The following is a 288,358-nucleotide window of genomic DNA, read 5'->3' on the forward strand; positions in this document are numbered from 1 at the left end:
TGATGGAAGAAGAAGATATTAAAGAATCAGAAAATGAACTAAATGATGATCATGAACGATTTTTACACAATGATGAAAAAAAAAAAAGATTCTAGTAATGCTGACGATGATGGCGATGATGATCATGATGATGATCATGGTGATGAAGATGGTGATGATGGTTATGATAATGGTGATGAAGATGTTGATGATGGTGATGAAGATGGTGGTTGTGTCGATAATAATCAAAGTGAGAAATACGTTGATGGTGATGATGATGATGATGTGGATAAAGATGATGATCAATAATTGGATCAATGAAATGTATGTTGACGTATGATCAATGGAAAGTATGATGGGGTGATTTATTTATAGAAATTTGTTTGACTTGTATGTTTTTATTATAAAAAAAAATTGGTAAGTCTATTACTTTCATTTTGTTGTTGATTGCTAAGAAATACTAATCTTTTTCATAGGGCGACATGGATACATCACAAGGCACAGGCGGGGATGTACCTCAGACACCCGCCTCAATAAAGGTAAACCTTAATTTGTGTAATTGTAAAAATTATATAGAAACAAATGTCATATTATTATGCTCTTTTCTTTATGGCTTTGGAGTTATTTTAATAGAATTTTACTGATATTGATGTCACAACTTAATACTTATTAATAGGGAAAAGTGAAAATGACAGCAGATCAAAGCGATCTGAAACTTAGGCAGCATTTGTAGATGACATCGCGTGTAGCGTTGACCGGAACTTTATGGCTCGTAAGATTATAATAAATATAGTGATGAAATTTTTAATCTTGTCCTCAACCAAAACATAACCAAGGAGACAAAGGCACTAAAAGAAGAATTGATACTTAGAGTCAATTCTTTAAAGGTGAGCAGTAATTAATCTTAAGGAATAATAAAAATTCAATAGATGTTTATATTTTATAGTATCTTGTAGATCATGATCTAAAATATTATGTGTTCTTCTTACACGATTTTGTGACACCTGTGAGATCGCAGGGTCAATATGGTGAAGGTTGTAGCACACAACCTTCATGTAAATTATCCTTAAACCTTTAACCATTCATTTAACCTTTTCAGATGCTTCTAGATAGTATCTCATTTGATCTTTATCCCTTGCAAATGTCTTTGCTAACAATAAATTCTTCAACTCATGATGAAGTGTAGATGCCTCCTTCGATCATTGCTCAAATATTGCCGACCACATTGTTGGCAACAAGGACCTTGTATACATCTTCAACTATACCATGTCCAACTAGTAAAACCTTGTTTTGTTATATTTTCCTATGTGCTAATCATGCATTTTTTTTTGTTGGGTGGATTTTATATTCATGGACCTATTTTGTGCACTAATAGATACACTTACAATTGATAGAACATTATAGACCACTACTAGTGAAGTTGAACCAGTTCCTGGAGCAACCTATGTGGTTGGTACTGGTTCATTTGCGGGGACATTGTTGTTGAACAAGAAAACTATGCTTCCGTTAAAATTACCAAAGCTTGCAAGGGCTTTAAAATTGTTATTATTTAAAGTGTAATTGTAGTTTACTTATACATGATTCATTTTGGACTGATAATCCCATGATGTTTTTGTAGGAAATGATGTTTTCTATGATCATCTTTTTAAAATAACATTGAAGCTATTTGGACCCTCCGTACATAAAAGGTACGCAATTTCATATCATTGCTACAATAATTTTATTTTCTTCCATTTATTGTACTACATTAAAGTTATTGATCCAACAATTTTTTAATTTTTTTAAAGATAGAATGAACAGGGTCCTGAATTAAAAAAATTAGCCCATTACATCTTTTGAGGATCTCTTTGGAAAAAATGTTTTTGACAATGCCCTACTTCACAAAAGAGTGTCCAAACATATAAAGACCATGAGGGACCAATATAGAAGGGGTCTAAAGGATTACCCAAAGTACGAGAGTCCTCATATGATTCCACCAATGGAGTGGAATGAAATAATAGAAGATGCAAAAGAGAAGGCTACATGGTAAAGGAATTGAACCAAAAAATGACAAAAAAAGGTATGCCATGATACTATTAAGTATAATGTAATCATGCACTAATTAATGATCTTTGTAAATATGTAATGTAACATGTTTCAAACTTTTCATAGATCACAAGACACATCAAAAGCTACAGAAGTGAGACTACAAAAGGTTGGTCAACACAAACTTGGCTTTGGTCGCTATATGAATCTCCACTCTGGACTTGTAAGTAGTAGCAATAGAATTTCATATTAAAAAAATTTATATAATGTTGCAAACAATTTTATTTAATCAAATCATATATGCAAAATTGACGATATTAAGCAAAAAATACAGTGCACAAGATTCAATGTAGAGCCCACGGGTGAAGATAAAAAAATTGCCTTGAAGGAAGGCTAAAAAGTCGTGGTTGCATGCCTATTCTAAGAATCTGAAAGCCATATCCAAGAATCTAGTGCACCAAATGAGACATAAGTAAATTGGTCAAATGAAATGTAAATCAAATTGAATAGTCGAGAAATTTCTTTTTTGGTATTAGTTTCTAACATAAATTAATTGCATAACAATGCACATAACATTTCACTGCAACCTTCAAATCCTATCACAAAACTTGTGTGTGGTGAAGGCCATGATGTGCATCATAGTGGTGGAGGTATTAATTTGCCATTGGAAATTAATTACGCAATTATGAATATAATTTAACATCTTCAATTGTAATTTGACGTGTAACCTTTCTTTTGAATATTTTAGAGCATGTTGGACATCATGGTGAATGAGTGGAGCATGTTTGAAATGTTCAACATGTTGAGGTGGTAGCGAATCAAAATGTTATTGTACATGATGTGGCATTATCAGATAAGAAAAATGCAAGTTATGTTAATGAAATTTTGTAACAATAAAAAGAAAAAGAAAAAAGAGTGCCAATTTAAGCCATTTACTTGTCATTGCAACAGAGCCCCTTTAGTGTAGCAACCTCGTGCTCTTCAAAAAAAGAGAAGGCATCATAACTTGATATTACATGTGCCACAAGAGGAGGAGAATGAAGAAGACATTGATGCTCCTATCAGCCTTTACCTTAAGAAAGCTAAGAAAAACAAAAAGAAGAAATGCTTTTTAAAAAATGCTCTTTGATAAACCTTGTTTGATAAACTTTGTTGGATAATGAAAGAATGTTGTTTTAAGTAATTATCTATGAATTTTGCATATTAATACTGATTTTTATGTCATGCTAATGAATATTGTTATGTGTTAATGAATTCTTGCTTGGTATTGTGTATTAATGAATTTTATATCATATTAATGAATGTATGTGATTGTATTGATTGAATGTTATAGTTCATAAATGAATGAATGAAGTATGTAATTAGATGTTAATGGGGATTTTAGATTGATGAGCTTCCACCTTCATGTGGTTGGCCTTGTTAAGTAGAGAATATTAAAGTATTCTCGAAGCCAAGTGAAGCTCAAACTAACATACCTTCATTAATTAATCAATTTCATTCATTGTAGGTCTAGAATGATAGGATGATACCCTATGGTATAGGTATGAATCTCTAGAGAAAGATTAGGTACTTGATCTTTTAGCTTCAATAACTTTACCACTTGCCTCATTTTGGGTCTTGCAGCTAGATCTGGATGGGAGCACCACAACCCTTATCCCTGCCAATTATTCCATTTCAGCCTTCTCAAACTCCACATTTAACTTTATATCTGCAACAACCAAAACTTTGCATTGACCATAGGTCTAGTGCTCTCTTTCCAAATGCTTAAGTGGATTAGAATTCTATCTATAACTTCCTAACTTTCCTTCTTTAAGATAGTCTAAGTAGTTTGCAAAAGAAAACTACAGCTCAAAATGAAACATATTCTAGTGATCCCATATTTACCTCTTGGAAAATTTGAAATTAAACTTTACTAAATCTGGAAAACCAATGAATTCTACAATATAACATACCTAGATTTTTGTTTTCTTGCCCTCCTTATCTTTGTTTTTTGACGAGACCTGCTTGTTGTTGTCTAAATTGGCCCTTCCTAAAAACTCCCCCCTCCCCCCCGCCCCGCGCCCTTTAGATATTTCACTTCACCTTATGATATATTATTGCTCTTTTAGGATGAGTTCGTTGTAATTTTGGGAGGAGAATGTTGCCTTAGATGAAGAGAAATTGCTTCTAACAGGAGAAGTCGCTGCTAAGTAACAGAGTTAAAACTTTTTTTTAATGTTAGAATAAATTCATGTGTCCTTAATATAGGAAATAAATACCTTGATGATGTGTGTCCCTATGAAGGCCGACTTGACCTATTTAAGCCAGTAAAAGCATTTTATTCCTTGTACAACAAGATTGTGTTCAATTCCATTCTTCAAATGTTTTTCATCTTCCTCATTGTTCTATGTGAATTATGAGATCATATATTATCTCCTTCCCTTTCCTCACGACTTTGAGAGCCAAAACATTTTCTACATTTTCTTAGAATTTTTGGATGATAGCTTTTGCATGTGAGCTTTGGCTTTCTTTCATGTGGATGCTCTATCACAACATGGCATGGAAGTTTGTTGGGTATAAAACATACCCAGAGAGGCTTGTAGAGAGGTAGAAATAAATGTTGCTCAGTTACACATTTGTTTTATTTTCATAAAAAGTGGAGGTCTTATATGTTTATTTCTCTATGAGTGAAAGTCTTATATGTGTATTCCTCTTTAAAACACTACAAAAACTTGGGTGTTGTTATGTTCTTATCTTCTAGATATAATGGAGAATCTATTTCCAAGCTCCCTGTTGTGGATGTTATCATCACTACAAAAGATCCGTTCAAGGAGCCTGTATTGATAACTACCAATATAGTTCTTTCTGGTCTTGCACTTGATTATCCAATAGAAAAATTTGCTTGTTATATCTCAAATGATGGTGCATCTCCCATCACTTTCTACTCTCTTGTAGAAACTTTGAGCTTTGCCAAAAAAAGGGTACCATTCTGCAGAAAGTTCATAAAAAATAACAAGGCACCCTTTATGTATTTCTCCAAAGAAAATGAGTCACCTGATCTTGATTTTGTCTGAGAATGGAAAGATATGAAGGTGATGTTTTTGATTAAGGAAAACAGGTGTTGAAGGGTGCTTGAAATGCTTTACAAATCAAAATGTTTTCAATGAAGCCCAACCAAAGAAAATAACAGCCCAAGGGTGAAACAGGTTGCCAAACAAAACTAGGTGACCAAGGTGGCCTCACACATAACATAGTTACTTCAACCACCAAAATAGGTTTTGAACGGGTGCCTGAAACCCCATGGTTACAAAAGAAATAGACAATTAGTCCTGAACCATGTATAACTACAAAGAACAATAGGCCAAAAAGGCTAAGAGATCCAAACAAAAAGGGACAACCTCAAAAAGAATAGAGAAGCAGCAGGTTATGAAAACCAAGCCTCAAGATTTACATTTCGGTCTGGTCTTTTGAGAACATAAAGACATATCAAAGGATGGGTTGGAGGGCTTGACTTTTTTTCCTTTTACTATTTTCCATCCATCCTCCACCATCCTAGCAGCCTTCTGCCACACAAGGACATCAACACTACAACCAACCACCAACACCCTCGCGGCAGGAGAAGAAACACCACCACCACACAATTTCTAGACCACAGCAATAGAAGGGACAACAACACCATCCTAAGACAGAGCCGCAACAATCAAATAAATAATTACAACATCTGAAGGAGGGACAATTGTATTGGTCACCGCCATAGGGGTAACATTGGAACCATCAGAGACAACAATAGAATTTGCCACCAAAGAATCCTGAGAAGAGACTACCAACCCATCCCTAATAGAGGAAACTTTCTGAACCATGTAGTGATCATCTGTAACCCCCATCCACCAAGAAGGTGACTTCTTCGGTCTAACATTTTCAGAGGAGCATCGCGTAGTGAGGTGGCCGGTCTTATGAAATTTCTTGCATCTGAAGGGAATTCCCTCATAATCAAAAAGCTGAATATAAGAGCCTTTTGGAGAGGCCAACTTAATCATTTCAGGGAGCCCCTTGGAGACATCAATTTCCACAAGAATGCGAGCATACATCATTCGATACACATTGGAAGATGTGGTATCAACCAGCAAGGAGTCCCCGAAGGCCTGCCCCACATCCTCCAGGAAAGAATCCAACCATAAGTGAATGGGAAGATTGGACAACTTTACCTACAAAGGAATCTTATTAATGGATTCAATCAATAGGTCAAAATCCTTATACCAAGGTTTGGTCATCAAGGGAAACCTCTCCTCCCAAGAGAAACCACGGCGCATGATGGCATTCCTATCTTCAGTAGTAGAAAATTTCACAATTAAAAAACGCCTTGCCATAGGGTAAATCTGAACTAAATCCAAAATGATAGGCACTAATGCAGGGTGCTCCCCTTAACACCATAAACTCATAACAGAAACAAAGAAACAACAACAAATGCGAGAACAAAATATGGACTTCTTATTTACACCGCAAATGCAGAATTAGAGAATTGCTAAGTACAATAAGCTAACCTACATAGGCGCCTTCAGTACAATAATTTGCAAGACAAGCTGCGAACTATCACTCATAGTTGTCCTAGACAATGTTCAGGCCTTTCTTAAATAGGTAGTTTTATGGTGCCTGGGAAGGTTCTAGATGCTCAAACTTAATACCTAGGGCTGACAGACCCTAACAAAACATATAGAGTCAGTCAAATACAACTTTGACAATTATTTTAGAAGTTTTGGGTAGCCCAACTGCGGAAGGCCATAACCCACGAATCATTGCTCTGATTAGCTATTATGACCACTTTTCAGAAATATCAGCTACTGATCTACAGCCTCAAAACCATGCTAGCACCCTTTCGTTGAGTTTTCGAACCTCATCCGGGCACTCTATGTCCTCCAACGCTGAGCCTGAAGATTTTTTTGCAAATTGTTCCACCAAAAATTTGCAATATCTTCTCTAATACTTAAGTTGGAGCAATGAGATTTTTATGGTACACTTATATCTCTAAAATGAACCTTCTTGTAGAAAATGAGAACATTCTAAGCTCATATGACAAACTTACTAAAAATAGCAAATTCGCATAAATAGTAACCACCTTGTCTACTAGTCCTTATTAAAATAGAAAAGACTAAAAATAAAATATTTTTGGGTGATGCAAGGTTTCCCTTACACACAGGATGCTCCTACATCAAGCACCCAATATTTAGATATCCACGCATGCAGATCCGACAGAGAGGGCCAAAATCTCCTAAAATGAAAAATAGTGGCCATAGAAGAGGAGTCCTCCATATATGTGGAAATCTCATCAACTATATCAGACTCTAGATCAATCATAATCAGGTTACAACAATAAGCACAACAACACGAAGCCCCAAATGCATAGCTTGACCTCCAATACCAACCACATAGGCAACCACATCAACATAAGAGATGGCGGACCTTCCCACAACACCTCGAGGCAGAGCAACAAGGGAATAGAGAGCCTCCCCAGTAGGAGCCACAGGAGCAAAAGCCACACCCCTAAACGCAATAGAGGGGCCACCCACCGCCTTGGCCGGAGGACGAAACCCTTCCCCATTGTTCGCTAGAGAATGGGGGGGAGAAGATGCGGGTTCAAACCCAACAAGGGCATTGTCATTAGAGACAGAAGTGGGAGTGGGAGAAAAGGTAGCGAGAGGCATCGTCGTAGGCAATAAATGATATGAAGGCGATGTTGATGTGATTAAAATACAAAAATCAATAGTTCCTATGTTATTAAATTAGCATGCCTCCTTAGCATTGTTAAATGATATTTTGTAGGATGAGTATGAAGGTTTCAAGAAAAGGATAAGCATAACATTGGAAGAAAAACAAGTTCCACCTGATTTTACATCTCATCACAGTGTCGATGGTTTTATGTATAGAAGCTCGGATGTTAGAAACCATACAAGTATAGTACAGGTAAATCGGGAGAGTATGAAGTTAAAATGATTGTTTATTATTTTTTTGTAGTATAAACTTTAATCAAGAGAGTCAGAGCTTCTCTAGAGGATGAATATCTCACACTTTAATTATTTATATGTATAGGTTATTCATGAAAACAAAACGGTTCATGGCAAGAAAGTTCATGCCCTGCCCCACTTGATATATGTTGGTAGAGAGAAATGCCTCAAGGTCAACCATCATTATAAGGCTGACATCATGAATGTCATGGTTAGTAGATTTTTGTTATTTATCTTTATAGAACTTATTTACAAAGTTTCTGGTATAAATTGTGATTGTTAAAAAGTTTTTAAATAATTGTTTGGAAATTGTAATAGTAATATCAACTATGAAGAATAACATGAAATATATAACATTGTACTATCAACTATGATAGGTTTTGATGGTATTCAAAATATATATTGTTTGTTAACATGATTTTTACTGATCTAATGTAGTGTTGGGTTTTCAGGCAAGAGTCTTAGTGTTGATGACAAATGCTCCTTTCTCACTAAATCTGGACAGTGATATGCATGTCAGTGATTGCAGAGCTATACAACATGCTATGTGTTTTTTCCTTGAATGTAAATCAGAGAAAGAGTGTGGTTTTCTTCAATTCCCTCAAGTGTTCCATGGGAATCTCAAGGATGATCCCTTTGAAAACCAATTGAAAATACTCGTAGAAGTAAGAAATAATTTACTATCTTTTCCAAACTGATTATTCAAGAGCTCTATAGCATTATTGGCCAAGTTATTACATGATTATAGATGTAACAACGGAGATGTTGGGTGTATGCATACTATTGGGAAGGGATCAAATGCACTCCAAGACCTTCTTTATGGAGGAAACAATTGCTTTCATAGAAGAAAAGGCTTGTATGGGTGTCCACCTAAGATTGATCAACACCACAAGAAAGGAAGTGAAATGCAAAGACAAGGTAATAGCAAATCTTTGGTATTAAATTGGTTTCAAGACTGAAGTTCAGTATATGGCATGTTGTTTTACCAAATTCAAATATTTCACATGAAATAATGATATATATTACTAAATGTCTTTTAATATCTTAATGTTCATAATAGTATTGTATATTAACAATAAATGTTTAATTATTTTCATATTTAGGTATAACCTTGATATCTTTGTTGTTTTATTTTTGTTATTGATTGTTTGTTGCGTACTGACAACATTGTAAATTGTGGGGGTCCTTTTGAAAAATCCTCAGACCTAATTAAAAAACAATAAATTATAATTTCAATGCTATTTGAAGCAAGCTTTCTATAAGTTACTTTTATAGTTGTACACCACTTTGTTTTTAGGTGCACAACAAATATAGTGTCTAGTAGATGTTTGAGGCAATTACAATAAGGACTCCTAGTATGGCTCTTCGCAAAATAGTATATTGGTCTAGTTTCATCAGCAATGCAATCATCATCGGGAATTGCATCTCTAATAACCTAAAATACAATTTCACATTACCTTCCTTGTAGTCTGCATGGTTGTTGTTCCTATGAGTCAAACGAATGAAATCACATTATGTATCATCCCGCTTTGATTCCCTTGTGATAAATGTTTCAAGTCTATGTAGTGGAATAGCTGCATGCAACTCTATTACTGCATCCTCGTCAGACTGAAATGGAGTCCACTGAATTCCGTCCATTGAAAAATGCTTCATTCCATCACCTTCGTCTTGCACTTGAAGTTTGACAAGCAGGTGCCACTTACAATCTCTCCTCATCACAGGGGGCTGCAATTGCATAGGGGAAGTATAAAATATGGAAAGCCACATAAAACTACATTCAAACATATAGAACTTCATGATCGCTACCTTCCTGCCAAAATTGGCTACAACCAAGTCTATTGGTGTTTGTTGCAACATTTGTTTAGTTGTTTTCACTGTAATAGTCATTTTATAAGCATTCTTTGAAACTCATATGTTAATCTATTATATGCATCTCGTGTCAACCCTTGAAAGGTTTTGTCATCGTAACCATTGCATTATACTTTTATCATATATCGCTATAGCTATAGTGAGAAAGCTTCATGAATCAATATACACTATAGCGATGACATCATGGTCATAAGAAAACTAAGTGTTATATCACTATGACATGTAGCGATCTCTTCTATCACTATGCAAAGAAAGCATAAATTGACATAGCAAAGAGCAATAAGGAAGATATATCGCTATAACACCTAGCGATTATCAACAAGCAAAAATGAAATATAATCATCTTGGCAATGAGCGATAAAGATATGATATAGCTATATGTCTCAACGATAAGTGTTTCCAATGATCGAAAAGGGGAGAATTGTGTTGTGGCAATCGGCGATAGAAAATACATGATCACGCGTCGTGTTTGAAGTAAACATGACATAGTGATAGGCGATGAAGACACATGTATCGCTGTGTGTTATGATGACAAAGCAATATAGGTTGCTATATATTATAGCAATAGGTCAAAAGCATCATGTGTCGCGTTTGGTAAAAGTATATTGCTATGACATATAGCGATCCCATTTATCGCTATGTGAAGAAATTGCAAAAACAATATTGCAATGAACGATAAAGGAAGCTTATCGCTAGAACATATATTGATCATCGACAAAGGAATAACAAATATAATCATAACAGCAATGAGTGATAGAGATGTTATATGGCTATAAGTCATGGCGATGAGTGTTTTCAATGACTGAAAAGGGAAGGATTGTGTTGTGGCGATCAGTAATAGAAAATACATGATTGCACGTCGTGTTTGAAGTAAACATGAGATAGCGATAAGCGATGAAGACATGTGTATCGATGTGTTATAATGATAAAGCAGTATAGGTCACTATATATTATACCAATAGGTCAAAAGGATCACACATCACGTTTGGTAAAAGTATATTGCTATGACATATAGTGATCCCTTTTATTGCTATGCAAAGAAACTACAAAAACAATATAGCAACAAGGAGGCTTATCGCTATAACATATAGCGATCATCGACAAATGGATAACAAATATAATCATTACACCGATGAGCAATGGAGATGTCATATCATTATAAGTCATGGCAACAAGTGTTTTTGATGATCGAAAAAGGGAGGATTTTGTTGTGACAGTTAGTGATAGAAAATACATGATTGTGCGTTGCATTTGGAGTAAACATGACATAGCAATAAGCGATGAAGACGTGTTATAATGATAAAGCAGTATAGGTCACTATATATTATAGCAATAGGTCAAAAGGATCACGTGTCATGTTTGGTAAAAGCATATCGCTATGACATATAGCGATCCCTTTTATTGCTATGCGAAGAAGTTGCAAGAACAATATAGCGATGGGTGATAAAGGAGGCTTATTGCTATAACATATAGCGATCATCGGCAAACAAAAAACAAATATAATCATTACAATGATGAGAGATAGAGATGTTGTATCGCTTCAAGTCACAACAATGAGTGTTTTCGATGATTGGAAAGGAGGAGATATTGCTATAAGTCATGGCAATGAGTGTTTTTGGTGAATCGAAAAGAAGGAGATATCGCTATAGAATATAGTGAACTCTTCTATCAAAAAAGAGGAGATATCACTATGAATATAGCGAACTCTTCTATCAAAAAGGAGGAGATATCGCTATAGGTCATGGCGACGAGTGTTTTCGGTGAGCGATAAAGGAGGCTTATCACTATAACATATAGCGATCATCAACAATTTGGTCAAAATTTTGACCAAAGCAAAAATTGGTCAAAGTTTAGACGACAAAAATAGTGACAAAATAGTTTGTCAAAAATTCAACCAAAATGAGTCAAAAATTTGACCAATTTTTGTCGAACGATGAGTCAAAATGTACTAGTAGTTATTATATAGTGTCAATGTATTCATTGTATTTTTAAGGTTGTATCAGTCTTTAAATGTTATGCAACTCTTTCCATCTAAAATGTTCAACTCATAAGTTGGCATGATTCTAAGGTCTAATACCAATTGTATTGTTACCTTTTTGGATATGAAAGAATGACACTATTACTTCAATATCCCCTTCTTACTATGTCAAATAAATATGAATCAAGAAAGTGATGGAAGATAAATGTATATTCAATGGAAAAAATATGCACAATGACAATTATTTGATAATTGTAAAGTCCGATATATAATTATGTTGCATACAATATGTTTTATATGGCAGTAGGAATGTTTGATATGCAATGTGAAAGGTGAATTCTATCACTTGCAATGATAGATCAACTATACGATCTCAAATTTCCAATGGAAAACAGGGGTCAATATCTATTGCTTGTATCGATTTTGTGATATCTAGTATATTGATAATATTATGCAGTGGAAAGTAATAGTTGTTGTATAGTTATCAATGAATGCTTGCACTTCAATGGATCTTGCCTCTAATATACGATCTGAACTATTTGATCCCTTAGAAGTCGTCTCTAATATATGATGTTCACACTTGCACCAATAAGTCGCTTAGCTTGTTGACAATAAACATAGCATATCCAAGAGAATAAGAAAATTAGAAATAATATGCATTCGATGATCCCAATTCAATGAGGAAGAGTGACTTCTTGTGTCTAATTATTGGGTTCAAACGTTGTGCATACAACAGGACTCTTGTCCCTTCATTATCATTTCTATCACTTGTTATGTTACAAGTGATTAGTCTTCTTAGTATCGCCTATTTTCATTACGAATGATGTCCGCTAGTAATTTTTATTATTATTAACTACTATGTTGCCTCTTTCTAACTTAATTCTAATCGTTCTTTCCAAAAGTGGACTCGGTCCACATTATCAATTCAATATCCTCCTCGTCATATTTTTTTGTCGTAGATTGTCCATGAGTATTTAGTTGTGTAAAATACAATAAGACCTCGTAAATGGTCTTTGGTTATGATATCGTCATTTTTGTTTGTCACATCAATTTGATAACTCAAACCTCTCATCGAGATGTTTGATAGGGAACATTAGTCACTTGAGTATTTTGTAACGATTGTAATTCCATGATCACTATTACACTTAAGATGTCTATTTTATACAATTTTTTCTCTTTTAGAAACTAAAACAAAATTCTAGTATTATTAGTGTAATGTTAGATATTATAATTTGTATTATTGTGACATCATTATCAAATTGTGATGACAAGCTAGCTTCTTTATAATTTCGGAATGATTTTGTTGATTACTAAAGCATCTCTAAGAATTCTCCCTTGAACCATCCTCCATAAAAAAATTATTTAATAATTCTTTTAGATTCATTTTAACATTTTCAAATTTTATTTAGCAATTTAGTTTTGACTGCCTTGATAAGCATTTATAAGAATATCACATGCTTCTTTTATGTATAATGACACTTTCACTGAGAAAGATTAGTATTGGCTTAATATGCTTCGAATAAGAAAGAAAAAATTCTTGTCCTATTCGATTTGCTTTAGTTCGTGTCTATTATTATTAATTATTTAATGAATCACTATCATCAAGTTCTTCAGACTTCGTACTAATAATTTCCTATAGTTTTTTAAAACTCAACAAATTCTATATATAGATACTCCAATAAGCAAGCAAAATTTCTACCTGCATTATTTGCCATCACACTCCAAACTTACAAAATTAAAAATCTCTCCTTAAAAAATATCGAAAAATGTATGACCAGCTTCGCCATGTTAGACGCAAGCTCCGATGCCTCGCACGAGAGTTTATTTATTATCAGGACAAAAATTTGGCAAAAGAATTTGCTCATGAGCAGAACATAACCTATCTTATGCTAGTTAACAAAAATCAATTCTTCCCTCAAAATGTTCTCTCCACATTGAGGAGACAATGACAACCTTCTCCTCACTTCTCTTATCCTTCTTCAAACTGATATCAATTGAACGTATCAATTAATTACAACAAAAATTCTAATGATGCCCTACAAACCATCAACACAGAGAAATGCAATGCAATTTGGAGAGTATAAAACTCCTCGTTATTGATCATTGATGAAAATGTCCGTTTATACCATTTGATTGAAAACTTAATCACATAAGTACCTCCTTTTCAACCATAACTGACTATTAACAACTGAAAAAATTAATAACAATGTTTATTATCCATTTCTGTTCTATGAGAGAAAATATCGCTTGAATCCATAATTTGAATTACATAGGATTTATATATATATATACAAAATGTGTGTATCCCGGTTTTATTTCGACTAGAGTTCACTTGAGACTAGACTAGCTACCGAGGAGGATATTGGGGTCCAACAAATGTTAAGATCATTCTTCAATAGCATCATGGTTATGAGATATATACAGTTATACAAAGATCTTGTGAGGACAACTATGTGTAGCCTTGTATTAACTGAATACTTCTTGATAAACAAAGCGAAAAAGATATACTGTGGCATTAAGTTCTTACACCACGTTTTATGCAGGAACATCCCGGTGAATGGGTGCATCATCCAAAAATATTTTTGGTTCCTGTCTTCGGTTTTGTTTTGGCTTGCTCTCATTCAACTTGCAGAAGCTAGACTGTGACCATATAAGGCGAAAGGGAAAGTTTAAAATATGGGTAACAGATATATCAGCGTTTTGTCACCTTATTGAGCAATTGCAAAGGGCTCGTGTCAAAGCCAAATTCTGCAACCTTGCCAGCATTCCCAGTTTGAGAACAGTTTATTGGCATCCATCAATTGTAAGAGATTGAGCCACGTATGTAAATGGAGAAGCATAGACCAGTCAATACTCTGTAGTTTCATGGCAGCCCATATGAATTTGTTCAAGGGCTTCAGAAAATATTCAAGCAAATGCATTTGGAGGTGAAAGGCTAAAATTCCCAACCATTGGCAGCGTTCACTTTTCCTATGCTAAAATAGGAGCTTGGGAGCGGAACAGCAACCTCCCTCGTATCAGAATTTTGTAATATAAATTGCAGCTGCTCTGGTATGCATGTAGAATGTGGAGGCATATAACCATACATGTCTGACAGAAAGCCTTGTCATTACGGGGTCTCATCCCTTGAAATGATTGGAGGATATAAACAAAAATGAGTTTTGTAGAAAATACTTTAGAAGCTACTATTGACAGGTGGAAGGAACTGTTTGTTCCCAGCCCAAGCTTGAAATGGTGATGAAGATGTGAAGAAAAATAAATGTGATAGGAGTATGAAAAGAAAATGCAAACTGATTAAGTAATTTAATCGGTTCCAATAACAGTTATAAAGTGGGAAGGCCCCAAATAGGTGGCAACAGCCCAAAACAGAGGATGAGCCTGCGTAGTGAGGGAGGCAGCCCAATCGACAGAGATTCGACCTGCAGGGGAAGAGAGTGTATGGTGGGTTTTGAGAGAGGGTTGATCTAATGGAAGATTCGGAAGGCCATTGAAAATAGAGTGATGAAATGTCTCAGACCAACGTGAGGTTGGGACAAAGTCTAAAAATTAGCAGAATTTGAATAAAAAAGAGGAGATGGTACAGATAGGGAAAGATCACCAGAAGGACAAAAGTTGTAAATCATGTAATAGCGAGATTGATGGAAATAAAATCATGTATGTTGTAATTTCTATATGCAGAGAGTCTCAATGTGTGTCTTGTTTGTGTTTTGAGTTTGGAGTGAATTTCAACGTTGGATGGGATCTCTCTTTGCATCAACATTCAATTTGCTCATCACAGATATCTGGTGAACATATCCATCAAATCCCCTGGGGAATATAACTCTCCAGTTATAAAACCAAACATTAAAGGACTAGATAAGACCCAGCATTTTGGTAATGGAAGGACGCAGTGATGTGGAAACAGTTCTGGTGATAGAACAAACTTTCCTTTATTATAAGGATGAGGAGGGTATGTTTATTTTTAAATAAAAGAACTGAAATTTTAGAAATTTAAATACAATGCCCTGAATTTGCAATTTAACTTATCCCTCTTTCTGATTTTTGGGGTTTTTTATTAAAAACATTAAGTCAACCATCTTCATTTTTATGCCCCAAATAGCACAGGTTGTCTAATACTTAAAACCAGGGAGATTTTTGTCGCTGTCCCTATCCCCTTCCCCCCTGCCCCAGAAAACTCCGGCATCTCATGGATGTTGCAAAGACCAGTGGGCAAACAACCCAGTGGAAGACCGCCACATATTGAATGTTCAAGCTTGCAACTATAAATATTTAAATAGTAAACTTTGCCAGACTACGAAATCTTCGAACGGGTTCACCCCAACTAGAACATTTACATATCACTTTGTTGCTTTGGTCCATGATTTGACCTGAAGACCGTATGAAGAACCTAGCTCTAAATTTGGTCTGGCTTTCTCTAACATGCATGCAACCATTCTGTAGCATAGATCTTCAGCAAACAAAGTCATACTCCATAAACCCGTTCATTTGAAATGACAATTAGAACATTAAAATTATTTTAATTTACTGAAAATCTGTACATAGAAATGCGAAAAAATACTTGCTCTTATGTACATTCCACTTTTATTTGAATTGGGTCCCTTTTATGTAAAATCCTTCCACTTTGAATTACAGGATTACTCGAGCTTGGTGCACATAGTGCCTGTGACTGCATTGCTGACAATTCTCTTACCCGAGCTAGAATTGGAGCTGGAATGGGAGATGAAATATGCTTTTTCCTGTTCCCAGCCTGCAACCAATAGGTTTTAAAAGGTCCTGTCAGGTTGCCGAGAAAGAAAGATCTAACTGCTAATTTTAAATAAATTACTCCCAATTTTCAGTAGTTTACTTTAGCAACCAATTTTCTGGTATTAGCATAATATTGATAGAGATGGAAAAACATCAAAATAAAGGAGAGGTAGGACCTTACATTGTCCACATCTTAACAGGATGAAAATAAATAAAACCCATAAAGATCTAATAATCACTAAGAGACAAATAGAAACTCAAACTGAAGAACTTTGAATTTTGAAGAATTGACAACAGAGAATAGAGGGTTGTCTTACACTATCCAACATTTGATTCAAAGAATGATTTCTTGAGCATGACAGATATTTATTCAAAGACAGAGAGGCACACACTAGAAATAATGGTAGGAGAATGAAAGACCAATGTAGGGGTTAACTCATAAAAATAGTAAGTATCAATAGCAGAGAATGGTAGTCCTATTGGAAGACCCTCATAGATTATGATATTTAATTTGATTCATAGACTGAATGCTAGACAGATATTCAAAGGAAAGCAGAGGACTCAGTAGCAGGGAAAATGTCCGATTTTCGATTCAAACAACCAAAGCAATTCAATGCTCTACATTTTTTTAAACATCTTTTATAATGCACCAATTCAAAATATTCTCAGAATCCCTCCATGACTTGCATGAGCTAATGGTGAACTCCCAGCACCCTAGGAACATTTGCAAGACCAAATAACTTCCACAAGAGAATGGAAAGAATAGCTTGCTTGATTTTGGATACTTAAATGAATGAAAATGTACATGAGAGGCCTAGCTTATGAAGGCAAGGTGAGCCATGAAATTAGACAAGATTGTGGCATGTCTTAATCCTATGGTACAACTGTAAAATGACCTAACTAACTAGAATAAACTAAAAGTCAAAAAGATAAGATATGATAAAATCTTATATAGACAACTAAGACCTATAGAAAGACACCTAGAACCAAAGTAAACATGTGAATAAGTCCTCACTAGGAACTAACTAGGTCCAAGAGCTTATTTGCACCATCACCCTTAAATGCAACTTGGGCAAAGTGGATTATCATGCAAGATGCCATTAATGGGGCCCGAATACTAGACCATGTTAAGTACCCATTAACTATTCAATTCTCTCATAAATGAAGAAAAAAAGAAATTGAGTAGGACAAAACTACCCTCCCAAAGAGAGAAAATACAGAAAAGGGCGATGAAAGGACTCAATGATACCCCCATCCATCATGAATATAGAAGATATCCTCCACACAATGAAGAAGCTCCAACGGCAATGAAGAATACCTGAAAACAAAAGATAATCCAATGCCTGCAAGCAACACATCTTTTGATTCTTTTCCCTAGGGAAGAAACTATTAAATTTTATATCAGACTAATGGTAGTATTAACTTATATATATTAGTTTATCACTTCACTCTATAAATTTTGGCTTTTGTAGGAGTTTAAATAAAAATACAAATTATATGTCACTATCTAGTAGTGACTGCAATGATATATCTCAATGAACATATGAATGTTGGTTCGCACGTTAAATCTGGATGGGACAATTTGTCTTTAGTACTGATTGTACTATCCACGTGGCAGTGCAGAGAGTACGATCTTTATTGACTGTCGGTCATATTTGATGTATTATGATGAGTATAAAGTGTGAGCAGTGTTATGAACAGAATGAAGGGGACTGAGTTTTATATGTGGAGAAACAATGTGTCACGTTTGACATGTCCCCTCATAATCACTTTAACTTGTAACCGATGAAATCGGTTAGGTCTTTGGCAAGAATAGTTAATATAAAACATAGGACAGGATAACACATTAATTTATTAAACATTTCTTTGATTAATATAATTAGTTTGTTTTATATATAAGATACATAATTAACATATAATTAATTATTCAATTATGTAATATAATTAAATTAATATCTTCAAGCAATGCATTATATTGCTTGAGATATATAAGAGCCTCCTAAAGCTATCTTCAACACTCCCTCTTACCTAGGGAGGCTTCCAAATTATATTAAGTTATAATGATTTTAAATTACCTTTAGGGCATTACTTTGAATATCATCATACACGTTACTCACCTTAAAGGGTTTAACATTTTTACCTTAAGGGCACAACTTGGATATTGTCATATGCATTATCCACCTTAAAGGATTTAACATATTTACCTTTAGACCAACCTGTAAATTTGTCGTATACGTTATCCACCTTAAAGGACTTAACACATTTACCTTTAGGGCACAACTTGGATATTGTCGTATCCATTATCCACCTTAAAGGATTTTAAGATATTCACCTTTAGGGCACAACTTGGATATTGTCGTATGCATTATCCACCTTAAATGGTTTATAATATATACCATTATGGAATGTTCTTAGATAGCAACACTTGTTACTCACCATAATGGATTTCAAGATATCAATATGAATGTCCTTTACTTCATGAGTTATCAACCATCATTGTGAGATCATCACCTCACAATGAAGGTAACATTGTACGAGTGTCTTATCTTTGTGAGATCGTCATCTCATAAAGATATTCATTTTCACAAGTACTAGGAAATCAAAAATTCATTAAATTATAAAAAGTTACATATACATACAATACATATGAAATAAATTTTAGATTTCATTTTTAGCATCATTCTCTAGTATCTACCATACCAACTTTAGCTCTAAAGTACTCAAACTCGATTCTACCATGTCTCTGTAAAAACCCTGCTTGATTATGACTTAAACAAACACCATTATTCTGAGCTAATCAGGAGTTAAAACAATTCATCAAGCATTTGAAGCACAGTTCCAATATCTTTGTTAAGTTGATGTCCAAAAAGTATTTGCTTTAAATAAAAAATCACTTAGTGAATCACTAATGCCAAATAGACTTTGTAACACTTGCAAGTATTGCATTCACTAATTTCTCAAATTGTAAGTCATTCAAATATTCCAGACAGCAAATCTGATTTATTTGTACGTGGAATAGATGAAAGATATATAGCACTTGAAAGCAAATTCACTACAACTCCAAATGACAACCAAGGAACCTATATGTTGATTGGCATGAATTAACAACTCCAGTATTGAAACGCTGCTGTAAACATCCAAACTTAATTTGCAGGGGCTTCCAATGAGTCAGCAGCCTTTACACAAACCTCGGAACATTTCACAAGCCACTCTGTGATCCTCTATTGGCAAGATTTCACCTGCTGTAGTTATTGTGGACCCTCACTTATGCAGCCGCAGATCATAAATATGAAATCGCAGGCCAATAGTGAAGGTGACAGCCTGCCCAGAACTTAGCCGATACCTTCCAGATCATTCACAATTCCTTCTAATTGGTGTTGCAGGATTAAATGCTACTTGCTGCCCAGTCCTAATGATCAGATTTTCGGCTCAGAGATTTGCCAAAATACCAACAGATCCAAATCGCTGACTCCAGTTATAAATCAGTCTCCAATCTTAAATCAATTCCAACCACATTCGATTCCACAGAAAATTGATATAAATTTCACAATGATTTTCCTCCACAAATTGGCTAATAGCTATCAATTTCAAACTCCTAGACACAGTAAGAAATACTAGGAGAATTTGCAATCTGCTATACCACAGCAACAATTTGTACCCAAAAATCAGACTCAGAGAATTCTCAGAAATTATTTACCAATCTCCCAGTCACTAAAAATCACAGATAGGAGATTTAACTAATGAAACCACTATACATCAGCAGTGAGTTCAAACAATCTTTAGATACTCAGAAACCCTTATACATCAGCAAGGGCTCACAATTCAGAACTCAAGAAAAAGCCACAAAGGCAACAAAATCAAATATATCTTCAAGCGTGCTTTTCCTAATGAAATGAGCTCTCATTTATAATCTTTTGTTGGCCAAAGTTTCCTTAAAAATTCCACTTCAGAAATTGTGGAAGTTTCCTAAAAGAACTCGATGCTTGAAACTTTCCAACATACCTTTTAGAAATATCTCTTAATGCCACTATTATAGTAATATAAATATCATTATAATAATGCAACTTGATAATTATTGAATAAATAAGAGCTCATGCAATTATTAACCTTATTTATTGCAAGTGATGACCAACTGCCAAAGCCACCCACTGCACTACCAAAAATAGACTTACTAAAAATAGTAAGTGTTTACCGTATGGATTAATTAAGCAATGCACACAGGAAATAGACACGAGCACTGAACAGCAAACAACAGAACTATTATTATTATTTGCATATACCAACAGTACATCATGCTTTTCTCATATGGATTAATTAAGCAACGCACACAGGAAATAGACACGAGCACCGAACAGCAAACAGCAGAACTATTATTATTATTCGCATATACCAACAGTACATCATGCTTTTCTCATATGATCTAAGATGAATACAATGCTTCCTGAAGGGGTTATAAATACTTTCCAACGAACCTTCCCGAAGGTATCTGTCGGCCAGATACATCATGTCCGCTACAAACTATTCACCGTCGACTACATAACAAGAACTTTTCCGAAGGGACCCGTCGGCCGATACACAATTTCTACCGACGACATCATTCCCCCCAAAAAAGAAAAGTCGTCTCCTGAAGACTACAAAACAAAACTCAAACAACTAATACAACAATATTGATCTGCCATATTACTTTCACATTCATCCCGTTGCATCTATAGTCTTTGCTAACACAATACTGACTCTTCAAGCTGACCATGATAGCCACCTGTGCTGCTTTCTCTGCTTCCAACTCCTCGGTACCCTGAGCCAAGTGTCGCTACACTGCCTCCAACTAGATGATCAGCTCCTCCCGAGCTCTCTACGCATCCACCAAGACAGCCTCACAGCCAACACCTGCTCCCACTGCCTCTGGTACACAGAAAGTCCATGCCTGCAACAACTTCAATTCTTCTCAACTGGTCAGACTGCCATGACTGATATCCGCAACGACTGGGGGTCCAGGGGGCAACGCCCCCGGCGGGGTCGAGGGGCAGTGCCCTCGCGGGGTCCTGGGGCAGCGCCCCGGGCCAACACCAATTTAGCACTTTGAAACCCACACAAAACTGCACGGAACACACCATTTCTGTCATTTTCTGCCGATTCTACACTCTTTCTGGCAATCGCTGATTCTTCCCCTTCCTATGGTATCATCTGATATTCATTCTGAGCATTCTTGATTTGTCGACATTTTTTTTTTTTTTTCCTCCTTCCACAATTTCTCTAACCCTTGACAAAGATGCAAAATATCGGCTACCCCATGCATTAATCTTTCAAACATATAATTTAAATTTTACACTCCGTACGCCAAATGGTTGAAATCCGTATCGCCAGATATATACTGGAAATCCGTACAGCTTAAAGTCCGTACAAGCACGAAAAAACCATGCACAAATCTGGAAAGCTTAACCGCACACCAAGCTTGAAATCCATACGCTGAACTGAGAAGAAGAATCCGTACGGTGCAATGCAGGATTGACAAGAAGCTAATACCAAATCCGTATTCTATAGTGAACAAGCTTTGTCGCCAAAATCCGTACGGTAAAGTGATTGCCAAATTCCGTACGCTAACTTGCAATCCGTACATTGTAGTCTTTATTGCAATTTCTGTATGCCACTTTGCAAATGAACTTGAAACCCGTACGGTGCAAAAAAAATCCGAACTTTACTAGTGGAAAACCGTACTTTGCTAAGAATTCTGTACCTCGCCAATGGAAAACCGTACGGCAACATAAAATCCGTACCTTGCTATGGAAACCGTACGATGCTGAAAAAACCGTACGGCACAATGAAATCCGTACCTTGCTTATGGAAAACCGTACGACGCTTCAAAATCCGTGCGTACGGTACTTCAAAATCCGTACTTTGCTTATGAAAAACCGTACGGTGCTTCAAAATCTGTACCACACTTATGGAAAACCGTACGGTACTTCAAAATCCATACTTTACTTGTGAAAAACCGTACGGTGCTTTCCAGAAACCGTACGGTGCTTTACTTCACTTCTTTTTTTTTTGCTTTTTTTTTTTTTTGGAAATCTCACTTCTGAAACAATTATGTACAATATTTACATATATACAGTACTTACAGTCGTCTCTCAGTTATTCGTCCACGGGGGTGCGTTACTTCTTTCATTGCAGACATTCAACTTCGACCTCTTCACTACATCGAATACTTCCTTTCGGTCTAGCATCCACTGTTTTATTGCTCCGTTATTGTGTACTTCCCGCATCTGGTACGGCCCGACCCATTTAATTTTGAACTTGCCTGGTTTGATCTCATTCCGCTCGTCGTACTTCAACACCTACTGTCCGAGTTGAAACCTGCTACGCCTATTCTGTGTCATCTCCATATCGCCCAGTTTGTTCCCAAAGCTCCATACCATGGACTCCGTCAACTGCCCCTTCTGGCCGCCAATAACACTTCCACTCCGTACTGCTGCAACTTTCATTAGACCCTTCCGCTTTGTTTCCTGTGCAGACCGTATCGTGTGCCTTCCTTGTTGCTGGTACCTTTCTGCTATATTTGTGGTTTGACATAATACTTTCTTCCTGCGCAGTCGTACAGTAGAATCTTTCCTTCTTTTGGGTTCGTACTGTATGTTCTGTCCTTCAGCTTCAATCATATCCGCGTTTTCTTCTTCGGCTTCTCTATTATGCTTCGAACATTCATTTCTTCCTTCGGCTTTTCCATGTTCCTTCAGACATTCATTTCCTCCGTCAGCTTCTCTGTGTTCCTTCGGACATTCATTTCCTCCTTTCTTACCTTCGTCGATCCTTAGCATATTACAACTTGGAAAGAGCTCATAATCCTCTATCTGCCAGTGGTAAAGACCATTTACTGAATCCAGATCATCATCTCCTTCTAATCGTAGGACTCCCTCCTGATCTGGTGCCATACTCTGCCTCCTCTCATCATCTTCTCCTTCGGAATCCGACGATAGAGCTTCTTCTCCAACCATCTGAGTGTGTAGATCAATGACATACTTCCGGCCTTTGCTTTCAAGTGATAAAGTATTTTTCTTCCAATCGTGTTTTACCTTGGCTTGTATCAACCACCCCCGGCCCAGAATGGCATCATATCCTCTCCGCTTCAGTGGGATCACGACAAAGTCCAACAGGAACGGTTGTGTTCCAATCGTCACTGGTTGTGCTGTCAGGACTCCCAATGGCTTGATTCCATGTTGATCGGCCGTTAGCAGCTGGAATGTAGGCGGCCATAATGTCGGCTGTCCCAACTTTTTCCAAGTGTCTTCAGGCAACACATTGACACCAGACCCTCCGTCCACAATTGTTTCCGTCAATACAGTCCCGAGAATTCCCATTTCGACGACTGCTGGATGGCGTCCGAATGAGAGGGCTAACATTGGATCTTCTGCACTTGCGCCACTTTCCTTCTCCTTTGTGTGCACTGTACTTGCTCCACTTTCTTGCTTCCTTCCATGTTCTCCTGGTAGTTGAGCAGCGGGAACAATGTTTGTGAGTGCTGATCGGAGCTGAGGCATAGTGAGCAACAGATCACTTATCTTGACAGGTATCTCGGCTTGCAAAATTTGCCGGACAATGTTCTGTTCTACGCAGTTCCGTACGGAAGTACTCGGCGTGTCCTTCAGGTGTGCCGTTTCTGCCTGTGTTGCTTTCTGGATCTCTACCCGTGCTTCTTCCAGTCTCTTCTTTTCTTCCGCCGGGTCGGGGTACACTTTTGCTTGCTTCCGTGTGATGGCCAAAACCTCTTCTTCGTTCGTCCCGACGGTGATCAAGTTTACTCCTGACTTTGGACACCTAGCATCTTCATGATCACCAGGTCCACACCATCTGCATAACAACTTTGGTGTGTTCGCTGTTGTACACTCTTGGGCGAAGTGACCCCACAAATTGCATGCGCGGCATTGAACTATCGGCCGACCATTCGCATCATACTGAATTCGACTCCTTCCGCCATTATTGTTGTTGCTGGTATTGTTGTTATTTTGACCGTGCCGGTTGTTTCTGTTGGAGTTGAGGAAAGCCAACTCCGAAGACGCCAAGATCACCTGCATGCGAGAACCTGTCAAAGAGAAGCCAAGAAGGGGAAGAGCATGGAGCAAGGGAAAAAACCCTAAACGGACATGAGAGACACCATGAATGCAAACACAAGAAGAAATGTATTTACAGTAAGAAATGATGTGATGATGTTGTGATTGAAATACAATGAGAGAGAGCCCGAATATAAAGAGCTCATGGAAGCTTGTAGAACAAGCTGGAAGGTGGTAGAAGATAAGTGTGACAACTAGAAGGGAACAAACTCCCGTGTTGTCACCAACTAACCACAACATGCATTAAATATAAAATATTAAATAAATGCATGACCTAAGTAAGCTTAAGCAATAGAATAAATAATTAATAATTAATTATTTACTCTAACACCCCCCCTTAAGTGCAACTTAAGGAAATGCCTTAAGCTCACAAAGCTAAGATGAATGCATAATGGGTCCCGGCAACGAGGCCATGTTAGGTACCCATGTACAATGCAAGAAGAATGCAACCTCTGTAAGCGAGGAAAGAGAGAAAACCACATGGGAAAAACCCTCCCCCAAAAAGAGGTAAGAACCCAGTGAAGAGCTGAAGAAGTCTCCAACTAGTGAAATTGTCCCCTAAAACAGGAACAAAGAGTGATCATGAAGAAGCAGCATCACTGAAGCAGGAAGAACTGCAAATCTGCCAAACTGCTGATCTGAAGAAACCTCCATGGAAGAAGAAGGCACGAACTGAGCATGTCTATATGGTAGATGATCCATCTCATCGAAATGCATAGGTAGCCAGCCACTGCAATCGCCTTGTATATAGGATCAACCACTAAATACATAGTTCACACTATCGAACCATCGAACCATGGATGCATTAGAACACAGCATAACCCCCCCTTAATGCAGACGGGGTGTGATGACAGGCAACTGAGAAGGTGGGCCAAAGTCTCCTGCAAACGAACCAAGAACGAGGAGAGAGGGAAAGAGGTACAGACACCGATAAAGACACGGTCTAACTGACTCTGCATGGACTAATGTCGTGGAAGGGACACTCACTTGACAAAGGGAGAATGCCTAAAATAGCAAACAAAGAATCCCCCCCACGGTGCTTTATGAAATAGTGCAAGTACAACTGACTCAAAACAACGTTCATGACTCCCAGAATTCAAAAGTGACACTTTATCTCAGTGCGAAACAAAAAAGTGCTTCAAAAAGATAGCTACAATGATCATAACTGAAAAAAAGCTGAACCAAAAGAAAGTACAGCCGAAAAGAAAGAAAACCATGCCAGGAAAACGATCCTCGGGCCTAAAACACTCAAAATATCCACCATAGAGCAAAAATGCCAAACCTACGATAGAAAGAGCAGAGGCCAAAAACAAAGAAAAAGGACTACTTTTCTGAAGAGTACACAGAACCAGCTTTCCAGAAATATAAAGTTTTCAAAAAACTGACATGAGACGCAAAAGATATGCATGCCGGAGTCAAAAACAGGACTTCGGACTTCAATAGAAAAAACGAGCAATAAAAAAGCATCAAAACCAAAAAATACCTGCACCAAAATCTCCGTCTCGGAACCAGCTTTCCGGCGCTTCTTTCGGATCGAAAAAATACCTCCGTATGCAAAAGTTATGGCCAAAAAACCACAAGTAGGTCCAAAAGTGAATCGGGAGAGGTGCATGCAAGGGCTGATGCAGCGCTGACGTCAGCAAGTCAGACAATTAAATTTGACGGTTTGGTGGCCGTCGCAGCAAAAAAGAGTGCCACGTGGCAGTACGGAGGATGACGTGGCTGACGTGGCATGGGTGACGTGGCGGGTCCACGTGGCAAGGTGCCACGTGGCGCCCAGGCCACGTGTCACCCCCGCAGTGGCTTCAATGGCGCTGACGCGGCTGCAGAGCTGTCAGGCTGAGCAGAGGCGGCCGGGCTGGTGGAGCTACCGGCGGAGGTGGCCGGGCTAGTGGAACCACCGGTGGAGGGCGGAGGACGGGCGGTGGCCGGGAGGAGGCCGGGCCGCGGCGGAGCGCGGGCGGCGCTGCCTGCTGCGGCCCCGCGGTGGCGCGGCGGCGGCGCTGCAATTTAAAACAAAAATCGCAATAAATGAACCATTTTCGTCCGTACAGCAGACCCTGGAGGCTTCAAAAAATCTCCAAAAATGCCCTGTGACCAAAAACGACAAATTTTATATGAATCCTGACTGCAAATGGCCTTCCGGATCCAATGGTGATGTCCATTTGAGCCCAAAGTGCTCCGAAAATATGCTGATCCCCGGATTTGAAGAAAAATTGCACAAACAAACCAGGGTTTGTGACTTCAAATCACAGCTTCAAAATTCTTCAACGAAGCAGCAGCAGGAAGGCTCTGATACCATGTTGGAGTTGAGGAAAGCCAACTCCGAAGACGCCAAGATCACCTGCATGCGAGAACCTGTCAAAGAGAAGCCAAGAAGGGGAAGAGCATGGAGCAAGGGCAAAAACCCTAAACGGACATGAGAGACACCATGAATGCAAACACAAGAAGAAATGTATTTACAATGATGTTGTGATTGAAATACAATGAGAGAGAGCCCGAATATAAAGAGCTCATGGAAGCTTGTAGAACAAGCTGGAAGGTGGTAGAAGATAAGTGTGACAACTAGAAGGGAACAAACTCCCGTGTTGTCACCAACTAACCACAACATGCATTAAATATAAAATATTAAATAAATGCATGACCTAAGTAAGCTTAAGCAATAGAATAAATAATTAATAATTAATTATTTACTCTAACAGTTTCTGTATCCACCCGATGTGGCACCTTCCGTACTGGTGTTCCCGTTCCCTCCGGATGGAGAGGCCTCCTGTATCAGGAACACTTGCTGCGGTGTTCTTGTTTTCAAATTGAAAGGGCATTCCTTGACTGAGTGTCCCATAATCTAGCAGATCTCGCAAAATTGCTCTTTTGGGCAAGATCCCTTCATATGGCCTTCCTTCTTGCACTCCGTACACCATAGTTCATTGCCCTTAGTTTCCTTGTTCATGTTCTTGAATTCCTTCATCATCCGAATCATGTCTTTCTGAAGGGCACAAACCTTCTTGTTGCTTCCTTCGTCATCGCTGCTATCATTTCCTGAGGATGCATCATCATCTGAATCGGACGAGCTAGTCTTCTTCTTCTTCTTTGTCTTCTGGTCACTTTCGAGGTTCATTGCCCGGTTGTACGCTTCATTGTATGTGGATGGTGGCACGATCTTCATCTTCTTCCGCAGCTTTAGGTGAAGGCCTTCAATGAACCATCTTTTCTGTAACCCGTCAACTGGCTTATTCTCCATCTTACTGATTAAGTCCTTCAACCTCCTGGCAAAGACCCGTACAGTTTCATTCTTCTTTTGCTTGGTATTGAATATCTCTGTGACAATTTCATTGTCATCACGCAAAAGTTGAAATTCTGCGATGAACTCCTTCTTAATGTTATCCCAACTATTCAATTTCTGTGGATCGGCATCAGTAAACCAATCAATGGCAACACCCCGTAGGGTTGCGGGAAATTGTCGGATCCATTCGTTTGTATCTGTTATGCCATTCGCCCTCCAGATCGTTTCACATGTTTTACAATATCGAATGGGATCAGCTGCTTCATCACCATCAAATTTAATAATTTTTCCTTCGGACCTGCCATTATTACTGTATGTCGAGGGTTTTGTTGTGTACCTGCACTGTTTTGCACTCCCGCGCTGTTTTGAGCACCCGCGCAGTTTTCTGCTTCCGTGCTGTTTTCAACACCCGCGCAGTTTTGGACTTCCGCGCTGTTTGGTGAAGAAGAGGGTTTGTCAACCGTAGTTGTCCGTTCCGGAAATATATCTCGGACGAAGAGGTCACTCCACGCTTGTGCTCCTTCGGCACTCCGAGCCGTGCGAGTCGATCTGCTTCCGTCAGGATTCTCTTCCTGTGGCGTATGTAGGCTCAGAAACTCCTCCCTCGCTTCTTCCACCAAATCAAGCCGTTGTCGAGTCTCCTTCAACAATCCTTCCGCGCTCTTGCTTCCGTCGGAAATCTTCTGAAACCTCCTTCGACGCTCTATCTGCTGAGCCAAAATTAACTTTTCCTGCGCAACGCGTATGTCATCTTTTTCCTTCAGCTTACTCTTGTCTTTGTTCAACTGATTCGGCATTTAATTCATCTCCGCCTGCCTGCGTGCCAGATCCATCGGGTAACGGCGCCAAATGTTTACCGTATGGATTAATTAAGCAACGCACACAGGAAATAAACACGAGCACCGAACAGCAAACAGCAGAACTATTATTATTATTCGCATATATCAACAGTACATCATGCTTTTCTCATATGATCTAAGATGAATACAATGCTTCCCAAAGGGGTTATAAATACTTTCCAACGAACCTTCCCGAAGGTATCCGTCGGCCAGATACATCATGTCCGCTACAAACCATTCACCGTCGGATACATAACAAGAACTTTTCCGAAGGGACCCGTCGGCCGATACACAATTTCCTTTCCGAAGGGACCCGTCGGCCGATACACAATTTCTACCGACGACAGTAAGTCCACAACTGAGACCCCCCAAAACACCCCGTCAGCTCACGAGGGTCGCTATGATGAGCTAACTCCATCACTACATAGACGTGCCAAAAACGAGGACATTACAGTCTCTTACATAGTGATACTTGATCTCCACATGCTTTGTTCTATCATGAAACATAGGATTAACAAAAAGCTTAATACAACTTTGGTTATCATAGTGAATTATTGTGGGCTCTAAGGGTTTTCCAAATAATCCTGTAAGAAGCTTTTGGAGCCAAACTGCTTCTCGAGCCCCCAAACATGCTGCAATATATTCAGCTCTTGTAGAGCTTTGTGCTCCAGAAGATTGATTTCTGCTAAACCAAGAAATCATTGCAAAGTCTAAACTAAAACAGCCAAAGGTCCTCTTTTGATCAGCCACACAACCTACCCAATCAGAATCTATAAAACCATGCAATTCCAAGTTTTTGTAAGGCTGAATATCTTAAGACCAAGTCCGATTGTGCCTTGGAGGTATTTCAGAATGTGTTTTGCTGCAACCATATGTATTTGCCTTGGTTAACACATGAATTAACTAATGGTACATACAACATAAAAAATATCTGGTCGATTGTTCACTAGATACATCAAGGACCCAATTATTTGTCTGTAAAGAGTTGAATCTGCTAATTCTGAATTTGTTGCAGCTTCTTTTAATTTATGCAAGTTTATTTCAATAGGTGTGGACATGGGTTTACAATCTATCATACCAAATTTATCAAGTATATCTATAGTGTACTTTCTTGATTTAATATTATTTCATTAGGTTTCTATCATACTTCTAATTCAAGAAAGTAATGCAGCAATCCAAGATCCTTCATCTCAAATTCAAACACAACCTCCTTACATTGGGTAATGAGGTGATCTTCTCCCGTAATTAGTAAGTCATCAACATAAAGTACTAAAATTAGTGTTTCTCCATCAATTACTTTGAAGTACATGTTTGGATCTGCGTCATTTTTTGAGAAACCTAGACTCGTAAGATATGACTCAATCCTTTCATACCAAGCTCGAGGGGCTTGCTTGAGTCTGTAAAATGCCTTCTTTAGTTTGCAAACACGAATTTCCTTTTCTTGCATAATGAACCCTTCAGGTTGTTCAACATATACTTCTTCAATCACACCATTAAGAAACGTTGTTTTTACATCCATTTGATGGATCTTCAATCCTTTGGATTCAGCAATAGAAATGATAGTTCTAACATAAGTATATCAAGCAACGGGATCAAAAGTTTCTTCATAGTCAATTCCTTCTTTCTATGAGAATCCTCTAGCCACAAATCTAAATTTGTATTTTTCAGTACTTTCATCAACAAAATGCTTAATTTTGAAAATCCATTTATTAGAAACAACTGAATTTCCTTCTAGTCTAGGTACTATGTCCCAAACTTTTTGATTGGTACTCTTCATTCATTGCATCTTTCCAGACTTGTTCACTAGTGGGTTCTGAGTTAGTGATTTGACTCATTAATGCAACATAGTTGGAAAACTTTTGTGGTTTTTTTACTTTCCGTAACTGTTCCTTTAGTTGCTCCAAAATTTTCAGCCTCTTAAATAGTTTTTCTTGCCCATAGTGGTCTTTTCCGGTTTACGACCATATCTCTAGGCCCATCAATTGGATCCAGTTGTTCATCATCTTCTTTAGTTTCATGGTTCTCCCTCCGAATTTCACAAATGCGATCTTCATCCATGTTTTGTGGAGATCCATGATTTTCATCATCAATCTCAGAAGCACCTTTAAGATTTCCTAAAAGTGATATCTTCTTGAAATGTCACATCTTTACTTAATTCAATTGATTTTTGTTCTGGTATATATATTCTATAGGCTTTTGATGTTCTACTGTATCCAATGAATATTTGCTTGAAGATTCTAACTTAGTCCTTTTATCTTTGGGTATGTGAATGTAAACAGGACATCCAAATATTCTTAGATGACTTGTATCTGAATTCTTTCCTGTGAATGCTTCCTCGGGTGTTTTATTATTTAGAATTCAATGAGGGCTTCTATTTTGTATATAAAGTGCAGTTCTAGAAGAATCTATCCAAAATGAAGTTGAAAGATTTTGATCATGAATCATAGCTCCAGCTGCTTCCACAATGGTTCTAATTTTTCTTTCAGCACCCCATTCTGTTGAGGATTATAGTAAACACTGAACTCCCTCTTAATCCCTACTTTAGTGCAGTAATTTTGAAAATTTGTTGAGGTGTATTCTCCTCTGATTTCAATTATCAGGCTTTTGATTTTCTTTTCTGATAGATTCTCAACTAGTGCTTTGAACACCTTAAACCTCACAAGTACTTCATTTGATTCTTTATTTTTAAGTAAATAGATCCAGGTCTTTCTAGAGTAATTGTCAACAAAGATAATATAGTGCAAGAAACCACTAAAGGAGGCAATAGACATTGGACCACATAAATCTGAATGGATGAGTTCTACAATATACTTTAATCTATTTTCACTGTTATTGAAATACCCTTTAGCATTCTTACCTATGCACATCCTTTACAGGTTCCTTCATGCTCAATGGTGAGTTTTGGTAGACCTGTAACCATCTTCTCCATAAAGGGCAGTGCACAAAAGTGTAGATGACCCAATCTTCTATGCTAAATCTCACAAGTACTTGATGACTGATGAACTAAGGTTTGAGAGGGGATTGTACACAGCCTGTAAAGATGTCTTTAATGCACTCCACTGAATTTGGCTATCTTGATGTCAGAGATCTTTGGCCATGCAAGAACTTGACAATCTACAAATGCAATACACTGTCCCTAATCTTCCAAGGCTGAGACAGAGACAAGATTTTGTTTGATTCCTGGAACAAATAATACATTATTCAATTTCAAGGAAATGCCTGAGTTTAGTTTAAGAGAGGAGAACCCAACTCCTTCAACAGTATAACTAGAGTCATCTCCAATGGTTACCTTGATCAAATGAATTATTCGGTAGCAACTCATTCAAATGTCCTCTAAATCCAGTAATATGTCGAGATGCACCACTGTCTATTATCCAAGTGCTATGATCAGTGGGTATGTGACTTGAAAGGGTTGAGCAGAATAAGAAACCATTAGAAGCTTTTTCCAGTAACAACTTTGTTAACTTCAGTAATGGGGGATTGGGACTTTGATTTATATTTGCATTGATTTGAATAGTGACCAAATTTATTGCAGTTATTAAATTTGACTTTTCTTGTTTCCTTTCTTCTTTTAGATGTAGAGTCATTGTGAAATTCATTGTCTCTCTATCTCTTGAATTTATTTTTCTTCTTTGCAGATTGTAATGTTAATGCATGAATTTCTTCATTTGTACAGCCTTTGTTGAATCCCTTTGTAATCAGTTGTGATTCCTCATGTATGGAATCAACTTATCATCGATCGAACTTAGGGAATTTTGATACTGCACTAATACCTTGAACAAAAGATTCCCAAAAGTCGGGAAGTCCATTTAGGGCTATCATTGACAACTCTTCGTTATCAACAATATGGCCAATGGTAGAGAGTTGGTCTTTTAGTTATGAGATTTTCATAAGATAAGAAATTATTGATTCCTCTTTAACCATTTTGATATGGTGTAATTTATGTTTCGACGCAAGTGTTTTGTTACTATTGTTGATTTCATACATGTGCTCTAATTTCATGAACATTTCTCTAGCAGTCTTGAGATTTGCGATGATTGGCACAATGCGATCTTTTACAAATTCTACAATCATTTGTTTGCTTTAGTGCTATTTTTCTTCAACTGTGATAATTCTGATTCATTTGTGGGTGAATTATTATTTTCTAGTACAAAGCTATCCAAATCATTTTCTTCCAATGCTAGTATTATTCTAGACTTCCAAGTTGTGAAGTTTGAGGCAGCTCCTAGCCTATCCTCAACCTTTAATCCATTCACCATCTTGATCGAAGAATTTGAAAAGGAAATGAGATCAAGTATTTAAGTTACAAAGGATATATGTTTGATTATGATCTTTTAAGCCGGCTCTGATACCATGTTAAATTTTATATCAGACTAATGGAAATATTGACTTCTATATATTAGTTTATCACTTTACTCAATATAAATTTTGCATTTGTACGAGTTTAAATTAAAATATGAATTATATGTCACTATCTATATTAGTGACTACAATATTTATCCCAATGCACATATGAATGTTGGTTCACACGTTAAATTTGGATGGGACAATTTGTCTTTAGTACTGATTGTACTATCCACATGGTGGTGCAGAGAGTATGATCTTTATTGACTGTCAATTGTATTTGATATGGTATGATGAGTATAAAGTGTGAGCAGTGTTATGAACACGATAAAAGGAGCATAGTTTTATATGTGGAGAAACAACATGCCACATCTGATATGTCCCCTCATAATCACTTTAACTTGTAACCAATAAAATCGATTTCGTCTTTAGCAAGAATAGTTAATATCTATGCTCCACGGGGACGCGTTTCCTGGGGTTTTACCCTCGTACCTGTACCAGGGACGAAACGGGGACGCGGGGATGGATTTTGGCCGTCCCTTGAGTCGTCCCCTTTTTGAAAAATTCAGAAACGTCCCCGAAACGGCCAATTTTTTTGGCAGGAAACTTGGGTACGGCCAGCAGTATCGGGGACGGTTTTGCCGTCCCCTATCCGTCCCCGAAACTGCTGGTCATCCCCTTTTTTCCAGTCAATCTGGTAATGGCAAACCATCCCCAAAAAAACATTTTTTTCTAATTTTTGTTGTTCGTGTGGCCCCTAGTCATCTTAAAGACATAATAACAATATGCAACCCATATTTGATCCATTAAAACACTAACTCTTCTACTCATTTTTCGATTTAACATACTTGCTAAGAGGAAGGAAAAAAACATAAGAGCAGTAGCAGCAATGAGCAAAGATTGTGTTTAGTGAGGAAAGATTGCGTTTGGTATTTACTATTTACTAACTATTTTAGTTGGACTTCTCTTTATTTTATTCTGATTTCAGCATGATACTTGAAGCCTTTAGGCATTTTAATTTTTGCTACATATGTATGTGATATTGTTATAATGGAAGCACTTAGTATTTGTCATTTGATAATTTTCCATGTATTTATCTTCTAAAATGTCTATGGTGAATGGTTTATCAATGTTATGATATACATATTTGAATTTTGTCTCTATATTAAAAAAAATCCCCTATGTTTTTAATCGCCGTCCCCTGATGTCCCGTCCCCTAAATTTTGGCTTCGACCTGTACCCGTACCGAAAACACATCCCCGTACCCTAAAACGTCCCCGTCCCGAAAACTCCGTGGAACATAGGTTAATATAAAAGTTAGGAAAGGTTAAAACATTAATTTATTAAATAACATTTCTTTGATTCATATAATTAGCGTGTTTTATATATAAGATAAATAACTGATAATTAAGTAATTAACATATAATTAATTATTCAATTATGTAATATAATTAAATTAATATCTTCAAGCAATGCATTGTATTACTTGAGATATATGAGAACCTCCTAAAGCCATCTTCAACAGAAACAAGTCCATAGGATGATGAAGAAGCCACTCCATGTCCAACTTCAAGGGAGAAAGAAGTCTCATGCTTAGAAGCCTCCAAGCTTGAATAAGCCTCAACATAATCATGATTGAACTCAACCAAGAAACATGACAAATCAAGAGAATGAGGAGACCCATGAATGTTAATCTCCAACGACAATATACCTGTGCTGAATTATCATCAAAGTGGAGTAAAACCCCCACAAGAGTGTTGTAAAGTCCCATTTAGAAATGGTGAAATATAACCACCAAAATGCAATACTCTGATACCACTTGTAATGTGCCTTTTTAAAATTGCAAGAGTTTTCTTCCTATTTAATGCCAAACAAAAGTTCTGAAATGATCCTTTTAAGTCACTGATGTTGGTTTTTCGGGATCACTGCAAATGTACTAAGCACTTCCATGTATGTGGTATGTGTTTTCCAAATGGCATTGACCTCTTATTTAAATTTAGAATAAACCATGAAGAGACAAGTCCCATGAATGGGACATGTCTATTCATTAATTAGATAATTAATATAATGAACATTTAATTATTGTTATATATATTATATTAATTTCTCTCATATAACAATAAACTCATATATAACCGATAAAAAAAAAAAACCAATAACCTCATATACATAAATTATATCTCATATATAATTATATATAGGTTATCCGACTGAAGCTACCAAACATCAACACTCCCTCTTAGCTAGGGAGGATAAACACGCATATTAGCAATATCAAGTTAGCAAGAATAAGGATATCTTTGATCAGAAAATATCCATCATTTTGATATCACATTTGATATCAAGAGTATCGGTCTCCCAGAATATCAACATATGATATACGCCAAATACTCAATAAGGTATGATATTACATCTGATATCATGAGTGTTGGTCTCCCAAATACATGATATTCACCAATTACTCAAAAATGTTTGATATCATATTTGATATCATGAGTATTGGTCTCCTAGAATATCAATGATGAGTAATGGCCTTCCAAAATGTTGAGATGCAAGATATTCACCAAGTATTGTGAGTAATGGCCTTCTAGAACATCAAGTCGCATGATATTCACCAAGTACTCTGTGTAATGGCCTTCCAGAATATTAATATGCATAACATTCACCATATACTCGAAAAAAATGTTTATAAGGTATGTGCACACGCATTCGCATAATACTTATGATATAAACATCTACTATGCAAAGTATAATCTATTATGATTTGCATAGACATCATAAGATATTCATCATAATTGAAAATCAAATTATTGTAAGATCGTCACCTTTCAATAACTTATGCAAATACAAGTGGCATCATTTGGAAGTCATCACTTCCTCATGATGTACACAGGGGGGTAGGCCCATTAAAAAACATGCTATCACACAAATGACGTCAAAAGCTTACATGAAGTCAAACTCCCTCTGAATTTGATATCAACTTTTGTGACATCCTCGTACAAAGTTGACTCTGATGAAGTGTCAAACTCCCTCTTAAGACATCCTTTTGAATATGGATTCTCCAATCTCTTTAAATTATTCATCTTGATAAAATCTTTTCCACTTTGATAGATGCCTTTTTGTTTTATCAATATTAATATAGCCCCAATATTAGTTTCTTGGAGATTTTGAATCTTAGAAAATTAGGTTTCATACCCACTGCATGTATCTCTATTAAACTTTGCCACTTCATACACCAAAGTATTCACAGACGAACTGCCTTCATCCTTTGATAAAAGTTGTCTTTGATAGAAACAGAGTGTTACTGATGCCAAGAAAATATTACTAGAAGACATGAATATCCTTTTGTAATCTTATTTGACTATTATTTTGTCATTCAATGTTATGATGATGAAATAACTAGCTCTAACCTCCAAGTAGTGCCTTACGACAATTAGTCTTCAAGCTCTCAGATATAGACAACTACACCTTCTTCCTTTGCATACTCGATATACACAATGATCTAGTCACTCCATTTTGAGGTTGCATTTCTATCTATCATTTATATAAATTCCTAGCCTACTCGATTGCAATATTTGATAAACTCTTCTTTTAGCAAGACGCATTATCTCATATGATCAATTAATGAGATAATTGATCGACGGTGGTCTCATGCTCTGCATTTTTCCCTAGGGTCCTTTAGAGTTGGTTCTCACCATCTTCGTGCTCAAACAGACCATCATATTGATAGTGGTGAGTGGATTTGTAAGCTATGTACTTTAGTTGAGGTCAAGACGGAGACTCACATTTTATTTCGTTGCCCTATCTACTACAAGATCAAAGGGAGATTTCACTTCCTGTTTTGAGATTGCTTTTCTCTTTTTGACTTCTTCAATTATTGTGACCAGCGATGTCTAGCTCTCTATCTTTAGGAGGCACTCTGCTCTGTGATAGCACTCTACAGGCACTTCTTGCTCACTAGTGTACTTTGACTCAGCTCATTACTGCTTTTTTCACACCCTTATCTCCTTTGCATGGTGTGAAAAGGCAGTCTAGTTCTTCTAGTTCTTTTGATCATTCCAAGTCTATTATGTTTACCGCATAGATTAATTGATTAATGCACACAGACAATGAACAAGAACAGTAACAACAGAACTCCTTGTATTATTCGCAAATGCCAAAGACATTACATTATAATTCGATAAGATGATTACAATGATCTTGGAGGGGGGTATATATACATCCCGAGGAACCTCCTCGAAGGTGTCCGTCGGCTACATACAACATGTCAGCTACATAATAAGAACCTTCTCAATACCAATGACATACATCCTGACACACACCCTGTCGACCGATACCAACAACATACATCTTGATACCGACGACCTACATCCTGATACACACCCTGTCAGCCGATACTGATGACATACATCCTGATACCGATGATCTGCATCCTGATACACACCCTGTTAGCCAATACCGACGACATCATCCCCCCCCCCAAAAAAAAAGAAAAGTCGTCTCTGAACGACAACACAACAAAACTCAAAACAACTAACTACATTTATTCATAAAAACAACATAGACATAGACATCATGAACCAGAAGGTTGTGTCTTAGACTATGAAGACCGGTTGCATTGAAGCTGATACACTTGATCCGTCCGAACCTTCAGATCAGCTCTGATCCGAGTTCTCCTACACTACTTCTTTCAGCATCAAAGTGACCTCCTGGCACTCAACTTCCTTCTGATCATAAGCCTTCTTCGCAGAGTCCTCCTATAGTGCTGCTGCCAACCGTTGTTCCGCTGCTACTAATTGTTGTTCTCCCTGCTACTTCCCTCGTGCACTTTCCTCGTGTTGCGCTAACAAGGCTGTCCGCTCTACTTCCCATGCAATCTGCTGGGTGGCAAGTTGGTCGGCCATCTCCTCCCGAGCCTTCTCAACCGTCTCCCGAGCTTCCTGCCCAACCTCTGCCCGTCTTCTCTCTGTAAGCACCAACTCTGCCAGGGTCTTGCTTCGCTCTGTGATGTCAGCAAGGCATGAACAAACATCTTTATCCTTCTCTTCCACTAGTGGTAGAGGGTCTGTCACCTGTACCCCCCCGCATCAACTTTCTCTGTTGCTGCTGTTGCACTCTGATCCTCCACCCCTAGTGATGCCGGTACCTTGACTACCTCACTATTGGACCAAATGGCCTCTAACTGCAGGTCCTCTCTCATGGGAGATTGGATGGAGGGACCTCTAGCAACAGGGGCAAGTAGTCATCGCCTCAGGTACTCACTCACCCGACTCATTAAGTTCATCCATTCCACTGCTGGCACCTGGGGTTCCGCTTCTGGTATGCTCAAATCAACATCCTGATCCGTTGCCTCATCCAACAGGGTGTCGGCAATCGTGACTACTGCATCTATCCCAATCACCTCCAAACGGACCTACTCCTGTGCACCTCCCTAACTGACTCCTCCCTCTGTGGCTGCCAACTCCGCTACAAGAGATGACTGAGGCAAACTCGTGGCTATAGGTACAGGGGTCGGTTCCTAAACCGCTAGCTGGGGCTGCGATCCCGTAGGTTGTGTACCCATAGGCGTACTTGCCGGTGATGCTATCCTCCAGCTTACTGAAGGTTGGACAGGCACTGAGTGGGGAACCAATCCCGCTACTGCTATCCGTGCTCTGGGATTAAGAGTGGCCGGGGTCATCACCACCAAATGCCGAAACTGTCCGAACCCTGGAATATGAACATCTGCCATGGTGTGCATATGCGGAGCTAAAAATGACAGAATGGATGGCATGGTAGTTATTGGCACAGCCGGCAACTGTCGCGGAAAGCAAAGTGGGGTCGCTGAAATCACCCCAACTTCCTCATCATCTTCCTCCTCATCCTACTCGACCTCCTCCATATCCTCTAACTCGTCCTCCTCGCAAGATGTATCCTAGCAGCCACTGTCTATGTTGCCTGATTCCTCCATCTCTTGTCACACCCTCTTCTGACCAATGCCCTTTTGCCCTGCAGGTGAGTCTAAATGCTTCCATTGCATTATCAGAGGCTCGCCAGGTACTGCAAGACTTGGCTGTATTTCCAACTTGTCCTGAGGTATCGTCCTCGCAATTGCCTCCAGAAAGAGTTCGATGGCATAATGTGGCATGTAAAACGTTTTATGTTGCAATGTCATGAACTCGTCCAAGCGCATGGCCAAAAGAGAAGCCCAGTCGTACACCTTCCCGTTCATGAGCCCGTTCATCATACTGACCAATGAAAAGGAAATGTTTGATGCCTTACTTGATCCTATCAGTCTACTCTTTACCACATCCATGAGGCACTTCCAATGGCCTTCTTTGATATTAGATTTCTACAACCCTCTTCCTCTTGAAGTGCCAATAAGGGCATCCTTCTGTTGTTGTACCTGGTCATTGCACACTAATTGTACCTGTTGCAACTTCCTCTCCTTGTCCATCTTTTTGGGTTTACTGTCAATTTTCTTCCCTCCTTGTGCCGCTCCTAGAATGCCGAATACTCTAGTAAAGTCAACTGACCGAAATGAAACCACCACGTCGTACCCCAAATACGGAACTGAACTCTTCCTGGAGTGCCTATAATATGCCTCGATCATCAGACGCAATACACCCTCAAAGTCTCGGATACAGAAAACTGGCATCCGGATTGCCCACTCCACCTATGCCTTTCGGATGCTTGCTTTGACGAGGTGAGTGTCTGGATTCTCGTTCCACCATTTCCTGTAGTCCAACCCATTCAACCCTTCGAATGCTACATTCTGTGGCGTTGTTTGCACCTCTGGCTGATTCTGTACTTTGGCCCTTCACTTGCTCTTGTCCTTTCTGCGTGGTCGCGCTATAGAAGGCCTTGCCTGCACATCTTGACTCATAGCTGAATCCTAATCGAGTTGCTTCCTCCAAACCCTCTTTCCGGCAAATTGCATACCTAATACGCCTTTATCAGTTTGCTGAATATTCCACCATTAGGTCAGTTACTTATTCCATACAGCTGCAAGAACTCCCCTCCTGACCTTTGTACAAACATTGGCCCTGTAACCTTTCTCCTGTATGCCGTACGGCTTCCTTGCTCTATATTAGAAGACGTCATACAGATGTGTGGCACAAACCCTCCTATTGAATGCCGTACACCCCTCTAGAACCAATTTGTAGGCTACTTGCAAGTTTCCTCCCCTATACATCTCTTCCCCTAAACGCCTTCAGCTTGGGCACTTTGAATGGAATCTATAATTTTACAACTGCTTACTCTCGCCTTGTACGAAACTTTATGCTACAGCACTCCCCTGTCCGTATGAACCAATCGCATAATACCGATGCTACAAAACTTAACGTATGCTCCTGTATCTCTATTCGACAGACAACAATCTCCTCATTCCCATGCTTCCTACGTGCCGCATAAGGATAATGGGAACACCGTACAGGAGTGGTAAAATAGGCTAGACTGTTGTACGGTAGTACCTCAAATGTGACTGATCACCATATGTGTTGCCTCTAGAGAATGGATGCCTTCAGAACGAATGCCAATGCCTTGAATGCCTCCAGGAATATAACCTCCTTATATTTCCTGACATCACTTCTGAATGTTCGTACTGTGATACACTTGGAGCCGTACGATGATACCACCTTGAGACGCTGTACAGTATTACAACTTTGAATGAAGAAGTCGTACGGCATAATGTGCAGATACCTCTCAATGCCATACGGTGCTTACTTAAAATGACGGCGCCAAATGTTTACCACATAGATTAATTGATTAATGCACACAGACAATGAACAAGAACAATAACAGCAGAACTCCTTTTATTATTCGCAAATGCCAAAGACATTACATTATGCTTCGATAAGATGATTACAATGATCCCGGAGGGGGGTATATATACATCCCCAGGAACCTTCTCGAAGGTGTCCGTTGGCTACATACAACACGTTGGCTACATAATAAGAACCTTCCCGATACCGACGGCATACATCCTGACACACACCCTGTCGGCCGATACTGACGACATACATCCTGATACCGACGACCTACATCTTGATACACACCCTGTCGGCCAATACCGACGACCTACATCCTGATGACATGTTAGACCCCGTACCAGTTTCTTACATCAGCGACACTCCTCTACGAGCTCACAGAGACGTACCAGAGCTTCTTTGCACTCACGGTCATATCCTTCTGTGACTGATTTCTTCTCACCAAGAAAGGACTCCTAATCTTTGTCTTTGTCTTGGCATCTCTCTCTATGTATTGTTTTATCTCTTTTCTTCTTTTGTTCTTTAGTTGTTTGTTTTTTACAGACACCATTTGGTGCTCCTACTGTTTTCAGCTTCCTGATTGTAACCGTCCAGTCCCATAGACCTTTGATGGTCTTTGGTTGGACATTAATACTATTATCAATGAATTGCGTATGAACCCATGAGAAATAAAGATGAATTGGAAAAGTTTAAGCCTTAATAAATCACCAAATCAAATCAATGAATCTCATATTCTTCCTGTTATGGTTGCGAAAGAACGACACCTTTCCCTAATTCTGCTCACAATGTTACAATCCTCTTCTGATGACTTTCAATGAATGAAAAGATTTGTTCTACATTAGTTCTGATCTTAACATAAATTTTGAGCCCCATTTGTAACAAATGAATTTTCATAACTAATTTAAAGATGTCAAAAGATCTAATACCTATATAAGTAACTGATTCCATTTCACATGACAAAGACTTCCTTTACATTAACAGATTATAACTATGATTAAAGTAACTATTACAAATCTAACTATATTTCATGTTCAGCTAAAATAAAGAAAATAATAAATAGATAAATACAATGTAAACAATTTTAACCATTCTTAATTGAAATCATATTCAGCTGAAAAATAAAGTAACAACTATCTTTCTTAACTGAGTTCATACCTAATACAATTCCTTATTCAAGATGACAATTAACTACTCCATTTGAAATAAAGAGACTATCTAATTTATTTATGCTAAAGGATTAACAAGTAAAAGAGTGAGAAACATACAATAATAACGGAGGATCCTTTATCTAATTGTGCAAGCTTTGGCATTAGTGAGAGGAGAAGCATTGACATAGGCTTAACTTCCCAACCTCGGACCATACTTATCCCCACACATCCTAACATATTAGAATGGCCCTCCCTACCTCAAGATCGGGCTTGTGATGTTCTTCAATCCGGCCATCCAAGTTACCGGGAGGTCTTGAATGCCCAATCAGTTATACCTATATAACTGATGTCTACAGATATCAAGTGATAATAGAATTGCACATATGCCTATAAACTACCTTGGCCAAGGATTTCTGTTTGGGTTCAACAACCCAATCACCACCACTCAACTTGACAACAGATTCCATCACAGGGACAGCATGAGCTATTAAGTGTTTCATTATATAGTTATTCATATCTAATTTCATTCTTGGTTCTTGCAGGTTAACTCCACTTCTTCACCATTTCAATGGCTTCTTTGCCGATGAATCCTAGGTGCCTGAAAGATTAAGATCATTTTGTTTTATTTACACCTCTTCACCATTTCAATGGCTTCTTTGCCGGTGAATTCCTCGGTGTTTGTAAGATTATGAGCATTCTGATATTAATTACACCTCTTCACCATTCTATGGCATCTTGCTGGTGAATTCCTCGGTGTTAAAGATTCTATAAGTATTCTAATTCTTGTTCGGAATTGTGATAGCATGATTTTTGATGCTGGTATACAATCATTTATATTGCTATGGCTATCATTTGAATTCAAAATGATATTATATTCCACAAAGATAATACTAGGAAGATCTCGATGACTATGGAATTGCAAGAGATTATCAGTAAAATACTTGATTTCAAACAAAGTATAGTTGGATATAAGAAAACTTATGACATACAAATGCATGTAATATCTTATTCTCAGTCCTAGCAATGCATATCTGGCTGCAATTTGGACTTAAACTTCAGAGGAAGAAGAATACGAAAACATATAGTGTATCAATCAAAATCCTAGCTCTATGAAGCTGGCTACAGTCGGTCTTAAACTTGGGAAAGAAAGCAATAAAGAAACACAAAACATTACCTGAGAACGGCTTGAGGTTTGTTTGGCATGGCTCCTCCTATCCTCAGCCGGAACTCTTGTTGGGTAGTTGTTTCACCCACTAGCTGAGACTTGTTTGCAAATTTCCTTCACTAGTGGATTAAGGGGAAAACAAAACAATTATTGGTTTATGAAATCGGGATGATTGTTCCATTGGAAATATCAGATAGAAGGAATGATGTTTGCCTTGGTCAATCCACGGTTTCTTTAAAGGCTTGCCGAGACTCCTCGGCTTCTATCAGTTTCCAAGATGTCTATTCGAATTTTTAAAACATAAATTCGATTTTGAAAAAGAAAAAGAAGATAATAAAAAGGAAAAAAAATTAAGGAAAAAGGAGGAGTTGAAGAGTTATAATTTTTTATATTATTATTGTAATATGTTCTTACATACGTTCACATAAGTATATTGATGAGGTGACCTCATTAGATTATATTATTATAATTTATTGGTGCCATTTCATTTTTATATTTGTGTTCATATGCAAGTGTTTATTATAATGATATGATAAAAATTAATAAACAATCTCCAAAGGTATGTATTATATTTAAATGTAGATTATTTTATGTTTTTCTTATATTGTTTCCTTAATAGCGCATGCGGGTCCCATAATGCAACCTATGGACAAGTCTTCATATCCTTTCCAAGGAAGTCTTGGATCATACCTACCGATCTCGATGACTGAACCAAATGAACATCCCATTCCGATGATCCCGTTTAGCAATGCTTCGCCTCTTTTTAGTCTTCTCCTACAATCAGCCATGTAAAACATTCTCGCCAAAATATTAATTCCATAGTAATTCAAAATAAAATATATTAATCATTAATTCAAATCAAACAATTGCTAATCATCTAATAACAATTATAGGTTACTGACCATTTCATCAACAGTTAGTATAACGTATATAAATAACTAACTCATTTCACATGATCATGAAAAGAAATAATTCGTTTACAGTTGGTACAATGTATATAAATAACTAACTCATTTCACATGATCATGAAAAGAAATAATTTGTTAAACCAACAATTATGATCAAATAAAAAAAAATTAGGGCAAAATTTGGGATGCAACACCATTTGCCATTCGTTCCTCCTGTATCATATAACATGCAACATCATAATCGTCTTCCATAAATGCTTCTATGCTATATTTCCACTTGGATTCTTGACCATCTTTGCAACCTTATGTATTTAGTTAAATTCAACTATAAAGTGCTGTCCGCATTTCACTTTTCTTTGGATGTGCTCTAGGATTTGCTTACTTATTTATCAGAGGTTGCACCATGCAGCATTGAAGTTTAAAATAGTTTACGTTAACATTGAATATTGGATTTGACTTCCCATTTATAACTAATCTTGTGGCTTTCCTGTAATAACCCTGTCTGGTTATAGCTTAAACAAACATCAATTTTCTTTACAAATCAATGGTTTGACATTTTGTCAAACACTTGACGCACAACTTTGTTATAATTGTATGACATTGGAATGTATTTGTTTCTTTTTGTGTTGTTAGAATATAAATGCTTCACACTAAAATTCTAAAAACAAATACTGAATTGATCTATTTTTAACAAAAGCTTGATGCTGCAATTAAATTTCTCAAATCATGTACTGAAAATTACATTAATTGATAAAGAACCCGAATTCGGCATAATGGTGGATTTTCCTTGACTAGCAACTTGAACGCAAACCACTAGAAATTAAACCAAGCCACCAGGGAACAATTGTAGGCCTCCATATTTATAACAGCAGGCTGTATAAAGGTGTTTGCAGATTATAAACAAGCCAATTGCTTCTCTAGATATGAATGGCAGCCTCCGCAATATGCACAAGCATCTCCAAACCCCCACACACAAGTGTACTTTGATCACAACAGCTCCAATTAGCTCATGCCTGGATCAAGGAATGACTGCAATTTTGCACAAATTAATATCCACGCAAGAACTGACTGAACTTATGTAATGATGCCACAAACTCTTCCCAATTCGCAAGCTGAATTGCAATTAAGTTCCCACACAACAATGTCTCCCAGCTACAGTCAAAACAGAAGACTACACAATTCATACTATAACAACTCTCAGAATTCATTCACAATACCTCAGCTGTGAATTACTAGGCACTTCTCAAATCCAAACCCTTATACTTCAGCAAGGGCATATAAAATTAGAACTTCAGGAAACGTCACAAAGACGTCAAAGCAAAATAAGATAATCAAATGATCGGATGCTTTTCTCATCAAATGTTCTCATATTTATAATCTTCAAATGGCACTAGTTTCTCAAAGAACTCCACTTAAGAAGCTTTCTCTACACAACATTAAAATATAATAAAGTGTTATTAATATAATTTATTAATTGCTTTTGGCTCCGAAAATGACCTTTTCCACCGTAACTTCAAATTTTGACATGTAAGGCCACTGTTTCTTGTTCCCATGATTTAAAACTTTTCCTCCCGGTTCCAACGAGCTATGATACTGAGGTGACCAACCAACAACACCAACAAAAATAGCAACCTCGGCGTATTTAGATGAATAATAATAATAATTCACCCGTCTTGCTAAAACAACTAAAGAGGCATCAAAATCAAATCTGACAACACTAAAGTGATCCTGATGATGAAAGATGATGAATGAACCTGACGGGCTGACTTATAATAAAAGACGCTCCCTCCAAAATTCTTGGATACCAAACCGACAACTCAAAACAAAAATTGAGAGCATACGCCATCTCCTCTGACTCAATTGAGCTCATCGAAACCAACAGATTGATTTACTATAAATAGTAAGTCCCTCAAATAGAGCCAAAACACACCATAGGCTATTGGAAAGCCTGTAAACACACAACTAAGACCCTCAAATCCTACTGTCAACTCACGAGGGTCGCGATGGTGAACTGACCTGACCAACTGCAAGAACCTGCTAAAAAAGGGGACATTACATTTCCATTCAAATTTAAACTTATGGAGAACGTGAAGTGTCATTAACAAAGTTGTTTCTTTGATACTTCACGTGGATGCTATGGTTTCAGAATTGTTTTCTTCTTATAAATCCAAAAACCAATATTTGGCTATTACCCCCACCAAACATATTCTTTACAATTATACTATTACTACATTATTACTCATCTGCATTAGTTCCTGTCTTTTTCTCAAAATGAAAGACTATTGGTCCTTCCCCACCCTTTTATGCCCATCTTGGAATAGATTGTTGTAACTTACTTTGTCATCCAATGTCGGAGCTCTTCCCATTTTGATTGTTGGCTACTACTATGGCAATGATTGGATAGGTCCCTTCTGGTATTGAATTTAATGTTTTCAAACCTTATGAATGCCTAAATCCTTCTTCTTAAGGTATGTATTTCTGTTGCGTCTCTAATTTTCTTACATTTGCAGCTTGGCTCTGATACCATGTTGGTTTTTCAAGATCACTGCAAATGTACTAAGCACTACCATGTATGTGATATGTGTTTTCCAAATGGCAATGACCTCTTATTTAAATTGAGAATAAACCATGAAGAGACATGCCCCATGAATTGGACATGTCTATTCGTTAATTATATAATTAGTATAATAAATATTTAATTATTGTTTTATATATATAATATTAATTTCTCTCATATAACAATAAACTCATATATATATATATATATATATATATATATAGGTTTATCTGACTGCAACTACGGAATATCAACAACTGATAGTATACTTGATGTATGATGGAGATTATCTTGGTCCACAATATTAATTATATAGAACAATGTATCCACACGATTTACAATAATGTGAGCAATGTAATAGATAACAGTTTACAACTATAGATAGATATCGATCTATAGATAAATGGATCGGATCTAACTTGGTCCAAATGCCACTGTAGACAAGTGATTGATATGATATTGCTCCGATATTCGATTATGGCAATTATCGTTCTAATAGGTGATTAAAATGGATGTGTAGCAATTACTATCACTTTTTAATATTGTTTTCACATATTGGCTGATGGTAAGATGATGATCACTGTTTCTGATTTCTTTTCTCTATGTATATGTGATATGATTGCTGCTGATTGATCTAAAAGACCTTGAAATATTAACGGACCACTTGTCTGATAGATTATCTTGTGAAGTTGCAATGATCCAATCGTGATTCAATTGATGGCTTGGTGCTAAAGCCAATCTGAAGTTCTATACTGCTGTCTGATGATTATATTCCTTTGCTTATGTGATGTTCTTCTAGATTTCTTTTAGACTAATAATGTTTTTAGAATCGTGCATCAATATCTTATGAAAATCTGTGGCTCAACCAAGCACCTAACTTGGTCTGAGTATTTAAAATAAGTTCTTCACATATTTCCCATCTCTCCATTGTATATAACTTCTCATTGATAGGACACATCTCTTCACAAATTAAGGGTCACACTTATTCAAAATAAACTGCTACTCTTTTAGTAATCACACCTCTTGCAAACTAAAAACTTTGCTTCATGTCTTAAGGCTTAAACTTGTCTCCCATCTTAACCGTTCCCCTTAACGATTGTTATTAATATTTGCTTGATGGGGCTTTCTCTAACTTATACAAATTGTATTTGAAGTGCCTGCTCTATTGCTTCGCCAAACTACTCCCAAATGCCAAGTTGATTAGTATGGCTGAATGGTATCAGCAACAGATGGTCACTGCTGTCTCATAGATGAGAGTATCTGTGTTATAGAGATAATCATTGTCTGTGCTGTATCATCGATGGCTGCTTTGGATTGTATTTGCCTTATCATTATTCTCAACTACATTGCAGAGTTTGCACAATGGATCCACGCACTAGATCCAGGTGCACATGCACCAGTACGCCCAGCATGGGTATGCAACTACATACCCAAAGTGCACCAAGGGCGCTTGTTGTGTACCCAAAGTGCACCTAGGACACTTGGTGACATCTTATGTGCATGCACACGGTACCTGCGAGAGGAGCCCATAAAAAGCTTAAAAAACACTTTTTCCCCATTTTTTGAGACAGCCCAATATGAGGCCATTCAAAGCTACAACATATTCACTTTATTATCTATTTTATTTAACTCATTTTGTCTCCATTTTGGCATTTCAAACATTGTTCCATAACTCACGGTGAGTTATGCGAGTTTATGTACTTGCAGGTTGTGGGTTGTGCAGTCACTGGCGGGTTTTCAAGACCCATTGCCATGACTTAAAGGGTCATGGACCATGACTTGCCAGGTCCGACAGTCATGACCCACATATATTGCAAAGAGGTTTTCTTTATCTTAAAGCTACAATAGTTTATGGTATTATACTTTACTCTGATATGCCAGAGGAAGAAGTTGCCATTCTTGTTGTGAGCCCCCAACTTCAATAGTATATGATTCATGAAGTAAATTTCCTTCAATCAATAAGCTATGGTGAAGCAGAGATATCCTTTGGTACTCTCCTTGAGGGACAAAGTTCAACTCAATGGGGTTCAACAAAGGATTCTAACGGACTTTTTGAACAAGCTCAGTATCCCAAATCTGCATAAACTGGGCATCTTCCTCTGCCAATAACAACAAATTAGAGGAATATAACACTCTGTCAAACTATTTCAATCAGCCTTCAATACTGAATATTTCAATCACAAACCATTAGCCGGTTAATCCATTCCTCAACTCAATCCTATTTCATAACACAGCTTTATCTTTCTTATAATATTTCAGCCTAAGAATCGAAAGTATCCAAAGTCCAAAATCTTTTTATATTAAATCGGTTCCTTCCATAGCCTCACAACCAATATTAAATCAAAACTCAACATGATCTCTTCAATTTATAAACCAATGCCATTCTAAATCAGAATTTCTTTTTAAATCAACAATATGAACTGATCTCGTGAATTGCAAACTTGAATCGGTTCCTAATTAAATCGATACCATTTTGCATGCATTGACATTTAATGCCAACCTTTGAATCGATTTAATGATCAAATTGATAACATGTTGTGCCAGACAAAAATTTGAAGCAAATGAATGCACAATCCAGCTTAAACTCAAACTTGGGACTTCAATTCATACCATAAAAGAACCAATATCCTCCAGACCCGATTTGTAAAAGTGAAATTGAACTTTGCTGGTCTTGACCGATGCTTAAATCATTGTGGAAAAATTCATAAAAACTGAGCCTTGAATTGATTTAATATTATTCTCAAAAGAAACATTATTAATGTTTTTCGAAAGCCTTGAATTGGCTTCAAGAACTGAGACCTTCAAATTCTCATTGACTGATAACATACAAAATCTAAGAATTGAAATTCATTTCAAAAAAAAATGCCATAAACTAGCTGATTTTCTTCCACCATCGGATTCCTGAAATCGATATCATTTCATGGAAACATGGAGTCAAGATCACATTTATAACTGATTCGGTGAAAATTTTCAATCAGTAGTCAAGGGAAGTCAATACAATATATGAGATCAATGCATTATAGCAGATTTGAGACATCCCAGTGTACTATCAAAAGCTTTATTTCATAGATTACAATTTCGAAACAAATCAAACCTTCCATCTTATTTGATATCTGAACTCAGTGAACTGTCATTCCTGCAGGTGATGACAGCCAGAGGCTGCCCCTTTCCTTAGACTTTCATTCACTCCCCTACTCTCTGTTTCGATTCAAAACAAATCCAGCCTTTATAATAGACTTGGGTGGTTACAAATTGTTTTCAACTACCAATGACTATGACTGTTCAAATTCCTCTCAACATAACTGACAAGACATTACATTTTAAATAATAGTTTGGACTCTCACAATAATATCATTTTTGAATCAATATTACACAAATCTTGACATAATTTTCTCATGCTGAGGTGCCCCTGCACCATATGCCTAGTGCAAGATGCAAGGCATAGCCCAGAAAACAGTGCATTACAAGTTCAGTCAATTACAATACAGTAGAGATTGTCTTAATGTTATTTTGTATGCTAATTTTAATAATATTTTCACATGATTTTCTACTCCTGAGCAGGGATCTTGTATTTGTTGAAAAGAGATGTACAAGCAAAGAAAATATATATATGGCATGTAATAGTAACTATATATATATATATATATATATATATACCGATTTGTCCCCAGATCAGGTGGATTCGGAAGTGGATACGTTCGGATTCCAGATGATACAGTAGAGATTGTCTTAATGTTATTTTGTATGCTAATTTCAATAATATTTTCCCATGATTTTCTACTCCTGAGCAGGGATCTTGTATTTGTTGAAAAGAGATGTACAAGCAAAGAAAATATATATATGGCATGTAATAGTAACTATATATATACTAAGATACCAATTTGTCCCCAGATTAGGTGGATTCGGAGGCAGATAAGTTCGTGTTAAATTCTGCAAATTCTATGTGCTTTGAATCAGACTTGAAGTTCAGTTTTGAATGGTTGAGAATGATCTTCTAAATACGATGAATATTCAGACTGTTTGAATAAGTTATCACTTATTTTAATGCAGATCCAAACCTCTATACTCAATATTGAATGGATAACAATATCTGAATTTGTAATTCGCAGGAAGTAGAATACTTAGAAGAGCAGACTGTTGTGTTTTTGTGTGTCTTCTAAACTGCATTCACAACCCAGATATATACCGTTTCTAGAGGGTATGTCCCTCAAGGGACATAACTCTTGACATTAACAAAATAACAATTATTCCTAAGCCGGCGATCTGAGTAAATAGTTTAGTTATGACTAACTAAATTAAACAAGAACCAAATAAGGCATTGTCTAGAAATCGCCGGCACCTCTAGGAGCAATATATATTTATATTGAATGCCAATCATTTGGGATATATGTATAAAAGAACAGGTACGGTCTGTACCATCAGACCTATAGGTTTATCTTGGTTAGATTCTTAACACTCCCTCGTAACCTGATAATCCTACAGAGAGATATCATATCTAGCAACATCAACATAGATGTTTAACAAGAATTAATACTCTATATTTGTCTAACTCTTCTTAGTCTGTGGTATCATAGAACACATGATACAAAGTAATATTGCTAAACCTGTGATATGAAAAATCACTGCTACTAGTGATAAGACACATGTTGTGACTGATAGAAACTGGTATTTCTATATCACAATGAGATCCTGAGTTTAAGATCTACCAGAATACAGGATAAACTTGGAGAATACTAAGATTCTTCCTTTATACAATTTGCAACCCATGAACATAGCAATGTAAACATCACAATATGATCTAAAACTCATCTAGATCTTACAATAAAATCTATTGTTTACTACATTATCTAAGAGATTGTAATCTCTCATAATGCCTTTTACACAACTATTCATTATTTCAGAGATTGTCACCTCTTTAAATAATGATTACACATGTTGGAGTCCATAATAGTCAATAGCCTGACAAAAAATAAAATCATTTTATTAATAATCAAAAGAGTACAAATGGATTACAACTCAACCATACCAAGTCTCCTCTTGAAATGTTCTATCTTTACTCTAGATAGAGGTTTGGTGAGTATGTCTGCTATCTGATCTGCAATGCAAATGTATTCCAATTTTACAGAATTCCTATCTACCATATCTCTTACATTATGGTAAGGAATTTCAATATGCTTGGACCTGTCATGGAAAATTAGATTCACTGAGAGTTTGATGGAACTCTGATTATCACAATGAATAATCATAGGATTCATGACCTGCCCAAATAATCCCACAAGTAACTTCCTCAACCATACTGCTTCTAGGGAGGCCATTGCTGCTGCAATGTATTCGGCTTCTGTGGAGCTCTGAGCTATTGAAGACTGTTTTATGCATATCCATGAAATCATAGCCGATCCTAAACTGAAACAGAATCCTGAAGTGTTTTTCCTGTCTTTAACACTTCCACCCCAATTTGTATTAGTGAATCCATGCAAATATAAAGCAACTTTCTCATATTTGAGTCCATAATTAAGAGTGCCTTGTAAGTATCTCATAATGTGTTTAACAACAACTAGGTGAATCTCCTTCGGCTCACACATAAACTGACTTAAGGCATTAACAGCATAGCAAATATCATGTCTTGTATTTACTAAGTACATAAGGGACCCAATCATCTGTCTGTAGAGAGTAGAATCTATGGGAGGTGATTCTGCAACTGCTTCTTTAAGTTTATGTAAATTAGTCTCCATTGGAGAAGACATAGACTTGCAATTCCACATTCCAAATCTCTTCAAGATATCTGATGTGTACTTTCTTTGATTATGTATGATATTGTCAGAATTTTGTTGTACTTCCAATCCTAGGAAGTAATGGAGAAGCCCCAAGTCTTTCATCTTGAATTCTCTAGTTAGATCTTTCTTGCACTGATCTATAAAATGATCATCACCTGTGATTAATAAATCATTAACATAAAATATCATAATTACCATATCATCTTTATCTCTTTTATAACATAAGTTTGTATCGGCTTCATTCTTGGAGAATCCTAAGCCGGTGAGGTATTTATCAATCCTTTCATACAAGGCCCTAGGAGCCTGTTTAAGCCCATAGAGAGCTTTCTTGAGCCTGCAAACAAATGCGTTAGGATCATGGGTTTCAAATCCTTCGGGTTGCTCCAGATAGACTTCTTCTGAAATCTTTCCATTTAGAAATGTTGTTTTTACATCCATCTGATGTACCTTCCATCCCTTTGATGCGGCAATTGCTAAGACTGCTCATACAGAGGTATATCTGCCAATAGGAGCAAAGGTTTCTTCATAATCAATCCCTTCTTTCTGAGAAAATCCCCTGGTTACAAATCTGGCTTTATATTTCTCAATACTACCATCAACAGCATGCTTTATTTTAAATATCCACTTGGAAGAAACAACAGATTTTCCTTTAGGTCTCGGAACAATTTCCCAAACATTATTTTTCATAATTGATTGGTATTCTTCTGTCATAGCTTCTTTCTAGGCTGAATGTTTAATAGCATCAGAAGGATTGGTTGGCTCTGTTTTGAATATATCAATCATATTTGTTGTATAACCAGAGAATCTTTTAGGTCTTTTAGTTTCTCTGACTGTTTCTAAAGGTGCAGCAAAGTCTTGAGCTGCTTCAACTGTTTTTATGGCCCAAAGTGGTCTTTTCTTTGAATTTTCTTCAAGGTTCATATTTTGAATTTCATCTTCGATCTTTTCTAAGTTCTCCCTCTAGGATCCAGATTCACTATTTCTTTCAGAACTTGATAAAGGAGAAGGTTCATCAGAACTTATGGCTCTTTTGAATGCAAGATCTTCTTCAAAGATTACATCTCTACTAAGTTCAATAGTTTTCTGTCCAGGTATGAAAATTCTATATGCCGTAGAAGTTTCATTATACCCTACAAAGATACCTTTCCTCCCAGAGGGTTCTAACTTGGTTCTCTTTTCTTTTGGGACATGAATATATACAGGACATCCAAAAATTTTGAGATGACTTATATTGGGTTTTACTTTAGTAAATACTTCCTCAGGGGTTTTATCTTTAAGATAGGAATGAGGGCTTATGTTTTGAATATATATAGCAGTACAAGAGGCTTCTGCCCAAAGATAGTATTCTAGATTTTGGTCTAAAATCATAGCCCTAGCCGCTTTTATACTTGTCCTATTCTTTCTTTCAGCTACCCCGTTTTGTTCTGGGTTATAAAGAACAGTGCACTCCCTCTTGATCCCTAATTCTTTACAAAACCTTTTAAACAAGTCTGAGGTATATTCTCCTCCGTTATCTATTCTAAGGGTTTTAATTTTATGTCCTAAAAAAATTTTAGTTAATACTTTGAGTTCTTTAAATCTTTGTAGGATTTCTTCTGATTCCTTGCATTTTAAAAAATAAATCCATGTTTTCCTAGAGAAATCATCTATAAACAAGATATAATACCAGAATCCTCCAAGAGAAGGAACGGACATAGGTCTACATAAATCTGAATGAATTAATTCTAGTACATTATTTGTTTTCCTAGTACTATCATGAAAGGGACTTCTAGTGCTTTTACCCAGAGCACACCCCTTGCAAATACTAGGGTGATCTTTATTTAATTTGGGTAATCCAGTAACCATCTTTTCCATAGTTGATAAAGTTTTAAAATTTAGATGCCCTTATTTTCTGTGCCATATTTCGTTTGAATCTTCACCTTCGTGAACTAGGGCTTGAATGGATCGACTAGATTCTGTATTCAATTCATACAAATATCCCTTTCTTTGACCGATTAACTTTGCTTTCTTGATGGAAGAGTTCTTGGCCCAAGTTAGTACTTTGTCATCCACAAATGCAACATTGTGTCCATCATCTTCAAGTGTTGTAATTGAGATTAGGTTTCTTTTAATCCCCGGTACATAGAGTACACCTTTAAGAAGAAGAGTATTTTTTGTTTTTAGTTTCAAAGTGCAACTTCCAATTCCTTCAACTAAGTGTGCAGAGTTATCACCAATGGTAACTTCACCATTAACTTTCTCTAATAAAGAATCTAGAGTTTCTTTGTATCTCGTTATATGTCTAAAGCATCCACTATCAATCGCCCATGCTTTGTTTGAAATCTCATTTGATAGAGAGAAATACCAAACACGGTTCTCAGGATCATAAGTATCTTTTTCTCTAATGACATTTGTAAAATTTGCCTGTTGTTTGGAGTTTTCAAGACAATTAGATCTATAGTGTCCAAATTTTTCACATTTGAAACACTTTATTTTAGATAAATCTTTTGGGCTTTCCATTCTTTTGATTTCCCCTTTTCTTCTTGAAATGCTTCTTCTTGCCCTTATAGGAGTTTGCATTAAAAACATGAAGTTCTTCATCTTCTACTTTTGGTTTCCCTCCTTTCTTTAGTTTTCTAGACTCTTCTTGAAGACAATCATTCTTGAGTCTGTTGAAGTTCGAAAGCTGATCTTTAGCACTTATTCCTTGTGCAAATGTTTCCCATGAATCTCGCAATCCATCTATAGCCATGAGCGTTAGTTCGGTGTCAGTAATGATGGTTCCTATGCTTGATAATTCATCTCTAATGCCGGCAACTCTTAGGAAATAAGAGTTCATCGATTCTCCATTCTTTATCTGGATGTGATTAGTTGCCTTTTTAGTGCAAGAACTCTAGTTGCATTGTTTACTTCATATGCATTTCGTAATGCATTCATCATATCGTAGGCAGTTTGATGTTTCGTAAGCATAGGTATGATATCATTTTTAACTCCATCCAAGATTATTTGAATAGCTTTTCTATTTCCATTGCTCCATATGGATTTGTGAGGTTCAACTGGGGGTTGTTTGGATGCTCCATCAACGAATTGTTTAACATTGTTCTCTTCAAGAATCATCAAGATTCTGAATTTCCAGGCTTCAAAGTGTTCTTTCCCATCGAACCTGTCCTTGGGTCTGATTGTGTATGCCATTGAAGATAGGAGAAAACTACTGAATATATCTGAGGTCTGATTACTGAATTTTGCAGAGCCCTAGATCTGATAACTTAGCTCTGATACCATGTAAAATTCTACAAATTCTATGTGCTTTGAATCACAGTTCAGTTTTGAATGGTTGAGAATGATCTTCTAAAAAAGATGAATATTCAGACTGTTTGAATAAGTTAGCACTTATTTTAATGCAGCTCCAAACCTCTATACTCAATATTGAATGCATAACAATATCTCTAAATTTGTAATTCGCAGGAAGTAGAATACCTAAAAGTGCAGACTGTTGTGTTTTTGTGTGTCTTCTAAAAAAAAAAACAATTATTCCTAAGCCAGCGATCTTAGTAAATAGTTTAGTTATGACTAACTAAATTAAACAAGAACCCAATAAGGCATTGTCTAGAAATCACCGGCACCTCTAGGAGCAATATATATTTATATTAAATGCCAATTATTTGGGATATATGTATAAAAGAACAGGTACGGTATGTACCATCAGACCTGTAGGTTTATCTAGGTTAAATTCTTAACAGTTCGGAATCCAAGTGCATCTGGATTCTAGACAGAAGTCAGCCACAGGCCTCCAATGCCTGTTGCTGGCCTCCGGCCAGAATCCACAAGGAATCCAGAGGCATCTAGAGGAATCCACAGGCCCAACGCCCAAAAAAATTAATAAAAAATGCCCAAACTTAAGTTATTTTTATTTACATGTGCTCTAATGATCTTTCAGCTGTTGGAGATGATGATGAGAATGTAGATTTTCTTGCGAATCCTTATGATTCAAATTTTGATGCATATTAGTTGATTGAATCTTCAATCATGAACTAAGTTATTAACTTGTTGGAATCTTGAACATGACCTATTGGAACTTATTGTCTAAGACTAAACTCTAATGTTGAACATGCACATATTGATATATGATATGAATTTTGAAATATCTTCAATTTTGATAAAGGGTGAAGTATCATAGTCATATTATCAAATGATTTGGTTTTGTATATTTCACACACACACGCTTCTTGTCGCATCTGCATCCAAAAAATTTTTATTTCTCCGCATCTCATATCTGCTTCCGGAATTTGCATCTGAATCAGTAACTTAGTGTGTGTATGTGTGCGTGTGTATGCGTGTGCGTGTGCGTGTGCGTGGCATGTAATAGTAACTATATATTTTTTATTTTTAAATTTGTTTCCTTGCTTGTACTTTTGTGATGGATGTATATTTATGCATTTGATCAATTAGCTTCTATTTGATGATGTTATAATGTCATTGTCGAGTCAAGGTGAGACTGAGTCATGGAACTTTGATTTCTAAGGGAAGCTGGTTTTTTCCTAAAGGGATTGTTTATGGAGTACCAAATAGCTTCCACAAAGGAGATTTAACCCTATTCTCCACCCTTTAAACAAATATTTTTAAGATTTTGATGAATTTTTTAAAGTTCTTTTCTAAATTTATTTTTACAATAAAAGAAATAAATCTAACACTTTGTTACAATGTTTTTGTATCTTCTTTCTGCACTTGCATGCTTGCATTAATTTTTTTTTTCTATTTTAAAATTATGTAATTTCTTATAATAGTGTTGCCCTAATTTTAACATACCCAGATTTAAACTTGCACTTTTAAAATGATATCATTTGAGGTTCAATATGTATTGCCAAGAAGATATGAAAATGTGTGCCATTGAGCTCCTAAACCAGGCCATCATTTTGATTATCATTATGGTCAACCCCAAAATGCACTAGTCAAAGACAAAAAGTGATGTATCTTGAGAACTATCAATTTTCAGGAATAATTGTTTTATGACCATGTCCTAGTCATCATTTTATGTCATTTGTCCAATTTTAATCCAAACCCAATTCACGGTTTGTAAAATTTTAAACCTTCAATTTTATATGTCCAATCCTGACACAATTCATGGTTTGTAAAATTTGATGTCCCCCACTCAAAAAATATTAAAATCTCATCTCGGGCTTTGTAATGAAGATTCAACTCTAGGTTTTGCTCACTCGGCCATTCTCGATGTGCAGTATAAATTTCAAAGCTCAACTCATTTGTAGTCAAAAGTTTTGGTCATTTTCTAAAAAAGAGAACTAAATTTTGGAAGGGGAAATTCTGAATTATTTAATAAAATAATTTCAATATTCTTAATTAATTAATTCAATATTTATCCCTTCTCATGGTTTGCAATTTGAATTTTTTTAAATGCTTCATTCTTCCAAATAGAACTATAGGTTAATTATGCTCCAGTTTTTTAGAAAATAGAAGGTTAATTTACCTCCTCCAAAACGTGCAAAAATAAATGGTTAGGTAACCTCTCTAAAATGTGTGAAAATAGAAGTTTAATTTATTACGGAAGTAATTCGTAAATACTTGCTTGTTATTTACAGAGACCGAGAGGTCTATATATACAAAAAAAAAAAAAGCGATATTTCCTTAGGAAACTATCAAAAAGAATAAAAATATTCTATTCTAACAGATAAAGCTAAAAAAGCGAAAGCTAACTGAAGCTAACTAGATATTTACAATAGACTACCATTAACTAATAATGGACAATTATCTATTATTGTAATATAATTAACCTCCAAAATGTGCAAAAATTTAAGATTGGTTAACCTGTTGTTTATTAAGCTCTCATCTTCGTTTACGCATTTTTGGAAGTCCCATTAACCTCCACCATTCATAACCATTCAGAAACCTCTTAAGCAACCATCATTACCAAGCATCAGTGCAAATTCTTCACCCTCTTTCTAATCCTCAGTGTACGTAGAAAAATAATTTGAATTTTAAATGCAACTTGGATGTAATGTCCCATTTTTTCTGAGACATTATAATTCTGTGTGCTGGCCCACTTTGCCTAGGTTTTAGGGGCAGAAAGATTCTTTACAAGGTTCAGTTTGAGGTTTGGCCTAGGCATTTCCAGTTTCAGACCCATCAAAGCAGTTTTGGCAAGTTGTCTGGATACTTACTATTTTTAGTAAGTAAATAGAGCATAGTATTTTCGGTACCTCAGTGTTGGGTTGGAAGTGTCTCGTCGAGAGCTTTCCAACGAGCTATTGCATGTGATTATCTGAGTTCATTTGGTCAGCTATTTTAATGCCTGATGATTATATGGTTTCCTGACTAAGTGACTATTAAAGTCATTTAATTTGTCACTTTATTTTAAAAAGTTACTATGGACAAAAAAGGTGCTTTATCCCATATTGCTTAAAAGAGCGTGCATCACATTGGGAAAAGTAATAAAAGTACAATAGACTCCACATGGGATATATATGAAGATTATAATATTCAAAGCAAATATTAATCTGGGAGTTGAAAACATTTGCTGGTTATTTCTTCTAGGACACAAACCTAGCCTTCTTACAAGTTTATTTATATTTCCAATCTAACTGTTATTTTTGTGTATAAGATTGGATTACTTGGATTGTTGCACATTATTGTATTGCTGTTGTATAATACAGTAACATTACTTGGCAACTATTTGTGTTAATTCCTGATTTATGTATGTATTTCTAAATATTGAAGGAAATAAACGAACTTTTCTGAGTTTTCTTGTATTCAAATCTGCTGGTTATAAATCTATTAAAGCTCTGGAAATTGTATCAAGTATTGGTTTTTTGTTCGCTGTTGAAAATTGCACATTTTTATCAAGGGTTATTGGAAAATATCCAAAAGGGTTACAATGGTATCAGAGATTGAGATCCTGCCATCCTATGGAAGTTTATTCAGAAAGAAGAATCCTTTGAAGTACAGGCCTATTATATACAAGAATTTTATGAACTAAAATTTTCTGAGTTTTGGTTACTTTATGTGACTAGTTTGAGACGTTGAGGACGAAAACCCTCAAGTCTAGAAACACCAAGGGAGTTGGACGTAGCCCCAAACTTCCTCCATTTTTCAATTTCTGTGGTGTGGGCAAAAGTCGGCACAAGCAAGAGAACACAAGCCAAGCAAAGTAGTAAGTGCAGTTGTTTATTTTATATCTGGAGAGAACTTGGTTATATACTAGTGAAAATTTGCAAGGTGTCTAGGTGGATAGACTAACAGCAAGGAAGTGCTCATACAACTAAGGCATTTGTTGACAGGAGACGTCTTGCAAATACCTACGGTTTGAGTTTTACATTCTTTCTTTGGTCAGGTTTCATCAGTTATGAGCTGGGAAGGTGAAACATGAATGATTGATGATTAAGACCATCCATCTCGAGCCATGGCATAGTGACTGGGGCAGACTTAGCGCAGGAATCCCAACATCCACGTCCAGCAAGGTAAAGCATTCTAAATTTGGAAACAAGCCTCCCGACTTGCAATGTCCAACATAAAGAGCAACGTGAGGGGTATTTTTCCTAATTGTCGCGGCTTCATATAAGCAGAAGGATACAGTGGTGAGAGACATGGTGTGGCAGCAAGTAGTCATTGTCAACTTCCTAACGTAGGTGGAGTTGGACTGCGGAGTCACGTTTCTCAGTAAGCGGCAAGACAATGTGGGTTTGGTATTGCGTGGAAGTTTGATCGCCTGGAATTTGGGTGGAGTCGGAGTTATTTGTGGCCAATTCTGGAGGTATTTCCGCACGTGACTGGGCGCATTCCATGTTCTAACAGTCACAAACCACCCTCCGAAACCATTACCAAGTGACTGTTCATTGCGTGAACAGGAGGTTGGAATCTCGACCGCGTGGAAGGGGGTCAACTAGCAGTTGTGAATCAGTCATAGTTTCCACACTACATTGCATTGACGGCGAGCAAAGGGACTCCTGGTTTGACCAGTGTTGAGTTGGCTGAGAACATGTATTGACAACCACTGGGATTTACAACTCCACGTTTGATCATTCCTACTATGATCTAATTCGAATTCCTTTCAGTATAGATGTGGCTAAAGGAAGAATTAGTTGTCTATTGCTGTTGGAATATGTATTTGAAGAAACTATTTTAGTGTACCCCTAAGTTTGCTCCTAAACTATTTGATAAAATTCCAATGCTCGTGCAATATAAAATTTTGAGACTCGTCACAGGGATATACATAGAAACATTGTTAAAAACTTGCATATGAACTGTTTAACGAAATTCCTCCATACATACAATAGCAATGTGTATTAAAGGAAGGTTCAACAAAGATTATTACAACTGGTGTGCTTTCTCTGGTCAGAAACCAATCTTCCATATTTGAGCTCAATGCATACAGTTAATGAACACTCATGTTGAAGAAGGGAGTGCCTGTTGCAATTGTGTATGTCTAGTGTGAAGCAATTACAACATGGAAGACGGTATAATTTAATATATATATTGGGTCTCTTACTGGGCACTGAATATTCATCTACTAAAGAGTTTCTAAACCGTTTGTAGCTGTTACCTCAGCATGTAGTGAAATTGAGCTTTGAGTAAGCTGATGTGTGACTAAAGTGGGTTCTGATATACCGCCTAGGGAATATCAATCCTTAGCATGAGTTTTGGGCATGAACTTACAAATAGTGGACTTGTATCTGGATGCGACTACAATCTGTGGGTTCTTCCTTTGCATTGGGCAAAGCATGTTTAGTATAAATACTCTGCAGCAACTCTTCCTTCATATCAGGTTAAAGATTCACTGACATCTGAATATATTCAAAACACTAAAGAAAAGGTGCCACAGACTGCTCAGAATTTGCATGTCGTGGTTGGATAGCACACATAGGGCAAAACTTGTAGAGATTATTATTTTCCAGACCTTGGGCAATTGGTCATGACTGTTCTTGAACGCTCTGGGGTTCTATTATTGTTTTCGTTCTAGCAAAGAATATTGCAATATCAATCAAAAACATCGCACATTCCAGAAAATACAGTATACTTAGCAGGGACGTACACCAAGTGTTTGGCCAAATTCCTACGACAGACATTTAAGCTTCTTGTTCAGTTTAGACAAAATAGGGAAGTTATTACAGGCATTGAATCAGTTAGTTAATCATGTCTACTTCAAGTACCCAAAAACAGTGGGACAAGAATATGGAGAAGCTTAAACAAAGTTTGAAAAGGTTGGATGAAGGTCAAAAAAGGGTGAATGATTTGATTTCAGACCCTGCAAAACTAGACAAAGTGGCACGATGTATGGTTTCCATGATTAAGAGGACTACATCACAGAACAAAGAGAAAGAGGAACAAGAGGTCTCTATGGTATCTAGGAGCATCTATGATGAATTCCCAGCAGCTAGTGACCATCATACAGCTGACCTTATGGAGAGCAAAAATCAGACCTTAGAGAACGAATCAGAAAATTCATTTGATGACAATGAATCCCAAGATCATGATGTGGATGGACACACAGTCACCTTGGAAGTGGAAGTGCGTGAAGATACTATTATATCAGCAGCTTCTACCTCGCTAGATGAGCCATCCTATGAGGTGCATAGCAACAGGACCCTAGATATTGGGGTGTGCCTAGATGATAGCATACACGATGTTGCTTATCATATGGTGAGTGACATTGATTCAGCCTCATATCACAGTGCGGATGACAAATCGGAAGATTTGTGTGAGAAGGTTTCGTCACAAGGGGATCATCATTTAGCAAGTCAATTGAAGGTTAATGACAGGATGGTTGCCACAACCGTTAAGCATTTTGATGTTGCTCATCAAATGTTGGCCACCTATGGTTGGGGTACTCCTTTGACAAATGAGCATGGTAATAGTGTTTTTTCCCTTGCAAAGATATATGCACTCCGAGAAGCGATTGGAATGATGAAACAAAATTACCTACAACTACTTGCAGATAGAAATTTTCTTCTCGAGTGGGATTGCATTTGTTATGTTGCATTGTAGGGAAACAAGGAGAAGGTTGATAAGCTCACTCATGAGCTTGAGGTGACTAAAAACTCTTTGCAGAGTGCCCAGTTGGCCCTTCAAGAGTCACAATTACAGATTGAGAAGCTTACTGAGGAGTTGAGTTTGGCACAGTCTCCACCAACTGCAGATATAGTACAGTTACATACAGAGACAGTTGATACAAGACAGTTTACTAGTAGCTCTTGTGTCACAATGGTGGATTCTCCTGAGAGTTGTGTGATATTACACGACGCTACTCTGTCATCCACACAGAGCATTCGCAAAGTGTTATCTGGTTGGGAGTATAGCTCTCATGTTGATTTGTTTTCATCTCCTGGAAGCAAACCTATCACTTTATTCCATGCAGCTGATTTTGGATGTTGTCTTGTTAATTTTCAGAGTCAAAGGGATCAGCTGCTTGATTAAAGTGTTTTTAGTGATGAGTCATTAACAGAGGTTGGAGCATTTTACCGCGAATATACAGTGAGGAGTGCTCATCATTTTTATTTTGACCCACGCACAGAGGACTTGATGATGCATTGGTGTGGAGTGGTTCCATAATAATACCATCCTTTGTGGGATGGGTATTCACCATCTTGAGAAGATGGGATTAGCGGCTGCAAGCGTCCGACTCAGCTATTTGTGGGGGATTACTTGTAGGGAAAGCTGTCAATTATACATCATGCTGATATGTATCCAACATGGTTTGCTACTTCTATGTCACAAAGTTTTCTATGGGTACATGGTTATAGGACGACTATGGTGTCGGTTGGCATGATGGTTTGGTTAGTTATCACATCCATGGGAGTTTAGCGGAAGTTGTAGAGAGATGTTGTGTTATAGACACTACCGGGTATTTTTATCTCTATGTGGCAAATGGATGCAGGGTTCAATTGTTTTGGGATCCAAGTGGCAGCAAGTTTAACACGATGTGTTGGGTGATCGGGTATCAAGGTGTTAATAGTATCTTACATCTGGTGGATTATGTTGTGTTGTTATACAGTCACAGGATTATGATCTATGTGTTTCAACCTTCTGACACATTAGAGTTCCAGAGATTAGGATTACTCTGTTTCCACCAGGGTGATATAGTGGTGGAGACAGATTGGTCGAATCTGTCATTGTCATCAGTACAAATATTGCAGGAGTGGCACAGTGGTATAGTGGTGCAGATATTATAGGAGTTGGTCAATGGTATCTCAGACAGCACACGAGTTCTCACTTGGGATCCAGGTGGAGCATCAATATGTATTGCTTTTCATCAGGGAGCTAGGAGGAGAGTTTGGTTGTTATCATCTTGGGGTGGATACTGGTATCTTGTTGAGCTCCCATCTTCACTTGACAGTAGAGACTCGTAGCGTCACTCATGAAGTGAAGCATTCGTGCTGACTGAGGGTTTTGGCACACAGGGCAGCAGCACATGGCAGTTGGTGTCCCTTTTTGGTGAGGCTTGGGAACCTAGCATTCAGTTATATAGCACATCGATTCCTATTGTATTGTTTTGTCATTCCGGATTTGGGATGATGCATGTCGGGTTAGATCGGCTGAGGAGTAGAATCTCTTTCTCAAGGCGAGTATGGGATCCTGGTATTTGGTTTCTGCAGGTATGAGTGGATTGCTTGAGGGCAAGCAATCTTTGAGAAGGGAGGCTTTCTAATGTCCCCTTTTTTTCTGAGACATTATAATTCTGTGTTGGTCCGCTTCGCCTAGGTTTCAAGGGCGGAAAGGTTCTTTACAGGGTTCAGTTCAAGGTTTGGCCTCGGCATTTCCAGTTTCAGACCCATCGAAGCAGTTTTGACAGGTTGTCCAAATACTTACTATTTTTAGTAAGTAAATAAAGCACAATATTTTTGGTACCTCAGTGTTGGGTTGGAAGTGTCTCGCCAAGACTTCCCAACGAGCTATTGCATGTGATTATCTGAGTTTATTTGGTCAACTATTTAATGCCTGATGATTATATGGTTTCCTGACTAGGTGACTATTAAAGTCATTTAATTTGTCACTTTATTTTAAAAAGTTACTATGTTCACTTAAGTGACTAAAAGACAAAAAAGGTGCTTTATCCCACATTGCTTAAAAGAGCGTGCATCACATTGGGAAAAGTAATAAAGGTACAATAGACTCCACATGGGATATATATGAAAATTATAATATTTAAAGAAAATATTAATCTGGGAGCTAGAAACAGTTGCTGGTTATTTCTTCTAGGACGCAAACCCTTGAAGAATCTTTGAAGGTTGGATGCAAACCTAGCCTTCTTACAGGTTTATTTATATTTCCAATCTAACTGTTATTTTTGTGTATAAGATTGGATTACTTGGATTGTTGCACGTTATTGTATTGTTGTTGTATAATACAGTAACATTACTTGGCAACTATTTGTGTTAATTACTGATTTATGTATGTATTTCTGAATATTGGAGGAAATAAACGAATTTTTCTGAGTTTTCTTGTATTCAAATCTGCTGGTTATAAATCTATTAAAGTTCTGGAAATTGTATCAAGTATTAGTTTTCTGTTCGCTGTTGAAAACTGCACATTTTTATCAAGGGTTATTGGAAAATATCCGAAAGGGATATTACAGTGGACATCCACTAAAACATAATGTGTCCAAATTTCCTTCAAGTGGTGCTGCTGTGGCATCTCATGTAGATATGCATTTAAGGCATACTGTTATAGCAGAATATATACATTGTTTGATAGAATAGCTTAATGAGATGTCAACTCATGCAACAATGTTGTAGGTTGTGCACAAATTGAATTAAAATTAAGAGTTTATCAAGCCTTCATGCTTGTAAAGGCTATCTTGCAAACACCTTGAACCTTACCATTATGATTCTGTTTGTTAAGGTTGTAGCTTCTGTTGGATTGATTTATCATGAGATACCTTCTTGATGGTAAATCATCTTTAAGATAAATATCTTATATATATAATATATATTATATATGTAATATAATATATATTTTATATATTATGCATTATATATTATTATATAATAATATATAATATATTATTATATTATATGGATGTCCATGCAAAATATGGAATCACAAACATGGCATGCAAACTGATTGACAAATGCCTCCAAGAGATGACATGTTATGGCACAATGATTGCAAGAAATACACCAAATAGGGTTGCTAAGGAATTTCAAAAACTATCAAGCAAATGCACTTGGCAGGCGTAAGGTCAAACCCCCCAATCTTTGCCAGTATTCACTTGGGCAGTGTAGGAGCTTTGAAAAGGTGTTTCTTCATGCATGTCGTGACTGCAATGTGTTCACAGAAAAAAGATTTGTTGAAAGGATTCTCAAAATTTCAAACATATGCAATGTGAACTTTTACGGTTCACATATTTCCATCTACCAAAACAAAAAGTGCCAGAGATATTGTCAAATGTTATAGTTCCAAGAAAGCTGATGTACACATGACAATTGTGTAACCATACATAGCACACCCAAATTATTTGTCGGAATGCCTCAAAGTGATGCCATCTCTTGGCATGGCATGATTGCAGGATTTCATATTGTTTTTTAAAGTGGAGATAAATAACACCACATTACAAGCATGAACACCTGCATTTTAAGAACTTAGAGAGATCTCTCCACAAAATCAAGGGACCAAAAGGAGAAATTTTGAAGATCCAAAAAGCGGATTAGCACTGTGCAGGACAGAGCAAGTCAATAAACATGATACCTAAGGGATTGAATGGGAAAGAGATAGCAACCAGACCTCCTTCTTTGTCTGTAACTGTGCATTGCTAGCCCTTAGTAGATTTCTCCACTTGTCCTGATAAAGATGCAATTATTATAATGTCATGTATAAACAACATAGCAATTATAATATTGCATCAAACCCAACTACTAAAATAGAGTACATTATGAAATTTGTAATTGCTGACCTTTAGATCAACTGAGGTGCGATAACCAGAGGAGGAAAATACAAGCTTCCTAATATCTGACCACCTTCCAACACCAAAACGTGAAACACCATCTACCAGTTTCATCACTTCTTGCAGTGTCCAAGAGCGGTGATGTTTCCTGCGAATCCCTCCCTTCGCTGTTCGAATGGTTGAGACATAATTGTCTGAGATATCATCTACTGAATCAGAATTGAAGGGCTCTGCAACACATTTCCTGTCTGTTGGAACTGAAAGTAACATCTGCTCGTTATTTTCTTTATCATCATATACCTGCCATTTTTATCAACAGCTTAAACCATAAATTACTTTCATAACATCATATCCATCACACATAAATTTGAAATCATATATCATAAAATCTGCATCAGAATAATTGTTTTAAAAACAGAAGATATGCTGCCCTTAACACCACACTAATATGATTGATCCACTTTCTATATGTATGCTTGCACCTTGAAGAGTATCAAATGATATTATGTCTTACAGAATTTTGAGCTGGTTCAAAGGGAACAATCTGTTTCATATCCCCATTTTCACTACTACACGGTTCTTCTTGAACATCAAGTGCCTTCTTCAAAAGGCTGGTAGGACTCTCACTGGACTTGTGCTTCTGTACAAAATAACAAGATATAACATTAATCCTAATTGTAATTAATCACCCGGCGGATTTTAATGAAACGAACTTCTCACCTTAAAGTGTATTTCAAAAATCATATAAATAGGATTGAGAATAAAACAGACAGCTTTTTGGTCAATCAGATAACATGTGGAGGGCAAAAATTATATTCCTCTCTTTTCATTGTGGATAAACAACAAAATAAGAACATTTTGTGTTTAGTCTCATTTCCATATGCATCAAGAACAGAAAGAATGATCGAAGCATGATACAAACAATCTATTATTGGATTGGCACTTCTCTTCTTCTGGAGCCTGGAAAAGATCCTTATATCGTCCAGTACTTCATGCTATTTGTGTTTAAGCATGTGCACCATAACTTGATAATTTTCTTATGTTTTGGTCACAATTCTTTTTATCAGTACAAATTTCTTGCATTGTTTAGCAGTTAGCAGTAATATGTGAGAGCTTAGAGACTATGAGCAGGCAGAGATATAATCTCAACAGCATTTATCATATCTCTAGGACTAACACTGAAAATGCATGGTACAGGAAAATAAACTGTTGCCAAAGGAAACAATTACATAACTCTAATGCAAGCTTTACACAATCCATCCTTGTCTCCTGACCTTTTAGATAGTCTGTGTTGAAGGGTTCACTTTGATCCTTGATGGACTCTCCTGTTCCTTTAACATGTCTGATTCTTCCTCTGACGCATGCCTCCTTTCTTATTTCAAAACCCTCAACTTTGTCTTTATCAACTTTATTATTTTGGACTTGGAAGGTGAAGGAGGTGATGGAGGCATCCTCTTACAGGGGGATTAGTGGCGCAGACATTAATTTCAATTAGAAAGGAGCATAAGGACATACAATAGGCTAGACAAGGATTTGTTATTTTTCAAATCGTTTGGATTTGGGGAGGGGTTCCTGAGGAGATAATTCATTTTTATTTGACCAAGGTAGTTCACTAGCCTCTGGCCACCTGAACTTGTTAGGATTGTTTTTCATGTCAGGTGTACACCCTAGATAGCTAATTTGTTTACAAAATTTGTAGAAATTTTATACTTGTCCTTTACTATTTGTTATGGCTTTGCCAAGATCTGCTCTTAAAGTCATTTTTAAAATAAGTTTAAACCATTGAAAATAAGTTTAAACCATTTGAAATAAGTTTAAACCAGATTGCCTAAAGACTCCAAACAATCCAAGCGGTTTTGAGATGCTGACTCACAAAGCTCCACAGCTATGAATGTGAGTCATTTTCAGTTTTCCGACTTTGAAATGCATTCTACCCTACTTACTGAATAAGAGATGCAACAATGCAAGACTAATTATCAACGTATACTGCATAAGAAGAGAGAAAGGATAAACCATCAATGCCCAGATTGCCCAAGTTACTGAGGTTTCACAACTACCACTTGCTTCCTACTCAATAGCTTATACTAACCAAATCTGGAACTTCTCGTACAGCAATGAAAATACTGCATGCACTAATTTGAATAGAACAATGGAAATGAGATAACAATGTGAATGAAGGAAATAAAGCTTATAACCACTGAAAATGAAGAAACAAAACCCAGTTTATTTGCAATCCCACAGCATTCATTAACAACACATTTCATTCCTAGGCACCATACAAGAACTAAAACTAAACTAACATGAACGACAGAATCAAGATATGGACACAAAGTCTCACACAATAGTCCCAGCTACAGGGGTTTGCCCAAATCAAAATTTTGCCAATCTGATTTACTTCTCAAAGATTTACATTTATAGGCCCTTTTAGAAATGGCCATATACATTTCATGATTACTCAACAAAGCATCTTTGAACATTCTAAAAATAGGATTGACTGGTTAGTCATCCATTACAAAACTTTAGCCTACGAGGAGAATGCCAAATATGGCTACAATATCATAAAGTGAGAGAGAGAGAGAGAGAGAGAGAGAGAGAGAGAGAGAGAGAAGAGGTGACACTTGTCATATGTTTGCAGGGAGAGTATAATCCTCTGTCAGAGCATCAATTTTTCTTTGGAGTTATGGTCTTGGCTCTGTATGCCTTCATTGCATCATTTTCACTCTTCAGCTCATGGACACTTGGAATGAGAATGTTGTCAGCTCTAATCATCGAATAATCATGCATTTCTGTCAATTCTTCAACTCTAGAGATCTTTGATTGAAGCTTCTCCGCTGCACGCTTCAGAACACAAACCACTAATGAGAGTTCCGAAATCTTTGCCAACTGGAAATTTGATGGATTAGTAGCCTCTTCAACGAATGCCAGGAACTTAGTCTTCATTTGTTCGATGTCTACCAACTGACCATTATTGGTGACATATGATTCAGTGTGCAAAAACTTTAAATGTTCGAATATCTTGTCCATTGCTTTCTTCACTAAATCATATACATCCTTCAGCTCATGCTCAGACTTCACTGAGCTCTCAATTTTTTGCTTCCAATGAAGCTATGGTTCTTGGCCTGATTTGAGTATCCCGTGGGTCATAGCAACATTAGTCTTCATGTCGATCACTTCCTGCAACAGGGCCAATTGCTCTGTTAGGCTCTCTAATGCTTTGTGCATTGAAGTTTGGTGGCTTGACACTGCCTCTCTCAATTTGTCAGTGTCTAACAGCAGATTCCCAAGGTTCTCAATAAGAGGGGGACCTGGGCCTTGATTTCATCAATCTAAGCACGGCCAACTTGACCAAATTGCCTCTCCGATTGAAACATAAATAGCAAATTCTTGTTCTCCTTTGCACTTGAGTCAAATGTGCTTGTAGAGGTACTTCCAAGTGCAGCTCTGATGTAATCCATCAATTCTTTGTTTGAGGCTTTTAGTACCTCCTTTTCTAACCTTAACTCCACTAGTTGATCCTCAATCTTCACATTTGTTGATTTCTAGATGTTGACCATAGAATCATGCACTAGAATGCCTATGTCAACCGTTCTAATCTGGAAATCATTAGGAGTTTATTCATGACATTTTCCCTCCTTCTAAGGTCTTGCAATCTCCACTAACATGTGACCAGTAAAAGAAACTCTGGCCAATGCAGCTATAGTCTTTTGCTTCTTTTCCTTCTTTGCTGTTGGTTGAGCTGAAGTTGCTTGTACAATAAGGTCCTTAGATGGAGCACTTTCCTCACATCTTCTCTTCTTTCGATCAATAGTCTCTTCCAACCATGACTTAATTGAAAGGACATTGATTGCTGACTACAAGGTTGTAGGATCAAAAGGCTTCCTCGCAATTGGAGATGTTGCTTTCCCTTGGCTGGCAGTAGGAAAGGCAGTTACCTTGGTAACAAAGAGCGCTAGAGTGTCACCTTGCTAGGATGCTTCTTGGTCTTGGTCATCCATAGGGCTATTGTCACCATCGAGGTTGATGACTGGCACAGGGGAGGAAAGCTTGGCTACTGATTTTTCCTTCTACTTTTCTTTCTCTTTATCTCCAACATTTCTTGTATCTAGCAGAGATCCTCCACCACAAGTTGGGGTGATTTGAACATTCTTTATAGAAGGTTGGTCTTTTCCACCAACAGATTGTGCTGGTCCGGCTGACGTTGATGTAGCAGCAGTAGATTGGGTTGTTCCAGAAGCTACTCTTCTAGTAGAACTTGCAATTCCAGTTCTCTTCTTCCTTGCTCTAGTCCACTCCACCCATTTGTTTGTCCTCTTGATGATACCAGGTGTTAGGACTTCCATTGTGTCGATAAAAGGACCTAGAGGCGGAGTTGACACTATGGGAGTGTTCTTGATTTGCTCATAAGTTGAGGGATGCATGTAGGAGCCATTATCTGCAAGATCACTAACATCAACAATATCATTGTACAGCTTAATTTCATCTATTGTCAATCTGGACCAGTACATTTTCTCTGGTTTGGTATTCATCATAACACCCGGTCCAATAGTCTTCAATATCCGAAACATGCCTATGAGCGTACCCTAGCTTTAGATGATCTTTTACAAAGTTAATAGGGTCATATTGCGGTCTTATTACCTCATAATCAATCAATTTAATCCTGCTCTCAAAGACTTTAACTAAACTCTGGGCATCAGATCTTGAGGCACATGAATAAGGTCCTACCACTATTGGAAAAGGAATCCTGGCTATTTTTTTCACATCGGAACATAAGGTGTTTACCTATAGTATTTGCCTACACAATTCAACAAGAACTACCTTATCATTGGGATATCTGAGGAGCCTCTTGGGGAAGCCATCGAATGCACCAATCCTCAGGTAGGAGAAAGATGGAAATTGGATGAAACAACACCCGATTTGATTAATCGCTGATATGGCTTCTGGTGAAAATCTTCGCTCAAGGCACCCTTGCAATTCTCGACACAACCTCATTGTGAAGGCGTCATTTACCTTTACATGTGCCTCGAAAATCCTCTGCAATTGTAGGTGAGGGTAGAATTCATACACCTTGGTGTTCTCATTATAGTCATCAATACTAGGAAGACCAAGCAAGAGATGATGCGTGGCTAAGGCGTATATCAAATATGAAGACAAAAAGAACTGCCTGAATGCCTTTGCCGAATTTAGCCAGGAGACAAGCTCTTCACATACAATATGAGCCCAGTCAATTTGCAATCCTTCAGCACAAATGGTTTGGACCAACAAAAAATGGTGTTTAATGAAATCTAGAATCTCCTCCTTTCCTTTTAATATTAGCAATAATGCTAGGATATCCACAATTTCCCTCTTTAGTTTAGTTCCAAAAAGAGTTTTTGGGCATTTTACTCTTTTTGCTACAAGAGTCTGAAACCATGTCCTTTGCATGTCTTCTCTCCTCAGAGATTTCTTTTCGTTGAACATCGATGCAGAGGAATTAAAATTGTTAAATTTCTAACCATGTTAATCCTACAAGTCTAACAGTACAGACCGTACACTCTCTTATGGATAATATATCCTATGACTGGTATTTAATAACTTGTATATGCTTCTCCTATAGGTGCCGGCAATTTCAAGAGATGTCTTTGTTTGTTGGTTTACTAATCTAACAATTAGTTAGTAATTACTAATCTAAGTCTCCTTAAATGGCCGACTTAGGAAAGGTCATAACTATTGACAAGTTAAGGGTTATGTCCTTGAGGGGCATACCCTCTACAAAGGATATATATTTGGTTGTGGACTGCAGTTTATGGGACACACAATACACAACAGTCTGATCCTATAAGCATCCTACTTCCAGCGAATCATAAGTTTGAAATATTCTATATTATCAGATTGATAATAGAGCATTGGATCTGCATTCAAGATAATTATAACTTCATCAAACAATCTGAATATTTATAGAAAGAAGAAGACCATTCTCAGCCATTCAAATTGAACTCAAAGTCTGATACAAAGTGCAAAGAATTAGCAAAATCTTTACATGGTATCAAAGCCAAGTTATTAAATCCAGGGCTCTGCAAATTCAGTCAGCAGACTTTATATATATTCTTAGTAATTTTCTCCTATCTTCAATGGCATATACAATCAGACCTAAGGACAGGTTTGCTGGGAAAGAACAATTTGAAGCTTGGAAATTCAGAATCTTAATGATTCTTGAAGAGAACAATGTAAAACAGTTTGTTGATGGAGCATCCAAACAACCCCCAGTTGAACCTCACAAATCCATATAGAGCAATGGAAATAGAAAAGCTATTCAAATCATCTTGGATGGAGTTAAAAATGATACCGCACCTATGCTTACGAAACATCAAACTGCCTATGATATGATGAATGCATTACAAAATGCATATGAAGTAAACAATGGAACTAGGGTTCTTGCACTAAAAAGACAACTGAATCACATCCAGATAAAGAAAGGAGAATCGATAAACTCTTATTTCCTAAGAGTTGCCGGCATTAGAGATGAATTATAGAGCATAGGAACCATCATTAATGACACGAACTAACGCTCATGGCTATAGATGGATTACCAAATTCATAGGAAACATTCGCACAAGGAATAAGTGCTAGAGATCAGCTTCCGGACTTTAATAGACTCAAGAATGATTGTCTTCAAGACGAGTCTAGAAAACTAAAGAAAGGAAGAAAACCAAAAGTAGAAGATGAAGAACTTCACGTTCTTAATGCAAACTCCTATAAGGGCAAGAAGAAGCATTTCAAGAAGAAAAGAGGAAATCAAAATAATGGAAAGCCCAAGAAAGATCTATCTAAAATAAAGTGTTTGAAATGTGAAAAATTTGGACACTGTAGATCTAATTGTCCTGAAAATTCCAAACAACAGGCCAATTGTACTAATGTCATTAGAGAAGAAGATACTTATGATCCTCAGAGCCGTGTTTTGTATTCCTCTCTATCAAATGAAATCTCAAATAAGGCATGGGTAATTGATAGTGGATCTTCCAGACATATAACAAGATACAAAGAAACTCTAGATTCTTTATCAGAAAAAGATAACGGTGAAGTTACAATTCGTGATAACTCTGCACACTCAGTTGAAGGAATTAGAAGCTGTACTTTGAAACTAAAAACAAGAAATACTCTTCTTAAAGGTGTACTATATGTACTAGGGATTAAAAGAAACCTAATCTCAATTACAGCACTTGAAGATGATGGACACAATGTTGCATTCGTGGATGGCAAAGTATTAACTTGCGCTAAGAACTCTTCCATCAAGAAAGCAAAGTTAATTGGTCAAAGAAAGGGATATTGTATGAGTTGAATATATAATCTAGTCGATTCATTCAAGCCCTAGTTCACGAAGCTAAAGATTCAAACGAAATATGGCACAAAAGATTAGGGCATCTAAATTTTAAAACTCTATCAACTATGGAAAAGATGCTTACTGGATTACCCAAATTAAATAAAGATCACCCTAGTATTTGCAAGGGGTGTGCTCTGGGTAAAAGCACTAGAAGTCCCTTTCATGATAGTACTAGGAAAACAAATAATGTACTAGAATTAATTCATTCAGATTTATGTGGACCTATGTCTGTTCCTTCTCTTGGAGGATTCTGGTATTATATCTTGTTCATAGATGACTTCTCTAGGAAAACGTGGATTTATTTCTTAAAATGCAAGGAATCAGAAGAAATCCTACAAAGATTTAAAGAATTCAAAGTATTAACTGAAAATTTTTCAGGACATAAAATTAAAACCCTTAGAACAGATAACAGAGGAGAATATACCTCAGGCTTGTTTAAAAGGTTTTGTAAAGAATCAGGGATCAAGAGGGAGTACACTGTTCTTTATAACCCAGAACAAAACGGGGTAGCTGAAAGAAAGAATAACACAATTATAGAAGCTGATAGGGCTATTATTTTTTACCAAAATCTAGAATGCTATCTTTGTGCAAAAGCCTCTTGTACTGCTGAATATATTCAAAACAGAAGCCCTCATTCCTATCTTAAAGATAAAACCACTGAGGAAGTATTTACTAAAGTAAAACCCAATATAAGTCATCTCAAAAAATTTGGATGTCCTGTATATATTCATGTCCCAAAAGAAAAGAGAACCAAGTTAGAACCCTTTGGGAGGAAAGGTATCTTTGTAGGGTACAGTGAAACTTCTAAGGCATATAGAATTTTCATACCCAGGCAGAAAACTATTGAACTTAGTAGAGATGTAATCTTTGAGGAAGATCTTGCATTCAAAAGAGCCATAAGTTCTAATGAACCTTCTCCTTTATCAAGTTCTAAAAGAAATAGTGAATCTGGATCCCAGAGGGAGAACTTAGAAAAGATTGAAGATGAAATTCAAAAAAGGAACCTTGAAGAAAATTCAAAGAAAAGACCACTTTGGGCCATAAAAACAGTTGAAGCAGCTCAAGACTTTGCTGCACGTTCAGAAACAGTCAAAGAAACTAAAAGACTTAAAAGATTCTCTGGTTATACAGCAAACATGATTGATTTATCCAAAACAGAGCCAACCAATCTTTCTAATGTTATTAAACATTCAGCCTGGAGAGAAGCTATATAGAAGAATACCAATCAATTATGAAAAATGATGTTTGGGAAATTGTTCCAAGACCTAAAGGAAAATCCGTTGTTTCTTCCAAGTGGATATTTAAAATAAACCGTGCTTCTGACAGTAGTATTGAGAAATATAAAGCCAAATTTGTAGCCAGAGAATTTTCTCAGAAAGAAGGGATTGATTATAAAGAAACCTTTTCTCCTATTGCCAAATATACCTCCGTACGAGCAATCTTAGCAATTGCCACATCAAAAGGATGTAAGGTACATCAGATGGATGTAAAAACAGCATTCCTAAATGCAAAGATTTCAGAAGGAGTCTATTTGGAGCAACCGGAAGGATTTGAAACCCATGATCCTAACGCATTTGTTTGCAGGCTCAAGAAAGCTCTCTATGCACTTAAAAAGGCTCCCAGGGCCTAGTATGAAAGAATTGATAAATATCTCACCAACTTAGGATTCTCCAAGAATGAAGCCGATACAAACTTATATTATAAAAGAGATAAAGATGATATGGTAATTCTGATATTGTATGTTGATGATTTATTAATCACAGGTGATGATCATTTTATAGATCAGTGCAAGAAAGATCTAACTAGAGAATTCAAGATGAAAGACTTGGGGCTTCTCCATTACTTCCTAGGATTGGAAGTACGATAGAATCCTGATAGTATCATACTTAATCAAGTAAAGTACACATCAGATATCTTGAAGAGATTTGGAATGTGGAATTGCAAGTCTATGTCTTCTCCAATGGAGACTAATTGACATAAACTTAAAGAAGCAGCTACAGAATCACCTCCAATGGATTTTACTCTTTACAAACAAATGATTGGGTCCCTTATGTACCTAGTAAATACAAGACCTGTTATTTGCTATGTTGTTAATGCCTTAAGTTAGTTTATTTGTGAACCTAAGGAGATTCACCTAGTTGTTGTTAAACACATTATGAGATACTTACAAGGCACTCTTAATTATGGACTCAAATATGAGAAAGTTGCTTTAGATTTGCATGGATTTACCGCTTCAGATTGGGGTGGAAGTGTTAAAGACAAGAAAAGCACTTCAGGATGTTTCAGTCTAGGATCAGTTATGATTTCATGGATATGTAGAAAGTAGTCTTCAGTAGCTCAGAGCTCCACAAAAGCTAAATAAATTGCAGCAGCGATGGCCTTCCAAGAAGCAATATGGCTGAGGAAGTTACTTGTGGGATTATTTGGGCAAGCCATGAATCCTACAATTATTCATTGTGATAATCAGAGTTCCATAAAGCTCTCAGTGAATCCAATTCTCCATGACAGGTCCAAGCATATTGAAATTCCTTAGCATTATCTAAGAGATATGGTAGATAGGAATTTTGTAAAATTGGAATACATTTGTACTGCAGATCAGACAGCAGACATACCAAACCTCTATCTAGAGTAAAGATAGAACATTTCAGGAGGAGACTTGGTATGGTTGAGTTGTAATCCATTTGTACTCTTTTGATTATTAATAAAATAATTTTATTTTGTCAGGCTATTGACTGTTGTGGGCTCCACCATTTGTATTCATTTGTATTAATTATTTTAAGAGGTGATGATCTCTAAAAATAATGAATACTCGTATAAAACATTATGAGAGGTGACGATCTCTTAGATAATGTGCTAAACAATAGAGATCTACGGTAAGTTCTAGATGAGTTCAAGATCATATTGTGATGTTGACATTGCTATGTTCATGGGTCACAAATTGGATAAAGGAAGAATCTTGGTATTCTCCGGGTTTATCCTGTATTCTAGTGGATCTTAAAACTCAAGATCGTGTTATGATATGGAAATACTAGTTTCTATGAAATCATAACTTGGATAAATGAAGAGATTACCCTTTAGATTTATTCTGTATAATATCACTAGTGTTAGTGATTTGTCATATCACAGGTTTAAGTAATATGACTTTGTATCATGTGTTCGATGATACCACATAAGAGACAGACAGATAAAGAGAATTAATTCTTGCTTACTCATATGTATTGATGATTGCTAGATATAATATCTCTCTATAGGATTATCAAGTTAAGAGGGAGCGTTAAATTTCTAACCATGTTAATCCTATAGGTCTGACAGTACAGACTGTACCCTCTCTTATGGATAATATATCCTATGATTGGCATTTAATAACTTGTATATGCTTCTCCTATAGGTGCCAGCAATTCCAAGAGATGTCTTTGTTTGTTGGTTTACTAATCTAACATTTTGTTAGTAATTACTAATCTAAGTCTCCTTAAATCGCTGACTTAGGAAAGGTCATAACTATTGACAAGTTAAGGGTTATGTCCCTTGAGGGACATACCCTCTACAAAGGATATATATTTGGTTGTAGACTGCAGTTTATGGGACACACAATACACAACAATCTGATCCTATAAGCATCCTACTTCCAGCGAATCATAAGTCTGAAATATTCTATATTATCAGATTGATAATAGAGCATTGGATCTGCATTCAAGATAATTATAACTTCATCAAACAATCTAAATATTTATAGAAAGAAGAAGACCATTCTCAGCCATTCAAACTGAACTCAAAGTCTGATACAAAGTGCAAAGAATTAGCAAAATCTTTACAAAAATCGATCGCAATACTCATCCTTTACTAGGATTCCGACTGCATATTGCATCAATTCCTTGTTTATGGAAAGCAGAATAGATTGATTAGGCAACAATATCTACTTTGTCTCTGGATTGTACCTGTCAATACATTCCTTTACCAATTCTGGCACTTGCATGGCCATGGGGAACCCAACAGCCTCAACTAATTCGCTCTCTTTCAATTTCTGAGTAATTGGATGGATGGGTTGGGTATTGAGTCTTCTGTGTAGATCACCCAGGTCGTAAAATTTGAAGGAAGTGTCAGAAAAGTCTTCAATTCACTCTCCAATCCAACCAAGCGATCATACCTTGCTGCGTTGATTGCCATTAGCTTATACTTTCTCAGAGAAGACAAATTACTTTGATAAAATAGTCGCTACGACAAGAAGAACTTCGTTTGGGGAAAATTCGGTCATATAGACTCGAAAATTCGAATGTTGGTGCCACACAAACGAAATAACTAACAGTCGTAATGGTTGGATTTACAATAAATGAGATAGATTAACGACTCTTTAAGATATTTTACTCGTACCGATATCATGATTCATGAATCTGATGAACATGAAATTCACTTAAATCTCCTATAGTAGCGAGATTATTCACTTACTAAGTCGATTGGTTTTGGCTTTAACAAAAGCTACCCTTTTAACTTTGAAAATTGGAACAAGGGTCTACACCACAATTCTTTATGTTCGGAGAAGGAAGCATAAACTTATCTTTCTGCAAGCTTGTCTTTTTCTTTGATTGGAGATTGCATCACAAGCAATACTCCCTCAGTGCCTTGGGTACCCTATCACTTTCTTTTCCGCACAAAGCTTTTCCTTTGTATTTTAGCTCACTCTGTGGAGAAGCCGCAAAATGAACTTTCCGCCTTGAGGGCTTAGACTAGTATCTTCTTTAGTCGGGTTGGCACTTCACGAACTATTCCATCAGAAACAACTTTGTGGTATCATCGAAGCATATGCTTTCCGTGGATTTGAACATTTAAAAGTATTTCTCTTCTTTTCCTAACATTGCTTCGGAAATGAACTCAAAGACATTCGCTTCCAAGGGAAAAGCACTCAAATTGATGGAAATCCATTCCTCTAGACAAAACCGACTCTGACTTCAAGTTGGTACTGTGAGAGTTCCATGGCTGTGGATCCTTGTTCTTCTAATCCTCTCATCATGAGTTAAACTTTAAATGCACCTGGATATGTCAACATACTTTGTTCTTTAGGATGCTAACCAATGAAGTGTGCTAGCAACAGGAATTCGACAGCACGGGCTGCAATCCAAAAGGAACACCATGCTAGCTTTAGGAGTTAATTGTGGAGTCAAAAAAGCTTCCTTCTCATCAGGAAGACGCTCAAATAGAAACCCACCCAAACCTAGATCACCTAAGACACTGGTGCAAGGAAAAAGCAAGAATCCGCATAGAGGTGTAGGGGGAAGCGGAGCATGGAAAACCCGGAAAGACCCAAAAGCAAGCCTTGGGGATGCTTGATGAGAAGGGAGCCACCAAGGGGATACCTAGACAAGGACTCAAATATATATGCAATGAAAACTGACCAAGCAGAAGCTTGAAAAGGGAGGGACTAAAATTTGGCAACAATATGGTATAAGGGATCAAGTGATGATGGAAATATAAATATATTTAAGACACTTCTGAGATAATAGGGAATGATCAAATATAAAATATATGTTTCTTCTGTGCCAGGAAAGGTAAGTAAAAGATGAATTATTTTTAATGCGGGCAGCATTGAAGATTAGTGTTGTATTACCCCTCCTACTTGGAGACATTAAAGTGAAGGCAATTCAAATTCAGCCATCAAAGATGCTTATACTTGACGGGTTGTCAACAAAAAACATCTGGTACTCAACATTGTAAAATAAATAATCAATGATTAAGACAAATGATAATTTGGGTTAGATTTGTCATCGGTGGCAAAGAGTCAATTATATTAAAATACTGATTGAGACATGAAAATAACAAAAATGGCAATTGATATATAACAGAGGTTATGTTAATGAGCAATATGATGGGATAATGTTAAGATCGATCAATATCAAACAGCAGTTATGAAGAGTTATATATGGTATACGACCAAACAGATTTGGATCAAGTGATGATGGAATTATAAATATATTTAAGACTCTTCTGAGATAATGGGGAATGATCAGATATAAAATATATTTTTCTTCTGTGCCAAGAAAGATAAGTAAAAGATGAATTATTTATAATGCTGGCAGCATTGAAGATTAGTGTTGTATTACCCCTCCTAATTGGACACATTATAGTAGAGGCAATTCAAATTCAGCCATAATAGATTCTTATACTTGACGGGTTGTCAACAACAAACACCTGGTACTCAACGTTCTGAAATAAATAATTATCTAGCAAGAGTTGTATTCATCTCTGGTGTAACCAAGCCTGGGGATAAATCTACAAATTTATTACATTCACTCATTTTACTATGGAATAAGACAAGTAAAGTTGTGAATGGAAAACTGCTCCCATGAACAATGTTGTGATCATTGAACGAATAATCATGTGCCTATGATGTGGAGCCCTATTATTACAATGGATTCCACTATAATGCATCCCACAATATTATTGCTCATCCAAATTGAAGAGTTGTTGCAGAAGCAATCGGAGAGTATGCTCAGTTCTACGCACAATTTGGAACACTGTGGACTAGACCTCAGTCCAATACTTTGATCTAGTAGCTACAGGATGAATAAAATGATTTGGAATAAGGTCAAGAAGGAAATTCCTACACTCTCAGAAGCAGCAACAGAGCAGGTTGATTCGCCTGTCAGTAGAGTCATTAGAGATAATTCAGACCTAATTGCATTCTTGGAGCGAGATAAGGTATTATATTGTAGTTTGAGGTGTCGGGGCTACTACTCCTATTATGAGAAGTTATATGTACACCTATCATTCCAGATATCATTACAAGCTAAGCATGTATTTGGTCCTGAGATCGTCATATAAGCTGAGTGGATGATTATGTTGCTACACCTGCAGTTGTTCTACAATTTCTTTAGACACTTTGGACCCAATTTTGATGCTCTTCTGCCAGCTATCCTTCATGCTGTGATGTAGTTCTATATATGAGTAGGCTTGAGAATAAGTAATGAAATAGAATATTCTGTTGGTCAAGCTTGTGGCAGATCATCTAGAACAACTTCTCCCAGGATCCTGCAGATGAACATATCATCTGGATTATGATTCGAAGGCTCCACAGTGTTGAAAGGAAATCCTTGAAGGCACTAGAGAATATAGCTCGGTGCAAGGCTCATATTCATTCCTATAATCCATTTTTATTGGAGGGGCTTGAACTTATTTCGATCAGGATAGACCACTGTCATGTATGGGAGAATATAATGTGTTGACATGTGATCATTCACACTTCAGCGAAGATAAATATCCCACACACCCAGAAAATATAGCCAAGAATGTAATATATCACAGCAGCCTGAGCTTTGCAGTAATCTTGTTTGAATGATGAAGAGATGTTATGATAAGATAAGATAATCTATTAATGTCCAACAAGAGACCACAAACGGGCCTAAGGGAGTGGAGATATAAACAAAGGCTAGAAGGCAACAGGACCACCAAACAGTATCTGAGAAAAACAAAACAAACAGAGTGAGAAGCAAACAAGGAGAAACAACACTCAAAAAAAAAAGACAACGAGACCGCAAAACAACTAGCAGTTTGTAGTCATTTGGAAGTAGCCCAAAACTGAAGGATAGCTATCCATGTGTGGAGAAATTTGAGCCCATCGCTGGAGAGAGGGGGAGAGTTGACTCTGATGGTGTACGTGCATAAGATCTTTGCGTGGCCTCATAGATCTAGTGTGAGTAACAGTGGACGAGACCCTAACCCACTTGGTTCCTCTGGGAGAGGTAACCAGAGTGAAAAGGAAGTGGTAAGATGGTGAAAAGAAGCAGGCCCAAAGGGGGATAGCTCCCGAAGAGTGAGATCCCGAAAACGGAAGGCCTCTGGAAGATAGAGTCCAATGCATCCCTGACCATTGTACCTGAAGGAGGAGAGGGACCTGCACTATCTGAATATGCAATGAAACCTCTCGCAAATCTCGTAGTAGATTGGGCAATAAAATTAGAAAATGGATCTCAGTCTCAATCCCACCCATGTCACAACACTAACAATTCCGCTCATCTCTGTTGGTCCGATGATCTATTTGGATACAGAGCCAGTGAGAGCCAACTCTGAAAGAGCCTAACTGAATACGTAAGGCATGAGGCCACCGTTGAGAAAAGTAGTAAGGTTGAACGATGATGCCATCCTGGATGTCAATATAGTGCTCTGCATAAAAGGCTTTACGAGGGCAGAGGCCCCTCGGTGGGTCAACCCAAGTCACGTGAATAATCAATAAATATCCTGTAAAAATCCATCCTGGTAATCTCATTCAGCTTCTCCTTTGGGGGGAGGAGATGAGCGAGAGCATCTAGGGAGTGTTGAAAGGGAGGAAGGCGGTCAATATCAATACCTAGGGAACTGAGGAGGCTGGAGACCTGAGCATGGCAGAATCTAACACAACCAGTGGGGTCAAAGACCTAAGATAATGGATGGAGAAACATACTTAACTACATATGACTGAGATTAAAGAAATTCTTTAATGCTTGGTTGTTACTGAGATCAAAGAAATTCTTATTATCAAGACTCTTCTATTGAACTCTGCATATCAGTATGTTTTCCAAAGCCAAAGAGTGATTCAAAATTAAATGTATGCAAATTGTTAAGCAATAGACAAGGCAAGTCAATTGTTTACATAATGCCAAAAGGATTTTCTGGTAAACAAATGTTCATAACATGGAAACACAAAGAAAGGTGACAGCAACAACCGTCTCATATCATTTACGATTACAGTGGAAATGGTAAAATGAATGGAAGAGTTTGTCCCCAAATTACAATATGTGGTGATTATGATTGGAAGTTTCGTTAAAAGAGAGAGTCTGACAATCCATTAGAGGTAACCTTGAACGAAGAGATCAAGGGGTTGATGCATGCACTTGAAGCTTCAAAAGGGAACCACATTATCTTGAATGCCTGGTGTTCCCAAGCCTGAGGATAAATCCACAATTTAGTACATTCACTCATGATACTATGAATCAAAGTATACTACCATGATAGAGGGAGTAGATAGAGGATATGTTTCAATTAACTTTTGGGTATCTTGGTCTTATTTATTTAGAGGGAAGAGACAATGTCGAGATGGATTCTCTAGTAATCAAGAAACTGTAGAAAACAAGGACTATGATTCATGAGGTGAAGTGTAGACTGAAAGGCCTTTATGCAAATGTCTAAGCCATAGATGGATACTTGGAATGCTATTCACTTAGAGTACATTATCACTTAAGATCTAACAACCGATATTTTCTCCAAGCCTTCTGCCAAAGTGAAGTTTGTACATTATTAAAGACAAGATTGGAGTTATGGATCGGAAACCTTATTGAGAGGAAGCCTCAGCATCAGTGATAATCTGCAATGTACTTTAATACATCCTTCCCTGTAAGAGAGAAGTTTGAGGTGAAAACCCTTGTTCCACCCTCTGGGAATATCCATGGTGGATCCACCCTCTGATTTGGTTCATGGTGAATGTCATGTGAGTTACAACATGACCTTGTAGAAACATCACGAAAGATGACGATCGTTCAATGATGTTTGATTGTGGTTACTATTGTAAGGTGACAACCTTAACAATAGTTTAACCTACTATCATGACAAATGTCATGTTGATGTCTATGAGAGATCATGATAGTTCATAGCTTTATGTAATTAACTAAGTAGTGTGCAACTACAATGAGTTATATTACTGAGATATGTCATGGTGGATACTATGAGAAGTATTATCTGTGGATATGCCATGAGCAGATATCTTCTATGGTAGACATCATGAGATGTGATGTCAAGCGCATACCAAGAAAAGATGAGTACAGTGAATATCATATGATCGACATTTTTAGGCATACCATACTCCTGATGTTACCGTGAGGTAATAGTTGTACATTGTGTTGTTTATTTGGATAGAATGATTACAATCAATGAAATCAAATGTTTGAATGGCCTATAGGCCTTAAACATTTGATATCTATCCATCCCTGTTATTATCCAGGAGCATTATTATTATTGATAATAAATTATTAAGTAGATATATTATATATATGAGATATTATATATATATAAGTGTATATTATATATGTGAGATATACATACATACATATATATATAAATAAATTATTATCATATATTATAATCATGACAATACATTGAGCAAATATCATTTGTGATATATGTTAAAGCAATAACAAATGAGTTAAAGATATTAACAAGAGGCATGTCTTTATGGGAAACATGCCTCTTTATATCATACAAATATTCATTGAAAGAGTAACTTGAAACACATAAATCAATGAGTGCTATTACAAGTTACAACAGAGATATATCATATCATCTGAAGTGAAAAACATAACATTATGTATCTAGGAGACAGAAATTAAAATTAAAATTTCCTAAACCTAAATCAGATCAAACTTTAACAACTCCATCTATATCATCCATGGTTTTAATGGATTTCCTCCTTAAGTTCATTATATGTCTATGCATGCTTCAAGTACTAAATTTGATGGTGATCCGTATCCCTTCGTACTCGACGATATTCAGATCTTTAACGTTGAATGGATATCCCTAATCAATGTTGAAGTCTACTCTATTGTCTGGATACAACTCCTATGATTTGGTTTGCTTGTATTTATTTGCTAACTCAGCATACCCAATGCTGACTGGCTTCCCCTTGATTGATTCCCATCATATATTGATGCTGGTAATTTTGTCTTGATGGTCAATGACCAAAACTCCATCATGATCCCCTATTCATGTCCAATAATGGTCGATTCCAGATATGTATTCCTTTATCCTTGTTGTTCCATATTATAAGATGCTCCATCCCCCATAGTAGTGAATGGTCGATCTCCTATATACCCATATATGGTAATGGTCAGGACTTTTCATCTTGTCACTTGGTTTATATTTGGAATTATATTTTATACTGTTTACCATATATATTATATTCAATAAAGATTGAACATATATTAATATAGATGCGTTGTAATATTATTATTTATAATTATATTTTGTATCAACTATTTATTTGTATTTAAATCAATTTTTATCCAGTATATTATTATATTAATAACAATATAAATATATTATAATTATTTATTATTAATAATAAATTATTATCAGGTAGTATTAATATAAATATTATTTTTTATTGTTAATTATTATATTAATATTTAATTATATGATATTATTTATTCATTTTCATATTTCTAATATTATTATTTATTTAATAATATGTTATTATTTTAAAATTTAATTAAAATTCTATTTGAAATGGGAACATGACAAATTTCAATATGTTTCATGTAAGCATATATACATGTAGGCATGGCTGTGACTTTATTTCTCATTTGATTGTGAAGAATCTAGCCTCCCTACAGTTCGCTTCAGATTTTAAATATTACCAAAATCCCTGGCACTATTTATATACAACATTAAGATTAAAACCATAATTTAACCATGCTGAAATAATGACTCTCTGAATCTATACACTTAGATTGAAACACACACTAATGTTGACATGACTTAACAACAGTTCGAATTGATCACACTAAGTCATTTGTGAATACTGAATGCAATGTTGAAAGAACCATACAGCATGTTTCATGATTGCATATTTGCATGCAGGCATGTTAATGGCTTTATTTCTCGTTTAACTGTGAAGAATCTAGCCTCCCTAACATTTTCTACTAATTTTGAATATCATGTCCCCATAATCTGTACCCCGAAAACACAGGCACCATTGTAAATACGACATTAAGTTCAATACAAGAATTTAACAATGTTGTAAAAATGTCTGTGAATCAATACACATACAGATTAAAAAACACATTAAGGTTGACATGGCATAACAACAGTTCAAATTGATCAAGCTAAATTATTTGTAAATACAAAGCTGGAAGAATCATATGGCAGCAACATGTAAGCATTCCTGCAATTCCTTGCTTTACCTACAACATTATGAGGTAATGATTCCCTTGAAATTTAATTTGGACATTTATTATTTATTATAAATAACAATATCAAATAGAGAACCATGCACATACCACAAGTGAACCGCAGTTCTTCCTCGGGCGTCCTCTCCGAACTCGAAGGACAAAAGGAATTTGGATTCCACAGCCACCAAGAGAATCCTCCCTACACACCAATGTCATTCTGTCAAAACCATTCCAGTCAGGTTTGGCGCAAGACTTTGCTGCAGAGCAGCCTTGATCTGAATCTCTAAGGTTATTTAACAGCCTTCCACTGTTTGGCCTAGCACCTGTCTTTGACAGCTCTTCAATATACCTTCTAGTTGGTTTTCGTGTTCTCTTTCTTTTAACCTCCTCTCTAAGAGGAACGTCATAATTAGGCATTCCAAACTCTCTTTTTATAAATGCATCCGTAAATAATGTGGTGGAAGATTTGTTGCCAAGAGGGCTTACAGGCACTCCTTCCATATCATTATTATCAATGATCATTTTACTCTCAGTTGCCTGCAGAGAAGAATCAGTTGGAAAATTTTCAGATAAACTATTTCCATGTTGTGATGTCATATATTCCTGTCCATTTTTCTTGTTGGATTTTTTCAGTGCTATTGAAATGCGGCGCTTAAGCCATTGCTTATCTTTAACTGAGGTTTCTCGTCCAAATGTTGCCTTGAAGGTATCTTGAAGTTCTCTAATGCTAAGTTTGTCCAGTAAAATGTGATCTTCTGGACTGTTGAGACCTGGTTTCGAAACAACTTCTGTCAATGAGAGTGCTGACCCACCAGCATCTTCTGCAATGCTATTTTCTATCCTCGTCCAGGAAACATCAACCTTCCTATCTGCACAAATATGCTTTTTGGCTTCACAGTTGTCTAACAATGGAGTGTGCTCCTGTAAACAAGCATCAGAGGGCAGGATATTTGACACAGGACTCGAATGATTTTTGTAGCAATCCCCATCAAATTGATTCCATCGATGCTCTTTCCTAAGATAACTGGAAGTGTTTCCAGGAGGACCTGAAGCTCGTCGTAGGCGTTCTTCTTCTCTTATCCTCTGTAACATCACATCAAGAAACTGCATTCCAAATCTTTTGTCAGAATAGTCTTTCATATATGTACTCTATGCAACAACCAAACTTAGAAGAGTTCTTTCAATTTATTTTCCAAAGGCAAGGTGTGATAAGAAAAAATAACAATTCTCAGAGAGGAAAAGTAAAAGAAAGAAACTGAATTACTATCCACAGGTGACCAATAGTTGACAATAGTAGCAGACATGTCATTTACAACCAAGTATAATGCAGACAGGATTCTCCATAAATTTGTAAGTTTAAAAAAGAAAAGATCTATAAATTTACAGCACCTAGAAAGGTGTACCTCAGTATCTCTATGGTACCATACGAATTCTAAAATTTTAGAAATAATAATTATAGCAATTAAAAAGGAGTATGAAAGGTATCTCCACCAAAAGCTCAGTCTGTTGGAGCTTGGGGTTGTCAAGGAAATGCTTTCCCTTCAAAGAAGCCTAGGTATCAATCATACACACAATGACACTGTACACTGTGCAGTTGAGAAAAGGTCAACATGCTCACTAGCATGCCAAAGTTAAAACCCATTCAGTTGCATACCCAGCTAGTGTGTCAAGGTCAATTCTCTTCATCTGTTTCTGTGTTAGTTATAAGAAATCTATCTTCCTCCATTTGCCACTGATGCTCCTCAATGGACTGAGGACAAAATCAATATGCAATATCCTGAATTGTTGACCTCTATAATTTTTTATCTGTTGAACCATCCTGCTGTAATTTCGACATAGACATTTCACTTGTTGGATTACATCATGTCAATTCAGTAAGCATTTCTATGATTGTATTTGTGGAATATGCGGATTTGATGCATAGTGTTGAGACTCAGCAAGTCTTGGCAAGGACTAACACATCCATGTCAGTTGGGCATGAAACATCTTCAGCCAAACCTGAGAAAAAGATTATTAAATCAACTTGAAATTTTCAAACAAAAACCATATAAAATGTTTTTTCATACATTAAATTTTATTATTTGCCAAGTTTTGCCACCAAATCCAAGTCTGAGGCAAAAGAGGGCTTGCAAAATCTATATTGATATCGAGTCTCAACCGTATAGTTTGATGCTGTGAAATATAAAATAAGTCGTTTGTTATATATAATGTTTTACCATGTGATGCAAATGCATTTAACTATATACTCGAATATTATATCTCAGGAACGATTTATGTGGGGGCTGGTTCAAACTAGGATTAGATTATCATTTATGAAGTGGCATACACTTGTTCCTAGTCATATAATAATATCTATAGAACACAATTCTACCACTGGAAGGCTGAATCAGTAGTAGATATAAACTTGCTAATCATCAATTTGATAGCTTAATGGATTTAAAACCTAAAACCAAAGGAGATACGAACACAACAGAAACAATGTACATGCTTTTACATGGAAACCCAAGACAGGAAAACCCACTATCAGAAACACTACTAGGATCTACTGTCCTAATCTAGCCTCATGAATAAATCCAATTACAATGTTTAAGGGCCCCCCCTAAGGAGTCACCAAAACCCCATATTCTAAATGAACCAACTCTTTCACAATTTGAGTACCTACTCAATCGGCCTAAGCACCAACTCAGAATTACAATCAAATGTACAGATAATTACTGATTTCAAACTTTGAAGATTCCCCTTACAAAATCAATAGACAAACAATTACAACTTGAATAGACCTTAACTTGTCAAATCTTTAATATCTGATACAAAGTTGTTTACACTCTTAGAACAGATAAGATAAAAACAATTCCAAAATCAAACCACTGTTAGAACGGTTATACCTGATCTCAGTCCTCCTCTTTCTTAGAAATGTATCAATCTTCAACACTGTTATATCTGATCATCTGAATCACATCATCATCATTTTTCTTCCATTCCAAATTGTCTATACCATCAAAAAACTCTGCACTCTTTCATTATAGAAATATGTTCTCTCCCCCTCAACAGCACACAAACATGCTTACACCATCTCAGTCAATGAAGTCCTTGTGCAGTACTCATTTAAAATCAGGCCTGAAGCTCTTTACCAATAATGTGTATTCGCAACTCTCTCGTCAAGCTTACAAACTACTTGATCCACCTCTGTCCGGCAACTCTCATACACTCCTCACACTGTAATAACCCCAACCGGTTATAACTTCATCAAGCACCAAATTCTCTTATAATTCAGCTGTTTGACATTTCGTCAAACACTTTGCAAGCAAGCTCTGATACCACTGTAAAAACCCTTGGTTTTTCCTCTGCAAATCTTAGACAGCCAATGAACTAATTCCACTGTTTTATTTTATTTAAAATATATCTCTTTGAATTATTCAGATTGCATATTAACACAATGGAGAACACAACGACCATAAAAACAACTCCAGTATTATTTAAATTTATTGAAATGGAAAGACGAGTTTTTATGAGCAAACTTATTATCAAATTACAATATTTTGCAAGAACTTGTTTGCTGAATATGTTTGCAATTGCCTCCAATTAGCAAGGACATCTAGAATGCATTCATGTGGCTTCAATATTTGGCGGCTGCCACCTCCAATTTCAAATGCAACCAGACTTCATGCCCAATATCCGAATGGTGAATTCAGATCCCAATTACAACAGCAGCAAAATCATAAAGGACAACGTCACTTCACGGGTTACCCACGTGATTACAGATGATTTACTTGGCCACTTGCTAGCCGTATTTCGATATCGCCAATCACCTGCAATACCTCAGTAATGTCCAAACTGAAACCCCCCAATACCACATGTATTTCTAGAATGACGCTTCCAGCTATCACAATAACCAGCTCGGCCCCTCCTTAATTGCAAAACAGCAGCAATTAATTAACTTCCAGGATGTTTGTCTCCTTAGCCACAGTGAATACAGTAGGAGAATCCAACAAATATCAAATCCACTATACTTCACCAGTGGAATGAAAACACTTCTCAGATACAGTGATGAACAGTAGAGGAGTTGGGCAAACTTAGCTATACCTCAGCAGCTAAATTGCAAAAAATTTCCACCCTTATACATTAGCAAGGGCATACAGTTAAGAACCCAAGAAAAAGCCACAAAGGCACAAAATCAAATATATAATCAAGCGTGTTTTTCTCTACAAATGGGCTTGTATTTATAACCTCCAAATTCTCTTTTGTTGCCAAAATGTAACTTCACTCAAGAAGCTTCACCACACAACATTAATTAGAAGCTTCCTCTAAATTCTCTCATTTGACTTGGCTTAACTAATTAATAAATGACACTTTCCAATGATAACTCAATCCCCAACTTAAGTGAAATTATAACTTTATAATAAGCCACTTAATAATTTAATGATAATTTGGCCTCTAAAAATATAATAACTCCCAAAATACTCATCATTTAAATATGTCGTCTAAAATAGGAGTCATGCCTATTATTTCTCCATGTGACCAAATGCACCTTTCAAAAATAGAAAGGGTCCATCTCGATCAACACCAACTTACCACAAATAGTAAGTACACAAAACTAAGACCAAACGAAGTCTAATCTGAGCCAAACGAAGGCCAATCTGTAGCTTATTGAAATTTGGAGAAGATAAGACCCTCCCAAGCCAAGCCTCTGCCACAAAAGACCCTCTATCCACAATAATTAGCCTACGAGGGTCACAATAATAGGCTAATCCCTAAAACTCAAATGCTGACAAAATTGTGGACATTACACACACACACTTTTTTATATTGAAATCGTTCACAAATCTTGTGCTTATTCAAGCAACAACATGAGACTTACAATCTTATTCAAGCTCCTTACAAGCAACCACACTAGAAACAACAATTGGAAGACCAAGAGTCACAACTTAAAATCCACCTTTTACAATGACACAAATACAACCGATAGAAGACCAAGAGTCACAAATTAGAATTTCACAAAGATGTCCCTCTTGGGATTTGAAACAGAGTCTCTACAATGAGAACTCATTTCTTCAACCAACTAAGCTAAACCCCTTGGACTCCTCACACACACTTTCAATAAGCTTGCACACTTATATAGAAAGACCCTTAAGAATTGACTAGTTTAGGACGTTGAAAAAGTTATAACCATTCCTTTAATCACTAACTGCTATTTAAACTACCACACAAACTACTGTTTGTCGTGGCTTCTATAATTCCTTTATACAAACTGATGTCTTCTTCATACCTAATAATGCTTTTGCAACAAAATATAAAGGTGCTTTTAGATTTTTTATCTTTCAATAATTCCACTCCTCATGAAACATGGGTCAATGAGTTTGACTCAAAATCACACAGTTGAATCCTAATAGCAATATCACAATTTGACTTCCTGTGGAAATTATCTCCTACTTATCAATTGATGAGCTTAAGGAGCTTTCCAATGAATGGTTCATAAGGCACAACACTTGGTGACGGTTTTGCAAATGGGGTTGCAAGCTTTGGGTTTAACCATGGAGGAAACTCCATAGTTAAACGCACTCAGGCTGGAGTAGTACTAGGATGGGTGACCTCCCGGGAAGTCTTGGTGCTTCACCCCTGTGAGCATCGCTTAGATCCAATGAGTGCTAAGTGTTCCACTTATTCTCATGAGAGATGGATTCATGTTGAATCACTACTCATGAAACATGGGTCAATGAGTTTGACTCAAAATCACACAGTTGAATCCTAATAGCAATATCACAAAATGAATACGACCAACTCTGAATGATGCTGAAGATCCACGGCAAGGAGGAATAAATACAACCAAGTCTGAATATAACACAACAAAATTCAGTGCAACAATGATCAAATGTATGACAAAACTCAGCACGACAATAATCAAATGCTTTGGTTTAGGAAACACGTGATTCTTTCACTACAGACAATGGTAGAATGATTAGAACACGTCTCTCTAGTTTCTATAGGCCTTTGTCATGTTCTAAATATTTCAATGTGTTTTATTGTTACAAACATTAACATGTAATCAACTATGTGGCACAAGTTTGAAGATAATCACAACTTTCTTATTCATGGGACTTATTCATTTTAATATGTCAATATAACATTATAGTCTAAAACTTGACATGTGTCCATCACATATCAATAACATTGCCTTTCTTATTCAAATCACACGCCATGATGTTGGATAGGAGACTCTTGAGCAAATATTATTTATTTTATAACTTTGCCAATGCAATAGAAAATCATAAACAAGAATCACGGTATCCCATACAACCATCATATTTGACAAAACTGAAGAAATGATTTGCATGGCATATATATGTTGCCAAAGTCTTGACCTGTTCACCTATGTCTCCTTTCAACAGCAAGAAGCTATGCTGACTTCATTCTCGCCCAATATCTTTGTTGACTTCTATCTATGCTTTAGATGATGGTTTTTGTTTGTTTCATATGAGAAGTATAGAAGACCCGACACTTTTTCATTCAAAATCCAATAAAACTTAAGTCTCCTTGCTTTGTCGTCTTCTGCTCCTATGCACAGATTTTAGTTGTGTGATTGCCAGATTAAGCAAACAAATCATCAATTTTGTTATTTCGTATGATTTGACATCAATGACAAGGATTTTGTAAACTTTAAGCGATGTTGTACTCCATACAAAACTTTTGGAACTACTTCCTGGCAACAGCCTTCACGTTCTATATGGACAACTAGGCCCTGATGTACCTTGTGCACAAGGCCATCATTTAGGATAGGAAGCACATGGTTGCTTCTACTGCAACAATTTACATTCACGATTATTATAAGACCAGAGAGAAGTCATGTCATCGCCGATCAATTATCCCATAGCAAGTTGAGGGAGCCTCTAGAGGGGTGAACAAAGACTTCTCACATGCTCGCCTATGCCAAATTACAGCACAACCACCAAGGTACAAAAGCATTGGGGAGTACCTGTCCACCTTGACCTCCCCAAGAGAGATGCCACTAACTCAAAAGGAAAAAATTGGAACTTTAAAACCTTTCAACTTATTAATGGGCTGCTCTACAAGATGGGCCCCAGCCACATATTACGGTGACCTGTCATGCAAGAGAAATATTGGGAGAACCAAAGGAAGTGTGTGAAGGCCTAGCGAGTGGCCACATGGGACCAAATGCCACTTCTCAAAAGGTGTTGCTAGCAGGGTTGTGACGGCCAACATTGCACACTGATGTCCATGAGTGGGTAGTAGGATGTGACACATGCCAAAAAGCTAGGAACCCTTGACGTGTGACTTTATCCCACTTTTCTCTTCATAGCACTCAAAAATATTTGGGAGTTGAGATTTCGAATTTGTCAAACCATTGAACATAAGCTAAACATAGGAGCATATATATTGTGATAGCAACGAAATACCTCACAAAGTGAGCACTGCCCAACAATACTACCATTAGTCTGGCAAGATTCACTTATGAGTAGATCGGCACAATATATGAAATTCCAATTCAGATCACAACTGATCAGGGAGTACATTTTACGAACCATGTCATCCAATTGATGGTATGAAGTTTAAAATTTCACACCCTTTCAAGTTCCTAGTACCCATGAGCCAATGGTCAAGAGAGTCAACAAACAAAGTATTGGTCTCAGTTATGTATAGATTGTGTGGCTTCAAAGAGGAAGATTGGGTGGAGAGACTACTGACGGTACTATGGGCATATCGTACAATGTACAAGGTGATAATAGCACATAAACCATTTCAACTAATGGGCATGAGGCAATAGTACAATCTGAGTATATGGTTTTGAATTTGCGCATTGTTGTCAAAAACCATCTCAGTGATGCTAAAAGTTTGAATGAATGCCTCCTTAACCTTAACAAGTTGGATAAATGGAGACTAATGGTGCAATGGGCCAAGAAGGTTATGCAATGTCAGAAGAAGTTATGGCATGACAAGCATCTTTTGTGAATGAATTTCCAGTAGGACTAGTGTCATAAGGTTTTCACAACATTGCCCCATTACAAATGGGGACCCCCTCTTTTAGTTTGCAACCATTAGGTTAGGTGGTCTTTTGCAATAAAGTTGCCAATTATGAGCTTTAAAGACTGGGGGATGGTAAAGAAATCAGGTCTCCAAGTTGTGATTTTAAGTGGGAATGTTAAAATCAAAGTCTTTTAGGGTCAAGTTATAATTGGTTGAACGTGAAATCCTAAGCGTATTTAAATTTTGGCTAGTCAATTAGTCCAAAATTCATTTAGAGATATATTCCATGCATGAGGGCCTAAAAATCCTCATAGAAATTGATTTTCCATACTTAAAATTGCCAAAATACTAAGGAAAGTCTTCTTTTTTATAAAAAATGCACAACTTCTACACTTATAATGAGTTTTCCCACTTATTTTGATCAAAATACAGACATAAAATGAATTTCCCACTTAATTTTATCAAAATCCGGACTTACAAAGAATTTCCCCACTTATTTTGACCAAAAACCGGACTTATAATGAATTTCCCCACTTAATTTGATGAAAATCTGAGCTTATAATGAGCTTTCCACTTATTTTGATCAAAATCCAGACGTATCATGAAATTCCCCACTCTAATCGACAATTTCCTAAAATTTCTAAGTGTGGGAAATAAAATCCAAACATATTATGAATTTCCCCACTTTGGATGACATTTGCTTGAAAATTTTCTCAATGCGGAAATTATCCAAACATGAGTTGATTTTCCCCCACCCAGATTTCAAAGATAGAAGATGAGAGTGAAGAGTCCAGATACAAGAAAAATTCACCTTTAGGTCTGTAATTAGCCAAATATTGAGACCCAAAGTAAGGATTGATCCCTTGGGATGTGAGAATTTGTCTAGAGGCAGGCAATTTTCCCCCTTGGAGACAACTAAGAATGTGAAAAAAACTCGTACGGGATTGAACTTATCCCTATGTGGGTCGTTTTTTCCTTTGAGGGCCAATTTTGTTAATTGAAAATGTCAAGTTTTGGGATATATTAATCCTCTATGAGGGTCGATTCTCCCTTTTGTGGACAAGGAAGATTATTTAAATGGGGACAAGGCAAAGTTAAAGGATTATAGAATCCCTAAGCTACTCGATTTTCCCTTGGTGAAAAAAAATAAAAACAAAAATTAATTAAATAAAAGGGAAAATAATTAATAAAGTTCTACAAGCTTCTAGAAGATGGAAAGTTTTATCCCACATTGCTTGTGTGGGTGAAAAGCAAAGCCAGAACCTCTTTAAAAGGAGAAGTTACAGTGACAAAGAAGAATAAGAAAATGAGCTAGTGGCTGAAGGAGATAGAAGAAAAGTCTTGGGGGCTGGTGTAAATGCAATTAAATTTATATCAGATTAGATGCTTTTGATTGCAGAATTGCATAATTAATAATCTCTGAATTGATAATTGCAGGTTCAGATCTGAATATGAAGCTTTCAATCAATCTCCAATTTAATGTATATTCAATATTTAGAAATACTGACTATTAAAGTCTGGTATTATAACTCAAGGGAGGGCAGAATATTTGTTGAATTCTACACTCTCTGGCCCGATCAGGTATTGGTATATATATGAAATGAAAAGGGGCAAATATTGGGTGGACATGTCTCCTCAAAGAGGAGACATGTCCACACAATACATGCCTCTACCTTGGCACCGATTCAAAGCAAGTTAGACCGATTACCAATAGCTGATTATTAATTAGTTTCTCAAACAAACAAGCCTCTATAACAATCGCCGATCTGATGAGATAATACTCAGACTTAATTTGCACATACCCAATCATGTGATCATTACTCGATCACTGTATTAAGGTGACATAAAAGAGTAACAAAGAATCTGCAAAGTAGATTGCACATATACTTGGAGATATGATAACAAATCAGAGGATGATAATATAATGATATGCATAATATATTTGTGTAGATGTATTAATATAATTAAGGATGAAATAGTATATGTATGCAAGTATGTTATCAGCAGATCAAGCGAGATTATATTATCAACTTATCTGAACGATGCTATTGATCAACACACCTCTTAGCTAGGGAAGATAAAGAATCTAACCAAACATATATGTATTGAAATAGGCTCATCTATTGTGAACAAATATATCACCTAACTCGTGATTTCAGAAGATACAATATGCACAAGAAAATCAAGTCACATGAAATTCTTCTTATAAATATCCAAGTTATGGTATGTGCACTAACATCATGTCTTGTGATGTCTACCATAACAACTCATGGCATATTAATCATGATTTGATCTCATAAAGAACATAATGATCTGCAACTGATATCAAGTCTCATGATATCTATTAAAATGTCCAAGAGATGCCAACTATCATGACACGTCTACAAATATCAAGTCACATGATATTCATCATGATAGTGAACATTGTAAAGTCATCACCTTACAATGTTAGATACAAGTGTATAATATCTCAAAAATTGTCACCTTTCAATAAAAATAGTTTACAAATTAAACATCTTTTAGATATATTAGTACAAATAAACAATTTTGAGATTTAATCTCAATAACTTACATTTCAACCATACTAAGTTTCTTCCTGAAGTGTTCAGCTTTGACTCTAGAAAGGGGCTTGGTGAGAATGTATGTTGTTTGATTGCTTGTACCAATATACTCCAATTGGATGGCATTCCTTTCTGCCATGTCTCTCACACAATGGTAAGGAATCTCTACATGTTTTGATCGATCATGGAATACTGGATTCACTAAAATCTTTGTACAACTTTGATTATCGCAGTGGATGGTAGTAGGTTTCAAGGGCTCACCAAATAGGCCCACAATCAACCTTTGAAGCCAAACTACTTCTCTTGCTCCCATGGAGGCTGCAATATATTCTGCTTCTGTTGAACTTTATGCTATTGAAGACCGTTTCTTGCTTATGAAAGAAACCATAGATGATACCAAATTGAAGCAACATCCTAATATGCTTTTCCAATCACTCACACTTCCAACTCAATATGAATCAAAGTATCCATGTAAATCTAGGTCAACTTTTCCATATTCAAGACCATATCCAATAATACCTTGAAGGTACCTTAATATATGTTTTGCAACGGCAAGGTGTATCTCTCGTGATTCGCACATAAACTGGCTCAAAGCATTCTCTGCATAGCAAATATCTGGTTGATTGTTAACTAGGTATATTAGTAATCCAATTATCTGTCTATAAAGAGTAGGATTTGAAAATCTAGATTTTGTTGCTGCCTCTTTCAACTTATCTAAGTTGGTTTCCATGGGTGTAGACATCGCTCTACAATTTAACATACCAAATCTCTCACAATATCAACAATATATTTTCCTTGATCCAGAAGAATACCACCAGATTTTTGCCAAACTTCCAAACCAAGGAAGTAGTGTAAAGTGCCCAAGTCCTTCATGTTGAATTCTGAGGCCAAGTTCTTTTGCGTTGGACAATAAGTGATCTTCCCCTGTAATTAGCAAGTCATCAACAAATAGGATTAGTATTAACCTATCACCATTAATGATTTTAAAATAGAGATTTAGGTCTGCATCATTCTTTATAAACCCTAGTCCCATAAGATAGTTGTTGATCCTTTCATGCCAAGCTTGGGGAGCCTGTTTAAGTCCATATAGGGCTTTCTTCAATTTGCATACATGTGAGGCTACATTATGAATCACAAAACCTTCGGGTTGTCCTAAATAGACTTCTTCTTTAATAGTCTCATTCAAGAATGCAGTTTTCACATCCATCTGGTGGATCTTCTAGCCTTCAGCTACTCCAATAGTTATAACTGGTCTAACAGAAGTATATCGAGCAACAGATGCAAATGTCTCTTCATAATCAATACCTTCCTTTAGCGAGAACCCTCTAAACAAAACGTTCTTTGTGTTTCACTATACTACCATCTGGAGCATTTTTTATTTTGAAGAGCCATTTGGAAGAGACAACAAATTTCTTTTCAGTTCTAGGTGCTATATCCCATACATCATTTTTCAAGATGGATTCATACTCCTCTATCATAGCATCTTTCCATACTTGATGCTTGAGGGTTTTTGTTACACTAGCATATTTTGAGTTAATGATTTCGCTCATTAAGGGAACATAACTTGAGAATTTGTCGGGCCTCTTACTTTCTCTTAAAGTTCCTTTGGGTGCTGCAAAGTTTTCAGCTTCCTCAATCATTTTTTCTAGGCAAACTGGTCTTTTATTGTTATTATTATTTTGATTTTCCTCTTGATGCTCCCTCTGAATCTCAGGTGCAGTTTGATTTTCATTAATGGTTGCTTCTGGATACTACCTCTGAAACTCAGGAGCAAGATCGTCCTCCATATCTTTGGGTGAATCTTGAATTTCTAGCTCATTAGAACTCTATGTTAAAGATAGATCCCATAAATCAGATGATAAATAGCAGTAAAGAAAACCATAAAAGAGATACAAACAACGCCACAAGATATCCTGAGAAAACCCAGCCACAAAACAAAATTCACTTTTATTGATCATAAAATGTTCACATGTACAATGCCTATCGCTTGATGCGATATAAATAACTTAAGGAGAGACTCTTAACATTCCAACCGAAGGTCTCTCCAATTTCCCAAAATGTGACTCTTTATTCTGTTGATGTTTGATAGCTTCAATTGGATAAACTTATACATAATTATATATGAGATATAATTTATATATGTGTTCATTATATTTGAGATATATGTTTATTGTTATATGAGAAAAATTAATATAATAATGATATATACATATATATACACATATATATACATGTGAGAGATTAAATTTGTTATTATATTAATTAAAAGATTAACGAATAGACAAGTCCTATGAATGGACATGTCTCTTCGCAGCTTATTTTCAATATAAATAATATTTTGCTGTCATTCGGAAAAGATATACCAAAATTAAATGGCAATGCTATTACATTTGCAGCGACCTCAAAAACTCGACATGGTATCAGAGTCAGGCTGCAAATGTAAGAAAGTGTTCAAATACATTTTATAAAGAGCAGCAACAACTACATTAGAAATTCGTGCAGCGATAGTTGGATGTATTTCTTTAATATGAATGATTGGTGCAAAAAAAAATTTGATATGACAGATTGGACATAAGAGAATTGTCATTTGAAGAGTGCTCATCATATCTGTCAAACCAGCAATCCTCAATATGCAATACCTTAGGTCAATACAACTAGAGTATATATTGCCACAATGACCAAATATCTGAGCCACTTCATAACAGCGATCACCAACAAGACAAACAAATCACCTTGACACGCTCATTGTTGGTATCAAAGACATGTATAGTCTGATTGGTGAGCGGCAAGCTGAACTTATAATGCTATCCGCTTACACACATCATTGTGAGTGTTTAACATTTGATAAGGGATCACTTTGACGATTCTAAATATTTCAGATCGGGTCACACGATATCTAGAGGAGCACGTTGAGCACTATGTCATTGCTATTAAAAAGGACCTCCTTAATTCAAATCAATTTAATGGTTTCCGACATGATATGATGCAGCACTTTGACAATGTGGAGATGGATAACAAAGTAGTCAGGAATCTCTACTTTATAATTGGCCTCTCTCTCTATTCCTCCGATTGTGATTAGGTGATGAAACATGGAGATGACAATAATTTGTTGAGTCCTATGTTTAATTGTTTATCTCTGATGTTATTCCTCTGCTATCAAATAGTGTGTGATATGTCCTTAATGTGCCTATTACCTAGTCCGAATAGTTTAAGATTGATTACGTAAATTTCTTTTGCCGTGAATGACTCTCCCATCCGGCAGCGTATCAAGGATTGACAACTAATTTTTCATGTTGAGCTGTATGCTCTTGTGGTTCTATATAAGATATGAATGACAACAAATTCCAAAGAAGAGGCCAACTAGTGGGTTCTGAATGCATGAGTGATGAAGACGAATGAGAAGGTATCTTATAAGGGTCTGGCAAATATCACCCCATGAGAGCACTACGACACAAAAGACGAGTCTAGCCCTGCTCATGAAAGTCATTGCATGTGACATTAACCAGAAACATTGCTTAGTTGGACGAATTAAAATATAGAAGCAAAAGTCAAATAAAGAGCCATATCATGGGTCTGCCTGAATGTTCAGTGTACAAGCATGAAGAGTTTATGACAAACAAAGGTTAGCCGCTTTCCAATAATGATTGCTTACTAATTTATGATTGGCAAGGCTATTCACAGGAGAAGCATAAGGTCCCAGCCCTATTAAAGTTCTATACATACCTAACATTGCCAAACCATCTGAATCGGTTGACAAGTCCACGTAAGGGACTGTTAAGAGAGATATTACCAAAGAAACAAGATTAATCACCGTAGGTGAAGTGCATCTAACCCCAGTATAATTCATATATTTAAGTTTCCTTATTTTAATGTGACAATGAATTTAAATATTAGATTACATAATTTAATGTGATTGATTATTATTCATTTTATGTATGTGATCGTGAATATAATCTTCTATGAGGAACTATTGATTATTTATGCGATATAATCATATATAGTTTTATATGATGAAATATTGATCCTATTGTGTTGGTATATGAGACCAACACCATAACCCTGTGTACCATGATTGGATTGATGGATGATCTCTATATATGTGATTAAAGATAATACTTATTACTATAAGAATTATTTACCTTGATATTTTCCAAGAATGTTCTCGCAGGAAAAGAGGGAGATTGAGATTCAGAGGGAGTATGACATTTTATTAGAAGCGACCTTGAAAGAGAGGGAGCCGATATGGAATATGATTGAATTTTCATATTTATTCAAAGGGAGTAAATCATGTTGAGATGGATTTTCCAGTGATCAATAAATTGTAGCAGTCAACAGGACTATGATTCATGAATAAACCCCGTGACTATGTGATTGTAATGGGCCTACCCCTTGTGTACATCATGAGCAAGTGACGACTTCCAAATGATGTCACTTGTATTTGCAAAAAGTTATTGAAAGGTGACGATCTTACAATAACTTAATTTTCTATTATGATGGATATCGTACAATGTCTATCCGGATATCGCACAATGTCTATGCAGATCATGGTAGATTAGACCTTACATGGTGGATGTTTATATGGAAAGCATTATATAAACATTTTGGAGTATCTAGTGAATGTTACGCAATTGATGTTCTAGAGGCCATTACACAGAGTACGTAGTCAATATCATAAAACTTGATGTTCTGGAGGCCGTTACTCACAATATTTGGTGAATATTTTGCATCTCATTCCGGAGGCCATTACTCTAAGAGAATCTGGTGAATATCATATGTTGATATTTTGGAGACCAATACTCAATTGTGATATGAAAATGGTGAATATCAAATGTTGATGTTCTGCAGACCATCACCTTATTGAGTACATGGTGAATATCAAGTGTTGATATTCTGGAGACCATTACTCAAGAGTATTCAATGAATATCATATATTCTGAAGGCCAATACTCATGATATCAAATGTGATATCAAAGTGGTGGATATCTTTTGATCAAAGATATCCTCAAAAGTTTGTCATTCCTAATATTACCAATGATGTAACATCTATCTTATGTTTATCCTCCCTAGCTAAGAGAGAGTGTTGATGTTTGATAGCTTCAGTAGGATAAACTTGTATATAATTATATACGAGATACAATTTATGTGTGTGTGTGTGTGTGTTCATTATATTTGAGATATATGTTTATTGTTATATGAGAAAAATTAGCGTTCCCCCCTCTAACCATCCCTGTGATGGTTCCCTAAGATCAAATATTCCCACCTAGGTTTACGTATACATATATATACATGTGAGAGAGATTAAATTTGCTATTATATTAATTCTAAGATTAACGAATAGACATGTCCCATGAAGGGACATGTCTCTTCACGGCTTATTTTCAATATAAATAATATTTCGTTGTCATTTGGAAAAGATATACCAAAATTAAATGGCAACGTTCTTACATTTGGTAAAAATCTTTGAAAACAATTACAATTATAATTACAACTCTTCAAATTTTCATGTCTCAACACATGTCAAAAGACACGTCATTACATTTAATATTGCAATTTAAACGTAAGTGTCCTTTTCAGCTGAAGGTGACAATAACGGTAATAACATCCATATTTCCAAAGATGAAGATCTCTATCTTAGCTACAATCTTCAACACTCTCTGCCCTCTTGAAGGCAATGTCCTCCTTAAAGAGGGCATCTCTACTCAATTCTATTTGTCTCTATCTAGGTATGCATAATCTGAAGGCTTTTGAGGTTTCACCGTAGCCCACAAAAATTCTTTTTCTTCCAAAAAGACTCTAGTTTTGACCTCTTCTCTTTAGGCACATGGATGTAAACATGACAACCAAATATTCTTAGGTGACTTATGTCAGGTTTTACATTCGTAAAAGCTTCTTCAAGAGTTTTGTTTTCCAAGTGTAAGTGGGAGCATTTGTTTTGAATGTAGACAACTATCCTAGTAGCTTCTGCCCAAAATGAAGTATCTAAGTTTTGGTCATATAACATTGCTTTTGTGGCTTCTACAATACTTGTGTTTTTCCTCTCGGCAACACCATTTTGTTGAGGATTATAGGGTACAGTAAACTCCCTCTTAATCCCAACTTTTACACAGAATTCTTTAAAAAAATTGGAGGTGTATTCTTTCCCTTTGTATGTTCTCAATATTTTGACTTTCTATTCGGAGAAATTTTCTATAAGGGCTTTGAATTCCTTAAACCTGTTAAGGAGTTCCTCCGACTCTTGACACTTGACAAAGTATATCCAAGTCTTTCTGGAGAAGTCATCCACAAAGATTACATAATATAGGAATCCTCCCATTGAGGGAACAAACATGGGTCCACATAAGTCAAAGTGGACTAATTCTAATACATTTTGTTGAATCTACTTAAGGTATTTTTTAAAGTTCCCTTAGTGTTTTTCCTTAAGGCGCATCCTTTGCATGCCCCACTATGAGTTTGATTTAGTTTGGGTAGTCCTATTACCATTTTTTCCATGGAGGTTAGGGTGTGAAAGTGAATATGTCCTAATCTTTGATGCCAAATCTCCTTTGAGTTGGAAGTCTCATAGATGAGGGCTTATTTTGTCTCAGTGCAAAGTTTGTATAGGCATCCTTGCCTTATACCTATGGTTTTAGCTTTCTTATATGTAGAGTTCTTTGGCCATGCCAAAACTTTCCCATCCATGAAGGTGACCCTGTATCCATTGTTTTGTAGGGCAGATATGAATACTAAATTTCTCTTAATTCTAGGTACAAATTGAAGAGCACGGGAATATACTGAGAGGGGGGTGAATCAATATGTTAACAAATTTGCTAATTTAAACTTCTATCCAAACAATTAACTTCAAATGCTTTAATGAACAATTATGCACATGAACACTATAACACAAGATTTATGTAGAAACCCAATGCGGGAGAAAACCACAGCAAATAATTGCTTTCTTATATTAACTGTTCTTTTACAATTGTTTTGTAGGCTACAACCTACTAGAGACTAAGACCTATATGTTTATGAGCACCAACTCCCTCTACTATCTTTGTGAGCACCAACCCACTACACACACACTTCTGTTCCAGCCTGATAATGTTGCTCACTCAACTGATGATGGATACTCCATATCTCGATTTAAAGTCAACCAATATTTATACTCTTCCTTTCTTATGTCATTCTCTATCTTCAAATTTTCATTCTCTATCTTCAAAACATTTGTCTTTTACAAATAACATAAGTTGTATTTATATCTTAACCACTATAAGGCGTTTTCAAAGTCATGTCATGTCTTTCAAAACTTTTTTAATCGCACCTCTTCCAAATAGATTTTTTACAAATTTACATGGAAAGTAATATTAATCATTTAAATAATGGATGACCCCTTTTTAATTATCTTTGTAATTTGTGATTTGATCATTTTAATCACTGTTTTGGTATCCATTTAATACTATCGCAGCCCTGTGTTAGCATCTGTATCCTTTAACTGCAATCGTATTTACTTTCACATCATTGACGTGTGACGAGGCATATTTGTCTTTTCTTTTCTTGGTGTCGCTATTCAATATGTTTATCTTAAACTCATTAATGCTGTTTATAATATTACTGTCGTTCTTAACAGTAGAACCGCTGTGTATCACTTGGAACTCTGGCCTCGATCCTCTTTGTGATTTGTTCCCATATACTCTTTTGTGTTGGATGCTGCATCAAATACGGCAATATCAGTCCTACGTGACTGAGATGCTTATGTGTCTTTTGTCTTTTACTCTTGCTGTGTATAATATTTGTAAATGTATCCCTGCTTATTTTCCAGTTTTATTGGGCTTGATATATTATTGTCGCGGGTTTTTAGACACTGTCTTTTATGCTGCTTATTTCTTTTATATCATATTGCTGAAGACTTTGTCAATTCAATTATCTATGAAACCACTTAAAAACCTTTGAACCTTACCCACTGTAGTCACTTCTTCTCCTTAATAACATCTAACGTGGCTTTACGCATCATTATTTCTACACACACTTTGAAAACTCAATTTCTTGAAAAGTGCAGTCCGTTCATATCTTCATGCTATAATTGTATTCGTATAATTATTCAATTGTTGACTCCGTGATAATATTCGAAGCCATCTTTCAGTGCTTTTATCTTCAATTTCATGTATTATTGTCGCTGCCAATGAATAAAGTCACTGCTAAGATTTTATCTGGCCTCTACACAAAAACTTAAATAGAAACATTATTGCTTGAATATTGTTATTGCTGCTACACACTATCCTTGATTGTTGAATACTCACGATGACATCCTCTGTTTATGAAGTCTTCTTCAAAGGTTATGTATTCATATGTGTTGACCATTCATCAAATGTCCAACTCGCTTAATCCTGTGGCTGACACGTGCTTATTTGTCTTTCCCACAGCCATATATGGCCATTATATATGCTGAAAATATGTTGCCCAATTGCCAATTCAAATTCATGTTCTCTTTTCCGTATATGCTTTACTTGATGCCTCTGTTTTTTAGAGCTGTGTTTCTCATTTGTTAGTTATGCTTGACCAACCCTCTTTGTATTATAACTTTGGGAAAATACAATTTTCTTTGTATTTCTGTTGCATTCACAAGATCTTTCCTTGTTTTCTGTGCTTTGTACTATAGAGTTATACCTCTGTCAATCATCTATATATAAATACCTTAGATATTAATGATAAGACTTCCAACAATCTTATTGTAGCTTTGACATCAATAACAATATTTTCATCACAAATAGTACATCAGTCAGTTGAATAGAGATACCTGATTCCAATTTGATGGTGCAAGTTCCCACCCCTTTTACTGGATGTGCAAAATCATCTCCAATAGTTACTTCTTCGTCAGTTTCTTCCACCATAGTCTCTAGGTGTTCTCTGAATCCTATGATGTGCCGTGATGACCCACTATCAATCACCCGACTATTTAATTTGTTTGATACATGATTTGATAATGCTGAATAGAAGGCATATTGCTCAGAATCATCTTCTATATTTGTTTTTCCAACCTTAGCAAATGATGCTTGTTTCTTCATCCTGCCAAGGCACTCCACTGCATAGTGTCCAAATTGATCACATCTAAAACATTGAACTTGAGAAACATCCTTCCTTTGCTTGGATGAACCCTTTCCATTAAAATTTCTTTTTTTTTTTGAAATTTGTGTCCTTACCTTTCTTATGAGAGTTAGTGTTTAAGACATGAATATCCTCATCTATAGGTTTTTTGTTTGTTTCCTTTTGACACTTGTCTAGCTTCTTGTACAAAGTCAGATCTTAACCGATCAAATTTTGGAAGCTTTGATCTTGCACTTATTCCTTGAACAAATGACTCTCACAAATTTGGTAGGCCACCTAAAGTTATTAGTGTTAACTCCTTGTTATCAATTTCATATCCAACAGTCGACAATTATCCCTCAGCTCAATGATTCTCACGAAATATGCAATTGATGGGTTCTCCTTTGTTCATGCTTATGTGATTAATTTGCCTCTTTAGTGCAAGGGTTCTGCCAGTGTTATTTATTTCAAATGTGCTTTCAAAGGATTTGAACATAAGGTATGCAATCTCCTGTTTTGCCAATATAGGTACTATGTGATCCCTATGATGGCAATATTGTCATTGACGTCAAAGGCATAGTCAGATATTATCATTGATGTCAGAAATGGACAAGTTAGTTTTGACAAGTATTATTAATGTTAAAGCAAATAAATATATAAATCAATTGACTTCCCTATGATGAAAATGGTAATATGGGAATGCATATATAATAGAAGATAAAACTACAGTGGTCATGTGAACAACAAGACTCATACCTCTTAAGGCATGAGGCTCATTTATAAGAAGTTCAATATCATGGACAACACAAGCTACACTATATGAATTACAACCACACATGATATTTGATAAAGCCATTAGAGATGACTCAATACAAATATGATGGATATGTTTAATACAATGCATTTGTGATGGTCATCACATTTGAGGAGGTGTATCTACATGGAAGATAGTGATACTGATAAGACCACTTAATGAGTAAACTGAAGACATGAATGATAACATTATGACAAGTATGAAAAGGAAATGAATACTGTAATATATAGAAGGTGTTGAGACTTTGCCTTTACACCTGTACATAGTTCATGTACTTTATCAAGCCATACGATAATCCATTCAAACAAGAATATGTGAATGAGCAACTATGCATGAAAGACTTAGCAATGTGTGAATGTATGAAAGACAAGTTATAGAAGCCAACAATCAAATACAAACAACCATCAGTGTATGAAGCTGTGTAAAAACCCCAACCGGTTATAACTTCGACAAACGCCAAATTCTTCAACTTATTAAAAAATAAACTTTGCATACACAACTTCAATTGATATCAAAATAATGATACACAATTAAATGAACATATCCTCTTTATTCATTACATAAATAGCACTTATTAAATACCCATACAATGAGATGTAAAATGTAACAGTGAAACTGGCAAAGTATCAAACTTCTCCACCAATCGCAGCCTAAGATGTAATGCTACAGCAGTCCCAAAATGATGCCCAATAACAGAAGATTAAGTGTTCACTAGATGCAGATTTAACATACCATTGAAGCATATCAAAGTCACTCCTCATAGCAGGCCACTGAAGCATCTAACAGGGCTGAAATACCATACCCAAATTCAGATGTGAATACTGCTCAGACCAAGGAAATGTGTACAGCCCAATAGGGCAATCCTGTTCACCTTATATATGCAGATTGAACCACACTGAAAACTTGCCCAAATGTGCAGCAATTTGACATTTAGTGGTAGGGATTTGATTGTCAAACATAGGACAGAAATCACGCCAATCAGAAAGGATATTCGGCATCTGTAATTACAAATAACATTCACGCTGATCAAAGGATGATGAATGCCAAACTTCAATGAGATCAAACTCCCCAAATGCAAATAAGAATCATCACAAACTTCTAGCGCAGTAGTTGTCTTTCAAGCTACAGTAGGAGTAGAAATGGAAGACTCCAAAATTAATTCACAAGACTCAAATTCCAAAACTACTATACCTTAGCAGTAGGTTGGAAAATAATCAACTCCAACAATTAATCTTCTCCTTGGCCACACTAAAACAGTAGGAGAAATTAGTAAATAGTTTTACCTCAGCAACTATTTGCAAAGCAATCCCAGAATTAAATCTCAGTTTTGAGTCTACAATACTTCAGCTGTATATCCAATGAAACAACCCAATTCAGACCCTTATACTTCAGCAAGGGCATGAAAATCAGAACTCAGAAAAAGCCACAAAGGCAATAAAAGCAAATATGTATTCAAGAGTGCTTTTCTCAACAAATGGGCTTGTATTTATAACCTCCAAATTCCCTTTTGTTGCCAAAATGTAACTTCACTTAAGAAGCTTCACCACACAACATTAAATAGAAGCTTCCTCTAAATTCTCTCACTTGACTTGGCTTAACTAATTAATAAATGACAGTTTCCAATGATAACTCAACTCCCAACTTAAGTGAAATTATAAAGTTAAATTATAACTTTATAATAAGCCATTTAATAATTAATAATAATTTGGCCACTAAAAATATATTAACTCCCAAAATACTCATCATTTAAATATGTTGTTTGAAATAGGGGTCATACCTATTATTTCTCCATGTGACCAAATGCACATTCCAAAAATAGAAAGGGTTCATCTCGATCAGCACCAACTTACCACAAATAGTAAGTACAAAAAACTAAGCCCAAACGAAGTCCGATCTGAGCCAAACGAAGGCCAACCTATAACTTATTAAAATGTGGAGAAGATAAGACCCTCCCAAGCCAGGCCTCTACCACAAAAGACCCTCTATCCACAATAATTAGCCTATGAGGATCACAATAAAAGGCTAATCCCCAAAACTCAGATGCTGACAAAATTGGGGACATTACAAGCTGATGTATACGGAAGGTTTAAATTCAAATCCATATACAGATGGCATCAGTGAATAGTCAAATATGTAAGAGATGATCTTTTTGCCATCGTACAGCAGTTCCACATCATTCACAAGAAACAAAACAAGCAAGGAGTGTGTTCAAAAATGACATCGAGAGTCACCACAAATGAAGGCTAATAACAATAACAGTTCTGAATGATGACTAAGCAACAGTGATTACAAGAAACGATATATTTGTCCTAAATGACAACGATGGGATTTGAAATAGTTTGGAACACAAAAATATGCAGATAAGCCTTCGAGTTTCATCAGTCTCACTCCAAACAAATAGAATCTTAAGCTATATGGTGGCAAGCAGCGATTTGATGGAACAAATATTCACGATGATTTTCAAGAGGGACCCCACGTCAAACAATCCTAGCATGCATAGCACAAATAAGTTACCAGGAGCAGCTTGAACAACGTTAGATATATATGCAGCGAAGGTGCACAGAAAAATGTTACCAAACGCCATGAATATACGGAAACAAATGCAAAATCTCTAATACCATATTCAACGTGCATACTCTGCAAAGAAAAGGCAGATATAAAGATCACACATATAAAGACAAAAGGACATCACCACATATAATTGATAAGCAGCGATTATGATACTACAACACATTAGACCTGGAGCAAATTCATAAAACAATAAAATTAGACGCCCTGATAAAAACTTTAAGGAGCCGGCAATTATTTGTTAAATTCTGATGTCAAAAACAAATTAAAGTATGCAGCCATATGTGAAGGAAACAAGCGACTACGACAGGCAGCGATTAAAGGCTGTACTGATGTTAGTAATCTTTGACACATAAATAATTGTCGTAGACACAGAAGTATCGAAGATATTATATTATATCCACGGAGAGAGTATACATCAACATATTACGATAATATGAAGTATTGTGGAACAAAAAGCGATAGCAATACATATTCATACAAGTATATTAAGTATATACAGACAATGATAAATGGAGAGGCATCGAGAGAAATGAGACAGAAAATCTGTATTGAACAGAACATCTATGCAAAAACAATGTGCGATGGAGGAAAGATAACAACAGGCAAAATGAGGCGCTAGGTCTAAAAGTCTATGTGCATTCAAACAAAACAAGCCTATTGAGTTATGTTTATGTCTAAACTATTATTGATAAAAAAAATGAAGAGTCACCATAAAAAGTTATGTCTGTTTGAAGGAGTGCTACTCTTATGAAAACTAAGATATAAAAGTTAGAGTATGTTATTTTTCAAATGTACTGAGAAGAAATAAAGTAATAAGGAAAGGAAGTGTAGAAGAGAAGACAGCAGTGAATGCGTAAATGAAGTGTGTAGCAGGGCCGTGTGGTATATGAAGAGAAATTTAGAACTGAAGTGTATATGAGCAGGTTATAAAAGAAAAGTGCAGAATATATAAAATATATATATTTATTAATCTGATATATGTGTGTGTGTGTATAAAATTCAAAGCATGAAATAGAAGAATAAAAGAAGATTATTTCAGAATATTAAATAATAAAGAAAAGAGGGGAATGAGAAGTTTTTCAGATATAAATATCAGATCAAAGAAGATGAATCAATTGTCCATCATCAGTTGAAGACAAGCAACATCACTAAGGTGGAAGGAGAAGTTTGTGTGCAGTGAGTTGGTGCTCACGAAGACAGAAGTAGGGAGTTGGTGCTTCCAATAGGTCAAAGCCTACGAAGTGTGAGAGTTGGAGCTTCCAGTAAGTCGGTCCTCATAAACATAGAGGTCGTAGCCTCTTGTAGGTTGGAGTCTACAAAACATTGTAAAAGAACAAAGTTTATATAAAAGCATTTATTGTCGTGATTTTCTCCCGCATTGGGTTTCCACGTAAATCTTGTTTTATAGTGTTCGTGTGCATAATTGTTCATTTCAGCATTTGAAGTGAATTGTTTGGATAAAAGTTTAAATTCGCAAATTTGTTAAAATACTGATTCCCCCCATCCCTCTCAGTATATTTGTGTGCTGTTCACCCTAATTGCATCTACTATTAGTTTCATGGCTTTTTTGTTATTCCCAATTCATTGAAATTATTCTAGTTCATTCTCAGGTTTTGTCTTCTTATCTTTCACAAATGAATCTAACTTATTATCTTTTTATATGATCATAATTCTCAACTTCCATAATGTGAAGTTGTTTGTTTGCACCTTCAAGACGATCCTCAAATCTGATCACTTTTGATTGAAGAATTGAATGTGACTGCAATATCAAGGTGAGTAATCTGATATCTCAAAAGAAAAAGGATCTTCCATAGCAAGGCTCTGATACCATGTAAACGCAATTAAATTTATATCAGATTAGATGGTTTTAATTGCAGAATTGTACAATTAATAATCTTTGAATTGATAATTGCAGGTTCGGATCTGAATATGAGGTTTCGAACAATCTCCAATTTAATGGATATTCAATATTTAGAAATACTCAATATTAAAGTCTGATATTATAACTCAAGGGACGCCAGAGTATTTATTGATTTCTACACTCTTTGGCCCGATCAGGTATTGGTATATATGAAATGAAAAGGGGCAAGTATTGGGTGGATGTGTCTCCTCGGAAAGGAGACATGTCCACACAATACATGCCTCTACCTTGGCACCGGTTCAAAGCAAGTTAGACTTAATTAGCTTGTCAAACAAACAAGCCTCTATAACAATTGTCGTTCATTACTCCATCACTATATAAGGTGGCATACATGAGTGACAAAGAATCTGCCAAGCAGATCGCATATATACTTGAAGATATGATAACAAATCAGAGGATGATAATATAATGATCTGCATAATATATTTGTGTAGATGTATTAATATAAGGAAGGATGAAGAGGTATATGTATGCAAGTATGTTATTAGCAGATCAAGGGAGACTATATTATCAATTTATCTGAACGATGCTATTCATCAATAGCTGGAATCCAACCATAGGAGGGCATTAATCAACACTTTAAAATCTGATTTCTGGATAAATATTAAAATCACACCTCTAAGGGAAGAGGATGAAGTGAGTTGGCTGCAAATAGCAGTGTCTTCAGATTTAAGTCTGAAAGTCTCCATGTAGGGGACAGTTTTTGGAATAAATTATTGGATTTATTCTCACACCCAAACTGTTACAGATCATTGTAGGACAGATTCCTTGACTTTGTGGGACGGATTGAATGCAAGAGGAGGCCGATAACAGGGTGTTTTCAGACTAAGTCTGAAAATTTCTTTCTAAGGGGAAATTTTCAGCCCCCCAAACCTGTTCAAATGTAATTGCAGACCAATGAGATGGCTGAAAGTTCATTTCTGACACTGATTGGAGGCATCAAGGGAACAACTGTAAGTGACTTCAGACAAAAGTCTGAATTTTTCCTCCAACTGGGCAATTTGTTTTTTTTTTAAATCATATAAGTTCGGCTTCCAACCACTCCAAATCTGATAATGAATTCATTGCAGGATAAATTACATGTTTTTGACTGATTTCAAGCATCAAAGAGTCTGAAAACCTGAAAACCTCATTGTACAATTGATTTCCTTGGCAAAACTTCAGAACTTTTTAATAATCTTCAATGCAATTTTATCTAATTGCAGACCTTTTGGAGTAGCTCTAAACTCACTTTGAAGCCACCAGAAGTCTAATACAGCAAATGTCCTCAGAGTTAAATCCGACAAAGTCTGAAAAGGGGGCAATTTTGGGAAAATTTCTCATCGTTCACTTACCCCATCCTTAAGCAGGCTGTTGCTGAGTTTTTGGGAGGTATTTGTGAGCAAAGATCAACAAGATTGAGGATTAAATCCATCCGGAAAGGGTGATTTTCAGACTTAACTTCAGAAAGTCTAAGTTTGTCATTATGGAGTTTTGAAATGCTCAATCAGTATTGAAAAATACTGATTATAAATTCACAAGACTGAATCAGAACTAGAGGTATTTGATCCCCAAGAGTCAGAACATTTATTAATTTCAATGGTCATATCTCTTGTTTGGATCCATATCTTATATTTGCTCCAAGGGATACAATCATGTTTACCATACAAGGTAAACGGATAGTTATTGCATTAAGAGACTAGAATGTAACACATGACACAATAGTACTTTATTCATATAAGCCGAGTATACAATCACAAGTACAATGATGCTTCATAATTCCATTCAGACGATGTACATATATCTCCCGAAGGGGTGACTCAACCGTCATGCAACCTTTCGGACACTAACTAATCTCATCAGCTATAGTATAGTTTTACTGACAACATCATCCCCCCCAAAAGAAAAGTCGTCTCCAGACGAGAGAATAGAGACAACTAAACTACTAAGTACATCAAGACAAAACTAAGAAGAGGGGTGTGTCCCTGGTAGGGCTGGTGTAGTAGATGTCCTCTGTGCCCATAACTCATTTCACTATGCCCGCAACTCATGTACCTGCTACGTCCAGGCATCCAAATCCACCTTAGCCTGCATCTGAAGTTCTAATGCTCTCTTCATCATCTCAACTATGTTTTGGAGCTCCACCTCATTTGCATCCAACTCTCTCTTCGCATCCCCCAACTGAGATACAAATGTTGCCTTCAATAAATCCCTCTCTGCAATGAGTATTGCCCGCTCTTTCTCCCAAGTTGACTGCTATGCGGTCAAACTGGCTTATACTACGGCTAATCTGGTAATTGTCTCCTCTTGAGCCCTTGTTGTTGTTACCAGATCCTCCTCACTCCTTCGTAGAGAATAATATGCCTCCCGATACACTTGTACTATCCCTCGTGTCAGGTTCTCAACTCTACTCTCTACTACAAGCTCCTTAGCAGTCCACTCCTGACGCATCTCTGGGATCTCTATGTTCAACCATCCTTGTGCCTCGAAACCAACAGAGAAGGCCGTTGGACAACCAACCCGCATGAATGACAAAACTTGCTCTAACTCCTACACCACTGCCTCCAAAGCACGTGTCTGTGCTAAAATTACTACTTGGCAACCTCGAGTCACCACGTCCACTAAGTACTTTTAGACATCCTCCTTATAGCTATCAAGGGGCCTAGTGATGTGGGGTGCTCTATGGTCATCATTGACTCTACTACTTCTAAAATCTTCTCTACAGTACTTCCCATCAGAGGTGGGGGTGGTAGCTCAACTGCAATGGTAGGATGACTCTCCTTTGGTAGGGCTAGAGGGTCCATCGCCTGAGACACTTCTCTCATAGGTGAGAGAGTGGCAGATATCGGTGTTACTGGTCTAATGCTGAATCTCCTACTCAAGTACACCCTCAAATCCCACTCACTCAAGTCCTGTGTTGTCATACCCTCACCGGTAGCTAATAATGCATTATCTATAGTGACCACATCATATCCGACTACTTCCAGTCTAACCCCCAAACTCTCAGGAACCTCCTGTGTCAGTAACTCCATCACCTTGTCTGGCAAAGTTGTAGGCAGTGATAGGTGGGACTCTGTCTAAACTATAGCCATAGCCTCCAGAATGGTCGAGGTTGTTGGAGCCGACTGAATCGCTACTGTGACAGGGGTCATCATTACTAGCTGTCTAAGTTGTCCAAATCTCGGAATGTGTGCACTGTGCGCACTCATAGGGGCCAACTGTGTTGCCACCGAGAGTGCAGGCCGTGGGAATAGCAACATTGTCGCTGTAATGACTTCCACCTCTTTGTCATCCTCTTCATCCTCTTCCTCTCTATCAGTCTCACTATCGTCAAATGATGTCTCCTGTCAGTCGTTATCAATATTCCCATGCTCCAAACCTGCGTCCAACTCCTATCTGAGTTGCTTCTACCCGACCGTGGCCTTTTGGCTGCCTATTGTGTCTAAGTGTCTCCACTGCATGATGGGGGGCTCACATAGTGCGAGCGGGTCAAGCTTGACCTCCAGCCTGTCGAGAGGAATCATCTGCGCTATTGCATCCAGGAATAACCCAATAGCGTAGTGGGGCATGTAGAATGTCCAGTGTTGAAGTGTCATGAACTCGTAGATTCTTTCCGCCAGTAGTGTGGCCCAGTCGTACACTCTCCCATTCAGGATCTCATTCATCATTGCTACCTACAGAAAGGAGATATCCGACGCATGGCTCAATCCCATGAGGTTGCTCTTCACCACGTCCATGAGGTAAGGCCAATGTCCTTCTTGGATGTTAGACTTCTTCAATCCTTTGTCCTTCGAAGTGTCCATCCAGGCTTCTTTTTCTGCCTACGACAATTCACCACATACAAGATCTATCAGTTGGGCCTTCACCTCTCGAATTAACTTCTTCAGCTTGTTATCAATTTTCCTACCTCCCTATGCATGAAATCCGCGTGCCCTGAATTAGATAACCAAATACTCGCGTGAAATCCGATGCCCTGAATGAGATTACCAAGTCACAACCGAGATAGGAAAATGAACTAGTTCTAGAGAACCAGTCGTAGGTCTCTACTATCGTGCACAAAAAATCCTCGTAAACACAAATGCAAAATACTAGAATTCGTATCGCCCACTCCACCTGCGCCTTTCTAATGCTATTCTTCACCAGATGGTCCGCAGAAGTATCCTACCACCATTTCCTACAGTGGACTCCATTCAAGCCTTCGAAAGAAATGTTATGTGGTGTGAGGTGCGCTAGTGCGACCGCTGGTTGTGTTGCCTATTTGCCCTTCTTTTTTGTGCTTGTGCTTGTGCCTCCTGCAACACAAACACCTAAAGGCAATGTCTTCACATTTCGATTCATCTTCATGCTGGCAGCAAAATCCTCCTCCAATCTCTTCTTCTAAGCTCTCTTCCCTGCTAACTGCATAACAATCTACTCTTTTGTCTTTTTGTGTGGAGGAAAATGGTTAGGGCAATTGCTTCTCTTCGGAATAGCACCTCACAACTCCTTCGTACAATTTATTTTGGAAGGCTCTTGCTATCATTTGTACAGCGTTTGTACGGCTCCTGAGAGAAGGTTTTTTTGCTACTACACGGTGCCTACTACTCCTCTAGGTCTATGGTTTTAAGGCGAGTCATAAACTTATAGAATCGTACGCCCCTCTAGGTTAACCAGCTACCATACAGTTAATGAATTCAACCATTCCCACTTTTCTCGTCCTGTCCGGCGATTATATATTTAAACTAATCTGTCGGTGATTATTCTTGCTATATTGTACAATCGCATTGCTCTTTCTGTCTCTGGTGTTGTCGTATGGTGCTTTGTTGTTGGTGTGTCTTTGCAAACTAGTCTTGGACGTACGGTTTTTTGTTACTCTGACACGGTCATACGGTGTTCATAAACATCTTTAGTCTGTACGGTGTTTATTTCACTGGTCGGCTGTGTTCCTTTCCTCTTGGCAGGACCGTATCATACGGTAGCTGGGTTGTCCGTACAATGATGTTTTCTCCCCTTCTTGAATCGGTCACACGATATGTATACTCATGCCTCCTTGGAATTGTGTGTCCATACGGTATCATCTATACTATCGTACAGTATTCCACATGACCTCACGTCTTTTTTAATGCACAATCACCGTGCGATACGACTTGGGGTGGCATTCGGCATTTCCTTATGTGTAGTGCGAAAACACCGTACAATATGGCTAATGTAGTCATACGGTACTACTATTTTATCTCCAACTCATAATCCTGATGTCAGTATTCTTCTATAGTTTATTACTATTATTATTATTCTTAGTATTATTATTATTTACTATTTATTTTTAATTATTCACATTTGATCTAAATCATTCGTCCAGGTATCATCATTTCCTCGGCTTTCATTCCTTTGATGGTAGATTTTTAACTTTGAACCATTTACAAGATCGGTCACTTCCTTCCTGTCCAACTCCATAGTTTGATTGCTTCATTATCGCCCACTTCACAAATCTTGTATGGCCCGACCCACTTCACCTTGAATTTCCTAGGTTTGATTTCATTAAGCCCATTATATTTTAATACTAATTGACCTGGTTGGAACCTATTCAATTTCAAATGCTTGTCATGCCAAACCTTTCGTCTACACTGTGAAACCTCAGTGGCCCATTGTGCTTGCAATCTTCGCTCCTCTAGCTTATTCATGTTATACGGTCTCTCCCTAAGAATTTCCATGTCTCTTAATTTGTTTTCAATCGCTATTCGTAAACTCAATACCATGAACTTTGCTAGTACTACAGCCTCCTGACCATATATTAATTGAAACGGAGTGTGTCCCGTGGAAACTTTGTAAAAGGTACGATATGCCCATAACACTAATGGCAACTTATCCTCCTAATCTTCACCATCAACTACACAAGACTTGTAAATTACTCCAAGATTTTATTAGTTAATTCCGCCTGCCTATATTCTCTCGGGTAGTATGGGTTTGACAGGGAATGGTAGATTTTGAATTCCGTGGTGAGTAATCGGATGACATGGTTGACAAAAATGTCCCCCACAGTCGCTTGTCAACTGTATCGAGATTTTGTACCTCGTAATGATCTACTTGTAGATAAATCTTGTCGTGCTCAGTGCAGAGTTGTCTAGTAGGGCCCATGCCTCTACCCACTTTGTAAGGTACTCGGTTGCTACAACAATATATCTAAATCTTCGAGCTTTGCTTACCTTTAGTGGCCCGACAAAGTCCAGCCCCCACTGTTCGAATAGTTCTTGTGCATGTGAGGGGTTCAGAGGCATAAAATCCCTCTTTAGTGGCTTCTCGGCTCTCTGGCATGTTTCACATGCAACGACCCACTCCCTGGCGTCATTGTGCACAATTGGCCACCACAATCCTACAAGAAGTATCTTGCACACAACTATGTCTGGCCCCATATGTCCACCTGCAGGCCTTTTGTGTACTTCTTTCAATACTTTCGATATTTCTTCCTCCAAAACGCATCGTCGTAGAATCTGGTCAAGTCCCATCTTGTATAGCAACTCGTCGATCAAACAGAGCATTCGACTTCTCAACAGAAGTTTCCTCCTTTCGTTTGGTGGCCTTTCTCTAGGGAATTGCCCTGTTGAAAGATGCTCCTCGATACTCGCGTACCAAGATGGTAGTATGGCGATCTAAAATAGTTGTGCGTCCGAAAAGTCATCATTGACTCCCTCCAGAGGTTCTCCCAATTTGATCCTAGATAGATGATCCGCACTCACGTGACTTTTCCCGAGCCGTACCACATTTTAATTGTGAATTCCTACAAGAAAAGTAACCATTTGCTTATCCGTCCTTGAATGATTGGTTTATTCACTAGATATAGCAAGGCCTAATGGTCTACATAGAACACGAATGGAGTCGCTAGTAAGTAGTGTCTGAACTTCTACATGGCGTACACCATTTTGAGAGTCTCTCACTTTGTCGTGCTATAATTATTTTCTGCTTTTGACAATGATCTACTTGCGAAGTACACCAAGTGGTCCAATCCGTGATCGCCTATCTATGCTAGCCTTGCTTCGATTGCGTATTTTGACGCATCGACATGTATATGGAACTCCGTGTCCCAGTTTGAATAACCCAAAATAGGTGTTGTGGCTAGTCGTATTTTTAATCCCTGAAAGGCCTCGTCGTGCTTTATTTCCCATTTGTAGAGTTCTCTTTTACAAGTTAGCTTGTCGAGAGGGTAAGATATTTTGGCGAAGTTCTTAATAAACCTTTGATAATACCCTGTGTCCTAGGAATGATTTTACTTCGATCACATCTGTCGAAGGTGGCATTTCCAGAATCACTCGGACCTTATTCAAATTTGTCTTCAAACCTGCCTTACACACAATGTGCCCAACAGTTTTCCCTAAGGTACCATTAATCTACATTTCTTAGGGTTTAGTGTTTGTCGTGCCCATTTGCATCTTTCCATACATTCCTTGAGTGCGGTTAGATGCTTGTCCTCCACACTGAAAACTGGCCAATCGTCCAAGAACGCTTTGAAGTTTCCTACTGACATCTTGTCGAAGATGTGCAGGATGATTCTTTGAAACACTGTTGGGACGTTGCACAAACCGAACGGCATCTTGTTGTAAGCGTCACTCCATCTTCCACTACAAAAGTTGTTTTGAGCTTATCTTCCTCTGCAATGGATATTCGGTTATAACCGAAAAATCCATCCATGAATGAGTATATTTCATGCCCCGCAACTTCTTCTGAAATACTGTCAATAAATGGTATTGAGAATGGATCTTTAATTGTTATTGCATTCAAACAGTGAAAATCTACACATTCTTATTTGAGTGGTGTCCTTTTTCAATGATATCACGATTGGGGATACCCACTCACTTGTCTTGAAAGATCCCTGATGGATCTCTTCTGCTATCTGCTGTAATTTTATATTTTTAAATTTGTTTTCCCTGTTTATTTAAATTTTCTTGCAAAACTAGACAGAAGTTGCAGAAGGGTTTGATTGTTTTATATTTTTGATGATTTTTCAATAAGTAATAACAGAAGTACAATAACATGAACCAGTTCTGAAAATGTATTACAAATACGTTTAAAGCAAAGTCGTTTCAAGCAGATTTTTTGAATATACACCTAATATGTAACCAGATGAAGACTTACAATAATATCCAGATGATTACAACCAAGAATAAAGCCAACCTGAAGGCCTGAAGGTGAAATATGAGCCTAGAAGAAAGCTACGGCCATAATCCAGCTCTCAAATGCTGCACGTGGGAAAGAATATGGCTGCCAGGCATGGCCGTACAGCTGCAAAGTGCCCACACATGGGTAAAATGCCCAAACCCCAACTAAAATTCTGACTCAGTACTGTGTTCCCCAAAAGAAGCAATGCACAATCTCCAAGATGCTTTTGACTACAACGAATCCAAACCATTGTTTTGGGGGCCACGTTCCAAACAGGCAAAGTAAGTGGGGTTGGCATCCCAAGTGCTGAAAGCTCAATCAGAGCCCAAATCACAAATCCAAGATGTAATATGTCAATAATGCCTTAGAACTTTGTCTTTACCTCCTTATAACCCACCATACTTAGCTCGAACCCTAAAAGTGTCTCCATGTGGCATTGGGTTATAAAATAATATATTTCTCATCTTTTAAGTGGTCAAGTATTTAGAAAATGACCCTTTTCCCAATAGAAAGAAATCCATTCACCGAAATGCTCTAAGTCAAAAGAGAAATATTTAGAAAAGTTCAAGACCTTTCCAACGAGCTATTACACCAAGGGATATGCATCCAAATAAGGCCAAAAACCCCTTATTACTCCAAAATGGCTATAACTTAGCCTTATTTAATTATTAAACACTAACTTAGGAAATATTAAAAATATAACCCAAGTAGCTACAAAATGCCCCAATGACACCACAAACCATGAAATCATCCTGTCACCTGTCTGTGACTGAAGTCGGAAATCAAAGATCCAGTGGCAATCTCATCCCTAAAATCTAGCGATGCTCCTAAAACTTAGGAAACAAACCCTATTCCTCTGAAACCGAACTCAAGGAATCATCTCATGGAGATCCAACCCTAGGCATGATCATCCCTCCTAAAAAGTAGGAATAACCCTATAATTTTAGGAACTGCCTCCTAAAGACAAGGAACGTCTCCAAATTGAACAACAACTGCCAGAACACCAAATTCCCGACACTGTATAACCATACTAGGTCTCTATCCAAACCTGTCAGCCTACAAGACCCCATAATAAGCTGACTCACAAGTCTCTGCTAGACGGAGTTAAAGAGGGAACATGACATGTATATACCCGAAAAATAATGCCTGCATCAAACATCCGGTTAATCTCGTCTATGACCCATGCGGCATAGTTTTTGTTCATGCAGTATGGTCGCTTCCGTATGGGTACTGCTCCTTGTATGAGTGGGATGCAGTGGACACACAATTCTAGTGGTACCCCCTTCAAGTCTTTGTACATCAATGTGAAAACATCCTTATACTCCATGAATATCTTAAATGTTGTTGCTTTCAAAATTGGATTCCAATCCTTTCCCACAAATATGTTTTTTGGATTAGCTTCGTCCCCTAAGTTCATCATCTTCACCATGGGTTCTTCATATTTAATAGGCTTCTTGTCGATGAATGTATGTGCAGGTGTTTCATCTATCTGTGCCTCCCCTTCTTTGACTTCTCTGAATCTCGTCGAAAATTCGTTCTTTTCCTCTCCCTTACTTCCTTCTTCAACCCCTAACATGTGACAACTTGGAAAGAGTTCATAGTCCTCCATTTGCCAATGGGGTAGGTCATTCACCGAGTCCAAGTCGTCATCATCGAACCCTCCTTCCAGTTTGAGTATTCTAGCTTCGTTGGGTTCCATTCTTTTCTTTCCTTCGTTGTCTCCTTCTTTGCCTTTGAAGTCTAACGACGTCACCTCTTCTCCCACCATCTGGGTGTGTCGGTCAATTACAAACCTACGGCCTCCTCTTTCCACGGACAGGGTGTTCCTTTTCCAATCATGTTTCACCTTTTCCTACACCAACCAACCCCTTCTGAGGATGGCTTCGTACCCTTTCCTTTTGAATGGAATGACCACAAAGTCAAGTAAGAAAGGTTGCGTCCCGATCGTTACGTTTTGCACCATTAGAGTTCTGAGGGGTTTCATTTTGTGTTGATCGGTGGTAAGCAGTTGGAATGTAGGCAGCCATAGGGTAGGTTGTCCCAACTTCTTCCATGTTTCCTTAGGCAGTACATTTACACTAATCCTCCATCTACGGTGTCCGTGAGGATAGTTCCAAGAATACCCATCTCAACTACTACAAGGTGTCTTCCAGTGTTCAGCGTGAGTGGCATTGGATCTACTGTGGTCGTTTTGCTTCCACCTTGTGTGTTCTTCCCTAGCTCTTCCACCACCTTCGGGGATGGTGTCATGTTTAAGATTGTGGTATGATGTTTTGTTTTGTTTGGTTCCTTCTTGAAGTGTCAGCAGTGTCCTTCATTTGCATCTTTTCAGCCTCCATCTCTTTTTCTATTTCTGTGTTTAACTGCTGCATCCTTTTCTTTTCTCCTTCCGGATCTGGGTATGTTGCCTTTTTGCTTCTACGTGAGTGATTGCTATTGTTTCTTCATCACATCTTTCTAAGGTCAACAAGTTCACCCCGGGTTTACGTCATTTTGAGTCATTGTGGTCTCCACGACCACACCATCTGCACAACAATTGTGGTGTTCCCTTTGTAGTCTAGTCTTTGGCATAGTGGCCCCAAAGGTTGCATGCACAACATTGTATCATTGGTCGTCTGGTTGGAAGATCCCTTTGTGTGACCCTCTTCCTTGCAATCCGTACACCATAGTTCCCCTTCCTTGTTTTGGTTGCTTTCGGAGGATGTCTTCAGGATTCCTCATCACTGCTTTCGGAGGATGTCTTCAAAATCCGAAGATCTATCTTTCTTCTTTTTGCCAGTTTTGTGTTCGCTCTCTAAGTCCATCGCACGATTATATGCATCAATATATGATTCTGGAGGTACTATTTTCATCTTTTTCCGTATTGTTGGTCATAGCCCTCCAATGAACCATCTTTTCTTAAACCCGTTCGTTGGTTGGCTTTCCATTTTTCCTACTAGCTCCTTCAGTCTCCACACATATACGCAGACTATTTCACTCTTCCCTTGCTTTGCACTGTAAATTTTTGCTACGATCTCATTGTCATCCCTAAGTAGTCAGAATTCTATTGTAAATTCTTTCTTGACGTCTGCCCATGTATTTAGCTTCGTCTGGTCGATGTCTGAAAACCAATAGATTGCTACACCCCGTAGGGTAGCTAAAAACTGTCGGATCCAGTCATCTTGGTTCGTTACGCCATTCGCCGTGCATATCGTTTCACATGTTTTACAATGTCGGACTGGATCGATCATCCCATCGCCATTATATTTTGGTAGCTTTTCCTTTGGCCTTGCCATTGTTAACTTCTATATTTGTTGTACTTGTTGCGCACCTTCACTTTTCTAAGCACCTGCGTTGTTCTCTACAACCGTGCTACTTCGGACACTCGCGTTACTCTGTGGTGTGAAGAGGTCTTCTACAAGCAGAGTTGTTCAAATCTCAACTTGTATCCATTCGTCTAGTGTATCAGGAACAAAGAGTTCACCCCACGCTCATGCTCCTTCAACACCTCAAGTCGTGAGTATTCCTTCTCTTACATTTGGATTCTCTACCCTTCACGTATACAAGTTAAGGAACTCCTCCCTTGTCTCTTCCACTAAATTTAATCTTTGTCATGTCTCCTCAATAAAGGCCTCAGCACTCATTGGTCTGCTAGGTGAATGCGCTCAGTCGATCCGTGCTTCTTGACCACTTTGGTGTCCATAGGCAATTGTTGGAACTTTTGCCTTTGTTCTACCTGTTGTGTGAGAATTAATATTTCCCATGTTGTGCATACATCATCCTTTTCTTTTATTTTATTTCGATCTTTATTGAGCAAATTTGGCATTAATCTTCATAACACATCTTTTGGTACCAGTTTCGACAGGCAACAACACCAAATGTTTACCGTACAAGGTAAACGGATAGTTATTGCATTATGAGACTAGAATGTAACACAGAACACAATAGTAATTTATTCATATAAGCAGAGTATACAATCACGAGTACAATGATGCTTCATAATTCCATTCGAACGATGTGCATATATCTCCTAAAGGGGTGACTCAACCGTCATACATTTTGGAAACTAATTGATCCCATCGACTATAGTATAGTTTTACCAACAACAAATCATGGACAGTCAAATCTATGCACCATATGTCTCTACATGAAGAGACATGGTTAGATATTAAAGAGCATTTATTAAGGGACCCGATCCTAATCGGGTGTGATGAAGTTAAACTAATCATCTGCAAACTTCGATCTGGAATAAACAATCATAACCATGATTTGTTTTCTTGATCGAACATGATCCACTAGAATGAATGCTTCAGAATTTATACTTAGTTTGATGATGGTAATTTGGTTAATTTCAAGGGCTATTTCGCTGATGGCAATAAGAGTTTTGATTATGTATGTATGTGTATGCATGTATACCAGTTCATATGATGAACTGGTATACATACATGCACATATGTATACAGATTTATCATATCAACCCTTGAATTCTAACCAATGCTACCATATCTTTAACACTCCCTGATGAACTGGTATACATACATGCACATATGTATACAGATTTATCATATCAACCCTTGAATTCTGACCAATGCTACCATATCTTTAATACTCCCTCTTAGCTAGGGAAGATGACTAAGTATGAATTGGTTTAGATACCGAGTATACAAAATATCAAGTCACATTATATTTGTATATCCTAATTATGGTATGTGCACTAACATCACGTCACATGATGTCTACCATAACTTATCATGGCATATCCCCAGATATTACCTCACATAATATCCACCATGATTATCTCATAAAGAGAAAATTGATACACAATTGATATCAAGTCAGCATGATATCTACCAACAAGTCTAAGAGATATTAGCTATCAAGACATTTCCATGAAGACCAAGTCAGCATGATATTCGTCATATTAGTGAACATTGTAAAGTTGTCACATTACAAAGTTGTATACAAGTGTATATTATCAGAAAGATTGTCACCTTTCAGTAATTTACAAAGGGGGCCCATAAAGTCATAGAGTCACGCATATGACCAAAAAGTTTACATACAGTTGCCACAAATTCTCTCACGTGGTGTTGTCATGGTGTCACACATGACATTCACCATGAACCATATCAAAGGGTGGATCCATCACAACTACTCCCAAAGAGTAGAACACGAGTTCTGCATTGAGCTTCTCTCTTACAAAGAAGAATCCAGTAAGGTATATTTCAAGAAATCACTGAGGCTAAGTCTCCCTCCCACCAATGGCTTCATTCTTCACAACTCCAAATGCCCAAACTTCAATTTGGTATGAGACTTGGTGAGAATATCAGACCTATGTTCTTCAATGATAATGTACCTCAACTGAAAGTTGGAGAGACCATCTCGATATGGTCTACTCCCTCTGAATCAATATCATTGGATGTCAACAGATGCAGATCCTTAGGTTGCTCCCTCTGTCATGAAGGGATGTCCTATTCATATGCTCCAATCATGGAAAATATCTTGTTCCAAGGGACTCATCATATGTTAAATGATTTATTATTTTAATAAGAGTGATTTCCCAAAACACACATGTACTTGTTTGATTCCATAGTAACCTGAGTGAATGTAACAAACTATGGATTTATCCTCAAATTTGGCTACATTAGGAATTCATGCTGATTTGGCTTCCTTCTGAAGCTCCAAGTACTTTCGTCAACTTTTGAACTCCTCGTCCAAGGTTACTTCTAATGTAATGCTATTTTCCTCTTCTTTGAAGATGTTTCAAGCATCATCCTAGTCCCATGATTGTAAGCATTTAAGTATACATCTTAGAGCATTAGTCCTAAGATTGAGTCCTCTACAATGCCTAAGTAGCATACCTAATGCACCATTCTTCTTTTCCTATAAGAACATCCTTGGAGACAAAGGAAAAGATCAAGGCAAATAGCTCTTTATAATACATATAGAAATAAAAGAGAGAGACTACAATAAGTAAATAAATATAATGTTCAAAGATAATAAATATTTATCTGCACATCAATATCTTTGATACAAGTTGCTACAATGAAGGTTGATCTAAATAGAAAATGCCTCTACATAAGTATTTGTCAAAACAATTTAAGTACATCATTCTCAGATAATTTGAGAGACATCTCCCCTTCAAGGATGGTTCAATGGGAATGTAACATTGGTTATTATTTGCCCCAACAATGTAAAATTCCCACTTATTCCATTATTCAAAGCTTTCTTGCCATCCTTGAGACCATAAATGCCCATTACTATTTCAAACATCGAATGTGTGAGTTTGAATGAGTCTCCAATCATGGCATTTCTCTATAATCATACAGCTCTAACTTGAATGTATTTTGCTCTTCTTGATGAGGATGAATCCCTTCTACTTATGATTGTAATGAACTTCAAATTCAATCTAGACTTTGCTCCATTGGTCAAAAATGACAAAGGTATTGTACTCCATGATATCTCAACCCTTCTACGTGTTCAAATGCCAATTACAATTGTCAAGAATGCAAAGTTCTAACAAAACAAATTTGTATAGCTCCATAGAGTAGACTAAGGGATCCGTGGTGCTTTTGGATTGGTATGTTTGGATAGGAAATTAAAACTTCGCATAACCAGCGCACAACCAAGTCGCAATAGATGAGAGAGGCCATTTTCCTCAAGTAATCGAAACTCAAAAACAAAATACAGCAAAGTGACAGAGATTAATAATGGTCCTAGTTGTCCATTGGAACATTTATAGAGAGGAAGCAATGTATGCCTCAACCAAATTTTTTGTCAAATAATCTTGGAGTCTACAAGATTTCAGAAAGCATGATTGCTTTAGTCAACGGGGTTTCTTGATTTATAGAAAATATCCATGCAATCATAACCACAACATGCTACATCCTCCCTGGGAAAAACTGGAATATAATCCAGGCTCCAACCATCTTGCATTCAACTCAAATATTAATAACTTTTATCCTTATTACAAATTGTGATGAGTTGATGATACCAGGTATGACATTTGGAAGTCACTAATAATTTAATCCTTCTCTTCAGCGATATCTTTTGCTTGGAAGGATTATCAAAGTACTAACCTGAGTATTCTTAGCAACAATATACAGGTCATCAATTGTAGCAATTGTTTGCTCTGTATGTTGGGGTAAACAAATAAATTGCTCCAAATAATCATATAAGTGTGACATTCTTTCACATTGTTTATCTTCAACAACATGATCGACCATTAATTTCCATATAACCTTTTAAAGATGGATGCAAGAAGAGTTATGTTTGGTGCATGCTTTGACTGACAGGAAAGTTTATGACCTTGTTTTAAGTATCTGACAACACCGATGGAAAACAAGCAACAATTTGACTACGATTCCAACTCAACAAACATAGCTACTCAAATTTGCAGAATAGTTGCCGTTAATCCACTATTGAAAGATCTACTAAAATTTCTGAATTGTCCTTATTGACCACCATATGGCTAAGAAACGTATTGTACTTATCACTGTTAGGTCCTTCCACTTCTAGAAATGATTTATTTCATTTCTGAGGATCCAATTATAGTTGGAGGAATTTCAGCTCTGTTTTTCTTCATCAGAAAGACAAATTGCTATTAAGCTAAGATTGAAAGGGCAATCATATAAGGAACCCAGCTTTGGGCAATCCTTAACTAACAAAATATTTCAAGTCATGAGATCATATTGGCCTTGGAACTCACAAAAGAATGGTCATGGCACTGAAATCCATGGCTGATGCGTAATCCATCGCTCATGATATTTTCCACTTGGAATCCTTTCATGGCAATATTATTGTACCAGAACAATTGGGAATGTTAGGAAATTTGCCTCCAAAACTGAAAGGATATGACACCATTGTCGAACTGCATTGTCAGTTGCAGGCCTCTTGAACCCTCGGACATGAGAATATGAAAGCTCGCCATGACCATACATATCATGAAAAATTTACTAATTAAGATAACTCTGGATACATATGTGATGATTCACCTAATATTATATTGATCTATCTCTGTAAATGTTCAACCCAATGAATATATCTTGATCTATTATGGAACCTCTGTATATATTTATCTTCTATTATAAAGATCTCTATATATCTATACATTCTGATCTGTTATATGACTGTTTATATATCTCTGCATATGTATCAAACTTTACTCTTACACTATACATACATTGATCTGTCCTTGAATATATGCATATCACTCTGCCTCTATTGATCTGCTTGTAGCCTTGTATGTATTAGTTGATCTGACTTTGATTATCGCTCTGACTTCAATCACATATCTCTTCATATATGTCAATTTGCTATTTTATTGATCTCATTGTAACCTTCGAACGGAATATACACACGACCAGATCTCCATCTAGCGCACCATTTAACATTCACACTGATAATCCCAATCACAGCATGCTCTGTTACCAGATCGCTATATCGAACTAATAAGTCGCATAACCTGCTCTGATAACATGTCAAAATGCTCAATCAGTATTGAAAAATACTGATTATAAATTCACACATCTGAATCAGAAGCGGAGGTATTTGATCCCAAGAGGTAGAACATTTATTGATTTCGATGGTCATATCTCGTGTTTGGATCATTATCTTATAGTTGCTCCAAAGGACACAATCGTAGACAGTTGAGTCTATTCACCATATGTCTCTTCATAAAGAGACACAATTAGGTATTAAAGAGCATTTATTAAGGGACTCGATCGTAATCGGGTGAGATTAGGTTAAACTAATCATCTGCAAACTTTGATCTGGAATAAACAATCATAACCACAATTTGTTTGCTTGATTGAACATGATCCAAGAGAATGAATGCTTCAGAATTTATACTTAGTTTGATGATGATAATTTGGTCAATTTCAAGAGCTATTTCATTGACGGCAATAACAGTTCTGATTATGTATGTATGTGTATGCATGTATAACAGTTCATATGATGAACTGGTATACATACATGCACATATGTATACAGATTCATCAGATCAATCCTTGAATCCTGACTGACGCTACCATATCTTTAACATGGAGAGAGATAGATTTTGACCATGGTTGGTTGGCATTTTGATTCATAATTTGCATATAAATCCATGGATCATGCTGTGTGATTAACTTAAAGAGTTGTTATGACTGATTTTATATTGTTTTCAAAATTACAATGAATTATCCTCAGAATATCAGAATTCTTTCTTTATTAGTAGAGATCTGATATTATCTTCTAATGGCTAAATTTAATCATTTATTGTTCTAAGATTCTCCTCCAAATGCTTATTTAATTTACACCCTTCTTTGGATGGAATTTCATTGCATTATATTCAAGGACATATTCAAGGATTTAGAGGTCCAAATAATAGTATTTTGTTCAAGTCCCTTAAGATCATACTGACTTCGAGTTTTGTACCAGGAATTATGTCCAGATCAAAGGCATGGAATGTTGCAAGGAAGTGAACAAAAGAGGTTGGAAGACTGTTGGTATTCAGGAGTACTGAGAGGGGGATGAATCATTACAAACAGGTAGCCTACTGATTTTACCAATATTCCACTTAACCAAAACAGCAGCTTCCAAAGCATAAAACTGATAACAGATGCAATGCAGTAAAAGTAAAGAGCATCAAACATACACAAAATCATCACAAGTAACACAATAATTTTTGTATGTGGAAATCCTCAGCTAGAGAGAGAAAACCACGATGGAGCTACAAATACCCTTTTTGAGGGTTCACCTTGTTAGGAGTGATCTTGTACACTATTAAGAGTACAATAAAATCAGTTAGGATCTTCCTCACTAGAGGTTATGAACACCTTCTGAGTGTCCACCCTATTAAAGGAATTATACAAACTAACCGGTTAAGGTCCACCGAATTAAGGGATTTCCCCTGCTGCAACTGTTAGAAAACCACAAGTTGATTAATCTTGATGTAGCACTCCTTGCCTATCAGATCCACTCTGTTCACTGCTCTCTAACTTTGTTCTCTATTCAATCTTCACACACTGCTTCAATCTCAACCCTAGCACATCGCAGTACCTTGACCGAATTCATCCAACAACATCACAACTTCTCTCTTACTACTTACTTCTACAATACTATAAATAGTTCTTTATAGCAACAACATTTTTGCCTCTTAATCGCCACCATTCATTCAAACTTCATTCTTGACATTCCCTCACCACATTTATTTCACATATCTCAATGTTATAGTACGTTTCTCTTGACTGCATCAATCTGTAGTAGGGTCTACATTCAATTTCTCCAAGAATAGTCAAAACATTTTTGATCAATTCCAAACTCCTTCTAGAATCTTCCTCACCTATGCATCTCAATCGCCAACTGCCACCTCAGCATATCCTCATCCATTACGATATGTCATAGTATCATCTAACTTCATCCAACTGCTCAAACTGATCATCAATCCAAAATCTGTAACTCAAGAACATAAACTGTTCATCTTCTAACACCATTTTCTTCCGAGATCCTCACTCTCCTGTCATCCTTTGGAGTTGTGATACTAACCATAGTTCATTCTCATCATTTTGATGTTGTAACTTGTACCTATGATCGCACCACTTAGTTCTCACTTTACTCCAATCACTATCACAATTGCCTTGTGTTTTATGCCTTGTGTTTTACCTTCTATCAAACAAGCATACTTCTTATTGATCATCTTCTTGGCTTGTCGGCCACTCCCTTCACTTGCTATGACTAGGTTGCCATCAATGACAACCAATATACCACTGCAACTGACCACCTCATCAATCTAATCACTGCTTCTTCACAATCTCACCCTTTGGCATTGATGGCAAACTCTGAAAAAATGTGAAAATGGGTAAGGTACCTATAACCACCATCATTCTACTGATCATAACAAAACTACCCCTAACACTGTACACCTTTATTTTGCTCTAATTTGCATCATACTTCTTCTCCCCTTGTGTATTTTGACATATTCTACTCCTCCTTTCTTTGATGACTCTTGCATCCTATCAAATACTTGCTTGTAGTTTGTCTTTGCAAACTCCAGAGACATCTCCCATGACTTCTGGAAATGATGCACGGCAGTGATATGTCCATGCAGATTTATTAACAACTCTTCCATAGAGTCTAATGTACTCATGTTAGGCAGTCCAATTAGGACTTTTGCATTCTTCACATTCTGTTGCATAACTTCTACAATGGGGGCTAGATATAATTGTAGCTCTAATAGAGTGACTACCCTCTTCTCCTATTCAGCTTGGCACTGTCTCACCTTATGTGTGATCATCTTCGTTTTGGCATTGTATTCTGTTGCAGAACTTGTTATAGGACTGAACTGTTCCACCAATGTATCCAACTCCTTTTGTGCTTCCTCTGCTTTCTTGTCCAAGTCTCCTGTGAAATCTGAGACCTTTGACACCTTGGTCTCTAACTTGCCAACTTCCCGTAATGTAGTCTTGATCTGTTCAACTGACTCTCCAAGTGATTTCCTGTCACCAATGATTTTCTCCGTTAACTTTGTAGTTTTTTTCTTCTCATAGTTGTTTTCAGCTAACTTCATAGTTACAGTCTCTAATTCAGGTACTGGACTTGCTATTGCCTTGATCATAACATCTGTTTGGTCAATAATATTTGTTTCAAGGCTATATACCACATCAAGTACAAGGTCCGCAAGTATATCTCTTGCAGTCTTCAACACTCTTTTTCTCTTCTTCTTCGCTCTCATCTTATTGGCAAAAACCACTAAGTATGTCAACTCCAGAAAGCACTCTATGGACTCAAACAGGCCCCTTGAGCATGGTACATCAAGATTGATTAGTACTTCCTTGCTCAAGGTTTTTAGTGTTGCCCTTCTTACAATAACCTATATCTCAAACACTCTGGTGATGATATTTTCTTTCTTGTTGTCTATGTGGATGACTTGATCATTATTGGTAGCTCAACACATTAGATTGCAAAAATCAAACAAGACCTGTGCAAGGATTTTGATATGACAAACTTGGGGCTGCTCCATTATTGTTTAGGTGTTGTGGTTTGGCAAACTTATCATGGCACCTTTATTTTTCATTCCAAGTATGCCAAGAACTTGCTTCACAAGTTTTGAATGCAAGATTGTAAACCTACTTTCATGCCTATGGAGAAAGAACTGAAGTTGTCAACCAGGTCTAATTCTCTTCCAGTTGATGAAACCACTTATAGGTAACTAGTGGGCAATCTCATCTATCTGTCACTAGACCTGATCTCAATTGTGCAGTGAGCTACTTTCATGCTTCATGACAGCCCCCAAGGTTGGTCATTGAGTAGCAACGAAGTGTATCCTGCATTATATGAAGGGCACCTCTGATTATCGACTTGTTTACACACTGAGTCATGATTCTAGACTTAATGGGTTCACAAATTCAGATTAGGCAAGTTCAATTGACGATAAGACATCAACTTCTGGATATGTTTTATGTTAAAAGCATGTAGCTTCAGTTAGACAATCTCTGTGATCAATAATATGAGAATATATACATAAGTATATATACCAATATGTTTTGCATATTGATATATATACACACCCATATATATATATATATAATTGAACTGTATTCTGCATATAATGATCACTGCATCAAAACCGTGGTGTACATATATATTTCCATTTGAGATCATATCTATGTTCCATGTGATGATCGATATAAACCAATCATTATTTGTTTAAACAATATCGATCTGCAAGTTATAATACCCGGGCTGTGATTGAATCAACACTAATACAGTTGTCGATCGGACATTAACATTTGTTATGTATTAACAACTATCGAAAGGGTATGGTGGTGAATGGTCATGTCCCACTCTCTTCTTTGATATATAGACACAATCAGCCTGATCTTGCTAGGCATCGAAATCAATAAATGCCAAAGCATATCTGAAGGAATATAAGCATCATAATTTGGAGCCTATTTCGATTGTATCACTGTAGTATAAATACAAAGATTCTGAAGTAAATCAGATTCATTGCAATTGAAGTTTGAACCTGCAAATAGATCAGTCATCAGTCAGTAATATACTGAAATTGTAAACATATTCGTAAATCTGATATAAACTTAGTAAAAAATTTCAGTTTGGGATCTGGCAGAGTCACCTAGACTAGTAAGAAGCAGCATGCAGTCTCACTCTCCTCCACAGAAGCAGAGTATCAAGAAGTTGTTAAGGTAGCTTATGAAACAGTTTGACTTTTGTCAAATACTTGCAGATATGCATTTATCTCAAGTAGGTCCAACTCCCTTGCTCTTTGATAATAAGTGAGTTCTCAAACTTGCCAAGAATCCAATTGCAATCAAGCTTCCTCAAAGTTTATCCAAGGTGCCTCAATACCAACTGCAATGGGCTCCCTCAAAGTTTACAGATCCAAACCCTTAGCCTATCTTGCGAATATGCCCGCAAGGTGCTTAGGGTCGGTGATCCCTGCTCTATCTTGGGACAGATAGCCATTGGTTGGATTTATACAAGCACCTCTTTGGTAACATCCTTGTCTTCCCTTCCCAGATTAAAATAGTAATAGGACTTTGTGTATATATATATATATTTCTATAAATAGTCTGATTTTAACAAATATAAATGTTGTATATATTAGTTCATTATATTGAAATATATTTAATTATAATATATGAGCATGGTAAATATTAGCCCATACATACTTCTGATTCCACTGTTATTGATATATATTAATGCTTCGAATAGTATATTTCTATTCCAATATATATATATATATATATATATATATATATATATATATATATATATATATATATATAGGAGCTACTTGTCACTGAGCAGTAATCATCAAATAGATAATAATTGATGTTGAATAAGTGCTGAATATATATATATATATGTTGAATAAGTGCTGAATATATACTATATATACTCTATATATATATACACACACACACTACACCTGATACCCATGTAGAGTCATATAAAATCCTAACTAATAAAGTCTTTTTTTCATTCGTATTCCACTCGTCCTGTCCAGTGGTTAAGGTTTGTATGCCTAATTCCCTGTCTTTCTGCTCTGTCAGGGATCTCCACTATGCTACCATAGAAAATCCCGTTTTCGGACTGCAAATGAATATCAAGACTATTCTACAAAGATGGAATAGAAATGTGGATCCGTCTATTACTATTGGCTATCGTATTGCAAGGAATGGGCAGTCATGCATTATCTGCAGCTATGAAATGGTGCCTTCATTTTCCTTGGAACATTATTCCTCCCCCTTTCTTAGATACTGGCTACATACACCGCCCACCCTCACCATCACTGTGAATCTCTATCCTCTTTATATCTTAGCTGGCATGGGACATAATCTCTATGGTACATGTCCTTCGGCTAGCAACCAGCGTAGGAGTTGACAATGAATCACGGTGTCATTCCCTCAGTTGTTCGAAACCATGAATATGAGGATTGATATTATAATACCATTAATTGATAGTATTATATAACGATTAGTATTACAAAATTATTAATTGGTCTAAACTTTATAATTATTTGTAGTGCTTAACAGTATTTATTGATATTATTAATTTGATTATGATTATCATTATGTATTGATATTTAACTGATAAAGAATAATATAGATTAATACTGTTGTTTATTCAATGATCTATATAAATATGACTGATATTAATATATTTATTCAATTGTTTATTTATTAATTAAAAGATTATTTGTTCATTAGCTTATTGTTTATTATTTATTATTAAATCTTATTTTGGAAAGGGGATATCTCAGCCTTCATCTCCCTTGTTATTATTTCATTCACTCACACGATTGTTATCTCTCCCCAACATTAGGTTTCACTGACAGTCACTGTTGAAGACCAATAAGATAAAGAATCAACTGCGATCTTTGATAGACCAAGGTATTAAATATACTAAATTTATGGAACAAAAATATATACTAATATTTTGCCATGCAGTTGTCTTATTGTTTAAGTACCTTAACTTATGGTCCTTGAATGATGTGTGTTGACTTTCCTGCATTAAATAAGATAACAATCAAGAATACATATATGGTTCCACAAATTGAATCAAAATCTGAGTACTACCAAGTAAGTCTTGAGAAGGATGTGTTGAAAACTGCATTCAAGATGGCAAGTTTTTTATGAGTGGTCAAAACTTTTTAAGGTTTACATAATGTGCTTGCTACTTTAATGTTGATTATGAATGAAGTAATTAATTTATTTATTGACTCTTGCATAATTTTTTACTTAAATCGCATTTTGATTTTTACAAGGATTATTTGCGTGTCTCTTACCCGTGTAAATGTACTTGGCAAGTTTTAAAGGATAACAAGATGCAATTAAATGGGATAAAATGTAGTTTGCACACCAATCACTTGATTGGAGATACATAGCTTCATATTGATCTGGAAAAGGTTGAAGACATCATGAAAAGTGGACCATGGATATCCAGACAAGAAGTTTTATAGCTGCAGTCCATGACCTCTTTGTCATCCATAGCAGCAGAATGTACATTGTTATCGCATGTTTTCTGGTGGTAAGCCCTCAAGGTCAAAATCCGCAACATTCATTTGACTACTTTGATAAAAGAATTAGTCATGTATTAGTTCTGTTTCTACCTAGTTTACAATGGCTTTTCGAAGTAAAAATCAATGCAAATGATTACGCCATAGGGATTGTTTCACTGCACAAGGGTAAGTTTATTTGACATCATTCCAAATTATTTTGTGGTTCAGATTCATGTTATTAACTTATTACACTTATGACAAAGAATTGTAAGCTCTTGTCAAAATGATCAAGAAATCGAAGTAATATTTAATGGGAAAAGAAACCATCCATATTTGGAAGCTAAATCCAAGTTGCAACAAGTGGAAGGGTTCTTGCAATCTTTTCATCTGGTGATTAAATATAAGAAGGGTGTCATAACAAACTTGTAGACATGTTATTCAATCCTCCTCTGATCTTAGTATTGGATACACTAACTCAATTTTTGCCTTTTGTGAAAGAGGCCTATAAGGAGTGCTATGAACATATTGCTGATCTTGGGAAGGCATTTTAACATGCTAAGCAGCAGAAACAGCAAGTTATGAACCTAAAGAAAACGACAATTTCCCAGATGAGATGCTCTATAAGATATGGAAAGTTGTGTTTGTCCATGGAAGGCAGGATCAAGCCAACAAGAAAAGCTCACTCTTCTAAGATTGCATATCACTTCAGGGTGATAATAACAGTTGCAAATCTTCAGTAATCTGTTATTTGTTTCAATCTGTGAGTGTTTCCAAGTTCATTAGGGGATGTGTGTCATATAGATTTGGAGTGATGCTGAATATTACTTTATTGGAACACCCAAAGACCAGAAAGAAAAATTGATATCTTATTTATATCTTGCAGGTTATAAATTATAATTATTAATATAATGTTGTTTATCTACAAAATCTTGAATATCTTATTTATCAGTACTTGGTGGGACGATTGGGGTAGGAATACCCCAAATATATAAAGGCTAGCCCTTCAAATTTTGTCTCAAAAGTCCGCTTAGTAATGATTCTAGCTAAGAGTGCACCTACAATTTGTTTGACACCATTCACACAAAGAAGTGTAATAAGTTGACTCAACCACGCCTCAATGATCTTTTTTTATGCAATACAACCTTCAACTTCACACAAGAAAGGTGGAGAACCAACTAGAGGAGTTTATTGTTTTTGTAAGAATTTGCCTTAGGGAAAAATTCACCCAAGAACAAAGAACTCAAACACAAGCACAACTATAGACCAAAGAGAGTATGATCAGAATGACGATATATTCATTCAATATACTATATGAAAGTACACTAGAAGTGCATGTATATAAAGGCCTCTGGAAAGCTTATAGAATGCATAGAAGTCAGCAACATGATACGTCATACAACCAGGCACATGTCCACCAGATATGGGTTATCCTCCATTAAGCACGGGAGTAAGTGCGATGATGAGAGGATAAGCCTACAATGGTGTAGCACGCAAATTAATGTTGTAGACAACATGTGCTAAAATGGGAGTGCGAATAACTATGTTGTCTACATGACAACTCAATGAATGATGCAAACTCCAGTGTTGTAGACACCATGTGCTGAATTAGAGTTGCGTACTTCTGTGTTGTCAACATGACAACTCATGAGAGTACACAAACTCCTAAGTATCTCACCTAAATAAATAATAAAATAATGCATTAACCCAAGTAAACTTAAGTATAAATAGTAAATATGTATTTACACCAACAATTTTAAATGAGAATCATCCCTACATTGATTGGACCATGCATGATAATGAGCTCTCCTCATTCATAGATGATAAGATTATTGATTTCAAGAGACGAGCTATGGAGATGTGCATTAGAATATTATAATATTTCTTTCATGGTCATCTTAGTTAGTCTTTAGTTTATTAGGTACTTCCTATTTCCGTCCTTAGTTCGCAATTGTTTCTTTTACAAACATCATCTTTGTAAATCTATACAACGAGCTTTCATCTCCTTTGTTTAATATAGCTACAACATCAATTTACCATAACATGGTATCAAAGCACATCAATGGGATTTCATAAAATAACGAATTTTAAAAAAAAAAATTGGACCTCTTCTAATCTGGAAATAATTCCAGAAATTTGGTTTTTCGATTTCTTGAAACAAAAATCGTCAAGGTATTTTATGAAAAAATTGTAGTTCGTCTTCAAAGATTTTTACTGAAAATCACAAGCCTAGTTGAGGATTTTGATCATGCAATTTCTTGGTTTCAACAAGAGTCTCTGATTTTCAAAGGTTGCATGTGAGTTGCATGTTCTTGCATGTGCATGTTTTAACTTGCATTAACTATTTTACCATGTGAAGTCTAGTGCTTTGCCGCATGAAGATTTTTTCTGATGGGTTTTCAAAAAAATTTCCCTTAAAAAAATTTTGATGGGTTTTCATAATTTTTTCCCTAAAAAAAATTCTATTGGATTTTCATAATTTTTCCCTAAACAGATTTTTGATGGGTTTTCATAAATTTCACTTATAAAATTCTCTTTTGGGTTTATAGTTTTTAAATTTTACCTCAAGAATTATCTGTTAGGTATTACTATTTTTCCTTAAAAACAATGTTTTGTATCTTGATCCACCTCTCGGATTCTATTTTTTGTTTTTTTATTGATTTTTCACCTCAAAAATTGTGTCTAGTATTTCTAATTTTTCTCCTTAAATATCATGGCTTATTGTAGCATGTTTTTGGGCATGATGCTCATCTACAAAGTTTGGAAGGTTTGCCAATTTTTCCTCAAAATCGTGCTAGTTGTTCTCTGTATTTGTCTCTGTCTCCAAGGAAGAGCAGCTCCGTTATAGGTTTGTAATGATTTCTAATCAAATGTTTTGCTGATTCTAGGAGGGTTACTAGCAGACTCATCTCAGTGGCAGGCTCTTGTCTCTTTTTGTGAAGCTTTCTAAAGAAGGGGAAACCCTTCTCTATTCTTTTTTGGTCAGATCGTGGCTTTTTGGTCAATAACATTTTGCAGATCCAAGGAGGGTCTCAGCAGCAACAAAATGTTTTGAAGAATTTGTAAACAAAAGACAACAATTAGACAATGACCATTAAGGGAGGGTATTAGAATATTAGAATGTTTTTTCAATGATCAACTTAATTAGTCTATAGTTTATTAAGTAGTTTCAATTTTTGTCTTTAGTTCATGATTGTTTCTTTTAGAAACATCATTTTTTCAAATCTATCTAAGGAGTTTTCATCTCCTTTGTTTAATACAACTACAACAACATCGATTTACCATAACAATGTGGTTGGAGCATAAGCAAGAGACATTCAATTGGATGACACTAATATGGTAGAGGAGTTGTTGCCACCTACCAGCAAGGTGTAGCCATAACTACAATCTACTAGATCAAGTAGGGAGTCACAATCAAGTGTGAGGACCATATCTTCTACCCCCAATTTTTCAAGAGGAAGAGAAAATTGTAAAAACAAAAAATTTACTTGCCTACTATAAAAATTATGATGATGATTTTCAATGATATTCACAATAGTTATCAGCTGTCAACTAATTATCCTGTCCGCTATCTGGCTTCACATGATAATGCATATTGTAAACCATATATATATGTTAGAAATAAGCAATACTAGAGGGGGGTGAATCTGTATTGCGGCACTTTTACACCAATTAATTATTTCAAAACTTAACCATATGCATCCACAAAGAACAATACTGAAAAGTAAAGCACATAACAGTAAGAAGCTCATCATACCATGATCTGTTTTTGAGGAAACCTTGGCCAAGGGAAAGCCCCGGTGGGAATGGTACCCACAACTATGTATTGTTCTGAAAATCCATTGTTAGGAGTTTTGACCCTATTAGGAGTCATTACATACATTTAGTACATTAGTCCTTGTTAGAGGTCTCAACCCTGTTAGGAGTTGTATTACAATAGGAGCTCACTGCTCAATATGGACTTAATGTCCAATATACAAGAGATAGCAATTACAATACCAAAATGACTGTGCTAATATCACAATATTTGATTAGTCATTTATGTAGCTTGCATTTGATCTGATCAAGCACCAAATCTCACATCTAATCACTTGTACAGCATCATAGCATCATCATAAATAAAGTTTGCATCTCATCATCCTCCCTCACATCCAAATACTAATTACTTTATATACCTTTTCAACTTATTTTCTCAATCAGCCTTCAAAACTGTCTTCACAAAACGTGTGGCACATTAACCAAGACAGAATATTAGAAACTACTATCCAAGGGTTAACATCTAGGATGTCGTCCCTTCAATGCAAGTAACTGAATTGATAAGGCAATTCAATTCCTTAGGCCAATTTGCCCAATTACCAACACTTACTCTGAATTCTGCGATATCAACCAGTTAACGTATTATCCTTCCAAAATGTGTGCCAACCACTATCTGAACTCAAGTAAACACACTTATATCATATGCAGACCATGTACTACCAATATCCAAAAATTGTGGCCAATAATGATTAATATCCTGTGCTCGCTGATTAAAACAATCTGATCGTACACTGTCTTCCTGTATTATACTTGGGCATTTATCTTGATTATCCATAACCAAAACTGATCATTGAGTTGGGTGATCTTATCAGTTGATTACGTTGCCTTCAATGACAACATTTATGCCTACAGTTTTGTTCACTTGCCAGCAATATATTCAAGAATCAAGTTTAATATAAAAAACTTCATCATGTTTCTTGACTTATCGGATACACCTTTCAATTGAATTTTGGAAAAAACAAAGTGTTTTTCAAGTATTTAAGTATTTTTAATGTTGTCAAGTTTTTGAAAAGTCCAAAAAATTGTGCTTGTCAAGTACAATCTGAGTCTGAGCTTGCAAACTATGCTTTGAATATCACAAGGAGATCATAATACAAATATTTCTTCAGCAAAACCCAACCAAAAAAAAATGCCAACACCAGAACAGTACTACAATCGGCTTGGCTCTCAAAATTTAGTATCAGAGATTGAACAACATATTTTCTTTCACTCTCTTATCAGAAGAGAACATGCTTCATCTTATCTCTAATTTTTAGAATAGTGGGTGTAATTACAAGGCAGTGACAATGAAAAAGCTAAATTTGGTGGTTTTCAACATGAGATGAGACAATGCCCAAAGCCTCGATGGATTCAATGGTAATTTTAAAAATTAATTATATCAAATAAAAACAATGTTCAATATTGCACAATGCTCACAGTCAAGTTGACTAAAAGTAGTAAAACATAAAAAACAAAGGACTCAAACTAGAACAAGTAGTAATAGCATACCTCAAGCTTAGCATTCAACTTCTGTCTCTCAACTTCCGGTTCCTCTGAATCTGATGTTCCTATGAAGCAAATAATTATTAATAAGATTTCTAGTAGACAATGTTAGCGTTTAACCAAATACCAAAGATAAACTAAATGAACATGCATAGATTTCTTCAAGTTGCCTTGATAAAAAGATTCAAGAAAAAACTTGGGAAAATGAATTAAAGATTATTGAGCTAGAGATTAAATAAATACAATAAATATGTATGTGTTTGTGTGTGTGTGTGTGAAGAGAGAGAGAGAGACCTTACGTTAAAATTACAAAATTAATAAATTCTGAAGAAAATTTACACTAGACAATATTGGGGTTTAACATTACAACAAAGATCTAAATAAATGCATGTGCATAAATTTCTTCAAGCCACCAAGCTAAAGTTAACTCCCCTAATGACACCAGTTACATGCAATACACAAAAAGATTAAAAAACATTGAGCAAACAAATTAAAGAATGAGCTATAATAAATATAAATATACACTATATGGAGATATATACTATATATTTATCAAACGACAAAGACCTTATATTTTAAATTACAACTAAAGGCAAGACATGACATATAGTAACTACTATGATATTAATGAATTAAAATACTAAGTAACAAAAAAATATAGACCCTATGATATAACAAAATTGATATATACGCCCTAAGAAGATTACAAAATTGATATATACCCCTAAGAAGATTACAAATTTAATATATACAGATAACAAATTTGACATATACCCCCTAAGAAGATAAATATGCCCCCTAAGAAAATAACATATCTGAAAAAAAACATTTGATATATACCCCCTAAGAAAATCAAAAAATTGATATATGTTAAGTATATAACCAGAAAATCTATAGGTCTGTAGTGCAGACCGCACTTGATCTTCACATCATAAATATCTTAAGTATGGCATTATATATTTTCCTATATTCCTCTTGTGAGGCAGCAACTTCCTAGAAGGGTATTTAATATTCAAACACTAATCTAACACACTTGTGTTAGTTAGTGGTTAATGTTTTACTCAAACCTTAAAATTGCCGATTTTTGGAAAGGACATATGGGCCGACTTAGGAAAGGGACATGTTCCTTTGAGGGACATGCCCTTTAGTCAAGATATTTATGTAGGTTGTAAATGCAGTTATAGGACACACAGTTACAGCAGTCTGCTCCTCTAAGCATTTTACATCCAGTGAATACTAAATCAGAGATATTCTAATCCAATCAAGATCGACTATAGAGTATTGGATCTGCATTTAAGATAAGTGTTAACTTCCTCAAACAATTTGAATATTCATAATATTTAGAAGACCATTCTCAGCAATTCAAGTCTGAACTAAAAGTCTGATCCAAAGAATAAAGAATTAGCAAAAACTTTACATGGTATCAGAGCCAAGTTATCAGATCTAGGGCTCTGCAAAATTCAGTTATCAGACTTCTTACATATTCAGTAGCTTTGTTCTATCTTCAATGGCATACACAATCAGACCCGAGGATAAGTTTGATGGGAAAGAACACTTTGAAGCCTGGAAATTCAGAATCTTGATGATTTTTGAAGAGAATAATGTTAAATAATTCGTTGATGCAACATCCAAACAACCCCTGGTTGAACCTCACAAATCTATATGGAGCAAAAGAAATAAAAAAGCTATTCAAATCATCTTGGATGGAGTTAAAAATGATATTGTACCTATGCTTACAAAACATCAAACTGCCTTTGATATGATGAATGCATTATGAAATGCATATGAAGTAAACAATGCAACCAGGGTTCTTGCATTAAAAACGCAACTAAATCACATCAAATAAATAAAAGAGATCCAAGTTAGAATCCTCTGGGAGGAAAGGTATTTTTGTAGGGTATAGTGAAACTTCTAAAGCATATAGAATTTTCATACCCGGACAAAAAAACTATTGAACTTAGTAGAGATGTAATCTTTGAAGAAGATCTTGCATTTAAAAAGCCATAAGTTCTGATGAACCTTCTCCTTTATCTAGTTCTGAAAGAAATAGTGAATCTGGGTCCCAGAGGGAGAACTTAGAGGAAATCGAAAAATGAAATTCAAAATATGAAACTTGAAGAAAATTCAAAGAAAAGACCACTTTGGGCCATTAAAACAGTTGAAACAGCTCAAGATTTTGCTGCACCTTCCGGAAAAATCAGAGAAAGCAAGAGACCTAAAAGATTCTTTGGTTATACAGCTAACATAAGTGATTTATCCAAAACAGAGCCAACCAATCCCTCTGATGCTATTAAACATACAACTTGGAAAGAGGCTATGATAGTACCAATCTATCATGAAAAATGATGTTTGGGAAATTGTTCCAAGACCTAAAGGAAAATCTATTGTTTCTTCCAAGTGGATATTTAAAATAAAGCATGCTGCTGACGGTAGTATTGAGAAGTATAAAGCCAGATTTGTAGCCAGAGGATTTTCTCAGAAAGAAGGGATTGATTATGAAGAAACCTTTGCCCCTGTTGCCAGATATACCTCCGTAAGAGCAGTCTTACCAATTGCCGCATCAAAAGGATGAAAGGTACATCAGATGGATGTGAAAACAACATTTCTAAATGGAAAGATTTCAGAAGAAGTATATCTAGAGCAACCTAAAGGATTTGAAACTCATGATCCTAACGCTTTTATTTGTAGGCTCAAGAAAGCTCTCTATGGGCTTAAACAGGCTCCCAGGGCCTAGTAAGAAAGAGTTGATAAGTATCTCACCAACTTAGGATTCTCCAATAATGAAGCTGATCCAAATTTATATTATGAAAGAGATAAAGATGATATGGCAATTCTGATACTATATGTTGATGATCTACTAATAACAGGTGATGATCATCTCATAGATCAATGCAAAAAAGATCTAACTAGAGAATTTGAGATGAAAGATTTAGGACTCCATCATTACTTCCTAGGACTGGAAGTACGGCAGAATTCTGATAGTATCATACTAAATCAAGGGAAGTATACATCAAATATTTTTTTTAAATTTGGAATGTGGAACTGCAAACCTATGTCTTCTCCTATGAAGACTAATCTACATAAATTTAAGGAAGCAGTTGCAAAATCACCATCCATAGATTCTACTCTCTACAGACAGATGATTGGGTCTCTTATGTACTTAGTAAATACAAGACCAAATATTTGCTATACAGTTAATACCTTAAGTCAGTTTATGTGTGAACCGAAGGAGATTCACCTAGTCACAGTTAAACACATTATGAGATACTTACAAGGCACTCTTAATCTCCGACTCAAATATGAGAAAGTTGCTTTAAACTTACATGGACTCACTGACTCAAATTGGGATGGAAGTGTTAAAGACAGGAAAAGTACTTCAAGATGTTGTTTCAGTTTGGGATCAGCAATGATATCTTGGATATGCAGAAAATAGTCTTCAGTATCACAGAGTTCCACAGAAGCCGAATACATTGCAGTAGGGATGGCCTCCCAAGAAGCAGTATGGTTGAGGGACATGCCCTTTAGTCAAGATATTTATGTAGGTTGTAAATGCAGTTATAGGACACACAGTTACAACAGTCTGCTCCTCTAAGCATTCTACATCCAACGAATAGTAAATCAGAGATATTCTAATCTAATCAAGATCGACTATAGAGTATTGGATCTGCATTTAAAATAAGTGTTAACTTCCTCAAACAATCTGAATATTCATAATATTTAGAAGACCATTCTCAGCAATTCAAGTCTGGACTAAAAGTCTGATCCAAAGAACAAAGAATTAGCAGAAACTTTACAATATATACCCCCTAAGAAAATTACAAATTTGATATATACCCCCTAAGAAAATTACAAATTTGATACATACCCCCTGAGTAAATAACAAAAATCATATATATACCTTGATATATACCCCCTAAGAAAATTAAAAAATTGATAAATAAGAGAATAAAAAAACTGATAAATACCCCCTAAGAAAATTTAAAAAATTGATATATGGCCCCCTAAGAAAATAAAAAAAATTGATATATAGATCCCTAAGAAAATCAAAATATTGATATATACCCCCTAAGAAAATTGAAAAATTGATATATACCACCTAAAAAAAATTACAAATTTGAGATATACCCCGTAAGAAAATAACAGATTTGATACATACCCCCTGAGTAAATAACAAAAATCATATATATACCCACTAAGAAAATAACAAATTTGATATATACCCTCTAAGAGAACAACAAAATTCAGATATATACCCCGTATGAAAATAACAAAGTTGAAAATAGCAGCCTTAAAAAAAAATCACTACATCCTCAGATCCTTGACATGATAAGATATATGATCTAGGTGGATCCATATAAATATATAAATTTGTAAGATGTAAATAATATAAGCAACATGTCCACAAGCAATTCATCATATATAAGTATGGCTTTCACTGGACGATTGAAGATTGCTTGACTGGTTTTCCAACTTCTACACCTTATTATCTTTATATGGATAATCTCCACATTATTGTTCGTAATGTTCTTGATAGTTTAAAACTTCAGGCTAGCAAAAGATAATTTGCAAAGCTAAGTAAAAGAATTTGGAGAGAATTTCACGGTGAAGTGTCTCATTTTGTTGCCCGAAAAATCATACAAAAAATAAAATCTAAAAAGCCCTAGATCCAATTTTTAAATTTAAAAATGAAATTTAGAAGCTTTATATGCCAAATAACACTGTGTTATTTGGCATATAAAATAATCCCAACACTCAGAATTACCCCAAAAACTTTAAACATGCCTAGACTTGGTTTTGGTATAATTTTATTATTTTACATTATCTGCCCAAAAATGGTAACGCGTACAAAGCCAATCAAACAAATACTTTTTAGCAAATGGACAGAAAATTGAAATAGGAATATCAAAGAAATGAGGGGAGCGATATGAGTATCAACAGTCATCCCATGTGTAACACCCGACAATTCTGGTAGCCTCCTATCAACAACTGAAATATGCTCTCAATGACACTTTGTGCTTTAAGGTTATCGTTTGTTTTACAATACCTTGAGGATTTTAAGACAATGTTTAGTGTATAGGTCTAGTTGATCAATAAACAGGTCAGATAAACTTCATGGCAACAAGGTGCAACTCAAGAAAACACTTTCAGTTAAGGAAAAAGTGGTTTTGTAATAGAGTTAAATACTTGGATACCGATATTTAAGATGGTATGGAACATCATAAAGCTGGCTTTGAAAGATTAAATAAATTGAGGAAAATCAATATTATATGTCCAAGTTCTTTTAGTTGCCATTATTTTTGCAATACCATGAGGGGTTGTTAAAATTTTGATCAGATTTCTTATAACGAAAACTTATCTATTTTAATAAGTTGATGATATTTATCAGAATTTTGTGTGTGTGTGTGTGTGTGTGTATTATTCTCTTAAAGACTCTGTTTTTCTGCAGTAAATGTTGATAACGTTTACACCAGAATTTGTGTATAAATTTCTGCTGTGAGAGCAGATTACGTTATCACCAACAAGGGTCTGTATTCAACCGACAATGTACGATACAGAACACTGATTAATGTTAAGTGTTTGATGATCTCAATACATGTCAGGCTCACGGCATTTACACTGGACGGTGTGGATGTGTCCACGGGGGGGCATGACCCTACTTCATGTGGAGTCACGTCCCCCGTGGACAGTCTCCACCCCAATCATAAAACAGACCCCCGCCATTTTGGACTCCCGTCAATTTAGACAGTTGCTTGACAGGCTTACTTTACAACATGCATGATAACATAATAAAATATGTTTAAGTTTAAATGAATTACTATGACTACTAATATGTATATATATAATCTCTATATTATAATATCATATTAATTTCTTCCCTAATTAATCTTTTTATATAGAGTATCATAATATAGATACTTATATATCTACAAATAAATTTGAGTCTGTAATCAGTCATATTTATTTTTATCCGATTGAAGCTATAAAACATCAACACTCTCTCTTAGCTAGGGAGGATCAATGTCATATTAGATGTTATGTCATGTCCACGGATATCTTACTATGAGATATGCACCATAAAAATATCATTGGATTGTATGGCATGTCCATGGATACCTTACTACAAGATATCCACTATAATATTATCTCATGATATTAAGAGTAAATGGCCTACAAATATCAAGTCTCGTGATATTTACCAACTACTCAAAGTAATGACCTACGAATATCAAATTTCACGATATTCACCAAGTAGTCAAAATGTCCATAGGTATGTGCACATGTATCACTGATATGATACTTACCATAGGGATATCAAAATCATGAGTTGTCCACAGATATTAAATCCACCATGATATATCTATACAATACAACTCATAGATATCTATTTGACAATATTTATCTCTCAGTTGGTATAGATCTACAAGATACAATCTATCATGATCTCCTTAGATATCGATCATATGATATCCATCATGATAGAAGATTATGTTATTATAAGATTGTCACCTTGCAATAACTTCTCAAAAATAAAAGTGTAATCATTTAGAAGTCATCACTTCTTCATGATGTACATAGGGCTCAAAGAATCATGAAATAACACTCATGATAATATGTAAGTATTTCATTAGTACACTAATCAAGGATACTAAGACTCATTCTCAATATCTACAACCATACCAAGTTTACCTCTGAAGTATTCCACCTTCATTTTCACAAGAGGTTTGGTGAGGATGTTTGTTGTCTAGTTATTTGTGCCGACATACTTCAGCTCAACTATATTCTACTCCACCATGTCTCTGATGTAGTAATATGGTATCTAAATGTGTTTAGACCTATAATTGCATTGGTTCACACATGAACTGACTAAGTGAACTTCCTGCATAACAAATATCTTGAGTCTCCCTCTGAACGTCAAGAGAGGGATCCTTTTGAGGATCTTCATCATTTATTTCATTTTCATCTTTGGATCTTTTAATGTAATATTTTCTTCAAATATCACATATCTACTTAGTTCAATATGTCTTTGTCTAGTAATGTAAATTTTGTAAGCTTTAGAAGTTTAACTATAGCTAACAAGAATTCCCTTCTTTTTCTCAGAAAATTCTAATTAGATCTTTCTCTTTAGGAATGTGAATGTGAATGTGAACTAGAGAGTTGAATATTTTTAGATGACTTATGTTTTGTTTAATTCCAAAGAATGCTTCATCTAAGATTTTGCTTTCTAAATGAGAGTGTAGGCATCTATTTTGGATGTATATGGCAGTACAGGAAGCTTCAACTCAAAGGTAAGTTTCTAAGTTTTGTTCATGCATTATGGCTTTGGTAGCTTCAATAATAGTTATGTTCTTTCATTCCGCAACTCCATTTTGTTGAGGATTGTAAAGAACAATGAACTCCCTCTTAAACCCAGTATTTAACAAAAAATTGAGATATTTTGAAGTGGATTCCCTCTCATTGTCAATTCTTAGAGTTTAAATCTTCTCCCCTGATATGTTTTCTACTAGAGCCTTAAATTCTTTGTGCCTTGTAAGAATTTCTTCAGATTCTTTAAATTTAGAAAGTATCTCCAAGTTTTCCTAGAGTACTTATCTACAAAGATAATATAATACAAAAATTCTCCTATGGAGGGAATGGACATAGGTCCACAAAAATTGAAACGAACAAGTTCTAGTACAATTTTAGATTTACTTTCACGATTGTGAAAAGATGCTTTCAAGTATTCATCCCTAATGCACACCCTTTGCCTGTCTCTTCATGTTCAATTTTGAGTTTAGGTAGTCTTGTTGCCATCTTCTCTAAAGAGTGTAAGTCAGATTTTGCTTGCATTAGTTGACTCATGGATTAATGTTGAAGAGGGAGAAGTACACAGCTTGTAGAGGTATCCATGGCTTATTCTAGTGGTATGAGCATTCTTGATAATTGAGTTATTTGGCCAAGCTAGTACTTTTCCTTCCATGAAGGTGATTTAGTATCCCTTGTCTTCACGAGCTAAAATAGAAACTAAATTTCATTTGATCCCAAGTACATATAGCGCTCTTGTGAGTTTAAGGGAGATGCCTAATTTGAGATTGATTGTTACATCCCAAATTTTGACCTAATTTAAATTTATTATAGTCATTTAATTGAATGGATTTTCTTTCATAATCATGTTAAAAAATGTAGTTAAATATATCTGTTGTATGCATTATTTGTTTAACTATTTAAAGATGATGGTCGTTAACCATTATTTGTCATATGATGATGATAGTAATCAGTAGTTGCTTGGTTTCGGAATTATGGTTAATAATTAAATTCCTTGCTAATATCTACATTAAATGTTATTATGGATTTATCATGGAACTTGTTATTATCGTGGAAAATGTTTCACGGGTGATTGCAGGAGAAGATGAAGGGGAGAAGCATTGTTAAACAGGATCAACGGAATGGGGTACTATCTTAATCCACTTATCTAGTCAACAGGTATGACCTCTAACTATCTTGGTAAGGACCTAGCAACTTGTATAATAGGATACAATCATTTGGACATGCATGAGCTATTGAATAAACATTAAAAACATTAATAATTTTAACTTAATTAAAATACATACCTTTAACAGCTTATGGTTGACATTTCCATCATTTCATTGTAACACATTTATGTATGTGCACATAGATATAGAAATAAAGGTGACATCATAATATAGTTTTTATACAAGATTCTATCTAATACGTACATTTAAATACATGTACAAGAAGATAAAATAATCTTCCAAATAAAGCTTGTATTTAGATATACATAATAAAATATACAACCTTGGATAAAAACATATAATATGATGCCAATCTTATAAATACATATACGTGCAAGTAGATAAATATATTACAATTTATCCTTGATTCATATCCTTCTAATTCTTTTCTTTATTTATTCAATTCTTTACTTGAAACCGAAATGCACACTTGGCATATCATATCGGCATCCAAGAAGGCAAAACATTTCTTTAAGAGTTACGACTTCTTGGAAGCCTTGAGAAATTGAATGCCTTTACATATACTGGGAAGCCGAGAGAAGTCGGATATGTATTTTTGCCTCCACACGATTTTACTCCTACATTTCTTTCCACAATTTTACTCCTTGTTTCTACACCCTTGTTGAAGGCAGAAATTGGACACATTCTGATATTGCATACGGATTGCTTTTGTGAGGAAGTCGGCTATTAAACATCAAGCCAAAGCTCACGTTTATGTATTATGTTAGACCAGGTTAAGTGGTCACTTCTTTTTTGAGTGATACATCTTCCTTCCTTTATTTTCTGCATTATAAATTATTGCAGAAGGAAGTACGTCCATGAGAAGTCTACACTGTAATATCAAAGAGACTAATCTCTCCATATTGAGTAAAGACAAATTGTCATGTTGAGTCTAAACATCTTTCTTTTATTACTGTAAGTTAGAACCGAATTGTACTTTTGCAAGTCTTAAGATTGTTTCCTCGAGCCATAAAAGCTGAGATATACTGAATATGTAATCAATCATTCACTAGCTAAGGATTGGCAGATTGAGTTGGTTTACTCTGAGATTCAAACACCTGGGATTCACCTGGCTAAATGGCCAAGAGGTGAAGAGGTGATAAAGGAATCTGCAATAACATGGAAAACGAAATCAAAAACGATATAACAATAATATATATTTTAAAAAGAGAAATCGTTTAATAGCTCATGCATGTTCATACTTGATGTTCTCCTATTGTCAAGTCGAGCGGTGGTGATCAGGTAATAGAACCCATCCAAAAACCTTGGCCAAGGTCATTGAAGGGCATGTTTGCCTTCATAAGATCACTTGATGTCGGTAGTGCTAATTATTCAGACATGTTTGTCCATAACTGTGCGGACATTCTAAACACCGGAAATGCTCAGGTGGCTGGACTAGTAGTACCCCAAGCCCAATCTTGAGGATGGGAGGGCCTTTCTTTTCAAAAGATTGTGTGGGGATGGATATGATCCAAGGTTGGGAGGTTAACCCTAAGTCGATGCTTCTCCTCTTACCGAAAGTCGAGGCTTGCACAACTAGTTAAAGACTCACCAGTTACTTCTTGTATGTTTTCTTCTTTCCTTTCCTGATATGCATTTATATTCCTCTTGTAATTGATCATGCATTTTCTTTACTATATGCAACTGAAGATAGGAAATCATTATTTCAATTACCTCAGTTAATCATTATTTCAATTACTTCAATCAATTGTTATTTCAATTACTTCAATTAATCATATTTCATTTACTGCATTTAATTGTTATTTCAGTTATTTCAGTTGAATGGTTATCTCAATTAGTCGTTAGTTATTAAATTAGTTTATGTCTCATGAAAAGGATTTAAGAATGTTTTGTTTTGAAAGTTTGTTGAAGAAAACTCTTTCATTTCTATGTGAAACCAAATATTAGTTCTTTATTTTGTTATGAAAATTCATTTTGTTACATATGGTATCAAAGGGCTTGGTTCGACACTACTTACATAAAGACTAGGAAACCTGAAAATTCTTGGATTAAATGTACAGGATGCAAGTATGTAAAACACCTTACAAGAAGGCACGACATCCCATCTTTTTATACCTAATTACGAACATACCGAACTACAACTACACTTGTTGTTCCATGCCTCAGGACCATGAAACCCTAAAGTAGGCTTTGCTACGAATGAGGAAAGAAAGAGTCAGGTGGACTCCTACCAATGGTCTATAGAAACAAACTGATTCAAATTTGGAACGTCTGTTAGGCCAATTCTCTTATGCACTTCCATAGATCTTGGATGGTGCGGGATATGTACAAATCTGAAACTGAATTGAATGCTGAAAATAAATAAAAATTCAAAGTGACTAAATCTATAATGTACACATCCTCTGAGGGGCAAATTTTTGTTAATAAGGCAGTCATAAATACAACATAGAAGTATTAAAATTGATTAAATAAATTGGTTTATTCCTGCGTTTTATCTGCTCGCAATCTCTTTATCTTGTAGAAATTAAGTTAGGAAAAAAAATGTAATAACACAACAAATTGACATAAGAATCTTGATAATATCCAGGTCAAACCAATAAACAAAAAATATGAGCAGTGAAGAGAATGTTGCAAGCCAAGACATGGTCCATGAAAATAACCCACAATCTTCCACTAATTTACTACTTCAGATTTTGCAAGAAACGCAACTAAAGTTGGATAATATGGAAAAAAGAATGAATGAAATGGCAGCCCAGATGGGGCATGACCAAGAGGAAATGCAATCCTCGCCCCCTCCCAGAACAGAAACAAAAGTCTCTGAACACAACAAGAAAACCCCTCAAACTTCACCTTCCCAAAACGAAAAACAGAAGAAACTTGAAATAAAGTGACCTATCCGCAGATATTAAGAAGATCAAACCACCCAAGTTTGCTGGTTTTGAATTCGGAGAGGATGCAAAGGCCTAGTTAACCGAAATGGAACAGTGCTTTGAAATAAGGAATTTTTCAAAAACCTCAAAAGCAGTTTGGGGAATATACCATTTTACTAGAGAAGCTACTACATGGTGGGGAAACACCAAGATTGAGCTAAACATCAAAACCACTGAGATAACTTGGAAAAAGTTTGTAACCATTTTTAGAAACCATTGGTTACTGCAAACCTTCTATGATCAAAAGTTGCTAGAATTTCAAAATCTCAAGCAAGGAGATATGACCGTACATAAGTATTGGGATAAATTCACCCGACTACTAAAGTATGTACCACCATACCAACAAGACAGGAACCTGAAGGTGAGGAAATTCATCATGGGACTGAATAATAGAATAGGAGGGGCAGTTGATGTTCTCACTCCTCGAACCATGGAAGAAGCTCTAGAAAAGGCTGTCTAACAAGAATATAAAATCAAGAGAGACGATTCCATCTGGGATAATAAAAGAAAAACAAACTGGAATTCAAAAAGTACAGATACTGGATCTTAGAAGAAACAGTTTTAAGGATTATAAATTTAACAAGCCAGAAACAAAAGGGAATGGAATTAAGGATTTTAAAAGTAATTTCAATATAAATAAGAATAATAGGGGCAGTGAAAATAAGGGGCCACCTTCAAGATGCTTCACTTGTGGACGAGATCATTATGCTAATAAATGCCCTGTTAAGATTAATACCAATCAGTCACCTCGGCCACCCCTTCCACCTCTGCAACGTGTTTATCAGCAAAAGATTCATGCAGCACTTGACAATCAATAAGCAAAACAACAGATAGGCCCAATTGAAACTTCGGGTAAGATCTATGGGAAACTTATTTCTATTTTTTTTGACACTGGAGCTTCTGGATGCTTTATATCGCCTAAACTATTAAGTAGATTTCCAAAGAGATCTAGTTTTATGGCAAAACCATGGACAGTCGAGTATGCAAACCAGTCAAGCGTTAAGGTAGAGTAGTGCCTATTTGAGGCTTGGGTTGATTTTCTAAATTTCTCCATTGAACTGAATTTGTATGTAGCACTTCTTGAGTCTTACGATATTATTATAGGCATTAATTAGCTCAGTGAACATAAGGCCAAGGTTGATTGTCTTGCTAAAATTGTAGATTGTTTGTATGACCAAAGCAAACCTGTAAGCATTAAAGGGATTATACATGAAATTAAATCAATATAGATATCCCCCATGCAACTCAAGAAATGTGGAAGAAAAGGTTGCGAGATTTTTGTAGTAAGAGTTGAAGATATGAGATAGTGAATGTGTGCTATAACTCAATCTCGCTCAGCTTCTTGTACGCTTGCCTAAGCTGCAATGCAATACCAGTCAAAACTCCTCAACGTCTGGAGCGCACCCAAACCACAAGACCATCCAATATAGCATCAAGGTTGTTAGACTGTGAGGTTATCGTCCCATAGCCCCTTGCTCATACAATACCAAAACCATGTTATCAGTCTTGTTTGCAAAATCATACCCTACCGTATTGCCTCTGCGATGTCCTCTTAACTCTTCACGTCCCCCATTGGCTTCCCTTCCTTGAGTGTAACCACTACCCAAGTAACGCCAAAGAATCTCTGCCAATGACCAACACATGGCTCGGAGTAGGACATGGCTACTTGTTCATCCACCTCGACATTCAAGTGCTAACGTGCCCAAGACAAAAAAATAGTTCCCTTGGCTTATCCATCACTACAACAACACTCAATATGTCCTTTTTACCATCTACCCAGTCCATTAGATGGCTTCCAGAAATGATATGTAAGAGCTACGTTCACCCTCTCTTAAAGTTGTTCTGACAGGGACATGACAGTCTACCCCCCCTAAATTCACTTGTCCTCGAGCGGCCACGATCCCAGTAACTTCAATGTTTCCTCTCTCCCAAGTTGCATCTTTAAAAGGTAAGTTTGCCCATTGTATCAGATACTCCTTAATAGTCCTTTTGCATAGCACCCTTTCTCTCGTGTCTATAATAGCCTCGGGAACCAATATCAATTTTCCCTCTTCGTCAAGTGGGGGGTAACTACGCCAAAGGTGTCATATTTTGTCCAATAGCCTTCTTAAGGTGTAACACGTGGAACACATTATGTATTTTGTTGTCAGTTGGTAACTCTAGCTCATATGCAATCTCACCAACCCATCTGATCACCCTGAACAGACCATAGTAACGAGGTTTCAACTTCTCAACCCCTTCTTTTTCAAAGAGGACTGCTTATACGACTAAAACATGAGGTACATTATATCCCCCATCTCGAAAGTGTGCTCCACCTTGTGCTGATCTGCATACTATTTTTGTTGGTTTTGAGCTCTCCACATGTTATCCTTTAGTGTTCTAATGATATTCTAGGTCTCTTGTAACCATTCTTAGATCTAGGTATCTTACTATCATTGAAAAGCAAATCCACCAAGTCTGGTGCATCATACCCGTAGAGGGCCATAACGGGTGTCATCTGTATGGACATGTGGTGGGTTGTGCTATAACTGTATTCACCAATATGTAGCCATTTCACCCATCTCTTTTGCAGCCCAGCTACATAATTACGCAAATACCCTTCAAGCCACTTATTCACTGTCTCTGTTTAGCCGTTCGTCTAAGGGTGATAACTCGTGCTCGGAGTAAGTTCAGTGCCACATAATCTGAAGAGTTCTTGCCAAAATGAGCTCATGAATCTGCTATCTCGATCACTAACAATGGTCTGTGGTAAGCCATGTAATCTAAAAACCTCCCTAAAGAATGTTTAAGCCACCTGAACTGTTGTATGCATGGATGGAATCACTATGAAGTGAGAAAACTTGGTCAACTGATCCACCACTACATAAATGCAATCTCTCCCTTGCACCCTGGGCAAGCCTATGATGAAATACATTGATATGCTGTCCCACTTCCGCTTCGAAATGGGTAAGGGCTGCAATAACCCACTGGGATAAGAGTGCTCATGTTTATTTTGTTGGCAAACTACACACTCCCTCACATGCTGCAAAACATCCATCTTGAGTCCTTTCCAAGCAAACCACTCCCTCACCTTCCTGTATGTCTTTAAGTATCCATGGTGTCCTATCATAGGTGGGTCATGAAAGGCCCTAAGGAGTCTCTGCTTCATCTTAGAGTCGGGTACTAACCATATCATGTTCTTCTTATACACAATCAATCCATTCACAACCGTATACTCTCATGTTGGATAGTACCATCTATAAAGCATGCGGCTCTAATCTGCCATAATCAGCTTTCTCCAATCATCCAGTAATGTCCCAATCACACACAAGTGTGGTCTACGAGATAACACATCAGCAACTATGTTTTTCTTCCCTTTAACAAAAACAATATCAAATTCATATGCTTGTATCTTGCTGACCCACTTTTGTTGCCGATCATTCAACTCCTGCTGCCCAAGGAAATGTTTCAAACTATTACGATAGCTCTTGACCGTAAACTTGCTGCCAACTAAGCACCATCTAAATTTAGCCAAGGCATGCATGATGGCTGATAATTCCTTGTTGTAAATACTATAACTCTGCTCAGCCCCTCTCAACTTCCTGCTCTCATAAGCAATCGGGTGTCTGTCCTATATCAACACTGCTCCTACCCTCTCCCCTGAAGCATCACAATGTAACTCAAAGGGTGTGGTAAGATCAAGAGTGGCCAATACTGAGCATGAGCTCATCAACTGCTTGAACCTGTCAAAACATTGCTAAGACCTATTTGTCCACTTAAAAGCATCCTTCTAAGTCAAGTCAGTGAGGGAAGTTGTCGCCAATGAATAACTCTTCACAAAGCGTCAATAAAAAGCAGACAATCCCATGAACCCTCGGAGGTGTGAAAGGTTCTTGGGTGGAGACCAATCCGAGATAGCACGAATCTTCTCCGAATCCACTCAGATGCGCTCTATGCTAATGATACGTCTGAGATAATAACTCTGTCATGCTAAACTTGGACTTCGACATTTTTGCATATAATGACTCCCTCTCCAAGATGCTCAAAACCGTATCTAAGTGTTGCAAGTGCTCCTCCCATGTCCTATTGCAAATGAGTATACCATCAAAGAAAATCAATACAGATCTCCTCAATTGGTCCTTGCATGTTTTGTTCATGCATGACTGGAAAGTTGTTGGTGCATTGGTCAATCCAAAAGGCGTGACCAAGAACTTGAAATTTCTGTAATAGCACCTGAAAGTTGTCTTCTCCACATCCTCATCCTAGACTCTACTCTGGTGGTAGCCAGATCTCAAATCGATCTTGGAGAAATAGAATGCTCTATGCACCTCATCTATCAACTCATCGATCTTGGGTATGAGATATCGGTTCTTAATGGTGCGCTTATTAAGCTCCCTATAATCAATGCGCATCTTAAACATCCCATCCTTCTTCTTTACTAATACCACTACTGAAGCAAAGGGACTCTTGGCCTGATGTGACCCATCTCTAGAAGCTCCTTAATGGCTTTCTCTATCTCATCCTTGTACCTCTTTGGATGCCTATAAGGTGTAAAAATAACTAGTTTGGCTCCTTCCTCCAATTTGATCACATGCTCCATTCCCCTGTCTGGTGGTCTCCAGGCTAGAATATCATCAAACACTTTAGAGTGTTTGGTCAGTAAAGCCTGAATCTGCAGTGGGTACTCATGTTTCTGCCACATACTCTCCTCTAGCATCAACACAACTCTTGCCACCACTGCACTTGATCATGCTGAATCAACCTCTCCATACATCTTAAAGATATCACCTTAAGCCCCTTATCTATAAGAGCTCTAATCACCACCTTCTCACCCTGATGCTCGAACTTCAGATCCATCCTGTCTAAATTGAAAGTGAACTCATATATGGTCTTCATCCAAGTCATGCCCAAAATGCAATCATAATCACTCATGGGAACCACATAAAATACGTCTGTCATATCATAATCCCCCATGCGTAGAGGCATATCCTTCACTACCAGAGAATTGAGAAGTTGATGTCCACTAGCCACCATGACTCTAAAACCTCTATGCATATCTATCTGGAGCTCCAGTCGATCAACAAGTATCTCAGATATAAAATTATGTGTAGCACTTGTATCTAACACCATAATCACTCGCTGCCCCTAAATAGTGCTCCTGACACGGAAGGTAATAGCTTTCATCACCTGATAAGCAAGCTATAACTTTCCCCTCAATCACCTCGTTGTTCGTAGACTCACCTCCTTTGTTGTTTTCATCTTCTGAATGGCTGGCATCTCCTAATAATGATTCCTCCGCTGAAAAATATTCCATGTTGGTTGCCTTAGCTTTGAGAGGGCATTTGTGGGACTAATCCCATGGTTCCCTACAATGGAAACATAACTTCTTCCTTCTAAGTTCATTGAGTTGATCGTTGTTCAGCTTTTTAGTTTCAACTTTTTGAGGTTATTCTTTGTGGAAGGGCTTCTTATCTTTGTCCCTTTTAAAAGTGGAACCCTTAGAATAAAATCTATCTCTAGATGTGGTTGGCTCCATGTCCCTTTACTTTTTATATGTTTGTTGCAATGCAGTTCGACTAAGTCCTTTAATCCATCCTCTTAATGGCTCTATGAGGCCCTCCATAAAGAGCATTAAGAGCCTATTAGGCGTTATATTAGTCACTAGGGCTGCTAGCCTTTGAAATTCAGCTATATAATTTTTTGTCCATTGTTTTAGTTGTGCTGACTCTTTAAAATGCAACTCAGGATCACTATTATCAAACCTTTCAATCAATGTTTCCGTAAAGTCAATGTATGAAGTAATTTGGTTATGCCCCAAGTAATCATACCATAATTCCACCATTCGTGTGCAAGTCTGTCTAGGTGTAAGGCTGCAAATTTTATGGCATCCTCTTCTGGCATAAGATTCAGCTGAAAATACATATCTAGCTTTTAAACCCAAGTCGTTGTGGTCATCTTACCCGTTTTGTCATAAGATGAGAGGGAAAATTTGTTAATATTTCTGAGCAACTCAATATGCTGGCCTCTGTTGCCGACCCTTGGCATGTGTCTCATCCTCAAGTCCATGTAATCACATAGAGTAATGACTGCTTGAAACTCGTCTCCTTCTGTCGCCCTTTCTCTCATCAATTGGCCTTGTACATCCTGTAATTGCAACTCTTGCCCTTGCTGGACTTGAACTCTAGGAGGAAAATTTGGGATGCTTGGTCTCGAGCAAGTAGTCCTTGCTGGTCTAGGCACTCTATCAAAATTATCAGCCACCTATATTTCTCTATTTAGTCTATATTGTTCACTGCATTAACCCCACCATTGTTACCCATATTTTGTCCTCCATTGACTCCCCCATTCTCATTTGCTGCACCATTAGCCCAGATGTTATTTGTTGCATTATTGTCATTTATGTTCAAAATTCAACCCCATTTGTCTTGCCATCATTTGCATCATGAATTCCATTCGTTGTTCTTGCCACTACACTCTTTGTTCAACCAACACATTCCCTTGGTTGATGGTTTCTATCAACTGTCTGAAAATGCATGCCTCATTGTCCTCTGCATTGCTTTCACCCATATTCTCGAATATCACTGCCTCAGAATCTGTATAACTAGGTTATATTTCCACCTGCAATGAAGTTTCACTCTCAGACCCTTGGTCACTTTGGCTCCTAACCTGTCATGCCAGTGTATTTCGTAGATTGTAATTGGCCCTATTCATCCTACAACAACATTGTTGCAATCAGTCACAGCGAACTCCACGAGCTGGAGAATCTTAAGGCTCCAATACCACTGTAATACCCCCACCCAAGTTGACTACAAATTATTCTTGTATGGCTATAACTGATGATCAAATTATTCTTGTATAGCTATAACTGATGATCACTGGCCATCTATGTGGTTCTGAAAATCTGGGGTTTGTTTAATGATTTTTCTACAATTAGGGAATGCAACAGGTACATAAAGAGAAAATGTATATATATAGAGTTATATGAGCTATACTGCCAATAGCAACAAGGACATATAGACCAAATAACAGTTTTTTCACTCTAATTCCAAAGACTTGTTTCAGCTTTTATAGAAACAATATCATAACTCAATGATACTTTTAAGCACATTGTCTGCAAATAGAGATAGTCGAGGGAGAAAAACCTAACAATGGTCTTCGTTCTAGTCATCCAAGAGACACACGATGTTGAGAGGCAAACTCTTGGCACTGCACGTCATTGCTAACTCCGCCAACTCAACTCATTCCTCCCTATTCCATCCAATAGCGTCTTCAAAACTAGGCAACATCCAGGCATATTTTTCAACTCGTCCCTCATCGTTGGAGCCTCACGATATCCGTGCTTGCTTTACCACTGTGCCTTATTCACTCGAGCACACTACCAACACACTCCGCTATGTCTAAAGCATCGGCATCTCTGCTTGTCCAATGTCAGAAGATGCGGGTCATTCCTACAACCCGCTAGGAAATGTCTACTATAACTCAATCTCGCTCAACATCCTGTGCACTTGCCTAAGCTACAATGCAATATGGCATCAAGGTTGTTAAACTGTGAGGTTATTGTCCCACAAGCCCTTGCTCATACAATACCAAAGCCACATTACCAATCCTGTTCCCAAAAGCATACCCTACCTTATTACCTCTTTGATGTGCTCTTAACTCTTCACGTCCCGCGTCGGCTTCCCTTCCTTGAGTGTAACCGCTACCCCAATAACACCAAAGAATCTCCGCCAATGATCAACACATGGCTCAGAGTAGGACACGGCTGCTTGTTCATTCACCTCGACATCCAAGTGCTGAAGTGTCCAGATAAGACAAAAAAACGGTTCCCTTGGCTTATTCATCGCTTCAGCAATACTTGGTTTGTCCTTTTTACCATCAGCCCAGTCCATTAGATGGCCTCCGGTAATGACACATAGAAGGCCACATTCACCCTCTTAACGTTGTTTTGACGGGGACATGATGATAGGTATGACAAATTGTGGAGACTTAGTTTCTTAATTTTGTTATCCTCATAAATTATGGGGTGATAGTCTCTCCCTGATTCAATTTTATATAAGAGAGTTGATTTTTAATAGCAAGAAGTTTGCTAGTGTTGTTCATCTCGGACATGTCTTCTAGGGCTTTGAACATAGCATATGTTGAGTCTTAACTTTATGATAATAGGTAATATCTGATCTCTCACTCCATCTACCAATAATTTCATTGCTCTGGTGCTATCTTTTTCCCATTGACTCTTTTTGTCATTCTCATCAGATTTAGGAGCATTTTCCCAATTGCCTTTAACTCGTTCTCTTTTAGTGTTAGCATCATCCGTAATTTCTACGCTTCGAAGTTTGAAGCACCTTCAAGCCTATCTTCAAGTCTAATGTCATTTACCATCTTGGTAGGTAGAATATTTTCCCAAAAAAAGTATTTATGGTACTTGTCAATATAGAAATCTGATTTGATCTTTTCTGAAACCTGCTCTGATATCATGTTGAAATTTTGATCAGATTTCATATAATGAAAACTTATCTATTTTAACAAGTTGTTGATGATATTTATCAGAATTTTGTATATATATTATTCTCGTAAAGACTCTGTTTTTCTGCAGTGAATGTTAATAACGTTTACACCAAACTTTGTGTATAAATTTCTGCTGTGAAAGCAGATTATATTATCACCAACCAAATCTGTATTCAACCAACGATGTATGAGACAGAAGACTCATTAATGATATGTGTTTGCTGATCTCAATACATACCGATCTCACGGTATTTATACAGAAGGGTGAGTATGTGTCCACTGGGGGACATGACCCCACTTCATGTGGAGTCGCATCCACATGGACAGTCTCCAGCCCAATCATAAAACAGACCTCCCGCCATTTCAGACTCCCATCGATTTCCACAGCCGCTTGAAAGGATTACTTTACAACAGGCACGATAACATAATATAATATGTTTTAATTTAATTAAATTAATATGATTAATCATATGTGTATATGTGTGTGTGCGCATTTATATAAAATCTCTAAAATATAATATCATATTAATTTTTTTCACTATTTAAAGTTTAATATATAGAGTATCATAATATAGATACTTATATATCTACAAACAAATTTGAGTTAATTATATGTGTATATGTGTGTGTGTATTTATATAAAATGTCTAAATTATAATATCATATTAATTTCTTCACTATTTAAAGTTTAATATATAGAGTATCATAATATAGATACTTATATATCTACAAATAATTTTGAGTTGTAAGAAGTCATATTTTATTTTTATGCGACTGAAGCTACAATACATCAACAGGGGCTTAAGCCAACAGTTAGAGTTTAGGACTACTTGATCCATAAAAGGATTCAATAAGCTTCATGTTATGTGGTACAACTCAAGGAATACTTTTGATGAAGGAAAAAAAGGTTTTGGGATAGAGTCAAAAGCCTAAATGTTAGAGAGTGTTCAGGATAATATGGAGCATTGGAGCAAGCTTCTAAAGATGTAATGTCCCCTTTCGAGCATTAGTAGCAGGATATTGTCATTACCCTATTTCTTCATGATCTCGTAGGCTAATTAGGACACTTAAGGGACTTTGAGGCCATTTGGCCTAGGCAGTTTCAATTGTGGATCCTTCTGAGGTGTTTGGACACAGTTTTGGACATACTGTGTATAGCAAGTCAATCAAGCATGATCAGGACCTTCAATGACAATGTCATGTTTATGGTAAATGTTTAATATCAATAGAAGATATTATTATCATTGATATGATTTATTAATTCATTAATAAAGCTGGTTTATAAAGTTCAATATAAATATTTAACTTTATTAATGTGAGACTTCAGTTAAGTGGGAATTTTTTGAATTACACAATAGAAACATAAACTGTTTAGGGACATAAGTTAAAAGGAGAATAATTATAAGTGATGTGGGGAAATATTAAAGGAAAAAGCAATCCTCACAAAATAGGGGGGAAAGAGCAATCATGAAAAAATAGATGGGAAATCAAAAATCTCGAAAATATAGGAAAAGGCAAAAGTGATTTGTTTATTCCACATAAGATAAAAGAAATTGACGCAGTTCAAAGGTTGAATTCTATACTGACTTGCACTACATGATTAATAATTTAATTATAATTTGTTGGTGCGATGTCCCCTTCCTATCACTTGTCCTGAATTTTAGACATTTGACAGTATTTATATTTCTAATGTGTTTATTTAGCTTAACTTATTTCCTTCAACTAAAGCCTAAAATTTACATTTATACTTATGTGGTCAATATAAATTTGTGTATGTGTTTAAAGTGGCTTCAATTTGAAAGGATTATTCTGCAAGGTTGCATGGGTACTTGTACCCACACTCCTGGTACTCATACCCATATACCCAAGTACCAGGTACACGTATCCCAAGTTCCGGGTACTCGGTGGAGAGCATCATAGCTAAGGACCTTGATTAAGATTTCTGAATTTTTTTCCAGCTTTTTGTTTGCGTATCAGCTTGATGTTTATCAAGCTTAATTCAATACCTAATCAGTTTGAAACTTTTATCCAATACTGATTAACAATAAAAGTTTATCACTGTTCAAGCCAGAGGTTTATCATTTGCAATATTGCATTGTCATATGATTTATGATATTCTTGCTCATGTTTAAAGTATGCCTTCTCTGTTATGCATCTAAACATTTATCATATATTATTATTACAAACATATAACAAATCTGAAACTGAAAACAATACATTACATTTGCAAACTTGATCACTGTTCTTGTTTTGAAAAACTATTGTCATGACTCACAATTTCAGATTTTCTATAAATACAAAAGTATAATTAAAAATAAAGTTTGACATACCCAAGTACCCTGTCCCCTATTATGATAAAAAATCGTACATGTACCTGTACCCGTACCCATACCCTAAGTACTCCAAGTACCCCCATCCCCGTGCAACCTTGTTATTCTGTCTTTAAGTTTAATTTCTTTAAGTTTAATTTAGTAAAGGATGCATAAAACAAGTTATAAATCCTTTTAAAAAATTGAATTTCTTGGGTTTTTTCAATTTGCCAAGTCTGGGCGCCGAGTTCTAATCCAAGTCAAAAATCAGCTTGTTGAGTCCAAATCTATAACTATTATAATAACATCCAAGCCCATACTTGATATTTCAATTACCCAATCCATTTTAATAGTACTTCCATTTTACATAGCAAAACTAGGTGATATTTAACACAAAAAACTTGTATTTCAACAAGTGGAATCAATTCCATTTAACCATCCATAGAAAGATCTTATAGTTAGGTACACATGAAAGCAAGGACTGGAAATTTTAGAACAATTCACATAATATAGTCACAAGTAGAGAACTTCCATGACATCCTTTACAAAATTTACATACACATCAAATGCAATAGTGGCTAATTTTGGTCTGAAGTTACGGAGATCTACGCAGGCGGTGGTCTGTGACTTCGTACAACTTTTGTGCGTTTTTTTTGCAAACTACTTCGTTGGCGCTGTGTCCGTTTGCTTTTTGAATTTGTGCCCTGGCATGTGTATGCGGTGGTATTTTCCTTGGGTTTGCGTGGTGTTTTGTGTCTTTTTTCATTGCTACTTGGTCCTTTTTTCTTTTTTCTCTCTTTGTGTTGCCAGTTAGGGTTTGGGCTGTTCGGCTCCCTCGATGGCTCACGCATGTGAGCCAGAGGTGATGAAAGATGTTAATGTTGGCCTTGGAGATACGCTGAAGGGAGATTCTAGTATTGTTAATGATATTATGCAGGAAGATGTTGGCTTATTGGTTAATGATAGCCCTAAGGTGTTGGGAAATCATGACGAGGAATGCTCTGCAAAGGCTTTTGATGGCTCTACGAAGAATGGTAAGATTGCTGAGAAGCCTTCATAAAGGCGGTTCTCACTGATCAGTTTGAAGGTAAATTTGATAAAGTGCCTTGTTTTGAGGCTTTTAATGGAGGCAGAAGGTCCACAGTCGATGGAAGTGGACGAGGGCCCGACGCTGAAGAAGGCAGTGATACTAGAGCAAGACTAGGTAGGGCATCTTCTAACAGTTTGAAAACCATTACTCTGTTTCCTAATGATGATATGGTTAAGGCTATTAGAGAAAAGCAAACTCGGCTTAAAAATGTTGCTATCTTTTTTGTTTGTTTGGATTTTAATACTCCACCATCTCGAAATTTTCTGAATGATTGGTTAAATTCTGTCTAGGGTAAAAAATTTGGATTACATGTTAACTTTTGCAGGGTGATTCAAAAAGGGTTCTTTGTAATTTTTCTTAAAAGCCATAACATGCAAGAAAGAATTCTTGCGAAAGAATTTTGGAATGTGGGTCATTCTTTATTTAGGGCTTTCGCTTGGGCTCTGAAAGGCAATTTTGATAGTGTTTTAGAAAGGTCCACACCGAATTGGGTGGAAATTAAAAATCTGCAAGTTGAATTTCATATCTTGAAACCACTAGGTAATGTGCTGCAGATTGAGGAACCTAGGGTAACTTTGCCACATTTATATGCCCATATTCTTGTTGCTCTTTCTCCTGACATTGTTTTCCTAGATATTATTTCTCTTGACTTGGAAGGTGAAAAGTTTTCATGGGAAATCTCGTTGCTTGGCAATTTGCATGCTTGTTTTATTTGTAAAATTAATGGGCATTTAAAAAAGAATTGTCCAGCCTTGAAAATGCATTTTGATAAGGTTAAGGTTGACAGTAATAATGGTAACAATGCTGCTCCTGTGAATAGTGCTAGTGATAAGGTTTTTCCCGACAATTTGGGAGGTGATTCTCGGGATGTTCTTGATAATAATGTTAAGTCTAACCCCAACCCTATGCAAAAGCTTCCTCCAGAAAATGTGGATGAATCTGAGAAAGCCGATGGTGATGGGTTTATTTCTTTGGATAATCCATTGTATGACAATGATTTTGTTGTTATTCCGGCTTGCAAAGACCCTCAACCCTCCTACGAGAGTCATCCCATGGCCCTTGCTTTGGCTTCTTCTAATGGTGATAATAAGGATGTGCCAAGCAAGATCCCTTCTCGTTTAAACGCTCAGCAATTGGCTATTAAATCTATTAATGAAAAGGCCTGTACACATAAAAAGTCTGTTGGCATTCCTAGAGGAGGTAGTGCGGCCACACTTGTGATCCCAGGAGACTTGAATGAGGATTCGAGGGGGTAATTCACGGAAGTTGTGAGGAAGAAGAGGATAACTTATGAAAAAAGGGTGGGCTCTGCAAGTGATGGTAGTAAAAATGCCATCCCGAATTGTTTTAATAGATTGTATAAGGCACAGGGGCCTCCCTCTAAATAAGAATTTTATAAAGATTAAACTCCATAGCTAGAATGTAAGGGGCTTAGAAATGGTTGATAGAAAACATTTGGTTAGAAAGTGGTGCAATAAAATCCTTGAAAAGGATATTGTACGTCTCCAAGAAATCAAAGTTGTTGGCTTTCAGGCATCATGTATGACCAAATTTCTGTGGGATAAAGCCACAAGCTTCCACTCTGAGCATGATAAGGGTAAAGGTGGTGTCACTATCTTAGTTGGTCCTAAGTGGGTCGAGGCTATTTTGCAGCATGGTTGTTCACCTTGTTAGAGGGTGATATGGGTTACATTTAATTGTGGGGATGAAATCATTGGTATATGTAATGTATATGCTTTCAATGACTATAGGGAGAGAGCCAAGTTCTGGGAATGCTGCTCCTCTATTCTACCTAAAGCTAACTGGATATTTACTGGTGATTTTAATATGGTAGAGCATAAATGTGACAAGCAAGGGGGTTTGAAACATTCCTAGAAAGGTAATGAGCAGTAATTTTGGTTGAAATTCAAAAGGTATTTCAATTTGATGGATCCCATTGAAAATGGAAAGGATTACTACAGAGATATCTGGTTTACGTGGAACAATAATCAAGAAGGCTGCAATAGGGTATACTGCAGATTGGATAGAGTGTATTTTGAAAGCTCTTCTTTTTTCATGTCATAGCGAGGAAGGTCATTCTCCAGTTATAGTCTCACCTGCTTCTATATCAGATTATTGTCCAATATATGTTAAGATCCACGTTAAGCAGCGCAGGAATATCAGTAATGATAGGCCAAGAAGTAAATTGTTTAAGTTGAATACTTCTCTTCTTAAGGATACTGATAATAATAATGCTATCAGAATGATGACTGGTTTATCTAAGATGTGTAATCAGTCCTTAAGACCAGTTAAGCAATGGAACCAGCTAGTGGAGAATTGGAGAAAATTGTTCCAAATTATTGGAAAGAAAATGGCAAAAGATAGAAGTAAGGAGGAGACCATGCTTCAAATGGAATTGAAAAACTTTGAATATTCTTTGCAGAAGGATCAGGAAACCCCCGATCTCCTTAAAAAATTGAATGCCACGAAACATCAACTGAGAATTGTGCAAAGGTATAAGATACAAGGTCAGAGGATTAGGGCTAAAATGAACTGGATTAAGGATGGAGATGCTGGTTCGAAATATTTTTTCAATATTATTAGGGCCAAGCATAAGGCAGAAAGTATTAATGAAATCCAAATTGACAGTAAAAGATCAAAGGATCCCAGTGTGATTTGTAATGCCTTTTTTAGTTCCTACTCTGAGTTATTTACTTCAAAAGTTGGGCCAAGCCAAGAGGAAGCTCTGAAGAAGTGCTTGAAAATGATTCCCAAGAAAGTCTCTAAGTTGGAGTGGGAGAAACTTAATAGATGTATTTCTCTACAAGAAATTCAAGAGGCCACCAAAGATATGGCCAATGATAAATCTCCAGGTTTGGATGGGCTCCCATTTGAATTTTATAAAGAGAACTTGGATTGGATTGGTGAGGAATTGTTGAGATTTTATAGTGATGCTTTTGAAGTTGGTTCTCTCGGTAGCAGTGTCAACAAAGGGGTTATCAAGCTACTTCCGAAAGCTGGGGATAGAACTCTTGTTAAAAACTGGAGGCCTATCACAATTCTTAACCTTTCATATAAAATTACTGTGAAGGCTCTTGCTAGAAGGATTTCGGATGTCACAAAGAATATTGTGTCCGTTACACAAACTAGATTCATAAAAGGTAGATACATATTGGAGGACCTTGTCACTAGTTGGGAGGCAATGAACTGGGCTAAAGCTGGTGGTCATAATGTTGCTATGATCCTCTTAGACTTTGAGAAAGCTTAAGACAGAGTAGAATGGTCTTTCATCTGTGGAATGTTAGAAGCTTTTGGATTTCCCCATACTTCTGTAAGTGGATAAAGATTTTGTTTCAGGATTCTTCTACAGTCATTGATGTTAATGGTGTACTATCGGACCTATTGTCCTACAGAGATCTATTAGGCAGGGATGCCCTATTGCACCTTCTCTTTTGTGATTGCAGCTGATGCTCTCTTTTATATTCTTAGGGATTCTTCTTTGGGGCCACCTGTGAAAGGCATTACTCTTCCTGATTCTGAAGAATTGATCAATGCACAGTTTGCTGATGACACTGCCCTCTTTTTGGCACTTTCTGAGGTCAAATTTTCCTTGGCACTTGATAGACTTAACTTGTTTTGCCTTGCTTCTGGTGCCGAGGTAGCTCCCCACAAATCTGCTGTTTTGGGTTGGGTTGAGGATCCTCCTAGATGGTTAAGTGAAATGGGGTGGAGGTGGAATGGACCTAAGGCTATTATCAGATATCTGGGTATCCTGTTTTCCTCGGAGCCTTCCTTTTCTGATATGTGGGACTGGTTTTTTAGTATAATGAACAGCAAGCATACTAGGTGGCAAACGCAGTCCCTCTCCTTGGCTGGGAGAGTGCAGATTGTGAAGAAAGTCATATCTTCTCATCATTTGTATCTTGCTTCTACATGGTTGTTTGCTAAGTATCAGTTTAAGTTACTTGAGAAATTCTTCGTGATTTCTTGTGGTCGAATGGGCTGGGCTCAAAGAAAAGGTATTGTGTTAAATGGGAATGGTGCTGCCTTCCCAAACACCTTGGAGGGCTTGGTTTAAAAGATATTAGAGCCCAAGGGATTGCTCTGGCTGCTAAATGGATTTACAAAGCTTTGTGGGGAAATGAGCCCTGAAAAATTTTGTTGAGAAACAACATTGAACAATCGGTGATTAGGAAAAGTAAGTAGTGGAGCAAAATTTTGTTATTGGATATCATCTTGGGTGACTTTAAGATGAAGATCTTTGGTTCGACGGTGTTTAGCTCTCTTTGGTTTGCTTGGACTCAAGTGCGGGAGCTCATCTCCTATAGGAATGCTGCAGGGGGACCTCCTAGATATGTGGTTATTGACAGGTCTATTTGGTGGGGGTTGTACTTGAATAATAAACCTATTGCACTTACTCAATGTTGTTCTGCTAAGAAGTGGAATGAGAAAGGCATATCATTGATTGGTGATCATTTGGTTAATAAGAAGCTTAGGCCATGGGATGAGATCTCCAAGAAATTTGAGATCCCTAGAGCTCAAAAGAAGACATATATTCTGCTAACTAAAGTGATTGGCAAGGAGAGGATGGCTATTATGATGAACAGTGAAACATTTCTAAAAAATGCAAAATGGATTGATGGTAGTAGTATTGATAAATCTTCCACTAAACAGATATATGCTATGCTTAAGACTGATAACTCTGTGCTACTACAGGTTACTACTTGTTGGGGGTTTGAATGCCCTTTCTCTAACTCGCAATTCTTTTTTGAGTATTTTTGGAAAGGACCCTGTGAGCCTAAAGTCATTAATTTTAGATGGTTGTTACTGTTAAAAAAACTTGCTATTGGGCCTGTGTTGTCTGCCATTAATGTTAATCCAGTCATTTGTAGTCTCTGTAGTAAACCTGAAAGCTTTGAGCATGTTTATTTTGAATGTTTGTATGCCAAGAAGATTTGGTCTATTTTCTTTGGCCTTCCTGTTGTTTGGAATTGTAATGTTGGTTTTTCTTGGTGTGAAATCCTTGCTGGGTACGTTGAGTCTTTTGATACCTTTGTTAACAAGTTTTGGTATGCTCTAACTGGTGAAGTGCTATGGATTCTTTGGAAAGACAGGAACAAGGAGATTTTAAAATTCCAAGATCCAGATTTATGAAGCTGATGCATGATGGTGTAATCCAAGTATTCCAAGATGAAGTCAAAGCCGCACAGTACATAAAGAAATTTCAAACCCTCCTCACTAAGGAAGGGGTAGAATAATTGAGCAATCTGTTGAATAAGTGTCATTTGGATGACTCTCAAACAAAAAATGTTCAATGCAGCTATCAGTCTACTGGATGGGTGCTGAACTCACGAGTGGGTGCAGTCATGAATCAGGGCGATTTATCCTAATAGGGGAAGCATAAAGTGTAAACTGTTTTTTTGGGTTGGTTTCTTTGCTTTTGAGGGCTGTAGCTGATATGTTTTAAAAGGCAAATGATGTAAAAAAATTTAGTCTGGTTCTTCCTCAATTCTGTTCTGTGAGGGTTGGTGCGGTACTTAAATGTTGAACTCTATATTGTTTAAACTCTTTTAATACAAAAAAAAAATAGTGGCTAATTTTTAAAAGTTATATAAAACATTTCAACATATCATGTCATCTTAACTAAGATTCATGCACATACAACTTAAATAGAACACCAATAGATTGAAAATGCAAATTCGTTATAACTAGAGCATTGGTATACCACTTATGAAATCACCTGTAACATATTCTCCTTCATGATCACTGTCACTACTTGGCAGATCTTCCATAGCTGAAAACTTGGTCAGATAAGTCAAAGAAGAGTGTTCCCCAGCATTATTCGCAATATGTTTATCCTGGTCTTCCTCCAAGAAATATTCCAACTTTGTGACCTCAATATTTGTGGCTGGCACTATCATTCCATCCCCTTCAACCTGAAAATTAAACCTACATAAGTTGTACTCTCCTCTTCAAACCAAAAATCTCTATCAAAATAGATAAGAAATCTAAATTGTTTACATGCATCCTCCATATAAGCTTCAACAACTCCAACTCACATAAAAAATTGAACACCCTATAAATAAAGAAACAGATAGCAAAACCAAATTTCCAATTGATCATTAGAAGAAAATATGCACTCTAAGTCTCAATGAGAAAACAATCACTATATATAAACTTAAAGGTAGAAGATGTGATACTTAAGTCCTTCGTTAACTATATAATCACTTACACACACACACTCACTGTTGATGGACTATTTCCAAGATTTCGTCCAGGTTCTAATTTATTTCAAATTCATGATCATAAACACTAACAAATATTATTAAAAAGAAGAGCTTCAAGAAAAATCAAACATGCATGAAAAGCAATCCTTGCTTGCTATCTTATTAAGAAGAAGACCCTCAAGAAAATATCTAATGAACAGTTCATAGTTGATGAGATGCTGTATAAAATAATAATAGGCAAGTCCTAATAAACAATAAAATGAAAAATATTGCTTTTTTCTCAACTGCTCTTGTGCACAGTACTTTACTCACTCAAGTACTTGAAAGTATCTAAAACTAGTTACTATGCTTGATAAAAAATTAATCAAGTTGGATGAGCTCTAGAGCTTAACTCAATGTACACCTGCAAAAAGATCTCATCCTGCGGCAGTATTAACTATTTAAGACAACAATGTATTTGCGTGTAATACTGGAATACTAACAGTGATATTTAACAAATACAGAACATGGTAATCTATCTAATTTTGCTAATTGAATAAATATTGATATGGCAATCCTAAATTTTATATAAATTATGAAATAATAATAGGCAAGCCCTAATAAACAATAAAAAGGAAGATATTGCTTTTCTTCAACAGCTCATGTGCATAGCAGTTTACTCACTCAAGTACTTAAAAGTATCTAAAACCAGTTAATATGCTCGATAAAATATTTATCGAGTTGGATAAGCTTTAGGGATTAACTCAATATATACTTACAAAAAAAGAACTAATCCTGCAGCAGTATTAACTATTTAAGAAGAGAATATATTTGCATGTAATACTGGAATACAGAAAGTGTTATTTAACTAATGCAGAACATGTTAATCTATCTAGTTTCGCTAATTGAATGAATATTGATAAGGCAATCCTAAAATTTTATATAAATTATGAAACAATAATAGGCAAGTCCAAATAAACAATAACAAGGAAAATGGTGCTTTTCCTTAACTGCTCATGTGCATAGTGCTTTACTCACTCAAGTACTTCAAAGTAGTTAATATGCTTGAAAAGAAATTAATCAAGTTTGATGAGATCTAGGGCTTAAATCAATATACAGTTACAAAAAAAGATCTCATCCTGCAGCAATTCTAACTATTTAAGAAGACAATATATTTGCATGTAGTACTGGAATTCAAGAAATGTTATTTAACTAATGCAAAACATGTTAATCTATTAGCTTTGCTAATTGAATCAATATTTATAAGGCATTCCTTAATTTTAATATAAATTATGAATTAGAAAGTGTAGGCCTGACTACAAAATCTGCTAATATTAATAAACACGTTGGCAAAAGGGAAATAAAATATATATAGCAGAGCATTTACTTTACTGCACTACATAAAGAATAGAAGGAGATCAAACAAAATACCAAACTCATTATCTAGTCATATAACTACTATACTTACAAAAAAAGAACTCATCCTGCAGCAGTATTAACTATTTAAGAAGAGAATATATTTGCATGTAATACTGGAATACAGAAAGTGTTATTTAACTAATGCAGAACATGTTAATCTATCCAGTTTCGCTAATTGAATGAATATTGATAAGGCAATCCTAAAATTTTATATAAATTATGAAACAATAATAGGCAAGTCCAAATAAACAATAATAAGGAAAATGGTGCTTTTCCTCAACTGCTCGTGCATAGTGCTTTACTCACTCAAGTACTTCAAAGTATCTAAAACTAGTTAATATGCTTGAAAAGAAATTAATCAAGTTTGATGAGCTCTAGGACTTAAATCAATATACAGTTACAAAAAAAGATTTCATTCTGCAGCAATTCTAACCATTTAAGAAGACAATATATTTGCATGTAGTACTGGAATTCAAGAAATGTTATTTAACTAATGCAAAACATGTTAATCTATCTAGCTTTGCTAATTGAATCAATATTTATAAGGCATTCCTTAATTTTAATATAAATTACGAATTATAAAGTGTAGGCCTGACTACAAAATCTGCTAATATTAATAAACACGTTGGCAGAAGGGAAATAAAATATATATAGCAGAGCATTTACTTTACTGCGCTACATAAAGAATAGAAGGAGATCAAACAAAATACCAAACTCATTATCTAGTCATATAACTACAAATTAAAAGACAAGCCTTATTAACACAGAAAAATTAAAGAGTTAATGAACAAACACCTTCAAAGTTGATTTCATAAAGAGAAGCTTTAGATTCTAGCATTGTGTAAGAGATGACTATGACCTAGCTACTCAAAGCTCAAGTCTCGTAGATGGTTGGTTTGCTATTTAAAGCATTCAATTGCAACAATATATAAAATGATCTGTCCAAGTGGTAAATAAGCAGCAACTTTCATCTTCATTTTTATTCAATTTTAATGATAGAAAACATAATCTCACTGTCAGAATAATCTGCAATTTAAATTGCATCCCATTTTTTCTTTTCCAGTTGCCATTTCAACATTATTCAATTTCCAAAACTATCAAAATGTTATATAAAAAAAACCAAATAAAGTAGATGAAAAGTGGGTAGACCATGCTATAAGCATATACCACAGGAATTCTTTACCTAGAACAAGTGTACTTTCATTATACATTTAACTCCAACAACACAGTGAACCAGGAAAAATTTAGTGGTTTTATTACTTGCCAAGCTCCAACAACAAAACCAACCAGGAAAAATGTAAAACATCAGCGAACCCCATGTCATCAACCTGGAACCCTTTGGTTGGAAGAAAGGATAAAGAAGAGTCCTCTTGACATGGAGTCTATCAAGCATCTGAGATACTTCACATTTGGTCACATTCTTCTCGACTAGAATTTGACCGGCACTTTACCTAAACCCACAAACCAAACCTTGTCAAATGGCATACTTTTGTGGTGGACTTCTATTCTACTCGTGCACAGTGTTTTGTAGCACATGCAGTCCCAGTTTTGCAAATAATTGATCCTTTACTTCACTTTGCAGAGATTCTATATCACTCTCAAATTATAATGACTAGCTTGCAACTCACAGAAGGAAAACCAATATTTACACTGGACAGGTATTCGACATGATGTAGACAAATAGGTGAATATTTATGATGAATGTTAGCTTGGTGTGCTGATAGAAAACCTCCTGCAAGGAAAATGGTGTCCTTGCTGACATTTCGCAACAAATAAGAAAATATATTCAGCACAATAAGAATCTGAAAAAAATATTATTAAGGTTCAACTAACTAGTATAAACAAATAACTAGATTGCTTGCCTACAACTCAAGGCCTCGAGCCATCGACAACCATCATATTCTTGAAGCGCAGTTAACAAAGAATGTTCTAAGAATAGGGAAACTTTGCATGAAGCTCTCAATACTAAATGTTCCAGTATACAAAATTCAGAAAAACGAATAAACTTTGGTAGAAGGGATCACCCCAATCAAATGAAAAAAAATAAACCTTGGCAAAGTTCCATATGCAAACTCATTAAAAGCTACAGGTTTTCCTAAGAGAGTTTAGAGAACAAAAAAGATCATCACAAACGAAAAGTCACCAATGGAACTATTGAAGGTAACACAGAGACCAAAGAAGTGAATGCCCGACATGATTATTACCTTTTTATGAGCTCATTATTACATTTAGAATGAAGTTTCTCCTTTTTCAAGTATAAACTCAAACATTCTATCTCTTGACCAAAATCGCCCATTATAACAGTTTTTTTGGTCGGTGAATAGTTTATTTTATTTAGAATAATTAAAGTTTTACATGATATTCAAAAACTTCAGAAGTCTGTTTTTTGTCTCAAAAAGCTGCAAACACCCCATATCCCAGACCTGCAACTATCATAGCAAATTTCCCCATTACATGCTTTTGGCCATCAACAGATGTCTGTACAAAAACTACCCAAACAGAATTTACTGTGACCCGACTCCCCATGTTACAAAATTGAAATGTCTTGCTTTCAACACATCAAACTTGAAATAAAAATCACATATGCACACTTCACAACCTAGGGTTTGAGGGACCTAGGTCAGTTGGTACCACTGTCCTGGCTCTCCCTTTTTGTGGCACCGTCTGTCCCCTACACTGGTTCCATTGGCCGGAAGCTCCACTCGACCATCCACTTGCACCACATTCCTTCTCCTTTCCCTTCTGCAGTTCCTCAATCCATTTCTTCAATTCCACCTCACGGATCTTCCTCACCACCATCCTCTGGGGTTCTCCATTAGTCAGTATTCTGGTGTGTAAAAATGGACTAGTCAAAATTTTCCTCGCTCAATCCAGAGTTGATTACATGCTCCCAATGCTCGGTATACCAGCACATGACCTTCCACATACTCATGGCCTCCATCTTTCTTGCCACCCTATTTTCTGTCACCTGGTAACAAAGGGATGAAGTTGCACAGGGTACCTTGGGACATGTATCCAAACCCCTCTGTGTTCAGAATCCACTGCCTGGCTCTGCCACTTATAGGAAGAATTCAAGATTCTTCTGCCATTCCTCATGAATGCACCACACCATCACCCTGTGAACCAGGTCCACATTATTGAACTTCAATCCCCATGCCTAAAACGGAGAGAAAATATCTGTATTGATGCGCCATTTGCATTCTGCCAACATGAAATCGATCCCCAATAATCCGCACGCCATAGTGAGGAAGAATAGATTGTCAATTCTGAACACATTCTTCAACCTCTCTGTTGTGATTCGGCCCCAAAAGGCCATTTGATGCTTCAAGGTTATACAGAATCCAGATTTAAGTTCGCCTTAATCATTAAACCTGCTCTGCAAGTTACCAACATCTCCAATGCAAAAAGAAAGCCATCAAATTCTTTTCGCAATCACCAAGTACTCAGGCAATGTGAACATTTACTCGCAATCCTTTTAGCCACCCCAAAATCCCTGCCACTTTCCTTGGTATTTACTTCACGTCACATCAACACATGCCTTGCTTCTTTTTAAATCGGGTGACATCATTGCCAAATTTTATCACTTGCAAACCAAGTCACATCACTGCCCCACATGTCCAGTTGTCCACCTCATCATCATCCTACCTGCTAAGTTGGCAGTTTGGTGACAGTTTGTATAGTGTGTTTACCACCATACTGCCTTCTCTATAGACTTGAGAAATTTTGAAATTGCAAAAATACGTCAACTTCCTTCTAATTATGGAAATTATTTTGTCTAATTTTCAAACATGGGATTCCCCCGTGGCAATAGCATTTACTATGATCTGGGAATCACCTTCCAAATGTAGTTGCTCCACCTGCATGTGCTTCGCCATTTCAATTGCTAGTAGTGCAGCTTGGGCATCTGCCTTATTGTTGGCACCACTATCGAGCTTTTTACATTCAGTGGCAAGAATGGGCCCTGAACTATCTCTTGCAACAGAACCAGTGCCTGATGGGCCAGGGTTTCCTTTGGATGCCCCATCAAAATTTACTTTGACCCATCCTTCCAATGGGGCCTCCCATACCACATCTTCTCATTTTTGCCTATTCGGATCAACCTGGGAGAGCCCATCAACAGGCCATTATGACAGTTATTAATTATTACAGCTTTACTGTAGAGCTTTTTTTGTACCATGTCAGCCATTAAATACCTTAGTAAAAATTTAAGTGCATATTAACATGAGGATGAGACATCATTAGTCATCAATCAACTTAGGTCTCCTCTTTCTCCATTAAAGAATGAGCAATAAGGGCAGAAAATTCGAAAGAAAGAAGCAAGAACATAAAGAACTGCTGGGATCAGCACAACAATGAATAATGCCAACGAACCTGCTGCAAATAACTCTGCACTACTGTTCTTTGACAAGATATTGGCACTATTTTAAAGGAAATTTGATAATTGCAACCAATCTGCCAATGTTGACCATTTTATTTAAGGCTCTCATTACTAGTTATACATTAAACTAACAAAAGTGGAAAGAGGGTTGACTGCTACTAGAATTTCACTTAATTAGTTAGGATCCAAACCATGCTACCAACCTCTTCCACTATTTCAATGTAGAGGGCCCTTTTTTCACCATTCAAAACAAACCACCCAAATAAGCCTGCTGCTATATGCTATCACGCATAAGCATTTCATCCCACCAACAGTTGAAGAAAGGCCATCTCTACAGGTGTACAAAATTCAGGAGAGAGTTCAATTGTCTTTTCAACATTCTGACAAAGCTTTAAAATTTGAACCCAGGAAAATAGGAATATCAAATATTCAGCCATACTCCAAGTGACTGATGATCCCATGAATTTTTACTAGTATGCACCGTTTTTATATCCCTGAAACACATTTATTATTAAAACCTTCTTCATAAACTCAATTCTAGCTTTTGAACCTATAAGGTAATTTTTGTTCTATATCATGAATATTGTAGATAATGTGATTGCTTTTTACGTAGGCAAAGGTAGAATAAACTAATAAATTAGTACTAGTTTGTTCAAGATGTTTTGTACAGTTGATTTATATGTGATTGTTTAAGTTCTGGAACTGCTGTGTAACTCATGGAAAGTTCATTAATGTAGTTGTTTTTCTGCAAGAGAAATCTCCTTTGTTGTCTAATGTGTCTCTTTATTATGTAAGACATCTTCCTTGCCGCACAAGCTAGTGCTCATATTGTACAAACCAATAACCTTACTGCATAAGCCTGCACATCTGCTGAGCAAGACAAATTTGCCAAACAATTGCTGCCTAAGACAATTCTATTGTACAAGGCAGCTGTTGAGCTGTCCAAAGTTAGCCTGATATACAAGGTGACCATTTTTGTTGAGCAACATACAAAGCAGTATTCACATGTTACCCATAATAGCAGCAGCATTCCAAAAAGGGTGTGCTATGCTCAAAGAAAATCATACTTGTTGCATAAAAGACCAAATGGTTGTTGGAAGGTTTGTCTGGTAGCTACCAAAGAAGAACCACTTGAACTGAAGTTAGAAATGAGATTAATTTGTTTTAAAAGTAATTTACAAATACTATAGGTGGAATTTTGTTTTATTTATTGTTATTAATTAATGCCAATGCTAGTATCTAAATAATTGAATAGTCAGTCAAGTAGAAACATATCTTAGAGTTTAAGATTAGTACCTCTGCAAGAAATAAACAATTCAGCCATTTTGAAAGACTTGTTTGTTATATTAATATCAAAATACTTATATAGGGAGTAAATTTGTGGATCCAACATCAGTCTAATGAGGGAAAGGTCCACTCGTGAAGATCGGTGTTCAGTTGAAGTTTGTTTTCTGTTTGTGTGTGTTAACCAAATATTATTTCAAATTTGAATAAGATTCTTATGATTACTAATTTTTTTTGTTTTTTATTCAGCATATTATCAGCTTTTTCATTACATCTGCAACAATTTCATTCCCATTTGGAATTGGCTCCAATATTCTTCTACTCTTATTTTCTTATACCTATCATGGATTCTTGATTGATTAATTCTGTATTTTATATGGGAAACTTATATTTAATAAGGAACTTATGGCCTTGCATATACTTTGCAGACACCTGTTTTAACTATATCTCACAACATGTCTGTATCATTGAATATTAAAGCAAAGCTAAATAGAACATGCCACCACAACGTACATCACATTATAGTTTATACTGACATTGAAAACAAAGCATCTACTATGTTCCAACAGCACTTCCTGATGACGACAGCAGAATGAACCTAACTAAATACCTGAACCTTCCTTTTGTTTTCATTATATTTGGAGCAGGGCTAGCCCACTCAGGATCCATTTCCATTCCAGCAACCTAAAAGCTAAATTTTTGGAAACCAAGCTATAAATTTTCCTAATCAGAAATTGAAACTTCTGGGCTAACAAAGAATGCCAATCTCAAAACAATAAACTTTCAAGTGGATGTAAAAGTAGTTTTTCAATCAAACCCCAAGAAGAGAATTTTATAATTGTAGCCCAGCGGATGTGACTCTCGTGCTTTTGTTGTAATAAAGATAAGTTTCTAACCAAGAAATAATATGAATCTTCAAATAATAAATAAAATTATAGATATCAGAAAAATATAAACCTTTGTTGTATCAATGCAAATGCTGCCCAGGCCTGACATACCTATGAATACTGTACTCAACAAAGGATATAGTCTTTAAGAGATTCCAAGCATATCCACCTCCAAGGCTTAATTCTTATTTTAAGTCATTTTTTATGTTTTCAATTTGTCCTCTCCATGACCGATTAACAGTTTTACATGTTGAATCATCAACAAAAAAATAACCTTAATAAATATCTACACTATCCTACACTAAAAATGTAGGACAGCCTTTTAACTAAGTAATTTAGAATTGACTTAGAAGGGCCATCATAAGCTATAGTTGTAGTTCATTAAGATTTTATAAGACTACCCTCTTCAACTACACATGAAACTTGAAAGGTATTATCAAATGTAATGGGTAACCCGCCCTAATCTTGCCTGCATTCTATAAGGCTTATAGTATCTAGTCCTAACTTTTTTCTACCTCTTTCACATTCAAATATCTGTATTAGAAATAATGTATCTATCTAACGGTTAACATGTCCCACTGTCGCCTGTATTGTACGCAGCATATAGTATCTAGGCCCAATTTTTTCAAACCCTTTCACGCTAAGAGATCTATATTAAAAAGCCTAAAGGCTGTCTCTATGTAAAGGTTAACCTGTCCTAGCCTTGTCCATATTGTAAGCCTTAAGACCTATAGCATCTAGGTCTAATTTTCTATAACTTCAGAGATATCAAATTTCTACAATCCATCATAATTGTTAACACAGGTTTCTGGATTTGATTGTGTGTGTTTTTGTTTTCATCAACGTTTCGGATCACACTAGCAAGAGATGTATAGCAGAGAATGTGTTGCAGCTCTACACTCTCTAAATATAAATAGGAGAAAATATGACAAGGCACAACAACCAAGAAATAAGGCTGCAAAATGAAAAATAATTAAGTCAAGAAATTAAAAATAAACAATCTAGTCATGAGGAAAAGAGAGAGAAGGAAAAACAAAGCCAAGTTAACTAATAAAGAGGACCAAAAGCACCACACGAATCAACAAAAAGAACCAAACCTTCAAACTAGAACCAGAAAAGGAAAAACAAGATAATAAATGAAAATAAATAAAAAGAACAAAGAAAAACCAGACAAAATAAGAACAAAAGGTTAATAGATACAAGAAGTCGTATATATATGTGTGTGTGTGTATCAAAAGATATATGTGTATGTGTGTGTGTGTATCAAAAGATATATGTGTGTGTCTATCTATCTATCTATCTATATATACTTGCATCTATTAATCTTTTGTTCTTATTTTGTTTGGTTTTTCTTTGTTCTTTTTATTTATTTTCATTTATCATCTTGTTTTTCCTTTTCTGGTTCTAGTTTGTAGGTTTGGTTCTTTAGGTTAATAGATACAAGAAGTCATATATGTGTGTGTGTATCAAAAGATATATGTGTATGTGTGTGTGCATATCAAAAGAAATATGTATATACATATATGACTTCTTGCATCTATTAATCTTTTGTTCTTATTTTGTTTGGTTTTTCTTTGTTCTTTTTATTTATTTTCATTTATCATCTTGTTTTTCCTTTTCTGGTTCTAGTTTGTAGGTTTGGTTCTTTTTGTTGATTCATGTGGTGCTTTTGGTCCTTTCTATTAGTTAACTTGGCTTTGTTGTTTCCTTCTCTGTCTCTTCCTCATGACTAGATTGTTTATTTTTAATTTCTTGACTTGATTATTTTTCATTTTGCAGCCTTATTTCTCGGTTGTTGTGCCTTGTCATATTTTCTCCTATTTATATTTAGAGAGTGTAGAGCTGCAACACATTCTCTGCTATACATCTCTTCCTATTCATCCCGATAACGGATCACGGAGTGTGATCCGAAACGTTGATCCAAAAAATTATAAAAAAAACACACACACAATCAAATCCAAAAATCTGTGTTAACAATTTCTATAACTTATTCACATTAACAGACCTACATTAGAAAGGCAGTAATCAAAAGAAAATAGAGTCTTGTTTCTCAATCTATTGCTTAATCAGAACTGGTCATGCTAACATTTCTGTCTTGCACCAATTTGAAATTCTCCTTCAGTTCCATATCATCTCCTTGAGGAGATTGCAAAGACCCCAAATGGTGAGGTTAGGTAAATGTTTCATATGTTGTATAGTACCATTTATTGTTAAGTGGAACCATTTGAGCTACAATGTTTTGTTTTATGTATTTCCAGAGCTTGTAGATTACATCAATATTTAATCTTCTTCCTCCACAGAACACTCCCGGTCGACCCCCAGAAATCTAACTTTTACTGCTAGTCCTGAGCATGATGCCCACTAAAGCAGAATCAGCGTCCAAATGTTTAACCCATTATAAACGTACTTTATAAATGGACTTTCATACAATGAATTTTAACTTTACAAATTCAAACATTGAAGAAACCATCTGAAGAAATATAATTTTGAATTATGCGGAAAACTTGAAAATTTTGAACAATAAAAAAGAATCTCAATTCTTGTGAAATACTTGTAGGCCATAATCCGATATATCACAACTTTGAAATGGAGTAAAACCAAGATAAAATTCAAAAGGTGTCGTAAACAATACAGAGAATAATTATAAGTTACCAACAATAACAAATCATTACCTTTTAAAAATTCGCAGCTATGAAAAATCTGAGCCGACACATGTTCAGATTGCCTTGCCCACGGATTGGTGTGGAAATCAACAGGATTTTCTGTTTTTCCACCTTAAAGCGGATCTGAAGAGTTCCTTCCAAGTCAGAATTAAACAACTGCTTTGGATTCCGCCGGGGAGCCCGGGCAAGCTATGATATCTTCTGTGCCGTTGAAATTAGCTTTAGAGGGACGTACTTTTTTTTTCAATCGTTTTCCAACGTAAAAGGAAAATCACATTAAATTTAACATGATCGAAATTATAGGTAATAATAATAATAACAAAAGAAGAGATTTCATAGAGTCGGCCTAAATAATTAAATAAATAATTGTTATGGGGCTTTTTACTTTATTGTACTTTTTATTTATTAGTTAAGTATTTTGTTTTTTTTTTAATGTTTGTTAAATAAGTGTATAGTGTTCATTTTCTAGTCTTTGATATTAACATAGTAATTAGTCGTAGGACAATAATAATAATAACAATAATAAATGTAGGCAAGAGCCTACAAAACAAAGATAATTTGTGTCTCTCATGTGGGAGGTTATTGGGTTCAAAATTCCTTAACACATAAAAATAATTAATTAAAATAAATAACAATAATTAATCTAGCTTCATTTATCGATCAAAAATAATAATAATAAATGTTTTGATGTATATCTTTTGTTTTAAAAAAATACAACAAAAAATTATTTTATTGATAAACTTCATTATAACTATAAAATAGATATAAACTCTAGATTCATTTAGAGCGCTAAATTTTTAGTTAAATGTCATGTATATATAAACTTAAAATATTAAGTATGTAATCTTCTTTTGAGTTAAAGAATGGTAAATTTTAATTGATTAAATCATGTCATCTAAAAATAAAAATATTCAATGTGTTAAACATAAGAAGTTTCATTTTACTAAATCATAATGTTTGGAAAAAGTTATTTTTTAAATTAAATATTAAACAATATTAGAGTGTTCATGTAATTATGTTATCATTTAATTTTAAACATTTCTAAATTGAAATATGTATTTAATATTATTCTCTATCCCCTTTACTCTGTTAGTGGTGTTCCTCATGTTGCTTAAGATTGGCCTCATTTCGACAGTGATTTGGGTTGGCCTTCTTCCTCCCAATGGCTACCCCGACTTCCCCCATTGTTGATGGGTGGTCTATTCCACACCCTACTCCTAACCACACCCCAATGATAGGTGGAGGGGGGGTAAAGATGATCCAAAAGATTCTCCTTTAGGTGGTATTACATGAGTCACCTCAGGGACTTTTAGGGGAGTGATTTTTAATCCTTCAAATTGAATTTTATTATTTATTAAACTATTTTTTAAACCAATGGTAACTTTTCAAACACACACACACGCATAATTGGAAAGGGGGTGAATTTGTAATTCATCATATTCAAACTTTTATTAGTTGAACAACCAAATCAGGTCTATTCACAAATCATTCAACTACATGCATCCAAATTGAACTTGTGAAGTAATAAGCAATCAAGCACATAAAACCATTGACGCTATGTGACACAAGAACAACAAGATTTTTCACATGGAAACCTTTCATCAAAGGAAAAAAAAAAAAAACACATGGAATTAGTACCTACAAATATTTTCCACTCTTTTGAAGTAGGCTCGATTAAAGGCCTAGCCCTGTTAGGAGCTTACAGTAGTATTTGGTTAAAAGAAAATCTTGCTAAGAGTCACTTGATTAATGGATTTACCTCTAGCCCTGTTAGCAGTTATACCTTGTTAAGAGTAACTTTGTGAAAGGATTTAAAACTTAACTAATGAGCCACCTAGTTAAGGGATTTAATCTTCAAACCTATTAGGATCTTGCTCACCCTACTATGAGTGACCCAATTAAGGTATTTAGCTTAGAGAACATGTTAGGATTCAACAAGTGAGATGATATGAGAGTAGAACTTCTCCTACTTTGTTTGTACAAATTCAATCAAGCACAAATTCTACCTCTTCTTGTAAATAATCAAAAAACTGCTTGACTACCCCTGGCATTCATGATCTACAAACTTACAAATATTTCATATTATAATATAAATACAACTTCCACTCGTTATGGTGGTCATCACCTTAACCAAAATATATTACATTTGAATTTCACCTCTAGCACATCAAAGCATATTGCTAAACCCTAATTTGTCATTTTCCAATTCCAAATAGCCACTAATTTCAATCACACTTGAATTTGACCAAGAATAGCTAGACCCTTTTCACTTTTTTCAACATACTTGAATGACACCAAGAGATTTAATCTCTATAATTGATACAAGGTGGTATCGTAGATCCATGCCATATTACCACATCACTACAACACTTTGATTACAAAATTATTCATCAAAGTTAGTCACAACATCACAAGTTAGGATCTAATATAAATTGTTCTAAATATTTTATAAACTTCTCATAGAGTGATCTTCAATCCATTGAAACTATATTGTCTGGTACATAAATCATCATGTGATTGCAACAACAATCACAAACCATAGTCTATATGATATATCTTGAGCCACAACATCTAATTCTACACAAATTTGATAGATTAATCAAATAATTCATCATCTATCACTGATTGTTCATCTAGTTGCATTATTATCCTTCAATTGATCATAACTATGTCCAAACTTGTTTCTAGCTTGTGTGATTGAACACACAACATCTAGAGACATCTCTAAGTCTTTGATTCCTACCAAACACTCTAGTTCTTATTGCAACATAACCCCATCACTGATTTCAACTATGCATGTACTACAACAAAGCTCCTAGTAAACTTTCAACCAATATTACTTAAGTTGACATCAATGAAAACATGATAAATGATCAATTGAGCATCAACACATGTGCCAAAATCCCCCTCTTTGGCATTGATAGCCCAATACTAATTTTTTTTCTTAATAATTGCTCCCTCTTAACTAATGCATCATATTTTTTATCTTCTTCCTAGTAGTCTTCTTGGTGAACTTCTCCCCTTTAGACAATAATTTTGAATGTGCTAAACACAACATGAGTCACCTCGTGTTATAACCATCTTCTTCACCAATAACTGCTCCCCCTAAGGAGTAGTCACCTTAATCATCAATCCAATATAAAATATATGCAATGAGTCCTCTAGATTGAATTTTCAATAGCATCTCAGTTATGTTTTGTAGGGTTATAACCCCCAACTTAATTCTTAGATACTCCAAAGCATCCTTGGGTAATGACTCAATGAAGATATCTACAACATGTTCCCTAAATGGAACATATTCCATATTTACTTCCTTCTCCTACACCTTGCCTCTTAGAAAGTGATAGTTTATTGCAATATTCTTAGTATTAAAGTATTGTATCAGGTTTATAGAAATATTTATTGCACTAATATTATCACAAAAGATAGTCACCTATTATGTTATCTTCTTATTGGTTCCCTCTATAAATTGATCCATCCATATACCTTGTGAACAATTATTGGAGGCTACAACATATTTAACCTTTGTAGTAGATTGGGAAATGCAATTCGGCTTCTTGCATATCTATGGTACAAGTCTTCCACGAAGGAAAATGCTCCACCACTTGTGCTTTTCCTATCATCAAAGCTTTTACACAACCTACATAAGTGAACATATTTAGAGAGAAATCACTTCCATGTGGATACCATAGACCATATTCTATAGTTCCTTTCAAGTACATAAATATTATTTTCACTACCACCATGTTGAATTCCTTTGGATTTGACTAAAATCATGCCACTATCCCAATTGAATGTGTTATGTTTGGTACGCTATGAACACCATAATGCAATTTACTAATTTTCATTTACTATACTTGATCCATCATCCTTTGATAACTTACATTTGATAATAATAATAATGTCCCATGTCCAAAAGAATACTTGCAAAATAAATGATAATATTAATAAACCTATAAATAAATAATTTAATAATAATAAGTCTATTATTAATATAATAATATGATATATTACTATAATATAATATATTATATTAAATGATACATAATTAATATAATAACACATAATTAATATGTGTTGCCCTAGTTTTCTAATCGCCAATTATTCCAAAAAATTATTTTATTTAATCCAAGGAAATCAAAGTGTGTTAAAATTAAAGGTTTAAAAGAGCCCAAAATTTATCACCTTTTAAATAATCTTGTGATCTTAATGCCCCCAACATGTCTCTATCTCCACCGAACACTTTGAATTTTTGAAATACGACACTTGAGTGTTGAATTCTGACAAGTTAATAAAAGGTCTCAAAACACACATTTTGTATTGTAACATTAACTTGTAAAACCTTAAGAGGTTAATAAACAAGGTCCAAAATATGTATTTGCATCCAAAATCTTAACCTCCCATCCCAAAAAGAGTTAAGAAAAATATTCCAAATGTGTGTTTTGAACCCTAAACCTTAACCTCCAAAACTAGAAAGAGAACATGTGTTTTTGGGATGATTCTTAACCTCTTTGCCTAAATACAAGAGGTTAGGAATTCAAAGGTTAATGAACCTTATTAAGAGGTAGTTATTTGGTGCCCATGAAGAGATCAGAATCCATTTGAGATGGGGTTCACGATCATTCAATGATTAGGGTGGTTCACAACAAATCATAAGTTCTAAATATCAATGTCATGCAAAATTCAACATTGATGAGTAAATCCAAAGCTTGATAATGTATATTTGCAATGACTTGAGCATTCCTCATGTGCAAAAGAATGTTTGAATGCTCGTTGTTTCCACACAAGTTAACATTGTTGGTTGTGACAAGTGGATTCCTTAAGAAATTGGTTGGGAGCTCCAAGTTTATAACAAATGTGAGGATTATTGCATGCACATTTCTCATCCACAATATTACATGATTGAAATCGATAATCCATTTCCCACTGATGAATTTGGTGGTGTGATCAAAGAGTGTTCCAATGTAAACACTAATAAGAGAAACATTATGTTAGAAATAGGAAATACTGAGAGTGGGGGGGCGTGTAAATCAATATTTTACAAACTTAAGCCCAAAACTGGATATTATTAACAATCTTATAGCTTTCATATGAAAGAAAACTAACTATGTTGAATAGTAAACATAACCATGCAATAAGAGAACTCATAACACCATATTTTGTTAACTAGGGAAACCCTGGCAAAGGGAAAACCCCAGTGGGGATGGTACCCACAAAATGATCCACTAATCAAAAGTACCTTGTAAAAGATATTGACCCTGTTAAGAGTCTATTACATACGTATAGTGTCTCAGTCCTTGTTAGAGGACTTAGGCCTTGTTAGAAACCTCAACCTTGTAGGAGTTGTTATATACAAATACAAAATGTATGCAAGATGAGCTCACTGCCCAAACATGCAATATATAATGTAGTTCCATCAATACAAATAGATAGATACAAAAAACACTTTACATTGTTGTTGATATCTTCAATATCTAATACTATCTTTATTTCTCACAAAATTTGCATTCCTCTTATCAAACATCAGATTTTGCACATCACATAATACATGCATCATCATCATAACTTTACATTCACAATCTTTCCTTTATACCTCTACAATTGCAATATTATTGTCGAGTCGACCTTCATGCTTTTACACACTTTACAAAATACATTATTATCTTTCGCTAACTCAGGGTTAACATCTAGGATGTGGTCCCTAATTACTTAAGTAATTATTTTGCAAATAAAATAAATCCTTAACCCAAAATATCAAATTCTCTATTGCGTCATGTTTTGCCTATATATTACTGTAATCGGTAAACTTTCCATAACACTTGTCATATTGTTTGTACTAACCTATAGACTTGAACATGACATCCTTGTTGTCTCATGTATCCATCCCCAACTTTACATATGTCCATGTTATATGAATTTGGTATAGCTCTGATACCATGTAAGAATTTACCTTAAGGCAAAATCACTCAAGATCAAGAAGCTCGAGCACTAGCACAATATGGACCAATAAAGTATGATCAGAATAACAATATGAAATTGAATTGATGTACATACACACTAGGAGTGCTTGAATATAAAGGCCTCTAGAATGACTAAGAGTCAGCAAAGTGATAAGTGTCACAACTAAGCACATGTCCACCAAGAGTGGATTATCCTCCATTGAGCATAGAAGTTAGTGTGATGATGAGAGGATAATCTTACATAGGTGTGTCACGTAAAAAGATGTTGTAGACACCATGTGCTTAATTAGAGTGTAAACAATTGTGTTGTCTACATGACAACTCAATTGATTATACAAAATCCAGTATTGTAGACACCATGTGCTAAATTAGAAATGCTAACTCCTGTGTTGTCAACAAGACAACTTATATGAGTATGCATACTCCTAGGTGTCTAACTAATAAATAATAAAACAATGCATTAACCTAAGTAAACTTAAGTAAAGTGTAATAATTATTAATTATTTACACTAACACCCCTCCCCCCTTAAGTGTAACTTAAGGGAATGCACTTAAGCTTACGAAAGCTATAATGAAAATGCATGATGAGTCCTGGCTACTAGGCCATGTTAGGTACCCATGTAAAAATGCAATACAATCTCTTTGAAAATGGAGAAAGAGGGAAAACCTCATGGGAAAAACCCTCCCCCAAAAAGAGAGGTTGAAAAACAAGATGCATGGATGGATGGAGTAATTAAGACCCCCCCCCCCAACCATTACAATATACATCATGTATATACAATAGAGAAGTATAAGAAGGACAAAACCCTGTAAAAGGAAAAAGTTCCCCCCATAAGAGAGAAGAAGAAGAAAGAAGAAAGGAGACAAGGTAGTTCCCCCCCCCCCCCCCCCCCCCCCCACCCCCCAAACATAGAATATTGATCAGTGATAGTTGCTCCAAGATGAATGTAGAAGTTGATTCATGACTACTAAATGATGTTCCTCCCTTTAGGAAGAAACAATGTCATAGGTACATATGAGATGCTTCTCCAATTTGTAGAAAGAATCCTGAAGGCGAATGCTCTCTTTGAAACCTGCTCAATTGTCCTTGTGTCGATATTGACGGTCACCCCTTCCAACACTGTTGAAAAGAAAATTTTTGGATCGAGCAAGGATGGATGTAGAACATATCCCAAAAAACCAACTATCTCCTCAAATGATAAAGAGACCTCCTGCAACTGTTGTACATAAGGATCCACAATTATGTCAACCTTGAAAGGTTGATCATGTTGAGAATGGACAAGAGGGTCAGAGTGTTCTGTTGCAACAATTGAAGAAGTATCTTCTTCATCAAATAGAAGATGTATATCATCAATAATATCTCCTAAATCTACTATGTATGACTCCACAAACAAACTTGAAATATCTATTATGTAGTCATCCCTTGAATCTAGAACTAGAAGACAAGGTGTACTCAACCGTACTAAATTGCATGGACCTATCACTATAGCAATGTATGCATGTCAAATTTTTTGATGTTGTGACCTCGTTCTACATCCATCAATAGGATCCCCCATATCTAAACCTAATGAATCACTATCAATTTCCACAATGTACGAAGTATGGGGTGGATTAGAGGATAAGCTAGGTGAACTTTCCTCAAAGTGAACATTCCTCTCTATGAATATCTCATGAGTCTCATGACCATCAGTCTATATGCCTTAACACTTTCGTCATATCCAATGAAAGTACAAGGCCTTAGTGGTGGTGCCTTGCATTCCCTTGAAGATATGTATGCCCATGCTCGACAACCAAAAACTCTAAAGTGTTTCACAACTGGTTTTCTTCCACACCATGCCTCAAAAGGAGTCATTCCATCTAAGACATTATGAGGAGATCTATTAAGGATGTGATTGGCACTGCTTATAGCTTCGACTTCAAGTGATAGATCAAGAGACTTAGCTTGAATCATGCAACTTGCCATTGACTTAAGAGTTATAATCGTCATTGCTGCAACACTTATCTTTTGTGCACTAAATGCTACAGGATTCTCAAGATCAATACCCTCAAGTTCACAAAAGTCTCTAAGTCTTGAGTTCTCATATCTACTTTCATTGTCCATACGAAGAACCTTGATGGCTTTACTTGATTTCTTTTCAACATGACTCTTGAAGGCTATAAACTTATCAAACACTTCATTTTTGTGATTAAGAAAGTAGACCCATGTGTAGCATGAAAAGTCATCAATGAAAGTGAGGACATAGTGACCCTTGCTAACTAATGTCATTGAAAAAGGGCTTGCTAGAATTGTGTGAACCAACTCAAGACAACTAATGCTCTCCAAGACTTTCCTTTGTCAATCTTCTCTTCTAGATGCATATCCATTGAACAATTTGAACATTCACATATAGAAAAGTTGATTGTAGGTAGACATTTGACCATATTTTTTGAGCTAAGTTGATTAAGATAGTAGAAGGCAAGATGTCCATACCGGTCATGCCATAATTTACTTTGTGATTAAGATTGTGTCAACAAAGCATGTGAAGGAGACTTAGGCACAAAGTGGGAGAAAGAATAAAGCCTTGTGTCATGATTGACTTCACCCACTGCAAAAAATGATTCATCCTTAAGATTTTGCACCATTACTGAATTAGGAAGGAACTCAACTTTATTGCCACATCCATAGTGAGTGATTTGGTAAATTGAAAGGAGATTAGTGCTAAGGTTAGGAACATAGAGAACATCTTTGAACTCTCAATTTTCCATCTCAACTTGTCCTTTCCCTTCAACTTTCACTTGTGTATCATTCCCTACAAAGATGTGAGGTACCTTAGACTACTTAAATGAAGAAAAGTGTCCTTTTGAAGAACCCATATGATATGAGGCACTTAAGTCAAGAATCCATTCCCCTGAAGAACTTGAACTTTCCATAAATGCTTGCTCTTTTCCCTATGAAGTGGATGGATTTGAATCCTTGGAAGCATTTGGCACATTGATTTTGTTCTTCCTAAGTAAGTTTTCCAACTCATTTATTCTCTTAGTCTTGCAATGATGCTCATCATGATTTGGTTTCTTGCAATATGGACAAAATAGTTTATCCTTCTTGGTGTTGTTTCCCTTCTTGTTGGAAGAAGAATTTCCTTGTTGTGAGGAGGAAGATTGTTGTGTCTCTGATTGTGATTTTTGCTTCCATTGCTTTTTCTTGCTGTTGGTAGAACATTTTCCACCTTGATTTGGTTGGTTCTCATTACTAGCCACCAATGTTGTAGACTTGGATGACTTGAGAATTCTCATATCTAAAAACTTGGATTGTTCCAACATCAACATTTCTACAAATGCATCAAATGTAGGCTTAGTGAAGGCACTTCTCATGGTTAACCTATGAGTGTTGTAACTCAAAAACAAAAGATGCATACTCTGAAGGTAGCCTCTTCAAGATGTGATGAATCAATCTATCATCCTTCATGGGATTACCACAATCCTTAAATAGTGCTCTCAATTCATTAGCTTTGTTGGCATGGTCTTGAATTGTGTCAAAATTCTGAGGATCCAAGAGAAGTAGATCATCCTCAATTTAGAATCCCTTTTCCTCATCCACCTTACCATACAAACCTTCAAGTTTCTCCCAAGCACCTTTGGCATACTTAAAGCTAGAAATGTGGAAGAAGAGATCTCTATGAACACAACTCCTAATAATTCCTAGAGCCTGGTTGTCTTTAACTTGCCAATCAACTTATGTAGCAGCATCAATGGGTTTTACAATTGAACCATCAACATATATATTTAAACCTTTTTCCATTAGTCTATTCCATACAATATCTTTCCATGTAGTAAAATTGTGTGAAGTTAAAAGTGGATTTTTAGGTGAACCCATGATGCAAAATATTAAAAGAGCACAAGAGAGAAAGAGAGACACAAGAACACAAGACACCCCCCCCCCTATTCACTCAATCAAAGAACCCCCCCAAAAATGATTCTTTTGTCACTTTATATGTAGTGTGTTTATAATAGGCCACTTGTCAGAATGGACAAAAGTGGACTTCTAATTTTGTTGTTTACAACCTCCTTTTGGAATTCAAATCTGGTACTTAGCAATGTAGCTCAGATATTCAACAATCTTGAAGTTTGATCAAAGCAATACAATGCACAAAAGGACCTATTTCTGAAAGTGGTATTTTTGTCCACACAAGCCTATAATCTGATTGTACATCTAGAAAGTAGACAAAAAATTAAGTACTTTAAAAAAAAATGGAACCTAAAAATGTGTCTACATGAGCCTGAACTAAGCCTTTGACGTTGCAGAAATTAAGATTTGCAATTTGCAAAAAAAATTAGGAATAGAGATCTCAAACATCCTGCACCAACGTGTAGATCATGAAATTCTACCCGAAAACTAAAAAATTGCTTGAAAAAAGGAGTTTGTATGAGGGAGATATTGTTATTTCAAAATTACCTCTTCAATTATTTATCCTAAATCACCACCGTCACACCTCCAAAAATCAATTCACTCTAGATTTCACCTCAGATGTTCGATTTTGATGAAACAAAAGTTGATTTGGGGGTTTCTTGACCTTTTGAATATGATGCCAAAATCTGATTTGCACCAGCAAGCTCCAATCTTGTCTTGCAAAAGAAATCTCTCCTATTGGCCTAAAAGGCCATTTTTTTCATAGAATTTTAGAAATAAAATGCAAATCCAAAAAAATGTAGATCCGAATAAAACAAGTTCGAAAAAGCCAATAAAAATGCAGATCTTAAAATTAATTGCATAGATCTAAAGAGATCATACCAATTCTGTAAATTGGGTCTTCGGGTTTCAATTTGCAAAAAAAAAATGGCCTCAATTTTGACTATGGCCTTAGGTAGGAAAATTTATAGTCAAAATTCATCAAATCGATGCTCCAGACGCAATGGTGAGGTCCGCTTTGGCTCTGGACATTACCAATGACTACGATACTTTAGATCTGAATTGAGGTCATCCGAGAGGTGAAGTAAGAATGGTCTCCAATGGCTATGTGAAAAGAAGCTCCCTTAGCTCTGATACCATGTAAGAATTTGGTATAAATATGATACCATGTAAGAATTTTCCCTAGGGAAAAATCACCTAAGATCAAGAAGCTCAAGCACTATCACAATATGGACCAATAAAGTATGATCAGAATAACAATATGAAATTGAATTGATATACATACACATTAGGAGTGCTTGAATATAAAGGCCTCTAGAATGACTAGGAGTCAAAAAAGTGATAAGTCTCACAACTAAGCACATGTCCACCAAGAGTGGATTATCCTCCATTGAGCACATAAGTTAGTGCGATGATGAGAGGATAAGGTTACGTAGGTGTGTCACATAAAAAAATGTTGTAGACACCATGTGCTTAATTAGAGTGCTAACAACTGTGTTGTCTATATGACAACTCTGTTGATTATGCAAACTCTAATGTTGTAGACACCATGTGCTAAATTAGAAATGCTAACTCCTTTATTGTCAACAAGACAACTCATATGAGTACGCATACTCCTAGGTGTCTAACTAATAAATAATAAAATAATGCATTAACCTAAGTAAACTTAAGTAAAGTGTAATAATTATTGATTATTTACACTAACATATGTTTCCTCATTAAAAAACGCTGATCAAAACTCTATTTGTTCAGCCAGATAAGCTAGGTGATACTTAGACAAATATTAAGTATGAATGTCATAACTCATTCTTCATAGTTTGCCCTCTTCATACTGAAGATTTGTTTCCATAAATGACAACATCCAATATCTACCTTAGCCAAATTTCCAACGATCTTCCCCTTTGGCATTGATGACAACATATGGGAAAATTGGCTAAGTCCCAAAATTTTATAACAACATATGGGAAAATTGGCTAAGTCCCAAAAATTTATAACTTCAAAACTTTACAAAACTTGGCCTTGATAAAATTTCAAAATTGTGGGTCATTACATTTTAAACATCTTTCCTTATATCTCCTAATTACATTATATAATTACCCCTCTGACTATTCTCTCTTTCATACATATGTATATAATATATTTTCCTTATCCTTCTACATATATTCATCTATACAATTATCTTTCTCTATAATTTTCCTTATTCTTTTCTTCCCCTCTAACATCAATGACAAAGGTACCAAAATCTATTTACAATTCAAAATTGTGTTACCTTCATGACTGTTATTGGCTAGAGCTTTGTATGATGCAATCATCAAAGTTTTGTTTCAACATGGTGAACTCCATGTCTGACTTGTCTTTCACTACATTAGTTACACACAAAATTGTATATAGAGCATATGATGCTATCTCTATTGTATCTAAGTCTGTGTAGGAAAACTTATCGTAAGATGCCTTTACTTCTAGGAATTCTTCTAGTTGTCTATGTACTAGATCAATTTTCAATGCAAGTTGTGTAGGGCCCATTTGCCATTGCACCAAAAGCCATGACTGTTAGTGAACATGGAACACCACATAATTAACCACCTATGGGCAGGGGAGCGCATCGCATCACCCAACAATCTCCCCCTCGATGCGCATACCAAGTGCTTACACGGGTCGGGAAGACACCGGGAAGATTTGAACCCATGACCAGGCCAAAACCAGGCTCTGATACCAATTGTAGGGCCCATTTGCCATTGCACCAAAAGCCATGACTGTTAGCGAACATGGAACACCACATAATTAACCACCTATGGGCAGGGGAGCACGCCGCATCACCCAACAAGTTGTTCCCTTAGCAATGAAAATCTCGTCAGCTTCATTTCCTTCTGTAGTTCTAACATTCTGATGTCATCATTTATTTGCCAATTCTATTCTCAAGATCTGTGATCTTGGCTGAGGGATCTTGCACTTCATTCATCGTGCTTCTAGTTCTCTAATTTTTTTGTTCAACCCATATGTGATATCCCTAATTTGTGTATGAAAACACACACACACACACACACACACACACACACACACACACACACACCATAGATTGCATTACCTTCTGTCAAGCAATGTGTTAGCTCCTTAATATTTTCATCAAGGTTCTTTAGATCATCCTTAATGTTTTCACAAATCTTTCTAAATATATTTGCATCATGCAGAGTTTGTGCCTTAACACTGCTATATCGTACAAAGTAGTAAATTCAACATCAAAAGCTTGAACAATAGCTTTTGACCTATCCTTTATATATGGTTCAATCATGTTTATTGATATAGTGTTCTACAATCTGTTAGTTACCTCTATCATTGTGTTCTACAAAACTTTTCTATTCTTTTCAATTATTTTATTGGGTGATAAGATCAATTCAATTTGGTCATCATCATCAAATCTTGTAAGTGTTGTCAATGTAAGGGGTGTCCTAGAAGAACTATGTGTACTCGCCTTTATCTTCTCTTCCTCCTTCTTCTTCATCTCTTCATCTCTTTTCTTATTTTTTTCTTCTTCTCTCCTCTTTTTCTCCTCTTCCTCTAATTTCTTTTTCTTTTCATCTTCTAGCTTCCTTTCTTCTACTTTTCTCTTCTTCTCTTCAACTTTCCTCTTCCTCTCTTCTTCTTTCATTTTATTTTCTTCTTCAGCTTTCCTATTTTCTTCTTGCTTCATCTTTTTGTCCTTTGCTTCTTTCCTTTTTCTCATTCTCAAAGCTAGTGTAGCTCACCAAATTGCCAATAGTTGATGGTCCATAATCCTTTAATGGATCCTATGATCTACCCAAGGTGATTCTTGTATTGTCCACTTGCATGGTATCAGTACCAATAGTTAACTGTGGAGTAGCCTTTTTTGTTGATGTATCCTTTACTACCTCAACCACTAATATAACTACAAGTATAGTCTTTGTGGGCTTCTTTGCTGTTGTTGTAGATTCACCTAGTAATGTCTTATCTTCTTCCATTAGGATTGCTCCCCCCTAAAACTTTACTTGTTTGCACAAAACTAGGTGTAGAGGTTATAAATGTAACAATTGCTTGTTATGTCTCCTTATTCACTTCCTCGTAATCACCACCCATCAAAATAATTTCTCTCTTCTTGTTCCTCACCAAGGGATCAATACCCTTCATTATCTGCTCCAAGTCATTATTATTGATTATCTCACAAAGTTTTTTGATATGATTTTTTCTAATTCCTCTATATTCATCAGTAACTCTTCTTCTCCTATTAATCAATCTATTGTACAAATCTTGTGGTATATCCTTCTATATATCTTCAAATTTCTTATTTGCTAATATCATATGCCTAACTATAGAATTCTCCAACTACAATCTATCTATATTATTGTACAAATCATAGTATTTGTTTAACTATACAAAATTTCTTTTATCAATAATTTGAACATTTAGATTCTCAATTTTGGGTTTCCATGGTTTCTTATTAGAGACGTTTTACCTCTATTTCTACTTTCTCAATTGGTTTGTCCTCTGATTCCTCTTTACCAAAATCATTTGATCAACTATCTGCAATGTTTTTCTTCTTTTACTCGGTCCACTGGATATTTTCTTTGTTCTCTTCTTGGGATGAGGTTCATCTTGTTCTTGCTTTACTTTTGTTAACCTTGTAGACCTCCTGGTGCTGGGAGGGGTTACTTTCTGGACCTTTGTTATAACAATGTCCTTATAATGCCCTGTCGGGGAACCCAAGAGAAATTAACCTATGATTTCACTAAGGTTGCTATTTTTTTAAAAGATTAAAACAAACAAGAGATAACATAACAGAAGCAATAACTCATATACATACATAAGCAATACAATAACAATTACATCTCTCAAGGGTTCCATAACATTGAATCACACACATAAGTTTTATTAAGATTAAATATGATAAGTAAACAAAGTCCATCTCATAGAATAACCACATGTACAAAAACACATGAAAGAATATACAAGTACATAAGATGCCACATGGCATAACTAGAATGCATACTCATCCTCTACACACGTCACAAGATATGAAATGCTAAAAGAATATACATCATGATAAGACACAACATCCCATAGGATCTCAAATAATCAAAGTACAATTTACCAAAATATGACCAAATAACATAATCACAAGACAAGAAGAATAAAACAACTATACAAGGTACTTCCAGTTGTTGGATCTCAATGGTATAAGAAACACTACCACCCACCCTCATGGAATTTAAATGGCCCACTCCTGCCATGCTAAGGAGATAATCTCAAGTCCCATATGGTTAACAATTCAAAAGGCATAACAAGAATATAGGTCAAGGAATCTTGATAACAATCTATCTCAAAGGTACCAAGTACATAAGTACATCTAATCCTAGACTCAAGAAAGACATATAGTAAACCTAATATGCATGTGGACAAGTGTCATCACATGATTAAACTCTAAGGTTACCCTGACAATCTCTCTAGACTCTAGCCTCCTAGTGACTCTATGTGGCATCGATATCCTTTCTTATAGACAAAGCACACTAACTAGGAAAGCTCACAACCAAGCATCCTCTCTACTCCCATGCTAGTCTGTACTAGCACTTGAGGCATGGGTGAGGTAATATACTGAATCTTATTAATTCATTTTAACCCCATTAATGAAATGTTATCACTTATTAATATAACTTACAATGGGTTACCTAGGAAGCCTCTTTAGGGCTTTGATCTCCATTGCAAGCCACCTCCCAACATTCATATAGATAACCTACCCTAAGCTCATAAAAGAATATCTCGTAAAATCATAATAGCCACATTGGTCTTATACAAGCAACTAGAAGCACCAATAGATAACTGATCAACCCTCAAAGGTTATATCACAAAAATCACAACATGCAAGCTTAAATAATAGAATTGGTTCTTACCCCAAAAACATGTGAATGCATTGCAATGGTTGGGAATGAAATAATCATGACTAAATAAGACCACATAACAACATCATGAAATAATCACTTCCCAAGCCTCTAGTAAACATTACTAACTCATCAAAATACTAGGTTTCCCCAAACTCGTCAGAACATAAAACACATAACCTCAACAAGTATATAAAACAAGTGTAGTTAATCAACCATTTTAGTTTTTGATATTATCTCATAAAAAAATGATTCACAATAAACTTTCAAGTTTTCATTTTTGAAATTATCCCAGTTGACAAAGGTTTCCAAGTTTGGATTGATCACAACATAAGTTTCATGTTAATATAATAAATTTACCTATGTGTCCAAATGACTACGAGTTTAAAAGAGCATGATGATAACCACATGTCAACAAGATAATTGCCTAATAGTTTACATCTGATTTCCATTAAATAACACTTTTAAAGGATTCAATTACAAGAATGAAATGTATTGATTACATTTAATGAATATATAATTTTGCAACAACAACATCAGATTTGATATCATTAAATTAAAAGAAAGATATAATTCAATTCAATTTAAGCATATTTCAAACAAAAATAAAATTTAAATTTAACTAAATCTCATTTAATATTAAATTTAGAACTATATACTAAAGTTGCTAATTAACAAATTAAAAGAAAACTAATTATAAAATAATAATAATTTAAACACTAATCTTTTTTTGATCTCATTTTATTGTATTTATTATTTTTATCTTTTAAAAAAAAATTAAAAAATTAAAACCCCTAATGAGGGGTGCCCCTGCAACAGCTTTAAGAGCCTACATGTAGCGGTTGATTTCTAAGGCAGACGCTGCTACCTTGGGCAACACGCATACTACCTTCAGCAACACCCTGTTGCCTTTGGTAGTTGTGGCCTACACTTGGCAGCCGCATAAGGCCAGGCCGCAAGCGTTGGGGGTGGGGAGTAATGGCCCAGCTCCTAATCCAAATCAAAAAAATTATTTATTTTTTATAACATTTGTTAAACAACATAAAAAAAAAAATGAAGTTAAGAATTTACAACAGTAAATTATTACATTCATGAGATTGTACCCTAATGTTAACATGGTAATAGGTGGAGATTTCAATGTCATTTTGGACATAAAAGAGAAATTTGGAGGCTTTCAAATGATTACTAAGGCAATGATAGAATTCAAGGATTGGGTCAAGGAAAACAAGCTATTAGAAATTCCAACCAGTAATGATATTTTTACACAGAATAATAGAAGGAAAGATTTTAATTACATAGCAGAGAAATTGGATAGTTTCTTCTTCAAAGGAGAACTAGCAGAGTTGGACCTAACTATAACAGCCAATAACAGGTTTGGACCATTATCCAGTTAAAATAGAATTCATAGAACCTAAGAAACCAATTAGGAACCCGTTTAAATTGAGAAAATGTGGTTCTTAGATAAAAAGTTCATGGAAAATATCAAGCAATGGTGGGCAAAAGTTAATTTCATAGCATCTTAGATGTATTGTTTTGTATGAAAGTTAAAATTCCTCAAAGAAAAAACATTAAAATGGAATAAACACACTTTAACAACATCTTTAAAGAAAAATTGGATACTGAAGAAAAAATAAAAAATTTAAACAACGAGGTGATAAAAAATGGTATGGATAATGAGAAATTTAACAAAGAAAAAGAACTACTAGCTAAGCAAGAAGAGATTTTTTGGAGGAAAAAATCTAGGGAAAAATGGCTTGCAGAAGGAGACAAGAACACAAAATTCTTTCATAACAACACTATCCACAACAGATTTATCGATTCCATTACACAAATCAAGGATAGAGAAGGTAATTTGGTAGATGACCCGACTAAAATGGCATAAACTTTTGTTTCATACTATGAAAACTTACTTAATAACTATGATTTCTCTCATCAAAATATATAGGAAAAAGTGCTTAAAAATATACCCAAAGTGGTAACACATGTTGATAATATAGCTTTGAATAAGCCATTCACTAAAGAAGAAATTAGATTAGCTCTTTTCAAACTTAGCCTAGATAAATCTCCAGGGCCAGATGGTTTCGAGGCATTTTTCTTCCAAAAATGCTGGAACATTTTGGGAGAAGAATTATGGAAGGAAATCGAAGCTACTAGAAATGGAGGATCCATTTTAACTGAAATCAATTGTACATTCCTAGCTTTAATTCCAAAAATTAGTAGCAGATTTACCTTTAGATTTTAGACCTATCACGCTCTATAACACTATCTATAAAATCTACTCTAAAGCTTTGGCAAATAGAACTAAAGCCATGTTGCCTAAGATTATTTGAGAAGAACAAACTGGATTTGTCCCATGTAGATCTATATTGGATGGAATATCCATAATTCAGGAAACTATTCATTTGACCATCAACAATAAGGAAGCATGCATGATAATGAAACTAGATATTCAAAAAGCTTATGATGTAGTGGACTGGAGATTTCTTTGCAAATGTCTAGAAGCCTTTGGTTTCTCTCAATTATGGATTAATAATATTTTTAATTGTATATCCACACCTAAGATATATTTGTTAATCAATGGTATCCCAAAAGGATTCTTCAATATCTCAAGAGGAATCTGACAAGGGGACCCTATTTCACCATTCATATTCATCATCATAGCTGAAGCCTTTGGAAGGTCTATCCAAAAGGCCCAAGTAGAAGGCAAAATTAAAGGTATTATGGTGACAGATAATATCTCTAATATCACTGACCAAAAATTTGTTGATGACACTATTCTTCATGGTGTTAGTACTAGGGAAGAAACTCAAGCTTTTAAACAAATTATTCTTGATTACACTACAACTTCTAGTTAGAAAGTGAATGCAGAAAAGTTAGAAATCTTCTTTCTAAACACATTAAGAGACATGGAAGAATATATTTGTAATCAGATGGGATATAGGAAAGGTTCCTTCCCTTGTAAATATTTAGGGATCCACTTAGAAAAAGGAGTAAGGAATAAAAAAGGATGGGATAATATTCTAAATAGAATTGATAAACAAACAAAAACATGGAAAGGTAAATGGTTAACCAAAGCAGGTAGAGCAACTAAAATCAGATCTATCCTTTCCACCATACCTACCTATCAACATTCATGTTTACCTCTACCCAAAAATATTAATAAATATTTGGAAAGGAAACTTAGGAACTTCTTTTGGAGCATAATAGAAGATCAAAAGGAAAAAAAACATTAATCAAATGGGAAACGATCTGCCACCTAAAAGACCAAGGGGGACTGGCAATAAAGAATTTTAGTTGGTAAAACGAAGCACTAGGAGCAAAATTAGTATGGAGAGTATATCAAGAAATGGAAAACAAATGGGCAAAAATGATCTATAACAAGTATCTAAACCTAGAAGATCCATCTTCACTATTTAGAATTAGGAACCCTCCAACAGGTTTTGAAACATAAAATTTGATGGTAAAATGTTAGTCATTGAATAGCAAGTATTTAACTTGGGATTTTGGCAGAGATGAAGATGCTCTCTTCTAGGAAGACACTTGCGATGGGTAGCCTCCTCTCCTCAATTCAAACATCCCCATAAATGTTATTAATGAGCTTACCAACTTATGGGACTCGAAGGTCTCAGATTACAAAATTATGGAAAAGATTGATGGGGTAGACGTTCAGTAACGGAAACCCTTGGAGAATGTAGATATTTTTCTTGAAGACAAATTATATTTAGAAAATATTCTCAAATAATGAATGGTAAACTATAAAAACCAAGAAGATAAACCTATCTAGCATGCATCCAAAGATGGATCATATAGAGTTAAGCTAGGATATAATATAATTATCAATTCAAATAGATGGGATAACTCTAAAATTCCTTTAGATCTATGTTGGGATGCAACTTGTCTACCTAAGGTTGGCATCTTCTTATGGGCAGCATTTCAAAATCCTATTTTAGTAGTAGACCATTTTACCAAAATGGGTTTTGAAGGACCCTCTAGATGTTGTCTCTGTAAGGAAAACTCTGAGACTTTAGAGCACCTCCTATTTGAGTGTCATTTTGCTCAAGAAAGTTGGTATTGGCTTAAAAATAAGCTTGATTGGACCGCTCCACTTCCTATGGATTTAATCAACCACTTCTATGGTTGGCTTGCCAAGAACAAAAATAGTATTTATGGCAAGTTATGGAATATCTCTCCTGCCATCTTGATGTGAAAATTTTGGAAAGAGAGAAACAAATGTATCTTCAATAACTTTGAAGTTAATATGGAATACTTTCTAAATAAAGTCAAAGCATCTATAACAGAAGATATGAATAGTTATATAAGGAAAATGAAAAAAATAGAAGGATCCTTTTTCTGAATGGGATAGGAATATGAAAAAGAAGTGGGAACACCTTATATATCCTCCATTATTATATGAGAGAAAGGATATTAAAGCTAGGAAATAATGTGCATGGAAAGCTCCCCCAAAAGGATGGATGAAATTAAACTTTGATGGAGCATCCAAAGGGAACCCAGGGAAGGCTAGAATAGAATGTATAATTCAACCAGATTTTTGATAATGGATCATCAAAAGGCCAAAACCCTAGGAATCGCTACAAACAATATAGTAGAATTAGAAGCCCTTCGAGAAGGACTACATCTAATTTAAAAAAATAAAACCACAAGATTAATTATTGAAGGAAATTCACAAATAATCATCAATTCTATTAGGAAATGACAAACACCAAATTAGGTGATGAATTCCAAACTAGAAAGTGTCTTAAGTTTAATAGATTAGTTTGTAGAAGCTAGATTTCAACATATCTATCATGAAGGTAATATAGAGCCAGATAAATTAGCAAATAAAGGAGTTAAGGGAGAAGACTTCATTCATCTTTCTTATTAATTTTTCCCAGATTCTAGTTAGACTTAATATATTATAGTCTAGCTTATTTTTTAAAGATAAACTATGTATCAATACATGTTGTTAATCTTTAATAGGACAGTTATAATTTTATATAAGCCTAATATATATCGGGTGTATATCTCAATTAGTTAAAATATCAAAAATAATTTTAAAATAGAAAGAATCTAAATAGAAGTATAACTAACTCTAGGTAGGAGATTGGTATATTAAAATATAAACTTTGTTAGAAAATGATTATAAACCTACACTTGGTTAAGCACAAATATTAGGAGATTAATGAATTATGATTAAAATTTTCATCATTAATTGATAATATTGAGGGGAACTTGGATCATTATGAATTTTTAATCATTTATGTGTCTAGAACTTCTAGTTTATAAATGAGGCGTCACTCTCTCATTTTGCTAGCTGTCACTTTCTCCTCATAGTTTAGAGCTAGGTAATTTAGCTAGTATGGAGTATGTTGTTGTAGTTTGTCACATCATGAAGACTAGGACTATGGCGTTCAGGGGCAATGTCAAACCAAAGAGGTGGAATAAGATTCTAAACCTTATGGATGCTTTATCTAGGGTTGTAGTGAGTAGAATCTTAGGTGAGCAAGTCTTTAATTATGACTACACTCGACACACAAATAGCTAATTTATTGGGGCATTTATAGTCTGCCTTGCTAGGGAAAGCATTTGGCAAGCAGAGATCATTAGCCTATATCGCAATATCTTTGATCCTACTTGGTTAATGGGGTTAGAGCATGCAATTTTTAGCATTAATCAACATTAAAGGATCACATTACCAGAGGTCTACATGAATCATACGCTAGGAAGTCTGGTTCAAGCCAAGTTATTTAGGCATCCAATTCTGACTATCAGAGATAATGTATTGTTCTATCAAGCTTGGTCGAAGATAGAAGCTAAAATCAACTTTTTGCTACACTAGAGAGGGATTGTGGAGGAGCAGAATGTGGAATGACTCCAGAGATACTTAAATCTTTACTTAGCATATATTGAGCCATGGGTTGATTTGAACAATGTGGAAAATGTGAAATTCATCCTCCCCAACTTGTTCAAATCTAGTAAAGAACATACGATTTTCATTTTTCCTCCTAGATGCCTGGTGCCTGGTACCAAGGAAGCTTCAAAAATCTATTAGGATTAACCTTAGACAGAAATAACAATTACATGCAAATATAAACAAAATTAGAAAATAATAGATCACACAAAAGAGAACATAAGACACCAAGATTTAACGTGGTTCACCCAAACCCTGGGCTATGTCCACCAAATAGCAAGTCCAATATTATTATGATCCAGTGATTACAACCTAATTACAATATGTAATCCCTTATAGCTCAATACTACCACAAGAAGCAATTTTTGTATCACACCTTATGATACAATCCCTAACCCTAAGCCCTTTTATACAAGTATTTTTGTCACTTTAGGGTTAAAATAATTAGTTATAACATGTCGGGCATAAATTGGTGAATAATAGCCAAATTTTTTTGGGGATGATGCCCTGAACCCCAAAGAATTTATAAAGTATGTACAATACTTCCCTAATCAGTCATCACAGACTAACAAAATCATAATGGTCTACATCAAGAAGGATGAGGTCTAGTTCTTATGTCATAGTGTTTTGTTTTGTAGTTTCTTTGTATCTTTTGGTTTAGGTTTGGGTGTATTGGGATTATGTTAGGGCCTCTGCTGGTTTCTAGTTTTTAGTATATTGGTCAATATTTTATTTTTTGGCTCGATATATTCTGGGTTTATAAAGATTTTGATGTAATTTGTTTCATATAGTTCAACCTTATAGCTCTGTTTCAGTCTTTAGATGCACAAAGATTTTATCTAGAGAAGCACTATTGTAAATATTTACAATATTAATACAATTATAAATTTTAATTGTGATCTACTCATCTGGTGATATTGGTTAGTTTTTTAGATGTTTGAGCTCCTTTACATCTCTGGGTACACTCGAATGGTTTATAATTTTTGTCTTGGATACACCTATTTGATTGATGAATATTTTCAGTATGATTACTAATTAATTGGGGGCTCATTTTTCAGTTTGTTTGAAGCTTTTCTAAGTTTTTATCATGGTTTCTTCATAGAGCTCTATATTATGAGTTAATCTTTTAGTTAGGGGTTCTTTGGGATGTAGGATTTGATCAAAAGCGCATAACAAATCCACGAAGCCCAAGAAAACCTGCATGCATAAAACCTATCACGGAGAAGAAAAAGACAAGAAGAGGCAAGGGTTTGATCTGAGAAAATATTATTCAGCGAATCTTCATAATGAAAAATACAAAGAGATCAATCCTTATAAAAGGAGATCGAAACCTGAAAAGGGTAACCTAAAGCCTAAAAAAGCTAGGTTGCACAATATAATTAATAAAATATTAATTATATGCACCTACAAGATAGCTTAAGCAAACTAGAGTAATAGGAAACTTAATTAATTAAATCAAAGTGATTTAATTAATAAGTGCAAACAAATAATTAACACCCCCCCTTAAGCGAAGCTCAGGAGGTAAGCTAACCTAACACAACTATGAAAGCAAGAAAATTGGGTCCTGGTAATAAGGCCTGATCAGGTACCCAATCACAACAAAATCTCTATAAAGAGGAGAAATAGAGAAAACCACATGGGAAAAACCCTACTCCAAAAAGAGATAGCAAAGAATGTTCTAGAAGAAGGAACAAAGAGAGATCATGAAGAGAACCATTGAAGCATGAAAAGCCGCAAAACTCTGTCAAAAGGTGTTGATCTGTAGAACCTCCATAGAAATAGAAGGCATGAACCAAGTGTGTCTATATGGTAGATGATCCATCTCACCGAAATGCATAGGTAGCCAGTCACTGCAATCACCTAGTATGTAGGATCATATACTAAATACATAGCTCACACCAACGAACCATCAACCAAAGAAGCATAGAACAACAATACAACCCCCCTTTAATGCAGGTGAGGTGACAAGTAGCTGAAAAGGTGGGCCAAAAAACTCCTACAACACAAGAACCAGACACATCGAGAGTGAGGTATAGACACCCATAAAGCACATGTCATTGACACTGCATGAGGCAAAAGAGAAAGAGGGCCTATAAGCAACAAACAACTATCCCCCCCATGACACTTTATAAAATAGTGCGAGTACAACGAATCACAATGATGAAAAGGATCCCAAAACGCAAGAGTGGCACTTTATCTCAGTGCGTTGCATAAAAATGCTTACAATGAATATCAACAATGATCAAAAAAAGCATAAGGCTGATACAATAGAAGGAAGAGCCCAAAATGAAGTATTTGAAGCAACAAAATCGATCCCCGGACCTGAAACAAACAACATATCCACTAGAATGCAAAAATGCAAAAGACTAAATAAGATGTGCCTAGAATAGAATCTAGAACAACAACCAACATCACTAGAAAGAGCACATAAAGAGCTTTCTATCAATATAAAGAAGACCAAAAATGGAGATTAGATGCTCAAGATACGCCTTCCGGAGTTGAAAACAAAACATCCAACTTTGACTACCAAAATAGGCAACCAAAATACATCAAAAACCAAAAAAAACCATCCCAACATCTCCATCTCAGAACCAGCTTTCCAACGCATTTTTTGGATTGAAAAAATACGTTCGTATGCTCAAGTTATGGCAAAAAAACTCCAGGGCCTCTGGAATGCATGAAAAAAATTTATTTATTTTAATAATTAAAAAAAAAATTTAAAAAACCTTCAAAAAATCGCGCCACTCGTGGGGCAGAGGTGGAATGGAGGTTGACAACTAAGTCGCTGGTGGGTGGTGGGGGGAGCGATGGCGGTGGCAGGAGGTCTGCCGTGGCGGAGCCGCTGTGGAGCCACCGCGGCACCGCTCACAGGCGGCGATAACGAAGCCATAACAGCCACAAATCCGCAACAGTCTACGGACTGCGGGCGATCACTGTTGGCGTTGATCACTAGAAATTTTTTTAAATTGCAGCAGTAAATAAAACCACTTTCTATAATTTTTTTAGAGATTTTTTAATTTTTTGCGCCTTGATCTGCGTGCTAGGGGCCGTACGGCCATGTCAGGCAATTTTTTTTTGCTTCCCAGATCAACATTGTCCAAATCAAACAAATTTTATATCAAAACAAGGGTTTTGACGCCTTTTGAATCCATTTGTGAGGTCTGTTTGGCCTCAAACTACTTCAAAAATTAGTGACCCCTCTATTTTATTAGAAATAGCCTGAAAAAACACCAGATCTGCTCTGCCAAACCCTTGTTCTCCATTTTTCTTGAAACACTAAACAAGCTACAATAGATTTGGCTCTGATACCATGTAGGATTTGAGAAAAAGTGCATAACAAATTCATGAAGCTGAAGAAAAAGACAAGAAGAGGTAAGGGTTTGATTTGAAAAACTCAAACGAAGAAAATATTATTCAACGGATCTTCATAATGAAAAATACAAAGAGATCAATCCTTATAAAAGGAGATTGAAACCCGAAAAGGGTAACCTAAAGCCTAAAAAAGCTAGGTTGCACAATATAATTAATAGCATATTAATTATATGCACCTACAAGATAGCTTAAGCAAACTAGAGTAATAGGCAACTTAATTAATTAAATCAAAGTGATTTAATTAATAAGTGCAAACAAACAAACAATTACTCTAACATGGGAGTCCTAAACATATTCTGTAAAGTAGAAAACTTACAAAAACATATAGAAACTGAACTAATGCAAGCTTAATGTTTATTTGAATTGGAATTAATATTGGCATTTTTGGCTTGGGATCCTATCCTTATATCAGGTTAAAGATTAATACAATGTAGACATAGTTCAACAAGTCTCAATTTTGAGTACAAGGTTTATGTTAGGTGGATATTTTGTAGCTGACAATTTTGGGTAAAAATCTAGTCAAAAAATAAGATGACCAATCACAACATGTGAGATAGAGTCTTTCTTACCTTAAAGGAAAGGTTCCCCCTTCTCACTGTTCTTTAGATCAACTCAAGATAAGCAAGAAGTCGAGAGATTTTTATAAAATGGGTGTTATCAACATCCTTTCTTGTTATCTTTCAAGAAAGAATCCACTTACTCAAGGAGCAAGTAATGGGCATGGTGAATCTCTAACTACACTTCTATCAAGAGTTAGAAATAGTGATATCGATAAACCTTCACTAACTCAAAGGCTAGTTGAAAAATGTACTAGTTTGGCTCTAAGTTCGATCGTACTTCTATGTGGAAAAGCTTTACAATTAGGGTACAAAGACTCCTAAAAGTAAAAATAAAATAACTATTTTGCGAATTTAAGAAAAAAGTATAAGTTACAGATGAAGCTTTTAGCTATATATTTCCACAACCACTCCTAGTCAAAGCTTTAGCTTTGATTGCTTTTTAAATCACTATGCTTTTTTATTAAACACACAATAATAACATGAATCAAAATAATAGACACAAATTACAATCAAAACTTTAAATCCAGTTGCTTCTTTTATTCACTTTTCTCCTAAATTCATACTACACAATCAAAGTTATGCTTGCACAAATATGGCAGAACTTTCTTGCATACAACAAAAGATGATTTTTACAATGAGGGGACACTCCTTTATATAGGCACAAGAGTTGAGAAAAAGGTGGAGGAATAAGTAGGAGCAACTCAACCAACTTTGACCTAGTCTAGCTAAAAGAGAAAATATAGGGTTAAATGCTACTGCATATGCAACTCGCATTACATCTTTTACATACACATATACATGCAACTCACATTACATATAATTACACATCTTCATGTAATACATCCTCTTCAATTACAAACATGAAAGAAGAAGAAGAAGATAGAAAAGAAGGAAACAATCCTAAGGATTATTTTCAAGGGCCTTCTACTTGATGATGCAATCCTGAATGATCACAGGATCAAAAGTTCATGTAATCTATACTATTGCATTCACCTTGATAACCATGGTGTTGCATCTTTTGATAACCTCTAACTTTGATGAATTATTTGTTGTCATTTGAAGACTTGATGTGATCAAGTTTTTCTCGCTCAAGTTGTTGTGAATTCTCCTTTGTAGATTGACACATTTTGGATTCTTTGACACTTTGAAAACCTTCTTAATGATGTTTGGATGTAAACTTAGAATAAATTTCCATCAGTACCTTTACCTCTTCTTCTTTTTCGAAGTGCTTGGCACATGGGAATGTGTGCAAATGAGAACTTTTGGATTTAAAAGTGTGACTTGAGCTTTCAAGATGTCATTGCATAGAAAGTTGATTACATGTATATACAATATGTAATGAGGAATGGAAAGTGAGATGACATGCGAATGTGGATGGAGGATGCACTTTACATGTAAGTGTGGGTGATGGGATAAGGTGCAAAACATGGAAAGATATGGAAACATGGAAAAGTATGTATTTTCTCATGGAGGCATGAATGCATATGGAGAGATGGAAATGAAAAATGGAAGAGAGATAATGAGCTTTATAGTCATCTTTGATGAAAAGGGAAAGTCAAAGTACATGGAAGATGAAAATGAAATCTTTTGACTTTTCAACAAGTGACTTTTAATCAAAATCAGACCTTTGGGATGCTATTACACATAAGGAATATCATTTAATTGTGTCGTGCAAAAAGTGAGATGAGTGAAAATGGAAGCAGAAAATGAGATTACATGCATGTGTAGATGGTGAATGAGATGGAAAACATGTAATTGCATTTGTCAGATGAGATGTGAAGTATTGTGACATTGAAGATGGAAGTGGAACGTGATGATACTTTTGCATGAAGTGAAACAAGAACAAGTTCTTGAGAAAGAACTTGTAATTTCTCTAAAGTGGAGAAAATTAGCAAGCAAGCACAAAACATAAAAACACAAAGAAAAATGTACCTTTAGAAAGTGACTCAAACATGCCAAGATGCAAAACACTTCAACACTAAAATTTTGAATTTAGAGTTTGGAGAAATTCCAAAAGTGTGAAAAATGAGAGTTTTCATCATTTTTAAAGGCAAAATACAATTTTCATGGCACATATATGGACAAGTGTGCAGTAACAAGCCTTAATATGCATGTAAATAGCAAGATAAGCATGAATTGACGAGAAAGTTTGAAAATATCCACTTACTTGGAGGTTAAAGAGCCAAAATAACAAGTTTTATAGACTTGAAGACCAATTCTCCCTCAAATTCGAATTTTCAAATAATTTTTTGACTTTTTTCGCACTTGCATGTAATGAACATTCAATGGTCAAAATTGACATGAGAAGGTCAAAAATGTGGTCTCCAAAGACAAGAGCATGCATTAAAGCTCAAAAATGACCCTTCTTGATCCAAATGTATGAGTTGAAATGCTATTTTTTGAGTTTTTTGCTAGGCTATTTTTGCAAAAACATGGCTAAAAAATGCATGTTTTTGAGTCATCTTTGATTTGTGAATGCAAAAATGACTTCCCCAAATGCATATACATGGATCAAAATGCAAAAAAGTGGCTTCAAAACGCATAAAAGTGGATTAAAACCCCAATTTTCTGAGCATTTTAAGCAAAAACGTGATTCATAAAAGGTATGAAACAAAAATGTTTTGGTTTTTAAATACCAAAACATGAGTCACAATGCAATGTAAAACACTTGAAAAGCCAAATCGATTCCTCTTTGGGCCAAAACTTGAGCCAAAAATGATTTTAATTTTTTTCTTCCAAAAATGCACCCTTGGATAGAGCTTAGAAAAACATATTTTAGCAAGATGAATCCATTTTTGATGTTAGAAAATCCATAGCCAAGCAAAAATGACCCTATTGGAGAAAATCTCATGCAAAACCATCAAGTAAATCTCTCACAATGAGCAAAATCATATTCTTGGAGAGCAAATGCATGTGTTCTTCCAAAATCGGACCTTTTGGAGTAATATGCATGTTTTAAAATATGCTTTTGATCAAAATTGGACCTTTTGGAGTGACTTGAATATTTTAAAAACTTTCAACAAAGAAAATCAAACCTTTTGGAGTGCATAACACATTTTAAAATATGCATATGGTGAAAATTAGACCTTTTGGGGTGCAACACATTTTTAAAGCTATATCTCACTTTTTTGATGTAATGACACAAAAAATTACCTTTTGATATAATGACATAAGAAAGGTCCACTTTTGAGAGCTTTTCAATGTAATGACATAAGAAAGGTCCACTTTTGGTTTCAAGTTGAACTTTACATGCGTTGACATGTAAAATGTCCACTTTTGATGGATTTTACATGTAATTGCATATAAAAGGTCCACTTTTGATGACTTAAATATGCAAAGACATGAAAAAGATCCACTTTTGATGGATTTATGTTTTCATGTTGAACTTTATATTTAATGACATGTAAAAAGTCCACTTTTGATGGATTTTACATGTAATGACACATAAAATGTCTACTTTTGATGACTTTAAGTGATTTAATAAGTATATGTCAATTTAAATTCATTAAAATATTACTTAAATAGGACATAAATTATATTTACATATCATATTAACAATATAACATGTAAATATCATTTAAAAAGTAATATTTAGTAGAGCATTTGATTTAAATGCTAAAAATTAAATTGAACTATATAGTCAATATAGTCACTTAAGTGAAAAATTAAAAAGTAACTCAACTTAAAAATATAACATAGTCAATGGGCCCTTGGTCTACTGGTGAAGTTGAATGGCTCACGAAGAGCCCACCAAGGATCAAGTCTTGCTGAGTGCAAGGTTGAAAGACATCAATAAGAGATGAGGTTGGGATCATGCCCCGGGCGAATTTGGCAGTGTGGATGCTTCTTAGTCCTTGGCTCTTAGCTGAAGAGGTTTCAAGCACACGTGGGCCCATATCGGGTACCTAAAACTTGTTTGTGGGTGACCTCCATAAATAAATAAATAAATAAATAAATAAATAAATAAATAAATATATATATATATATATATATAAAACATAAAGTGCACTATAGTTACTTTAAGTGAAAATTTAAAAGACAAAGTAACTTGAAAACATAACATAAAATGAATTTAAGTTATATTTTTCAAAATTGAATGTCAAATTAGAAATATAACATGATATTTTTAATTCGTGCTATTGCATCAAAAAAATCCACTTTTTGGGCACTAAAATGATCATATCTTTTGACTGACAATTTTGATTACACTCTAGGTTAGACCGAATCAAAGAGAAAAGTGAAAGACATGACATGAGCAAAACCACATGACTAAAAACCAACAAATGCAAACTCAAAAGCAAGAAAGGAAGATGAAGGCTTCAAAAATCAAGCAAAGGCTCGACAGAAAGAAAAACAAGAAAGATTTGATGAAGGCCTTCTGTAAAATGATTTGATATACAAATTAAAATGGATCGATTGATCAATATTAAGCAATTGAATATCAAATTCAAGCTTAGAGAAAAGTGAAACTATTTTGAAAAAGTTTCATGCTATTACAAACATTTTGTGGTGACAAAATGCAAGATAACAGTTTCTTAATTAAAACTATCAAAAGAGGGAATCAAAATAAATTACATAGTTGTCTATCTTATTTAGAGATTGTTAGCTAAAGTTTAAAACATAGGTAGAATAACAAGACTATACATATAAATTAGTCTTGTAAATGGTAATTATAACCATAAAGTTAAGTAAAGAAACTTAAAGGATCTTAGGGGATATTAAATGCAAGGATTATAAATTTGATGTTATTAACTAACAGATCTAATGTTATTTTGTTGAGTTGTTACATTGATCAGTAGGTAAGCAAGGTCCTAAGCAAACAAATAAAGTTTTGGATGATTTTTTCTCTCTTCCTCTACATAGAAAATCAAGAGTACCATTGAGTTCTATGCAACTCGCAAAATCTAGAGTAGGAACCTAATCATTTATATTGTATTTAATAGCAAAAATTGGGGTATGCCCCTTTTAATAATGTAATAATCAAGGACTATGGTCCCGAGTTAGATTGGAAGTTTTCTCCTCCGTTCTTTCCTACCAGTGCCTATTTGAATGAAGAAACTCTATTGTATTTAATTAATTTAATATAATCAAAGGCTTCGATCGTTTACCAATTATTTTAAAAAAAAAAAAAAATTGTTTTTTTTTTGTGATAGGTAAACGACCGAAGCCTTATATTATTTTAGATGAATAAATAAGAAAATACATAGTTCTTCGTTAAAATAGGCACTGGTAAGAAGGAACAAAGTAAGAAAACCTCTAGTCTTGCTCAAGACCAAAGTCCTATATTATACAATTTTCAAAGGGGCATACCCCAGTATATATGTTAACATTATCTTTCAAAGTTATTCATAAATAGTTGAGTTGATTAATTACTAGAAAACTTCCTTAGGATATTGAAAATAGAGCACTCAAGGAGAGGCTAGATTCCCAACACTTGCCTCGAATATCCTTCCTTGGGGTGGAGATCAAACTAAAATTTGCATAATAAAACAAAACAATCTTCCAATAGGGGATACAAATTTAGCATCCAAGTGTCAAATAATGAAAGGGACAAATCCTTAAATAGAGGTCCCATTTCGTACCTATTCTACATTTACCACACTTCATACTCCACATTAGTAGTTAGTGCATAATATTATTATCAAAAAATTTGCATAAAGTCAATCTTTCTAAAAACAAGAAAGGGTTACCTTCTATTGATGAGATAGTTATATTTCTATTTTGATTCTTTATTGTCAAATTTAATTTTAATATTTTGGATAGTTTAAATATACATATGCTATTTATTTAGACATTTTTATAAATTAAGCCTCTATCCTATTATCGATTGACAACATGTATTACTAATTATGTTTTTAAGCTAAAATGTAGACTATATTATATTGAGTCTAACTGGAGTCTAGGGGAAAGGAAGAATAAAGATGAATGAATTCTTCTCCCTCAACTCCCTTAATTGCTAACTTATCTGCCTCTGTGTTGCCTTCACGGTAGATATGTTGAAATCTGGTATTTGCAAATAGATCTATTAAGCTTAAGACACTTTCAAGTTTAGAATTCATCACCCAGTTTGGTGTTTGTCATTTCATAATAGCATTAATAATAATTTATGAATCTCCTTCAATAATTAATCTATTTATTTTATTTTGTAAACTTAGTTGTAATCTATCTTGAAGAGCCTCTAATTCTGTTATATTATTTGAAATGATTCCAATGGATTTGGCTCTTTTGATGATTCATTGACCAGATTCTGACCTAATAATGCATCCTATACCTGCTTTCCCTAGGTTCCCTTTGGATGCTCCGTTAAAGTTTAATTCCATTCATCCTTTTTGGGGTGCTTCTCATGTACATTCTTTCCTAACTTTAAGATCCTTTCTCTCATATACTAATGGGAGATTAATAAGGTGTTTCTAGTTCTTTTTCATAATCCCATCCCATGCAAAAAAGAATCCTTCAATTTTTGTTGTTTTCATAAGATAACTATTCATAACTTCTGTTATAGATGCTTTGACCGTATTAAGAAAAGATTTTATTTTAAATTCAGAGTTATTGAAAATACATCTATTTCTCTCTTTCCAAATTTCCCACATAAAGATGGTTGGCATAATATTCCACAGTTTGTCATAAATTTTTTTTTTTTTCTTAGTAGGCCAACCACTTAGGTGGTTGGTTAAATCCTTAGGAAATGGAGAGGTCCAAACGAGTTTATTTTTAAGCAAAAACCACCCTTCTTGAGCAAAAGGACACTCAAAGAAAAGTTGCTCAAAAGTCTCAAAATTTTCCTTATAGAGGCAACATCTAGATGGTCCTTCAAAACCCATTTTGGTAACATGGTCCACTATTAAAATGTAATTTTAAAATGCTACCCAAAGGAAGATACCAACCTTTGGGAGAAAAGTTGCATCTCAACATAAATATAGATGAAGTTTAATGTTTTCCCATCTATTTGAATTGATAATTATATTGTATCCTAACTTAAGTTTATATGATCCATCTTTAGATGCACCCCAAATAAGTTTATCTTCCTGATTTTTATGATTCACCAACCATTTTTAAAGAATTTTTTCCAACTTTAATTTATTTGCAATAGATATATCTACATTCTCCAAGGGTTTCCATGCCCAATAGTCTACCTCATCAATCTTTTTAATAAAATTGTAATTTGAGACCTTTGAGCCCCATAAATTGGTAAGCTCATTAATGACATTTCTGGGGATGTTTGAATTGAGAAGTGGAGACTTCCTAAAATGTCTATTTTCTAATTTTATATGATATTTCATGCCTATAATCATATTTTCAAGATCAAACACCTAATATCACAAAGATCCACCAAATTTCTCAAGAAACCCCAAATCGGGTATGCCAAAAATAGTGCCAAAAGCTTCACAGCTTCACCTATTATTAATAAATTTAAAAGTGTAAATTTTTACAAAAATTTGAGCAGAATAAAAGCCTATAAAATGAAATTTCCAGATCTATATAACATGCACATAATAGCTCCCAAATGGAGGACAAAAACAATGCTCATCGGGCTCCTGAAAATAGCACAAAATAGCCCATAATCACCACAAAAACTTAATAATCTATCACAGAAGTATAATCATATCCAAATACATATATTCAGCTCTATTTTAACATTTAAAAGTATGATATACAGCAGCAACCCAAACTGATATGAAATACTCAACTGGAAACACCAAACTCTTACAAAATATACACCCGAAAACCCACAAATCTGCACTGTTCAGCACAAAGGCAAACTCTACATGAGTATGCACATGGAATGGCTTCAAAATACCATCCTTAGCCTTCCTAGAAACCTAAAAACTCTCATTCTTGGGTCTCCTTCTCCACAAGTTTGGCAGCCTCTGAAGAATAACAAAGAAATGAGCAAAAATCAAGTTCTGGAATGAGCCCAAAATGCCTCCAAACCCCTTAAAAGAGGGTATAAACCTAAATCACGTCCAAGAGGGGTTAATGAAACATATTTTAATAATAATTTTTATTTATTAGTCCATTCGCTTCCAAAGATTATCCCCCTTTGCTGAAACTTCACCTTTTTAGGCCTGCCTGCCTTAGCAAAGATTATTATTTTTAATTATTTGAAAAGGGGACATGACAAGTCCTCCCCTCCCAAATATTGTTTGTCCTCAAGAAATGGCTGAAAAATAAACCAATCAATCCATCTGGATCCCAAATGTAGTCATGAACTATACTACTACCAATTAACACAGGCTCCTGCAATATCCTCTGCAATATGACCAAGAGGAATCCATAATCAAACTGACAATTATAGCTCAACCAAACTCCAAAATCACCACTGCCACAGTCAGAAACCCATGAGACACAAACTCTTAGAATATCAAAACCTAAGTAAAGTGGACAAATCAAACTACCAACATAGTAAATACCATCAACGCATCCCACTGGCCTATACAGAATGTACAATCCAACTCTGCAACAATGCTGAACACTCTCGAATGAAACTGTACCAAGTATGGAGAATCCACACACTATACAACTCCTGTAGTCAACACAACTCTGTAAATCACCGACCACTATCTCATAACCATAACTCCCATGCACTACTGATGGTGAAAAGACATTACAAGATAAAGAGTAAGAAATGGACTCCAAACCAAATTTTCCATGAACAAGTGATATAGCCCACTGCGACTGACTACCAGCTAAGCTAGGAGATGTCATAGACAAAGGAGTAGAATCAGTAACAACAACTATTGAAGCATCACTACCAAACTCCTGCTCTAAGTCATGTATTATCAAGCTGTCAATTGTAGAACCTATCACCATGTCATGCCCATCACAACTCTCATCCCGAGGCGTCAAACTGTCCCATAATTGATGACAAGCACTAGGAACCAAAGTACATCTTTGTATCATCATCTCATCAACATGTTCATCAAAGGTAAATTGATGAGTGTACCTCATAGTGTAATGCCGATAGAATGCGCCAATCTCAGTCAGTGGCTCAGACTATAATCCAGATGAAACTAACTGCAATTGATCATTAACCATGTTGGAACTAACTACTACCTCCAAAGATATCACCAAGGGAGTAGTATTACTAGTAGGAACCATGCCAATTGCTGACTCACCAACATCACACATGATCTTTGATACATCTCTAGTCTCCGTGCCATCAATACTAGAGGCCACCACCATGTCAAGCATACAACAATCTGCTACAACACCCAACTCAACTGAACCTAACTCTAGTGGGAATGAACCTAATATGCCAATGTTAGTATCAAGAATGGATGCATCCCCATCTCCACTGTCTCTAAAAATCTTGGCCATGGACATCCTCGAATCACCAAACACCACAGCTTGTGACTGTATAAAATCAGGTAAAGACTATAGTTGCTCTAACTCCATGGTCACCTTAGCCAAATGAAACTGTGACTCCTTGAAAGCCAACTGTGTACTCTCAAGAGTCTCAGAAGTCACCTCAAGCTGCTCAGTAAGCTCACTCACCTCATCTTCCTTGGCCAACAATGCATCATATGTTGTACTGCCCCACTCCATAAGATAATCTCTATCGGCTACCAACTGCATATAATTCTGTCTCAAAATCTGAATAGCCTCCCATAAAGAGTGGATCTCTATCAAGGAAAGATAACTTCCTTCCTGCTCATCACTAGTAGGAGAACCCCATCCATAAACTGCTAACAACTGATGAGCAGCATCAAAATGCTGGCAAGTGATAGCAATGTCTCAGTCACTAACTCTCAACTGATTAGACACATGATGGCACTGGCTTGACTGTCTCCTACAAACCTCCTCTGATGCACTGTCTAAAGGAGTATCCTCAAAGTCACTAGTCTCTAGAGTATTACAATCCATATCCTGTGAATCAAATCTAAAGCTCATATCAACATACAGAGTATCAAAAACATTAGCACTGCTGTCCAACTCTTCTATACCTAAGGAAACTAAGTCTTCAAAACTGCCCATTGCATCCTCCTGGATGTCATCAATGCCTATATGATCCTGGGACTCATCTGTACACACTACCAAATATGAAATATCATCAACACATTCCAGCAAGTATGGTCGACTGGATATATGAACAAAGCTCAACACCAATGTATAAAAACTAATACCAACATCGGATAAGCTCTTGGCACAAGAAAAGACAACACTGTACAATCTGCTAATCAAATCCATGATAGCACCCAAACAATCACTGCTACCAAAAAGTGTTAAAGATTTCCAATCAACTGAATCCCAAATGCCAATATAACAATCTCAAGTCCATATCTGTAAACTATAATCAGCTGGTAACTCAAGCAAAATCCTCACCTGAGTAATATGACCAATACCAACTAATTCCATATACCTATCTGACATTATCCCTATATCCTGGATGTGAATGCAAGATGAACTCGCAACATTATCAATGTCCACATATGATCTACCATTCACAGAAAGCTGAGTATTAGGAGTGCAAGATGAAACTAAACTCAATTCCATGCCATGCTTATCCCCATGTCTCTCCCAATCTTGTAATGCCAATGGAGTATTCACCAAAGAAGCTCGAGTGTCCTCAAGCTCGTGAGAAAGCCTGTCAACTTCCTCCTCCTTCCTCCTCAAGGCATCTAAATAGTCTCCGACAAGGCTAAGAAGATGGTCACGATCTGATAGAAGATGTAAATAACTCAACTTCATCGTTCCCATTCCTTCCCTAATCGCTTGTAAGTCAACACAAGGAGACTTTGCCTGAACTCCCTTATGTCTACCCTGTAACTGAATCATCTGAATGTGATCCTCTATCATATCCCGCATACTATCATGATGAGATAATGAAGTCACAATACTATCTTTGTTCACCTTTAGCTGGCTGGACAAATCATGTGGAGTACTACCTGCCTCAACCTCATGTGATGAAGCATCTAACTGTGCCTGGTACTCTTTCTCAGCAAAGTCATGAATGCTCAATGTTTGCTCATCTCTACCAGGTATCTCACCATAATGCACAACAAAATCCTCATAATCATCATCTAAACCCACTACCTCCTGTGGCAGAGTAGAATCTGAGACCTTTGCCTGGCTATAAGCTAGTTTCTCAAAATCCTCATGCAAGTTCTTGGTAATTGTGTCATCTGCCCTGTGAGAAAATCTGCCAAATAGAAATCCAGTCAACTTATCCACCTTAGCTGGGTTGGACAACATGTCATTCATTATATGGTGGTGCTCAACCAACTATTCAGACATGTCATGGCTTATTTTCTTAAGTTTATCTCGAATGTCTAAATAACCATCCTTTCTACTGTTTTGACTCTGGATATCAATTGTCCAAGATCGTGTCCTCTAAGACTTTGTACTATACCTGTCCATTCTAGATAAAGTAGAGTGTAACCCCAATAGGTTATAACTTCTTCAAACACCAAGAACTAACATGCAATTGATTAGAAGTAGCATGTAACCATAGATTTCGACATGCAACTGATTAGAAGCAACATGCAACCACCAAATTCACCAAGAACTAACATGCAAATGATTAGAAGTAGCATGCAACCATAGATTTTGACATGCATCTGATTAGAAGCAACATGCAACCATAAATTATGACATGCAAGATCTGGGTAGTTGTCAAAACTGACATGCAAGATCTGGGTAGTTGTCAAAACTGACATGCAAGATTTGGGTAGTTGTCAAAATTGACATGCAAACTTCTACAAACCCTCAGGCTGGCAAGATCATGGCTCTGATATCACATAAATGTCCCTTTTCTAGTTTTATATGATATTTCATGCCTCTAATCAGATTTTCAAGATCAAACAACTAATATCACAAAGATCCACCAAATTTCTCAAGAAACCCCAAATCGGGTATGCCAGAAATAGTGCCAAAAGCTTCACAGCTTCACCTATTATTAATAAATCTGAAAGTGGAAATTTTTATAGAAATTTGAGCAGAATAATAGCCTATAAAATGACATTTCCATATCTGTATAACATGCACATAATAGCTCCCAAACGAAGGACAAAAACAATGCTCATCGGGCTCCCGAAAATAGCACAAAATAGCCTAGAATCACCACAAAAAATTAATAATCTATCACAGAAGTATAATCATATCCAAATACATATATTCAGCTCTATTTTAACATTTAAAAGTCTGATATACAGCAGCAAGCCAAACTGATATGAAATACTCAACTGGAAACACCAAACTCTTACAAAATATACACCCGAAAACCCACAAATCTGCACTGTTCAGCACAAAGGCAAACTCTGCATGAGCATGCACATGGAATGGCTTCAAAATCTCATCCTTAGCCTTCTTAGAAACCTGAAAAATCTCATTCTTGGGTCTCCTTCTCCACAGGTTTGGCAACCTTTGAAGAATAACAAATAAATGAGCAAAAATCAAGTTCTGGAATGAGCCCAAAATGCCTCCAAATCCCTTAAAAGAGGGCATAACCCTAACTCACTTCCAAGAGGGGTTAATGAAACATATTTCAATAATAATTTTCATTTATTAGTCCATTCGCTTCCAAAGATTATCCCCCTTTGCTGAAACTTCACCTTTTTGGGCCTGCCTGCCTTAGCAAAGATTATTATTTTTAATTATTTGAAAAGGGGACATGACACTTCCCATCCTAAGAGTCTTCCCAAAAGAGAGCCTCTTCACCTCTTCCTACATCCCAAGTTAAATACTTGCTAATCAATGACCGACATTTTACCATGAAATTCCATATTTTAGAATCTGCTGGAGGGTTCTTAATTCTAAATAGTGAAGATGGATCTTTTGGGTTTAGATACTTGTTATAGATCATTTTTGCCGTTTTTTTTTTTTTTTTTTCCGTTTCTTGATACACTCTCCATACTAATTTTTCTCCCAATGCTTCATTTTGCCAACTAAAGTTCTTTATTCCCAATCCCCCTTGATTTTTCAGATGACAAATCTTTTTCCATTTGATTAAAGCTTTTTTCTTTTTATCTTCTATTCCACTCCATTCCAATTCTTTATTAATATTTTTGGGTAGAGGGAGACATGAAATTTGATAGGTAGGGATGGATGAAAGAATATTTTTTATTTTAGTTGCTCTACCTGCTTTAGTTAACCATTTACCTTTCTATGTTTCTATTTGTTTTTCAATTCTTTTTAGGATATTGTCCCATCCTTTTTTATTCCTTACCCCTTTTTCTAGATGGATCCCTAAGTATTTACCAGGGAATGAGCCTTTCCTATATCCCATCTGATTATAAATATATTCTTTGATTTCTCTTGATATGTCTAAAAATAATATCTCTGACTTTTTTACATTCACTTTCTGACCAAGGGCTACAGAATAATCTAGAATGATTTGTTTAAAGGCTTGAGTTTCTTCCCTAGTGTTGATACCAGGGAGAATCGTGCCATCAAAAAATTGTTGATGAGTGATATTGGAGATATTATCTGTCACAATAGTACCTTCTATTTGGGCCTTTTGGATTGACCTTCCAAAGGCTTCAACCATCATGATGAATAGGAATGGTGAAATAGGGCCACCTTGCCAGATCCCTCTAGAGATATTGAAGAATCCTTCTAGGGTACCATTGATTAATAGAGATATCTTAGGTGTGGATATGCAATTAAAAATTCTATTAATCCATTGATGAGAGAAACCAAAGGCTTCTAGACATTTGCAAAGAAATCTCCAATCCACTACATCATAAGCTTTTTGAATGTCTAGTTTCATGAACATGCATACTTCCTTATTATTGACAATTGATTGGATAGTTTCTTGAATTATGGATATTCCATCCAAGATAGATCTTCGTGGAACAAATCTAGTTTGTTCTTCTAAAATTAACCTTGGGAGCAGGGCTTTTGCTCTATTTGCTAGAGCTTTAGAGTAGATTTTATAGATAGTGTTACAAAGTGCTATAGGCCTAAAATCTGATGGTAAATTTGCTACTGATTTTTTTGGAATTAAGGCTAAGAATGTATGATTAATTTTGGTTAAAATGGATCCTCCATTTCTTGAAGCTTTGATTGCCCTCCAAAGTTCTTCTCCTAAAATGTCCCAACATTTTTGGTAGACAAATGCCTAGAAACCATCTGGCCCTGGAGATTTATCTGGGCTAGGTTTGAATAGAGCCATTTTAATATCTTCTTTAGTAAAGGGTTGTTCAAAGCTATATTATCTGTCTCAAATATCACTTTGGGTATATTCTTAAGCACTTTCTCCTGTATAGTATGGTTAGAGAAGTCATAATTATTAAGTAAGTTTTCATAGTATAAAACAAAAGTTTCTACTATTTTAGTGGTGTCATCTATCATATTACCTTCTTTATCCTAAATTTGTATAATTGTATTAATAGATTTGTTGCGGATTGTGTTATTATGGAAGAATTTTGTGTTTCTGTCTCCTTCTGCAAGCCATTTTCCTCTAGATTTTTGCCTCCAAAAAATCTCTTCTTTTACTAAAATATCCTCTTGCTTAGCTAGAAGTTCCTTTTCTTTATTAAATTTCTTGTTATCCATGCCATTTTTAATCATGTCATTATTTAAATTTTTTAGTTTTTCTTTAGTAATTAAACTGATATATTTCTGGATTTGATTGTGTAAAGATTTTTACCATCAACGTTTCGAATCACACCAAGTGATCCATCATCAGGATGAAGAGAGCAAGAGATGTCAAACAGAATGGGTTGCAGAAGTAGACAAACTCAAAGATATAGGGACAAAGGGAGGGGGATTGCACGCACACCAAAAAAGTCAAATGGGGAGAAGGTAGGAAAGAAGACCCTAAGAGATAGACACCCAATCAACAGGGGAACAAGTAAAAGAGAAGTGAAAAGGAAACTAAAGAATATTTTCTTTAGTTTCCTTTTCACTTCTCTTTTACTTGTTCCCCTGTTGATTGGGTGTCTATCTCTTATGGTCTTCTTTCCTACCTTCTCCCCATTTGACTTTTTTGGTGTGCGTACAATCCCCCTCCCTTTGTCCCTATATCTTTGAGTTTGTCTACTTCTGCAACCCATTCTGTTTGACATCTCTTGCTCTCTTCATCCTGATGATGGATCACTTGGTGTGATTCGAAACGTTGATGGTAAAAATCTTTACACAATCAAATCCAGAAATATATCAGTTTAATTGCTATGGATTGTGGAAATTTAATCTCTTTAATTTTCTTTAGTATCCAATTTTTCTTTAAAAATATTGTTTAAAGTGTATTTATTCCATTTTAATATATTTTCTTTAATGAATTTTATTTTTGATACAAAACAATACATCTTGGAGCATATGAAAATGCCTTCTGCCCACCACTATTTGATGTTTTCCATGAATTTTTTTATCTAAGAATCACATTTTCTCACATTTAAATGGGTTCCTAATTGATTTTTTAGGTTCTTTGAATTCAATTTTAACTAGATAATGATTTATGCCTGTTATTGGCTATATATTAGTTGTGACTGTTAGGTCCAACTCTGTTAGTTCTCCTTTGAAGAAGAATCTGTCAAGTTTCTCTGCTATATGATTGAAATCTTTCCTTCTATTATTCCAAGTAAAAATTTCGTTGCTGGTTGAAATTTCTAATAGATTGTTTTCCTTGACCTAGTCCCTGAATTCTATACTTACCTTAGTAATCACTTGAGATCCTCCAAATTTCTCTTTTAGGTCCAGGATGGCATTAAAATCTCCACCAATTACCATATTAACTTCAGGGTACAAATTCATAAATATACTAATTTCATCCCATACTTTCTTCTTATCTGTTGTTTATATGGGTCCATAAAAATTAATGACTACTAGCTGGAGATTATGTCTATAGCTGGATACCTTGCACCCCATCCAATTGCTATTTGATTCTATAATATTGATGTTTACTGTCTATGTATTCTATATGATTCCCATACCCCTTGAGGCACCATTTGATTCTTTCATTTTTGTTTTTCATTTACCTAATATTTTACCTAATTTATCTTCGTCTTCTTTATTTAAGTTAGTTTCTTGCATCAGTATTATGTCTTATTTGAATAAGCTTATATTGTGTTTCAGTAATCATTTCTTGTGAGGGGCACTCAAGCCCCTAGCATTCCATGTTGTGATCCTCATTGATCACTGGTAAGGTTCTTCCCTTTCCCTATGTATAGAACTTCAAATATCTTTTTTTGTTCCTTTGCCTGTCCATTTGGTTCTCTTGGTTCCTTTAGTGATTTCCTTCCTCTCTTTATTTTCTATTTACCATATTTTGGGGTGTCAAAACCTTCCTAATTAATAAATAATCCCAAATTATCTGTATTGTTCTGAATGATATTTAGGTTAGATTCTTCCTCTTGATCTTCATCCTCATCTATTAATTCTTTAATTATCTGCTCAACTAATGCATTATCCTCTTCATTATTCTCTTGTTCTTTTTCATTATTGTCCCTCTCACTTCCCTGAATGTTGAATGTATCATTCGTTATATCAAATTCTTCCCAATTCTAATTTTTTCCAATTTTCTCTATATCTGAATTTCCCTCTCCATATGTAGATTTGCTTTCTTGCTCTTGATCTTCTATTAGGGATACTACTTCTAGAAGGATCAAATGTACATTTGTTCCATTTAGATCCATTTTTTATTCTTCTCCAAATATGTCTTTCCCATTTGCCGGTGTCTGCTAGAATTTATAACTCCTTTTCTTTGATTTCTTTCGAATTGTAAAATTGCTCCAGTGATCTGAATCCGTTAATGGAATTGAGCTCCCACCATATTGTTGTTATTTTTTCTCTTTTATTTCTTTGCATTCTTAATTGTTGAAGCTTGATAGTGTACTTTGATCAAATTCCTATTCCTAGTTGATTTCTTTATTGACTATTATTTCTTTGTTTGCATTCTCTTCATTTCTATTATTTTGATTTTTTCTATAGCTTCTTCTATGATTTTACTTTTAAGTTCTGAGTCTATTAGACCTTCTTCTATGTTTTCTTCCTCATCCTTTAGTAATCCATACCCATGTTCAAGATGATATTGTTCACTGATCAAAATTTGGTCTTCAATATCATTCCAAAGTAATAGAATATCATGAGTCATTTTATTTAGTTCCTGAACACTATCCTCTGTATCTTGCAGAGCTTTGTTCTCTTCTTGGAAAACCTTGCATTCTTTTATTTCAAAAATTTTATTGTGAGTATTTTTTAGTTCCTTTATACTCTTTTCTCTTACCTCATTGTTCCCTCTGTCTCTTTGTTATGTGCTTTGCTCTTCTATGTCTGTTGGCTAACTATTCTGAGCGATATCTTCCCTTTCTATTTTCTATTCTTCTTGTTCACCCTTTCTAACCCCTGCTTGCTTTTCCTTGTTAACTTTTGATTCTTTTGATCTTTCCTTCTTTTTATGCATCCTTATGTTGTTGAGTGCTTCTTTTATATTAGATGTATTCTAGTCAATATATAGATTGGGTTTAATGGTTCCTGTTATTTTCCCTTCATATTTTATAAATTCTAGCTTGTAGATGGATCTATTAGTTATTAATTTTTTTTGTTTTAAAATCATCCTGACCAGACTCTATTTCAATTTAAAAAATTATATTACTAGTCTGATTATATTCAGCTTTGATACCTAATAACTTCCTTAGGGATTTACCAATTTTAATTAGGGTTTGAAGATGTTTAATTTTAGGTGGAAATTTTTTACACTCTATCCATGTAGGTGCTTGCTTAATCTTTTCATCATTCTAGTTAGGTTCCCAAGCTAAAAAATTAACTTGGAATCCTTTATAGAAACAACTAGAAATTGAAATTAATCTATTCCTGATTTCCTTATTTTTGCATTGAATAAAGAGTGATGCTTTTGAAGAAGTACTGATACTTACCCGTTGTTTGTTGATCTTTGTAATGCTTTTTGACAAATTTGGTAGATACTTGCTTGGGCTGCTCCAATATGCTAAACTCCTAGTTCTGAGCATTCCTCCCATTTTTCTTCTACATGCCTATCACTTATAATTAGTATATCAAAAAATAAATTATGGTTAGATGTCATATCCACAGCAGGAGATAGTATTTTAACTATACTATCTTTCTTTTCTTATTTTCTTTTATGTGGAGGAATGTAGACTTTTTGACTTTGCATTTTAATTGTGGAAACCCTAACTTCCTTTTCTGATAGTATTTGTTTCTGGTTTTGACCTAATGGGATGAGATTGGCTTCTAAGATTTTAGGTGGTTTAGGTATCTCATAAATACTATCTCCATTAGGCTTAACTATGAATGGAGTAAGATCTAAATTCCTAGCTTATTGTTTTGCATATCCGGTTTTTCCAAAGAAATGCTTTTGTCTAGTTATGTGTTCTTCCATTTCCAATTTGTCATTTGAAGTTTTGTGATATGTCTGTCTTCTCCTATTCCTTTTAGATTTTTCTTGTTGCTAGCCATCATCTTCCTTGAAATTGTGCTTAGGTTTTTATGCAATATGATGATCTTCTTGTCTCTCGCTTCATGCAATTCGATAAATGTACTGAAGGTTTCTACCTTTTGATTTTCATTTGCAAGTACTTCAAATATATTACTAATCAAAATGCAGAAGTGCATCTATCGTCCTCTGACCAAGAGGGATCAAGATAGATGATTTAGCCCTACTAGGGCACAATTTATTCGCTAAAATCTCCTTATGAAATGCATGTATTTTGTTTCAGCTTTTTGAATTTTTGTTAAAGTCTGCTTTATTCGCATGTTTCGTGTTTTCAGCTCTTGTCGCCATATTTCTATAATGCCTAAATATGTATATTAATATAGAACTTTGATGATAAAATAATATGCCTGGATATGTATATAGGATGTCATATGCATATATAATTACTACAAGTATATAATTGTTGCAAGCATCAATGCAATGTATATGTTACAGTCTTCTATTGCCGATCTGTATGTTAGCTTGGTCATTTCTTCTTATTCGTATTCATTTCATCTATTTTTTCTACACATGACTTATTTCTTTAAAAAAAATGTAGTAAAATATTATTTACTATGGTAAGTTTTTTATTATATATATATATATATATATATAATACAAAATATGGTCAAATAACCTGACAGGATAATTAATTTCAAGCAATCAAATTTGTTCCATTCAATTTTGGTTTTCATTTTCAAACCCTAGCTTTGCTTTTGTTTTCTAAACTAAAATCTTCTAATGAGGGTTTCAAATTGTAATCTTCATAGAAATTTCCCAATCAAGAACAATCTATTATCCAACAAGGGTTTCAATTCACGATACATTTTTTTTCTATAAAAAATATTGATATAACAGGCACAAAGAAGACATAGGTTTTTCAAGAGATTTACTATAATGAATTCAACAAGATTCCTACCTCGATCTAATGCTACAATATGACAAAAAACTCAATGATTGCCAAAAATTTCCGTCTCCCAGATCCTTCATAAATATCTTGTCTTTCAATCTTAGAAAATTGCTCCTCTAATACTTGTGTGTGTAGAAGTGAGCTCCAATCTCTTAATAAAGAGTTTAACTCTTCCTAGGGTTTTTGGTTTTTGAATATGCAAAGGTCTCTCATTAAAATAAACTTTTATTATTTTAATTTATTTAATTCCCTTGTGCACACTTTTTGCCTTTAATTAGAATTTACTTTATTTAAATTATTCCCACTTCATTTTTTTTAATCGGTAAATGGTCATAGCCTTACAATCTATATTAATGAAATAAGTATAATTACAAGTGTCTCCATTCAAACGGGCACTAGTAGGAAAGAATGGAGAAGAAAATCTCCAGTCTTGCCTGGGACCTAATTCCTATACATACTACATGTATAAAAGGGGCCTACCCTAGTTTTAGATCTTGTGAAGGAAAAAACACTGATTTGTTGTTTAACTATTCTATACTTCATTTCATTTTATATTCTTACAATTATATTTGCTATTTAAATACATGTGTCTTTAGTACATTAGATTTCTTTGAAAATTGTTCTTTCCTTTGTTGCTTTGTTTATGTGATTTGAAAAATTCTTCATATGGTGTTTTTGCGCTTTGTGATTCCACACTGAAGTCATATGTGAAACCTTTTTCTTCTCCATTATAAGTTAGTCACTCTTGATATGAAGTTCCATTTTGATTTTCCCCACTTCATTTTTTTAATAAGAAAGACTTTTTATTTTTATTTTTAGAAATCATATTTATTAATTTAACTAATACTAATATTTAAAGTTTGTTATTTAAATACAACTTCTAAATTTGTTATTATTAAATTAAATAAATATAATTATGCCTAAATTAGTTTTTTTAATTAAATCTTTAAATTTATTTATTCCATTTAATTAATTTCTCAAAAAAATCAAAATTTAATTAAAATTATTTTTTCTTTATAATTTCTCGTTTAATTAAATTATTTAATAATATCTTTGGTTGATTTTATTATATTAAAAAATTATAGCAAACATACGAACTCAATAAGAAAACTCGTCTACATGACAAAGCATGAATCAAACTCAAAGTTTAAAAATCTTGAATTTATGTCAATTTGATGAATTTAGAAAGGTAAATAAATATGATACTTGTCCTATATATTAGGACAATTGGCTTAGGTTTAGGATTTGGACTTGAGAACGATCTCCCATCTTTTACTGTTGAGATACTATGATATGGCACACTCATCCTGCCAATTCAAGGAAGTCAATGCTCGGTACCTACAATATGCATAAAATTTGAACATGTACATATACAGATATATATCTAAACTAAATAGGCAATGACGAGGAGTGGTACATCGTGTAGATCTTGACTTGCAAGTGACTATGACTCCCCCCCTCAACCACATCAGATAAGTCAAACATTAAGTAGAACATACATTTACACCATACACATGCAAGTGTGAGGTAAGTAACCATAAAACCATATATGAATCATCAATATACTTGTCATTATGAAAGCAACTAGAATCACTATATGAAGTATGCAAAACATCATTATCAAAAGCATACCTAGGAACACATGAAATATATGAGTATAGCATATCTCATCAAATATATAATCTAAATATGTAAACAATATCGACCAAATCATGTAACCAAGTACCACTAAATCACATCACATAACCATGAAAGTTGGCATAAAAGAATTAAAAAATATAACATAAAAGAAAACTAGGGCTAGGCACTATAGTCTTTTTCATCTTTGTCCTTTTATACTAGGTTGTAGTTGGGATACTACAACATATGGTGCATTCATTGTTTGTCATGCTACTGTAACTCCTTATGAAGACCCAACTTCAACTACCAGGGGTTTAGCCATAAGGACTTAGGTCTGATCACTACCCCTCATTTCCATAGCTATTCCCACTGCCTCTTTATATTCTTCCCTTGTCATTCTTGATTCCTTCAACATTGCATTAATTTTCTTCTCAACTTTCTTCTTGATATCTTTGCTATGAAGTTCACTGTAAGCTTCCTTGACCTTTTCCTCATAAGTGCCCCATCTAGGACATTCCTCATCTCTGTTAGATTCTAAAATAATCTTCACATAGCCCTCATTCAATTCTTATGTCATTTCATAACCAATAGGGTCAATGAATTTAACTCTAGGCTCCACCCATATAGGTAACATCTGTCTCTACTGTGAAGCATATATCATTTTTGTACTTCTCAACTACAACTAGTGAAATTCTAAATCTTTGTTTCATAGAAAACTAGAAATTCTTCATCATCCTTGTTATATCATCAATTATCCTTTCCTTTGATTGCTTTCTATAATATCAAGTTGTCATACTCATTGTGCATTTATCACTATCCCATTCTCGGTCAAGCATACAAGGGAAACTTCTAATAACTTTAAAGAACAAACATGTCAATAAAGACTCAAATATAAATACAACATTCTTGGTTTTCTTCAATCTTTCAATGTTATCTAACAACTATTATTTTACAATCTCACACATGTTAACTTTCTCCTTCTTAGCTGTCATAAGGTAAGTTGGATGCATAAATCTAGCAGGCATAGAGTTCACTCTAGAACTATAGTTTATTTTATACCCAATAATCTTCGTAATAAACCTTATATTGGTTTTGGTTACTAGGTCAATTCTCATGTTCCTACCATCAAACTCAATTTTCATATTTGCTTTCATGAACTTCTTCATAGTCTTCTCATTAACATGATTACAACCCTCATTGTTGATACTAGTAATTGTGTGAATCATATCATTATCAATCATGATAGGGATATCTCCTACCCAAAAAATGCCTTCATGAATTCTACTTAATATAATTTTGGTCCATTCATGGTTGTCAAACTCAGTGTAAAACATATGTCTAAAAATGTTTGACTCATTCAAGTGCTCAAACTCTTGTTTTTGTGACAGGTCATTGTTGCAGACTAAATCTAGGTCTTTGTCGATATCACTATCACTGATGCTTTCAAATTTGCAATGAATATATGTCCTAACATCCTCAATGTGTAATACATGAAGTGGTACTTTTGAAAATGATCATAGGGGATCATCCTCCAAAGAAATATATGGGTGCTTCTTAGACTTGTACCTAGGCCTCTCACTCACATCACATATAGTAGGATTCACCATTTGTTCAAACTAAAACATTAATTTATGACTTCACAAGTGATAAATACCTTGATTTTGAAAAACTAAGGCTCTCTTCAATTTTCCTTTCATAATACTTCAAATCTTGTTGAAAACAATTGATCAATTGTCTATTGTCTTTGATGTTACAAAAAATTTCATATCTTTACCAGTCAGTGTATGTCAAGCTCACTCAAGCAGTGAAGATAGTTTCCTATGTTTGTCAAGCATTCTAGTATTTGCCAAGTTTAGAAGACAGTGTTTACCGAGTTCACTTGGGTGTCAAAGAGAAGTTAGCAGAAGTTGAGTGTTAACCAAGCTCACTCAAGTAACGAAGGAAAGTTGAATGGAACCGGTGTTTACCAAGCTCACTTGATTACCAAAGGAAGTTTGTGAAGATGTAGTATTAGACAAGTTCACTTGGTTAACATAGTTTTGAGTTAGTGTCTACCGAGCAGGGTCAACTAACAAAGGATTTTCTTGTTTTGGCATATTGAGTTTATTGAATTTATTTGTTGGTTCTACCAACTGAGGAGATGAATATTAATTATTCTAAGATGTATTCAATCTGACTTGAATGTTAATGATATAAGTATAAGGTCAAGTTGAGGATTGAAAGTGTAAGTAAAATGTGGAAGATAAGAAGATTCTTAGAGGAATCAAATTGGAAGGATAAGCAAACTATCCTTGTTGAGCTACAAAGATACATTTAATTAGGAAGGATCAAGTATTCAAACCAAAATTGAGATATGAAATCATAAATATAGTCACATCAAGAAATCAGGTCATATCATTGTTACTCTCTAACCATTGTAGTAGTGAACTAAATCTCTTAACAGAGTCGACACTATTTTTAAATCTTCCAACAAGGTGGAATTCCTAGATTGAAGTGTCTAAAGACCTCTAAAAAGGCCACTTCTAACAGGGTGATTAAATCCTCTAATAGGGTCACACCTGACGGTGTGTTTTGTAACCTTTAATAGGGTTGGCTCCTAACAGAGCTCACTATAGAAGAGTGAAAAAAAAATAACTACTTGCAATTGGTGGTTTTTTCCAACTTGGGCTTCCACATTAAATCTTAGTGTCACTTGTGTTCATGCTATTTCTTTTATGTGTATGCAACTAAACTAATTAATGTTAATCACATATAATATCTTAAGTTCTACATGTTTAGTATTTGCCAAGTAACAATTGTCATTTCAGTGGTTGCCGAGTTACAACAAATTGTTAGTGTTAACCGAGTGCTTGTGTGTTAACCAAGTAACAACAATTTCAACAATGCTTATGTTTTGTAGTGACATTTAAGGGATCTAGGTTTTTTTGTTGTTGTAATTGATTCAACCCTCCTCTCCCAATTACTCCTCTTATATTTCTAACAATTGGTATCAAAGATTTTCGTGCTTGCAAAGAAGGTTTCAAGGACCTAAGCTAAAGATCAGGATGTCTTACAAAAGAGAGATCCCCAAGTTAAACATAGATAACTTCAATGCATGGTAGGAAGTTATGAAGTTACATTTGGCAACCAGTAGTGATTTAGGTTTGAAATATCTTAATGCCAAGTATGTGGCACCTACTGGAACTATGATTGTTGAAGAAATTGTAGAGAATAATCGTAACATTATGATAATTGATATTGCTTCAACTCTCAACTATGTTGAATTTGATGAAGTCAAAGACTGTGGTACTACTTATGAGATGTGGATCAAGCTGAAAGCCATCTATGGAGGAGATGATAATGTAAGAAGAGCTAAAGCTGAAAGTGTCAGAGGACAATTTGATCAAATAAGGATGAGAGAAGATGAGAACATTGCAAAGTATAGTGATAGAATCAAATCTAGTGTTTGTGCAATCAAAACCTCAGGAGGAAAGGTTGAAGATGAGATACTGGTAAGTAAATTTCTTAGAGAACTTCTTCCTATATATGCAATCATAGTTTTAGCAATCCAAGAGATGACATGCAATCCAAAGAATGATACAACATTGGATGTAGTAGTTGGAAGATTGACATCATTTGAGCTAGATAACTATGATAATTATGTTCCTAGTTCTAGCAATCTTGAGTCTACATTTGAAGCCAAGTCATCAATCAAGAAGAAAGATACAAATTATAAAGGCAAACAATCTAAAAGTGAAGAAGAAGATAGTTTTGACAGTGGTCTTGAAGCTATTGAAGCATTACTTGCAAGAAGGTATCTCAAATGTAAAGGAAAGTACAAAGGTAAAATTCCTTTAATCTACTTTTCTTGTGAAGAAGTTGGTCACATTGTTGCAAGGTGTCCAAATAGAGAAGACAAAGATGAAAAGAAGAGAACCAAATTAAAAGGCAAGAAGGATTTCAAAAGCTACAAGGACTACAAGGATAAAGGTAAGAAGTCTTTTTTTATGGCTAAAGATTTAGATAGTAGTGAAAATGATGAAATGGTCTATATTGTTGTAAAAGATGAATCTGATGATGAAGAAGATAAAATGGCACTTATTTCTCATGTTAGCAAAAATTATACATGGATTATTGATAGTGGTTATTCACATCATATGACCAGTGACAAAAAAAAGTTTGAACATATGGAACACGATGATGGTGGAAGTGTAAGATTTGGAAACAATGAACCATGTTGCATTAATGGAAAAAGGTTGTATTTCACTAACCAATGAACTTAGTGTTGCCCCACTTTTCACCCTATACCCATTTTACAATAGTGGAAAATTTTGTGTCTTACTTTGGTCCAGGTATGTCTAGGTCTAGTTTTTCCTCCTTAGGTGAAAAGATTCTCCATCGGATTTCCAATCTTTTCCTTCTCTCACATTTCATGGCCAAGTGGGTTTCTCCTTGATGTCGTATGGGTAGCTTAGTACCTAATTTGATGGAGATTCTTGCATTTCACAGAGTTATTCATGAAATTGGACTCATTCATGACTTACCTTATTTTTCACATTAAAGAATGAAGCTTTCCAAAATCAAATATTGCCTTCTCCTCGGCAGGTTTTTAACCCATGAAGGCAATTTCCCTCAGTGGTTAACAAATGAGGTTCATGGATAAAGATAAGAAGATAATGAGTTGTTCTATGGAAAATCCTTGTTTTCATTGTAGTATTTTCCCTTGAGAAACACTTGGGATTCATTGTGATGCTCAAAATCATCTTAAGCAAAAAACCTGAAAATGACTTCTCCTTGTCGGGCTTGCGACCCATGAAGTCTGTTTTCAACCAAAGGCAATTGTGAAGAAAAGAAATGAATAAGGGAGCCCCTCTTAGACTTTCACAGCCCTTTTAAAATTTTACAAACCTAAAGGACATACTAACTCAAAGGATAAAGTGTAAATAAGAGCTTGGGTGAAAAATCAGAAATCTTCTTCTCCTCGGCGAGTTTTCAACCCATGAAGGCAATTTTTTGCATTTATGAATAAATCAACTTTGTACGTAGATTGGGCTCACGAATTACTCACAAGAAATCTTAAGATGATAATGGAAGCAATCTAATTACTTTTGGAAAGGTATACTAAGCAGAATCCAGCTGGGCAATTTTTTCCTTACAAAGTACTCTATTCTTAATTCTTCGAAATTGAATGGAAAATGGAAAGGTAAGTATGGAATAAGGGAAAGTTGCCATTGGACCAGCAAAAATAGTGAAAAGACACCAAAATTTCCATTAGAAGCTCTCACATTTACTGATTCAATGGATTTATCCTTTAATTCATTTGTGTGGTGTGGATCCTAAAAATTAACGGATGAATTAGGATTCCTATATAGAGGGAAACATAACAGTTTTTCAAATCACTATTTTTTCTTGAATTGTTATACTATTGAATTGCAAAACACTTTCAAATATTTTGTGTTATGAATTCAATTTTTTTCACCTAATCTAAATTCAAAATTTCAATCTATGTCATCCTTTGATAAAATGGTAGCCGAATTTTCTCGATTTGATGCACTTAATGGAATCAAATCCACATTGCAGAGCTTCACAGATACCTCGCTCTATTTCTATGACATGTAAGATTTTCAAAGGAGGTTGAGGTTGGAGCCAATTCATCCTATAACTAAGAAGCTCTAAGGAAGTGGACTAGTGGAGGCAATAGGTTTTTCAGTAGCAGTCCAAGAACCAGAATTGATTTATGATTACATAAATTGCTATAATTCAGATACCAAGAAAATTCTGCTACCTGATCATACATTACTAATCTTTATTGATAGGTAGACTATGGTGAATTACCTCTGAGTCCCAGAATGAGAGGAATTTTCAGAACTAATGGTGGGAGGAGTAGTGTTTGAGTTTTGCTTGAAGAAGATGGTGTGGAGGAAAGAAATTATGCAATCTTGGTTTCAAAAGCCGCAGGGCACCAAGAGTAAGGTTCCTAAAACTCTATTTGACACTGATCTCAAGCTTGAGATTGTAGACATTCTAGTTCTCCTGCACAGATGGAAAGTTGAGGTAGAGGCTCTTAATTTTGTTATTTCTTTGTGGTACAAATTATCTATTTAGATACACAGTATATTGATTGGGCCCATGAGGTAAGTGAGCATTTATCCAAAGCTCTTAGCACTGCAAAGTTTTACAATACCTTTTATATGTCTTCCTTTCTGATCTATATGCTAACCTCTCTATAGTTGTGGCCAGGCCTTCCAAGAATAGAGAATTTTCCTGATGATGTGAAATGTTATGAGTTCTATCCATGTTTACAATTGCAGAATAGTTATGCGGAATATGTCAAGGTTAATGACATCTTTACAATGAGAATTTGTAGGGAACTCCAAGGATGCCTAGAGAGGAGGTTCAACTCGGAGGCAATGGTAGCTATTAGTTAGTTTGGGAACTATTTTATCCTGTTCTCATCCTTCTCGTATTTGCATCTTGTAGCTTTCGATGGATTTCCCTTGAAGCTGCCCAGGTACCCGAATGACATGATCGTGCTGATAGAGATTGTGAGGTGGGTAGTGTAGGTGAATATGCTAAGAAAAAGCTTGAAGAATAAAGGGTATGAATTCCTTATGAGAGTTGGAGCTTCCAGTTGCGAGTCTCACTCTGATGCAAAGAACATGCTCAAGGTGTTCGAGATGAAATACAAATTGGAAGCATATGAGGTCATGAGGCCTATGTTTGACCCGAATGGATATGCAATAGAGGTGTTGTAGATTGGGAGTGTGATCAAACACATTACCACTATTGAAAACTATTGGGCAGATTGTAAGGATGAAATTAAAAGTAGAGATTATGCTTTCACCAGGCTCACAGTGAGAAAATTAAAACATGCAGTATCAACTTTAATATAGAAGGATTGGAGGAAAATGGACAAAATATGTATAGTAATACATATTTGACTAAGTTAAGAGGTATTCCTATCAGTTCAGAGCCTTATGAAGACACTGAAGAAGATTTAGATATTATGATGGCCAAGATCATCAAAAGAATTGGGAAGTGAGTTGAATGGACAACCAAGAGGAGCCAGAGTAAAGGTGCAGCCACTCAAGCCTCTCTAGCAGTTGCAACACCTTCTTCCTCCCAGAGTGCTACACTAGGCATAACAATAGCTACAACTCAAGGACCAGCTCAGCCTTTAGGAGGAGGTGATTAACCTCCAGACAAGAACATTCCATAAAAAAGACTTGTCATGATGGCTCCCTCCCAGTGATTGGAACCCAAACTGATTATGAAGAAAAGAAGATGGAGGAGCCAAAGGATAGTGCTACTAACCCAGTTCCATCCACCCATGTCACACTAGTTCCTTCTCCTCATGTTTCCCCAGTTCCCTCTCCCCATGCTACTCCAGTTCTATCTCCTCATCATAGCTCCGTTCCATCAACAAGTGCTACACTTCTACAACCAAGTGGCTCTGCAATACAAATAGTAGATTTAGGAGATGGAAAAAGTAGTAGTAGTGAGTCTACTGAGTCTGATGAAGCAAGAAATAAAACTCCAGAAGTAGATAAAGGCTAGAGTTCTTCTAAGCTCACCTCTTTAGATTTGAAGAATCCCTTCTCTTCAATTGCTGTGATAATAACTCCAGCTAAGAAGAAGATGTTTAGTATAGAATCACTTGGGACATCATCCAAAATGATAGGTACTGATTCTTGGTTGGAGGATACTCTGGAAAGAAAGAGGAAAAGGAAAGATGAAAGCACTTTCGCTAAAGACACTATATCCCTTGCAGTTCATTTTGGATCTACATTGACCAAGGTAAAGAAGCAGAAAACCTTGTGTATACTTGGGCAAGATCCAAAAGTAGGGCACCTGATAATGGAGATAGCCAAGCCTAACAAAGGAGGAAGGATTGAAGACATGACTGTTGATGACTTTACTCTACACTTGGTAGACCCTAGAGAGGCTAGGCATGACACCAAAGTTGGCTTGTGGAAGTCAACCAATGAGGTGATTGAGGGGCAATTAGAAAGTTTGAAGTTTTCCAAGACTAGAAGGAAAGTTGAGATAGAAGAATTGAATAGGTTCATCAGACAATTAGTTACTCCATTGGCAGCTATCTCTGGAGTATTAGTAACCAAAAATCCTACTCCTTCTGAGGTTTAGGCCCTCATCTCTCAACTTTGGGAAGATAGGCATTTTGGCCAGATTGGTAAGGAATGGATTGAGAAGCTCAAATAAGAAGGAGCCGCTATTATGGAACAAATTGGTAATGTTATCCTAAGGTTGGAAATAGAGAAGGATAGCATCTTATCAAATAGCAATTCTCTACTAGACAAAAGGAAAAAGTGTGATGATTGTGTCTCCCTTTTGAAGATGATCATTCAGATGAAGGCAAAATAAGTCGTTCAAGAAGAAATTCTGCCAAAGGGAGATGAGCCTTTGTTTGAGTGGCTTTAGAGTATGCAGTTCAAGAAAAAAATGATATTGTCAGCAAAGAAAGGGCTTAAATAAATAGAGGATAAAGTGAAGAAGAATCAAGATAGAGGATTTAAACTTATGAAGGGGCTACATACAAGTTCTTAGACTAGTGGCCAAGGAAAAGCACTCATCAGGATAAATGACATGAATGAGAACTTTTCCAAATTCTTGGATAGTCTGTCTGTTGTATCTTCCAGTAGTCAAAATAGGGTTGTTGAACTCTAGACACTCAACAGATGCATACACATGGCCACGAAGGAGCTACCAAATCAATTGAATGCTATGAAGGAGTTGGCCAAAGAACATTCCAAATGGCTCTTGAAATATACCAATACACAGGTGCCTAGGCATGAAGAACTCATCCCAATCATAGTTGCCACCAAGGCCTATAGAGCAAAAGCAGAAAAGGGGAAGAAGTCAAAGTGATTCACATTTTGCCTCCTTTTTTGTTTTCTTATGTAATTATTGAAATATGATGAATTGGTGCCTTGCCATTTGTCATTTTTGAGAAGATGAACTGATTGAACTTCCATTTTAATGATCATCTCAAAATTGTATATGTATGAGATTGAAAGATTAATAAAAGGTTAGAATTTTTTTTGTGTGAAGTACTTGATGTTGTAGAGACAATTGAATGGTATTATATATCAACTATTTTCTATTCCAGTTCTATCAGTTTAGTTTTATGCTCTCTCTTTTGTTTGAATTGAAGTGAGGAAAGAAAAGAGTTTCATTCCCCTGTTTCAAAGCAATGAATAAATGTGATAATAGTATCACTGTACATTCAAAGAGAGATCTCTTTAGTGTTTTCCTTATGTTAATCATAGTTTAGATTCAAAGTAACTTAATTTAGTATTAGTTATTACTCCATTAAGCTTTGCAAATTTGTAAGATGTGTGGATTCATAAACTTAATTAAATATTTAGGAATTCTTATTTGCCTGAGTTAGATCCTGTCTAGGTCTAGCTTGGTTCTACCTCTTTTGTTCTTGGGTCAAGAACACACCTCGAATTAGTTTTAGGAGAAAAACATAATTCATTGCAAATCTATTTTAGGGAGCTGTACCTACCAATTTAGAGAAAAGGCAATCCATCCATAAGTGGCTTTTCAATTGTTTGCAACTAGATATTGTTCCAAGTTTGGGTGTTCAAGAGTTATAATTAAAAAGAACAAATCTATTTACCAATAGATTTTTGGCGACTCTGCTGGGGATACAAATAGTTGCTTGACTAAAAAGCCTATGTCATGAGGAAAAATGGTACTACGTCATGAAAAAATTATTCCAGTGCTCCAACCTAACCTTGCTTTTCAAGATGATCAAGAAGACATAATTTCATCCCTTAATACATTTTTTTGGAGACATAGGAGGAACACTAAACATTATAGGAATGCTAGCCAAGTATTGGTAGAAGAGGAAAGAAGAGCTGAATCTTTAGAAAGAGCTTTTCAAAGGAGAGACATCCAAAGAGCAGAAAGACAATGGAGACAAGAAGCTCAAAGACAAAATTAACTTAGCACCTTGGAACAAACAAGGTTCCTTAGAAATAGTAAGGAACAAGGTGGGCAAGACCTTATTTTTGATAAACTTATAGAGCTTGGTTTTCCCATCTTAGACATTCCAAAGTGGAAAGGTGAAAAGAAAAGTCAGAGCAGACCACCTTCCCCTATTAGGAATCAAGACACTAGTACTTCACACTCTACCTATCAGGTATTGGCCCTGCATGGAATTACTACTCCCCCATTATTAATTTCCCACCATACACTGCCATGACAATCATGGTTGCTCCATGGGCTCCAACAACAGGACCATTAGCACTAATAGCTTATCATCCACTCCTAGCTGGTTCAAGGAAGAATTTTCCAAAATTGTCAAGAGATGGGAAGGTTACTACAGATGAACACATTAAAGCCTTCTTTGTAGCTACACACATCTTGGGAGTTGGACATGAAGATGTTGTTGTGATATTATTTGTGGAAACCTTAATAGAAAGTGAAATAGACTAGTTCTATCATTTAGATGATGGCTCAATTACTGATTGGGATACAATGAGAACGACCTTTGAGACAAGGTTTAAAACTGTGGAAGATGAACATGCCTTGTTAACATAGTTGACTTCCATTAAAAAGCAATCCACCATGAGTATGAGATTTTTTTTTGCTAAGTTCAATAAGATTATTAGTAGAATTCCAATTGCTGATAGACCTATAGTCAGTAATTTGAAAACCTTCTTTATAAGTGCAATGCCCCCAGATGTCAATTATGACTTGAGAGGAACACATCCCACAAATTTAGTAGATACACAAAAGAAGGCAGTTGAATTTGAAGATGATTTGATTTCTATGGGAAAATGGAAGTGGGAACTTCAAATTAAAGAAAGTTCCAGTAATACCACATCATCTGATGAAATGATTCAAAAATTGTTGAATGAATTGATAGCAATAAAAAGGCAATTACTCGGATTCAATAATTCCTATTAGCAAAATTATCAAAATTTTCCAGGAAGGAATAATGATGGAAAATATCTGCAACTTACAAGCTCACAACCCAGGCTGCAAATTAAAGCGACACCAAAGAAAGGAAATATGTGTGTCTTTCATTTGACAATAGATCATGATAGTGAGAGCTATCCAAAAACTGCTCGTATGATGCAGTTATTATCCACCAATGAGCTGAACACTGCAAACCCTACCCCAGAATCAGATTCATACTCATATGGTGACTCTAGAAATTTATTTTTAGAATATGAGTCAGATTCTGAATCAAAAGATGAATGCTATGCAACTATTGATGGAACTTCTTACACAATATTGACTCGAGGTCAAAGGCAAAATAATCAATCCTCCAGTCATGCTCAGAAGAATAATCCCAGTCCTTTGGCAAGTAATGTTCATATTGATCAAGGAGTATTCAATTCATAAATGGGTAAGGACAAAATACCTTTTGATTTTATGTAGTTCTATGAAGAATCAAAAATTCAAATTTCCCCTATAGATTATTTGAAGTCTCACCCTTCTGAGTTAAAAAGACTGGTAGATTAGTGTAAAGGGAATGCATCAGATTTGAATCGCAATATGACTGTTGAAAAAGGAGATGAAACCTTGACATTTGGCTTATTTAATCAAGAGGATTCAACTATTTTAGCAACATCTCCTGGGAAAAAACCCAACCCATTTTATATCTCATTGTATATCAATGGGTGCAAACTAAGCAATTGCATAATAGATTCAAGTGCATCATACAATGTTATGCCCTATTCTGTGGCTAAGGCCCTAGTCCTTAATCTCACTAAGGTACATGGAAGATGTTATTGTATGGATGCCAAACAGGTTCCTTTGCTCAAGGAAATCAAAGATGCTCAAGTAGCCTTGGCTTCACATCTAGAGAAGAAACTCTTATTGACCATTCTAGTAGCAGATATTCTAGCAAGCTATGGACATCTTTTAAGTAGGAGTTTCTGCCAAGACTTAGGAGGAGAAATTAAACTGGATTGGTCCCAAGTAGTCATACCTATCAAGAATAAGAAAATCAAGTTAGAACTCAAAGGAAAGGAAAAATTCACGATTCTAAAATCAGATGATCCTAAAGCTCAGATCCTCTATCAAGAGCTGGAATTTAGCAACTACATGTTATTTACTGAAGAGGCTTTAGATGAACAAAGAGATGGAGATCTAAGCAATTGAATTCTTAATGGAGATAAAGATGTAATAGGCATATGGACACTTGAATTTGATGGAAGTTGTGCCTCCTTAGGGTTTGGCACAAGTGTAGTTTTGATACCCCCTGAGGGAGAACTTGAGCCCATCGCCTTCAAATTAGAGTTTGGGAATACAAATAATACTATAGAGTATGAGGCTTTGTTATTAGGGATAATATCAACAAAAGAAAGAGTAATAAAGATCTTGAGAGCTCAAGGTGATGCAGAGCTCATTATTAGACAAATTAAAGGACAATATTCTTTGAAAAATCACAAGTTAAGGAACTATAGAAACAAAGTTTGGGATGAAATAAAAGGCCTAGATGCCTTTTCTATTGAAGTAGTGCCAAGAGAGATGAACATCAAAGCTGATTCCCTAGCAGTTTTTGCTTCTCTACTACTACCCCATCCAAAATTCAAGGATAAGAAATATCAAATTGAGATTGTGTATCGAGCCTCTATTCCAGACAATGTAGAATCCTGACAAGTCTTTGAAGATGAAAAGAGCTTACAACTTTTCCTAGAAAATGACAAATCCAGTTGTGTACACGAATCCAAGGATGATAATCATGAAAGTTCTAATGTTAAGAGGAATCAAAATGATAAAGTTCAATTGCGAGGTAATATTGTTCCCCCACACTTTGTGGCTCTGGAAAAATTATTTAATAGACATGATGCCTACATAAAGCAAAAAAGGGCAAAAAGGAGACCTACTACTAGAGAGTATGAGGGGGTTAATATTGGAGATACTCATGATCCTAAAATGATTAATATTGGGAAATGTTGTTCATTTGAAGAGAATGAAGCTACAAAATGACTCTTCATAGAATATTGAGATGTTTTTGCTTGGAGTTATGAAGATTTAAGAAGCTATCGAGGTGGGGAGGTAAAACATCAAATTCCACTCAAACCTGATGTGGTTGCTTTCTAGAAAAAAAAAAGGAATTATAATCCCAAGGTCATAGATGCCATTTTTCAAGAGGTAGATAAAATGTTGAAAGTGAGAATCATCTACCCTATTCATCACTCCACCTAGATAGCTAACATAGTACCAGTTAGAAAGAAGAATGGAGAAATAAGGATCTGCGTTGATTTCCACAATTTAAACCAGGCATCTCTGAAGGATAATTTCACTCTTCCCAATATGGATTACTTACTACAAATAGTGGCTAGATTTGAAATGATGTCCATGCTTAACGAGTTTTTAGGTTACAATCAAGTTGAGGTAGAAGAGAAGGACCAACAAAAAATGACATTTACCACTCCTTGGGGTACATTTGCATATCATAGAATGCCCTTTGGGCTCATCAATGCTGGTGCCACATTCCAAAGATGTATGAGCAAAATGTTTGCTGACCTGAAGGACCAGATTATAGTTATATATCTGGATGACCTCATCATGTTTTCAAAAAAGAGAAAAGACCACATGGAAGATTTAAGGAAAGTGTTACAAAGATACCGAGAATAGGGAATCTCACTCAATTTGAAGAAATCAATTTTCTCTATGATAGAGGGAAAGCTCCTTGGTCATATAGTGTCTTAGGAAGGCATTAGAATTGATCTTGAATGAATGGAGGCCATTCAAAGGTTAAGCTTGCCTTCAAATAAAACAAGGGTTAAGTCATTCTTTGGGCAGGTGAATTTCCTTAGAAGGTTTGTACCGAATTTCACAAAAACCACTAAACCTATTGTGGACATGATGAAGGGAAATTCAAATTTCAAATGGAATGAGGTGGGAAAGCAAGCCTTTTAGAATATAAAAACTACTATTGGTAATGCTCGAGTTTTGAGTCACCCGAATTATAAGCGAGATTTCCTCATTTACTGTTATGCTTCTAAGCATACTTTATCAGCAATACTTATGCAAGACAATGATGAAGGGATACAAGCCCCAATAAATTTCATGAGCATACCCCTAAAAAATCACAAATTAAAATACTCATAGATTGAGAAGCATATTTTTGTAGTAGTCAAAGCACTTAAATTTTTTTAGTTCTATATCTTGCATTTGCATTATGTCATTTATGTCCCGGATGTAGTAGTGAAAAGTGTTTTGACACAATAGGATGTAGGTTGTAATGCTAGAGGAGCGTGGATAGCAAAGAAACAAGAATATGATATAGAAATCAAGCCTACCAAGCTAGTAAGGGGCAATGCTTTGTTTAAAGCGATTGTAGAAAACAAGATAGCTAGAGGATCAGAAGAATTAGGAGAAAAGCAACTAGTGTTGGCAGTAGGTCTTAATGATTCATGGTTTGAAAATATTACTTATCTGCTAACATATGGAGAATGTCCAAAGGGCCTAAATGCAAGACAAAGAAGAGATGGAAAATTGTTTAAAAGGGCTATTAATGGCACTTTTCTCAGATGTGTAGACAAACAACAACAAGAAAAACTATTGAAAACATTTCATGATGAAGCCTGTGGAGGGCATTTTTCATCCTTAGTCTTAGCTTTCAAAATATTGAGACACTATTATTACTGGCCTAGAATCTTCAAAGATGCCTATTCCTAGGTGGAAAAGTGTGAAAAATGTAAGATTTTCGCTGGGCATCCTCAATTAGCTACTCTACTGTTAAGGCCTATCATCATTGAAGGACCTTTTCAACAATCTTGATTCTATTGGTCTGATTAGTACAACATCCAGTGCTGGTCACCAGTATGTGATAACTGCAATTGATTACTTTACTAAGTGGGTGGAAGCCAATGCAACCAAGAAAATTACTTCTGAAGTAGTGTGTGAATTCATTAAGGAGAACATACTGGTCAGGTTTGGTGTTCCTATCAAATTAGTGATCGATAATGCAGCTTACTTCTCCTCAATTAAGATTACTAAATTTTGCTTTGAGTATGGAATCACTATTAGTCATTCATCTAATTATTTTTCACAAGGAAATGGTCAAACCAAGTCTAGTAACAAGAATTTGATAAATATTGTCAAAAAACTGGTCTTAGACAATCAAAGGACTTGGCATAAGAGAATTCATGAGGCATTGTGAGTAGATAGGGTGACACCTAAAAGAGCAATTGGCATATCTCCTTTTGAATTAGTATATGGAACTGAAGCTAATCTCCTATTACCTTTAGAATTGGCTACAAACAAACTCAAAATAGTGATCGAAGATGATATCTATAAAGATGGTCTAGAGAAGAGAATTTTGTATTTGAGCAAGCTTGAAGAGGAAAGAGAAGAAATTGTGGATCACATCACACAACACTAGATGTGAGTGAAGGATCTATTTAATAGGAAGGCCAGACCATAGAAATTCATAGTAGGAGATAGTGTGTTACTTTGGGATAAGCGAAGTGCTCCAAAGTGCATGCATAAAAAGTTTGACACCTTGTGGAAAGGTCCATTCATAATTCATCAGGCATTTGATACTAATTCTTTCAAACTAGATTATCAAGATGGTGAAGTGCTACCTTTAACCTATAATGGTTAGGATTTGAAGCTTTATCAAATTGCAAATTGAGAACAGGTAACCCATGTATTGTATTATAGTTAGGTTTAGTTACTTCCCGTGTTTTTCTAGTTAGTTTTCTTTCCTTGCCTTTGTTTTCCTATTTTTTTCCTTATTTTTGTTTTGTTGCATTGCCACTTTTTTTTTTTTTTTTTTGTGAAACTAGAGATTTTGGGTTCCTTGCTTGGGTATGCTCTACCCAAGTCCCCATTCAGAGCCAACTGTTGCCCCACTTTTCACCCTGTACCCATTTTGCAACAGTGGAAAATTTGTGTCTTAGTTTGGTCTAGGTATGTCTAGGTCTAGTTTTTCCTCCTTAGGTGAAAAGATTCTCCATCAGATTTCCCATCTTTTCCTTCTCTCACATTTCATGGCTAGGTGGGTTTCTCCTTGATGTCGTATGGGTAGCTTAGTACCTAATTTGATGGAGATTCTTGCATTTCACAGAGTTATTTGCAAAATTGGACTTGTTCATGACCTACCTTATTTTTCCCATGAAAGAATGAAGCTTGCCAAAAATCAAATATTGCCTTCTCCTTGGCGGGTTTTTAACCCGTGAAGGTGATTTCCCATAACGGTTAACAAATGAGGCTCATGGATCAAGATAAGAAGATAATGAGTTGTTTTATGGAAAATCCTTGTTTTCATTATAGTATTTTACCTTGAGAAACACTTGGGATTCATCATGATGCTCAAATCATCTTAAGCAAAAAATTTGAAAATGACTTCTCCTTGGTGGGCTTGCGAGCCATGAAGTCTGTTTTCTACCAAAGGCAATTGTGAACAAAAGAAATGAATAAGGGAGCCCCTCTTTGACTTTTGAAACCCTTTTTATATTTTTTGGACCCAAAGGACATACTAACTCAAACAGTAAATTGTAAATAAGAGCTTGGGTGAAAAATCAGAAATCTTCTTCTCCTCGATGGGTTTTCAACCCATGAAGGTGATTTTCTGCATTTATGAATAAATCAACTTTGTATGCAGATTGGGCTCATGAATTACTCACAAGACATCTTAAGATGATAATGGAAGAAATCTAACTACTTTTGGAAAGGTATACTGAGCATAATCCAGTTGGGCAGATTTTTCCTTATGGAGTACTTTGTTCTTAATTCTCTGAAACCAAATGGAAAATGGAAAGGTAAGTATGGAATAAGGGAAAGTTACCGTTGGACCAACAGAAATAGAGAAAAGACACCAAATTTTTTGTTAGAAGCTCCCACATATACTGATTCAACAATTCTATCCTTTAATTCATTCATGTGGTGTGGATCCTAAAAATTAACGGATAAATTAGGATTCCTATATAGAGGGAAACATAACAGTTTTTCAAATCACCGCTTTTTCTTGAACTGTTATACTGTTGAATTGCACAACACTTTCAAATATTCTGTGTTGTGAATTTGATTTTTTGTGCCTAATCTAAATTTGAATTTTCAATCTACTTCATCCTTTGATAAAATGGCAGCTAGATTTGCTGGATTTGACGAACTTAATGGAATCGAATCCACATTATAGAGTTTCACAGATACCTCACTCCATTTCTCTGACATGCAAGATTTTCAAAGGAGGTTGAGGTCAGAGCCAATTCATCCTAAAATTGAGAAGCTCCGAGGAAGTGGACTAGTGGAGGCAACAGGTTTTTCGATAGCAGTGCAAGCCCCATAATTGATTTATGAGTACATAAATCGCTATAATTTGGATACTAGGCAAATTTTTCCACCTGATCATATAGTACTATTCTCTATTGATAGGGAGACTATGGTGAATTGCCTCCAAGTCCCAGAAGGAGAGGAATTTTTAGAATTAATGATAGGCGGAGTAGTCTCCAAGTTCTCCTTGAAGAAGATGGTGTGGAGGAAAGAAATTATGTGATCTTGGTTTCAAAAGCCACGGGGCGCCAAGAGTAAGGTTCCTAAAACTCTGTTTGGAACTAATCTCAAGCCTAAGATTGTAGATATTTTGGTTCTCCTACACAAATTGAAAGGTGAGGTAGAGGCTCTCAATTTTGTTGAACAATATTTCTTTTTGGTACAAATTATCTGTTCAGATACACAATATATTTATTGGGTCCATGAGGTAAGTGAGCATCTATCCAGAGCTCTTAGTGCTGCAAATTTTTACAACACCTTTTATATGTCTTCCTTTTAAATCTATATGCTAGCCTCTACAGTTGTGGCTAGGCCTTCCAAGAATAGAGAATTTTCCTGATGATGTGAAAAGTTATGAGGTCTATCCATGTTTACAATTGTAGAATATTTATGCAAAATATGTAAAGGTTAATGACGCGTTTGCAATTAGAATTTGCAGGGAACTCCAAGGATGCTCAGAGAGGAGGTTTAGCTCAGAGGTAATGGCAGCTATTAGTTAGTTTAGGAACTATTTTATCCATTTCTCATCCTTCTTGTATTTGTGTCTTGTAGCTTTTGATGGATTTCCCTTTAAGCTACCCAGGTACCTGAATGACATGATTGTGCTGATAGAGATTTTGAGGTAGGTGGTGTAGGTGAATGTGCTAAGAAAAAGCTTGAAGAAGAAAGGGTATGAATTCCTTATGAGAGTTGGAGCTTATGGTTGTGAGTCTCACTCTGATGCAAAGAATATGCTCAAGGTGTTTGAGATGAAATACAAATTGGAAGCATATGAGGTTGTGAGACCTATTTTCGACTCAAATGGATATGCGAGAGAGGTGTTGCAGATTGGGAGTGTGATCAAACACATTACCACTATTGAAGACTATTGGGTGGATTGTAAAGATGAACTTGAAAGTAGAGATCATGCTATTGCCAAGCTTACAGTGGAGCAAATTAAAACATGTGTTATCAACTTCAATGTAGAAGGATTGGAGGACGATGGAAAAAATATGTATAGTAATACATATTTGACTAAGTTAAGAGGTATTCCTATCAGTTTAGAGCCTTATGAAGATGCTAAAGAACATTTAGATATTATGATGGCTAGGATCACCAAAAGAACTAGGAAGTGGGTCTAATGGATGACCAAGAGGAGCCAGAGTAAAGGTACAACCACTCAAGCCTCTCCAATAGCTACAATGCCTTCTTCCTCTCAGAGTTATACACCAGGTGTAACAATAGCTCCCACTCAAGGACCAACTCAGCCTTCGGGAGGAGGTGATCAACCTTCAAATAAGAAAATTCCCATAGCAAATACTTGTCATGATGGCTCCCTCCTAGTCATTGGAACCCAAACTGGTGTCGAAGAAAAGAAGATGGAGGAGCCAAAGGATAGTGCTATTGCCCTAGTTCCACCCCCCATGTCACACTTGTTCCTTCTCCTCATGTTTTTCCAATTCCCTCTGCTCATGCTACTCCAGTTCCATCTCCTCATCATAGCCCCATTCTACTAGCCAAAATCCTGCCAAAGGGAGATGAGCCTCTGTTTGAGTGGATTTAGAGCATGCAGTTCAAGACATAAATGATCTTGTCAACAAAGAAAGGGCTTAAAGAAATAGAGGATAAAGTGAAGAAGACTCAAGATAGAGGATTTCAACTTATGAAGGGGCTACATATAGATTCTCAGATTAGTGGCCAAGGAAAAGCACTCATCAGGATAAATTTCATGAAGGAGAAGTTTTCCAAATTCTTGGATAGTCTGTCTGGTGTATCTTCTAATAGTCAAAATAGGGTTGTTGAACTCCAAACACTCAGTGGATGCATAGACATGACCACAGAGTAGCTATCAAATCAATTGAATGCTATGAAGGAGTTGGTCAGAGAATATTCCAAATGGCTCTTGAGATATACCAATATACACGTGCCTAGGCATGAAGAACTCATCCCAATCATAGTTTCTGCCAAGGCCTATATAGCAAAAGAAAAAAAGGGGAAGAAGTCGAAGAGATTCACATTTTCTCTCCTTTTTTGTTTTCTTATGTAATTATTGAAATATGATAAATTGGTTCCTTGCCATTTGTCATTTTTGAGAAGATGAACTGATTGAACTTCCATTGTAATGGTCATCTCAAAATTGCATATGTATGAGATTGAAAGATTAATGAAAGGTTAGTGATTTTTTGGTGTGAAGTACTTGATGTTGCAGAGACAATTGAATGGTATTTTATATCAACTATTTTCTATTCCATTCTGTCAATTTAGTTTTATGCTTTCTCTTTTGTTTGAATTGAAGCAAGGAGAGAATAGAGTTTCATTCCCCTATTTCAAAGCATGAATGCATGTGATAAGTAGTGTCATTATACATTCAAAGAGAAATCTCTTCAGCATTTTCCTTTTGTTAATCATAATTCAGATTCAAAGTAACTTAATTCAGTATTAGTTGTTACTCTGTTAAGCTTTATGAATTCATAAGATGTGTGGATTCATAAACTTAAATAAATATTCAAAAATTCTTATTTGCTTGAGTTAGATCCTATCTAGGTCTAGCTTGGTTCTACCTCTTCTGTTCTTGAGTCAAGAACACACCCTAAATTAGTTTTAGGAGAAAAATATAATTCATTGCAAATCTATCCTAGGGAGCTGTACCTACCAATTCAAAGAAAAGCCAGTCCATCCATAAGTGGCTTTTCTAATGCTTATTGGGTTGAGGATTGAAGCATAATCTACTGAGTGTGGCATAGTTGAATAACATTAGATTCAAGGTAGAATTCATGAATGTGAAGACCAAGTTGCTAGATGGAAAAGAAAATCTAGTTGGGTTTGGTAACCAAACAAAAGGCAACTTGTTCTACCTAGATCTTAGTAAAAGTTCATGTTTCATTGCTCAAGTAGAAGAAAGATAGTTATGGAATAAATATGTCATGTGAACTTTGATAACCTGATCAAGATAAGCAAAACAAAAAAGAGTGAGAGGTATTCCTGGTTTGAGGAAATCATATATGGGCCTATGCAAAAATTGTCAAATTGGTAAAATGGGCAAGACAAGTTTCAAGAGCAAGAACTATCATTCTGAAGAAGTCTTGGAGTTGGTTCATACAAACCTTTGTGGACCTTTTGGAATTGAAAGCTACGGTGGAGATAAGTACTTTATTCTTTTTGTTAACGATTATTCTATAATGATGACTGTAATGTATCTAAAAGATAAGTCTGAAGCTTTTCAAAAGTTTAAGTGGTATCTGACAAGAGTAGAGAAAGAAACAAGAAAGAAGCTAAAGTGTTTGAGATCAGATAGAGGAGGTGAATTCATTTCTAATGAGTTCAATGAATTTTGCACTAAAAGAGGAATCAAAAGACAAGTATCAACCCCTGGTACACCACAAAAGAATGGAATAGAAGAAAGAAGAAACAGATCAATCATGGAACCTTGATGATAGAAAAAAATGTTGCAATTAAATACTAGAAGAAAGCAATCAGTACAACAACGGATACCTTGAATAGAGTATAGCTAAAGAAAGACTCAAATCAAACTCCTTATGAACTATGGTATGGCTACAAACCTAATGTAAGTTACTTGAAAGTATTTGTTAGCAAATGTTATATTCTGAAAGAGACTAGGAGAGGTAAATTTGATGTCAAAGGTGATGAAGGCATATTCCTAGGATATTCTACCAGAAGTAAACCATATAAATGTTTGAATATGGGTACTCATAAGATCATAGAAAGTGCACAAGTGAAAATTGATGAGTTTGTAGAAAAGAGTGAAGAAGAGAACAACAAAGAACCTAAAGATTACAAAAAGTTTATTTAATTTGAACCTAATACATTTCATAATCCAATTGGAAGTTATAAAACTTCACCTCCAGAGTTCCCAAAATCTCTAGAAGCTACTGAGTTGTAGCAAGTGCAACTTGAGTCATAGTCTGAAGGACTTGAGTCTAAGTCATAGGCTACTGAGTTGTAGTCAGTGCAACTCAAGTCACAATTTGAAGGACCTAAGTCATAAATAGTGAGACCCAAGCATGATGCAAAAGGTCATGGTGAGTCAAGTGGAACAAGTTATAAATCCAAGGTACCTATGTTAGCAACATATGTAAGAAGGCACCATGCACTTGAGAAAATCATTAGAGACAAGTTAGATGGAACAATGACAAGGAACCAATTGAAAGATACATTTTTTCTTACTAAATTTGAACCTAGATTAGTTAGATCAGTTAAAGATGCTTTGGATAATGAAAGATGGATTTAATCAATGAATGAAGAGATATAATAGATAAAAAGGAATGGGACTTAGACTCTTGTTCCTAGACCCAAGGATAAGAATGTAATTGACACAAAGTGGATTTTTAGAAATAAACTGAATGAAGATGGAGAAGTTTCAAGAAACAATGCAAGGTTAGTATAAAAAGGTTATTTTCAAGAAGAATGTATTGATTATGGTGAAAATTTTTCTCCTACTATAAGATTAGAAGGTGTTAGGACCTTGCTTATGTTGCACATAAAGGATTTAAAGCTTATCAGATGGATGGAAAATCTACATTCTTGAAGAAGAAGTCTACATAAAGCAACCTGAAGGTTTTGTATATATAAGCAAAAAGGATATGGTTTGCAAGTTTCATTAAGCATTGTATGGTCTCAAGAAAGCTCCTAGAGCTTGGTATGAAAGACTTCATAACTATTTAATGAAGATTGGCTTTCAAAGGACAAATGATAACAACAACGTATACATCAAAGAAGGACTAGACAAGAAGATTGTGTTGGTAGAAATCTTTGTGGATGACACATTGTTTACTAGAAATGTTGACTTGTGCAAAGCTTTTTCAAAGAAAATGAGAAAGTAATTTGAGATGTCTATGTTTGTAATTCTTTGTTGGATTACAAATTCAACAAAAGAAAGGTGGTATCTACATTACTCAATTCAAGTATATCAAGGAGATACTAAAGAAATTTGGAATTGAAGATTGAAGACTAGTTGGAACACCTATGTCTACTGGCTATAAGCTTCCTAAAAATGATGATTTGAAGGAGGTAGATCATACCACATACATATTAATGATTGGAAAACTGCAATATGTAGTGCATACAAGGCCTGATATTGCTGTTGTAGTTGGTATGGTGGCAAGATTTTCAGCAAATCCTAAAGAAAATCATATGGTATAAGAAAAGAGACAATTTAGATTTGAAAGCCTTCACAGATGTTGATTGGGTAGAAAGTGTTCATGACAGGAAGAGCACCAATGATGGAGTGTTATTTCTTGGTAAAAAAACTAGTGTCTTGGACAAGTAAAAAGGAAAATTGCATTTCTCAGTCTATAATAGAGGTAATGCATGTTCCAACAACTATATATTATTCCAATGTTGTTTGGTTAAAGTAATTGTTGGTAGGTATGAAGGTAGAAATCAAGGAGCTAGTAATTATCTTCTGTGATAACACAAGTGCAGTTAATATATCAAAGAATCTTGTGATGCATACCAAGACCAAGCACACTGTAATAAAATATCACTTTATGAGAGAATTGGTGCAAGACAAAGAGGTAAGATTGGAATATGTGAATACTAAGGAACAAATTGTAGATGTATTCACTAAGCCATTACCTAAGGATGCATTTTTGTTTCTAATAGGTATGTTAGGGGTCACTCCCCTATCTGAAGCTCACTAAATTTAGTGATTCATCAACTAAAGAATGTTGAAGATCAGTCAAGTTGATGCAGTATTGGAAGGGCAAATTGCATATGAATAAGTACATGAGGTACATTGATATTTACTAAATATTGTCTTTATAATAAGATGTCAAAGAGGGAGAGTTTAGTCATAACATCAGAGGAATTTTATTAGATATGTCAAGAGGAAGAATGAACTTGATCTGATATCAAAAGGACAAATTTTGCTGACAAAGGGTGAATGTGAAGTCAGAGGGAGTTCACACTGATAGAGGGAGTTCTCATGGATGAGAATCAAAATGAAACTAAGGATATTTTCCTTACTTTATTTTTCTCTAAAATTTCATTGTATTATGACATGTTGTATTTCCATCAATGCCAAAAAGGGAGATTATTGAAAATAATTGATCAATTGTGTATTGTCTTTGATGTTACACAAAATGTCATATCTTTACTAGTAAGTGTATGTCAAGCTTACTCAGGCAATGAAGACAGTTTCCTATGTTTTCCAAGCATTCTAGTGTTTGCCAAGTTCAAAATATAGTGTCTACCAAGTTCACTTAGGTGTCAAAGAGAAGTTAGTAGAAGTTGAGTGTTAACTGAGCTCACTCGGGTAACAAAGGAAAATTGGATGGAACCAGTGCTTACCGATCTCACTCAATTACCAAAGGAAGTTTGTGAAGATACAGTGTTAATCAAGTTCACTTGGTTAATATTGGAAAATCATGTATGAGTTAGTGTCTATCGAGAAGGGTAGGCTAACAAAGGACTTTCTTGTTTTGGCATATTGAGTTTATTGAATTTGTTTGTTGGTTCTAGCCGAGTGAGGAGATGGATATTAATTAGTCTTAGTTGTATTCAAGACGACTTGAAAATATTAATGATATAAGTATAAGGTCAAGTTGAGGATTGAAAGTGTAAGTAAAAGTGTGGTAGATAAGAAGATGCTTAGAGGAAGCGAATTGGAAGGATAAGAGAAATATCCTTGTTGAGTTACAAAGATACATCCGATCAGGAAAGTTCAAGTATTTGAGCCAGAATTGAGATCTAAAATTAGTAATATGGTTGCATCAAGAAATCAGGTCATATCATTGTTACTCTCTAACCATTTTAGCAATGAACTAAATCTCTTAACAGAGTTAGCTTAACAGCTATTTGTAAATCCTCTAACAAGGTGGCATTTCTAGATTGAAGTGTCTAAAAACCTCTAAAAAGCCCACTCCTAACAAGGTGACTAAATCCTCTAATAGGGTCACACCTAACAGTGTATTTTGTAACATTCAATAGGGTTGGCTCCTAATGGGGCTCACTTCAAAAGAGTAAAAAATAGTAACTAGTTGCAATTGGTGGTTTTTCCTAAATTGGGTTTCCATGTTAAATCTTGGTGTCACTTGTGTTCATGCTATTTCTTTTATGTGTATGCAACTATGTTAATTAAGGTTAATCATAGATAATATATTAAGTTCTACATGTTTAGTATTTTCTAAGTAATAGTTCTTATTTTAGTGGTTACCAAGTCACAGCATATTGTTAATGTTAATTGAGTGCCTATGTGTTGACCGAGTAACAACAGTTTCAACAGTGCTTATGTTTTGTAGTAACATCTAAGGGATCTAAGATTTATTTTTGTGGTAACTGATTCACCCTTCCCCTCTTAGTTACTCCTCTTATATTTCCAAAAAAGCTCTCATTTAACTCTTGCATGATCCAATGGTGCTCAATAAATCAATTTCAACCTTTAAAATACTTTCACTATATTAATTGTGTAAGTACACAATCAACAAAAGTTGTTTTTAGTTACCAAGCAACTTGATTTCTTTTACACACTCATATACAATCTCCAAATTATTTGTACTCTTAACCATGACTTCAATGTTGAAGTTGATGAAAGATCAACCCCAAAACTCTCAAGAAACACTTGCATACAAACACCTATCACAAAAGAGAGAAACAAAAGGCTATGGAGACAGAAATTTTGAGATCCAGAGATGAGACATTCTTGATGAGTAAAAAGAGAAATTGCTATATCAAAAGTGAATGAATAAATTACAAAGAGATAAATCATTATAAAAGGAGATCAAAACCCTAACAAGTAACTAACCTAGGTTGCATTATAATAATTAATAAAAGAACTAATTATTATATGCCCAAAGTTTAGATTAAGCAAACTAGAGATAATAAGTGGCTTAATAATTAAATCAATATGATTTAATAAATAAGAAAATACTTTGTTACTCTAACACCCCCCCACCCTTAAGATAAACTTAGGGAGTAGCTACAAGCCTAGAAACTACTACTGAAAGTAAATTTGGGTCTCGACAACAAAGACTTGATGAGGTACCCAAGCACAACCAAATATTTGAAAAGAGGAGAAATAGAGAAAACCACATGGGAAAAGCCCTACTCCAAGAAGAGATGGAAATAATGCTAAAAATAACTAGTAAAAAAGTAAAGAAGCCTCTAAACTAGGGAATGTCCCATAAGATAGGAACAAAAGGTGATCATGAAGAACACCACTGAAACATGAAGCTGCAAACACTGCCAAACTGCTTCTCTGAAGAACCTCCACTATATAGAACATGACCAGATAGAGAAAACTAAGTCTAAAGAGCTGATCAATTGAAGATGGAAGGTATCTTCATGGCCTCCAAAAAAAGGAATAAAAGGATGTCTTTATGGTAAATAATTCATCTCACTGAAATGCATAGGTATCCAACCATTGCAATCGCCTAGTACATAGGATCAAATACTGAATACATAGCTCACTCCATCAAACTAAGAAAGAAATAGGACCAACATAACCACCCTATAATGTTGAGAGGTAAGACATAAACATTGAAACTCAATGCAATATCTCCTGCAAAAAAAGAACTAGGAACATCAAGAGCGCAAAAGAAGTGCAAACACCTATAATGGAATGTGTCATCAACACATCATGAGGCTAATATCATGGAAGGAATGCTCACTTGATAAATGAAGATGGAAAATATGGCTAACATGAAATGATCAAAGGCACTTTATAATGTATTGTGAGTACAACAAAACACAAAGATGTGCAAGATCCCAAAATGCAATAGAGTGGCACTTTATCTTAGTGTGTTTGTGAAAATACTACAAAAGGATGTCAACAAAGATCAAAAGAGGAATAAGGCTAATATAATAGATAGTACAGCCCATGAAAAATATCTGAAATAACAAAATTGATCTTTAGACATGAAATAACCAAGATATCCATCAAAATGCGAAAAAAATGAAAAACTGAATGGGATTTGCCTGGAGAAAAATCTAGAAAATAAAATGTCTTTTAAAGTGCAAAATAGAACCTATGACTTTGACTGCATAAAATGAAAATAAAATAACATCAAAAGCCAAATAAACTCTACCATCATGATGGGTTTAGAATTAGCTTTCAGATGATATCTCATTTATGAAAAAAAGAGTCTGGATGAGCAAGTTATGGCCAAAAAACCACATGTAGGTAAAAAAAATTAAAATTACTAACTTGAGATCTGTGCCAAATGTCTCAAAAAATGTGCCTACTAGTACCAAAAATTACCTCAAGAAGCATGTCAGTTTTGTACAAAAATTATCTCAATTGACATGCTAAAATTTTTGGTTTGCATGCCAAAAATCTCAATTTGTGTATGAAAATATCAATGTGAAAAAATCTTGATTTGTGCACTAAAAAATCTCAATTTCTGTGCCCAAAAAATCTCAATTTCCATGCCAAATTTTTTGATCTGCATGCCAAAAACTAGAAAATTACCACCTCAGGAAACATACCCAGTTTGGAAGCAATATTATTTTGCCTCAAATTCCAACTATGTCCAAATTGGACAAATTTTATATGAAAATAGGAGTTTTTGGGTGCTTGGAGCTCAACGATGATGTTTTTTTGGGCTCAAAGTGACCTGAAAATGAGTGACCCCTAGATTCAACACTAAATAAATCTAAAAAATATAACCCTTTGAAAGAAAAAGCACAGATCTAAAAGCCAAGCCAGACCTCTCATAAATAGAATAGGGGCATGAAGATATGGAGCTCTGATACCATGTTCAAGTTGATGAAAGATCAAATCCATAGCTCCCAAGAAATACCTACATGAAAACACCTATCATAGAAGAGAGAAAAAAAAGGCTATGGAGGTTGAAATTGCTAGATCCATAGATGAGACATTCTTGATGAGCAAAAAGAGAAATTTCAATATCAAAAGTGACTGAATAAATTACAAGGAGATCAAAACCCTAACAGGTAATTAACTTAGGTTGCATTATAATAATTAATAAAATAATTACTTATTATATGCCTAAAGTTTAGTTTAAATAAATTAGAGATAATAAGTGGCTTAATAATTAAACCAATATGATTTAATTAAGAAGAAAATACTTTATTACTCTAACATTCAACACATCATATTTTACCTCATACTAATTGGACAAACCTAAACTCACTTTCTATCATCACTTCTACCATTTTGATACTCGATCTCTTATTGAAAGTACTTGATTTAATTAAGATGAATCAAATATAATTGTTGACTTCAATCTACCTTCAAATGTTTCATTTGGCTGTTCTTCTAACACTACATGTGAACTGGAAGGATCTTTAGCTTTGACAAATACCTCTTTGAATTCTTCTATATGTTCCTTTATGCTATCTTTCTCAATGTCATTTCTGCTATATGTTCTTTTGTCATTCCTATTCATATTCCTTTTGAAGTTCATATCCCATGTGTTTTTCCTCATGTCCATTCTATAGAATCTTTCTATATGGCCAAAGTTGTTACACAACTGGCATATTGGTGCATTGTTTCCAAATCTGGGTCCCGACTGATTTACAAGTGCTCTAAAATTTTTTGCAATATGTCCAAATTTTTAATACTTGTAACATACAATGTTATTCATTGCTCCATTGTTTCCCTCTTCAGATCTTCTTCTTGTAGGGTTAGTACCTCTAAACATTCTACTATTGCTATTGATGTTATCAAACTTAGGTTTCTTACAATTAATTTCTCTATGACCAAAACCATGACAATTATAACAATAAAAATTAGTAACTAGTTTAAATGACTTACTTGTGTAGTTTCTTTTCATATGACCAACTTTACTACATGCATAACATCTACCCTTGAATTCATATCTTACTTCCTTAGGTGATTCAACTTGCTCATGTTCCTTAGATTTGTCAACTTGTTCAGGTTGCTTGACTTTCTCAACCTCCTTAGGTGTATTAACATATTGATTTGACTCAATTTTTTTTAGATCTTCATTGTCTTGCATAGGCTAATGAATTTTAGGATTAGATTCCTTTCTATATTCAGATTTCTTAGTTGACTCCTCTCCAATGCAATATCCAAGACCAGTCTTATCATAAGAAGGTCTCTAAAAAAGTATTTGTTCATCAATCTTCTCATTGCTAGAATATAATCTCTTAAGTTGTTGCTTAATCTGGATTAACTCTCCTTTCACAATAGTACTATTTTTCTCAAATTCTACAAACTGCAACTTGGTGGATTCAATTCTAAATGCAACTTTTGTAAGGTTAGATCTTAAATCTACATTCTTAGATTTTAGATCTGACTCAACTTTACTATCATCTTTCTTTAGGCTCAATTTCATATCAGTAATTTTTAGTTCATGCTTTAGGATCTCATTTTCTTTCTTTAGTTTTAAAACTTCATCATTGTCCTTTATTTGATCCTTAGGCTCTTTCTTGGATTTGAGATAATCAATATTATCTTTTAGCTTTTCGATGTAGTCTTTTGCATCTGTTAGGATTAAACCTCAGACATAAATAACAATTACATGCAAATATAACTAATAACATAAAATAATAGATCACATAGAAAAGAACACAAGACATCAAGATTTACTATGGTTCACCCAATCCTTAGGCTACATCCATCAAATAGCAAGTCCAATATTATTATGATCTAGTGATTACAACCTGATTACAATATGTAATTCTTTACAACTCAATACCATTGTGAGAACCAATTTTTGCATCACTCACAATGAAACAATCCCTAACCCTAAACCCTTTTATACAAGTATTTTTGCTAGTTTAGGGTTACAACATTTCGGCCATAAATTGGCGAATACTAGCCCAAACTTTAGTGGCAAATCGGTGAATAGTACCAATATTTTTTTACCCCAAAGAATTTATGAAGTATGTACAATACTTCCTTGATTAGTCACCACAAACTAACAACATCCTCATATCTTTCTTTCAAAGAATCTCTTTCTTCAGTAAGAATATCTATCTACTTAATAGCTTCTTCTAGGTTCTTTTGTAATAGTTCCATATCCATATGGATCTTACTCAAGTTGTTAAGCCTCTTCTGAGTAACTATTCTCTAATACCAATTGTTAGAAATAGGAAATACTGGGCGGGGGGGGGGTTGAATCAGTATTTTACAAAATTTAGCCCAAAATTGGATATTATTAACAATCTTATAGCTTGCATATGAAAATAAACTAACTATGCTAAACCCTAAACATAACCATGAAATAAGAGAACTCATAGCACCATTTTTTTTTAACTAGGAAAACCCTTGCCAAGGGAAAAGCCTAGTGGGGATGGTACCCACAAAATGATCCACTAGTTAAAAGTATCTTGTGAAAGATATTGTCCCTGTTAGGAGTCTATTACATCTGTATAGTGTCTCAATCCTTGTTAGAGGACATAGGCCTTGTTAAAAGCCTCAACCCTATTAAGAGTTGTTATATAGAAATATAAAATGTATATGAGATGAGTCCACTGCCCAAATATGCAATATATAATGTAGTTCCTTTAAAACAAAGAGATAGATACAAAATCGTCTTTAGACTGTTGTTGATATCTTCAATATCTAATAGTGCCTTTGTTGCTCACAAAATTAGCATTTCTCTAATCAAATATTAAATTTCTCACATCACATAATATATACATCATCAACATAACTTCACATTCACAATCTTTCCTTTATACCTTTACAATTACAATATTAGTGCCCAATCGAATTTCATGCTTTTGCACACTTTATAAAATACATTATTATCTTTCTCTAAATTAGGGTTAACATATAAGATGTAATCCCTAATTATTTAAGTAATTATTTTGCAAAAAAAAATTCCTTAACCCAAAATATCCAATTCTTTGTTGTGCTTTGTTTTGCCTGTATACTATCATAACTGGTAAACTTCTCATAACTCTTGTCTATTGACATTAAAGTCATGTTTGTTATTAGTGACACACACTTATTCAGATTGTAAGTATCTATCAAGCATATTGTATAGTTAAAAGGGTTAACCAAGCATTTTAGTCTCTGCTGAGTTCTACAGTTGCTACTGAATCCAAAAGAAAATATTCAGTTTGTGCCAAGCAGTTTCTACCATAATGGTGATCAGTAGTATAAACCGAGCTTCATAAGGTTTACCAAGTTCCTCAGTGCAAACCAAGTCTTGTAGTGCTTACCGATTTTGTATTATTAGTAATGAGAATCTAGTGTTGATCAAGCCACTTAGTGTTAACCAATGATTCAGTTTATATCAAGCTCATAGTGATAGTATTTACTGAGCCATGCAGTATGAATCAAGTGATTTAGTTTATATGCTGAGTTTCACAGTATTCACCTAGTTACTAGTGCAAACCAAGTTTAGACTACTTGGAAAGTGATCAGTATGGACTGAGCTTCTATGTCTACTAAATGCATGATGATGTCAAGTATCAAAACCTCACCGAGCCAGTCTTCAGAACCTGAGTTCTTGCAGTTTGGTTCGACTTTGTAATGTATCATTTGGATTGTTATATATGTAATGTATTGTATTAAATCCAATGTAATATATGCAAGTAATGTAAAAAGAAAAGAAGAGCAACAGAGTAAAATAGAAGGCTACGAGCAATATAAAGAGCAGCAAAGATTTATCTATCACTACAAGGTGATCATTACACTCAAAGGTATCTCATTCAACAAATTAAGTTGTAGATCAGAGATCAGCCACTGTTTTATCCTAATAGGTGGATTAGTTAAATCCTTTCACAAGGTAGACTTAAAAATCTTTTGTAAATCTCTTTACCAAGTTCATACTTTATTGTATGTTTGTAAATCCTTTTGCAAGGTTGACCTAGTAGTCCTTATAGCTCCTAATAAGGCAAATCATCAGAAGTGATCATTGTAAGCCTTAATAGGCCAAATTTATAATGTAGTACTAAAGCTTGTGGGTATCATCCCCACTCAAGTTTTACTTTCTATTTGGAAGGTTTTTGGGTCACCAAAATTGTGTGTCAAAGTGTTTTGAATACTTAATGTTTTTAGTTTTTCATGCATGCAATTAGATCAGAACACACATGAAGGATTAATTGGTAATAAAATAAAGAGTAAATTTTTCTTAGTTACTAAGTTACCCCTCCCCTCTCAGTAACTTATCCTGTCATATATATATTTTCAACATTGTCATATTGTCTATACTAACTTGTGGACTTGAACATGTTATCCTTGTTGTCTCAGGTATCCATACCCAACTTTGCACATTTCCATGTTTCCTCAATAAGACGCACTGATCAAAACTCTATCCATTCTACCTAATAAGCTAGGTGATACTTGGACAAATTTTGAGTATGAATACCATAACTCATTTTACATAGTCTACTCTCTTTATACTAAAGATATATTGCCATAAATGACAACATCCAATGTATACCTTAGCTAATTTTCCAACACATTACATATCATTTGTCTCTCTCAATGCTTGCCCATATTTAATAGTTGCAAAGGATTTAGTGTAGAAGATTTGGAGTCTTAGAGAGTTGTGCCATGATCCAAGCCTCACGTCCAGCCCATGAGGACATTATGTGGCATTAGGGAATTGATAATCCATGTTTGCAATGAGTTCGGTGTTCCAATTATTTGAAGGTTCTTCTAAACGTTGACATAGCAGGAATGAAAATGCATGTGAATTATTTAACACAATACTCTAAGTAGATCTTTGCCTGCAACACATTGAATGGTTGATTGGTGAATGAAACCAAACATATTGTTGGGAGAGAGATCAATGATCCTTTTTTGTAGTGAATTATCATTCCATGGGAACAGAGAAAGTTTTATATGTCGATACTAGAAGGAGAACATTACCTACAATTTATTTGATGAAATGTGCATAAGGGATGCTCATATCTCTCTTCCATTATGTGTTGAATGATAGGTCTCCTGATCCACATTATTCAGTGATTGTTGGGTTCTTAACAAATACTCCTCAACTCACCAAGTCATTGGTAATGCATCTCTGGCAATGTGTTTTATGATGATCACTATGGTGATATGGAGTAGTGGTGGGAATGAAAAGTCTGTAATGAATCATGCTGTCTACATAGAAATAAAGTGTTTTGAAGGATAGCTCACCACTTCATCATGTTCACCTACTTCATGTTTATTTCTACACTGGATTTTGAATTGCACCATAGACCATACGTGTGACTTGTTTGATAGAATGCTCTGCACTTTTCAAAAAATATTTTTTTGGGCAAAGATGTAGCTCACAAACTATATTAAAAATAGAAATGACTCATTTTAAAAAATTATCTCAATTAGTAAAATGATGATGAGATGTCCATTTGACTCATGAAATGATCATAGAAAGTAATCAAAGAAAGAATCATCTTGTAAAACATTGAAGTACAAATATCAAAGGCCTGATTATGCTCCTATCTTGAAAAACACTCTTCCTAATATTGGTGACACACAACCTACAAGATTTTTGGTTATCTCTTGAAAGTGGTGATAGGACCCTCTTAGCTACAAAGGTATTAGAAAGTGGATTAGCTCAAGCTAGAGTTCATCCCATCTTGATACGGTGTCTTGAACTAGTGTTGGAATGTATGAAAGCTTACCACTTAGACACTAAAGAACTGATTGCATCAAATAATAAGGTGATGGTTTGTTTGGATCCAGTTTTTGTTGCCATAGCTTTCTAGTTGTCTATCAGAGAACAACATGCTAATATAGACAAAAGGATGGAAAAGGAGTATTATGTTGCAAATCAAACCTAGTGGTTGAACACTATTTCTAGATTGTGGTTCTCACAACCAAGAATAGGTAAATCCAAATTAATGAAGTCCATCCATAGGTCACCGTTAATGGAAGATGTAGTGAATATGGTGATCCTTCTGAGTAGAATAGTGAGACTTAGAGACTCACATGAATTTGAAGGTTGGATGTCTTTGTTCATCAACATGATCTATAAAGGGAAACAACACATTGATTGGGTAGAGCTTATTAGTGATAACCTCCACAAGAAACTCTTGGAGCTTCAAACTAATAATTAATTCTATATGACTTTTTACCTCTTATATGCTATAGCAAGTACAAAAAGTTGGCCTGGGCTTAACAGACAAGATGTTTATGATAATGCGACTCTCATTTATAATCATCTTCCTCAGTTGCAGTATGAGAACAACCTGCATAATTTTAGGAGAGTAAATTATGCATTCATGATGTTAACAACAAGGGAACTTAAGGAAACATAGGACTTAGAATATCGCTAGAAGCAGTGGTGGCAATTTAAAAATATGGAAGTTGCTTCATATTGTTCCCAAAGTTCACTTATAGCTAGTTGGCAGCTTATGATGGATACCCCCTCATGCTACCTAGGTTCATTGATGATAAACTAATATTGATAAAAGATGTGTAGGAAAATCAGTCAAGTTAATAGGATCTAGAGAAACCAAAGAGTAGACGAGATTCCTTTTCCTATTGGCATTGGGCATTATAGGTGTGACACATAAGTAGATGTAATTAACATAGAGAGATTCATTTCTAAAATCAATTTGTATCCTTACACTATGTGGTTCCCTTATGACAGTAAAGGCTATGCAATCAATGAACTAAAGCTAACTCCCGACTTTAGTCACTTTCCAACTTTAGAAGACTTATGGGAAGATTGTGAGAGTGATTTTGAAGTTAGGAAACAAGACTGGACGAGGCTTACTATAAGGTGAGTGATAGATTTCAAAGTATATGTTGATGTGATAGGCATAGAAGATGATGAATGCTCATTGATTGATCCTTTCTATCATGAGAAGAATGAGTTGTCGAAACTCCCACCAATTGATTGGTTTGTTTAAGAATTGAAATATTTGAAGGAAATGATGACACATGTCATCAAGAGAATAAAAGAATAAGAAATATGAGAATAGGAAATACAGCTTTCAGGCCTCAAAGTAAAGGGGGTAAGCTCATTAGGAGGAATAATAATCAGGGATAATAATTTCATATGGCACCTAAAATAACCTTGAATAAGAAATTGTAGCAATCAGATTCAGGTAATAATGGTGGTGATGAAGACCTAAATTAGCCAATTGATTTATCTAAAGCATGCGAGGTAGAATCCATAGTCAAGAGGAGGTCAAAGCTGAGAGATAAAGCTAACAAGGTGAATTAGGGAGAAAAAAGACCCAATGAGAAAATTCAAAAATCTCCTAGAAATTTTGAACAATCTATTCTAGTTTCTTCTTCATTTTCATAGTAGCTTCTCTCATGATTTTTCTCCTCTCAAGATATCACTGATTGACATCAGACAAGTGGATAATCAATTATCCAACATCAAAGATTTAATGGTTATCACATAATATCAAGTAGATAATACATAGTTATCATCTCAAGCTCTCACACCTTCATGGTTGTGAATGAGTCTACAAAAGAAGAAGGAGGTAGTTCAAGTGGTTTCGCCTCCATTTGGTGTGATTTTCGACTTTCTCCAAAAATTGCCTAAAGTGAAGAGAACCAAGGTAATGTCTAGGTTGGCCATCAATGAAACTTCAGATAATTTATGTGTATAAATAGCGAGGCCTATGCCAGAGAAGAATATAGAAGAAGCCTCAGAATCATATTTCACTTTGAACAAGGTATATCTTGGACCATCAAGCATTGAAGGAGATTTTTAGAATTTTGAGTTACATTAACTTAGTTAGCAATTCCTCTAACACCCATGAAATAATTATTTCACCAGATCTAATAGGTCTTGAAGGTTATTCTTGATCATACTATGGTGGAAAAATGTTAACAAACAAAAATCTCACAACATGATCATAGAAGCATGGATAAATATAATGATAGAAGATGCTTCAAAGATCATAAAAAAAGTGAAGGATATATGTGGTAAAATCATTATGTAGACACACGAGATATCTAAAGAGGTTGGAGCCAATAAGGAACAAAAATTCACTTGGAAAGGAGTAGGTGATGAATTGCAAGAGATGTCAAAGGTAGATGTGAACACTCTAATCCTTGAAAAGGTCATTGTTGATCCGAATGATAATCGGGCACACATGTGGAGTAAGAGTATCAATTGGAAAATAGTAAAAAACAAAAAAGGAATCACTTCATCATTGTTAGTAGTTTGCACAATTGATTCCTTTCCAGATTTCATATCATTAGTCTTGTCTTTTAGTTTGCCAATGTAGATTTTTGCATCTTCATACCTATCTTTTAGGTTATCTCTTTCTTATCTAAGAAGGTCAATCTATTCAAGAGATTCTTCAAGGTTTTTCTTTAACTGTTCCATATTCATAGGGATCTTACTCAAGTTGTTAAACTTATTCAGAGTATCTAGGCTCTGATTCCAATTGTTAGAAATAGATAATAATGAGAGGGGGGGTGTGAATCAGTATTCTACAAACTTTTTCCCATAACTGAATATTGTTAATTACTTTATAACTTGCATATGAAGGTAAACCAACAATTTTGAGTATTAAATATAACCATGCACATAGAGAACTCATAAAACCATTATTTGTTAACTAGGCAAACCCCGACCAAGGGAAAACCCTGGCGGGGATGATACCCACAAGATGATTCACTAAACAAAAGGATCATGTTAAGGATATTGACCCTGTTAGGAGTCTATGAAGTACATATAGTATCACAAGTCCTTATTAGAGGACTAGGCCTTGTTAGAAGCTTCAACCCTATTAGGAGTTGCTAGATCAAATATAATGTATGCAAGAAGAGCCCACTACCCTAACATGCATTTGCACCATAAATTTCTTCACAATAATAGATATACATACAATACTTTCCAACTATTGTAATTCACACTTTGATCATACATCATATCTTGCATCACATAGTTTTCATATCATCTCATCGACTTCACATCTATCACAATTATTGCATGGATCACACCCTTATCTATGCAAGATAAGATCTCTACTTATACTTCGCAAATTAGAAAATCTCTACTCAATAGACCTTCATGTCTTCAAACACTTGACATAATATAAAATAACTTATGGATTAACATCCAAAAATTCATCTCATCATGACTTAGTAATTATTTTGTTACCTAAATAATTCCTTAAGTCATACAACTTAGTTCTTTGTTATGCTATGTTTTGTTCTGCTTTGTCAAATACCTGTACTAGTATTTTAGTCATAACTTGCATCGTACAATTCATACACTTGCACACTAGTGCACATTATCATGACACTATCATAGAGCTTTCTTCAACTGTGCATAAGCTAACTCTCAATGAGTCATCCATACACATTACATCTATGTCTGTGCTACTGCAAACTGTCTAACACTTAGACAATTTTCTAACTCTAAATGCATAAATGAAATGTTGAATACATGTTTCCATAAATGACAATTCTCAAGACATATATTTGACCATATTTCCAATAGGAATTACCCCTATTAGGTACTCAAACTCATCCTTAGGTAACACCTTAGTGAACATATCAACTGTCTGCTCCTTTGTGTTCACATATTGTAGTCTCACTTCTTTGTCTTGTACCAACTCTCTCAAGTAATGATACTTGATAGAAATGTGTTTGTCTTTGTGTGAATCACATGATTCTTAGATATATTTATAGCACTTGTGTTATCACAATATATCACAACAGGTTCAATAATATCTTCCTTCATACCTTTCAACAATTGCTTGATCCACACAATGTTAGAACAATTTCTTGCTGTAACAACATACTCAACCTCTTTCATGGATTAAGAAATATAATTTTTCTTCTTGCTTGTCCATGAAACTAGTCTCCTACCTAGAAAGAAAGTGTCTCCACTTGTAATCTTTCTATCATCAATGTTTCTTTCCCAATCAACATTTGTGTAAACTTTTAGCTCAAACTTGTCACTCTTTTTTTACCTTAATCCACAGTCTTATGTTCCTTTCAGATATCCCAAAATCCTCTTCACAACCATCATGCGATTTTCTCTAGGATGAGTAGAAAATATAGCAACAATACCAATTGCTAATGCAATGTCAAGTCTATTATGTACAACATATTACAATTTTCCAATCATTGACATGTACCATGTTTGATTCACTTCAGCATAATCATCACTCTTTTAAATTTTGTGACAACTAACCATAGGTGTTCCAAGTGGTCTTGAGTCTTACATTGCGAAGGTCTTCAAAATCTTCTTGATATACTTTGATTGTGTAATGTAAATACATTTTTTCAATTCATAAACTTGCAAACCAATAAAGAACTTGATCTCTCCAAACATTGACATCTCAAATTCTTTCTTTATCTCATTAGTAAATGATTTACACAATAAATCATGTCCTCCAAATATGATATCATCAACAAAAATTTCAGCTAACAATATGATTCACTTTTTTTGGTACAGACTACCATTTTGATTAGTTCTTGTAAAATAAGTTTTTACTAAATAATTGTATAACCTTTCATACCAAGTTCTAGGGGCTTGTTTCAAACCATATAATGTTTTTTTTAGTTTGCATACCATATTCTTATTTCTCATATCAAAAAACACTTTAGGTTGATCAATGTAGACTTCTTCTTCTAATATTTTATTATAAAATATAGATTTGACATCCATTTGGTATACCTTGAAACCTTTGTAAGCAACATATGCAAGAAAAGTTTTCACTCCTTCTAACCTTGCAATGGGAGAAAATGTCTCACCATAGTTAACTCCTTCCTCTTGTGCATATCCCTTATAAACTAGTATTTACTTGTTCCTTGTGACTTCACATTTCTCATTCAGCTTGTTTCTAAATACCCACTTTGTTCCAACTGTTGGAAATGTAAGAGGAGTAACTAAGAGGGAGGGGTGAATCAGTTACTACTAAAATAAATCCTAGATCCCTTAGATGTTAGTACAAAAATGCAAACTAGAAACTAAATATTGCTGAAGCTCAATAAACACACATAAAATACTGCAACTCAGTAATTACTGAATGTGCTTGGTAAATGCTTAACATACAAAATTTAGATGTTATCCACAATTACTATTACTTTAACTTAGTTACAAACACATAAAAGAAAATAGCATGAACACATTTGACACCGGGATTTAATATGGAAATCCAATTTGGGAAAAACCACAATTGCAACTAGTTACTATTTTCACTCTTTTGAAGTGAGCCCTATTAGGAGCCAACCTTGTTAAAGGTTACAAAACACACTGTTAGGTGTGACCTTGTTAGAGGATTTAATCACCCTATTAGGAGTGGCCTTGTTAAAGGTCTTTAGACAATTCAATAGAACTACCACCTTGTTAGAGGATTTGCAAATAGTTGTTAAACTAATTCTATTAAGATATTTAGATCACTACTACAATGGTTAGAGAGTAACAATGAGATGACCTGATTTGAATGCAACTTAATTGCTGATTATAGATCTTTGTTCTAGCTTGAACTTGATCCTTCTTGATTGAATATAGTTTTTATGCTCCACAAGGATATTCTGCTTATCCTTCAAATTTGCTTCCTTTATTCATAATTAAATCTTCAATAAAATCTTCATACTTGCACATCCATACTTTGAAACCACAACTTGACCTTATACTTATATCTTTCATATTGTCAAGTTGGCTCAAATACAACTTAGAATAATAAATATTCATCACCTTAGTCAGCTAGGATCAATAGATAAATCAATTAAGCTTAATATGCCAAAATAAGAAAATCCTTCATTAGCCGACCCAACTCAGTAGAAACTAACTCAGAAATAATTTCCTTTGTCAACCAACAAAAGCTCGGCTAACACTACAAACTTGCAAAAATGCTTTGGCAATCAGGTGAGCTCGGTTAGCACTAGTTCCATCCAACTTTCCTTCATTAACTGAGTAAGCTCAGTCAACACTCATCTTCTACATACTTTCCTTCAATGCTCGAGTGAGTTCGATAGACAATGCCTTTTGAACTAGGCAACCATAGGAATGCTCGATAGGCACAGAAAATTGTCTTCATTGCCTGAGTGACCTTGACATATACTGAATGATAATGATATGACATTTGTGTAACACCAAAGACAATACACAATTAATCAATTGTATCAACAATCTCCCTCTCTAGCATTGATGGCAAACCAACACGTCATAGCATAATGAAATTTTGGATTCATTATTGAGAACTCCCTCTATTAGTATTGAGCTCTTCCTTTCATTGGATTATTTCTTAGTCTACAACAACTTCTACCAAGTTCATATACAAAACTTTCTCCCTTTTACAGAAAACTTCTCCTCCTTTGAAATGATAGTAAACTTTTTCGTCTTTTAGTTCCTTACTTACTTCTTGTTCCAAAAATTTCTCAGAGATATGATAGTAAATTTCTCCCTCTTTGACAACACATGCCAAAGACAATAACTTTGTTAATATAAATGTACCTTAAGTATTGATTCATTTGCAATATGCCCTTATCAATTCTACAACAACTAATTGATTTTCAACCTAGCCCTTGTTGATGCATCACTAAATTTTATTTAGTGAGCTTTAGATAGGGGAATGACCCCTAGCTTATCTCTTAGATACATAAATGCATCCTTATGCAATGGCTTGGTGAATATGTCTGCAACTTGTTCTTTTGTATTCACATATTCCAATTTGACTTCTTTATCTTGCACCAAATCTCTTAAGAAGTGATATTTTATAGCAATGTGTTTTGTTTTGGTATGCATCATTGGATTCTTTGATATGTTGATTGCATTGGTGTTATCACAGTATATGACTATTGGATCGTTGATCTCTATCTTCATTCCTTCCTACAATTGTTTGAATAAAACAATGTTACAACAATTAACTACCGCTGCCACATATTCTATCTCTGCTATGGAGTGAGATGTACAATTTTGCTTCTTGCTTGTCCAAGACACTAGTCCTTTACCAAGAAAGAATTCTCTACCACTAGTGTTTTTTCTATCATCAATACTTACTACCCAATCAGTATTAGTAAATACTTTCAAGTCCAAATTGTCTTCAAGTTTGTACCATAAACCATAGTTTTCAGTACCTTTTAGATATCTCATGATTTTCATGATTGCCATCATGTGATTTTCTTTAGGATTTGCTGAGAATCTTGCCACTATTCCACCTGCTAGAGCAATATGAGGCCTTGTATGTACTACATACTACAATTTTCCAATCATTGATATGTACACTAGTAGAATTTTGGCAAACAAATTACTACATGACTAAATCCTTTAGTCACAACACTAAAACTTTTAGTCATGGGACTAAAAGTGATCAAATTATAGTAATGTTTTATAATTTATATGTGTAAGTCACTAAATAAATGACTAATTTGGTCATTGGGTAAAATCAAAAGGTTAGACAAAGACAAGTGACTAAATATATGATCAAATAATTGATTAAACAGTTGGTCATGCATAATTATTCATCCAAACAAATGACTATATGAATGATCAATATTTTTTTAATCATATTAATACATTCTAATGAGTGCTAGCTATTTTTTAAATTTTACAAGTATAAATGACTAATATAGTCATTTATTCATATATTCTTTTTTCTTTCAAATTTTATCACAATGCATAGAGATTAAGCCCCCTGATCCCATTAGAACCCTACCTAAGTAGGCCATTAGTCACTTAGGTTTCTTGGTATGTAAGAAGTACCTATTGCACTCAATAATGGGTTCAAAAAGACACCAACTAATGGTAAACTCAAATATTTAGTTTGCATGTTATCTTGTCTTGAAGTTGAGACTGTCAATCTACATTAAACTTTCTATGTTTATAAACTTATTTGTATCCATTTCAAGTTAGTTGAATAAATTTTGAACTTTAAAATTTTTTTTTTTTTTTTTTTTTAGAGGGGTAAACACTTTGACCTGGAGCTATGAACCAGTGAGGCCACAAACAGGGGACCTCATCCCCATGAGATTTGAACCTTGATGGCAAAGATAACAACACAACAACTTAACCATCACAACATGCCACTATTGGCTCGAATAAATTTTGAACTTTTGTGTATTAGAGTTTATATTAGTTTTATTGTACATATTTTTATATTCTTGTTAGTTTCACAAACACTTATACATTTATTATATTTATCTTCTAAAATAATTTACTAATTGAATTTACAAATTAGAAAATAATTTTATAATTGACAATTACTTCTTTATTTCAATATATAATTAAAAAAATCCAATTAGCTTTTTTATGGTTCATTTGGAAATAGACATGACAAAAATAAAATACTTAATTATTTTTAATGGATAAATGACTTAATGATATTGTAGATAGCTAAAATTGTCTCCATGCTTACAAATAATATATTAATTCATTAATTATGTATTTTATTCTATTTTAATCTCAAAATTTCCTTGAGAACTTTTATAATTATATATTTTAAATTATTTAGTTATTTTAATATCTTTTAAAAATTGAGTATTTTTGCTTCCATTATTCTCCTATTTTTAATTTAGGTCTAATCTACAAGTAATTTTTTTATGTCTCTTAGATATGGAGTATGTTGATGATGGATCTTAAGAGTGTATCCAAATGATTTTTTATTACTCAATCTAACTAAAAAATATACAAATAGATTGCATTATAGACATTTCTTTATTTGAGTCTATCGAAATAAGGTTCACTATTTGTGATATTTTAAAATTTGTTGTTACTTCTTTTATGTACAAATCTCATATTATTAATCATCTTGAAGGGAAAAGGATATAATTGAAAGATTTATATTGCTTGGTAAGTTACCTTTTGAGTGTGCCATTGGACTTATTTCTGGCTTTAATATCCTTGGATGTTTCTAGTGACTCAAACTCTAGTTCCCTTTTGAATCAACTTTTCGATTATTAGCCACTTAGGTTTCTTGGTATGCAAGAAGTATCTATTGCACTCAATAATGAATTAAAAAAGACACCAACTAATGGTAAACTCAAATATTTAGTTTGCATGTTATCTTGTCTTGATGTTGAGACTATCAATCCACCTTTAACTTTCTATGTGTCTATACTTATTTGTATCCATTTCAAGTTAGTTGAATAAATTTTGAACTTTTGTGTATTAGAGTTTATATTAGTTTTATTATACATATTTTTATATTCTTATTAGTTTCACAAACACTAATGCATTTATTATATTTACCTTCTAAAATAATTTACTTATTGAATTTATAAATTAGAAAATAATTTTACAATCAACCATTACTTCTTTATTTTAATTTATAATTTGAAAAAAAACAATTATCTTTTTTATGTTTCATTTGGAAATAGACATGACAAAAATAAAATACTTAATTATTTTTAATGGATAAATGACTTAATGATATTGTAGATAGCTAAAATTATCTTAATGCTTTAATTTCAAAATTTCTTTGAGCACTTTTATAATTATACATTTTTAAATTATTTAATTATTTTAATATCTTTTAAAAATTGAGTATCTTTGCTTCCATTATTCTCTCCTATTTTTAATTTAGGTCTAATCTACAAGTAATTTTTTTTATGTCTTATAGATATGGAGTATGTTGATGATGGATCGTAAGAGTGTATCCAAATGATTTTTTATTACTCAATCTAACTAAAAAATATACAAATAGATCGCATTATAGACATTTCTTTATTTAAGTCTATCGAAATAGGGTTCACTATTTGTGATTTTTTTCCATTTGTTGTTGCTTCTTTTATGTACAAATCTCATATTATTAATCATCTTGAAGGGAAAAGGATATAACTGCAAGAGTTATATTGCTTGGTAAGTTACCTTTTGAGTGTGTCATTGGACTTATTTTTGGCTTTAATATCCTTGGATGTTTCTAGTGACTCAAACTCTAGTTCCCTTTTGAATCAACTTTTTGATTATTAAAAACTATTGGTGTAAATAAGTATTTACTTATTACAATTTACTTAAGTTTACTTAGGTTAATACATTATTTTATTATTTCTTAGGTCAGACACTTAGGAGTTTGCATACTCTTATGAGTTGTCATGTTGACAACACTGGAGTTTGCATAATTAACAAAGTTATCATGTAGACAACATAGTTATTTGCACTCTTATTTTAGCACATAGTGTCTACAACATAATTTTGCATGCTACACCTTTGTAGGCTTATCCTCTCATCATCGCACTTACTCCTGCTCTTAATGGAGGATAATCCACTTCTGGTGGACATGTGCCTAATTGTAAGACTTATCAGTGTGTTGACTCTTAGGCATTCTAGAAGCATTCTAGAGGCCTTTATATACAGACACCTCCAGTGTACTTTCATATCAATTCACATTAATCAATTACATTAAATTGAATATCATATCATTATTCTGATCATACTATTTTGGTCTACTATTGTGCTTGTGCTTGAGTTCCTTAGTCTTGGGTGAATTTTCCCCTAAGGCCAATTCTTACATGGTATTAGAGTTGTACCAAATTCTTACATGGTATCAAAGCTATACCAAATTCTTACATGGTATCAGAGCTGAGGGAGATTCTCTTCACATAGCCATTTGAGAGCTTTTTTTCTTGAACACCTTGACCCAGATCTAGAGAATTCATAGTCATTGGGAGTGTCTATAGCTAAAGCAAACTTCACCATTGCATTCAGAACATCGATTTGGTGAAAATCGACTATAAATTTGCTTATATTGGGCCAAAGTCAATTTTGAGGAAATTTTTTTTTGCAAAGATCATTTAAAATCTTTGAATTTAAATGTTAGATTTGCATATTTTATCATTTGAATCTCTGCTTTTTTTTTTCGGATCTACATTATTTTCCAAAAAAATTTTGGCCATCAGACTAGTAGGAGAGATTTTTTGCAGGTAAAGATTGGAGCTTGCTGGTGCTAATCAAATATTGGCATCATATTCAGAAGGTCAAAAAACTCCCAAATTAACTTTTGTTTCATCGAAATTGGACATCTGAGGTGAAATCTAGAGTCAACTAACTTTTGGAGGTGCGACGACAGTATTTCAAGAAAAATAATAACAGAGGTGATTTTCAAATAGCGATATCTCCCTCATACGGACTCCTTTTTTCGAGCAATTTTTTTTGTTTTGGGGTATAATTTTGTGATCTACACATTAGTGTAGGTGGTTTGAGATCTTTGTTCTTGAATTTTTTTGTAACTCAAAAATCTCAATTTTTGCCACTTCAAATGCTTAGTACAAGCTCATCTGGACACATAATCAAGTTCTATTTTTTTTGAAAGTGCATAATTTTTTGTCTACTTTCTAGATATATAATTAGATTATAGGCTTGTGTGGATAGAAATACTACTTTCAGAAATAGGCCCTAAATTGGCAAGTGACTATAAAGTGCCTAAATCATCTATTGGGGGCAGGGGGTTCTTTGATTCTCTCTTGCATTTTGGGGGGTGCATACATTCATTGATCTCATGGAGGAGTTTTGTCACACATGTCAGTGAATTAGACCCCTGTTAACAAAAATGAACTATCACAAATGGAATGCTTTAATCATTGATCATCTAAGAAGCAAGCATAAGGAAGTATTTCCTTATTTATGTTCCAACGAATTAATCTTTGACACTAAAGAACAACCACCTATTAACAGACTTTTGGATATCATTATATTGAATATCAGTTCAAATTGTTGGCCTATCATTAAAAAGCTCATTCACCCTTATGATATGTGGATGGCTCTTTGAAAAGAATATGGAGATCCAATAGTTCCTCCTTTTCCAGAAGAAATTCTATCAATAGTCACTTCAACTATTATTCCTTCACCTCTAAATGAGATCACACCTCCTGATGCTCTTATTTCTACTACTAATCTAGTTCCATCCATAGATGCTTCTGACTCAGTACAACAGGAAACACTATGTCTTCCTATTTCAGCTTCATGGGATGACTTCCTTTTAGATATTGTAGGTCTATTCATGGAGTCTCACATTGAAGATGTGGGAGACATCATCGATGATATTTGTCTTCTCTGTTTTAAGGCAAATACTTCATCCATATCCATAGTGATAGGTCCAACACAATAGTGTACACCTGGTCTTCCAGCTCCAGCAACAGTGGATGACTTCTTGATAGATATTTCAAGTTTGTTCATGGAGTCACACATAGCAGATTTGGGAGACATCATTGATGATGTGAGTCTTCTTTTTGATGAAGAAGATCCTTATTCAATTTTTCTGAGGTCTCACTCTAACCCTCTTATCCATTCTCTACATGATTTGTCTTCACAGGTTGACATGATTATGGATTCTTATGTACAATAATTGTAGGAGGTCTCTTTATCATTTGAGGAGACACTTAGTTCTTTGAGGCATGTTTTGCATCCATCCTTGCTAGATAGGTATATGTTCTTTTCCATAGTGTTGGAAGGGATGACCATCAACATCAACATAGTGACAACTGAGTAGGTTTCAAAGACATCATTCATCTTTAGGATTCTTTCTACACATAGGGGAAGCATCTCGCCTGTACCTCTGCCATTGTTTCTTCCAAAGGGGAGGAACATTATTTAGTGCTCATGGATAAACTTCTACATTAGAGCAGCTATCACTGATTGGCACTCTACATTTGGGGGGGACTACCTTGTCTCATTCTTCTTCTCTTTTATGGGGAGGACTTTTTCCTCTTATGGGGTTTTGTCCTTCTTCTCTATTGTATATACTTGATGTATGCCGTAATGGGGGGATCTTGATTACTCCATCCATCCATGCATCTTGATTTTTCATCTCTCTTTTTGGGGGAGGGTTTTTCCCATGAGGTTTCCCTCTTTCTCCACTTTATGAGAGATTTCATTACATTATGCACATGGGTACCTAACATGGCCTAGTAGCTGGGACCCATCTTGCATTTCATCCTAGCTTTCGTAAGCTTGAGTGCATTCCCCTAAGTTGCACTTAAGGGGGGGTGTTGGTGTAAATAAGTATTTACTTATTACACCTTACTTAAGTTTACTTAGGTTAATGCATTATTTTATTATTTCTTAGGTGAGACACTTATGAGTTTGCGTACTCTTATGAGTTGTCATGTTGACAACACTGGAGTTTGCATAATTAATTGAGTTGTCATGTAGACAACACAATTATTTGCACTCTTATTTTAGCACATGGTGTCTACAAAATAATTTTTCATGCTACACCTTTGTAGGCTGATCCTCTCATCATCACACTTACTCCTGTGCTAAATGGAGGATAATCCACTTGTGGTGCACATGTGCCTAGTTGTAAGACTTATCAATGTGTTGACTCCTAGGCATTGTAGAAGCATTCCAGAGGCCTTTATATACATGCACCTCTAGTGTACTTTCATATCAATTCATATCAATCAATTACATTGAAATGAATATCATATCATTATTCTGATCATACTCTTTTGGTCTACTGTTGTGCTTGTGCTTGAGTTCCTTGGTCTTGGGTGAATTTTCCCCTAAGACAAATTCTTACATGGTATCAGAGCTATACCAAATTCTTACATGGTATTAGAGATATACCAAATTATTACAATAACACTATTTTGTTTATGCCTTGACCTTAAGGGTTTTCAATTCATGAGGAGGTTCTTTTATGAGGACATGGACATGATTTCTGGAGGGGGTACAAATGTTTAATGGACTAAAATTATGGAAGGTGGTTGTGCAACCTTTGATGGATATTTTTAAATGATGTTATTGTCAAGAGGCATGTATTTAGCATGTCCACAAAAAATGTAGCAAAACATGGTGTAAATATGAGTCATTTCACTTAGATTTCTCATGGATGAAATTTCCTAGCAATTGATGTAGGCTATTACAAACTTATGATAATCAAATATTAGTTGTTTCTACTACTTACATTAATAACATTGAAGTTTAACATTCAAATTAATAGGTTATAATGCTTATTCAAATATCTTTGTACTTGCAAATTTATGGAACACAATTATGTAAAAGGTGGAAAGAAATAGTGTATGAATGTTAGTCCATAATTTAATATTGAATCTACCAATTCTATAAGAAATAAGATATTATAAAACAAAAACAATGTATTTTTTATTTTTTTTCAATTTCTGTATGTTGTATGAAAGGGTTTGTAGACAATTGTGAGCCCCCTAACATTGGCTTAGGACTCGCCCACTCTTGATTTCACCTACTATGTATAAGTTTGAGGCATGTAATAAATACCCCGCACCAAAGCCATCATAAATATTTTAGAGTAAATCAAGAAAAATAACTTACAAGTACTGTTCCTCCTATTGCTTGTTTTCCAACATGTGTAGAAAGCTATTATGGATTTCACATGCTTTTTTGCAAATTGTTTACCTTTCTTGGAAATATTATGCATTCCTACTTGGTGAAAACCCCTTTTACCTAATTCTATAGGATTTTAGATTTAGCTTGGCATTGGATACTTGTCTTATTAGTAGTTATATTTTTTGTGCTTCTTACTTTGTGGGGTTTGACATGAGACTGAGCCTTGTGAGCCTTATGTGCCCTTGATGGTGGTGTATGTAGTTTTATTCTTTTTCTCTTCTATTTTGACACAATATTCCCCTTTGCTAACTGCAATCATCAAATCAATAGCCAAACCCTTGAAGTTACAATGTAACTTTACTAGTCTAATATTATTTTAAATTATCTAGGTTTTGAAATTAGGACCCTCTTATTAGTAATTTCATGAACTTATATTGGTTGGAGTGTTATTTTGGCATCCTTATGTTACATTGGTTATTATCCTTAATTGATCATCCTTCAAAGAAAGATCCAAAAATTAAGATCCTAATGTCACCACTCAAATAAACCATCATTGTTTCAGAATCTAGAATTCCACAATCTCCCTCACTAATAAATTATGGACTTTGAAATGCTCTATATGGGACTTAAGAAGAAGACTATTAAGAAGTCAAAAGCAAGCAACCTAGATTAGAATCTCTTCTAAAAAGAGATAAGATGGACCTTTACCTTTGAGATTGAAAAAAAGTATATTATGTGGTCTGATCTACTTTTTTGGAATCATCATTTTTGAAGAGATTATGTCCAATAGACATAGGGGTTCCAATTGGTCTTGAATCTTCCATTCCAAACTTCTTCACTATTTCCTTGATATACTTAGATTGAGTGATGTAGATACCATTTTTGTTCTATTGTAACTGCAATCCAACAAAGAATTTTATCTCACCAAATATGGACATCACAAATTCTTTACTCATTTATTCTAAAAATGCTTTGCACAAGTCATCATTTTCTATAAATAGAGTATCATCAACAAATATTTGTGCCAAAACAATCTTCTTGTCTAGTCCTTCCTTGATGTACAGACTACTGTTATCATTTGTTCTTTGAAAGCTAGTCTATACTAAGTAATTATGGAGTCTTTCATACCAAGCTTTGGGAGCTTGCTTGAGACCATATAATGCTTTGTATAACTTGAAAACCATGTCTCTTTTGTTAGGATCTACAAAACCTTCTAGTTGTTCAATGTAAACTTCCTCATCAAGAATTCCATTCAAGAATGCAGATTTGACATCCATTTGATACATTTTAAATCCTTTATGTGCTGCATATGCTAGTAAAGTTCTAATACCTTCTAGTCTTGCTATAGTAGCAAAAGTCTCACAATAATCAATACCTTCTTCTTGAGAATAACCTTTGCACACTAGTCTTGCTTTGTTTCTTGAAACTTTTCCATCTTCATTTAGCTTATTTCTACATACCCGCTTTGTAAAAATTACATTCTTATTCTTGGGTCTAGGAACAAGAGTCCAAGTTTTATTCTTTTCTATTTGCTCAATCTCTTCATTCATTGCTTCAATCCAACTTTCATTTTTTAGAACATCTTTAACATTTCTAGGTTCAAATTCAACAAGTAAACATGTACCTTTTACTTTGATTCGTGTCATTGTTACATTAGATTTGTCTCTAATGATCTGATCATGTGTATAACACCTTTTGACATATCTTGCTAACACAAGCTCTTTGGAATTTGAATGAGTTCCACTATCTTCATTTTGAACTTTAGTTTCAAGCTTGGGTCCTTTTGTCTATGACTCAGGTCCTTTAGACTCGGTTTGAACTAGTTTGGTAGCCTCTGACTGTGACTTGAGTCCTTCAGACTGTAACTTAGGTTGTACTGTTTATAACTCGATAACTGTTGGGGATTATGGGGACTCAGGAGATGAAACTTCCTTTCTTTCAGATAGATTTGGTAGGGCATCAACTTCATAATAAAAAATCTTTTGTAATCCCCTGGTTCCTTGTTGGTTTCTTCTTCACTCTTTTCTACAAACTCATCAATTCTAACATGTGAACTTTGTATTATTTTATGAGTAGACAAATTCAAACATTTGTATGCTTTACTTCTACAGGAGTATCCTAGGAATATGTCTTCATCACCCTTTACATCAAATTTTCCTTTCCTAGACTCTTTCAAGATATACCATTTGCTGCCAAATACTTTCAAGTAACTTACATTAGGTTTGTAGCCATACCATAGCTGATAAGGAGTTTTGTTTGAATCTTTCCTCAATTGTACTCTATTCAAGGTATGAACTGCAATGCTGATAGCTTCCTTCTAGTACTTGAGAGCAACATTCTTTTCAATCATCAAGGTTCTTGCACAATCCATGATAGATCTATTTCTTCTTTTAGCTATACCATTTTGCTATGGTGTACCAAAGGCTGATACTTCTCTTTTAATTCCTCTTTCAATGCAAAAATTATTGAATTCATTGGAGATGAATTTACCACCTCTATCTGATCTTAAACATTTCAACCTTTTTCCAATTTCTTTTTCTACTCTTGCCAAATACAACTTAAATTTTTTAAAGGCTTCTAATTTTTCTTGTAGATACATTATAGTCATCATTCTAGAATAGTCACCAACAAAAAGAATGAAATTTTTTTCTCCATTGTAACTCTCTATACCAATAGGTCCACATAAGTTTGTATGAACAATTTCCAAGACTTCTTCTGACTGATAGTTTTTTCTTTTGAAACTAGTCTTTCCCATATTACCAATTTGGCAATTCTTGCATAGACCCATATCAGGCTTCTTCAAACTAGGAATACCTCTTACTCTTTTATGTTTGCTTATCTTGACCAGATTATTAAAGTTTACATGACATAGCCTTTTGTGCCATAACCAGCTTTCTTCTACTTGAGCAATAAAATATGAACAATCACTAAGATCAATATAAAATAGATTACCTTCTATTTGCTTGCTAGATCCAACCAGATTTCCTTTTCCATCTAGTAGTTTGGCTTGTCCATTCATGAATTATACCTTGAATCCAATGTTATTCAACTATGCCACACTCATTAGATTATGCTTTATTCCTTCAACCCAATAAGCGTTTTCACATACAAGTTATTTAGTTAATGAAATACATCCTTTTCCTTTTATGTTATAAGGTTCATTGTTTCCTACTCTCACACTACCTCCATCATAATATTTCATATGCTCAAACTTTGTTTTGTCTCTAGCCATATGATGTGAAGATCCACTATTAATAATCCATTTATCATTTTTTCTAAGATGAGAGATAAGTGCCATCTTATCTCCTTCATCATCAGATTCATCTTTTATAGCAATGTATACCATTTCATCTTCATTGTTATCAGAATCTTTAGCTATAAAACATGATTTCTTACCTTTGTCCTTGTACTTCTTATAGTTCTTGGAATCCTTCTTGCCTTTCTGCTTATTGCTTTTATTTTCATCTTTGATTTTCTTATTTGGACACCTTGCAGTAATGTGACTTATTTCTTCACAAGAAAAGTAGATTAGAGGAACTTTACCTTTGTATTTTTTTCTGCCTTTGGAATACTTTCTTGCAAGTAGGGCTTTAACAACTTCAAGATCACTATTTGAAATTTCTTTTGATGTTCCTTCTTCTTCACTTCCTGATTGATTGGATTTTGATTTGTTACCTTTTTCTTTGAGTGAGAGTTTAGCTTTAAAAGCATATTCAATAACCTTTGAACTAGGAACATAGTTATCAAAGTTATCTAACTCAAAAGTTGTCAATCTTCCAACTAGAGCATCCAAAGATATTTTATTATTTGGATCACATCTCATCTCTTGAATAGTAGATACTCTAATTGCATAAATAGGAAGAAGAGTTCTAAGTACCTTACAACTATTTTCTCTTCCATGTCTCCTCCAGATGCTTTGATTGCACTTATACTTGATTTGATCCTTTCCACATATTTTGCAATGTTATCATCTTCTCTCATTTTCATCTGATCAAAATGACCTCTAAGACTTGTAGCCTTAACTCTTCTTACATTGTCGTCTCCTCAATATATATCTTTTAGCTTGATCCACATCTCATGAGTTGTCTTGCAGTCTTTGACTTCATCAAATTCAACATAACTAAGAGTAGATGCAATATCAATCATCATGATGTTATGATTCTTCTTTTCAACAATATCTTCAACTGTTAATGTTCTAGTGAGAGTGTTGTATTCAGTATCAAGATATTTGCATCTTGAGTCACTGATGGTAGCCAAGTGTAACCTCATAAGTCCTTGCCATGCTGCAAAATTGTCTCTATTCAGCTTGGGGATCTCTCTTCTATAAGACATCTTGATCTTTAGCTTAGGTCCTTGAAACCTTCTCTGGAAGCACCAAAGGGTTTGATACCAATTGTTGGAAATATAAGAGGAGAAACTAAGAGGAGAGGGGTGAATCAATTACTGCTAAAATAAATTCCAGATCCCTTAGATGTCCGTACAAAAATACAAACTAAAAACTAAATACTGTTGAGGCTTGATAAACACACATAAAATGTTGCAATTTAGTAATAAATGAATGTGCTTAGTAAATGCTTAACATAAAAACTTTAGATGTTATCTATAATTACCTTTACTTTAACTTAGTTACAAACACATAAAAGAAAATAACATGAACACATTTGACACTAGGATTTAACATGGAAACCCAATTTGAGAAAAACCACCAATTGCAACTAGTTACTGTTTTCACTCTTCTAAAGTGAGCCCTGTTAGGAGCCAACCTTGTTAAAGGTTAGAAAAATAGACTGTTAGGTGTGACCCTATTAGAGGATTTAATCATCCTATTAGGAGTGGCCTTGTTAACAGTCTTTAGACAATTCAATAGAATTGCCACCTTGTTAGAGGATGTGCAAATAGTTGTTAAGCCAACTCTGTTAAGAGATTTAGATCACTGCTACAATGGTTAGAGAGTAAAGATGACCTAATTTGAATGCAACCTAATTGCTGATTATAGATCTCTATTTTGGCTTACACTTGATCCTTCTTAATTGAATATAGTTTTTTTTCTCTACAAAGATATTCCACTTATCCTTCAAATTTGCTTCCTTTATTCATCATTAAATCTTCAATAACATCTTCATACTTCCACATCCACACTTTGAAACCACAACTTGACCTTATACTTATATCCTTCATATTGTCAAGTCAACTCAAATACAACTTAGAATAATAAATATTCATCACCTTAGTTAGCTAGAATCAATAGATAAATCAATTAAGTATAATATGCCAAAATAAGAAAATCCTTCATTAGCTGACCCAACTTGGTAGAAACTAACTCAAAAATGATTTCCTTTGTTAACCAACAAAAGCATAGTTAACACTATAAAATTAAGAAAATGCTTTGGCAACTGATTGAGCTTGGTTAGCACTGGTTCCATCCAACTTTCCTTCATTAACTAAGTGAGCTTTGTTAACACTCATCTTCTACATACTTTCCTTTGACACCCGAGTGAGCTCAGTAGACACAGAAAATTGTCTTTACTACCCGAGTGAGCTCAACATATACTGACTGATAATGATATGACATTTGTGTAACATCAAAGGAAATACACAAATAATCAATTGTATCCAACACCAATCACATTCTTATTCATTTGCCTTGGTACCAATGTCCATGTCTTGTTCTTCTCTATTTGATCAATTTCCTCATTCATTGCCTTAATCCAATCTTCATTCTCCAAATCATCCTTAACTGGATTAGGTTCAACCTCATATAACAAACCTATATCATTCTTCAACTTACTTCTTGTCATGACTCTTTAATCTTTGTTTCAAATGATTTGATTAGGTGTATAGTTCCTCCTTACATACTTTTCTAAGATAGGTTAAGGTCTTCTTTCTTCTTCATGTATTTCACTTGGTTATGTTTGATCATCTTCTCCAAGTATCTCTAGATACAACTCATCATGGTCTATCTGGTGTTTAGTTTCCTCTCTCTAGTGTTTGACTTCTTCATTTTGTGACTCGACCAATATAGTTTGATGCTCGATAGAGATTTTCTACTAAACCTTGACAGTGCTTGGTTGTTGATTCTAGACAACTTCTTTCTCTAGTTTAGGTAATGTACTATGTTCTCCTTCATAGATGTGGAAAAATTTTCTATAATTTTCCGGTTCTTTCTTGTATTTCGCTTCATTCTTTTCTACAATTTATCAACCCTAACATTTGCAATTTCCACAATTTTGTTAGTGTTAGAATTCAAACACTTGTATGCATTGCTTTTAGTGGAATATCCTAGGAATATACCTTCATCAATTTTTGCATAAAGTTTTATTTTCCTTGCATCTTTCAAATTGTAAAACTTTCTTACAAAGACTTTGAAATAATTAACATTAGGTGCATAGCCATACCAAAGTTCAAAAGGTGTTTTGTTTATACCTTTCTTAACTTGAACTTAGTTTAGAGTATAGACTATAGTACTTACAACTTCTCTCCAATAACTTTTTGATACATTATTCTCCATCATCAGTGTCCTTGCATAGTCCATGATTGATCTATTCCTTCTTTTAGGTATCCCAGTCTATAGTGGAGTCCTTGGTACACTCATTTGTCTCTTGATTCATGTGTCATTGCAAAATATATTGAACTCATCTAATATGAGTTCACCTCCTCTATCTTATCTCAAGAACTTAAAATTATTTCATGTTTCTTTTTCAACTCTATCCAAACACCACTTAAACATTTGAAATGAATCAAAGTCATCATTCTAGACAAATCATCAACAAATAGAATATAGTATTTTTCACCATGATAGCTTTGCACTCGAATAAGACTGCGTAAATTAGTATGAACCAACCCCAAAATATCATTAGAAGAATGAATCTTGCTCTTAAAATTAGACTTTGTCATTTTTCCCATTTGACATTGTTTGTACATCACCTTATTAGGTTTTCTCAATCTTGGTAATCCTCTTACTCTTTTCATCTTACTAATGCTTACCAAATTATCAAATTTAACATGACATAGCCTCTTTTGGCATAACCAAATAATATTCAAATTGTACAAATAAACAAGTATCTTCAGATAGGTCTAGATAGAACAAGTTACCTCTTGTTTGATCACCACTTCCAATGAGTTCACCAGTAACATCATAGATCTTTTCCTTCCTATTTTGAAATTCAATTTGGTAGCCTATACTATTCAAGTGTGCCACACTCAACACGTTATATTTTAAACCATCAACCCAATGTATTTGGTATAATTGATCCTTTACCTTTCACATAACATGGTGCATCATTTCCAAACTTAACACTATTTCCATTATAATTTTATAGCTTCTCAAACTTACTTGTATCACCAGTCATATGATGTGAACATTCACTATTAATTATTCATCTATCATTCTTATTCACTTGTGAAATGAATGTAGTATTCTCATCTTTATTGCATTCATCTTTTATTGCAACATAAACAACTTCTGCATCATTTTCATTAGAATCACTATTAGAACCATCTTCTTTAACAATGTAACAAGATTTCTTACCTTTTCCTTTGTAGTATTTGCTACCTCAGTTGTCTATGTTGTCTCTTATTCCTTAGTATTTGTTGTCTTTTCTTCCTTATCATCTTTGTTAGGACATCTTGCAATAATCTAACCAACTTTGTTACATGTAAAACACATAAAAGGGAGTTTACCATTTTCTTTTTCTTTTCCTCTTAGTAGCCTACTTTCTAGTAATGCTTCAAGATCATCATCTAATTCACTATCATTGTCCACATGCTTTCTCTTCTTCTTTCTCTTAGATCCATCATGGTGTTAGTGTAAATAATTATTATTTACACTTTACTTAAGTTTACTTAGGATAAATGCATTATTTTATTATTTATTAGGTTAGACACCTAGGAGTTTGCATACTCATATGAGTTGTCATGTTGACAACATAGGAGTAAGAAACTCTATTTTAGCACATGGTGTCCACAACACTGGAGTTTGCATAATCAATTGAGTTGTCATGTTGACAACATAGTTGTTCACACTCTTAATTAAACACATAGTGTCTACAACATAATTTTATGTGACACACCTTTGTAGGCTTATTCTCTCATCATCACACTAAATCCTATGCTTAATGAAAGATAATCCACTCTTGGTGGACATGTGCTTAGTTGTGAAGCTTATCATATTGCTAACTCCTAGTCATTCTAGAGGCCTTTATATTTAGGCACTCCTCGTGTACTTGTACATCAATTGAATTTCATATTGTTATTCTGATCATACTCTATTGGTCTATTTTGTGCTAGTTATTGAGCTTCTTGGTCTTGGATGATTTTTCCCTAAGGCTAATTTTTACATGGTATTAGAGCCATAGAGGCATCATTTCATAGCCATTGGAGACCATTCTTGCTTCACCTCTCTAAGGACACCTCAATTCAGATCCAGAGTATCTACAACTATTGGTAGTGTCTAGAGCCAAAGCAGACCTCACCATTGCATCTAGAGCATTGATTTGGTGAAATTTGACTATAAATTTGCCTATATTGGGCCATATTCAAATTTGAGGCAATTTTTTTTGCAAACCGACACCTAAAGGCCCAATTTGCAGTATTTGGTATGATCATTTTTTAAATTTGCAAATTTATTTTTCAGATCTGTATTTATTTTCCTTGCAATTTTTTAGAATTTTTGGATTTGAATTTTTGAAATTTTTGTTAACCTATTAGGCCTACAGAGATTTTTTTTTTGTAGGAACCAGGTGGTCAAATCCCAACCCTTGCAAGTGGAATATACTTCTTACACAAAATATTCCATTCACAATTCGACGAGCTCTCAAACCGCCAGCCAAATTCATTACACAATGACCACCCAATAGTTTGACCACAAAATTCACCATATCGCAGTGGCCTCACATTATTTTTCCATCTATGGGCTTCTCCATTTAACTTCCTCATTGCTCTTTCCTATAGTGAATGTAGGATTATAAATCCCAGCTCTCGGTGTAACCTTCCGGTGATCCTGGACACCGGTCTTTGCATTTCTAGCCACCACTAGTGACACTAGAGACCCTCCCAAATGCCAATTTCTAGATAGTTAGTAGAATCCATGCAAGCACCTCTGGACAAATCAACTCCTGCCACATAGACAACTGTCCCAATCTGAGTATACTCAGCAGGACATGTGTCACTGCACATGTTAGCGCCATGTTGGACACCCTTGTTAGCTCACCCTACCACATAGATGACCAACTTAGCTGACATGTTGGATCCACACAAGCACATCCATACTGTACAAACAGTCCAATCACTTGACCACATAGTAATGTCATCTGCCATGTCACCTAGGGAGACTATTTTTTCACTGACGCCAGTTGGTCACAAGCTTAAAATTGATGCCCATTTAACCATCATCAGCATGCTAGATTACACTATCATGATGGCCATTTGGATGTAAAATTTAACACAGTGCTTTGCTAATCAGACCCCTCTCAGATTTAGTTTTGATTTGATAGTCCGACTTTGGGAGGCCATATCTCAGTCATCTGGGCTCCAAATCAGGTGCAATTATTTTTTATTTTGGCTAAAATTTCTTGAAATTTTTAGTGGTGCTATTATTTTTTTGTTTTGGTGCATGGATTTGTCAGAAATTATAGTTTTTGGTGACTATACTATCCAATCCTACATTTTACAACTTCAATTACTCCGTACGGGCTCATTTGGACTCCAAATCAAGTTCTATTTTTTTTGAAACTGAATAATTTTTTGTCTACTTTCCAGATTTACAATCAGATTATAGGCTTGTGTGGGCAAAAATACCACTTTTAGAATTAGGTCTTTTTTGCATTGTAATGCTTTGATACAACTTCAGAATTGTTGTATATCTAAGACACATTATAAAATTCCAATTTTGAACTCCAAAAGGAGGTTGCAAATAGAAAAAATTAGAAGTCCACTAAAGCCAAAATTGATAAGTGGCTGTTGTAATTACACTAAGTATAAAGTGCCAAAATCTTTCATTTGAGGGGGTTTCTTGATTGAGTGAATAGGGAGGATGTCTCTTGGTGTTGTGTTCCTCTTTTCTTATAGTTATCTTTCATTTCTTGCATCATGGGAAATCTTAAGATTCCAAAATTAACACCACATAACTATGCCACATGGTCTATTAAAAAATGGTGTGAATTGATGCATGATGAAATTTATCAATATGTAGATGGTTCCTTTCCTAAACCAATAGGTGATAAAGTATCTCAAAGTGATATCGAAGTTTGGGTAAAGGTAGATAGGAAAGCCCTAGGTGATATTAGGTTAGGGGTTGAAGAAAAGATCCTCTATCAGATCATGAAGTATGATACATCCAAGGAAACTTGGGATGCCCTCAAAAACCTATATGGTAAAGTGATTGAGGAGGATGTTTACAAAATTGAAGATGAGCTTGTCTGCCTAGATCCTAAAACATTTGATTCTATTTAGGATTTTATCATTAATGTGAATGAATTAAGAACAAAACTTGATGATTGTGGTAGTTCTATTAAAGATGACAGGTTGATCTATCTCGTTATAATAAGTTGCCATCTATATACTCCACATTTGTCTCTTCTTTCAACACCACAAAGACTACCTTAGGAGCTTCCTATAAGAAAATCACTTTTGATGATATTCTCAACTATTAGAGGATGAACAAACTAAGCTGACAACAATGGGAATTCTCAAGTCTTCAAAGTATAAGGCATTAGTGGCTAATAATGAGGGTTCTCAAAATTCAGCTGGTCAAAGTTCAAACAAAGGAAAGGGAAAAAAGAAGAAGTGGAAGAACAAAAAACAAGAGGATACAGAAAAGACAACACCAATATCAAATCAACAAGGTAGGTCTTCTCCTAATACAAACAAAAAGGGGGATGCTAATTAGGAGAAGAAAAAGTGTGCCTATTGTAAGAAGATGGGTCATGATGAACATTAGTGTTATCAAAAATAAATTGATGAGTTGAAGAACATCATGAAGAAACACAATGTTCCAATACTTAATGCTTATAAAGAGAAAGGATCTTCATCTTCAGATTCTAAGGGCAAAGGGCATGCTTTACTCACCAACACTATTAGTCAGGGAGAATGGATCATTGATTCAGGTACCACACATCATATGGGTGCGTCAAATAGAGATTTTTCTTCCATGACACATTCAAAGGTACAACACATCTTTGTAGGTGATGATACTAAGGTAGAAGTTGAAGGTAAAGGTGAAGCTAATATAAAAAATGGAGCGTTTAAGGATGTTCTATATGTTCCTAATCTTACCTCCAACCTTCTTTTAGTCTACCAAATTACTCACTATGGAGGTGGAAATAAAGTTGAATTTCTTCCAGATTCAGTGGTAGAGAAAAGCATCAAGGATGACTCTATGATTGCAATAGGTGAAGCCAATCATGATTCAAGGCTTTACACTTTCTCCTCCTTTGTGCCAAAATCTAATGCACAAGCTTTGTTATTACATTCAAATGAAAAAATCAAATTGTGGCATGAGAGATTTGGACATCTCAACTATAGATATCATCAGCAGCTTAGCAACAAAAAATTGGTTAATGGTCTAACTCAAGTCTAGTTTTCAAAAGGTGTTTGTTTAGGTTGCTCACTTGGAAAACATCTTGAAAAGATGTTTGAAAAAGGGAAGTCTTGGAGAGCACAATGTGTTCTTGAATTGATTCATAGTGATGTGGTGGGCCCATTTCCAGTGCCATCATTTGGCAAGTCATGCTATGCACTCATCTTCATAGATGACTACTCTCACTTTACTTGGGTTTTCTTCATGGCTCATAAGAGTGAAGTGTTTGAAAAATTTCTCATCTTCGAGGCTCAAGTGGAAAAGTAGTCAGGGAAAGCCATTAAAGTTCTTCAAACAAATAATGGAGGGAGTATGTGAACACAATACTTATAGAATTATTCACTCAAGAGGGCATTGACCTTCAACATTTAGTGCCACATACACCACAAAAAATGATGTTTCTGAAAGGAAAAATAGAACTATCAAGGAGATGACCACTTGCATGCTACTAAACAAGTCTCTTGATCAAGTCTTTTGGGATGAAGCAATGAATTGTGCTAACTATATTCAAAATAGGAGTCCTCACAAAGCTTTGGATGGTATAACTCTTTTTGAAGCATGGACTGGTAGGAAACCTATGGTTAAGCACTTTAGAGTCTTTGGTTGTCTAGCATGGGCATAATACCTCCACTATAATGCAAGGCATTGGAGGGTCAAAGAAAACCTTGCATCTTTGTTGGATATGTGGACTCACATTAAGCCTAAAAGTTAATGGATCTAGAGACACATGACATATTCTATGAGAGGAGTCTACATTTTGAAGAAAGTTGTCCAAGATTTACTTCTACAACTCCTTCTTCCTCCTCCATTAAAGAGAGAGTGATAGTGATAATAGTGACTTGGAAGATGTTTGTCCCTAACCCAAATAGAGGCTTCAACTAGCAGAGGTTCAAGATACTCCTACTACATCTTCTTCCACTATACTTAGATGGGCTAAGCAGACATTGGCTGCAGTAAGACCATTTGTAGGGAATCCTTTAGATTCTAGAAGGAGAAGATCACAACACAATTCACTCCCACATGCTTATATTGTAGTTTCTTTAGATCCACAACCATTCAAAGAAGCATTAGGTATTCCAGAATGGGATAGAGCAATGGAGGAAGAAAATAATTCTCTTATGAGAAATGATACATGGGACTTAGTCTCTCTTCCTAAGGGAAGAAAATTGGTTCGATGTAAGTGGATTTATTAGACCAAATTCATAATGGAAGGAAGTGTTGATAAACATAAGGCTTGGCTTGTTACAAAAGGTTTTTCATTACACTGAGACCTTTGTACTAGTTGCAAAGATGAATTCCATTCATTTGACACTAGTTATAGCAGCAACTCAACGATGATGATGCAGGAGCATCAATCTTGGATTTTGGTGGAGTTATGATTTTCATGGTTAGGAATGTGTTGGAGACACATTGGAGAACCTTTCCTCATGATTGAACAGAGATTGGATGGATTGAGTTGAAACTTGAGTTGTTTGGACCTTGTTACTAGAACTACATTTTTTTTTGGTTTTTGGGTGCTTGTTGCAAAGTGTGTAACCAATTTTCCTTAATGAATGAGAAGTTGCACACTTTAGGGATTGAAGAGGGCTTTGATTAATATCTCTAGTTAAGGGCACAAGTACTAATTCATTATTAGTTGGGAGATATGGAAATTTTTCTAAAGTATTAATTTCTAGCAGTTCTGTGCGATAGTTTGTTGTGCATGACTTTCAGGATTGATGCACACTTTTCCTTGGGGAATTATACTTTGTTCATTTATGGGGTTGTAGAGAACCTAAAGTTCTACCTATGGTTTAAAGCATGATTTATAATTCATTCAGAGGAGGAGTGAATGTGGGAGCAACTAAAGGGTGAGTTTTCCTAATTCTATGGATAGAGCACCAAATGTGAGGCAATTTACAATAGGATTGTGAGGAAGTTGTGAGTGTGTGGATAGAGTGCCAAATGTGAGGTAGTTTACGCTTGGATCTTGGATCTTGGAGAAGAGCTAGGGCTATAGCTAGAAAAAAAGGAGGTTTCTTGGTGGGCTTGCGAGCACAAGTTTAGATTTCCTTGGTGGTTTCTTCTAGATTGCTTTTATGTTACAGATCTGGGCTAGCTGGGATTGGTTTTTGTAAGTTGGATCTTGAGGGATCTTGCAGAACTAATTTTGTAATTGCTATTTGTATTTGGTCATAAATCAAAAGGCCTTACAGTTGGGCATATTGCATGTAATTAGTTATATATTTTATGAAAAAATTATTGTGACTTGATATCAGATCTTACATTTGTTTCTTCTTTTTGTTGTCTTTCCATTGTGTGGCTATATTGTTGGGGGCTAGGAAATATCCTTTGGGGATTCTCCTACTTTGTGCTACATTAGGATATTGCTAGGGGCTAGGAAATCTCCTTTGGGGATTCTCCTACCTTGCACTATGTTTGGTGGTATCAGAGTGAAGGTTGTTCCTGAGTGTGTAGACAAATCGCCAAAGTTGTGGCAGTTTGAACCAGGACTTGGGTTGGTGAAGTAGATTTGGGTTGATCTTGATCTAGTGGTGGATTTTCTTTCTAGAGCCCTATATCTCTTAGTTGTGAGGTGGAAGATCATAGTTCTAACTTGGCTTGTAGATGGATCAATGGATGCGAAGATGGAAGTTTGATCTTGTTGAGGCATGATAGTAGAGAGTTTGTGGATTGTAGATCCGTGGTCTTGGACTTGTGATGTGGTTCTTGCTTGTTGATGCAAGGTGGTAGGTTGTGATCTAACTTGCAAATAATTTGAGGTTGTCACAAGGAGTGTGGGAAGGATTTGTTGTAGAGGGTTTATGAAGATCTTGGGAGATGTCGCTTAGAGGATTGGACCTTGAGATGATTGCGAATCTTCGTGATGTGGTGGAGATGAATTTTTCTAAGATGTCTGCTTGGTTTGAAGCTAGTTTAGTTGATCAAGATAAGAAGGTGGTTGCTCAGTGTGAAACTAGTTTGGCTAATTGAGATAAGGATAGGATGAGGAAGGCATTCCATAGATGTTTGTCGAGCTGGAGTCTACCGATCTAGAAGAGAGTTGTTTGGCCGGTTAAGAGACTTGTTTATGAGAGAAGATGGCATGACAAGGTTGATGTGGAAGAGGTTGGTTTTGTTGATCAGTTTGTGAAGTTTGATACAAAACTTGTAGAGCAGCTTGAGGTTGTTACTGAAGATATTCCTAACCTTGTTGATGCTAGGATAGGCATTGGTTTTCATGATTAGTTGGTTGGATTTGACATGGAAATTGTAGAGCACTTTGTCATGGATGATTAAGTTGCTATTGGTGGTGAGTTATGTATTGTAGGGC

General features: G+C 35.4%; 1 protein-coding gene across 8 annotated transcripts; it reads right to left on the reverse strand.

The window, feature by feature from the left end:
* Positions 1–16,066: 16,066 nt before the first annotated feature.
* On the reverse strand, positions 16,067–179,714 carry LOC149576345 (uncharacterized). 8 transcript variants are annotated; one of them, XM_089816953.1, is made up of 10 exons: positions 179,469–179,582; positions 168,363–168,558; positions 139,366–139,424; positions 107,177–107,233; positions 106,718–106,983; positions 85,682–86,677; positions 66,825–66,950; positions 66,320–66,610; positions 66,151–66,207; positions 16,067–16,576 (listed from the first exon to the last, which is right to left on the reverse strand). In XM_089816953.1, the coding sequence occupies exons 5-10, from the start codon at positions 106,718–106,720 to the stop codon at positions 16,394–16,396; spliced, it is 1,656 nt and encodes a 551-aa protein (XP_089673079.1). In that variant the 5' UTR covers positions 106,721–106,983; positions 107,177–107,233; positions 139,366–139,424; positions 168,363–168,558; positions 179,469–179,582; the 3' UTR covers positions 16,067–16,393. The 8 variants fall into 8 exon arrangements, with proteins under 8 accessions (XP_089673079.1, XP_089673063.1, XP_089673057.1 ...); XM_089816937.1 differs by lacking the exons at positions 106,718–106,983; positions 107,177–107,233 and adding an exon at positions 43,899–43,978 and having other exon boundaries at positions 179,469–179,714; XM_089816940.1 differs by lacking the exons at positions 106,718–106,983; positions 107,177–107,233 and adding an exon at positions 43,895–43,978 and having other exon boundaries at positions 16,314–16,576; positions 179,469–179,676.
* Between the last annotated feature and the right edge of the window lie 108,644 nt (positions 179,715–288,358).

This window comes from Cupressus sempervirens, chromosome 1, assembly GCF_028749045.1.
Source record: "Cupressus sempervirens isolate cs-2001-9-10 chromosome 1, ASM2874904v1, whole genome shotgun sequence".
Classification (NCBI taxonomy): domain Eukaryota; kingdom Viridiplantae; phylum Streptophyta; class Pinopsida; order Cupressales; family Cupressaceae; genus Cupressus; species Cupressus sempervirens.

What these genes read in the sequence shown, in the direction of transcription:
- LOC149576345 (XM_089816931.1), bottom strand. Translation starts at nt 168,543, where the DNA reads ATGATAGTGCCAGCCACAAATATTGAGGTCACAAAGTTGGAATATTTC. An exon ending in AGTTGAATGCTAAGCTTGAG is followed by an intron (nt 86,678 to 139,365) that starts GTATGCTATTAC and finishes TTTGGAATGCAG; the next exon opens with TTTCTTGATGTGATGTTACA. An exon ending in TTGAACCAGCTCAAAATTCT is followed by an intron (nt 66,611 to 66,824) that starts GTAAGACATAAT and finishes TAAAAATGGCAG; the next exon opens with GTATATGATGATAAAGAAAA.